Below are 247,925 nucleotides of genomic sequence, written 5' to 3'. Positions count from 1 at the left end.
CGGAGGGGAAGGACCTCCTCTGCCCGCCTGCATCACGGGGAGGGATCGTTTCCCTTCCTCCCCTTTCCCTAATTGTTCAGCTAAGACTTTGCTCAATTCTGTGTAATTAAAAAGCTTGAAAACAGCTTGTTTCATGTATGGAAAAGGAGCGCAGCATATGGTAGGGACAGAGTTGTTCATAAATACGAATGTTTTTATATTTACCCCCCAAAAAAGCGGGAGCACGTTGCTGCGACACGCGTGCTGTGCTGCGGGTGCCGGCGGGGCGGCCGCGCGGAGGGTCCCCGCAGGTGTGGTCGCACCAGGCCCGCTCCGCGCGTGTGCAATGGCAATTAGCTGCTTTATTTAAAACTTCAGTGCCCTCGGGGAAAAATAAAAAGTCAATTTATTCCCCTAACTGCTGTGATCTGCGCCCGGCGATCTCGGGGCCGCGGCAACGGGGAAATGGAGGCAGGACGAGCCGGGCGGCCGCGGGCCAGCTGGGCCCGGGAGGGGTTTTAACCTCGCTTATTTTACTGCTTGCTCTCGCAGACGGCAGCAGCAGCAGGATGCCGCGTGCTACGTTATGGCAACGAGTGCAAAGCTGCAACGATGGAAATAGTTTTACAGACGCTGTTAATGAGGAGCGTAACCAGGGAAAGGGCCCAGCTCGGGTGCCTGGTGCCTGCCCGGGCTTTGCTTGATGGCACGTTAAGCTATTGATTGTAGTCGCTCATTTTCTAAAATGCCTTCGCTGTCGTCAGACTGCCCGGGAGTTTTGTGCCACCTGAAAGAATCAAAGCGAATTCCTGCCTAAAAGTTTCTGTCCAAAGAGGGAAAACCCGCTGGCAGCGGCCGGCCCCGGCCTTGCCGGAGAGCTGCAGGCGCGAGAAACACGAACGCGGAGCAGCCCACGGGGCCGGGACACGGTGAAACACAGTAGTGCTTCTGTGCGAGGAAGGCGATTTTGGCCCTAAAACGTCGTTTTCCTCCCCAGAACGGTTCTGGAGCTCTGCGGAAACATCTCACCTGGGTTGACGCCTCGCACAGGGCGCTGCTGCCTTCCCGCGCTGTCGCGGGGGGCAAATCCCCGAAACAGGGAATTTCGGCAAAGCTCTGCTGTTACCTCCCAGCTTTGGCTCCCGAAAACCCCTTTGGAAACGGTCGGTCCTGCCTCGCCTGGTCCCTGCTGCCAGGGCGGCCGGCGATTCGGGTGAGGAGAGAAAACGCAGGGAAAAGACAGGGCTGAGCCTCGGATCGTAGCCGAGACTCGTGCATTGGCTTCCCTCGCTCATTTACTGGTTGCATTTGTTCAGAATTCACTTGCTTTCGGGGGAGCGACGGGAGGAAGCAGCCGCGCTCCATCCTCCGCCGTTACAGCGGCCGCGGAGCCTCGGGGGACCCGGCCGTGCCGGTGCTGCGGGGACAGAGCCCGCCGGTGCCTCGCACGGGCGCACGGCCAGGCTGGGTGGCCCCGCGGCAGGGCTGCGCTTCTCCCCGCAGCGTTTGCGGCGGAGGGTTTCCCTCGCCTCCCCAGCTCGCAGCATCCCCCGAGGGAGCTGGGGCGAGGCTGCCGCTCCCGACGCCGCGCTTGGCTCTCTCCTGCTTGAAGGATGTAAAACTTTGGGGCAGCGAAGGAGCCGGGCTCGAACGCCACCGCGGTAGACGCACGTCCTGGCAGAGAAGGCGTCGGCTGAGCCGTGAAAACACGCGTCGGGGGGGGAAATCAAAATACCACCAGAGGCAGCTTTTAATGATCGATGTACACTTTTTCCGACTGTTGCATGCGCAGACCGCCTTCCTTTGGTGCTGCCTAGGTGTTGCGTGAGCACGGTGATGAGGCGCTGCAGCCCGTGCAAAAGCGCTGATTATTTGACCCATTTTGCATGCAAAGGCACAGAGGTGCCGGGGGAGCCGCTGGCGGCAGGACCGGGGCGGCGATGGCTCTGCCTCCCTGCAAAACCAGCCCTGCCGTCGCGGTTAACACGCTCGCGGGGTGTTCGGCACCGAAGACCCAGCAGCAATTCCTGCGGGAATGCTGCCGCAGCGGCCCCGGCACGACCGGGCTTGGGCTGCACCGGGTGCTCAGGGGACAAATCCCCGCCTGCCCGCACGTGCCGGGCACTATAAATTGTCCGATTTACAGCATTGAAAGGGGGCATCTGTCCCAGGCAGCGTCGCGAGCAGATGCTCCAGCGTGTATTTAAAAAGTCACGAATTGAAAACGTGCTAATTAGGAGGAGCGAGGCGATGCACCAGCCGTCCTGAGCGATCGGCCGCAGGAGCCTCGTGCAAGACAGCAACGTGCAGCATCGCCGCGGCCTCGCGGCCGGCGCGGCGGGGGGGGGGGGAACGAGGGGGCTGTGCCCGGGGAGAGAGGATCTCAGCGAAGGCTTTGCAAAGCCGCAAATAATGCACTCCGCGGCCGAACAGCCGGGATGAAAAATAATTGCTCTCCTGTTTTTCTCCAGCTTTTCTTATCAATGACTTTATCACCTCTGGTTTTATTTTACACCTTATTTAGACTTTACTGTAATCCCAGCTATTTCACCATTGACACCTCCTTAATGCCTTGTCTAACACCTCCGACACCTCCGGCTAATGCCCAGGCCCTTATATAACACCGAGCCGCGCCAGCAAAAAACAGAAAAAGACTAAAATGGGAGAGAAGAAAATCGTTTCCCACTCAGCCCCGGCGAGCAGCAGCCCTCCAGCCGGCTGGGGCGACCCTCCCCTGCGCGGCCGAGCTTTGCTGCCTCCCCCCATTACGCCACGTCTGGCCCTTTCTTATTTAAAGGTTATTTAAATTAAATTATTACGTTATTTACAGGTCGTGCAGTGCCGTGCTGGCACCGCGGGCTGCTCCGAGCCGCGGCAGCTCCGTGCTTGGCGGGGAGGCAGTGGCTGCACGCGAGGCTGCGGTTCCTCGGCGGCCTGAATCACGTTGCGGCTCAAGGAGTGGAGAAAACACAGCAATGCACTTTATTATTATTATTATTATTATTTTTGCTCTGATCTCTGAGCCTAAAGACTATTGCTACATTACCTAGCTTCAACTCCCCATTACACAAACTGTATCGCTAAAGCGAGGGATATGGCAGCTTTATTATAAGTTTATTACATGCTAATTCAAGCAAATAAATTTGCTCCAGCTGTGGAGCAAAGGAGATTAATAACCTCGAAGATCACTTCGCTGCTTTGATGAGTTTCTTGAACAGAGTGGAGTATATTTAGGAAGAGCAACTAGATTAGTCAAAAAACCCCTTTAATTATTAGTGACACTGTGCAAACTGCCTCATACGAGTGGAATACCAACTACTTAACTCCCTGACCTTATTATTCAAATAAACACTTCTTATTATAGCAACACGACTTGCTCGTCAACACATCAAATCAGCGGCCGCGGTGGCGGGTTTGAATGTCCCCGCGGTGTCAGCAGGGAGCACGCGGCCGTCATGAAGAGCAGAAGAGCGTTAAAGGTGCCGGCGTCGCTGTGCGGGGCGCTGCGGGAGCAGAGCCGGGTGCTGTGTCCCCGGTCCCGCGCCGGGCGCTGCCTGTGGGGTTTTAAGCCCCTCTCCGCGGCGAGGCTGCAGGCTGGGGATATTCCCCGCCCTTGCGCTCCCGGCTCCCTCAGCCAAGATTTGAGCGGCTCCGCTGTATGCAGAGCAAGCGAAGAAAAAGAGATGTTAAACACAGCCAGGCCGAGGCTCCGAATCAAATCCATTCTTTTCCGATTCCTCCAGCTTTTGCATTTTCAGCCCTGCCGAAGAATTGCTAGCGGAAGAATAGGGCTGAAGGAGCAATCCCTCCCGCTCACCACCGACTCCGTTATTTTGCCGCTTGGTTTTCCGTGGGGCGGGCGGCAGCGCGGTGCCGCTCTGCTGATTGCTGATGGCAGCGCGTTGTGCTGCGCCCGGGCGCGGAGCCCCGGCTCTGCGCTGCGCTGGGACCTCGCCTAGGGCCATGGAGGCTGCAACGCGCGGGAGCTCCCAGGCTGAGCAGAGCCCATCGGCAGGGAAATTCCCCCGGATTTTGCCCCATTTGCAGGCTGTGCTCCGGGGGGGGGGGGGGGGGGGGGTCCCACCGGGGGGAATTGCCACGTGCTAAAATGGAGCCTTTTTTGGGGGCTTGTGGGTGGGTTTGGGACCACTGCCGCGCAGGGGCTGGCAGTGCCCGGCGAGCGCCCGGCTCCGCGTCTGGGTGCCCGGGAAGCGTCTCCCTCCCGCCCATCTGTCGCGGGGGGGTGGCGGGGGGGCGGCCTGCCCGAGAGGGGCCTCGGCCGGCGCGTTCAGCCTTCTGCAGCCGAAACGCTCCAAAACACCCTCTGCACAACGCTGTCAGTGCAGGGAAGAAAAAAAAAAAAGAACCAACCCCAAATCAATATGAAATGATGATTTAAATTGGGGCCATTTTCAAAGCTGTCAGGAGCTGCAAGTGCAGTAACCGGAACGGAGAAACGCTGCTATCCAGGGCCTTTTTTATTTTTTGGAAAAACGGGGCCCTTCCAGGTGCTGCACTCCTTCCCCGTGCCCTGCTCCAGCCCGGGTTATTTAACCTGTGCGTGTTGCACACTTGTGATACGAGAGCGCTTTAGGTTGCACTCACTGCTATGTTTCAAATTAGTGGAAAATAAAAGTTTTTTTGTTTTTTTTTTTGCTTTTTTTTTTAAGCAGAGCAGCTTTCCGCAACGAGGGCCCACGCGGGCTCGGCCTGACGGGGCGATGCCTGGAGGGGGCTTCCCCATCCCTCCCGGTGCCCCGCCGCTGCCTCTCGATGGGGTCACGCAGTTAATGCACGTTTCAGTCTTCCTCGCCTTTTTAACTCGTTTTTAGTCCGTGAGGATTACGGTGCCGGCGTGGCGCGCGTGGGGCCCCAGCCGCTCGGTGTGTCCCGGCGATCAGCGGGCAGGAAACGCCGGGAGCTGTCGCTAAGCTGCTGACAACCAGAAATGCTGCTGTGCCGATACGGGGTTTAGGGCCAAGGCTACCCCAGGTGCAGGCTTCATCCGCACCATCGAGGGCCTTGCGGTAGCTCGTGATGCCATGATTTATCCCAAGGTTTGCCTTTTGCCCCTCAAGTATTTCTAGCTAATTCTTATTCGATAAGCAGATAACAAGACCGTAAAATCCTTGATAGTAACATATATTAAAAAAAGAAAGAGAGGGGGAGAGACTCCTTATGGTGCTCTTAGCACAATACACAAGGGAAAAAAAGAAAAAAAAAAGTGAAAATCCCATGCAAACAGCTCCGGCGCGGGGCAGGCTGTGTTTACAGCCCTGTCTGGCAGCACCGGGCGAAGGCTCCCGGCTGCCCGTCGCAGACGCTCGCCCGGGTTTGCACGAGCAGCCGCAACGCGCTGCGTCCCGCGCTGCTGCGGGGATCGGGCTGCCCTTGCCGGCAGCGCGGGAACCGGCACCGGCAGCGCAGGAATCGGGCACCGGCAGTGCAGGAATCGGGCACCGGCAGCGTGGGAACCGGCACCGGCAGTGCAGGAATCGGGCACCGGCAGCGCAGGAATCGGGCACCGGCAGTGCAGGAATCGGGCACCGGCAGCGCGGGAACCGGCACCGGCAGTGCAGGAATCGGGCACCGGCAGTGCAGGAATCGGGCACCGGCAGCGCGGGAACCGGCACCGGCAGCGCGGGAACCGGCACCGGCAGTGCAGGAATCGGGCACCGGCAAAGCGAGGCTCGGGCACCGCCAGCCTGGAGAGGGGAGAGGGGCTTTCCACACGCTGGAAAGAAACTTTAATTTTCTTCTTGTTCCCCCTGCAGACAATAAACTACCGGGAAGCGGATCCAAGTGCCAGACACCAGCCCTGACCTGTGGGAGTCTGCGCTGCAGCTAATTACAGCCGGCTGCAATGGAGGTAAATAGCGGGGAAATCAGGCTTTGACTGATTCGAAAATGAAGTCAAGTAGCGGTGCCCTTTGCAAAGAGCTGATGAATTGCCGCCGCGCTCGCTGCCCAGGCGCTGACATCACCCCGCGACCATCGAGAAAACGCAGCCCAGGGACCTGCGCAGGCTAAAGCCTCCTACGATGCCTCATCTCTTGTGAGACTTCAAGTAACTGAACGTAGCACAATATATGGGTTCGGGGGGGGGGTGCCATTTGCATTGTAAGTACAGGTTCATATTTAGGAAAAAGCCGGCTGCGGCGGGTGCTGCGTGGTGCTGCGGGGGCGGTGGGCAGCAACACGCTGCTGAACAAACGCACTTTGAAGCACACTCTGCTTTATTATTCTTTATTAATACCAGGGAGGCCCTCGTGAACAGCCATGAAGGGAAGCACTTAAGCGGGTAATTAATAAATGCTGGCTCGGTTTGTGCAGCCAGATCGCAGCCGCGAGACGGCTGGCCGGGGGCTGCAGCGCGGCGGGCGGCAGCGGGTGCCTGTGCCTGGGGCGGGTTAACGACCTGGCGATACCGCACGTGCCGGGGCATCCCGGCCATGCAGGGCATCCCAGTGCGCAGGGCATCCCAACCACCCAGGGCATCCCGCATCCCGGCACGCAGGGCATCCCGGCTGTGCAGGGTATCCCAGCACGCAGGGCATCCCAACCGCACAGGGCATCCCGCATCCCGGCACGCAGGGCATCCCGGCTGTGCAGGGTATCCCAGTGCGCAGGGCATCCCAACCGCGCAGGGCATCCCGCATCCCAGCACGCAGGGCATCCCAACCGCACAGGGCATCCCGCATCCCGGCACGCAGGGCATCCCGGCTGTGCAGGGTATCCCAGCACACAGGGCATCCCAACTGCACAGGGCATCCCGCATCCCAGCACACAGGGCATCCCGGCCGTGCAGGGCATCCCAGTGTACAGGGCATCCCAACCGCACAGGGCATCCCGCATCCCGGCACGCAGGGCATCCCAACCGCACAGGGCATCCTGCATCCCGGCACGCAGGGCATCCCAACCGCACAGGGCATCCCGCATCCCGGCACACAGGGCATCCTGGCAGCCCGCAGCGCTGCTGTCTCCTGCCTCCCGCAATCCCGGCCATGGTCCGCGGTGCCGCTGCCCGGCTCGGCCGCGTTCGATGCCCGGCTCAGCCCCGGGCAGGGGCTGGTTACGCTGCCAAAGCCAGCGGCGAGCGTGGGCCGCTGCGGCACCCGCCGTTCCGGCTCAGCCGTAAACGTTTATGACAGGAGGAAAGGGAAGTAAATCACATTTATATCCCTTGTTTTCTTTATCGGGGCACTAATTTGACAGGGAAGGGAAATTTTTGCTTATTTTACAGCTCTGCTTTTGGCTGCCGTTTGATTTCAGTAGCTGGGAGGCGAACGCGAAAATCTTGTTTTTATTTCGGCGTTGGCATAAAAATCTGCGTTTTGCCGGAGCCCCCGCTACCAGCCCGGCGCGGCTCGAGCAGGCCTCCGGGCAGGCGCAGCACACATAACCCCACACATAATACACTCATAAGTCACTAATGTTTGCTGAATGACAGGGTTAAGTGGCTGCTATTCCCGGCCTCCCACCACACTAATGTACTCCAGACCCGAGCTCCTTTTCTTCTGGATTGAAGTCAAATTGTTTCCTGCAGCCCTCGCGATGGCAGCGCCTTCCACCAAGAGTAAACAGCACTTCCTAAATTATTTTCATTTGTTTTCCTAATCTAATTTTTCCCTCGGTGCTTCACTAATCAGCAATCCCATTAAGGGGCTGATGTGCTGACTGCTTTCCAGCGCCCAGCCGGCAGCCAGCGCCGCCCCGACCTGCCGCTGCGCCGCGCCGGGCCCTGCCCCGCCTGGGCTGTGGGGCGAAACCCAGCAAGAAGGGGCAAAAGAAAAAAAAGAAAGAAAAGAAAAGAAAAGAAAAGAAAAGAAAAGAAAAGAAAAGAAAAGAAAAGAAAAGAAAAGAAAAGAAAAGAAAAGAAAAGAAAAGAAAAATCACTGGCTGGGACTGAAACTGGGCATTTGCAGCAGCATCTGCCAACCCCCCCCCCCCGGCGTGGGTGCCCCGATGCGGCTGCGCACGGCGAGAGAGCACCCGGGAAAGGGCTGGCGTCATGGTGTGCCCTGTCTGTGTGTATGTATATATACATATATGTGTGTATATATGTGTGTGTGTGTGTATATATATATATATATGTGTGTGTGTGTGTGTGTGTATATATATATATATGTGTGTGTGTATATATATATACACACATATATACACACACATATATACACACACACATATATATATACACATGCGTGTATATATACACATACACACACACACACACGTATGTATAGGTGTATATGTATATGTGTGTTTATATATGCACATGTACATATGTAAGTATATATGCATGTTATGTGCTTTTGCGCATATTCTCTCTCTACAAAATATATAATAATAATATATAGTAAGAATAGATTATATATAATTGTATATACCGATATCTGTATCTATCTATCTGCACATGCATGAGGAGGCCTGCTCTCTCTCTCGCTCTCTCGCCCTCTCGTGCACTCTCTCAAAATAAAAGCAGGGCACCTACTCGGCGTGGCAGCCGCTGCCGGCGTTTCCTGCTGTTTGAGCCCCGGCGCTCGAGGCAGGCGGGGGCTCGGGGGGCTCCAGCGCGGGTGCCGCTGCCATCAGCTGCCCCCCCGGTGCTGGGTCCCGCAGCCGCCCAGCTCCCCTGCTGCTCTGCTGGGGCTGGGGGGGGGGCAGAACCGAGCACCACCCAGGGCACAAGTCCATGAGCCTTTAAGATTAAAAAGGAAAAAAAAAAAAAAAAAAACAAAGGAAAAAAAAGGGGAAAAAAAAGGGAAAAAAAAAGGAAAAAAAAAAAAAAAGGAAACAGGTCGGCCGGTCCCGGCCGCGGCAGTGAGCCCATCCTCTGGCGGGAGGCAGCCGCTGCCGGGAGGGTGAGAAGCTGGACAGGGCAGGATGCTCCCAGGGAGGAAGGCGAGCAGCTGTGCGTGCCCAGGCTGCCCGATGCCACACCGGCACCATGAGGCTTGCCGCCGGTGCCTGGCACAGCCAGGGATTTGGGGCGATTTCCCCCCACCCCTTTTTCCCCCCCTGCCCACTTTTTTTTTTTTCCTCCCCTTTTTCTTTTCCCTCCAATCCCCCCCCTCCCCGCCCCCCGGGCCGCCCGCCCCAACGACAGGACTCCACGGCTCTGTTCAAAACAGTTTATTGTATTTTTTTGTCAGACAAACACATTGATTTCTGGACCACAGTAGAGGATGGAAACCTTTCACAAACTTATTTATTTGAAAATACAAATATAAAATTATACTTTCCACATCTGTGATGTGAGAGACCCCCATCCACATAGTATTTTACAACAGGGCTTCAGAAAGCCATACACAGAGACCTGAAAGATGCTTGATATATATAGATACATATATATATGTATATATATAAAAAAAAAAGTCACTACCAAAGTTCTCATCAGTTCATACTAAAGTATAAAAGGAAGGGCTAGGCCTGCCACTGTGCCATAGTTTATTTAGGTACATTTACGACCACCCGAAACGCTAGACTCGCACTCTAGTACTGACGGAGCTGGGACCTGGTACGACAGAGGAGGACGCGGGCTCGCTGCCCGCCGGGGCCGCGGGAGCCGGCGCGGGAGCCGCACCGATGCGCAGCGACGCTCCCGCCCGGCTGCACGCCCCGGCGGGCTGGGAACCGGGGCCCGGCCTGCTTCCGCGAACGACTTGTTTCAGCTTTTTGGTAAATTTTTATTACAGTATTAAAGTATTGCTTAGCTCACAGAATCGCCTCGTGTAGTGTTCGCACACAGAAATGGGTTTGAACTCGATTCTGCACGTATGAAACTCTACAGTGTATGTACGCAGATCACAGAGTCTGCCCGCGTGTCTTCGATGCAATCTGTCTCTTCCGCTTAGCTAACCTCTGCTTTCTGTTTGAGCTATTTTGCTTAAAAAAAAAAAAAACACTAAAAAAAAAAAAGAAACCCAGAAAATTCCACCCAAGAGACATTTCCATAGCATAAAAGACAGCTATGAGTTAGTGTTTGTGTAAACAGTTTCATATGCAATATCGTACATAACCACGGCTGGCCTTCGGTAAAAACGTAGTAAACTATATTGCTTCATTATTGATCACGCTGCACCGAGCGAACGGCGGAAAGGGAAGAGGAAGGTGCCTGTGGCCGGAGTCGCCAGCCCTCGTGCACGCCGCAGATGGAAGCGGCGGCGGGGGCGGCGGGAGGGACCGGCATCGCCCGGCCGGTGGTCATCGCCAGCCGTCACCGGCGAGCCGAGGGCTCGGGAGAGGGGCCGCGTGCCCCGGGCGCAGCCGCCGCGAGCCATGCTACCTTAAAGCCCAAGCTGCAGAGCCCACGCGAGGCGGGCAGCCGTGGAGCGGGGGAGACGGGCAGGGGCGGCGCGGCCCCGTTTCGGTCAAGCCGAGCGCAGGGGACGGTCGCTGCCGCGTTTGGGGGCGCGGGGGGGGGGGCGGGGGGGGACGGCTCCCTGCGCACCCGAATTCGGTCGGATTTCCAGGGCTCCCGGCAGAGCTGCCGGTGCCGATCCGCACAACCAGCCGCAACCCCGGCGCGCGCTCGCTCGCGCTCTGGCCGCTGCGCAAGGAGACGGGCGACGTCCGCCCCATCCGCGCTCCCCCTGCGCCACTGAAACTAGGATGCAGCCGAACCTTTGCGCCGAAAATTTGTAAAAAAAACCCCCAAACGAACAAACGAACGAAAACCCCCGTTCGAAATGGACTCGTAGCTGAGCGGGGGACTAACGTGAACCTCAGTCTAGGCAGCCACGTCAAAACATACCGCATCCGCGACATTGTGCTATGGGCCACTGGGACTTCTCGAAAGGTATAGAAACATCTAAAACATATTCACACAGATTAGCAATTTCTTCTGAGCATTCTTAAAAAAATATTTTTTTTCTCTTAGTAAAATCGTTTTAATATACCGTGCCTCCCTCTTTTAAAAAATAAATTAAAAAAATCCAGTTTTGCATATCTAGCATTAGCATTTAAGGTAGTATGGCACATCCCCTTTTCAAAGTCAAGGGTGGGGATCTACAAAATGCCTTAAGAGTTTGCCAGCATTTTTAACAATGTGAGACCTTTGGTTAGTTGAAACCGCATCAGATCAGCAAAAAAAGAAAGAGAGAGAAAGAAAACAAACGAAAAAGAAAACAGGAAAAGAAAGAAAAGGAAAACCTTCCCAAAATTATTAGCATTTTTTTTCCTTAAATAAGAGAAAGTTCTATCCTTACTGGTCCTAAATCTGAATAACTACATCTAAATTTTTAACCTTAATTACGATACACCTACCAATATGTACTAGAAGAGGAGGAGAGAAAGAGGGGGATTCACTACACTAGCATCAGGACAGCACTCGTACAAGATAGCCATTTTATACACTATTAACAGACAACAATGATCAACGCAGAATCGCCTATGAGGTGACAGGGGATGGAGGGGAAAAGCAACCGGTAGTACAGTACATCATCAACATTGACAAAAGAGCGATAAAAAATCCCCCGACCCACACACCGACGGCCAGGGAATTTGGTTTGTTGTTTTTTTCAGTTTTTATTTTTTAAAGAATTGTTTCATTTATCTCTTTTATTACTTGATCAAGTCTCAATATTTAAAAAGCGTCCAGCATTTTGCTTAAACCTGGTTGTTCTGAAATAAGAAAAAAACCTAAAATATTACACAAAAAAGCATGATTCTTTTTTAAAAACAAGAAAAACAAGGTTTTCTCCTTTCGGTTAGCAGTATGGTGCCTTGTTTTTGTTAAAGATGCCTTGCTCTACCTTGTCTATTGAACGTCTACATTAGTCTACTTGTTAGTAAAATTTACAAAAATAGGAGTGCAGCAGCTCTTTTTAACAAATGTCGCATTCAGTGTCTTATACTGGCTGTACCTAAAGTACCAAATTTATAAACGTAACAATTTAAAAAAATATTAATAAAACTTGTCAATATTACGTTAAAAAAAGAAGAAATATATCCACACTACAGTATGTTCTTAATGCCACCTACCGTGTTGTACTTCTATTTTGCTGTTGCAGGCCTATTTACCAATATTAAAAAAATTAAATTAAAAAATATCCTTCATAAGTTTCCTCCCCCAACAGAGGACCATATATATAACAGCCAAATATTAAACATGTGCAAATAGGAAACTGTCAGTTTTTCCCCTACCAGTCACAGTGCAATGATGTTTTATACTTTATTTTTTTAAAATTCTGTTTACAACTACAATAAATTAAAATCTTCCGTTGCTTCTAGGGTGATACTTGTAGCACTGAGGTATTCCCAAAAAACAAAGTTGCTTTCCTAATTTGTTAATACAGAAAATAATGGATAAAAAAGGTAATAATGCAAGCTTTAAAACCGCTCTTCCTACAGCACGTTCAACCCCGGAGAGGGACCGCTTCCCCGTCAGAGCTTTGTAGGATGCCCAGAGCAGCTGAAATGACTGGACAGCAAGTTGATCTAATTTAAAACAACAACTAAAAAAAAAAAAAAAAAAAAAAAGGTGTGCTTTGAACTTTAAATGCGTTAAATAGTAAAACCGTAGCTCCTTTTTCAGTCTTGGGAAAAGCAGTTTTTAAATTAAAAATATAACTAGACCGTACTTTGTAAGCTGTGCACGTATGACTAGATAATATGCTGGTATGACGCTAGGACAGTTCGAAGGTCTAACACACCTACGGAGCAAGCTAAACAGTGTTAATCTAACACCTATGGGCCAGCTCTGGCAGTTCATCTAAAAGTTTAAAACTTTAATTTTTTTCTTCCATTTTAACAGCGAAACTGCCTTACACTGACTCCATCACAAAAATAGTTTGTATTTCTCTTTCTTAATAGTTTATATGTAGTTAATGGAATTGTATTTACAGTATTCTTTTTTTTTCAGAATTCACAATTTCAAAAAACCTTATATCACCTCTTTCAACAGAAAAAAAGCACTTATAGAAAAAGGACGCGCAACATTTTGCCGTCCTCACCTTATTGCCGAAAATAGATATAATCAGGTTAACAAAGACGCCACGAACGCAAAGACCGGCTAGCGAACCCGCTGCGCGCGCGCGCTCGGCTCCCGAAACGCCCGCCGCCGCGGCGCCCCGATCGGTACCGAAGGGCTGAGAAGCGCGGGAGCATCTCAGCGTCCTCTAAGCAACAACGACTACATAAAACGAGAGGAAAAGGGAGGGGAGGGGAGAAGAAAGAAAAGAAAGAAAACTCTTAATATAAACAGTTACACTATGGTTAGGCTCTTGCTAGGTACACAAAGAATCAGAGCTACGTGACTACGAGACTATGTCAAAACGCTACGAAAAAATGTGATTTGAACAGGCTTAAAAAGGCAGGGTGGGGGGAAACCCATCGAGAAAATAAAACGAACAAGAAATGGATTTTATATACATACTTTAAAAGCTGTTGTTTTTATAGTACAGCAGATTCATGAGATGATGAGAGAGATTTTAAACAACCTAAGTCCGCGGAGTGCCACCTCCAGTTCGCGTGGTCGGGGATGATGTAGTGCTGCAGGTCCGACGGCGTCGCCCGACCGCGGGGCCGCTCAGAAGCTGCGCCCAGCCTTGCCCGGACATCCAGAGAGACCCTGCGGAGAGGCAGCGTGAGGGTCGCGGCAGGGATGCTCGCCCGCCCGCCCGCCTCCCCGCTCCGCCGTGCAGAAGGGGACGACGCGGAGAAAGGCGCCGTGCCGAGCCCGCGGCCGGGGCTCGGCGGGGTCCCCGCGGCACCGTGCAGCCGCCGGCTTTACCTTTCAAATACCGGGGCAGGGAAAGCCGCGCCGGCACCCCGGAGGCCCCTTTGAGCAGCCTCGCGGGCCGCGTTTGGGGCTGTTTGCTTGTTTTTCGAGTTGCGCATTAGCATCGTTTAGGAACAACGAAACGTGACTTGATACGCCAAAAGCATGAGCAGAGCTCCTGCGGCGTCTGCGTCGGCAAGGCTTCTGCAAAGCCAGCGTCATTTTTTTTTGCCAAAAATGCTGCAAAAGTAGTTGAAAGGTAAGAGCCGGCGCCTGGGAACGTGGGAATGTCCTGGGATGCACAGGAGCATCCCAGGACGCGTGGGAATGTCCTGGGATGTGCGGGAACGTCCCAGGATGTGCGGGAGCATCCCAGGACGCGTGGGAATGTCCCGGGATGCACGGGAGCATCCCAGGATGCCCAGGAGCATCCCAGGACATGTGGGAACGTCCCGCGACGCGCGGGAGCATCCCAGGACACGCGGGAACGTCCCAGGACACACGGGAGCATCCCTGGACGCGCAGCCCCTTGCAGGCGGCGGTGGCCGCAGGGCTGCTCCGCCGCTGACAAACCCTCGCGCTCCGCGGCCCCGGGGGAATTAATAATGAGGCTCATTTCCTCCCCTCCAAATCTATTTCAATTAGTATTGAGCAACATTAAAAGCACTTTCTGTTTTTAAGTCATTAATGGTTGGAGTTCTAACGCTGGCCAGTAAATGATGGTTACAATTTGATGTGTTGTGGTAAGTGTAAAATGATTATAACGTATTAATCTGATGAACGCGGCCGTCATTGCAGCGTTATTAGTTTGAATTACGATGCTCGGCATAAATCTGCAGCATGCTCTGTACACCGCCGTGTCGTTACCAAGGCTGACGGCCCAGAAAGCCTGCCGGCTCCGAACAAATCGACCCGTGAACGTACACGGATACATGCAAATCGGAGCGGGGATGAGAGCAAGGGCGCTTAGGCATTTTTCTTCTTTCCCGTAAAAAAAATTACTTGGTGGACCGAATCAATCCATGCAACAATTTCAGGTAATCGTGTGTGTATAGCGGTAGATGAAGAGTAAATACAAAACTTTTATCCACCGGTATTTACATATAAATCTATTTTTATACTCTTTAAAGCCTCCAAATGTTTTCCATAAATACTGGCCAGCTCCCAGCCCCACGACTAACTGCAATTCTAATTTCGTACACTGATTTTGAATGTAAAACATGTGACGTGTAATGCTGAGCTAAAGACGGGGAAACACTATTCGTCCCGTACGTTACGTGTGCCTGGACCGGTAAGGTGAACCCGTGTGACGGAGCGGGCAGAACTTCTGGTTTTCATTGTTTGACTTTTCCAATCTAAGCTACTCTCAGTGTAAGAATATTTGTTTGCAAAGATGAATATGCCAAAGGCCAAAAAAATAAAAAAATTTAAACATTTAATTAACTCGAGCTTAGTTCAAAGGGTAGGAAACTGGCAGCGATCCAGAGATGCATTACTCAGGTAATGTCTTTAATTTAATTTGCTTAGGTTTAATTTTTTTTTAATCTTGATAATTGCTCTATGGTTACTAGTTACAATGTTATCTTTTAGCTTTAATATTTGGTACAGCGCTTAATTAAGAATGATGGTTTTCTCTGCAATAAAGCAGTGGGGCTCGTCTATTTTTAGACCGCTGCAGTCGCAGCGAAGCTGTGATGCTCGCGGCGGTGCTGCCAAGCGAGACGCGTTTGTGGCCCCCAAGGTTTCGGGGATCACCAATGATTCTGGGGGCCTTTAAGCCTCCAGGTGACCGCGCCACGCATCACAAATACAGAAAACCGGCTCTTGAGGTGCTGGCTCCTGATCTGCTTTCCAGTTTCCCACCCTGAGATTGATTTAAGTAAAATAAATCACAAAAAGGAATGATTAAAGGCCAAGGAAAGACGAAATGAAGAATAAAAATTGTTCACTTAAAGTAACTATAAGGGAAATGGTAGTTCAGCACAAAGTACAAATGGTATATACGGTAATACCTCCAAGTGAGATGGCAACCAACCATGTGTAACGTTTCAATGGTATCCATTTGTAAAAGCCGTTGCAATCAAAGGTCCCTAAAATTGCACAATTGTTAAGTTCATCAGTGCTCTATACATGGGAACAGATGATTATTAATTTTGGCAAGAAATTATCAAAGGACTTGAAAGACTGTGTTGCCAGCATGAATATGTATTTCAGAAAGCTTTCGGGTCACCAACGACTTGAGGGCTCAACTCGAAGGTACCTTTCCGAGACCGTCACCTTCTCATTCCCAGGGCCAAGCACACACTTTGGGTCTTCCTTTGTTTATTTTTAAACCAGGGTTAGTAAATGGAGGGTGTTAAATGTGTGTGTGTGTGTGTGTGTGTGTGTGTGTGTGTGTGTGTGTGTGTGTGTGTGTGTGTGTGATTAAAAAAGGCTACTGGATTCTTCAGAGTTATTGGGGGATAGGAGAAATTAGGAGGCTGCCAATCTGCAGGTCAAATGCAAAGTAATTCTTTGAAGAAACAGTGCAGACAGATGGGGACACCATGAATTGTATCTTGTGTCTTATTACTTGAAAAAACAGGATGCTACTGTGGTCAAAGCGCACAAGTCTTCAAGAACATATAGGTCTTTTTCTTTAGGTAAACATGGGAATAAGGGGTGTTAAGTGGTGACAGATGGCAGTTTAAATTGATGCTGCTCTTAGCAGAATAATAATATTCCACCTCTCACACGGGGATTGATCCAAAGGGGCTCTCCAGGCCTGCAGGTGACCTTCGGAGGGGGACGGACAGACCAAGGACATGAGGGCACAAATGAAAGTCAAAAGATCGCTTAGTTGGGTTTTTTTGGGGGTGTGTGTACTCTTTGTTGGTGCCATAAAAATCGCATCGCCCAATTCCAGGAACCTTGTCTGCACTGCCGGCTCCCCGCCGGCTCGGAGCACGGCACCCTCTGCTCCGCGAGAGGAACCGCAGGCGAGGGCCCTGCGCTCCGACGTGTTCGATTTACAAGAGGAGAGAGCAAACAGCAATTCCTCATCGTGGTATCGGCGGAAGGACAAGAGCCCTTTTCGCTGCTGGTTTTGTGTTTCGGAGAGTGACAGCCGCTACGGAGGTCCAACACATTCATGCTAACGCACACAGGTAAAACGAGGCAGCCCGGACACCGGCATGCAGTGCTGTTAGGCAGATCTCCACCGCCCCTCATTAGTGAGATTACAGAACCAGGCAGCGCTAACGAAACGCTTTCCCAGGGGCTCGGCGACGAAACGGGAGCGACTTACTTGCATCCTGCAGATCGCCAGGACCGTTAGCAACGCGGGGACCGGCGAGGGGTTAGGCGTGAGCGGCAAGCGGGGCGCCTCCTGCTAACCCCCCCGCCGGGCCAGCCCGACCCCTCGTTAAATTCAACATAGAGGCTTCTACAGCCGGGGCAGCAGGATGCTGGCGGCAGCACCCGCGGCGCGCGACCCGCCCCGGCCCGCCGCGCGCCGGTACTCACCGCGATGCCGTGGCCGAAGCCGGAGCCGGGCTGGGGGCTGGCCGCGCTTATGTAGTTGCCCACGCCGGAGTCCTGGCTGGCCGTGCCGTAGAGGTCCGCCACGGGCCCCGGGCTGTTGGCGCCGGGGAAGCCTCCTGGCCGCGCTGGCGTGGAGCCTGCCGGGGAAGCGGGCGCGCCAAAATTCGGTTGAGCACTGTAGCTATTCAAGACTGGTGTGCAGAGAATAAAGCTGGGTATGAGGCCGGACGCCGGGCATGCACCGTTATCACAAAGCCAAACACTAGAATGAACAGCCTAGGCCCAACTTCTAACACTTAACCAAGGCCATGCGATAGGAGAGCAAGTACTCAATAATAGTCAGCCCGGACTACTACGAAGCTTAGAGCTCCAAAAATATATATATGAATATATATAAAAGAAAAAAACAATCATTCAACACACTACTGCAACCAGAGACTGTAGGTGCTCATTTTCACCAAATTATCACAAAATATAATAGATATTTTTCAACATCTGACTTGATGCTCATGCAGTAGTAACAAGTTCTCTAGGTCTGGGCACGCCGAGACAGCATTCACATCCCATGCAAACTACAAAGGAACTAGGTTGAGACTACACATTGTGGTAATATTGATATTAAAATGTTGACAGCAAATAAATAACTTCGGTCACATCTAGCAAAAATTGTTTTTGGATCCATTCGATACTTTTGGAAAAAAAACCCGCCCTTTTAAATCAGTGAGCTGTAGAAATATTTCAATAGTTAATTTTTTTTTTCTTTAAATGGTATGGAATGGAACAGTTTGGAGTGTTTTTTGTTTAATATGACCAAGGAGAGTGTTGTTTTATTTAATTTTTTTCCTTTTGATTTGGAGAGCGAAGACCTACCTTCGTCTCCAAAACCATGCTTGGGACATCAACCAAAATTAAACAAATAAATAAAGATCAAAAGCAAAAAAAGAATTCCAGAGGGTGTATGAAAACTCACCTCCTAACGTGGAAGTAAAAGAAAACTTAAGATTTTTCCTCCCTTTTTATGTGGGTTTTTTTTTGAGACAGAGAAACAATGTAGGTAAGGATGAGGCTAGAGGAAACTGCAGGTATTGGAGCATGTTAGATGGTCAGGCTGCGGCACTCCTCAGTCACACCTGGATGGGACGTTCATGAGAAGGTTCGATGCGCGAGGCGTTAGCGGGCTAGGATGGAAATGGCTGTGCTGGAGCTGCAGCTAAACCGCCGCCGCGGGAGCCGGGGATGCGCCGGCGCCCGGGAGCCCCGACCTGCTCCTGGGCATCACCGCGGGCCCGGGGCCCATCCTAGACCCTCCCCAGGCCTCTCCTCTCGGCTCAGCTTCCCACGTAGCTCGGGGCGCGCGGAAAGGGGCTGGCGAGCTCGGCCGGCGCCGGGGCAGCACCGCGGAGCTGCCATCAGCCCGGCTCTGCTGCGCCGCCCCGTCCCCGTCCCCGTCCCCGTCCCCGTCCCCGTCCCCGTCCCCGTCCCCACCCAACGCACGCGCTGCTTCCAGGTGAACGAACAAACTAGCCGAGAAAAGCCCAAATGGCACCTGCTGCCCCTGCGCCGACGGGAAAGCGCGTTCCATAAAATAACCGATTTTACGCGGCGCTCAACTGGTGGCGGGGGGAGTAAGTAGGTCATCCAAGCAAGCGAGTTAAAAGGAATAAGGCATGAGCGAGTAAACAGATTATTTTGGAATTCGCTGGCAAACAAAGCACCATTTTTTTGTTATTAAAGATTAAATGTCAAGATAACATTTGGCCTTCTCACTCATGAAGAAAAATATCCTGCTGAGATGTTCGAAAGCCCTTCATTACCGTAAGCTAGCACTCCCCCCCCTTCTCTTTTCCCGTCTGGTTCAATAAAACAGACAGGGGTTTTGCTGGCAAGTGGCACAGAAAAGCCAGCGCAGCCGCTCGGGCAAAGCCAGCGGCCGCCACGAGGGCAGGACAGCAGAGGAGGCTCCCGGCTGCCGGGTCTTGCCGGGAATTGCCCAGGACCAAAGAGGACGCCGGGACACGCGGTTTAGACGCCAAAACGCAGAGGGCAAGAAAAACCCCAGACTGGAACAACCAAGCGTGGCAGCGATCCCCGAAACACGCAGCTCCCGCCTAGAAACGCGGGGAAGACGTAACGGAAAATCAAAGCTCGGGTCGAGGCCAAGGTCCAAGCCCACCGCGGGCAGCGGCGTGGTGTGGCCAGGGTGAACGCGGCCACGTGCGATGCCTGGAGATTTAATTTCAAGATATGGCGACCAACTACTGCAGCATTGCAGAGCGGCACGAAGGATCTGTCCGGTCTGGCCGGAGCAGAGGGACGGGAGCCGCTTGCACCCCAGGGAGGCCGGAGACGCCGGCCTTCGCGGCCAAAACGCGCTGGCGACTGCTCACCCAAACACCCTTCTGCCCGGGGCACGTGTTGGAAGAAGAAGGTAATTTCCATCTGCCGATGGATTTTTTAACGCTCCCGCCGGCCGGCTCGCAGCGCGCAGGAGCTTCGAACCCTCCTGCAAGGCCTCGCCGAGCTGGCGCTTGGCTCCGGACCCCGTAACCGAAAGAGAAAAGCTCTCAATCACAGGGAGATTGAACGCGTCTCAGACGATTCGCGCTAATTCGGTTTAACGATTCATTCAGCCACGATGCTCTGCCGAATGTCTGTCCTCTCACAGCACCGGCACTTCCACTACCCGGAGCTGGACGCGGCTTTCAGACGACTTTGGAACAACACCGAAGGGACCTTGAATGGCTTTCCTGACATGCAAAAGTGTGATGTGTTTTGAAATACCTGGAAACAAATTTATTTAACAAACGTGAATAATCTGAGATGAAACCAAAGCACAAAAACCAAAAATCCTCCAGGCTCTGGATATTGTTTCAATCCACAAAGAAAAATCAAGCCTTTCTGGCGAGAGCCCTCTCCATCGCAACGTTCCTGTTGTCGGCTCAGTCCCGCGAGCCGGCAGCAGCCCTCCGAGACCTGCCCTTGCCACGAGCATCAGCAACGTTCAGATCAACGCCTCCGGTTTGAGGCGACTCCAACGCTTTCCCCAGCGCCTCACGTCCCGGGGTCAGAATGGAAATAATCAGGGGAAGGAGAGGTTTGGAAGCACGTTGCTGACAAACCAGCTGGGGATTACGTTGTCCCAGGAGAGGGGAATGAACCATCCCTAACTGATGCCGGCCGAAGGTGCTCGGGAGCAACGGCCTAGCCAGGCTGCCCCTGGTCCCGGCAGAGGGACCAGCCCAGCGGAGACCAGCTCCTGCGACCTTGCTCTGCCACAAGGACAAGGTCGAATGATCCAGCGCTGCCGGCGGGTCGGCAGAGCCACCTCCTCCCCTTTGGAGGACCGCCGGCTCTCAGGGGGTCTCGCCAGTCGAAGCACCCGTTTTCGGTGCGCGCTGAAAGGTTCAGGTCCAGTTCACCAACCAGCTGCATGGGAAACACCCCGCACCGGGCATTTCTGCGGCTCTGCGCTGCAGCCTGGTACCTCCCACGTAAGGCTTTCTTCCAGGCAAAGTTTGCCATCCCGAGCACCACCACGAAGCCCTGCACCAGGCAAAAGTCGGGAGAGATGCGGAAAGGGTTAGATGCATCTGCAAGCCGCCGCTAACCAACCTCTATCTGCTGCAGGCCCACGCACCCCGGTCCCGGGCAGGCGCCTGCGGAAAGAAATGCCTGCGGAAAGAAACGCCAGCAGCATCTCCTGCAACGCCGCGGCCCCTGCCATATCTCCTGCAACGCTGCTGGGCCCTGCCGCGGGCTGCAGCACCTCCTGCACACGGGGTTTCTCTCCGGGAGGCACGCGGTGCGACCGAAACGCAAGCTCGCTAGACCAGCTCCTTAAGCACCTCTGGGACGTCCTCTGCCCAAGCTGCGTTTCCTAACAGGAGCGTCGCGGGAAAGTCTTTCTGCTGCAACAGACTTGGAGAGAACTTGAAAAGGCATCAGTAACCTCCAGACAGCAAGGCCATTTCGCCGCTAGCTCATTTGGGCTCCTTTAGCAGAGCCTTCTCGCTCCACGCTCAACGCACACGTAAGACACGTCCCAACGCAACACCCGACGACAGCCGGTGTGTGCGCGGGTGCTGCAGAAATGCCCCTCGCAGCCTGGACTGCTCCATGCACTGCACACGGGGCGCCCGCGCCGGCTCCGGGCACCGCAGAAGCCGCCCGCCGCGACGCCAAACAGCCGGCGAGCACCACCGAAGCGCACGGCGCTGCACGGGGAGACGCGGGGCTTGCATGCAGCGTACAGCCCACGTTTAATGCGCAGTAATGCCAAGTTTCGGTGACATCGCCGCTCCCGGGCCCAGACGAGGGACCCCAGCACCAAACCTAGAGTTAAAAACACACATAAAGCTGGAGAAGTCACTTTACCTGTGCAGCTGCACCCGGGTACCCGCGCCGGGCTGGCGGCAACGCCCGAGCCAGGGCGGACGGAGTGGGGACCCGGTGCCAGAAAATGAAGCCAAGGGACCTGCCCGGAGAGCGACTGCCAGCCCTCCCCGCTCCCTCCCGCGCGCCCCGGCGGGGGCCGTCTGCTCGCACGGGCTCTTGGGCGACTTGTTGCTCCCGCGCTCTCATTTCGGGATGACTCTCCTCTGCCATAAGCAGCCACGCGCAATTTGGCAGGCATTTCTGCCGTCGATGTTTATGATAATAACTACACGTGCTCGAAAGCAGCAGGAAATTTTCAATATAACTATCATTAAGACAAAATGCTTTAAATCAAAGCCATTACCCACTACCAAGACTCAAAGCTCACAAGATTAGGCTGTTTTTTTATCTTTATGAAAAATTCATGTAACGTGCTGCAAACATCATCTGCCAGCCCGCGGGAGCCGATGCCGCAGCGATGCTCGGGGCTGGGGCACGCGGGGTGCTGGGGACGCGGGGGCTGTGGCGTGCGACGTGCCGCGGTTCTCCGAGCCCTCCTTCCAGCTACGGATGGGGGGAAGACGCAGCAACGGCACATTTCTGCTGTCTCTGCAGGGGATGGAAGATGTTGGCCACCTCCATTTTTCAGGGCCGCCCTGAAGGACTTTTCCCGGGCCTTGGCCAGTGCTGAACCGCCTTCCGCGCGGGGCTGCAAGGCCGGCAGCCGCAGGATGCTGCGGAGATATTGAATAAGCAGGCGCAGTATGGACTACTGTAAATCTTCACAAAGCTCAAGTCATCAGTGCACAGAGCCTCGTAAACACGACTAGCCAGCGCTGCACCCATTTTACAGATGCCTTGACTACAGCTAACTCTGAGCACTCAGCGCCGAAGCTAGCGGGGGCTTGTACCCGGCTTTTCAGAGATGCTGACAGCCAAGACGCGATTTACCCAGGGCTGTATGCACAAATTAATGCCCGTCTGACATAAGATGTCAGCGCTGCTGGTTCGTGGTTGCCTGTTCAGGGGACAAGAGTGCGCAGGCACAGCAGTGAGAATTAATGCTAACTTCCAGGCTCGTGTGATACACCACCGGCTGCACACGGCTATGGTCAGAGGCACGAGCGGGCTCGCTTCTACCCGGGCTGAGCCTCGGCAGCACTGCTCCCCTGTACCTGGCTTTACGCACGGTAGTGCTTGTGTCTGCACGCTCCAAATTCAGATCAATGCTCGTGCTGAAAAATGTCTCAAAAATGATGAGCTGGAAACATGCGGCTATTCTGGAAACTAATGATGTACAAACAGCTCCCGAGTACCTGAAACAGAAAGCGCGAGACATCCCAGAAAAACGAGTAACCCCGAAGTGTCACAACTAGAGGCTCCATTCAGCGAGTCTCTCGCGGAGCCCCGCACAGTGCAGCACTCAACTCTTGGTCTTCCCAAGCGGACTTAGAAAGCAAACGCCCCGCCGTAAGGAGCTGACAGCAGACACAGTTCCCCTGCGAGTAATAAAAGCTAGAGACGTTTTTCCTATGTCAACGAGTTCAATCTTGACTGGGGAAAATCCCCCCGCAGCCGCCCTGCCTTCGCCTGGCCCCAACGCGGCCCCGTAACGGGGAGCAGCCGGACTCAGCGGGAAGCGCCGTCCCTCCCTGCGGGGGGAATCAAACTAAAACAACTGTCAGGATCATCAGTGAAATAAGCGGTGATGAGACCGAGAGGCACCGAGAGCAGCTATCTGCCGCAACAAGGTACTATTGCACGTTATTTTCTATCTGCAGTCACACTTTAAAAGGTTGTTCTGCCTCTGCAGCCCCTTCGGAAATGGCTTCACACATCAAAATATCGCCAGGATAACGACTCAAAGCAGGGGGTGGTGAGCAGGCTCCTCCGCTCGGCAATTGCCGCCGCGGCTCGGCAGCGCCGAGGAAGGTACCGCTCACCTCCGTCGGCGCCGGGCCAGCGCCGGGAGCGGGCTCCGCGCGGGTGACGGTTATTAGCGCTTGTCAGGGCCACTCGAGCAGCGAGCCAAGCTGTGACAAGCCGGGCCGGCCACGGCCGCCCGATAATTACAGCTGCGATCCCGGGGCAACTGCTCCTGCCGCAGTTCCCGCGCCTTCCCTCCTCCGCGCAGCACGGGGACCTCTGCCCGCGCCGTCGGCCACGTCGGGAAGCTGCGGATGTGCGCTGATTTGCAGAAAAAAGGACACAGAATTCAGCGTATTCCAGCCCGGCTTTTCCCAGTTCCGCAGTTACGTACCAGGAAAAATAAATGCATTTTCCAGCTGAGGTGTGATTTCTTGCAAACAATCAATATTTATTTCCTAATCGCATTTTCCATATTGCGAGTTAACGGTGTCACTCTCGCACCAGGGCAGAGCGCGACACGGAGGCCACACAAAGCTTCGCTTGCAGGGGCTGCGATGGGGGAGCCAGCTCTTGTCACAGCCTTACAAAAGGATTTCCTCTCGAGCAGCTCATCTTTAATCATTATAAAAGCACAGAAGTTTAATCCATTTTTGATGTAAGCGCTAATAGCTTTGTGTCCTTGAAGTTCAAAGTGGTCTTCGTGCATGTCGCTAATTAGCCGAGCAAGCAGCCATTCAGCTCCCTCTCATGTTTCTAATTAGATCCTTAACAACAAACAAATGTCGACCTTACGAAGGCTGTGCTACGTTTCCCTCCATTAGTTAAACAGTTTGGGAGGGAGGCAGTTTGCATCTCTCTGCAGTCGTCCCCCCTTGCCCAAGCCTCCTCCATCTCCCACCGGCACCTTCCCTTCTCTCCGCAGTGGACACCGCTGAAGCTGCTCGTGATACAGCCGAGCGCCACGCCGGGAGGCACCAGTGGCTGGGGACGTGTCGTGCCTCAGCCCTTCTGCACGTGGGAGATGGCCCCGCACAGCCGGGAGGCCACGAATGGGACAAGGAGCCGGCCAGCAGAAGCTGCAGACTTAGAGTCCTCCCACCAAATCCAAGGAGCCTTGGAAAGCCCATCCGCCGTGTTGTCACTTTTGGGCGAGGGAAATTCCCTATGGCAGGGGCACACAGATGCCTCTGCTGCCAATTAGCAAAGTTCCACCTTATCGATCTTATTTTCCAGAGGTGCTGAGCACTCACAGTGCCTTCGACAGCCATGGGGAGCGTTGAGTTGGCCAACTCGAAGCACCAAGAGTTGGGCATTGAGTTGGCCAACTCGAAGCACCAAGAGTTGGGCACTGAGTTGGCCAACTCAAAGCACCAAGAGTTGGGCACTGAGTTGGCCAACTCAAAGCACCGAGAGCCCAACCGGCTCCCCTGGCTCAGCACCGAGGTCGCGCTGGTGGCCGTGCTCTGCCTCCGAGCAGTTCCTCCCCCCAAGCTGCCGACGCTCATTAGCGAAGCTGCAACAAGCAAATAGGTAAATAAACTCTGTCCCCTCAGCCATCTTCCTAACAGGTTTCTCTGTCATTTTAACCAGTTTTGAAGCTAATTTAAAATCTAATGTATTTTAATTTTTATATACTTCACAGTAAATGCTTAGGATTATCTTCTTTCACTCTTTTTTCGCTCAGTGTTTGTAATGTACTGAACTGTAGCCATTTCAGCAGAAATACACTTATATTTTAACGTGTTCAGATTTCCCAAGCAAGCTCTTTACCAACTCTCAGCCCTGCCGGTGTGCAGCACCCGACGCCGTGGCATCCCCCAGCCCGTGGCCCGGTGCCCCCACGTGCCCCTCTGCACGCCGCCCCAGTGAGCACGACACGAGGCAGGAAAAATGAGAAGATTTCTCATCTCAGCGTCGGAGTATTACTAATGCAAACATCTGCCTGCGGGAACCGCGCGGCACAGGGGTGCCGAGGGCGCCCAGTGCTCTGCGGCATCCGACCCCCGTGCTGCACCTCGCGAGCGTGCCTGCACGCTGAGCCTCGACAGCTATCACCGTCCATCCGACCGGCCGACGCTCGTGATTCTGTGCTTATACAAAGCTCGAACAATTTTTCTACGTGAAATGAAGACGGAGCTGAGCTCTCCGGCACCGGCACCTCTTGCTGAGCAATAAGAAATCTGTTGCTACCTCTACCATGGGCAGCCACATCTGCATTAATTGTTTACCACAGCCCGGACAGGTCTTTTATTAATATTAATGAGTAACAGGGAACAAAGGGCCCCTTTATTTTTAGCCTACTCTAATTGCGTAGTAATTACTCATCTACAAAACAAATGAGCCGAACTCCATTGCCATGGCAACAGAAACTCCGGCCTCCCACTGTAACGCATTAACTGGCTATCACTCCTGTTAATTTTAAATTGAAGCCTTTTGTACAATAACAGACAAAAGAAGAGGAAAATTAAAACAAAAGCGGCTCTTTGTTTCGCTGCATATTTTAAGTCGCCGGAGCGGCTCGGGCAGTGCCTAGGTGGGCGCCGGGCTCCCGCGCACCGAGCCCCGCAGGGTCTCGCCAGGAGGGCTGCGCGATGCCGAACCACGGGTCCCGGGCGAGCCCCCTCGACGCCCGGCCCGGCGGAGGAAGCAGCCCTGTCCTGCCAGCCCCAGGGGCGAGCAGCCCGCGGACGCGAGCGTCGGGGCCGTCGCGGGAGCTGCTGGTGTCCCCCACTCGCTGCTCCACCGCCGCCAGCTAGCATCTCTTACGGGGGGGTCTCTACACGGACACCCAGAGCAGTCTGCACAGAGTCCTCCAGGGCACAAGGCTCTGGGCTTCGCTCTCTGGCATTAACAATCAGGAAATAGTGTTAAAAAGACCCAGCTGAGTGGATTTATTATTTTTAAATAGCTCAAGCTTATACACCTGACCACCAGTTTTGAGTTCCCTGGCTGTTACTAATTTACCATGCTCCCCCAGCTAACACAGAGCCAGATGTGTGCCAACATCTGCTGTAATGAAAATGCCACTGTCTCTCTTCAATCTCAGAAAGGAGAGAGAAAGAAAAAACAGCTGTAAGTATGTATTTACTTCTACAGCATTTTGGGATAGAATCAGCATGAAAATACTCACAATCGCATGTCTGTAAAACATGCACAGCATCGCGTTCAGAGGCGGTTGCACTGATGGGGAGCAGTCTGCTCCCGCGGCCAGCCGGGGAAGTCGCTCCTGGCGCGGTGTGCGTGCCACGCTTTAGCGACCGAAACGCATGAGACGGGCTCCTGTGCTTAACTATATCATTGCATCGGATACCTCACGCTGACGGCCCCGGTTGCAAACTTTGCAACGACTCACCTGCATCTTGCGTGAAATAAAGTCTAATTACAACCACCCAGAGCTCCGTCCCTCAGCTTCCACAGGGGAAAAAGAAACTCAAACACTGATAATTGGCCATTCGGCGCTTTGCTGGGCTGGAGCACAACGTGCCTGGCCGCGGCTCCCGGGCTCGCGGACCGCGCCGGCCCGGCACGGAGCAAGGCTGCGCCCCGTCACCGCCCGAGAGGCACCCGGGGAGCCGGAGCGTCGCCGTGCGAGGGTGTTTCCCCACTGAAAATAACCCTACGGACTGAAAAGACTATTAAAAGTTAGCTAATAAATTCATTAAAGATTAACTTACTCTGTACTTAAGCCTGTACTTCAGAGGTGGTCACTAATTGCACTGGAGATGATTTATCAAGTGCACAAGATTTTCTATTACAAAATTATTGATTGAAGCTGACGAATTTCAACCGCAATAGGCTGCAGCCAGGAGCCTTGTGAACCGACTGCAGCTGCGGTCGAGGCCTAACAACAGCAGCACCAAATTGTTCTAAATTTAGTGAATTTTTTATGTGACACAGTAGGAAGTTCAGTCCCTCAAGGATTTAAAAACCCCCCAAATGGCATCCTACAGTAAAATAAGAGGAACAGGTAAGGTGTGTAGCCCCAGTTCTGGAAAGCACCTGCACGTGCCCCCTTTGCAAGGGGTATGAAACCAGCTGGGATCAGCGCAGGACTCTGTGACCACACTAGAAGTGGCTGCGCTTTCCTGCTGCAACACGTGCAAACGCAGCCTTCCCCTACCACCAAGCCCAGCACAGGATGAAATCTTGTGCAGCCCCTAATGCCTGGTGGCACCGAGGGGCAGAGCCCGCCGCCAGCTCCGCACCTCCTTCCCGGCTGCTCCAGCCGAGCGGGGAACCGCAGCCGGCCTGCTGCTCCCACGGGGTCCATTTGTCAGGCTCCGGCTTCGGAGACTACAGCGCTCGGCTTAAATTTTATGTACTTCTATATAGTAAAATAAAAGAAGCAGAGCACTTCCATCCGAGCTGCTGGGCCACGAGGGAGCCCTCTCAATGGGCCGTATAAATCCCAAATTGGTTCATCGCTGCATCTCTGAAATGTTTCTCCTTGCAACACTGCTGCGTGTTGATGCAGGCTGCTCTCCTTCCACGCGCGCAGACCGACCGTCGTCCCACTTTTTATGGCTGTAATTTGCTAACACTATGGGTGCTTAATGGCAAGATTAAATTTTTAGAGCACCTTCTTTAAGTGTAAGACAAGGACTCCTAAGCCCCATGCAATTTGTCGCTCCGCTAACTTTTAGATACATCCTTCACTTCATCATATGCCTCGCACATTAAGCAGTGGGTCCCCCATCTCCTTGGCAGATTGAGATCGAAGGGGGAAATTATTCTCCCCCTTAATGCATAAGTGTTTTGGCTCCTCCGCAGCAATAAGGCAAGTAATACGGGCGGCTCGAATTGCCTGGCACGGGCGCGCGCCGTGTCACCTCCACCCAGGCAGTTGTTTGGGTGATTTACTTTATGTTCTGCTAGAGGTAAGGAGCGGATACAAATTCTTAATTACATTTTGAAAGCCCATTCTGGGTATTTTATTTCCCCTGAAAGCAGCCGCTGAAGTAAGGGCGGGGAGGCCGGCCGCGCCGGCGCGCAGCGGAGCGGGACGTGCGCAGCCCGTGCACCGGCAGCCCGCGCGTGGGCACAGCCCGGCCCTGCCGCCAGCATCCCTCCCGCTCCCAGCAGGGCGTTTTCCGACAGCCCACCGAATACAACGAACAAACAGCAGCCTAATTCAGCATCTCGATTGCCATCTGTTAAACTTACTGACTACAGCTTCCTTCGGAGAAGACCCTTAAAAGTTCAGCGCACAAAGCGGGGCACGAGGGGCGAAGGCGCTTGTTGGCTCAGCGGCAAAGATGATGAACTTGTCTTGGACCTCCTAATGCCGATATTTATGAAATGTTAAACCTCAATCCAAAAATGTTCCCTTAAGCTCAGTGACATGGCAATGAATACAAACCACCACTAGCTCAGAGTCTCTGTTGCATAACAAGATTTAAGGTTTATGACCTAAAAACAATTGCTTTATGTCTCAGGCCCATCTGTGGGAAGCTGCTGCACACACATGGCGTTCTTTAGATCCCCAATGGAGTGATCGGCGTATAGCACAACTGCTTTCCAAGTGCTAACGATGAGTCTATGGGCTAATATGGACGAGTAACAGGCTGATGGAGAAACCATGATTGTAAAATGATTTTTAAAAGGTCTTAAATTCTTTTTAAATACAAAATAAAAATAACAGAATATAGTTATATTCGGTGTTTTAATTCCTAGGGGGGTTAATTTGAAAAAAAATATATGGCAAATTTGCTATCAGCGTAACAGCATGTGCGGGTTCTCGTAAAGGAAGGGTGTAGGTTACCTACAGCCAGGTCCCAATTTAGACGTCCAGATAGTGGGATTTAACAAATGCGGTACTATGGATCCAAGCCTTTAGCAGCTCTCTGCTTTGCTGACAGCCCTACGCTTTCGTTCAAGCCAGCGCTCTGCTTTTGACTGCCACGCTACTGCAAGTGGGTGATACCTGTAATATCAACTCACCAATGCATGTTCTACGACTACATCTACTGCTACCAGTACGACTACTACAGTGCATGCATTTAGTTCATCCCACAGATACATACACTCTAAGAACAGGCAAGGGGAGATGTGAAATGTTTTACGGGACGACAGGTGTTTCGTTTTTTTAAGTAAGGGAAATTAATAAAAACATCAAAAGAAAGAAAGTGTACAAAAAAATAGAGACATTTCTCGAGAGTTGATATGAGTCGTTTCTTGAACCGTTTCGTCCGAACAAGCAAAAAACATGCAACCAGCTGCTACTAACAAGAAGCTGGACACGGAGAGAGGATTAATAGGTGTGGACAAACCTTCCCGCTGAGGGCGCTCAGAAGAGTGTTTGAGAGGAGGTGTGCACGTCCGAGTGTAAGAGAGGCCGGAAAGTATGCCTCAGAGACACCCTCTCTCACAGCAGCCCCAACCAAGCAAGAGAGAAAACAACAGAACATAACTGCTCACACTCACCATCAAGGTCAGTAGCTCGCGGTACTGGGTGGGTTAGAGCTGGCAAGTGTAAAGCACAGTAAGGGGTTGTCGGGGGCTCCGGGTGCAAAGGCAGCGGCGGCCGGTGCCGGCGGGGCCGGGAGCGGAGCACGTCCCGCCGCCGCGGTCGCCCCGGCCCTGCCGCCTGGGGCTCCGGCTCTGGCTGGGGTCTTTTTTGTCTCCGGTCATCGGGGAGGAGGAATAGGTGATGGCGATGGGTTGGAAACTGGACAGATCTAAGACTGTCGGTGAACCAAAACAGAAGGGGGAAAAAAAACCCCAACCCTCTTTCCTGCCAGATTTTCGCTTTCCTTCCAAATTAATCCCTCCCATGCAAATGCAAGATAAAAATGTCCCCCCACCCGCATGGTTTTCTTTTAAAAAAAGCGTTTACGAGACAAAAAAATGTTTTACACTTAAAACATGCCAGGTGAATTTAAAAGAAACGTGACATTGATAGTGAAGTTGTCTAGGAGGAGCTTGCAGCACTCAGGCTTTTAAGATTGCTCATTTTCCATGGCTCAGGTCCCAATTCATTAAAAACCCCACAAGAATGGATGAGGCTGTCAGAGCAGCCGAGGGATCCGGCAGCCCCGTTCCAGCCGACGGGAGCGGATGGGGCCGGATCCCCCGTCAGCGCCGAGCAGCCTCCGCTCCTGCCTCGTCCTCGGGATGCGGGTTGGGCGGGTGATTTATACGGAGCAGCACCCCGCGCTCACCCGGCCGGGGCATCGGCGCCGGGCTCGCTGCGAATTTACGCAGGACGCTGAGCGCAAGGCGAGGGAAAAACGAAACAAGAAAAACCCCAGCCATTTTTCTTGCCATGAATCGGGCCCGTGCACGGCGACGGAGGCCCGCTCGTGCTCGCCCGCTCCCGAGCACAACTCACTACCACGGCGGGATGGAAGCGGCAAGCCCCGATGCCCCTCTCGGGAGCTGCCGCGGGATGGAGATGGCCCCGCGTGAAGGGCCGCGGCTCGCGGCGTGGCTCCCTGCGGAGGCCGGCGGCCGGAGCGGGCTTGGGCCGACCCTCCTGCCTCCTTGGGAGCTCGGGGGGGGCATGTGGGGGGCCGTTTTGATTCGGTTTGGGGGTTTTGCCGGTTTTGGGCACGCAGGCAATTTTGGGGCTTGAAAGACATTTCCAAACACCATACTGCTCTTTAAACTTGCCAGAAAGGGTGTTGTTAATTTAGGGTTAGATTTAGTTTCGTATTGCAAGTTCAAATAAAAAAACAAAAAAAAGGGAAAAGAAACAAAACAAAACAGGAAACCCAACGAAAGAAAAAAATCAAAAAACACTCAAATTAAAGACAAATGATTTTCAGGCACAGAATCGATCAATGCTCAGTTCAGTCGTAATGGGCACCAAAAGCACTCCGATTAAAAAAATAACGATAACCAGGGAAGCAACGTTAATCCAGCCAAACCCTCTGTGCCTTGCTAAGGGGCAACTCACCAGGTCTGTTTGCACGTAAAACACAACCTGAGGGGCGAAACGGGAGGAAGAGGCAGAAACAGTGAAGTCTGGTTTCCCCAAATCGTAGGCAAGATAAATCTTTTTCTCCCTTTTTTTTCCCTCCTTGTTTAGTGGTTGGTTTTCCTCGGTTAAGGGGGCGGTGAGGAAGGAGGGGGGACCGGGCATCCCCACAACCAGGCTGGCAAGTCACCCCTTAGGCTCTCGACATGCCACAAGACGGAAGGGGAACAGAGTCCTTTGTAGCCTGCAAGCAGTGCCAGTTTGCATGGAACGGATTCTCCCTCCGCGGGCCGGGCCGCGCCGTGCCGCGCCGCGGGGTCCGGGTCCTCCCCGCGCCCGCCGGGGGGGACGGTCCCCGCGACTGTGCCGAACGCTTGACGCCGCCTCGGCAAAGCGCTAATTCACGTGTTCATCGGAATTTAAAGCCTAAGGTCGTAACGGTGGTTGGCAACAATTTACTGATTTCCCTTAAGGGGAAAAATGAAAGTCTGCGGAAGGGTGGAAGAAAAGCTTTGGCGTTTCTCGGGAAAGGCAGCCGGGGCTGCGGGAGGGCACGGAGGCGGCCCGGGGAGCCGGAGGCATCCCGAGGAGCCGGCACGGCCTGGCCGCGGGCAGCGAGGCCGAAGGACGAGCCCGGCCGCGGGGCTCCCGGCGGGCGGCTCTTTAGGAGGAGCATCCGCAGCCGGAGCGCTCGGGACCGCCCGGGTCGGCATCAGCCCGCGGCTCCGGATGCGGAGCGTGGCCGGGCGCCGCCTCCTTCCCCCCCTGCAAACTTTCCCTGAGAAACGAAAACTTTTTTTCTCTTTCTTTTGGGTGTCCTTTATAACCCTGAATTTAAACCAAAGGAACAAATAAACCAACGGAATAAAGGAATAAATAACGGAACAAATCAGAAAAGCTACCCGGGTCTCGGCAGGCCCTACGCCAGCCTCCTGCGAGGCGCTCCAGGCCTCGTGGCCGCTGCTTGTAGCTCGGGTTGGGTTTGGTTCTGAAATTTCGTCTGCTTTGTTTCAGGTCCCCCGGACAAGCGAGGGAACCAGAGGAACGATGGCGAGCTGCAGCCACACAGAGTACCGACAGCGCGTTTACCTGACCCTGCACTGTGCGGGTTTGCTCTTCCGCGGCCCCCCTACCTGATCCTCTCGCTGCCGCCACGGCCGCCGCTGCTACTGGTCCGTAAGCCGCTGCCGGAAAACCTGGCCGTGGAGAAAAGGAGAAGGGTGAAGACGGAGTCCAGCGGGTGCTCGGGAAAACGCGCCGTGCCCAGCTTACATCTCCGCGCTTTCAAACGCTTCGGGTCGGATCACTTGCGCAAAGCAATGAGCGAATTTTGTTCTTTGCTTATTTGCAAGTGATAATAACGTGCTGATCTACGGGCACGGCAGTAATGGAAAACAGGAGAAGGTCCTCGTGTCAAGATCACAGATTTGCTGGGATCAAGCAGAAAAAACTCACTGGAACGTAATTTAAAGAAAGAAAGAAAGAAAGAAAAGCTTTTGAAAGCAAAACAGCCGCAGATCAAGGCAGTCTAAGACATACACCCTGCTAGAGGGGGACTGAGGTGTTACAGATACGTGAAATGCTGCTAGCAAGATTTCAGATTTCGTTTCTTTACTTAATTAATATTAAAAAGATCTGCCAGAGACTCTGACTTTAAATATATACTTTAAGAGGGCAGTGGCAAGGTCCAGGTAGCAACAGGAACGCAAAATACCCTTGCTGCAAAGTCAACAAAACACTCCGAGGATTCCCGGGCTTTGAGGAGCTCCGACTGTTCCTGGTACCAGAACGGACAAGCTCTGGGGCAGTCACTACCACGGTACCTGCCCCTTGGGCATGCTCCGCGACTTTGATCACAGCTGCTTTGCAATGCTGAAGAACCACAGAAAAACAACCGAGACAACAGGAAAGCAAAAACAGACGAGAGAAACGGAGAGCGAAGGAGATCCAGAGGAATCGGCAGACTACAAGCCCACTAAGCGCTACCATCTCAGCTACAGGTCGTCTACCGGGGGAATGAACAAAGCAGCTAGGCTAGAGTGACTCGAAGCTACTTAAAACATCAATTAAAAAAAGACATACTTGCATTTAAATATGGTAATAGGGCTGTTGGGGGAAAAGAAAAGGCTAGGTAAATGCATGCACAGCTGCCTCGGGCTACCGCCTGCTCCTGCGCCCGTGCAAGGCGCCCGTGCAAGGCACACCAGCCCCGCTGCTGCTAACGCCAGTGTCAAGCTGCTTGTTCCCACCATGCTGCTGAGCGGTTACAGGCGCTGGGAAGTGAGATGCAGGGGGGAGACCATCCAGACTGGTGGAAATTACAACCAAACACCCAAACTCTGAACTCGCTGCATCTGGTGATGGAGACATGAGCGCGGGCCGGCTCCCCCCGACGTGCAGGCAGGAGCTGCAATATTCTGCGGTCTGGGAAGACCTTGGGGCCAGAGAGTCAAACTGACCCTCACATTGCCGGGAAAGTGGCTGTAGGTCTCGGGGTGAGACTCTGGGGCTTCACTTTCTTGCAGAGACACGCCTGGGCCAAACCCTCATCTCGGACCACGTGGGATGGAGCCATCTTCCTTTTTAGCTCGGGAGCAGAGCTGACACTGTCCATAAAGTACCTCCTCCCCCTCCTCCTCCCCCTCCTCCTCCTCCTCCTCCTCCTCTCCCCCCCGTCTCTGCCTACGGTGGTGCACATCCCGCTAGCACATCCTGGGAGCAGCATCCTTAGCGGCCTCCTGCCATGCCCGGGAGCAGCTGGCCACCGGCAAACCTGCCAGCTGGAGGCTTTGGGCTCCCTAAACCATCCTCGAGGGCTCAGAGGAGCTGCTGATCGTCCACAGCATAAAATGCCTCTGCCAAAACCAATCAAATACCCTTCAAATCACCAACCGCCCCCGAAAGCAGTATAAAAAGCAGGGCTGGAAAGTTTGTTTCCCTTGTTCAGCTGCCAGGGACTCTCAGTATCTATTCGAAATGCAGGACAAAAAGTTTTGCCATGCAAAAGAAGAATGAAATAACAAGGGTGGAGAAGGCAATCCATAGAAAGAGCCCGAACAAAAGATGTATTGTTGCATTCCAGAGCACTTTGGGCAGATGTGTGAAAAATTAATCCCTCCGGCCCCAAAGAAAGCTTTTATCCTAATTCTCAGAGAAAAGCATCTGTACGACACGGCACTCCAGACACCTCAAGTACAGCCGGGTCTGCTCGCCCTCAGCCAAGGCAAGGGGCCATGGGCCGGGTACCGCTGGCCGCGGAGGAAGGCTGGTGGCGGCACGTGCGCGGGGCGGTCGCGGCTGCAGAGGTGGGAGACGGAAGCGGCGACCGATTATCAGCCCTGGGAAAACCTGCTTGCCAGTGCAGACTCACAGGCCGGCTCCATCTCCTGAGGATCCCTAAATCAATCCCACGCACAAACTGCATTTGCCAGGTACCGCATTAATCAGCTCGCTCAACTGCAAACGCGTTTGCCGCTCATCACACTGCCGGGCACATCAATGCAATCCAGTAAGAACCGTGCGGTCTTACTCCTGCACTGATGAAGCTCTTGGCACCCGCGCATCTCGGGAGCGGTCTGCCGCCAACACCGTCCCCGTTTCCAAGACGGGATAAAGCGGGGCACGGCCATTTGGGGAAGGCCATGGGAAGCACTGCAGAGCCGCGGATGGAAGCGGGCTCCCGCAGGTCCTGGTGTCCCGCTCCACCACCGAATCTCTGCAGTTCCCTTAGTACTAATCCTACAGTATCATTTAAGTACTTTTGGTCACCCTGTATTAGGAATGACCTTCCATTGTCTATAAACTTCTAAATCAGGTAAAAGCTTGAAGAACGTGATCTACAGGGACAGTGCAATTAATACTGAGCCCATCCTGTGCCTGGCAAGGAACTCCTGCCTCCATCGTCCTCCGGCCCGCGATGTCCCACCACCTCGCTGCCGTCTGCGCGCGGGGGCACGTGGGCCGCTAGCTCAGAGGAAACCCCGGGGCCGCCGGCCCGTCTCCGCCTCTCCTCCGCTCACGCTGCCTGCAGAAAACCAGACGCCGAAGCGGCTCCAAAGGACAACGGCGCCCGCCTCAGGCACTCCAATTGCAAGTTATTTTACGATAAACGTTTTGCAAAGGGCTCATGCGCCGCCCAAGAAAGCCCCGGGGACGCGCATCGATTTCACGCTGTCTTATTACCACGAAGAGCCAAAGCCGGGATTTGGAGTTCAATTTTTCACAGCTACATTTTTCTGCTTCCTGCATCAACAGTCTCCCGTTAAATACGGACGCATCTGTCCTTAAGCGCGGTGTCCGAGAGGGCACGACCGCGGCGCGGGGCTGCCCGCGAGCGACTGCCTCCTCCAGCGCGTGACACCACCCTCGGCAAACGGCAGCCAAAGCACCAAGAAGTCACAAAGGGGATGAAATCGAGTTCTTAAATCAGAAAATATTTCCCCAAGAACGCTCTCCGCTTCCCGAGGTTGTATCTTTGAACATTAGCAATGAGCATAGGGATCTAAAACGAGGATAAAACCAGAAGCTAAGACGATCGCATCAGCATCCGACTGCAGCACCGGGCTTCGGAAAACCACCTAAGTCAGGAGACGCGCCTGGAGAAAGGAAAAGTCACCGCAAAGCCAGGCCTGGCAAAAAACCCACTTTCTCTTAGTTTACCGATTCTGTGGATTATTGCTCCACACCAGCAGCAGAGCTGAGCGAGGGTGGGCGGCCGGGGGACGCGGAGGCCGGACTTAGGTCCCGCCTAACCTGAAAACGCTCGGCCTCTCGCTCCGCTCCCGTTCCCAGCACCGGCTGCCCAGGAGGCTCCCTTGATCTCCCGGGGAGAAAAGTGCGAAGTCTAGAATATAAAACTGTCCGTGGGCTGAACAGGAAGGAGAGCGGGGGAAACCGATCTCCTCTTTTCAGACAGCGCTGCCGGGAGCTTTGATCAGCCGGGAAGGCTTTGCGAGGCTCACGGCTGTCATTTCAAATGGGTTCGCGCTTGCATTATTCTTTCCATCAGGCAGCGTCATCCTCTTTGTAGGATCTTTAGGCTTCATTTCAAAAGTATCAGAGACTCAAAACCATGAAGCAGAAGAGCCCAGTAGCCTTTTTCTCGCTTTTTTTTCTTTTTTTTTTGGAAGGCAGGCAGGCGTGGGTCCAATTCACTGGACAAAAATGCAGTTTTAACGGCGAGCACGCGTAAGGGAAAGCTCCAGTGCAAAATGATCCCTTTATGTTTAATACCTTTATCTTTCAGTCTTCTCTGCCTCAGTCTCCCCCCTCCTTTCTATAAGGGAAACATGAATGCAAAAGAAAAACCCCCCTAACATTTCACATGTTAAATAAACAACTAAAATGCTCAGCATTTAGAAAGGAAAATAATACCCAGAGAAATCGAATTTTGTCTGACGGTGGTGAAAGACCTGCGTCCTGCCCAAGCGCCCGCGATCCGCCCCGACGTTTCAGCGGCAGTTTGCTCGCTCGGGGCTGCTGGGGTTCCCGCACCGCGCGCCCCGGCGAAGCCCCTCGCCGCGCACAGGCGGCCGGGCACCGGCTGTGCAACACCCCGCACGGGACAACCACGCTACGGGGCCGACCCCCGCGGAAAGGGAAAACCCGTTTCCTAAGCTTTTGATCAATTCCATTAACACTTGTACCATCTTCCAGCCCGCTCGGAGCTCTTTATTGTGACAGCCGCATTAAGGGCTTCCCTTTGTCTTTAAATGCTGAGTTACATCAAGCTTATGAAAATCTATTTCACCAGGTCAGAAAATTAGCGAACTTCAGATACGGCACATCATGCATAATGGCAGCCTCATTAAGCAGCCCGCTGTGCGGCTGCCGGCACAGGCACCGGCTGCTTAACACGTGCGACGCGTGGCCAGGCTCCGGAGGAAGCTTCTCCACGTCACGCAGCCGCGCCGCACTTCGCACGGGACGCCGGTTTGCAGACGGGTGTTACTATGGACAAATATTTCTGCTCTGGAATTTCAACAAAACAATAAAACCCAAATATAGTTAATTTAAAATTTGGCACTTCCACTTTATGTACAGTAAACGACCCATTTTTCAGCTGTTTACCACTCTCAGGCCACAGTTTTTAAAATGAGAATGGTGCAGTTTTGTCCAGTAATTACTTCATGCATCAGTGAGACAAAGCTTTGTTTGTCTCCAAATTATCGTTCTGTGTCTTTTCGAGTGTAATAGCCCTTTGCCGTTATTTCGCCACACAGAAAACTGGCAAACTTCTCAAAGGCAAATGGTTCATTCTAAGAAAAATATTTATTAAAAAAAAAAACAACAAGCAAAAGCTGGTAGCAGGGTTTTTTTGTCCTTAACCCTATTTAAAACCTGCTCGTATCCTATAATAGCTTTAATGCATCCACTATAATTCTCAAATGTGTCCTATGCAAACTACACCTTCCGCCTCCAACGCTCCAACTCAGTAGGTAATTTGGATTCTCCCTAATTTAGCAACCGGTGAAACCCAGAGAATTAAGAGCTCCAGATGAACGCAGCTGATGCGGATGGCAGAGAATCGTTGCTAAATCACTTTCCAAAAGCAAGTAATTCTGTTTAGTGCTAAGTTGATCACTCCGATGGAAGCATTTCTCATTTTAAAGCCCAAAGCCAAACAGCTCCCATGGATTTTTAATAAAGGAGGTATGTATTAAAGGAAGGACCATGGCGGGGGGAGGGGGGAGCACCTGCGAAGCCCCGGGCTGCCAGCGGCACGGCAGCTCCGCGTTTCCGTCACCGGCTGCGGAAGGAGCAAGGGCAGGGCGCGTGCGAGAGCGGCAAGGCATATATTTCCAGTTCAGCAAAGTGGCACTGATTTGCTTCAGGCCTCATTTCAGTTGCTCCGGTGCTATAGAAAACGAGCTATTTTGTTTAAGCGGCTTGCTTAAATTTTTATGAATGATCTAAACTAGCTGGGTAAGTATTATTAAAAGACAGATCCTAAACTAGGAGCAAAGGCATGAGAAGAACTCGCATCTGGAAGCTGCAGCTAGAAAAAATCAGCACAGGCAAAAGACAGCCCTGGAAAAGAGAAGATAATTAATCACAGGACAAGGTTATCGAAGGACAGCGAACGCCCCACGAGCTCCGTCGAAGCTCGGCGAATGCCTTCCCCAAAACCACGCTTGGCCGCGACGCGCGGCGGGGACGGGGACCTCGTGTCCCTCCGCGGCAGGAGCCACCGCCGCTGCCATCCCGGCTGCGGGACGGCCGGAGCAGAGGGCTGCAACGCGGCCCCCAAGCCTGCGCAGCCCGAAACCCTACCAGCAAACGTGACCGAAAGCCTTCCCCATTCCAGCGACTTGTGCACTGGGGAGACCCATCTCCAGGAGCTTTTCGTTCCTTTTTGCACCCTCCCTCCCAGCTCTTAGCAGCTTCACGGTTAAAAATCCTGCCGACAGAGGCACTCGCAGGCTGGCCATCGCGGGCTGGCCAATTCGGACCACGCAGGATTCCCTGCAGCAGAACTGGCATTACCAGGTCACGTTACTCTTTGCACAGGGTAATCCGTGGTTTCGTCCACACCGGTGTGTTTGCGTTCTGCCTCTTTACTCCTGTGGGTCATTATCCTCTTTGCGTTCCCTGTCGCCGCAGCTGTGGCCTGTTCCCAGCAAGGACCGGCCGGGAGCTCCCGCCGCAGCGTCGCCCAGAAGCCCAAGGAGCCCTGGGGACACCGCGGGAGACCGGCCGGCCTGGGGTTTTTTCTTTTCCGTCCTCCCTGTCCCTTTCGGATCACTCGTTTTCCGGGCAATAACCCTGAACACTTAAAGCTCGTCTCAAGCTCCGTGCTGCGGATCAGCGAGCAGCGAGGAACAGGACAACCAGCGCTGGAGAAGTTCAGCGTTCGAGGTGTTCTTACTGCTCACGCAGCGGTCACCGGGACGTCGGTACAGGAGGTGGCAATGAGGGACCCGGGGGCTGTGGTCCGTACCAGCCGTGCCGCTTGGGAAGCCTGCACGGAAACCGCGCTCGCGCAGAGGCTGTTGCACTGACGCAGCCAGCGGAGCAGGGACAGCGTTTTTACCGGCCGTCTCTGCTGCCCTGGGAATTGGTGAAGCTGCACTGCTCACTCAGACCGGCAGCTCATCTGTTGAAAAGTCCACCCAAAATTTAACACCCAGGACATTATTTTAAGGCGCAGGAGAAAAATGGGAGATGAAAGAGGAGATTTAAGCAGTTCTTTCCTGCAACATAAAAAATGCAACTCGCCTAAAAGGCGAAGCTGCAGGAGCTCTGCCTGGGCTCCGGGAACAGCTCTAGACACGATTTTTCCTGCATCAAAACAAAAGCTCAATCACCTAAGCAGAACTTGGCAGAGTACCTTCTGGTTGGAAATTTATGGGCTTTGCAATATTAATTCCTCAGTTGGTTGACAACAGTTTCAGCTGCCCCTTGCTGCAGGGATGCAACCGCAACGTGAGCAGCCCCTCTTCTGCCTGCCTGCTGCCAGCGAAAGAAACCCAAACTCTTAATCTTAAAGCAGGTCCAGGCTTTATTGTTTGTTTTCACTGATGGAGACTGAAACTGAGAGGTTTGAAGAGTGATAATTAAGGTCGTTCTAGCAGATTTAATATGCACTTTGTAAACCATGTTATGCCATGCAGATGCAGCTAATGTGTTTTAGGTGAATAAAGGCATGCAGTGCAGGGATGATTAGAACAGATTTTAAGCAGTTAAGAAAGGGTTAGATGAAGGAGCGAGAAACAGTTCCAACTTCGTTCAGCATCTCTTACTGTGATGAGCTTAACTAACTGAATAGACAATTTTAAATATATTTTGTATTTCCCCCTGGTTTTGCAGTTGCCAGCAAATTCTCCTTCCTTTTTAATGTTCAGTTTGATCAATAAGGTACCATGACCAGACAAACTTTGCTCCCATTACCAAGTGTTACATAAGCTTAATCTTCCAGGGACTCGACTGTTACTTATACTAACTTCATTACTCCCTCCTGGCAGAGAAGCCACCAGGAATAGGTAGCGCTTCCATTTTAAAACCTCCTTCCATCACCAGAGCAGCTCGGCTGGGTGCTATGGTACATACGACGCTGGGCCAGGGTCCTCGAAGCTCCTTGCCCATCCCGTTTGGAGCCAGACCTCGGCTGACACAAACTGGCAGAATCACAGCTAAGTCGGCAGGCGTGGGAAGTCCGTCTGCGCCCCTTCCAGGGAGCTGGGTACCCCCAGACCTGCTCTGCCGGACCCAGCACCCTCCCGCCGCGTCTCCCGCGCCTGCCCCCGGCTGTAGCACCACGTCGCACCACACACAGCCTGGTCAGCTCTGCGGCACGCTGAACTCGCAAACGTACTCCTTCCCCCCAACCCCACTGCGCTTCCCCCACGAAGCTGCTCACTAGCTAAAGCAGGGGGAAACCAAGAGTGGGACCTGCGGGAGCGAGGGCAGCCCTGCAGCTCCGTGCTACTTGCTGGGAGTGCTAACGAGCGCCCGGCGAGCTCCCTCCTTACCTCGCCTGCACCTCTCAGACACCAGGGAGGAGAAGCCTCAAGCACTGCGGTATTCACAGTCACCCCTGTCTTTGGCATCCGCTCCTTTTCTTGAGTCAGAAAATAACTCCTGAACTTACTAGGCAAGCATCACAAAGAGCAGCTTTCACGTAAGCGTCCCTCATTGCCCAGAGCGGATGGCCTACAAGCGAGCAGTCTGTGACTGGTATCAGGCAAGAAGCTAAATTAAGCCTTACAGATTAAAAAAACGTTGGTTTAAGTGCTCTCATAGCAATGAAAAACATTAGTTTGGACTTTGAACTAATCTTGCTTTGCATTTTCACAGCACCAAGCACTGCATGACCCAAGACTGGGCTTCTCGGTGTGACTACACAGTATCGTTATTAATAAGCAAGTGTATATCCCTGAGCTCTGGAAAGTTCATGAAAATATTTGTTTTTGCCACCTCTCCCCATATAGAAGGGCTTTAATAAGCTTTAACAAACATACAAGCAAACAAACCCTTAATTAAAAAAAAATTAAATTCCTGAGCTGGAGGCTTCCGAGCAACTTGACAACCCCAGCCATCCAGGCAGCGATGGGAGCACGTACACGGAGATAAGCGGAGCGATGGCAACCTCCACGCGCTCCAGGCACCGCCGGCGGCACCGGTCCGCGGCGGCACCACGGCTGCCAGCCCACGAACGGGTTTTCCCTAAAGCAACAGGGTTCCTGGAGTTTCCCTTCCATTGCAAAAGAGCAGAAACGGATCCTTGCACGTTAGTGCCGGAGAGTTTGCAACAAGGGTTTCTAACACGTCCATGGGTTTGATGCTTAAGCCCGGCTGGGGCCCCGGCACGGATCGCGTGACCCCACAACGCTGCCATTTAACGCGGAGGCACTCCTCTCCCCCATTACAACTGCGTTGTCTTCTTTCTTAATTTTTGCTGTAAACACACCTCACAGGCAACCTTCCACCTGCAGGTTCTTCAAACACCGGGTCACACACTCTGCGCGATGGTTGTTTTATTCTTTTATTAAATTGTCATTGGTACTGGTTATTTGGTGCGTCCAAACCAAAATATTAGAACTGCAAGCTAAGAGAGCAGCAACACAGCATATCCGTTGTAAACAATTTATTATTATTTTCTACCTCAGTTACTTACAGGAAAAAAGTCATAAAAAAGAAAAAAAGAAAAGCACAGATGGACTATTTACAAAAAATGAGAAAATTCACAATAGCCGAAATGTTTGCAAATCATGCACACTAAGACAAGTTCACAAAAGCAAAGCAATTCATAGCAAAAAACCCAAACAAAATAATAAGAAGCCATACAGATTAAAAAAAAGCTATCGCCTGCAGAAAAGTAAAAAGAAAACTAACCAATTATTACATCAAGCATCTTTAATGAAATGAACAGCATAGCCGTGTATTGTAGAGCCTTTGACACTGACATTTTAAACAAGTGGATTAACAAACATTAAAATGCATTACAGTTCTACTGTAAGCATGCAATTTACTTCTCACAAACTTATAAAAGGGGTAGAAGCACTTAAAAACCCCAGATTAAAATACAGCGTGTGCTTTCTACCCAGCAGTCCAGAGCCGGGTCTCGCTAAGAGCAAAGCCGATGGCCGGAGCCGTGCGCGCCGGACAGGCCGGGCGCTCCGGGATCTGGGTGCACACTGAGAGGCGCGGTGCAGCGCAAGCTAGCAGGAAAAGCTTGTCCCTCTTGCCAGAATTTAAATAATTTGCCCATGATTTGCAAGCAAAGTATGGAAGCAAAAGCGACCGCACCAGCCGAGCGTCCGAAGCGTGGCCTGCCCGGCCGGGGGGCTCCGGCGGGAGCGGGCTGCGCGGTGCAGCAGCTCCGGGCTGATTTCCAGCCCCGCTCCGGGCTGTTTTCCAGCCCCGCGGCCTCCCTCGCGCCCCGCCACCGGGCAGGGCTCCGCGAGCGCGGCCGCCCCGCGAGGAGCCGCCGGGACGGGCGAGGGGAGCGACTTGAGCAGTTCAACTCCAAACCCCGCTTTGCCCCGTAACCTCCGCGGCAGGACACCAGTCTCTCTCCACTGTAATTCTGATTTTTACTACTACTGAACGTTAAAAAAGCGCCAGCATATCGCTTTGGGGCTGCTTATGGGACCCAATCGTCATTTTTGCTTCCTTAATAAAATTATTTCTAAGAAGTTTGTGAGAAGTCATGCCTCCAGAACGCCCCGACCCCAGTCCGTGTGAGTTACATTCCAGGTGGGCATTAAAACTCATAACAAAGCAGAGGAGAAAAATTAAAAAGGAAAAAATAAAAAGCAAACTCAAAGCAGTGAGGATATGGAGCCTTTAAAAAAATAAAAATAAAATAAAAAGTCCAGTCAATCAAACCAGCCAGTAAGAGCAGCATTTTTTCAGTGGACATTGATATTAAGCATGGACCACCCAGGCTTTTTCTGTCTCTCTCTCTCATTAGCACTGTAGTAAACCCCGATTAATTTGTTATGCATCTTTAAGAACTAGTTGATAAAAATTATGTCTTGTGAAATCGGCAAATAGTCTGCAAAGTGAAATAAGAACAGAAATTAATAGATTAAACTGAAAAGATAAGTCCCAGAAATTAAAAAAAATGACACAGAAAGGGAGTGATTGTAATTAAAAAAAATAAAATAAAAAAGGCTACGTACTGAGTTATAAAGGCCTGCAGGAAGAAAAACAACGTGATGGGAGAAGACGGGAGAGCCGCCGAAGGGAGCGGCGCGTCGGGCGGCCCCGCGCGAGGCCCTGGCCGCATCCTGCCCACGCACGGCAGCGCAAGCGCCCCGGGGCCGGGCCGGGCGGGCTCCGGCTCCGCCGCGCAGGGGACGATGCTCCGCATCGCATTTGCGCTACTTCTCACCGAACGCCTTTGCCTGCGGCCGCACGGCCACGGCGCCCGGCAGCGCCCGCCCCGTCCGCCTGCTCCCGAGCTGCCGGAGCGCCGGGCGCCCTCGCCGGCACCGGGCTCTGCCGTCCGGCTGCAGCAGGCGCTGCCCCAAAGCCGCCCTCCGCCGAACACCCGGGAGCCCCGGCCCGCGGCACGACATCCCCCGGGAGCAGCCTTCCCAAAGCCCTACAGAAGATCTGACTGCGGTTAAGGGATACACTAGTTAAGTGGGGGTGCAATAAACCCCGTGGGCAGAGTTTCGGGACAGGCAGCCCAGGGGAGGACGTTCATCAGCTCTCCTTCGGAGCCCAATTTTCGAGCCGGCCGCCGGTGCAGCAGGCACAACCGGGGCCTGCAATTAAGTGCACCTGCTTTCCAGAGGTGACAATTCACTTTGATTTTCTTCGGTGTTTTCAATCTCTGCAAGAGACTGAAAATAACTAGCAAATAACTGGGAGGCCTGTTTCGAAAAATCAGGCCCTTAATAAAAATACGCACGATGGAGGCTAGAGCCAAACGGCATCTCTGCACTTGGCTGGTAGACATTTTCTTCTTAGACATGTTTGTAATTAAAGTCATCTAAGCTCTGCCAATTTTCATCATTTAGCTTATCAGAGCTGTCTCTCATTTAGCTGTCTTCACGCGGATCAACTGCTGGAGGGAATCAGGAGAAGCTGGGAGGAGAGCGACGAGAGGACGCGCAAACACCCTCGAAAGCCTCTCCTTGGGGCCGGGCAGGACCGGCTTGCCTGAGTGCCGGCACGCGCACGCGGCCATGCCTGCACGCGGGGGACCGGACGGCTCGCAAGAGCATTTAGAAGAACTACCCACGCGCTCAACAGCTACGGCTTCGAGCCGGTTCTGCGGAGAGGGGTGACGAGACTTGTGAATACGGTTCGCCGGGCGCGGCTGTTTCCTCCAATAAAGCAGAGCTCCTCGCGGCAGCACGAGGACGTCTGGGCAAGGCGAGAGGCACCCATCTCGCCCTCGCGGTCCGGGCCCCCGTGCTCTCCTTCCGCTGGCCGCCCGCCGGGCCACGCGCAGCAGCTGAGATCTCTCTCCGTTAGTTTTACAGAGCTGCACGAGCTTAGACAGGCTGGGCAGAGGCAGCGCGCGGCAGCCGCGGGGTGACGGAGGTGACCGTCCTCCGGCTGGCAGGAGGTGGTGCCGCCAAGGAGGTGGCTGTCCTACCGCGAGCACCGCTACCGCCCTCCGCCACCGCCCCGGCCAAAACCCGAGAGGCACCGCAGGGTCCAGACCTTGGCCTCCACGGGGCATCGGCAGCCGGGGCAGGGGGGAGACGGTGCCGAGCAGCGGGTGCTGCCTGCCGAGCCGCGGCCGTGGCAGCCAAAGCAGCCCCAGCACCCCGGGCAAGACAGCGCTCGTTTTACTTATTTTTATGCTCTTAAAAGGACTCGGCTCGGTCTGAGCGCGTGGTGGCCCAGGTGGGGAAGAGGCAGATGAGTTTAAACAGAGCCTTAGCATCTATGAAGTTTAGCTATTCAGAAGAAAAACCTAGCGCCACGGCTTCCCTCCACGGCATCAGTCCTGCAGAAACCGGGCCTGAAGAAACTGCAGTGCCGGGACATCGCTGCGTCGTACGGCTGTTAATAACGCGCACCCTCCCGCGCTGCAGCCCAGGAATCCGCAGCGGGACACGAGGCTGCGTCTTCGCCCCAGCACGCCGCGGCGAGAGGCAAGCGCTGCTCGGCGCTCGCGGACCCGTCCCACGGGACCTGCCCCGCAAGGGCGCTTGTTCCTCCTCCCCGCTGCGCTGCCGCCCGGCTCCTTCCCGAAGGAGAGGGCTTAACTCCGTCTCTTAATTAACCTGAGCAAAGCTGTGCTTCCGCCAGTCCCGTTCTAGGCAATTAAAGGACGCAGCCAGGACCCAGGAACTGTTCGTGTGTGACCCGAGTGACAAGCACGCTAATGAATTCAATGTATAACACGGAGAAGTTTCCTCGCCACGGGGTCCAGGTGGGCTTTCGCTATTAGCAAGCAATAAACACAGCCGTCGGAGCTCTGCTTGTCAGAGCTCCCTGCGAAATCCTTAGGTGAAATACGAAGCCTCTCTCTCCCCTGCGCGATGTGACTTCGAAGCAGCCTCACCATAAAGCAAGCTGCAGCGAGACCCAGCGCCCGGGAGCCTCCGCAAAGCGCCTGGGACGAGGCCGAAAAGGCTTTTCACGGTCCTCGCTGTGCTACGCAGCCAGGCAGCCGGCCCCCGCGTCCGGAAACGACGGCGGGCAGCAGAAAACCTGCCGTTCACCGAGCGCAGCAAGAGCCCGACAGCCACGCCGAGAAACGGGAGGGAGAGCTGAACCGAACCGAACGAGCGACACGCTGCTAGGAGCTACCTGCTGCAAAGGACACCACAGATATCTGCAGAGAACACACGAATGTTGGACCGTTTATTGCAAAACTGCACTTCTAACGAATATAAACTTACCAGAGAATAAAGTGTGAACGTGTGTGCGAGTCTCTGTGTGCGTGTGCGTGTGTGTGCGTGTATACTTATCTAGAATACATGTAAAAGAAAAAAACCCATCAAAGGGAGGGTAATAGCTCTAAGTTATTTCTCTTGCTTTATGTTTTAATTTAAGAACTTTGTTTTCAAATAACCAGTACCAATTTACATATTATTAAAAATATATTAAAAATATGTATATATATACTTTTTTCTTAAAATAGCCAAAAAATAGTAGTTGTGTGAGATGCTCCCTGCAGACTTTCCTGTCTCAACTTGCAGCTATGTTTTTTTTTAAAAAAAGGAAAAAAATAAAGAAGGAAAGAAGGGGGGAAAAAAGTAAAACTGCAAATGAAATGTACGTACCTGGGAATTGATAGCTGTAACTTGGGGCAAATCCAGGATATCCTCGGCCATACGTTGCAACAAAATTCGGGTAACCTTGATCACAGAAACGTAAAAATAAAATAAAATAGTAAAATAAAATAAAAGAGAGAAAGAGAGAGAGAGAGAAGTTTGAAGATTAGTAAGGGGGTTTTGTTTGTTTTTAAACATAATGCAAAATTACATGGAGGATGGGTGAAACCCGATTTTGCAGAAGGTATTGGAAAACAAGATTTACGCTCCTCATGCAAAACCACCGCAACATTTCATTATCGGCTCGAACAGAAACATCTAGAGGTACCCTGCCTTCCGACCACTCGCCCGCCTGCCGCTGCGCGCGAGACCTGCCACTCTCCTAATTAACATGCACTTTGGTATCTGGAGCCCAAGGACTGTGCATACTTTTTAGCTGGAAGAGTAAATGCCAAATGCTAAGGCTAAACACATAACACAGGTTTGCTCTGACATTTGGAGAGCTTACAATGAATGTACTTTGCTTCAGAGCTATTGACAGTTGGAGATTAAGGTAGTAGTAATTCTTTATCCCAGGAGTGTGAAGGACAACAGTTAACACATCAAAGAGTTTGAGGCAGCAACAGCAATGAGCCAGAGTCAAAGAGCTTTTAATTTTTCAGGAAAGTAAAACTCCGACGTAAGAACCGTTTCCTAAAGCAATTTCTAGGATACCCACAGAAACACATCCAACCTCAGGCAGCTTTTGAAGTTTTATTATGAGAAAAATACCATTCAAGACCATTCTGTTCATAAAAGTGCTGAAGTAATTGCATTAGGTAGCAACTGTGCCCACTTTAACATGGTGCGTGAAAGTAAAAAATGATGGCGCTAAGAGGACAAGGTCGTTCTGACGAGGGTGGACGCTCAAATGAGGCCGGGCCACGGCCATGAGCGCAGGTCGGCTCCAGCCCGCTCCCACCTGCCGCTAGCCCAGCCCAGCGCGCAACCCATGTGGGTGCCAGTGGGCTGCAAGAGGGCCATGAGCAAAGATCTCATGAACATAGGTATCACCACTCGCTTGCCTAACCAGCAGGCGCTTGGCCAAGAGCTGTACTGCGCTGTGTAGTACATGCCTTGCCATGCACTGACCTATTGGTGCCCAAGAAAAAAGAGCTACTGCTGCCTCTCTGGGAGCCACGACGGGTGGGTGGGAGCTCCTGGGCACGAGCAACCGCCTGGCAGCCTCCTGGGACGAGCAGCTGGCCAGCCACGGGACCCTGGAAAGGGTCCACAATCTTCAACACGCAGTGGTATAGCCAGGGGACACAGAGCACGGGCCATCAGAGACTCCGAGATTAAAGAACGGGTTCCCTTCCAGCTGATTCTTCCCGAGTTATTTTGCATTAAATTATGCACCAGTCCTATCTAGGCAACATCAAAAGGTCTCTGAAAACCATTAACGTGCAGAGGCAGAGAGGTAATCTTCTGCTGTTTAGACAGAGAGGACTTCATTATCTCTTTGTGCGCATCTCTCGCCCAATGCCTTGCTCAAATTGATGTTTAACAGTGAAGACTAGGCCAAAGAAGAGAGGTTTTACTGTTATGGAAGAATTAAGGTTTGCTCACTTGCTGGTGGCCAAGTGCTGAAGGGGCTACACACATTCTCCATCTTTCACTTCCAGCCCTTACGCGGAACCGCCACCTCCTCGGGCCCCGCCAGGGCTGGGTTTCCTGGGACCACGTGCCGCTCTTCACGCCGTGGAGAGTCCCTAAAATTGCAGCCCCCCTGAGGCACCCCATCTGCTCGCTGTTTTCTTAACAACAGGAACCGCCCGTTCCAGTCCCAACGTGACCTAACGACCACGTAACGGTGCCTTTGATCATCAGCGCTGAGCGGGCTGCCCCCACGTCTTGGGTCTCTTGGAAAACAACTCTCCTGACCAAAAGACCATCAGAAAAAGTTTCTTCTCACTCCTTCTGAAGTCAACAGAAACCTCTGCAGCGACTGTAATGGCAACTGGGCTGGGACTTGCGCACAATCTAAAACTGGAAGATAAAAACGCTCGGATGGATGTTGATTACAGGCTTCAACGGGGCACCCGGGAAGAGCGGGCTGGGGCTGTGGGCGGCTCGGCACGCGCGCCGGCGAGCCCCTGCGCGTCTACGGCACGGCTCAGCAGCAACTCACCACCTCTGCCGTACAGTCAGATCTTTCGGAGCTAAGCTTTGCAAACCTTTTTTCCTTTTTTTCCCCTAAAACAACAGTATTGATAAATGGATCGCTTGCTAAGTGAGCAGCACCATTAACACCACCGTGAGCCTCGTGGTGAAAAACCGCCGGGCAGCGCGTGGCCAGAGCTGCCCTCTCGCCGGGCCCCACCGGTGCCGAGACGCGGACGGCCGAGCGCAGAGGGGCCCGGGCCCGCCGCCCCGCGCGCCCTGGGTCGGGCAGACGAAATCATAAATTTCTAATACAACATTACTCCAATTTTCCTCTTCATTTGCTGCCGCAGTGCCCAGCTCTGCTCTAACGAGTCCAAGCCTGATCTGCGCAGGGGAAACTGGCTGGCTGAATATCAATCGCACATTAACACCGTGCTCATGCGGATGCTTCATCAAGGCAGATTACGGCCACGCTGACCTACCCACCGCCTCCATTAGGTGCCATTCGCATCCCACGTTGGGCGCCGAGCAGTTCATTTGCTTCAGCACTCCTCGCGAATGATCGATCTCTCTAATTATCTCTTGCTGCTAAACTAAAAATCAAAGTTTTGACGGGATTACCTCCCTCGAAGTGAGACCCTCCTGTCCACGGAAGCGCAAACTGGAGCCAACGGGCAAAACCGCCTTCGCAAACCGCTTTTGCTCAGCTCCCTGCCGAACCGCAGCGAGCAGGACCTGTGCGTGCCGCCTCGCCGGCCGCTCCAGTCGCCGAGTCAGCGAGTGCCACTGCCAGGCTCCTGCCCAAGCGGGACCGCAGCCCCTGCTCCGCCGGGATGAATGCCTCCGTGGAGGGGAGCGGCTTCCCCGCTCCGCGGGAGGAAGAGTCCATGGCCGCAGAACCGGGCCATGGGAACGTCTTCTAAGTTTCTGCCTGCGGGATGGTGGTCCCAGACAGGCGAACCGCACGGTTAGCACGTGAACATGCCGAGCACGCCGGGCCCGCAGATCCCTGCCCTAAAATTTAATTGAAATGTTCCAATCAATACAAGCAAATCGTGGTCTCCCGACGCAGCTCAGAGCAAGGAGCTCCAGGTTCTCCGCAATGAAAGACGCTCTGACCTTTTTCCAAAGCACAGCCCCATGCTACAAAAAAACATGCTCAGGGTATTTCAAGAGCAGCTTGCTGTGACGCTGACGGACGAACCCGTGGCACCGGGAGGGCAAAACAAGGAGCATCTCCCACAGGCGCACGGGGGGATCACACGCGAGGGAGCGGCCACGGAGGAGAAAAACATCCGCTGCAAAAGCTTCTCCGTGGGTCAAAAAAATGGATCTCTCTCCCACATCAAGGGAATTAAAAAGTTAAGCTACAAACGACGGCAGCTGCCTTCACGAGGGTGAAGGCTACCCGGGATGCTGCGGTCGCAGCCCAGGCGGTTCCCGTGCGTCCCTCCCAGGAAGAGCGCGTCTGGTAACGGTTCCCCTTCCCTAATTCTGCCTCAGAGGCAGCTACTACTCTATTAAACGGAGTCTGATGGAAAAAAGGAATGACTTTCTTTGAAGGGCACTAGCTTCTTTTATGCATGAGTTCAGCCTACCTAGATTGAACGTGTGCAGTAATGCAGAGCCCCGGTCTGGCTTGTGCAGTGATATAAGCAGCCTGTGAGAGACTTTCAGAAATTCGGTGTTCCTATCAGGCATTACTTCAGCAGTCCCGGGGTATGAGCTTTATGGGCTGAGCTCGCCTATCTCTGGAGCGGTTTGCAAGTTAAAAAGGGCCCAGCTTTATCGTTAAACACCGGCATGCCTGAGATGCCCATCGCTGAACGAAGTGATGCTGCAGGGCCCCAGCTCAGTCACCTCCCGCAGCCGACGCGACCGCGGGACCGCCACTCCGGCGGCTGCACCATCCCCAACGCACACGGCGGCTTCGGACGGGAGGGCCGGGGAGATAGAGAAGACCTGCTATTAACGCTGGCCCTTGGTCACTTTTTTCCTTTTCTCTCATTTTTCAGGTTTTCAGGATTAGCTAAGAGGGGCGAAGCCTCTGGGTGCACTGCAAGTCTTAGGGCAACTGAACAACCGTTCTTATTCAGCTGGAAACGCCTGCGTTCCCTGCTGGGAGAGACACGGTTCCCATTCGCGGTTCCCATTCCCGGTGCCGGCGAGGATGCCGAGGAGTCTCACCGCTCCTTCCTGTGAAGTGGGTTGCTAGGGAGAAAGAGATGGCTGGAACCGAAATCATTCCAGCTTGTTCTTTATGCAGAGTGGCTAATTAATGTTCCTAATCTCCCCTGAGAACGTGCACTTTCCATCAGCAGACAGCGACGGAGACAGCCCAGGAGCAGTCCTGGCAAAAGGCGCAGTCTGCCTGCGCTCGCGGAGGCACAAAACCCTTTTTAGAAGAACACTTTAATTTTGTTCCAATCAACCAAATCATCACAGAACGCGGCTGTCGATGTACCTTTAGACCCCGGCTGCGGCGGGATCCTCGGGGAGGCTGTGATTAATGAAAAAGACCAACTTCCTTAATAGCTTTGGAGGGAGTCACTCTCCACTCCTTCCTTTGGGTTGTCTTGTGCGTTCTTGCTTCTGATTTCCTCCTCTGCCTGCGACAGCATCTGGAGAAGGTGACCTTGAAAAAGGGCTTCTGGAAACAGGTATAAAAATCTTTCAAGAGCAGCTCCAGTTCACTCTGCTTCAGTCCAGCTAAGTATCTAAACGAGTAATGGAGTAATTCTAACAAAGCCTCTTGGGATCTTAACAAAATATGCAGCTACTTCAGGATCTCCCTCCGGCAATATGTTGCTCCGTGCGCCTCACTGTTTGATGGGTTAATTACGCCCTTCTCCCTCCCGGGGACGGGGCCTCGCCGCTGCGCCGCTGCCAGGGCTGGCGACGGAGCGATGCCGGTTCCACGCTGAGACTTCGCCGATGTGCCCAGTTTCCAGCCTTGAAGTGAACCCCTACAGGCAGCCTTTGAAACGGGGCTTATAATGGCCATTCACACAGCCCTGGACTTGTGCGGTGTAATTTTGTTATTTAGCACTTAATTATTTAACACGGTGCCACTGTAGCAAGCAGGAACTTGGAAGATGAAAAAAACAGCCAGAGCAGATAATTAAGCATCTGGCCTTCAACATGAATCAATCACTAATTCTGAGCAAGTCACTCTGATTTGAAATCTAATAAGATCGCGTTAAGAGCCGCCCTGTGAAAGCTGGTGGAACAGGCCCGGCTTGGACGACCTAATGAAGTCAGGCACCACACGCCTGACGGACACCGTGCAGCAAGGAATCCATGTGCCAACACGCATCAATGCCGCTCGCTTCCGCAGGAACAGACCCGCTCGCCAAGGGGTCCCTCCGCTGCTTCTTAAAGTTTAGAACCAACTTCTTCCGAGCAGGCAGTCCCAGCGAGACTCGATCCAGGACGTCTGCGGGTTGAGCGCTCCTCTGAGGTCACGGGCGGACCCCGGCGCTGCAGGTCGCTCTCCACCTCCTTTGCTCCTCGCTCCGCTGAGAGCAGAACAGGGCAGCCAGCGTTTGCAGCGCTGAGCAGAAAGGGGGTTCTGCCCTTGGTCTTTTTGCCTAAACGAGGGCTCCAGCGTCTCTGTTCTGCAGGAAGCCGTCCTGCACAAGGAGTTAGCAAGACTGCACACAACCAGCTCCCAGAAACCAGAACTTAAGACACCACAAGAGCAAAATAAAATAAAAATAAACATAGAAAAAATATATGCTCAAGCACACTGAGAATATGCAGGTGATAAAATAACAGACTTATTAGAACAAGCTGAATATTTTAACCCTAAAATGTAATTTCCAAACACTACAGGGGGATCGGGGGGGAGAGACTGATGGGACAGAAAAATAGATGATGAGCTGAAATAACTGAATTACAACATCCCAGAAATGGATTGCTCCAGCCACATGAATAGCAGTACTATTAATTCAGCGATAAAGCAAACATGGCAGGAAAGTTCTCCCTGTCAAAGCAGGTCACCTGAAGTCAGACATCTCAGTGTAACAGCCTGATTTTCACAGGAACTAAATACTCTGACCTTATGCTGACTTCAGAAAGCCTCGCGGGTCTTTTGGCCTCTCCGGCAGTCAAGCTACCTATGGATCTGCTCTGCAGAGCTTGGGAGAACTAAGGATCCAGCTCTCAAGGCTTGTTTTTGTGCTTAGCTTCTGGGAGCACCTAAACTTTAGAAAATTTCATCTTCAAAAACTTAAGAGTGTCTTGCTTATGAAGCACTAGGTGAAAAGGCTTCCTGGGGCAGAGGATTTTTTACTCTTCCCATGGATAGATTTGCCCGAGAATATGGCTTTCTCTTGAGAACAAAACCCAACGCCCTGTTCGCGGGCCGGTCTCAGCAGAGCTAAAGACGCCCCGTGACTGCAGGTACCGGCAGGTAGTTCTCCACGCAGAAATGGCCCAGAATAGTTTCTGAGAACCTTCTGCCTCTCCCTCCTTCTGCTAAAGACTGCAAGTGTCAACATTTCTCTTACTCCTTTCTGACTGGGATACACAACGACTAGCATTTCCACAGTGACTTTCCCCAGCGCCGATGTTCGGCAGCCCAACTGCTCACGAATCAGGAGTCAGGCCCTCCAAAAGTCACTGGGCTGCCTTGAATATCTTGACCTCTGTTTTTAACAACAATTCACCGCAAATGGTATCAGTCTTGCTCTGTCTTTGGCTTTGGGGACTTTCGGATGACCAATTTCAAGCTTTCCTAAACAGCAGAGCCTGGGCGGGAGGAGAGGCGATGCAAAGAGCGGAGCGGCTCGCCTTGGGCAGGCCTGGGCGAGGACGCCGGAGGAGCCGGAGGTGCGAACACCCCTTCTGCTGACAGGTGGATCCCAGGGAGCAACTCCGGTGGGAAGACGGGAAGGAGAGAAAAGGCTCCGGACTGCAGGCACGGCACAGCCCAGCTGCTCTCCCAGGGGTCTGACATCCCCGACCCCTCCTCAACCGCCAACCACCCTCCCAGGGACAGAAAATTCAAAGCGCCTAGCGAAGGCCACTTCCTAGCGACTCCAGGCTAGGACAGGCTAATTCCTGCCTGCCAGCACCTCCGGAGACCCCCTCTTCCCTGCACAGCCACAGCAGGTGACAACCAGGGACAGCCCACTAACGCAGCGGGAGCAGGAACTTGAAAATACATGAAGTTTATATAAACATGTTGGCAATGGCTTAGCAGCATTTTGGCTTGGCAAATCTGAGGACAGTGTATCAAGAGGTCGTCAGATCATGCAGAAAGAGGAGCTATCTAGGCAGAAACAAACGAGAACCAATTATAACTAAACAGACCTCATGCACAAATAGAATTTTGCCATTAAATATCATTTATCCCATTTAATTAGTATCTTCTGGACACAATACTCTGGACTAAAACACCGCTCCAGCTCCTTGAAACTCGTAATTATTGTTGCGACCTGTACCGTTACGCATCTCCCTGCTTTCTCCATCCTGCATGCCATTTAAGAACCGGCAAGATTTTCAATTATCTATGCTGAACTGTCAAAGGTACCTTTAAAAGAAGGGGAATAATGTGTGACTCAATTCCTCTAAAAAAGGGGAGAGATCATTTTTAGTCAGAATGAACACACTGCATCTTTCATCATTCTATTTTTGCGAGTAAGAGTAAAAGGGGCTATTTAAAACAACCATTTAAATGCAAATTTTTATATTCCAGGAAGGGGGGGAGTTAATCATTTACCACAGACAGGATTATTTTCCCCTTTCCACCCCTGCTTGAGTTTTAGACTCGCACCCACACAAGCGCAGAGCCTTGCTCACCGCTGTGCCTCAGGCGTTCACACACGGGAGACAGACAACACGGGAGCGGCTCGCTCCGAAGCCGTGGCCATTGCACACTTACCCAACATTCCCATCCCTAGCATAAAAGCGTCCATGGTATAGGGTAATCCACGTGCCCTTCCTCTCGTCCCTGGCGGAAACATCACTTCTTTAGGTTGTGCTTTCTTACATTCTACCTATTGAGCAGAAACATGTACAAATGAGATGCAAATGAATTCCATGTAAATGTCAAATGCAGAACTGAGCTAGTTAAGGGGGGAGCTTTATTTTTAGCATTTTCCTCCCCACACCACCTCCCCCTCAAAGGTGAACTTTAAGAATAGTGTAAACGGCTTTAGAAGAGTAAACGTGTACGCCTCTTTAAACACACATTGCAAAAACCACTGTAAAGATGACAAAAATGCTGGTTTAAGAAGGTGCCGTGTTCCTGGGAGGACGAACCAGGCTGCGCTCACTCTCAGTGATGCTTTGCGGGCGTGGGATGAATGGAGGAAAGTCCTCAGCACAGCTGTATCACGATCGATAACAGAAAATGACTCTTGGTGATCATTACATAAAGCTCCTTTTAAAATAGGAATAAAGAATCAATATTTCCACCCAGCAGAAAATTTCTGTAAACCCTACTAATAAATGATCTGCATTCTTTCACTTCCAGGTCCTCCTGCCGCCTTTCGAAGTTGCTCAATGCCATTTTAATCACACTACAAGGCTCCGGTTAATACCTGGTGAGCCCTCACCCCCGCGAGCCTCACCGGCGGCGCAGGACGGCCCTGCAAACCGCACAGCACCGTCCCGGGCAACGGCCCGGAGAGGCCCAACCGCACCGCGCGCTGCTGCCTCGCAGGCGCCTTCCAGGTGGGAATGGGAAAAACGACGCAATTTTCCATGCTCGGCAGGTCGGGCCCTCCCCGCTCCCCGGGGTCCGGCGCTGCCCTCGGCGCGGGCACGAGCCGTGCTCAGGAGCCCGGCCGCACCGAGCTGCACGTGTCCCAGCCCACCTCTACGTCTCTACACCTCCGTCCTCGTCCTCAGCAGAAGGCAAACGGTGCAGGCACGCTGCAGCCCGGCACGCAGCGGGAACCACCCGTCCGGCGGCAAAGCTCTCGGCTGAACCTGGAGGCTTGAGCTGGGTGCTCCTGACCTGCTTCCCGGGTTCCCCGTCCTCGTTGCACATCCCCTTCCCTCCCCAGCCCTTCTCTGCCCACGCTAGCTCGAGCACAGAAGTGCGTCGAGGCCGGGGCCACGACCGCTGTGCTACACGGTGGCAGGGCCCCACGCAGCCCCGCTGCCCTGCCCGTGCCCGCGAGAAAGGCGCTGCAGACCTGCCGCTCGCGCGGCGGGCGACGACGGGGTGCTCCCGGCGTGCAAAGGGGCCACTGCACCAGCCCAAAGCAGGCGGGGAGGGTAACACGGCTAAACGTCTCCGTTCCTAATAGCCCGATCAGTGACTGTGTATTCATTGTCTTATGAAAACCAACCGCCTGTTCCTAGGCAACCTCATCAGCGAAAATTTCAGGTTTATACCATTTCCATTTAGGTAACATAAAGGTTAACTGACTGTAATAGGAGTATTTTAAACAAAACCACCTACTCCTCCCCTCACCGTGGCAAACCTCATGGCAGATCGTATTTACTTAGCTCGCTTGCAACACTTCCCAAAGCTACAGTGCTCAGATACAGCCAGCGCTGTCAAAACATGCACTTCTCGCAAACAAGCTGCCAGAATCTAATGAAGTTTGGAGTCAAATTCTTCGAGAGTTCGACTTCTGTTACCGTTTCACCAAGCGTTCAGGTCATTACACGATTAACGGGAGAGGGGCTGGGAGGGAGGAGGAGAGCTGGCAGGATTTGCTTCTGAGGTCTGAGGGTTTACGCTACCCAGAGCGAGGGGACCGGGCGATGCATCCGCAGACCCCGCTGGCGCTCCGGCCGCGCTGCGAGCGACCTTGCCGCCCGGGCCGTGGTTTTCCGCCTGCGGCAGGAGGCCAGGATCCCCCCCGCGCCCGGGGCTGCCATGGGAAGGGGGGCACGCACACACGCTCACACGCACACGTGCTCCCGCTAGCTTGTGACGCTGCACGCTGCGTTACTGAGAGCATCACGGAGAGCGACCCGCTGCCTGACTTCAGTAAAATAAAGAGAGAAGGAAAAGGAAACGGAAACCTTCCCACCAATGATTTCAGTGAGCACCAACTTGTCCTGAGCATGTCGAGGCGCATCCTGAGGGAACGGAGGGCATGGCAAGGTGGGGGCATGAAGGCTGAGCAGGGACACCTGTGTGCAATGCTCAGCTCCATCACGGATGGAGATGGGATGGCTGCGCGGCCCCAGGACACCTGCGTGCAATGCTCAGCTCCATCACGGATGGAGATGGGATGCCTGTGCGGCCCCAGGACACCTGCGTGCAATGCTCAGCTCCATCACGGATGGAGATGGGATGCCTGCGCGGCCCCAGGACACCTGCGTGCAATGCTCAGCTCCATCACGGATGGGGACGAGACGCCTGAGCGGCCCCAGGACACCACTGTGCAATGCTCATACAGAGGAGTTGTGAAACTCGAGTGAAAGCACTGCTATCATGGGCAAAACCTTCCAGAGCATTTGCCAGGAGTTTTAAGCCCGACTGCAGATGGCTGGTGTTCAGGCTAACGGGGTTCTGTGCCCTGCCGTCCCCGTCCTCGCTGAAACCTCCGCGTCCCCGAGGACAACACGCCACGAGCCCGACAGCCCGGCGCTACTTCCCATCGTCTCCTTAAACTGCTCCAAAAAGCACGGGGCTCCCCGAGCTGGAAACGCCACACCGAAACACCAGCCTCCCTGGTGACCGTCTCCCACACGAGACAGAGCCAACAGCAATATCCTCTGCATCTTCCCTTTGCTTATTTTTAATCAGGGGGATATTTATCAGGAGTATGCCAATCTAATTTCTTCAGGCAAATTGGAGTGATCACCAGAAGTGTATCGTTTCATTTCTCCGCCACGGCCTTCGAGTCCGCTGCCGCTCCAAATGTCACGGAGTCATTGGTTACACCTCAGAGCCATTTTCCCTGCAAATGCTCAGAACGATCAAAACAATCTCGCCCGGCTCGATGGACAATTAACAGGAAAATGAAGTTTGGATTAGCGCCGTTAGAAACAATAACCCAGTAATTAGCTTCTGCAACCACAAAACAGACTACCGCTGCTCTCCGAAAGGCTAGCTTAATTTATGATTTTCACAGCACACAGGGATATAAAGAGAACGGTAGTGAGCTGCAAAGAAGTTTTAACTTGGATTTAAAGGGGAAGAAAAAGTCATCAGTAGGAAAGAAAAATAATTCCTAAGCCTTTGTAAACAAATATACCCCATATCGAGAGCTAAAATAGTGCCCGCGATGCGGGAGAGAGGCTTCCCCTGCGCGAGGGACCGACACGCCGGAGCCCTCGGGTCGCCCCGGCCTGATCCTGCCGCGGGTCCGTGCCCGGCTCGTCGTGCACGCGACCGGGTGCCCCAGGGAGACCCGCAAAGGCCCAGCGACGGCCGGCAGCGGGAGGTGTCGGGGACGGCTCGCGGCACCGCGTCCTGGGGCCTCCGGCCGCGCGGGACGGGCGAGAGCCTTGGCGGAGGGGGATGGCACCTGCGTGCCGGGGTTTCTGCTGGGGCTGCCCCAAGCCGCCCCGGAGCCGGCCGGTGCGGTACGGCGTGCCTAAACCTGGCGCTCGCACACGCTTTCCCTTCGACTTCTCTGCACGCCTTAGTAATTTTCCTTTTTTTTTCCATGATGGATGTTCTGCAGTTTCAGCTGCCTAACAAAGAAAGTTTTAAGTGTAAGGCTGAAAAAAAAGACAGGGAAACTAAAATTCACTATTTTTGTTTAGTCTAGTTCTGAGAATTAACACTACGCTGGGGTATTCTTGGGTCAGGACGAGCAGTCGGACCCGGGAGAACGGCGACGGTCGAGGCGGGGAGTGAAAAGCCCCTTATACCCAGCGCGACAGAACAGGCTGTCAGCCCTCAGCACCAGGACGCCTCAAAAAACCATGGCTGACGGCTTTCCAGGGAAACCAGAGCTATTCTGCGGGAAGCAGAGTGCTCACGTATTCACAATGCACAAAAAATTGTTTTACCACCCAAAGACAAGGCAACTTTGTCTTGCCGCAAAGTGCAATTCACAGCTAGTCGAGATTAGATTACCTTGGAGACTCCACGTCACTCGTGCAGTCGCAAGCCAAAACTACTGCTCCTGCAACAGGGGAATCCATAGTCACCTAGCAGCGCTGCAAAGCCAAGACCACGCCAGGAATCAGAGGAAGGTTAAAGCTTATAAGAAAGAGGCATCAGATCTTGGACACAGCTGGGGCATGGAGAACGGGCTAAGAGGTTGCTTACACATGCTCAACGAGCACGAGAGATTTGGGGGAAGGCGGCACCGAGGGAGGGCAGAGCAGCCTGCCAGATGTCCCCTGGATTCATCGGCTCGGTTGGTCCCCAAAACATTTAACAGCTCCTCCTGCGCGTCCTGCACAGGGGGACAACCCCAGCCCCTCTGGAGGCGGGGGGGACCCGGCTGGGGGGGTCATCCTTGCACATCTCCCAGTGCATAGCACTTAGAGCACAGTCAAGATCAACGTCATAGGACTGCATTCAAACTGCACGCGCTCTGCAGTACCCTTCAGCTGACAGATGAGGCTTCCAGAGCTGTCTCACCTTGTAGCCTTCATACTTCCACCTAACACCACAAATTCTGGAGAAAACCTGACTGCCAGCACTGTCCTTCACAGGGCCGTCACAGCCGCAGCAAGCCCTCTGCAGAGCTGTCACCACGAGCAGCAGTCCACGGCAGCGGCCACGTACCCTGCTCCAGAACCACCAGCGATGCAGCAGCCTCCAGCTCTACGAGCCGGTAAAGTAAACCTAAAAGAGGAAACAGTAAGCAGCAATTTCCTAGGGCTTGTTGGCAGCCACGTCCCCACAGTCAGAAACGTTACAAGCCTGAGTGCCTGCAGGCCCCATCCACAACGACAGGTCGATTTTGGTAGGTCCTACAGACATGCAAAATGAAAGCACAATCCCTGCTCCAAGGAGCTTGCCTGGGACTCCAGTAAGGTGCTGGAGTTGGAGCTGCTGCATTTAATCCCTGGCTCCTGGAGGCTGCTTCTCAGCTCTCTGGCTCCTTGCTTTGAGCGTGGAACGGGGGTTAATGCCTGTAAGGAGGCCTGGAGACGGCAGGGAATTAACTGCAAGGTGTTGTGAGCATCTGGGCTTTGCAGATTTTGGACAAAACACACCAAAGCATGCTCACGGCACGAAGACGAGCTGCTCGCAAGGGAGAAGGGCGATTTCGGGACTCAGATTAAGCACGTGCCCAGAAGCAAATCTCTCCTGTCCTCTAACTTTCCCCCCTGTCGGAAGATGCTGCCCAGAGAGGCAGCGGGCCGGGCCCGGTTCCCTCACCGCGGTCCGGCACTCGTCACGCTGTACCTACAACAGGCGCAACACTACCGCAGCACAGCCTAAGAGAAAATAAATTACTCCATCATCACGTTTATTTCCCAGCTACTTTTGCCCCCCCGTCCTCCCCGGGCTGCATTTCGCTTTGCCACGCGCCTGCCTGTGCGAGCAGAACAATATTCCCGGGACAGTTTGTTTCGGTTTTATGTATTTATCCCCCAGAGTGTTTGGCGAGAATCTTTGCCTCCCACACAAATTCCGAGCTTCATTTATTAAATACCTCGCTGGCATTTTCCTTTCGCTTTCCCAGCGCTCCTGTAATATCACATTTGACATTCTGAGCTTTACGGATGGCAACGGAGGCAGAACGGGTGGGCTAAAAATAACCCGCAGGGGAGCAGCGAGGCTGGAAATAGGCTGGTGAACAACGGTGGCCCGTGCCCTTTCCTGCCCTGCGCTTTGGGAAACGGCAGCGTGCAGCAGCCGAGAGGGGAAGCGCGGAGAAGGGGTCGGCCTCGCGGAAGGCCGCCCGGGGCAGGCGCTCGCCTAACCCCGCCGCGGTGCACGCCGGGCCGCCCGGCATCGCCGGCCATCCGCACCAGCGTGCGGGCGTGCACCGGCCTCCTGCTCCCGCCCGGCCCGGGAATCGGTCTGCAGACACATCGGCAACACGATGAGTCAGTCCCAAGACAGGATCACGTCTCGTCTCCTCCCTCGTGGGCTGCTTTTAAAATTAGTGCTGTAAAAGAAGTGACAAGAAGAGACTACTCAAAGCATCGTGCCGCTTGGATCATGCACCGGGTAGGCACGGAGTGCCGGGAAGAATATATTTTAATTATCCACGACAACCAAACTGTAACAGCCTACACTGTTTCCTTCACTCTTTGTGATGCTCCTTGCGTGTTTTTGCTCCATCCCATCCTCCGCGCTCCCTGCACTACTATTACCTTGCCACGTCGCCTTTCATCGGAGAAGAAATCCTTCACACGGTCCTCCCAGCCAGTCCTCGCCTAGCTGTGCGAATAGCAGGGTAGGGTTTGCACAACACAACCAAAGACAACCTGAGGTTTGGGCCGCGGATGGGGAGATGCAGCTTGGGCTCTGCACCAGCTCGTGCCTCCAGGCGAGCATCCCGCAGACACTGGCTTCAGCTGCAAATTACCCCAAAACACTGCCCCTCGGGCCGCGCTGCCCTGCTCTCCGAGCCGGGCTTTAAGCGAGGAACCCTCAGGGTGAGGCTTAGGGAAAGGAACCGTCGCTGCGACAGGTGCAGGGGTGGTTTTGGGCCCAAACAGGGAGCCCAGTCTTTCTGGGAAAGGTTGCACCATATCTGATAAGGGACAGCACCGTCGGCAGCGCTCGGTCCTGCTGCGCCCGCCGCAGCCCCCGGCAGCCCCGGGGCCGGGTGTTTCTGCAGCGGAGGCTGTACTTGCCCGGACGCACCCCGCGCCTGCGCCCGGCCGGCACGCTCCCCGCTCCCGCCGCGGCACGCCGAGTGACGCTGCCCGCCCTGCGGCTCGCTGCACGGTCCCCGGACACACCGCCTCGACCCCGCGCCACAGCTAGCACCTCGCCAGGGCCGTCCCGGGCAGCACCCGCTTGCTCCGGGCGGAGAACGGACCGCGCTGCAGAGGCAACCTGGGGTGGGAAATGACACCCGGAGAGCACTGCATTACACGCACCCCTCCTCGCCTGCAAGGTAGCAAAATTCTGGAGTGTAGCACTGTAGCTTTCCCTCCTCAGCTGACAAGTCTTCCCTAAATTTATATTTAAAGTGCTTGTAATTTATCACTAGATGTTTGGGGTTTTCCTTTTTTTTCCGGGTGGGGGTGTTTGGGTTTATTTTGCTTTGTTTTGTTTTAAGTTAAATGATGAATCAGATTATTCAGCATTTAGTAACTATATGAGGGAACGAAGTCTCCCCCACAGTCCACATTTACTTCACGCTATGTATCACTGGTAGCAAGACGGAAACTCTGGAAACGGAACAGGCTGAAAGAGGGGACCGAGGAAGCGACCAGCTTCCCCGGGATGGCTCGAGGCCAAGCCCACTTCACTCATCGGAGCCAGGGCGAACCGCTTCCCGCCGGGAAAGGTGGAACTGCCCCGGCCCAGCCTTGACTTCGCAATGAAGAGCTTGCCAAAGGGATTGTTACTTTTATTTCGGATGCATATTGCAGTGAGGAACAATATGAAGAATATTATTTCAGTGCCCTGGGAAAAATTAGCAAGTCAAATATTGAATCAGGCCTCCAGCATACGCCAAGGAGATTGCTTTGATCTTATCCACACTAAAAGCTCTATTATTGAATTTAAAGTCTGTGAACACATATCAGACCAATATACAATGCATATCTGAATACACATTTGAGAAGCAAAGGATGTTTTGACAAAAGGAAAAAGAATATTTTAGCTGAAAATATCAAAGTTATTGCATCAATTGAAATACAAATGCCCTTTTTCATCTGGCTCAGTGGCTTTACTGACAGGGCAACCCATAACCTGGGGCGAGACTGTAACTTAGGAGAAACTTCAAGGTGGGTTTGGCTCCTGGATCAGGTACAGGGTGGGCGAGCGGAGAGGCAAGGATTGCAGCTCGGTGCAGAGACCGCGACTTCCAGAGGACACCGTCAGCAGCAATGCAGGAGCGGCATTTGGGCTCAGTTACACAGACAGTTTGACCAGAATAGCTATTTTGGGAGCATTTAGTCTGTAATAGCTATTCCAGCCCATTGCCCTTCTGACAACCCTTAAAGCAGCCATTTAGTGCAGAGCCACGGCTCTTCCCCAGAGCAGGGTGGGAGCCGGAGGGTTTCTCCAAGGCTGGCCAAGAAGCTGGGTAGCTTGACTGAGGCCATCTTCAGCCCTCTGCTTCCCACCCCAAACTCCTGCTCCCGGGGGCTGCCTGACCCTGCAGAGACAGCTCCTATGGATGCAGGGGAGGAGAGATGCCCTACCTGCTGTCGGGGGGGGCCAACCCGGGCCGTGCCCGAAGCTCAGCACGCTCACCCATAAGCTGAGCCGTCAGACACACCGTGTCTAGCACCACAATTAATTTTACGGAGAACTTTCCCCCAAAGACCACCCAGGCACCGCATGTTTCCGCAGCAAATGGAGAGATCTCGCTTTCATTGACATGCATTTCAGGAAGAAAACTTACCATTTTATTATTGATTTCGTGGAAATGAATTTCACAGACTTTTTCCACCACGTCTTCATTTTCAAAAGTTACGAAGCCAAATCCTAGGTAATAAAGAAAAGAAAGGAGGGGAGAGAGGAAAATATTAAACATGTTAAACAGATTTCATTTGAATAAAGCATTATTTAGGCGCTTTGGATTTTTGAGAACTTTCACAACAATATGCATGTGTAAATACAGTCGCTTTCCACAGGGCCGTCGCAGAACCTATTATAGACTAATGGAGGGAAGAAACATTGTCTCAGAGAAAATTAATAAAGTTCTGTTACAGTCCTGCCATAGGATTTAATGGAGAATTAAAACCTCCTTATAGATTTTTTGATCCATCCTAAAGAATTTAATGGATAGTTACATCCCTGTTACATGATGGCTCAGAAACTACAGCAAGGCTATATTTTCTTTTATGTATTATAGGTTTCTAAGAGTCATCTCCACAAAACCCAATTATATTTCTATGGAACGGTATCGATTTCATCTCTTGTTTAATCCCGTGGCACTTCTCCATTAGGGCTGGCTCATTACACGCCCCAAAAAGTTTCGGGGCGAGAGGCAGCGGTCCCCGTCGCCCCTCGGCAGCGCGGGCGGAGCGGCACGAGCGCCCCGCGGCCCCGGCACCCCTCCGGCACGCGGCCGACGGCCCTTTCTTCCTGAATCGCTTCCTCTACCACCTCATCAGGACATCCCGAGGCCTTCGGGGACTAATAACCTTGCGTCCTGTCGTTGCTGCGCTGCTGCCTCAGAGCAGGGGGATCCGGGCCGGGTTGAGGCCCGCGACCGCGACCGCGCGCCTCTGGATGCGCCCCGCTGGGGACCCCGCAGCCGCACGCGTTACCCCCCGCTTGGTCCTTTAAAAGAAAATAAAATCGTGCTAAAAACAACCTAAGGCGCGACGCTTCCGGCAAAGGCTCGATGAATAACATCGGCGCTAAGCTAACGAGATCTCAGAGGCGTAGCGAGGGAAGGAACGTCAGCCGCAGCCCCGGGCGGAGGCCTGGGCCAGCCTCGGGCGCTGTGAGGCCCCGCCGGCCCCGCCATGGCTCCCCGGCGCCCGGCAGCGCCCGCTTCCTCCCTCTCCCGGGGCGAACAGCACCAGAAACGCTCCCCGGTCACGCTAAAACCCAGGGCCGGCAACGCGGTCCCGCCTCGCGCTTCAGGCACGCAGCAGCCCCGTTATTTTGCTTCACCGCGGCCTTTTCTCCGCCCGCTGCAGGAGCCCAGGCGACGCCACCGCAGCAGGGTGACAGCCTGTGCCGCGGCTTTGGCGGCTCCGGGCTGCGGAAGGCGGCCGGGCCCGTCCCGCCAGCCACCACCGCCTCGGGGCCAGGCCTCGCCGCCGGGACGGAGAGGGGAAGGGGGGTTTAGGGAGCTCGGCGCTGACCGGCGTGACGCCGCGGAGAGCCCACCACGGCCATCGCCCGTCCTGGCCGGGAGACGACCTTCCCCTCCTCCTCCCTCCCGGATGGCTTAAACGCAGGTTGATCACAGAATTATTTGTCTGATTAAATAAGATAGCCACCTGGCTCCCCGGGTTTACAGATCTTATAACGAGAATAAAACAACAATCCATAGGTGTCAACACTCATTTGCAGGTTTTTAAAAGATCTATGCCACCTCACGCAGGCCAGGCCGGGCGGCTCGGCAAGAGAAAACAGAGCTGATTAGGTCTGCAAGGACAGCGCGGCTGCTCGCCCTCCCGGGAGCCGCGCGACGGCGGCGCAAGGCTTCGAGCCCGGCCGCGCTGCAGCCTTCTGCGGAGAGCAGGGCCAGGTCCCGAGACACCGGCCACCCCCGCATCCCCCTCAGCTTGCAACCCAAACCTTAACACAACCGAGCAAAAGGAAAAGCTGCAGAAAAACTCATCGCTAACGGGTCCTTTTGTTTGTTTGTTTCACTTTTTAAATATCAGATTCCCACTTTTAATAACTGCATATGCAAAAAAAATATTACCGTATGCATGCCTTATTAGTCAGCATAATGAATACTTGCTCATTATTAGATTACCAAAACTCGAGAAACCTTCCTGGGCTAAAGAGACGATTATTTCTTAGGAGAGGTACTAAGAGTCAACAAAAAAAAATGGTCCTCGGAAAGTGTATGAGAAAGATTAACACAAAACAAAGAAGTCTGTTTAAAATGGTGACATAAATAGGATTCCGGTTGTCAAGGAGCACACATTTTAAAATGAAATTATACTGCATCCTTCTGAATGAAGCTATTATTGGAAGCTAACAAGCTCTATTTAAGAGATAAGCATTTAACAGAGTCAAACGGTTGGGTTTTTATTCAAATGAATAAAACTGAATATTCATTTGAATAATCTTTTCTGTAAAAGAAAAGACAAAGAAGAGGGAAAAAAATAAAATAAGAGGCAAACAGATGCCCCCAAACGAGAGGCTCTGGGCCAAGTGCGATCACCAAAGGAAGCTGAGACATCTCCACGACCTTCAGGTGAAAAATCCCTCCTGCAGCATCTGCTCAAAAGGAGGAGTCACTGCAGCCTGTTTGCAGGGGGGTAATGGAGAGGGGCACGCGTGCGCATGCACCGGGCTCCTGCCGATCACTGCAGATGAATCCGGGGAAGGAAGGAGAGGACAGGGGGTCCTGGGCTTCGCCCCAGGTCAGCAATTTCAGAGCAGTGGCCAAAGACAGCTTGCCCCATCGCAGCACCACCAAAGCCGCGGAGCTGCCCGCCGCTGTGCTGAGCGGACCCTCCATGATACCCAGCAAAGCCGCCCGCCTCCGTTCCTGCGGCCCACTGATGCTCCTCGCCCATCTGCAGCTCCCGGTCAGCCTGCGCCCCGCGAAAACGTTGTTTCGAGGGCTGGTTCCCAGGGGAGCGAGGCGGCTCCTGAGCCTCAGCCTTTTCCAGCCCTGTTGCCTGTGCAGCCCACTGCCTATTCCCACCTGCGGTGACACGTGCTGGGCACCGAACACGAGCCAACACCTTCAGAGGACTTATTTTGGATCCTGGGGAGTCTCTGCATCTGCCGATTAGAATTAAAAATAATGCAAAATATTCTAATGTTCTGCTAAAATATTTGGGAGTCAAATACTGGAGGACCCAGCTACCTCCAGCTTTTAAAACAAGTTGAAGGTCCTTTGCACAACTGCAAATTGGATTACTCCAGTTACTCACAAAAGGAGACTTCTTCACTAGGGAACAGATACAGGTGCATTATTCACAGCAGAGGGCAAAAATCTGGCGAAATATATACCTTAGTGAAAAGCAAGACACTCTCAAGCATCCAAATAACCCTGAGCTCCCCTGGAAACGTTTCCAATACGCCTGCAAATGCCAGCCCAGGATGCCTGACCGCACTCGACGCATCCTCCGACATATATCCATTGCGCTGAAAAGTCTCCTCTGACCCAGAACCTCGTTCAGCCAAGAAAGCTGCACAGACCAGGGGTCGAAGGCCCCGCGCAGCAAGACAAGAGCCCTTCTGTAGCACCCTCTACCACCGTAATCCAGAAATAAGAGAAATGCTGTTCAGAGAAAGTGACCAAAACCATAAAAAGATCTAAAACAATTAAAAAAAATCATTAGAAACCATAAATAATAAGAAGCCATACTAAAGACACCAAATGTCAAAGCTCCTGCGTTCTGCGTTTTGTTTTTTCCCACTTGAATCAGCTGCATTTCGCACCTTTGTCGTCAGTTGAGAGGTTTTATGTCAACTTTGGTAAAATACAGCTGCGATGACAACACCATTGCTATGAAACGTATCTACTTTCTCTTGTTCGTTGGCAGCAACTTTGCTCAGCCGGGATTTCACCTGTGCGTAGAGCTACGTGCGTGGCAGCTCTGCGTGCACACGCCGAGGACGTCACTCAGCAGCGGTTATGCAGAAGCGGCTTAGCACGCTGAAGGTCTCAAGTCTGTACACGCGGCAAAGCGAGCGCAGCGAGGTGATTACGTCCTGTGCCAGAAAGGCTAAAGCCAGGCTAACGCTGGGGTTCGGCTCCCGCGGGGCTCCGAAGGACAGACGGACGCAGGGGGAGCCCTGCCCCGCCGGGGGCTGCCGTCCCTCCGGTGGTCGGGGACACCACGCGTACCTGCACCGCCGGCATCTGAAGAGCATCCCGCTTCTGCCGGGCTCGGAGCCGAGACCACGCACTGGAGGAGAGGCAGCAAGGCCCGGCCCAGGTCCCGGTTGGCAGACGGCTGGGGACTGTCTCTTACAATATTTACAGCATGCCAAAGTACGAGAGAGCTCCTTAAAGGGTTCTGGGAAAGAAGTCATCACCGAGGCTCCTTGGTGCCTACACAATAACCCAAAAGACCAAGGGAAGCAGACAAGCGCATGGAGAGGAGAAGGGAAGGGATTTACGCTGTCCCCATCACACCAGTAAGTGCTGCAGGCTCTGCCTAAACCTCGCTCCTGCTGCGAGGCAGGAGGAACCCGGCAGCTGCCTGCTGCTGCTCTCGTTACTGCAGGATCAGGCTCCCCGTGGGCACGGACCACCGCAGCGTGCGGACACCACGAGCCCGGGATGCCCCCGGCCGCCCAGCACCCCCCGGCGCGGCTGACGGGTGTCGATAACCCCCGGAGCCCGCTGCAGCGGCGCAGCACCCAGGCTGCCCTCCCCTCCTCTGCCGTGTCTTGGTACCTGATCTTCTCATTTGCGCTTGCCTTATGCCTCTTCTTTTTTCTGCCATATTTAAGTTACTTAAGTTTTGAAACACAAAAACCTCCAGTCCTGCTGTGGCATTATTTATGCACCTGCTTTCTTGTTTACACCCATAGTTATGGCAGCTGGTTGCTGTAAACTGTAATAAAATGCCTTTCAAAAAATAAAAAAAAAAAAAAAAGAAGAAATGTGACCAGACAAGCCAGGCATAATAATATTAAAGCCCGTGCCAATTAATTTTTCCTCTTCTTGATAAATGAGCCCCATTCCATCCATTAATAATGAGGGAAGAAACAAGAAAAGTTGACACTAGTTTAATTTATTTTCTCAACTTGCCTGGTCATATTTCTCCCTGTTGCAAAGCTTTCTGGTGCTGCTGGGAATTGCAAGTGGCTCCCACACAGTCGATGCATAGATTGGTGTGAATCAATACAGTTCTGCTTTATTCACACATCCCTTGTAATCAGAAGGGAGAAAGTTACTTAGTAAGCTATCTAGCAGCCGAGCCTGTCGAGTCGCCTTATAATAATAATAAACCGGCACGGGAGGGGCAGGGGGGCAGCGGCAAAGCAGGGCTCGCAATTGCTGCCACCAAAGCCCGTGTTTGCAGACAAACGGGCTGAAGCGAAGGCAGGGCCAGGGCGTTTTCATTGCCAGGACAGTGAATCAGGGAGGTTTCCCACTTCCTAATTCCCGTTAAGGAAATTCAAACCATTATGCTGAGAGCTGGGAATAGGCACTTTGGGGTTTAATCCTGCCTCTGGGAATAGAGCTGTTTGTTTTGTTAGAGCACGAACCCAACGGCCAGGACTCCTAAAACTTAGCCCCAACTTTGCCACTTTCTTACTCTGTGTCTTCGGACAAGTTGCTGAAGTCTTTCTTGTGCTCCAGTTCCTGCTTTTCTTCTCCACCAAATTTCTATTACTTTCCAGTAAATCTGCTCTGGTGACGCTTCCACCCGAGGTACTGGACCTTTCCCTGCCAAAGCTGGCACAATTGCTCAGCTGAACGCTGTCTGTCCGCTCTGATGTGTGAGCTCCCGTTATTCCTATTTCCCGTGCTGCAAACACCCCAAAAGAGAGGCTTTTATTTCCGAAGAAGCCACTCTCCTAGATCCACAGCCACCTGCGGGGACCAGGGACCAGCCCAGCGCCGGCTGGTCACTCCCCCGTGTTTCCAGGATTTCTGAAGCTCCAAGCTCATCCCCGCGGCCCGGTGCAAGCGGTGGCCTCACCCCCGGAGTCGCCCACACCGCCGCCACGCACGCCGAGCGACTCGGCCGGGGCTGCGCCCGGTCCTCCATCACGCACAACCTCACGCAACCACCCGCTCCTCTCCCTGCAGAAAGCCGCACCGCAGCATCAGCTGAGGCTAGCGCGCACGGCTGGGACGCAGAGCAGGGGGATGAGGAGGAGGCAATCGGGAAGAGAAACACGGTGACTTTGGTGGAAAAGATGAATCCGCTGTTATCTGTATCCTCGCGGCAGCTAGAGCCTCCAACCAAGATCAAACCAACACCATGACAAAATGGCAGCTCTACGACGGGAACCCTTCATGTCCTGACAAGCAGCAGTGTCCCTGCACCTCGCCTATCCATCCATCAGCAGAGATAAATACGTAGCGAGAGGATGCACACGCTCCTCAAATTTTATCTCTAACACACACACACATCCGCTTTCACCCCTTCTCCTCCGTTCCGAACGTAATCCCGGCACGGGGACGTATGCCTGGAATACTGATGGCCACACTCCGCGGTGCCACGGCTTTGCCGAGAGCAGAGCCTCATCCCACCCCGGGGAGGGCCAGCCTGGGAGCGGGGTGATCGGAAGAGCTGGGAGGGGAAAGGGAAGGTGAGCACCTCTGATGTAGGGTAGGAAATACCTCACTCAAGCGCAAAGCGTGCTCTCCGGCAGCGCTTCTGTGAACGACGCTCATCGAGACAGGCGATTAGCTTGCAGATCCGTTTGGTGTTTACGTGCATCGTGGGCTGGGTAAGGAAAACAGTCAGGTTCTCGTGACAGACACAGGCAGCAGGTATTACTGCTGTTTAAAGTGTCAACATGTGCTCCATGACACGAGAGTAAATTCTCAAAATTAAATCAGCAGACAACTGCCTTAGATCCGAACCTCCGCACAAGGTGCTGGCGTTTCAATAGCAGCGCGGCAGGAGCGCGGAGGTCGGCCGCGCAGCTGGGTGAAGGGCACCAGCACGGCACGGCTGCGCTTTTGCTCAGGGAACGGCAAGGCGCGGGTTCCTCGCTCCGTCCTCCCCCGGCTGCGTGGCATTCGCAGAGGGAGCATCACTCAAAACTGGCACCCGAGAAGGTGGAACCGCAGCACCAGGTAGCAGTCTGCCCATTCAAACCGGTTTCGGGGAGCAATTTTCCCCAAAGGGTACAGGGATCCCAAAGGACACGTTCTGGGCAAGCAGTCCGAGCCGGGGGTGTCGGGGGCACCAGCTCGCCGAGACGCGACGCGACGCCCCGCTGACGGCCTCACGAGGAGGCACGGTGCGAGGGCGGACGAGCCTCCGCTCACGGTCCGAGCGACTCGGCGCATCCATCCCTCCTCACGGCAAGGGAAGACCAAAACCAGGTGAAGTGACCACGAGTCCTCACCAGCTTCTGTTTCGACCACTAGACAAACTCCTCTGCTTTCCAAAGAGCTTGGAGAAACAAAAGCATCCTGGCAAACCTGCGCTGGCTTTGTGCTGTTTCCTCCCTATTCAACCAGCCCGAAAGAGTGGGAAGAACACGACATGCAGGCGGAGGCACCACGAAGCAAGCAAGGATGCTATTCCAGCCAAATTCCTCTCTGTCCCATGAGTTCTTTGGGATCTGCTCCTTCAGCTAAGCAGTTTCCACTAAAATCTATCCATGGTGCGTGGTGTGAAAGCGGAAACTTCATTTCATGTTACAGCCATGCTAATGTAAGTGGTACCTGAACTTTTCATAATAAATTTTTCATAGCAACAAATCTTCATTAAAATTTTATTCTATTAACATTCTGAAATCAAACCAAAGTGCTGAGTACATAATAACTAAAACGCACACTACACAGCAACTTAATAAATGCCAGTTTTATCATACTGCTAATTAACAGAAACCATTAATACATTCACAGATCGTTCAGAAGCATTAACGGTGACCTAAGAAAAACTGCGCGTACATGTGATACACCTATGTCTGCATTTTTTGCTTCTGAATTTTATGCATAGGAGGCCTCAAAGTTTTCTCCTGATTCAGCTCCTATGTTGGAGACATCATGTCTGAATGGCCACATTTTTTCAGAGGCTTGAGAATTAATGCGTCGGTCTAAAGCATGAAAGAGGAATATACTTCAGTCAGCATTTGCTTTTTTACCGGTATTTAACTGCGGCTCCTCAGAACATTTGGGAGCAGACCCTTTCTTGTTCACCACAGCTTTGCATTGCTGCTTTTATTTCAGGTGAGGATTTTCTAGCTCTCTAACAAGTCACTGCTATACAAGTAAGCTTGGAGTTGGCTGGGGAGGGGGAAGCATGATATAAACTAATGGATTTCTTTTTGCTATGAAGAAAGAAAACCCCAAATGCTTGCAAAATCCAACCACTCTGTCTATGACCAGTGTGAACTTTGCATTTCAAGTGAGGGCTTGCTTCTGTTCATTAGCAGGACCTGCAACATGCAAAGTCAGGGACAACTTTGAAGGCTATTTTCCACCACAGAAATGACCCCCCTTCCCACCAAAGCACAGACATCATCACGGGTGGCGACATTTCAGAGCAAGTCAACAGCAATGATGTTTTCAGGTTTCCAGTCTTTTTAACATCTAACCAACCTCCTCGCCCAGGCTCTGGCAGGACCTGCTCCCGCCGGCGCTGCCGTCCGTACCTCTGCGGCAGCTCTCACACGGAAAACTTTCATTACAGCTCTTACAAGTCTCGTCACCTTTGCTGCAGCCAGCGAGCCCCGGACGCGCCGGGGCGGCAGCAAGCCCGCGGCAGAGCGGCACGGGGAGAAGCGGAGCTCCCGGCGAGCCCCGGGACGAAAGGCCATCGTCCCCGGGTCTCGGTTCACCAGGGCAGACTCTTATTAGAAATCGGGGCTGCTCCCTAACGCGACGGCAGTAGCCACTGCGCGCTGCGCTGCAAAGTCCTGCCATTTTTATCTGTTTGCCTACAGGCATCAAATACTCTCTGCCTGTCAATTCTTCTACAGTTTATTACCAAATTTATAAAATATTACATTTTTTATTATATCCAAATTCACTTTATTGCATTTGACAATACAGATAATCACATACCATATGCTCTAATGTTTTGAAACCAATGCATGTTGACAGCAGTTTTTATTCATGATGCATAATTCCATTCCTGGCTAACAAAAGGCGATGCAGCACCAAGCCTGGTGTTAAGGTTTTGTTGTTGGGGGGATTTTTTTTCTTTTTCCTTTTCTTCACTTTAACAACAGATTTATAATAGTGGAAGGAAAGATGTTTTGCTTTCAGTTAAACAGGAAGCGGGCTGAAAAGATGGGCTTATCAAAGAGATGTCCTCAAAACATTAATAACTGCTGGGGGTTGGTTCCTGTAATTACTTGCATTTGCCTCTTGCTGCTAATAGGCGTAAGGAAGCGCGTCAGCTCATCCCCGCGCGAGGACAGGGCTGGGCTGTGCTGGGCTGTGCTGGTGGGTGGCACTGCGGCCGGTTCTCCACGCTCTGCGCAGCTTCTGGGGGGGCTTTGGCCATGGCTGCTCATCTATAAAACTGAACTAACTCCTCTTCCTCCTCCTTGAGGGGACGTTGTGAAGATAAACGTGCCCACGTCTTCAATGTCCTGCAAGCACGGTGAGCACAAGCCCCTAACTCAAATGGTGACGGTGAGCAGCCCCGTGGAAGGGCAAGAAGTTGGCACGTGAAGGACAAACCCTGCGCCCAAGCTCAGCAGCAGCCCGGGCCGAGCTCCAGGAGGCCAGCGGACAAGCGAACGGGACCTGTGCTACCGCACCGGCTGCTGGCACGACTCCTTGGTGGCCTGTCGGGGTTTACCCGTTCCAGTGAATTCGAGTAAAGCCCTGAACCAAGCCTTTGGCCTTCATAAAGAGAGCGCTCCGCTGAGAAACAAGCCAGGCTTTATCACCTGTTTACTGATGGGGACCGTGCTCCACTCCCTGATGACTTAGTCTCGTGATGCCCATCCGAACGTGCCACCTCCAAGCAGCAACGGCCAGGTGACTCGTGGTGGCAGCGATGACTGACCCCCAGAGCAAGGCACCGCTCCAGCGAGCCGGGCCGGCCGCGCGCACGCGGTGCTCTGCCACCAAACACGATTTACAGAGCACCCAAAACACGATTTACAGAGCACCCAAAAGCTTGGGAGTCTCCCTTAGACGCTGCTCCTAACTCTGCTTTTCCCCGGCCACCAAGCCAATTACGTGGGTGCTCACAGCTCTGTCCAGAGCTAGGGACTAAGAGACTCCTTTTTCACATTTTAACCAGCAAAAATCCAAAATAAATTACATTCCTCGCATATCCTCAAGCAGTTTCTCACCCTGCAGAACGAAAGGAAGAATGATATTTAAAGGAACAGCAGTAAATGACACGGTACCTCTCACTCCGAGAAGCACTTGGGGGAAGTATTTCAGCAAATGTGCAATATTCCTCCACTGCTAGGAGCTGAGTAAAAAGACCTTTAAAGACTGTCTTTCATACGCGATACAAACCACCCCCAACGCCCACATGAAGCCAACGGTGAGCCTGGATTCTCCAGCCCTGGCTCGCGATGTAGCTGCAGCGCAACGCTAACGTCTCCAGACCACTCACACCGGCTTCTGGGGAAAGGGCACCGGTCACCCGGGTGTGACGGCACCTCCCCGAGCCCTGGGGCAGCCCTGGGGCTGGGGCCGTCTCTGGCACCCTCCATCCTCTGCTCCCTCCGGCCTTCCTCCCTTCACCAGGGAGCTGCAGCAGCACTTCACGCTGGTGAGCCGCGGTGGGACGCCGGCCTCTCCGAGTGCCGCGGGTCACCGTCCCGCCAGCCCTCCTCTCCGGCTCTCCTCCGAGCCCCCATCGCTCCGCAAGCGCTCTCTGCACGGCTCTGTTTTCCCAACGCTGTCTGGGATTAGGGACAGTGCCAGTACTGGCAGAAAGCAGCTCTGCGACTCTCCTCCCGGCCCTGCCAAGTACTGATGCTCTTTGAAAATGGCTGCGCCCCTTAATCCTTCCCTTCGTTCCCTCGGCCCCGGCCAGGGAGCCGGGACACAAATTACACAAAACCAGTCTAGCCGAGACTCTGCTTAAACGGCGGGGATTGGTTTTGAAACGGCAACTCAGAGACGTTCACACGGAGCGGGACGAGGAAGCTGGCTGCGGCCAACGTGGAAGCGGCACCGGGAGCAGCAGCTGCCACCGCCCTCCCGGCCTTGCGGGGGGTTTGCGTCCCGCTCAGACGCTTCGAAACGCTGCTTCCTTACAAACCGCTATAAAACGTTATAAAACGGACGCGAGCGGAGGCTCCCCCGGCACGGAGGTTCCCTGGATCCGCCGAGACCGCGGCGAGCTCACCACGCACCTCGGCGAGCGGCGGCAGGTTTCCGAAGTGTTCGAGCACCGAGCGACCCGGCCATGGATCCATTCGCAAACGCCGTTACAGCCACATCCATACGCGGGATGCAACTGCTGCCCTCAAACAGGAGGCAACTTTTGCCCCCTCATCCTCCTCCCCGCCGTGACTGTCCTGTCCGGTCGCCACGGGCTCACGGCACGCCGAGCCGGAGGAACCGCGCGGCTCCTGCTAAACGGCTCCGCAGCCGGGAGAGAGGCGGATCAAGCAAACCCCAACTCCCAACCCGCAGCGCTCGGGCAACAGATCCAACACGTGAAAGATGGCAACGTGGCGCAAACCAAACAGGACGCTACGTCTAAATTAAGCTGTAATGACCTGCTCGGAGGTCTTTATTAGTCAGGTAATGGTCATTTAAGAGGAGGTTACTATCTCGAGCCAAGGGCACCTAATGCCATTACTGCACTTGCTAAAACCTGCCAAGCAAGTCAGTATTTCTAACGTTATTTCCTTTCCTCTGAACGCAGCTCTCTGCCTCTCTCCGCGTGGGGCTTGGCTGTACATCGCAGAGCATCACCACCAAGAGACTCTCCAAACCCGCAGATGCATTTTGGTGGCGATGCCCCTGCCTTCGCGGCGGAGCTCCACGCGAACGCGGCCCGACGGGGCCCGGGCAGGCGACGGGCTCCAAAGCGGAGCTGCTTTTGTCGTGGCCCGCTCCCACGGTCGCTCAGCTCCGCTGCTCCTCAGCAGGGAGTCAATCGTTCACCTAAAGCAGCAGCTCCGCGTCCCACCTTGAAAAGGGAAACGTTGGCCACCACCAAAGCATGTCCCTACTTGCCCCAGTTATGTCCTCCGTAGTGAGTCTCCTACGTCCCCCTTATCCATCCTTCAGGCCTGCAGAAGCTCACAAAAGGGGAAAAAAAACAAGAAAAAAGAAGCCATGCAACCACTCTACGACGTTAGCAAAAACCGATGTGAGCAGAAACCGTCACCGTGCAAACAGGCACCTCTGCAACCCTCCCGGCGCAGAGCAACGTCCCCAGGGCATCCCGGACACCCAGCTCTGCGGCGGACGGCAGCTCCCGGCGGTGGGATAAAACCGACGGCGGCTTTCGGCTGAGCGCAAGCAGCACCCACCTTCCCCAGCTCCGCGACTCGCCGCGGGCACGACGGGGGGAGAGGCCCCGGCCCTCCTGGCCGGCGAGGAGCTAAGGCAGCTGCATCTCGCCGTAACCCGGCGTGGACAATATTATGAATGACACGAGCAAGCTGCCAGCCCAGGAGCTCATTACTGTCAAGGTACAACATGGCTGCGTGCCAGGCCCCCAGCTTTCACACTCGCTATGCCAGAACATCCACACACAATTTAATTGCATTATAATTTCAAAAGTGCTTTTCAAACTGGAAAAAGGCATTCACTGATTAACCAGCGAAGAGCAAAATTGTTTATGAAATTGAATACAAAAAGCTACAGAAATGTAATTGGGTCGTTCTAGCACCTAATTTTCAAGCCATTTTCCCACTTATTTAATCACGAGATACAAAAGGAACTAGTGAATTGACTTCATACTAATTAGATTACTCCCCGCGATACTCTAGGCCTATATTCCAACTGGTTGATAGCGCTGCTTCAAAATGAAACAAAAAATGTAGCAACAGCTTGTCTGGGGCCATAACGCATTTGTTTCCCATCAACCTTGTCTTACAGGAGGGCCATAAAATCCCGGCCAAATTCCCCCTAACCAGCCGTAGCCAGTCACCCAGAAACTGCAGACCTTCCCGTGAAGGAATGAGGAGCCTTTGCCAAGCGGTTATGGTCGCTCCCTCATGCACAGCTACATCGAGGCTGAAAACCTCGAGCCTCTGCGAGCCGCCGTGCTGCAAAAGGCCTCACGCGGGTGAACGCGGCAGTCCTGGGACTGCCCCGCGAGCCGGGATCCCCGGGGTGACCTGCTTTCCGCCGAGGTCAATAGAAGGTCTGAAGATGGAGGAGAAGATCCAGACGATGGAGGAGGAGAAGCTGCCCGAGACGCACTGCGCTCAACCATCATGGGCGCTGAGGTCCTCGAAGGAAGAAAGAGCAAGTTAATGGTGGAGTGAAAAAGTTAAAGCCGCCACCGGCAAAAGCGGGTCTCGGCAGAGGTACCCCTCCATGCTCTCAGGTTGCCCCATGATAGATGTAGAAAAACCCCCAAACACCCCCAAAACACGAGCGCGCTGAGCTCCGGCTCCTCAGGGACAGGGTCTAGCGAAGGGCAAGAAGGTCCCTCTTAAAGCTGCCACAACACAGGCTGCCAAACAGCACGAGGCAGATGTAAAAATGCAGTGCAAGGTGTAATTTCTTGATTAGAAGCAGTCAGAAAACGTTAGCAAGTCTGATGGCAACAGCCCAAAGGAGCAATGGGGAGCTGTGCACAAGGGACGTTTTGCACCTCTCCTTTGCACCCAGGCACGCCGTGGGTGCCGCGTGCCGGCAGGACCACGTCCGGACGCACAGACTCCAGCCAGGTCCAGGCCCGCTTCCCCGCGCCGGGCTCTGCACTGCCCTGCTCCCTGCACGTGTCAGCACCCAACATGTCCCTCCAGTTGCACTCAGGGATTACCAGGAGCTCCCAAAATGATGCCAGAGAGCCACGGGATGGGCAGTGGAAAGCTGCGGCTAAACCTGGACTAGGAAGCACAGGCAGGAGATCTGGAGCAACCCCTTCTGTACACGGGTGGCACCCGGGTGACCTGGAGACCAGCCTGTGATGGGCTGGGAAGAAAATGGTCCTGATAGAAGGAATTAGAGGAGAGAGATGGGGCCTGATGGACCCAAAGAGGTTTTAAATGAACTGTTAATCCTTGTGGATAAACTCTATGAGCTACACACTGACTTTTCAACCACTTTTTCAGGACAGCTACCCACCTGTGAACTTCAATGAACCTTGTAGGAGCTGTAGACATTTTAATTTATTATATTTTAGATTAAGTCATTAAATTAAACAGAAATGCCTTGCTGAACCACTTCCTTCAGTTTACTTAAGACTGGTACTTTTGAAACTACATATATACACATATGTACTCCTTCACAGCTTAAGACAGCAGAAGTTTCTTTAAACATATCCAAGAACCATTCTGTACCTGATACAATCTGTTCAGAGCTTTTCACTAATTTTAAATTTTATTAGGTGCAACATAACTGATTATATAATCAAATGTAGAATGTACATTATCAAGATATTGTAGCACTTCACAGGCCATTTAATCAGCATATCTGGGACTGCGCCAAAATGAATTAGCTTGCATTAAATTTCAAGTACATATTATTGGTTGTATTTGTCTCTACGTTTAAGCAGGCTCTTGCTCTTACAAAAGAAATCTGACATTCTTCAAGGACAGAAACAGATTATAAAATACACGGAAACACGGAATAGGTGGTGCACGTTGCTGTGCAGCCAGGCAGTAAAGGAGAAACCAGCGGTGGGACGCTGCTCCCCTGCGCCGGCCCGCGCTCCACGGCCATCGGCCACCTCCCTCCATGGGCTCGAACGTCACCTTTCTATTTAAGAGCCCGGCCAGCACGTGGGTCGCTACCGAAACTACCAAAATGCACCGACACCCCAGGACGGGTAAGAGCCCCTACGCCGTGATGCCGCTGCCTTGGAAAACGAGCACGACCCGGCCGTCGCCGCTGGCCGTGCCCCGGCGCGGAGCCGAGCGGCTTCCTTCCCCGCAGCGAACGTGTCACCTGGGCCACCAGCTCCCCGGGCAGGAAGGAGGGAGTGGGACGAGAGGGGATTTCTGCTGCCCGACTCAACGAGCTGCGGAGACGCAAGAGGCGGCCCCTCGGCCAGGACCAGCGTCCCGCTAAGCACCCACCACCGACGCCTACGTCCATCCACAGCACAAGCCAAACAGAGGAGCTTCTCACTGCTCCTGCCTCCAAAATTTAATTCCAGCCCCCGGAGAGGCCCGGCGGCCGTGGGAGCACCCCGGACCTGCAGGACGGAGCGAGCGTGGGAATCTTGCAAGCAGCCGAGCCGCTGCCGCCAAGGTGCCTCCGGCGCGCTCGGGCAGGGCGCGCGGCACCGAGCCGGGCTGCAGGGAAGAGACTCCCGCGTCCCGCTGCGCGAGGGCAGAACGGGGGCCCCCGCACGGGGAAATCGGAAATCGGCTCCCAGAAAGTGTCATTTCACCAGTCACCGCTGCGGCGAGCCTGGGGGGGGGGGGTCGGTGGGGCGGCCCCAGCCCTGGAGGAGGTCGCGGTCCCTCCTCCCGGCGAGCGGCAGCAGTCACGCCAAGGGACGGACGCTTCCCCAGGAACACGTAGGCAGCAGCTTTTCGCTCGTTAATACATAAACGTCAGCTGAGATAAATGAGGAGGCAAAAGGCCGTGCTTTACCACGGGGCAAGCTCCAAAAATGGAGGGTGGCAATACAGCCAGCAGCTGTCACTGCAATCCCGAAGCAGAGCAGCTATTGAGGAGGGGATTTCTGTGGAAGACGTCCCCCCTCCACCCCGATCCCGCATTACCGACCAAAACAAGGGGACAGGCAGCAATACCGACAAGAGACCGGTTCAGCCCGGACATTACGGCTTTTAAGAGCCCCATATTCAGCTGAACCACTGCTAACACAAAGCTCGTGGGAGGACGCGCAGGAGAGCACGGTCCGCAGACCGCTCCTCCGCGAGGACCCTCACTGCAAAGCCCCCTGTCTCCATCCATCCATCCTGCGCAGCTGTGGTTTACGTGCTGCATTTGCATCTCACTTCTGGGTTACCTGGTCCAAATGTCGCTGCATGCAAAAACTGAGGAAATGATCGGCAGCACATTTTCTTACAGGTTTGCATCCTAGCTGGACACCGCACCCCTCCCGGGTCGCATCCCGCACTTCTGCAAGCTTTGTAGGCAAGGTGAGCGCGGACTCCCAGCTGTCCTGCTGTCTATATACCATAATGTGAAGGAATAAAGAATTAGGCACCAAAACCCAAAAAACTATTCAAGGAATTGAATAAATACCAACTAGGGTCAAGGGAAATAACAGCAAAAATGAGAAGCTTGGCCTCAGGTTAAGATAATACCTTTGAATTGTGCAATATGGCCCCTTCAGGCTATAGCTTCAGCAACGCACAGCAGTCCTGGCCATCACTAACATCCTTGGCCAAGACGTTGTCCCTACTGCTCATGCCCCAAATCAGTATTTGCCTAAGCAAACAACATACACTGCTGTGAGAGGGTGTCTGCCTATGACAGATGCTTTGAATATATGCACCACTTGTTCCTCTGGATGCACACGTAAAAAGCCAACTATTCGCTGAGCTATTCCTGGAAACTGGATCCCAGCACCGAGGGGCAGCCAGCATTCGGCAAGCCGGCGGAGGGGCAGGCCACGGCATCGCCGGGCCTCGCTGGAAAACCACGGGGCACAGCGCAGGCCCACGGGCAGCCCGGCACGTGCTGCGATACTCTGCTTGTTGCACCCGTATGTGCCTGGTTAAAAAACAAACAAAACCCCAAACACCTCTGGTGCACAGCCTCTAGGAAAGCTCATACCAGAAGAAATATGCGGAGGGGAAATTCACCCTTTTTTAATATAAGCTTGAAGACTGTGCTTTATTGTTCAGGACCACAGGCAAAGGGAGAGATAACATCAATTCCTTCAGCACCTAAATGCTTATCAGAGCAAACAGGTCCAGCTTTAGCTGGCACTTCAAGCAAGTGATGAATCACATTAGGATAATCACTTTCTTACGTATATATTTAGAATTAGTATACGGTGGGGGAGAGACCCACATCAATTACATTAATGCCATTTAAACATTCATGTCGGCTTTTACTTTGACAACTCGAGAATTGCCTGTAGATTCAACCGATAGGGACTTGTCCCAAAGGCACCTTTAATGTATATAAAAGCGCAAACCGGCTGCGCAGAGGCGGTGGGCTTCCTCCGCGGCCGTCAGCGAGCACGAGGAGCGACCTTTCGTTACTCGGCTGCGCGGGAAGCACAGGCATCTCAGCGGGGCGACGGTCTGCCGAGAGCCGAGACGTCCGCGAATGCAACCGAACGGGAGGCACGAGCGGTGTCCGCGGAGCGGGCAGCCCCGCCGGGCAGGTCGCACGCTAGCCACGCTCCCCCGGTTACTCCGGCGAACACAGGCAACCCTGCTCTCCCCTGCTCTTTTCCCGCAGCAATGCCTGCATCAAAAGCAGATACGCTTTCTGCAAGAGCCTGCGGTCACTTCCCGGGGCCCTTTATCGCAGAAAGCCGGCGTTTGATTTCAATGGTACTACGCTTTTTTTTAAGGCACTATATAAAGAAGACATTTTCAGTCGCTGTACACAGGCTCCTTCCTTTCCCAGTAAGCCAGCGCAACCCGCTGTGGAAACGCACGGGTCTGGCGGCCCGGAGGCCGGAGGGAAACACGGGCCACGCGCCGAGGCCTCCGACAGAGCTGCAAACAAATATAATGCTATATAATATTTAGCACACGCACTCACCAAATTAAGACCCTGTATGTTCCCCGAGCCGGGGGAACACACTCCGCTGCCAGGTCAACGCTGCGTAAGCACTACTTCACGCAGGGTTTTTTAAAGGATGCTACCGAAGGAGGGATGCGCCCCGGCGAGCCCGGCCCGGCCGCTCGGCCCGCAGCAGACCCCACGCAGGGCTTTGCCTCCCCGGGGCCCTGCTCCCGCCGGGGCCGCTCCCTGTGCTGGGAGCCTTGGGTGCTGCTTTCAGCAAGCGTTGCCGATGTCTCCATCCTCCACGCAAGGACACGAGGACTTTTTCTAAACAAGCTGCAGCTCCGGGGTCCACGCGGTTCCTGCCCTTCCTCCGCAGAGGTCCGTCCCGCCCGCGCTGAGCCGGACCGGCGCGGGAAGGAAGCCGTTACCTTCGGGAACAACCACACGTCAGCATTTCCATTGCTTCCCGCAGGTACCCAAACACACACGTAAACATCAACAAATGCACCGCGGCGGGAGCGGGGCGGCCGCGACCCGCAGTGCTGCTGCGCAGAGCATGGGACACGGCTGCCACCAGGCCCCCGCTATCCCGTTATCCCGTTATCCCGCATCATGGCCCGCGGGAGCTCGTTTGCAGCTGGAGGCCGGCGTTAGCGGCGCAGTCCCTCGGCTCATCAGCAGGCAATTAGCCGGCTGCAGCCGCAGACGGAGCAAACCTTCAGCCCCTCAACCCCATCCTCAAATAACGAGGCTTCATCTTAATTTCGCGGTGACGCTGTTGCGCAGCACCCCCTCCCCTTATTTACCTCCAGGAACTAACATTAGCATTAAAAAAAAAATTCCTGCAACCTGCTTTCACCTGCTCCTACGTATCATCCATCATTTAATTTGAGAATTAAGCTCTGTTAACAGCCGCGAATGATCGCTTTGAGCACACGAGCAGCGTTAATGTTTGAATAAGCTGACAACAACAACAAAACACGGAGGGCTAATACATGCGCGGTCAGTCCTCCTAATAGCAAGGATTTGGTTTTAATTTTCACAGAACATTAAAACAAAATTTTAATTAACACTTATACCAGTGCCTCCCTAACAAGCGACTGCAAGAGGACTCCGTGGGGCAGGAATACGCTCCGCGATGGGAAGGGAAAGAGAAACTTTCCCCGTTAAGTAGCCGAGTGCTTGGAGGAGGTCTCTCTTTTCTCCATCGTACCCTTCTCTCGCTCTGCAAAGAGGCTGTCAGAGACGTTTAGTCATATCATTTCTCTGGAAAATGAAAAGTGAGCTTGACAAACACGAGCGAGATCAGAAAAGGGAAAAAAAGGGAAGAAAAAAAAAACCTGTCAATATGTGAAAGACACCCTGCTCCTTGCCGGTGACCCCGGCGCCAAGCTCTGCTGCTCTGAACGGAGACGGGAGCAGTGTGCGGGAAGAGCTCGCACGCAGCCGCGGCCAGCGCCAGCCCCGCCGCGCTCCTCCTCCGCAGCCAGGCAAGCCTCTCGCGCGCTGCTGCTGCGAGGGGGAATTTCAAGGCAAAACAAAACAAAACGGGCAAAGAAGGTTAAATACACAGGTACAGCATCGCCCCGAGGCCGCTCCGGCAGCGGCCACGACCCTCCGCGCGCGGCCAAGGGCTCCGCTCTGAGCACCGCTGCTCCACGCACTGCCGTCTCCCGGCTCATCCAGGGCCCGGTGCTGAGAAGAGCGTTAATTCAGCATATCCGAGGGGAAAGCAGGAGCACCGAGGTCCCAGGAGCCTCTCCTCCACATCACACAGGATAACGGGGAAAAAGGGTTAAAAACAATCGCCAAGTGTTCGAAGTCTAATTAACAAAATCTCACCAGGACCGAGACGGGGAAAAGCAATTACACAAAACCCTGCGTTGACCCAGTCCTGTGATTACAGGGTTGGTTACCAAACGCAGGCATCGACCAGAAATCCCTCCTCTCCTTGGCAGCCCTTTTCCAGAGCAAGACCTCAGAGCCACATGGAGCTAAACGGGGAGTTACAGGAAGGCACAAAAATTATTCTGCCAACTAGACCCAACTTCCCTTCTAGTGTTGCTTGTCCTCCCTTCTTTCATGTATTTTTCTTCCCTTCTTTTTTTTTCTCCACTTTTTACTCAATAGGCCCCAGTGTTTACAGCTCACTACACCACAAATCCTTATTTCATGTCACCCACTGGCCCAAGCTGTCCCCACTCACTGTTTCTCCGAGACAAGTTAATAAGATGGAAGGCTCCCGAGAGGCCTCGAGCCAGCGAACATTATCACTTGGAAGCAAGGCAGAAATACTGACACATCGGAAATGACTTCAAGCCTATTAATTACCCTTTCTTCCCTGGCAGATCTTCGAGAGAGAGCTTGACAAATTGAGAGGCAGGATAGATCATCCCTCCCTGCCCCAGAAAAGGCCCCCATCACACTAACAAAAGCAACTCCCACCCCCCAAAATCCCTCTTTGTTTTATTATCAATTAATTCATCAAAAATTAGCTGCAACAGAGGCTGGCTGTTAGCGACAGATCTGCCCTTTTCCTTTGTTTCCCACTTCCCCAGGGACAAAGGCAGCGGGATGCTGTTTGCTACCGCGCAGCGGTGCAGCACGCGGCAGCTGTGCCGGGGACGGCGTCCGCGGGAGCCCCGCGGTGGCCCCCGGCCGCACCGCAGCATCCCACCGCCTCCGGCCGCACCGCAGCATCCCGGCCACCTCGGAGCATCCCACTGCACCGCAGCATCCCACCGCCTCCAGCCGCACCGCAGCATCCCGGCCACCTCGGAGCATCCCACTGCACCGCAGCATCCCGGCCACCTCGGAGCATCCCACTGCACCGCAGCATCCCGGCCACCTCGGAGCATCCCACTGCACTGCAGCATCCCACTGCCTCCAGCCGCACCGCAGCATCCCGGCCACCTCGGAGCATCCCACTGCACCGCAGCATCCCGGCCACCTCGGAGCATCCCGCTGCACTGCGATAGCCCACTGCCTCGGAGCATCCCGCTACACTGCAGCATCCCGCTGCCTCCGGCCACACCGCAGCATCCCGCCGTCCCGCCATCGATTACGGGCGCTGCACAGCAGCTGCGGCTGCACCCAGACAGCGGGACTCAGACCGGAGCTTCCCATCACTCGGTGTCGATAACCTCCATTAGCGCAATCAAACCCGGTACCCGGGCTGCACTCCAGTACCTCAGTGAATACCCCTTAGCCCAGTTTTGCCCTCCCTCCAAACACACTTTAATATCCTTGCTGGTATAATTGATCCTAATTATTCTAAGCATTAGACATTAAATGCATTCCTACATGCAACATGGCTTCAACTATGGGCTTTCAGCAAAGTCTATTGTATAAATAAATGATTGGATTTCTTATTCAAGAGCTTCAGATTTGACAGTATTAATTTTGATGCAAAGTAGCCACGCAAGTCTAGATAAAGTCACTACCTCCCACTATGGCTTTATTTTTAAGGTGATTTTCATAATATCTGTTTTAAAAAAAAACTATAAACTAACCTGAACAAAATCTTTAAGCCATTACCTAGAAAACTATCATTAAATCATTTGTTCACTCTTATTAGAATCATTGTAATTAAAGAGAATCATATTTCAAAAATATATCTTCAGCGGCACTTATCAAAACCCATCCCTGCAGCCTATCAATTAGTATTACAATAACCTCGCTCCCTTGTTGCCTTTGCTATTAGCATTTTGATTGAATGTCTGTTGAAAAGTGACTGGTAACAGAAGATTGTGTTCAGAAAGTAATGTTTCTTTATTCACTTTCATTGAAGCTTGTCTAGTTGTCTCCAGTTCCTACTCAAAAGAGACAAGACAGTTCCAAAAGCAGTAATTTTGATGCAGGATTATTTTTTTCTTCTCCATGCCGTGAGATAGATTGGGTTAGGCTGGACACAAATGCTATTAAACCGCTTGACGGCAGGTTTGGGGTCTTCTCTTGGCTGTGACCTAAACATACCCCAACGCACACGAACCACCGGCAAGCGTCCTTGCAGCGACGGCCTGTAGAGGTGCCCCAATAAGCCAGTAAAACCAGTGCTACAGGTCTCTGCAAATGACCTTTCAAGAGGCTCAGTAATAATAATAATTAATAATGCATGAACTACTCATGGAAGTTTTTGGCCACATTTATTCCTGATAGTAGTGAATGTAAAAGGCAACAATTTGTTCTCTCACCCTTTGCACTTTGGAAACGTATCACCGCAACGCGGGGAGAGCGAAGTTCGGCTGCGTAATGAAGCCCTCTAACAAAGGAGAGCTCTGTAACTAACGTCATTAGGAGGGGAAATGGATGCATTCGGCGAGTACCATGAATTATAAAGACAAGAGTTCATTAAATCCACTATATTAAAATAAAAATGACCTGCCATGTCAGACAGTTCTATTTACTGATATTCCCACTGCTGATGCCTTTGCGCTGATAAATTGCGGTCGGCACCACGAACGCTTACCCAAAAACATTGCAATTACTCCAACACGCTGGAAACGTGCAAGCGACGCCGCGCTGCCGTACAACCCACCGCCATCGCAGCGGTCGCTTCTGCGGCTTCGAGGGGAAAGCGAGCGAAGCCCCCGGACGCCCCCGCCACCACCAAAGGCCCTCGCTGGCGCTGGGCACGGCCGGCATCGCCCGGCTCCTCCTGCCGCCCCTCTGCCCGGCTCCCCTCCGGGCACCGCGTCCTCCCTCGGCGGCCGGCCAGGAGCCTGCCACGGTGTCAGGTAGCAATTTCATCTCTAAACCGCTCTTATCAAAGATTTAAGGTGAAAGATAAGGAGAGCATACTCAATGACCCTAAAGGAAACACTGTACAAGACACAGCATTTTACAAATCAAAACAGTTATCGAAATGCAAAGGTGTGAACATAAAAACAAATGCAGCCAGCGCCCAGGAAAGGCGGGCGGGATGTACCCCGGACCGAGGGAAAACCGACCAGAGCTCAGGTCTTCTTCGGCAATAGTCTCCGCAGGACCGCAAGGAACCGCAGCAGCAGCGTTTGCACCGGCATTTTAAACCAGAAATAAAATGCCAGGTACATTCATAAGTAAACATGTATATGTATGTGTGTATATGCGCACACATATCTATATGCAAACACGCATTTATTCATATGCCTTTTCATATAGATAGATCTATAAATATAGATATGTATTTTTCATACCATTACCCACAGTTGTTGGGTGCTTTTATCAAAGTCATCTGACCTGGAAAGCATCTGTTGTTAATACCACTGTTTTATTATTTATCAAATCCATTTCTTCATCGAATGACTAATTTCGTACCGGCAGCTGCTCCCATCTCCCTGCGCAGCTGCTGCTCCCCGCGCAGCCGGCCAGGGTTATCGCTGCCGCCCGCCCGGGGCCGCGGCGAGGAGGAAGCGCGGGAGCAGCGACCACCTCCGAAGGGTCACGCTGAGACCCCGGCACCTCCGGAAAGGCGATGGGGGAGTGGGCCACAGGCCTGCAAGACAACGAACCCACGTCTCTGTCACCCGGCATTTTTATTTCACCGCAATCACACAGCGCGTCCAGCCTGGAGCAGAGCAGGCGCCTTCCCTTCCCTACCAGGCTGCTCCACGGGCGGCAGGAACGGCCCGGCGCAGCGGTGCGCGTGGCTGGGAGCCGGAAAACTTGGCAAAACCGAGCCCACCTCCAACTCTTCCATCATGCACTTTGAGCTGGCGGGGGACGCTCGTTGCTACGATCACACCTGAAACGCGTTCTCCTGCCGCTCCTTTCTCCGCACCCTGCCCCAGGCCTGAGCGAGGCACGGTGCACGCGGCGGGGTGACGGCGAGGAGGAAGGTCTCGTTAGCGGAGCCGTGTTGCAGCTGAGGTCAATGACAGGCGCACGGGGCAGGCAGCCGTCCCGCGAGGAGCAAACGCGGGAAGACGGGCCCGCGGTCAGAGCAGGAGCCGCGGGGTCGGACCCAGGCTCTGCCAGGAGCCTCCGGCAAGTCACCGAACCGCTGCCTGCCCCATCTCCCACGACTTGCCGACTTCACGGGGGTGGCACGAGGCTCAATTCACTGCGTGCTCGCAAAGTGCTTTGCAACCACTCAACGGGAGGCTCTACGGGCGAAGGAGTACTGTATCTGCTCGCTCCCGGTCTTCTTCCGCAGCAGAAGAACGAGGAAATAAACTGCTGGCATCGACAGGTGTTTTAAAATGGAGAACAATCTGCGAAGTACTACACCAGTTGAAGATATTCTTTCCGGTACAGAAAACATCCAATAAATTAAAAACAAAACAAAACCCAAACCAGCCAACCTGCAGTTTTTTGGAAGAAACTGTTTAACTTATTTTATCAGATCCAGCAAAAAAAGTGCCAGATGTTCTTACTTCAGCTTATATATAAAAAACCATACAGTATAAGCAAAATCACTCCTTGCCAGCACATATTAATCATCCTAATTAGAGAAACCTTGAGTCAAAACTCAGCACTTTGAGAAAAAGAATTATATGTCCAGAGTCCAGGTAACAGGACGCTGATGGGAAACTGCACAAACCGTAAAAGCTACCTCTAACTCAGCCTGTGGAGCAAATCATCCGGCGTGGCTCCTCGTACCCGGCCGCCGCAGGAGGCTGTGTCCAACCTGGACCAGGGAGAGCGGGGAAAGGGAGCTCAAAGGCTCTCACCCGCAGCGAGGAAAGACGGGGAAGACAAAATCGGGCAGAATCACTGCTTTGGAGAGACTCTCCGCTCTTCCCCCATTGCTAGCTGCTGATGGGGGAGGTGGACACGGAAAATGGAAGTGGATATGGAAAATATCACCGCTACTTTCCCTCAGGCCCAGAAGGAGAAGGGAACCAGCGGAAGAGCGGGGCGAAGCCGAGCTCACGCAGAGCCCAGCGCTGAGCGCTTTCCCCTGCGACGAAGCAGGAGTGGGAAGGGGAGCTGCCAGCTCATCCCGCACCGGGAGCCGCAGCTCTCCTGATGCAATTCGGGATCTAATCCCAGGAAGTTGGCTCCAGCTGCAGTTCAGGGCTTTCAATTTTTGCTTTCTTTGGGGCAAAAATCCCTGAAATGCGGGATACGGGGATGCAGCCAGGTCTCCAGGCGGGAGAGGGCCTGGCTCCTGCAGAGCTCTGCGCAGGGAGCAGCCAGGACCGACCCTTCGGCCCAACGTGCCTCCAATCCCGCCCGCCAGCAGCCCGGCGGAGCGCGCTGATCCTCGGGGGCCCGGGGAGGTCCCGGGGTGGGAGCCACCGCCTCGGCGCGCTCCGAAGCCGGGCAGCGGGGCGGGAGGCGCGGAACGGGCCCAGCATCGCCTGGCCCTCGTTGGCCGCGAGCAGGAGCTGGGAGGGGAGGACGCGTGGGGATGCTCTGCGGGACCCCGCAGGGTGCCCGGCCCGGGCACTGCAGCACACGCTCCACACACCTAAGCTCGCAACTGTAACCGCTCCTAATTTGCTAATACAAGAGGGTTGATCAGGCGGCACGTACGGGCGTGGGAGCCGTTAATCGCAGGGCAGCGGTGTTTCCGTTCGCACACCCCCTTCCCAAGCCCCTTCCAGCAGCACGGGCACGGGAAGCTCCTGCCTCGCGGGAAACAACCCTGGGAGCAGTTTCTGCTCCCCCAGCACAGGCCGGGACCCGGGTCAGCAACGCACCCGAACGCACGCCGAAGCCTGCAGGACACGAGCACGTGTCTACGGAGCTTCACAGCCGTGACCTAGAGCTCAGACCCCACCAGAAGCACCGGAAAATCAGCACACGGGACATTGGCGGTGGAAGGACGATGCAGGGGCCGGGCGCAGCGGGGGGGGGGGGCTCCGGCGTGCCCGTCCTCGCACCACCCACGTTACCGGCGAGGCCCCCGGCTCTGCTGAATCTCATTTCTGGGACGGGGACGTGTCATCTGTTTGCTTAAACAGATCACCAGGTGGCTTCACGTGCGGCGATGACCTTGTAAAATTAAAGGCTGCAGCAGCTCCCGGGTGCCAGGCGGGAGCGGGGGGCGGTGGCGGAGGGGTTATTCCCTGCCCTGCCCGGGCACGGCAAGGCAAACCACCCTGCTCCCGCGACACGGCGGCTGCGGCTCGGCCTCTTCTCCCTGCTCCGAGTTTCCTCCTCGGCTCAGTAAAAGCAGAAGTGCTCTAACAGCTGCGTTAGAAAAAACAGCAGAGATAAAATGCAGATATAAAATAAACAAACCTCACCACTCCCTACGCGTATTTGAGAGGACTCATCCGACAGGCTTTGGCTTTAAGTAACCCCCCGGGAAAAGAAAACAACACCCGAGGGAGTGAGAACAGCGCAGCGTGTTTCAATATTTTCACGTCTCTGGGCACGGGCACGCTGTGAATAGCTGCCTGTTTTCTCAAGGTCACTATGCTGATTTTAATTCTGCTCATTGCATTAAGACTGCCCATCTATGTAAATGTTGCATTTTGTTCTCCTCCTGGTTCTGGCCTTTCCTCAATTAACATTTTCAAATAGTCCCACAAGACTCGCAGAACTACCTGCTAATCACTCCGCTCTTGCATTCTGGGAAGCAAAGGTTTTGGTTTCATCAGCTGACTGGGTTTATTCATAAGCAAGAACTTGTTCACGGCATTTAGGGTTTCTTTCTGTTCACAGATCATCAGGATTTTTGCTAATTTACCTGTCACTCAAAGTGGCTGCTCAGCAGCAGCAATAGAGACGGCAAGCTCAAGCCGTGCCACAGCGACCTGCCTTCTCAACGCAGCTTCAGCCGTGGAGATTGCGTGGTCCCTCTCTAAGACCAGCATTCGCTCTAGCAGAGCTCGAGCACACTGACTATCTGCAAATGCAACAGAAACTTCATCGTAATTAAAAAAAAGTCTTAAATATTTGCACGACTTGCTTTAAGTTTCCTGAAGAACCTTTCAGAGTGACGGGAAAGGCTACGCTGATTTGCTGTGGGCTCTCCAGGACGACGGCAGTCGAATTACAATTATATCGACGCTGCTCAGCACTAAGTGAAGAGGAAGATTTCTGTGCAAGACAGTGACTATCGCCGCAGCAGTGAGGGAGGGCAGTGCCCAGCTCTCCGCTCGCAGCCTCGCCTGCTCCCAGCCCTGCCGACACCCGCCAGACCGGCACTGCCGTTCCCACCTCTCGCGCTCTCTGCTCTCCCACCCAGGACGCTGCCCCATATGTCTGGGAGCGTCCGACGCCGCTCCGCACCCGCGCCGGTGGCCCGTCCGGCACGCCTGGGCCCGCGGCCAGGGCTGAGCGCTTCGGCCAGCGTCTCCTCTTGTCACTACCCGTATTAAGGCTAACCAAAGGGAGGCTGGATGAACTGGGAAGGCCCAAAAGTCCCGGCGGCGCAGGGCTCCCCTCTGGGGAGAGGGCTAGATAACTCGTTTATACACGTTAGCTATAAAGACAAGATACAAATGAGTTTTACAAATCTTCTGTCCTTTACTATATACTTTTAATTCGATATTTACCTTAAAGTCTGATTGCGTAGCCAGAGACTTCCAAGCTAATTGCTGGGCTACGTTTGCAACCTTTACTTGGGGTTGGAGGGATTTTTTTTTTCTTATTATTATTGTATTTGTTTGTTTAACAAGAAAATAAAAATGTCAAACCATCTCCCGAGTGCTGCTGCAAGCTGATTCCCTCCCATCTTTGGAGGAGGCGTTCGCACACGTCCGTTCCTTAGGTGCGGGCTGGCCGGTGCAGCTGCTCTTCCCTTCCCCTCCTCTGGATGTAATTTTCATTACGGGTATAAAATTAAGCAATAAGGTATGACAGACAGGACATAGCTGGGCAATTATTCCAAGCCTCAGGTGGCGACACACAGCACGAGGCTGGGGGCAGAGCGACTGTAGCCACCCGAGACGCTCAATAATCGCCTCGAAAAGCGTGGCCGGGAGCCTTATTTGCTATTCTGAAGCGGGGTCTGCTGGGATGCAGGGCTCACGCTGGCCCGAACGCATTTATTTTTACACTTCACGTAGGGTGCCCTGATGCAGCAGCAAGGGGCTCTGCCAGGAAACGGAAAGACGAGGGAGATGGATCCCGGGACCGGCAACTCGCTCTCCCTTTCTCCCTTGCGTTTATCGACCCGGAGCTGGGGAGCAGCGGCAAGCGTGCCGGGCGGGGGGCAGCGGCAAGGGGTCCCCCCAAGGGCAGCGCGGTGCCGAAGGGACCCGGTGGGACCCGGACGCTGCCGCGGGAGCCGGGCGGCTGCCAGGACCCGCTGCTCCCACGCTGCCTCCCTGGCCACGGCTGCTCCCGGCCTTTGGCTCCGTTCCGCCCGGGATGGACTTGAACCCGCGGCCTAAGGCGGGGATGTGGATATCCTCCTTCAGCGCTGCCGCCGTTAATGTGCGTTATGGCATGAATATTTATAAGCGGGGAGGTAATATTGAAAACATACACATATAAAATATTAATATGGCACACGTCATAACAGCAATCTAAATAGGTATGAATGATAGCATTATAGCTCAGCCATCACGGCTTTCCCTGATAGGTCTGTAAATGGTAAACAATATTAAGTAATGAATCTTCAGAGCCCTCATCTGAAGTTTTTAAGCAAATATTTGCATAAAACTTGCTAAAAAAAAAAAATCTGTCTGCCGTTCTCTTCCCCCGGATCTTCCGCAGAAGATAAACACACCGCGTCTCTATGGGTTAAAGCCTCTCCCGGTGTTGCAAAACACACCCTGAGGATGCCTGTCACTAGCCGGGAACGTGCGTCAGGGAGAGCCCGAGCGGGGCGAGCGCGTCCCTCCGAACGACTGCGCTCTCCCGGGTCCCATCTACGAAGTGATAAACCTGACAGGGGAATAAAAGCTAGGCTCAGCTAGGAAAGCAATAACAATAATAGCACCTCCATTTATATCTTATGCCATACTTTCCATCCAAAGCCCTTGAAGCACTTTATGCAATAAAAAAATATCACCACCGTATTTGTGGATACTCTTCCAAAATCCTACGGGTCGAACCTGGCCAGGCAGCAGCTCTCCTTTTAGCCCCATCCGCTCCGCAAGCAAAGCTACGCACGCGACTGCAGGGCCCTTCCCAAGGCCGCCGCAAAGTGCACAGCACTGCCGGTAGACTGCTGCCAAGAAAAGCTACACTGAAAATGACCAAATTAGGCAATTATTGCTATATATTCTAAATACTTTTTTTTCAAAACTGCCTGGGGATGTATTTTTAAATACACATGACCTTGCCTTACTTGAGACAGACAGCAATAAACAAACAATTGCAGCGATTCTTAATTATATTTATAGCTCATCTATAAAAATGTCAATTAAAACTTCAGAGGTCAACTACAAAACAGGGTTTCTGGCAGTGGCACAGAAAACAAAAGGCTATTTTTCTCCTGAGAAAAGCATCATCCTTAGCTGAGGCATAGATGGTATCTTACTAACAACATCACTCCCGTCCCTTCCAATAAATAGAACAATTAATGCCAGCGGCTTCTACCTGGACAATTGCTTTTAGGTACTGAAATCTGCTGGATGGGGAGAGGGCAAATGTCAAGCACAGCCCTCGTGTTCTCCCTTACGGAGGAGGAGGTGGGAAGCGAGTCGCCGACGTTGCACTCCCCTGCGCGTCTGCTGGGCTCTCGGTGACATCCGTAAGCAGCAGACAGGCAAGTCACACCTAAGTCACAGCTGAGCCCCTGTCCCAGTAAACGCCTGCCTTCTGGAGACGTGTTAACCCCTAACACGCAGGATGCATCCCGTGTGCATCACGCAGGCAGCCTGGCTCCCTCAATTTTGTTGAGCTTTCACATTAAGGAAGCCCAAGTCACATACTGTCACCCCCCTCCTCTCTCCGCTCGCCATGCCTGGCCATGTCTGAAAACAGGTCTGGGGGCTGCATGGCTTTAAAGAACATATAGCCTTACGTTTAACACCAGCCATCGCAACTAGGGAGGATCAGTCACTCCAAATCCTTATTTTTCTCTGCGCACCGTCGACCTGTGGGACTGACGCAGCGTGTGCAGCAGATGGGCACAGGGCAAGCACAGCCCAAAGCAGGTAGATGGTGGTGGAGAGCATTTAAGGCAGTGATCAAGAGCATCCCATTACATCAACTAACCCATACATCACCTTCTCCTGACTCGTCTCTACCTCCACGCTTAACAGTTGCAGAGAAAGGGGAGTTGCCCAACACATTCATCAGCAGACGCTCCACTCCACCGCGCTCTCCATCCCACCGAGCTCAAACAGCTTGGGAAGAGCGGAGCCCCTCCTGCGCTCTGCTTCAGACACCTCCATCCAACACCTCCTCCCTCCCTCCTCCGACGCAGCCGGCCGCGGGCAGCGGTCCCCCGCGGCTGTGATGGCTGCGGCAAACCAGTCCTGCCGCGGGGACGCGAAGAGGCCGCGCCGTCCGGCTGCCCCGCCGGGCTGAGGACTGGCGTGCCCGCTGGGGCTCCCCGGCGTAACGCGGCTGGAGGGACATCGTCATCTTGCAAGCTCCCTCCAGCCCCGAAGATCAATAACTAATGCTGAACTCCAGATTTTATCTGGAGTCTGCAAGGGTAACAAAATAACAGCACTCTCATTTTTTTTCATCTGCTAAATTCTTTCAAGACTGAGCCGGTAATTTTCAGCTCTATGAAATTTAAGGCAGTCAAGAAAGTGATGCAAGTGATCTTCCAGAACGCTCAGAGGACTCCTGTAGTTCTCCCTTTACAGAAGTACAGAACAGTGCACGGAAATAGAAGACTACCACTATTTTCCTCCCAAGAAGAAACGACTCCGTAACTAAACTGGCCCAGGGATTTCTGCCTTCTCAGCATTAGTTCACTGGGTGCCCACTACCACAAACGACCGAGCCGAAAGGAGAATCCCCGCGAGATGACACTGCATCCCAGCAGAGCTGGGGACGGTGTTACCTACAGTACTGCAAAAACTAACCACATCCTCAATTACGCACTCACGGATTTTGTGGCCTCCCATTAATATGACTAGACAGGGATGAAATGGAATAGCTCTGAATCTTATTTTCATTAGAAAACATCTAGGAATGGTTGGTCATTTAAAAAGAAAGGAAAAAAAAAGGCACCAGCACAGGCAACAAAGTCGTTAGCTTAATGACCTGTTTAATGTTGCAAATAAATACATGTCCAATTGGCAAGGCATTAAGTTTTATTTTGGGTGGGGTTTTAAAGCCTTCCCAGGGTATTAATAACACTCTTCAACAGCGAGCAGTTCTGCAAATGCCTCTTACTGTGGCTGGTTAAATCTGCGTATTTCAATCCACAAATCAACGCTGCTCAAGGGCTGCACATCCCGACAAGCTACGCCGCATCACAACATACCCAGGAATAACACGCGCGTGCCAGCATTATGTCAACAAATATTTTCAATTTGCAACAATGAAATTTATCTCCCCTCCTAGCAGTAGGGAGTGAATTTTAATATTTTTCCTTTCCCTTGCCTACGTTGATTATTCTAGGCATCTACTAACTAGAGTAACCACAACGGATATTTTATCTGCTATTTCTCTTTCCCTCGGCTAATTTGAAGATACAGATTGTAACCCGCAAGTGGTTTTAAGAATTGCCATTAATGCTGTTGCTGCACAATACTGCATTTTAAACATGTTTCCAAAACCAATCAAAATGTCACAATTGGTAAAATCTGGGGTAATTTTATAAATGATCAATGCAGCAGAACTCTTGGTCACAACCACCTCCTCCACAGTTTATTAGCCTGATTAGCCATAGTTACCTGTGCAAAAAAAAGGAAAAAATGTTTGAAAAGACTTGATAAAAAAAAATCAAACATGAAGATGAAGATGCTTCTCTGCCCTTCATTTTATGCTACATTTGTTTTTCCTTCCACCTTTACTCGGCAGGTCTAAAGATCCAGAGCTTTGAACTTCTCACCCTTTTGGAGCTGCTCCCGAAGCAGCACCCTGCGCCAGCCCGGCGCTTCACCCGGGCAGAGGCATTTTGGCTCATCCCGGATGAATAAGCGGCAGTCATCATCACTCAAGCAGCAAAAGGGTAAGCCTGTTTGCTGGGAAACAGCCTCCCTCACAAACATACCGATCTTCCAAGGCGCTGGGCACCTCCTGAAAATGGCTGCAGCCCCCCCCACCCGACCCCCCAAGCAAGAGGCGTACATCCAACACCCACACCCGACAGCGCCGGGACCAGAGCCTAATCCAAGCAGAGCACCGGAGGTGCAAGCAACATCATTCCTATCGAGCAGCACTCGGAGTCTGTCCTTTTAGCCTCTCCGACTCTTCGCTGTAGTTCCTCGGCCCTTAGATCTCTTCCATGGCTTACACAAGGATGCCAACAGGAAGAGAAACACTATGGAGCACGTGGAGCACAATTAGACTATAAAGAAGTTAGCCAGTAAAATAATTCACAGAATTGCTGGAGAACAAGGAACACTAGTTGCCTCTTATCTTCAACATAAATTGGTGGGAAAAGACCCGTTGTGGAAGGAACAAAGGGTTTCACAGAAGCTCAGGTGCCCACTGCACCTGCAGCCCTCAGCTTCAGGCGTTACGGAGCTTATCTTCGGAAAGATGTTTCGCGAGAAGAATCTACCCTCTCCAGGCTTGTATCTCGGGGTCGCAGCGGGCAGCACGGGCTGCCCGGCACGCTTCCACCTTCCCCGCAGCGCGCAGGAAGAGCTGAGGCAGAGCCGTGAAAGCACAGCTCAGCGCTAGCACGGAGCACAACGTAAGCGTTTCCCAGTGCCCTCGTGTCCCGGAACGCGCTCACAGCAGCACGGTGCCACGCGGGGGACAAGGCAGGGATCACCTTGAGGGCTGCTCAGAAGAGCCAGTGTCTTGCTTGCGGGAAACAAAGAAAGGGCTAAAATCCCATTGCTCTATTTTTGATGTTCCTACCCAGACATCTCTTCCCCCATCTGCGCGGAGGCACCTTTGGCTCCAGCCTCCTGCGCTCCTGGACCGAGCGGCACAGACGGTGCTTTCCAGGCCAACCGAGCAGGTTCCTCTCTGCAACCTCAGGGCAGAGGCGAGAACCTCCAGAAGGAGGTCGCAAAGGCCTCAACAGGAGAGGGAACAGAGTCCCTCCGAGCACCAGGACACGTTTCCAGCCTATCTGCTGCACGCTGCATACACTCACCAGGTTAGGAGGAGGCAGCTTCAGAGAAGAAAACAAAGAACAAAATCAGACGCATGCAGAGGACTCACTGAAGCATGTTCCTGGGGGCCAAGTCTTAAGTCCGAGCCTTGTCGGACACTCGGTCCCGTGGCGCTCCTGAAGCCAGGCTGGAGGGGAAACACAGGCCCCTTGTGCCCAGCGCACACGGACCATGTAACACAGCGCTTAAACACAACAAACAACATGCCAAGAGCTTGGCTGCAGAAGGGTATTTATGGCCTCTTTATGGGTGGCTGCAAAGAGAAGGGTTGGAAATTGGCCAGCGATAAGAGGAAACTGTCAGAGGTTGAACTTTCCAAACTCAAAGTTTTGAACGCTTGGTTCCCATTAGAAAACCGACGGGCACTGGCTGTTCAAATGCTTCCTTGGCTCGGAAAAATCTCATCCTTCCAAGCAAGTCTCTCGCTCGCTGCTGCTGAATTTTTCTGGGTCTTATGATCCTCAGTGCAGAGAGGAATCAGTGGCTGGGAGGGAATGTTGTCATGGAGGTTTGCCCAGTTCATCCAGTCCTTGTCCCTAAGTTGCTTGTTGAGGCAAATGGCAGACCAGCGCGTACTTCAGAGAGAGACATTCACGAGTTCAAGTCTTCCGATTGTGCCAGGGAGACAGAAAACGGGGCATCAGGGCAGGGGCTGGCACTCCGAGCTGGGCAGCTCTCCCCTCTCCCGGGCACGTGCCACCTCCTGACTTCACTTAGGACCCCCTACGCCTTTGGGCGGCCTCCCTAAGCAAACGGGCTATATACATTGCTCCAGGAAGCTGTCACGTTGTGGCCAAGATAATAACCGCATCAATCAAGCCCCCCTCAAAGAGTGCAAGCGCGGACACGTAAGTGCCTGAGCGTGAAGGGCGAACGGCAGAAGCCTCCAAGCTCCATCTCCAGGTTGCCGCAGGGGGACAGAAGCCGCAGGCTGCAGCTGACTTTCCACACTGCCTCCTAATACATGCCGTATCGAAGTGGGGAGATGGCACCATAAACTCAGTCTCGTACAGAGAGGACAGAAGAGGGTCACAGAGACCGTCCACGCTGCAGTTCCTTGTGCCACCTGGAGACTCCAGGTACTCTTAGCCCCATCGAGCTAAATGCCGGCTCCCACCAGCATCGGCCCGGGAGCTCAGCATCTCTGCTGCAGCTGCAGCGTGAACGGGTTCACCGAGGAACAGGAGCGCATCATTTATTTCCACTGAAATGAATGACCATAACATTGAAAATAATCCCCAGCTCGTTTTCACAAAACTGTACAAGCAATAATGAAACCTCGTCTCTGCTGTGAAATGCACGGAGGGAAACTCTGCTTGTGGAGATCCTGCTTATTCTGAGATATCACCAGAGGAATAGAAGTCCTGAGCTTCTAGACACCAGCACACTTGAAATCCCAATGCTAGGAGAGCACTCTTGAAGGACAACACCAGCACAAGTTAGCCCCATTTTACTGTTGAGAAAACTAGCTATCTAATTGCTGCGTTTTCCCCCAAATCTGGAATTCAGTGGGTGGTTAGAAATCTGGAGTTTCTGGCTCCAGATTCATTCACCTTGCCGGATCTCACTCACAGCCTACAGGAAAATTAATAAAGTGAGAAAACTGCCTTTTAATCCTCAAGTCCTGAGGCTTTAGAGGATTACATTTAGCATACATGCAAGCCAGTCTGCGCAGCACACAGGTCTGCAAGGAAGCAAGTGCAGAGCGCCCCAGATAAGTGGCTGTTAGACAAGACACTCATGGTCAGACAGCAAAGCGCTGGCCTAACTGCCCACCGTTTTTTGCAGCTGTACAGAGACAAGGAAACAAACAGGTCTTATAAACCACTCACCCTAGCCATGATTTGTGATGGCATGCAGATTAACACTAAACCAGGAGCAAGTAGCACCAAAATTCCTGCCAACCTCTACAATTTCCAACCTCCAAATCTAGCTTTGGTCTCGAGACACCTCTCCACCGTCACTAAGCAGCTGTTTGCACCCAGACAGCGCCCATACCATCCACTGTAACAAGATTTAAAGACCTTACGTTCCTAGTGTCTCAACTTAACTGGCCTTATGGCCAGCTTCATCCAGTGCTACCCAACTTGGCACAAACTCTGCGCGTGTCCTGTAAGATGCGCACGGATCGACAGAAGTTCAACCTTTGGTGCTCGCACCCTCTCCCGGGCAGACGGGGCAGCTTGGCTGGTCTGCACGTTTCCTGCTGCCCTGGCTGCCCTCCCTGGCCCGCAGGCTCTGAACTCGCTGCCGGCCCCTGCCCCGGGGAACGGCGAGCGGAGACCTGCAGCCAGCGGCCGAAGGGCAGCTCCGCGCTTACCCGCAGACCGAGACGGCGAGAATGCAGGGACCGGTCGCGGCTTGTTGCAGGGCACAGCACGTTGTCTGTCCGCAAGCCAAACGCGTGCACAGCTTCTCTTGGCTGCAGTGGGGTTAAGCTGTACCCACCTTTCCTCCGGGCTCCCTCTCCTGCTTGGATTGTGAACTCTTTGGAGACAGGGATTTTCTGTGGCCACTTACCGCAACGCAACTTTGGTCTCACCTGGGAGCTACAAATGACCATGCTACTAATAAAGTATGCCAGTGCTTTCGGCACAGAGGGGAACAGGATGGAGACCACAGCGTGGCCGAGGTTCCTGTCTCACAAACTTCCCTGCCCATCCACTCAGGTAATTCACGCTTGGTCTTATTTGCTTCAGCCTTTGGTAAATATTATTCCGGCTGAACCAGCAGCCACATGTTGACTGGAGGGGTCAGGCCCCACTGGCTCTCCAGGAAAGCCACTGGGCAAGGAAACATCTCAATTAAAATGTTAGCCACTGTCTCAAAAGCATGACAACCTTTCAAAAACCCTGAAAAGCAAAGCCCCGAGACTGGCACCCACAAAGTGCTGCCAGTATTGCCGTATCTCAGCCAGCCACAGCGGTGCCTCGTATTTGCACAGCGCCCACCACGACAGGACCCTCATCTGCGATGGGGCTCTCTGGAGTTACAGCACTACACAGGACCATCTTCATCTGCCACCACGAGCTGTGCACACCCAGGGGCTCCCGCGGCGAGCACAAAGCTTGCCCATCCCGCAGGGCTGGGGCTGGCCCACCTGCACGCGCGTCCAATGGCACCAGCCTTTCTTCCAGTTTAACTCGGGTCCCTTCCCTGCCGCCTCGCCACGCACCAGCTCCCCATGCTTTACTATCTCCAGGGACACCACAGAGCCTAACGGGGACCCTCCCAACGCTAAGTCATCAGACGAGTCCTCTCCAGTGAGACGCTCCACGTGATGCACGGCACTTGGTCCCAAGCGGCCCTTCCTCGGCAGCACCCGCAGGACGCAGGGACCTGTCTCAAATCCACGTGTTCTCCTAATTTACCATCGCTAATTTACCATCGGTCACCGCGTTGACACTGGTTTGAGGCTGTGCTCACCACGCAGAAGCTTTTATGAAATGTGGTGTCTGAGCTCCGGTTGTCGCTTACCTCGATGCCTGTTGGTGGTCTTGTCAAACATGAGCATGGCGTCCTCTACCTGCAAGACAGAAGAGGGGAAACGGGGGCTTTAACACACCGGCTGCGCAGTTCAGAGACACAAACACGGCTGGGGAGGGGGACAGAGGCCTCAGCTCAGGCACAAATGATCCATCACATCTTTTGCTCGGAGTCGGTTTCTGCTTCTGGAAAACTGCTGCTTTCAACACACATCCTAGCTGGCATTTGATCGCAAAGCAGAAAAGCGAACATAAGACTTGGCTAAAAAGCCAAACATCTAAGCCGCTTTCCCAGCTCTCCCGTGTCCCCCGCCAGCCCCCGCTCAGCCTCTGCCCTTCTGCGGCAAGATAAGGCAGGGCCGAGCGAGGAGCCGCGGATGCACATCGAGCCCAGGCCTTCTCCAAACGAGAGTCACTGCCTTGGCTGAGAATTGGGAGGTGTCAAGAAGTACGAGCAGGGTAAAACCTGGTCAGCCAAGAAAGGTATTCAGAGGCTTTCAAAAGACCTTTTGAAAAGCTAGAGGGAGGAGGGAGAAAGTTTAATTCGCATCAGGCTTGGTATTTCCACTTCAGAAGAGAGAGATGACTGATGAAACGTATTGAAGTGCAACCAAATTGCTTTCAACTTTCATTACCATTTGCATGATTTATTCCACCTCCATTTAATCTGTGCCACCACACCTAAAATTTTACACTTATTTCAGAAGGGTGCTGTGCTGGCTTTATTTGCCAGTATTATCACATTTTGAACTGCTGCTCAGAGCCTGCAGGAGCTGAGGCAGGTCGGTCCCGCGCCGCGGGCAACGGCCTGCACAATCTTCCAGAAAAAGTTACCGACTTTCTATTGCTTGTTTTAAACTAGGGCTTGCTGAAAACCTGTATCACCGCCGAATTGCAGCAGACACTGGGGGAAGCGGGAAGACCTTTAAAGAAAAGCTTTTATTCTGTAAAGGATTCCACTGGCTGTTTGGGAGTGGGGTTTTTTTTGGGGGGGGGGTTGTTTGTTTAGAATTTTTTTCAATAATTTCTACAAGATTTTAATTTTCTTATTTTCTGGATTCTGAGACAAGTGCCACATGGAAAGGTGGGAGCACTTTTGGCAGCAGTGCCAGCTTCTGCCGGCTCAATGTGATCCTGGAATTACAGCAGTATTTGAAAGCCCCAAACTGGCTAAAATTCATGGTTGAGGGAGAATATTTGCCGGCAGTGCTCTTAGGCAGGGGCACACATCCAGCACACTTCTGTGCTAAATTACAATCCAGTCTTGGCTGCGCAGAGACCTGTATTAGGCAGGTGGTAAAAAAAACACAACTTGAACCTCTCTTAACTGCTGTATTGAAGTACGTTCCAGGATGTAGTAAAAAAATACAGTGCAGCAAAACCTTATGCGATACCTAGACTCCTTTAAAAAACCTATCTGGTTAACTTGTTCCTAACTTTCTTTAGTCAAAGCGGTTTGCAAAATGTTTTAGCAATGACCTGAGATGGAGGAGAATAATGTGCCTCTCTAATTCTGTTTAATCCTTAACACCCATCTCAAGTGAGACCTAAAGATGCTGATGCAATGAAAAATACAAACTAAATTAAGCACAGAGTCATTTGTCCTGCTGTCTTTCTTCGCTTCAAGGAAGAAAACTCACAGGCCTAAGCAGCATCAGAAGGCAGATGAGGACAAAGTTCCCCGTCACCCTCCCACCACCACTTTTCTGTGCTCTGGGGTTACATCTGCACAGCAATCTCTGTTTTTCACCCTCGCCAGAACCAAAACCCCCCCGATGCACCTAACACCGTCTCCCAGAGCACCGCGACTCCCTCCCAACCTGGGTCCACGCAACGCGCTGACCACCCTTGCACCCTCGAGCTCATCAGTCTGCTCCAGAGCTTTTCCAGTGCAACTCTCCCACCACAAACTCCTTGCCTCCAATCCCACGCTAGAGCCAGAGGAGGCCAGGGAGGTCCCGGACGCATCGCAGCGCAAACACGGCCGCGCCGGGGAAGTCCTGTCCCAACTCAAAGGCTGCGGCTGAGCGCAGGCTCGCCCAGCTACATCCACGCTGGAAAGCGCCGTCATTTCAAACTGACACCTCCCCCTGGAAGGGTACGTATTACTGGGGACTTTGAGAAGTCTGGTTTTATTACTTCTAGGGGGAGGGGAGAAATAAGACGATGCGTGACAAGACCTCATTTTGCTTTAGCATGGCTGTGCCTCATCCAGAAACCTTCCAGCAGGCTGAAACCTGAGCTGCCGTGTTAAAAGCCTGTCTCGGGCTCAGCTATGGCTCGCAGCAGCAACAGCACAGGCTCTAACCTCCTGTGCAGCCTCATCCTGCTCCTCCAGGCAGAGCAGGGACAGGTCCTGGCCCTGGATGGGGACTCGGCGGGGCCGGTACAGCGCCGAGTTACACGGGGACCTGCTGCTCTGCTCACCTCTCCCACCTCCACAACGTGACGTGCCCGCTCACCCATCAGATGCGAGTCCTCCGGGCAAAAAGAGCTTTGTGCCTTGTGCTAAGGCCCCGCTCCACTGGAATGATGATCTTGGCAGAGATCTTTTTTATGCAAATAAATTCTTATTAGCAGTTACAAACCCAGGCTGCACGGGCTAATCCAGATTTCCACCACGCTGGCTGCGACCCAGTACGCCGCCGATACCCCCCGGAGACAGGCGCTTTGTCCCTCCCGGGAGGGATCCCTCCTTCCGGGACGCAGACCAGGCGCGCGGCTCTGCAGGAGAGGGCCAGGCCCTCGGGTTCAAATCTGAAAACCTGGAAGGGGGGAGGAAGCAGGTCTCTGCAGCTGAGTTGCAGATTTGGACCAAACATTCCTTTAAAGAAAAAAAATAATCAGTGGGGTGTTCTTTAAGCCAGCTGGTGCCCTTTCAACAGCGTCTAATTGGTTATCTTTTCTGTTTCCTAAGGTCAGAACATTTTATCTCCGTCTCTGCCCTTTCTGAGTTTACCCCACCCTGAGTTATTTTTTAGGGCAGCCATTGTAACAGAAGAATAGCCTCTTTCCTCCATAGTCCAGTGACACAATGAGACTTCTTGAAACCTCCTGAATAGATAAAGTGCAACGGCTAAAGAAAAATTCTATTAACGCCTTGCAAAATAAAACATCTGAGAGCTGGTTAGACAAGCAAGAGAGGAAAATCAATATGGAGAGGGCAGTGTGCTTAGCAAAACTTTTCACTAGTTGCAAAAAGGTGGCAAGGGTATGGGAGGGAGGGGGGGAAAGAAACTTATTAATTCAGAAAGCCCATCAATGGTATGGAAATCTGGCAGAACAGCAAGAACTGAAACTAGAAGAATTTGAATATACAAAGGGCTGAATAGAATGAAAAAAACCACACTGCCTCACACACACAGCTCGTTTCTCACGGTTCTCTGTGAATCAAACACAAGCGGCTTGTTCAAGTTTTCATCAAGGAGAAATAAGGGACACAGTCAAGGTAACCGGCAGTAAACTCCATAGTAAGCAAATTGATCCCTTAAAAAAAAAGACGAAACTCAAGTAGATTTAGGAGCTGTGACCGTCCACGAGTTAACCCCTTCCTTCGTGAGGAGGCTCCTTTGCTTGCCCAGGCTATTAAAGACGGCTGGTTGGACAGCAAGTTTTCCAGGTCTCACCTCCAAATGTGCAGCTAATACCATGCTTACGAAAAAGGAGCAAGTTTTCTCCAGGGGGAAGAAATAGGAGGGGAAGATGCAAAACCTCCTGGTTTTGGCTGTGAAACTGCTTCCCCACTGCACCGGGACCAGTCACCTCTCGCACAGCATCGGGCAGACAACAGACCTCAACGCACTTTTTAGCAACAGAGAAAGACACGACCCCACATTACTGGCAGGGAAGCAAGAGCAGGGAGCTTGACCCAACGGTAAGATCATCCTCCCACGCTAACGGCAGGGACTTCACAAGGATCGGGCAGCGCCTCAGCTGCACCAGGACGTTAGGGAGTGCTGCTGAGGACCCGCGCAACCACACTGCTGGTGACACGTCCTTGAGCAGCGGCCTCGCCTTCCCGTTGGCACTGCCCCGCTCTGCCCATGCCCACGCGCCAACGCCGGAGCAGTCCGCTACGCGAGCAAGCGCCTCCGGAGCTGCAGCTCCAAGCGGGTCCCCGGGCAGCCCCGCCGCGCGTGGGGAAGACGCACCAGCAAAGAACGGATTTCTGCCATAGCAGAGGCGGGAAGCTGAGCCACCACCAGAGAGCAACATCTCAGGGGGCCTGTGCAGGACCCGCGCTAGAAGCTTTGAACCGAGCCTGGAAACGGCCCAGTCCAACCATCTGCCCAGCTCTCCCGTGGGCTTCCACCGGGAACGATGTTACTCCGTAATTCATCTTCGAACGCTTTGGGAGAGCAAACGGAAACGCCGTTGCTTGAAAAACGAACAGAAGGAAAACCAAAACCAGTACAAAACTGGTTCAAGTTATTACAAGACCAAAAGCAGAGCCGTCCGGTGCCCGTGCAACGACGGCGGAGGAGCGAAGGCTCCGGCTCGCAGCGGAGCGGAGCGGAGCAGCGCGCGTGGGGCGGCGGGAGCGAGGGGAGAGGCGGCGAGGAGCCCCCGTGCCCCACGGCGTCCCGCGAGCCAGAAGACGTAGAGGCATCGTCGGACCTATCGTGGCTCAACACAGAGGCTTCAAGAAGCCTATTAATCCAAAGTAATTAAGAGCATCAAATGAGAGAACATTACAAAATGAACAAAGTCTTAGCACTTGAGGAGAAGAAAGGGGAAAAAAAAAAAAGACCTGCCAGATAACGCCAGTAACAAAATGGACACAGCTCAAGTCCATACAGCTTCTCCCCGGTTCTAGCACACTCAATTCAGACCCTGAACAAACTAAAATTAGGTTCTTACACAAAGCCTAAGTAATGGGTTTTAGTTTATTTAATTCTTTTTCAATTGACTAGGGGCTGTAAGAAAAGGAAGGCATAGACCATTTTTTTAATCACTGCCCAGAAGGAGGAATAGGGGAGAAGAGGAGGAAAGAAAAAAAAAATTGGAGGAGCCAAAGGCTTTAATAATGCTAACAGTTCCCAGGGTTATTTAAAATATGCCCAACCTGTTCACAAAAGCAGCCACAGAGATAAACGTATTTGAGTTTTTTCAACTTTAATGGAGGCATGTATTTAAAGCAACAAAACTAGGATGACCTAAATAAAATGACTATTAATTGTACCTGGAAAGGCCCTGAATTTAATGCAACTGATCTAACTCCGCGCAAGAATACACCACATTCTCCATTCATTCCTCCCACTCTCCTCTTAAGGGTTTTCAACTCCTCTCTTTTTCCGTGGGGCAGGCCTGAGCAGTCGGAGAAGATCAAACTTAGTGCTGGCCTACCACTGCTCGAACCTTAACGAAAAGACCGAATCTCCTACAAAGATGAGAAGCAATTCAGTAACACGCAGGCAGGAGTTTCAAAGCCATCCAGCACAGGTGCTCCCGCTGACGGCAGGGAAAACCTAGCTGGAAAGCTGAGCTGACCAGAACAGGGTGTTTTCTGGAGAACTTCATGCCCAATCTTTTAGTTATACAATCTGGATTTGCGTCCTGAGTAAAGTCCGATGAAAACAAGCAAAAAGCACGACCAGTTTCACGGGAGCCGGGGGAAATCCCGCAGTGCCTCCTCGGCGTGGGACCGCCGGCACAGAGCCACCAGGAAAGCCCTGGAAGGGAGAACCGGACCGAGGATACAGAATAATCCCCCTCGAAGGGAACAGTCTGGGGAATAAGGGAGGAAAAAGCACAAATACGGGCTGAAGAGCCCCACCTTCACCTCCCGGGCAGGCAGGCGGAGGTGGCTGGACACCCGTTCTCCTGCGTGCGTTGCTTCCCGCCTCCTTCCCATAGGAAAGCAGGAGACCAGTGACCACGCTTGCCCCCGCGCCTAGCCGTGCCCCAAATTATTTATCTCCGAGACTTCCTCCACTTTCCAGGGAAGGCTGCAACTGCTGCAGCACCTGGCAACGTGCGTGCTCGAAGGCCCCACGACAGCAGCCAAGGCCGGCTCACCGCCCGCAGACCCGCGAAGCCCGGGAATCGCAGCCGACGTCCCCGTCTCCCGCTCTGCTGCCGAGGGCCCGGCCGGGCGCCCACGGCGCGTCCGCAGCTGGAACCCCACGGCAAACGGTGCGAACGCAGCTTACAAAGCGGACATTCATTTCCAGGGAGCCTGCATGCACGCACAGCAATACTGCCACTATTTCATATTTCCAAGGCCTTTTTTTCTTTTTTTTCACTTAAATCAAGTTCACTCATTCAGCGAAACCTTCCCGAGGAAGCTGCCCGCTTGCATAACCCTCCCCCACGAACACACAGCACTCTTTCTTCCTCGCATTCCTTCTCATCGAGTCCAGGAAAGTTTGTCCTGACTCAAACCCCGAGTTTCCGACGCAGCCAGCCCAGGTCGGGCACCCGCGAGCCCGCTCCTCCTCCACTGCCTTCGGCCCGCGCCGGCTGCCGACGCTGCTGACCCCAGGCAGGGCTGCGTTCTTCATCTGTTCGAGGTAAGGAAGAGACAGGCCAGGCAAATGAACGACGCACCAGAAAGCAATGCCTTGGCAATTCGGATTAGGTCCTATGAGAGCAGAAATTAAACAAGGGTGACATTCAACGACACACATCTGGGTTGGGTTTCTGCCCTCCCTGCTCCTCCATTTGTAAACTCTACAGATCTACCACATCGTTAGCTCTTCCCAGAAAAGTGCGCTGGATATGCCGGCCTAAATCCTCAAATTATTTATACCCTCTGCATAACTCCTACAATATTTTGCTTTCTGAAGCAGAAAAACCTCTTAGTTGCTAGTAAACTGTCAGGTGCTATTATTTTAAATACTCCTGTGAAATCTAAGAGCCGGCAATGCGCTCCCCAGATTTACAGCCTCCCCCCACATAAACTAAGACGAATGCACAGAGCATGCCAGGCAGCTGGAAAAAAACCTGCTCCCCCATACCAGGCCCCTGGGTTTGATTACCATGGAATTAAACAAGGAAACAAATGCTTTAGCCTTCTCCCCTCTTTCCGTGGAAGCGCGCTGGAGGCACGGCGCTGCTCGCTCCCCCCGTCTCGGCCCACCGCGGCTGAAGAAGCACGGCGCGGCCAGGCACGGATAACCTCACCCAGCTCCAGGCTCCCGCCCCAGAAAGCGGCCGAACCCCAGCTGCCGCCCCCTCCCCAGTGCTAGCAATTTTTCCCCCCAGCAGTCAGGTCTTTAAAAAGTCTTCTTTAGCAATTATAGCTAATAAAACCACAATTTTACTCAACGCACACATGTCATTGTAACTAATTTTGCTCCATCAGGGCTGAAATTACAACAGCCCTTCAATCACGTTCATCTCGGGGCTTGCTCACCGGCCGGGACATGGCAGAGAGCACCCCAAACGCTTGCCAAACGCACACTGGCTACTCCCGGACTTCAAAATGCTCCTGCGAAAAGCCAACGTGTTACTCGACGCTTAGTCTACCGAGGGAGATGTAAGAATGACTAACGCTCCCCAGAAATAACAGAGCTTTCCACAGCAGGACAAATTAAAGATGACTCCATAGAGACAATTTCTCACACGTTCTTTCTTTGGCATTAATAACATGAAGTATTGACGAAAATGAGGCAGTCTGTCACACTCGCATCAAGTCATAGACTACACAAGGGCTCTCGGAGTTTCCCTCTGACCTGCTCTCATCGGGGAGCTTGCCTCGTCTTCACCAGGTCCCCCCCACGTCGGCTAACCCCAAGGAGGAGGACAAGGTCCTTGCAACAAAAACGGGAAACCAGGCAGTTCTCTCCTTGGTATGGCGGACTGCTGTGCCGCGACCCAGCCAGCAGCAGGGAAGCCACGGGAAGAGGTAAGGAGCACAGACGGGGCCGGTGCCGGCGAGAGGGAGGAAAGGCAGCCTGGCTCTGCGCTCGGCAGACCGGCGGCGTGACACCCCGGCAGCCGCTGGCAGCAGGTGCGGTGCAGCCACCCGTGACGCCGCGCCGGGCGGGGAGGCGGGACGAGGCCCCGCGAGCAGGGGGACGCAGAGCAGCCCGCCCTCGGACACCGCCACTACCCGCTCGTTAATTCCCGCCGGCACCGGCGGCTGCTCTCGCCAGGCACAGCGCTCCTCCTCTCCCCCCGCCACGCGTAGCTTCGGCTACTTCTGCAACGGGAACTGAGCTGGGGACCACAGCCACCAAGGAAGCACAGCGCAACCGTCGCGGCGACGTCCCCCCTTGGCTGCAGGGCGTGCGCGCGTTTGCTGTGCTTTCACGGAGAGCAGAGCCTGCCTCCGTCCCGGCAGAGCAGGCCCGGGGCCCGGCCGGATCGCCGCAGTCGCCTTCTGCAGCCGGGTCTGACTGCCCGGAACAATCCGTGCCCGCCAGCGCACGGGCCGCTCCCCCCGGGCCTCCTTAGCCGGATGGAAAAATACCTCCATGCTGCGTTTCTGCGACAAAATAACAGAGTTTGAGGAGCTGACACTGAGACCATACCTGGGGGAGCTCTCAGGAGCCAGCGAGATGCACCAGACCCTCTCACCGCCTCCCAGGCCAGCAGAAACGCAGCTCGGAAGGGCCCGGCAGCGCTTTGCCACCCCACGGCAGGTCCGGGCTCCGAGACGCGGCTGGGAAAGGGCCAGGAGGGCCGACAGCACCCCCGCCCCCCCCCTTGCAGCAGGAACCAGGGCCTCCAGCTCGCGGGGGCACCAGCCACGGACAAACCCCAGGAGAGAGCGGGAAGAACAGCCTGCTTCACGCTGTGCTGCTACAGCCCTGCACGGGCGGGGAGTCGCACCACCGAGCTGGGGCTCGGCTGCGGAGGAGAGCGGCGTCTTCCCCCGAGGACGGGCAGAGCGGCGAGACGCGCGGCACCGGGGCACGGCCGCTGCGCTGGGGATTCGGTTATCTCTACGGACGGCCTCCAGTCCGGGGCCAGCACCGCTCGCGACTCGCCGCACGCTCCAAACACGCTCTGCGCAGCAGCAGACGCCAAACGCCCCGCAAACGTCGGGGCGACACACGGAGCTGCCGCCGAAGGCAGCGTCCCAGCGCCGCGGCGCTTCCCGTTAATTGCTCTGCCAAGGCCCCGACGAGGCAGGGACGCCCCGTGACCTCCAGCGTCAGTCAGGGACAAATACACCCGTGCTGCTGCATTAAACCGGGTGCAGCTGGACGGCTCCCGAGGCCGCCAACGCCACGGGAACAGCCGCCCCGCGCCGACGCAGCCCTGGCCCACCGGCTGCTCCTCGCTGCCGGGCTCCTGCATCGGGGCACGGGCGACACAAGCTGCAACTCCAGCGCAGCAAAGGTACGTCCGTGCCGCAAGCAGAAGAGGACGGAGGTGTCTGGGGAGCAGGGGGCCGACCTCGCTCTCCCACGGACAAGTCCCTTCCCGCGGAGCTACTCCCCCTCCTCCCCGCTGCCCCGTCTCGGACGCCTGCCCCCCGCTCGGGGGGACGCGTGCAGCAGCAGCAATCCCCCCCCCCCCAGCCCCGGCCAGTCGGCTTGCTTCAAACACGGACGAGCTGATGGAAGACACGAAGGACACAAAGCAGACATCCACGCCCGCTTCTTGAGGCAGACTGACGTCGCCATGCAGGCGTTCACGGGCAGCGGCAGCACTTGGTCAGCAGACGTGCTCGAGCGGGAGCAGCGCTGCCTCCGCGCCGTAGCAGAGCTCCAGCCCGCGCCGCGCCGCGCCGTGCCGCGGGGACTTCTGCCGCGACCGAAGCTGGGCCGTGCTGCTGCAGGAGACAGCGAGCAACTGGTAACTTCAAAATACACGTCAACAGCCAAAAACACTTCAGCTTGTGTTAAAAAGCGTGAGAAAGGGCATATTCTGCTCTCCGCCAACCTGAGGCCACCACGGAGCTGTGGAGCAGACCGCGTCCCAGGCACCAGCTGGAGGGCCCCCAAAGCCCCCCAGATGTGTAATTCCCTCCGCCCCAAACAGCTTTGCGTTTTGCCCATCCAGCAGACAAGGAAGAGGGTGGGACTAGAAGGGAAAGGAAGCCACAGACGTTTTAAGCGACCCGTATGCGGTCCCAGAGCAGCCCTGCTCCTTGAAGTCTCACCCGTGCCGCTCGGCTGCGGCGGGCAGACCTGCCCCGCACGTGCTTGCTTTTCTGTCTACTCGAGACACCCCGTCTCCCTGCGCACGCCTGTGTACACGCACACACACGCACAACCTCATGCACTATTTTCTACTAATTTCCCCAGTAACTGAGTAACTTTTCACAAGTATTTCCCCATTTTCTTGTGAGTTCCACAAAGGGATGAAGAGCCCCAGCTCCACCCGTTCTGCTCCCAGCCCTTCCCCTCAGCACCTGCCTACGGGAGCGATTACCAATCACAAACACGGGGCAAACCACACTTTTTTAGCTTGATACATGTATGAATGTACACACACAGAGTTTCACGAGGTTCTTCTTTGGCATCCACGCGTGGCCCGGCAGGGTTTGCATCCTTAAGCTTCTCCAGCCGAAACACAGGAGCACCTACTCTTCCGCAAGCAAATGCTGGGAGTTAAACATAATCACATCGCTCTGCAAACTGAAGCTTACATATATCAAATATCACAAGGGTCACAGCAGAACCGCGAGAGCTGCCAGCGCCGAAGCTCAGCTCAGCTCTGTCAGTCGGCGAGACGCGCCCGGACTGAGCCAGCCGCCCCGTCCCCGGCAGCCTTCGGGAGCCTTCCCGCACCGCGGAGCACCCGCAGGGCGCCGTGGCAGGGAAGGGAGCTCCCCCCTCCTGCAGCCGCGGCCATGCCACCACGGCGGCTCGGGGGAACATTGCTCCCTCAGCACTTTCGGCAGCCAGGTGCGCGGCCGTCTGTGATTTTGCTTTCACGGAACATTAGCTGCCGTCAGCAGGAATAATTCTTCCTCCCTTCACGGCCCTCCTCTGCATATTAACGCTGCAAAGTTGCAATCTGTTTTCTTTTCCAAACAATACTTATACTTAAGACGTACTGCCTGTTAGGCCTGGCCTACACGGCTTTTGCAGACTGCCGTATCGTCACCCCCAGCCCGGTGGGGCGGTCACTGCTAACGGGACGCGCTGGCGAGCGTGTACATACGGACATAGACACGTACGCCCTCTCCTTGCCGAAACAGCTACCTGTAGGAGCGCGTGCTGCTGTACACTGACGCAGCCGCATTCACTTGAGGGATCCTGGCCCGCTTCGGTTACGCAGCATCTTCCAAGCAGCATCACTTGTTTGGGAATATAGGGTGCTTTTTAGTCAATAATCACTCCAGATGGGCTCCGGCTATGCCGAACAATCCCACCACCTGAAAAGCCAGAAGCTGAACGTCTGTCCTCCTTTCTGGGCTGCAGGAGCAAGGACACCATCATTCAATGTAATCGCAGTTTCTGCCCATCGCTGTTCGCTCCTCCTGCAGCACGAGGAAGCTGGGACCGGCACGAGGGTCCGGGCACCTCCCGCCACGCGGCTCGCACGGTGCCCTGGCCGGCAGCGGAGGCTGCCGCGGGTTTTAACCCCCCAGGGTTTAACCCCCAGGTTTCTCAGCAATTTCTGGAGGCCAGACTTCAGGGACCCACCGGCCAACGCACGGTCACCTCCGTGCAGGGAAGCAAACCGACCCCGTGCACCAACACCCGCCCTTAGGGCTCCCACCTCTCCCATCCCCTGCGTGAGCCGCGCAATTAACCCACGCAACAATAACGAGCACAGAACCCTGCTTGTTATAAAGTACCTTAAGCAACACCATATTCATAGGAAACCAAGGTTTTTTCCTTCCTTTTTTTCTTTTCTTTTAGACGCCTTTGCAGTACAACCCTAACACAGGACAGACGCAGGCAAATAGATCTGATTAAGGAACATCCTGAGCAGAGTAACAGCATAGAGTTTAAAGAGCTTCCTACTGCCCTTTTGTAAATACCTGCTGAATAAGTGTGAAGATAAGACAAGTATCACATTACTATGTTTCCTGATGCATGAAGGGCTTTTTTTTATTGCCCGGAGTTTAAAAAAAAAAAAAAAAAAGGCATGAACAATTGCCACAGCCAGCTCCAGCGAAAGGCTCAGCTGCAAAACGAAACAGTGCAGTTTATTAGCAAGGAAAAACTCATCTAAGTTTCCCTCCACTGTAATGAAAAAAAGTTTCATTTTATTTCCTGCTAGATCCCTTCACCTTTTATTGTTCTTTTCATATACTGGCTTGCATATTAAACGATATTTGTCCAGGGCTATTTCTTCTAAGCAGAACTCTCTCCTCCCTCCCCCCCCAAATCAAACATCACTTATATCTTTACTTTTTTTTTTGATTTTTTTTAATTTATGGAAAAAACACCCGGAATCCAGGTGCTTACTGCACGTAACAAGTCCTGCACGCTGCTGCACTGGACGAAGTGCTGGGCTGGCTGCTCGGGAGTCTAAGCCCCGTCTTAATCCTTAACCGGGTGAGAACTGTGCTCAGACCAAACTCCTTGCACGCGTGACTCGGGGCTCCTCCGGGGCTGCCGGGGGCACCCGCGGGGCCGGGAGCGCTGCTGCGGGAAGCCCCCGGGATTCGCCCCCGGTCACAGGTCAGCGACGGGAGGGGAGCAGACGGGTGCCCGGGGCTGCCCGCGGGGAAGGGCTCTGCGACGGCGCTCCACCCGGGGCCGCCTATTAATGCAATATTAAGAAAGCAATTAGGGGCACGGCTGAGCTACGCCACGGATGCCCCAGCCCCAACCCCACGGCCCCCCTTTCCACGCACCCCCACGGCAAACGCGCCCCGGCGTCACGCGAGACGCAGCGCCCGCAGCCGGCACTCGCTGCTGGGCAAACGGAGCCCTGGGCCCCTCAGCCAAGCAAGCTGCCGCCGCTTCGACAGCCTCACCCGGCCCTTCGACAGGACGCTTCGCTCTATTTTTCATTACCCTGGGACAGCACAGGGACTGCAGGCACAATCACGACATCCAGATTCCTTAAACTGCACTATGACTACTTTAAACCCTGCTGCAGAAAGCACAACGCTTCCTGGTGTGGGACGCCTGCTCGTTTGATGGCAAGCCGAAGGCGCTCAACCTCCTGCGGGTACCAGCATCAAAATGACTTCTGCGAGAAAGGAAGCGCTTTCTTTCAGTTTGTAAGTAAAAATTAAGAGAGGACCCTCCTCCCCCCTTCTTATCCACAGATAACCGCTTTCTGGACCGGTGCTTCGATGCAAACCTACAGTTTCACGCTTTGGTGCAATCTTTAGGCTGATTTTGCTGTTGACCAAAGCACCCCGGCGTCGCTCCCCGGGCCGGCGGGTCGGCACGGAGCAGCACCAGCCCCGCGCCAAGGCGGGCGGCCGCACCGAGCTGCAGCGGCTCCCGGCTTGTCAGAACAATTAAGCCGTTTAATAGGTTATAAGCATAGATGCGAAATAAAATCCGGGCAGTAATGAGATTACGCTGACACTGACTGGTTTAAATCAGTCGCCCTCGGCCAGCGCCACATTAAGGCAGGGGGTGGGAAAGGCGAGCGGTGCTTCATACCTAATTGCGGAGACGTGCATGTAATTGCAGGCTGCTAGGAAAACACTGCTTAAAAGAAGTTCCCACCTTTTCATCCCCTTTTCTCTCCTAAGCCCTGGGGAATAACGACCCCCTCGCCGCAGCGCCCAGCAGCTGCCTTGCAAAACTCGGTTTTAAACCTCCTGGCTTCAAACGCTTTTTTCCTGTCCAAAAGCTATTTGAATGGATTATGTCCCGGTGATGAATCTCCCCCAGAAACGCTACGAGAGACTCTTGAATCATGGCGAACAGGCTCTGTAAATCAAACAAACTGCAAACACGGGCAGAGAGAGGATTTTGGTGCTAAGAACAAGGTGACGGGTCCACACATCAATTCCAGGTGACTGACAAGATGTCCTGCTGACACACGCACGCATTTTTTAACTTTGCTTCGCCGACTACACTTTATTATGCCGAAATAACACAAGATACAATAATTAAGCTCCGATCTCGGCGGATTGTTCTCCATGATAATTCCACCTTTGTAATTCAGCTTCAAATAAACCCCCTTTGTTCTGTCTTATTACACCGATTCTGGTATCATTCAAGTATATTAACTGTAGCCTATTACTGTCACACAAAAATGCTCCCTGAGCCATAGCAAAAGGCTCCCCAGACAAAACTTTATGTCATGTTAATCCAAGCTTTAATAACTATGAGGATATATAACTGTATTCTAATTGTGCTTTGTGTTTCTGCATACAAAAAACAGAAGATATCAGAAGTGACAGAGGCAGCTTTGCTCGAACAAAGCCCCGGCTCCTCATCCCGCGCGTCTCAGCGTCTCGGCAGAGAGACGCGTTTCCATCCGCAGCAGCGGCGACGCGCAGCCCGCTCCGCTCACGGCTCACGCCAACGTCGAGCCGCGGGCAGGGCGAAAGCCGGGCTGGCGGGGCCAAGCGCCGCCGCTGCTCCTGCAGCAGAAATTAATACCCTCTAAAACAGCGCTTAAACGGGGATAATCACTACTGTGGAAATTGTACATATTTAATTCTTGAGCGTCTGCTGAAAACATTACATGATAAAGGACTGTGGTAGAGCAGAGCATTCATTTTGTAACCAATGCTTTAAAACAGGAGAAAAAAAGGAGGAAAGAAAAATAACCTGGAAAGAGCCGCCAGGAAGGTTCGCAGATTTTTCAGCAGCGCATTTCCAAACGCCAGCCGCAAGCCGGGAAAGGTTTTACGGAAAAGTGACAGGATCTGTCCCGTCCCGGGAGGCTGAGGCAGGGCTGCTCCGCACCGCGTTTCGCTTGCGCTCTTGCTAGCCCAGTTTTAGGTGATGCCCTCCCCTAAGCGAGGCTGCAGCGCTGATCGGGCCGCTAAAGCCACGGGGCATCGAAGGAGCGGCCGGATCCCAACCCTGCTCTTCCAACCGCAGGGCACCGGCCCCTCTCACCGGCCCTTCTGCCTCTCGACGCAGTAAGCGCAAAGCTGGCCCGAGAGGAGAAAATGGACAGGACCAAAAAAGAGCAGAGCAGGAGGAAATGGAGACCAAATAGTGACAAGCGAGGGCAGCACTAACGGCCGGGTCTCTGCGGTCCCCCGGCGCGTCCCTGCCGGCCACCCGCACCGTCCGGGCGCGGAGCGGCTGCAGACGGCCTCTCCCTCCCCTCCCCGCCCTGCGCGCTTCCCCGCTCTTTAACGCCGGGAGAAAACAGCTAATAGGATAAAATAAGCAGTGTCATTTCATGCAGCCAAAAGTCTCCGAGAAAAACACTAAATGCCGCGCTGTGTTTGCCGAGGCCGGCGCACGGGAGCACGGCACGGCGCGGGGGCACGGCACGGGAGCACGGCACCCCACAGCTCCTTAGCTGCCTTCATCAGGGAGCTATAGCAAAAACATCAAATCGGTGAAGCTCCAAGACTACGGAGGAGTAAGTCAGATGGATCTACCATGTTCTTCCAAAGAAATCATCAAAAAACCCAAAAAACTAACACCCTTGAAAAGTTACCTTGCTCTCTCCCGTTTCTCCTGGGCTTTCCACGCACCCCGACATTGCCCAGTCTGCTGCTGCCAGATCAGAAGATGCATTTAAAAAGCCACGAAATTTTTAAAATAATATAGCTGAGGATTTAATTAGCTCTCTGACACTGGAGCCTTTTAGTTTCACATTTTGAGGCTTTTTTCTGCAACATGTGACGAATGAAAATGAACAGTCTTGTGCAAGTCACAAGACCCCAGAAACTGGAGAACTGGGGGGGGAACGACACCAAACACTCGACAGCCTGAAATTCTTGATAAATTGTGAAATTTAGCAGCACCCATCTGACAATGTTTATTTTTTCCCCCCAAAGTTGTGCTATGCAGAACAGTAGATCAAAACAGTTTTCTTTGGCAGACACCGGCTCTGCTCTGCGTCCCCTTCTCCCTGACACGCCATATGGACCTCTCCTAAGGAAACGCAGCCAGGGACGGATGCTGAACCAGCTCGGCGCTGGCCTAAACGCCGCCTCGCTGGAAGCCCATGCCTAAAAGCATCGTGCATTTTGGAACTATCCCTTCTGATTTATAAGCCCTTAAAAGCGCAGACAGCACAGATTAAAACAGCCAGTAAAGGTTTACTGACATAAAACATACATATTATTTAAAAATTAAAATTACCACTATCCTTCCAACATGCATTAAATAGCATGCTATAAAAACAGCCTGGTGAAATCAGGAAAACTGGCTTGGACAGGTTCAATACAGAAGAGATCACAAGAGAACTAGAAATTTATTGAAAAGTGAAAGGGTTTTGGCTGGCAGCAAGGACACGAAGGGTATTTCCAAGGCCTCCAACCTCGGCGGAGCTCCAGCGCGGTGCAAACACGCAGGCTGCGAGAGCCGCGCGGTTACGGGAGGTTGTTCGGGGAGGTAGCGGGTGCGTCAGGACCGGGGCGTGGGGCATCACGACTTGGCTCCAAGGAAAAAAATGCCAGCCAAGACTTTGCACTTATTCTCTGACTTCAGGGACGATCCCCAGCGGGTGCGAACCAGCATCGCCCGCAGCCGGCGGAGCCCGCGGGAGCGCCGGCCCCCAAGGCACGCGGCAGGCCTGGCATCGGGGCCGGCCCGGGCCCTCTCCCCTCCCCTCCCGGGAAGGCACCCCGCACCCGCCCGCGAAAGGCTAACGGAGAGTCTTTATTTAGAATGACCAAATTATCCGCCCATGAGCCTACGGGCTCCCTTGGGATTTCTATCGACTTAAAGGAAATCTGCCGGTAATCCAATCAGCAGCAACAAGGCAGGAGCCTCTGCTGCAGAACAAATCTTTTAAGGAGCAAAGTGCTTTTATTTTGGGGAAAAGATCTGTGTCAAGTTGCTTTTGGCTTTGCATTTCTCCTCTCCCTCGTCCTTCCTCCCCCTCCAGCAAGCGGCAGGATGGACAGGCATTATCTAAAAAAAAATCTTGCAGCGTAATGTCGAGATCGATATGTTGACCTAACAAGTAATGCCAGCTTTAGTAGTGTCTTAATGATGTGATCATTATCTTCTTACCTGAAGTGGAGCAGCAGTTAGCACGTGTGCCAGCAGGAAGACTTAAGGCTATTCAGTGCAAACGACCACAAATACTTGCCCATATGTACAAAGTGCTCTTTGCATTCGGTGTCTCAGGGAAAAACCCTGGCTACCCATGCTCTCCACCGTTCACAGTGGGCTCAATTAACCAAGCACAGCGGAAAATACACCGCTGTCCTGGAACAGCAGCTGCTTCCCTCTGGGTAACGCAGCTTCAGAGACTCCTGCTCGTTTGTACTAAAGGTCTCCCACCCGCCGCAGCGCGCTGCGAGACGGCTCGAAGCTCGAGAGACGTGCAGAAGGAGCAGAGAAAGACGCTGCTGGTTTGGAGTCCTCTCCCTTAGACTGGGCACGCACCGCCTCGCCTGACTGATATAACTGGATTTCCTGAGCCTGCTGGATTTGCTCTGTCCTATGCTCTGTATACGTAGGAAACGCTCACTATTTCTGCTAAAACACAGATACACCCTGTAAAACTTGCCTTGCCTGGCTGCTGCGCCTAAGATAACCGGAAAGACTCACACTTTCCAGAAGCAGTGTTTTTGCAAAGAAAAAGACTCGCTTGGGCTTTTAAAGCTCTTCACCTCGCCCTCACAAACGTTACAGACCGGTTTGGTACGGGCCCTGCTCACTGGCCCGTTCCGGCTGCCAGCGGTACCTACCGTGCGGACACGCTGCCCCGGCGTCGCGCTGTTGTCCACCGGACAGAGACGCGAGCAGTCTGAGCACTGGCAGTGAAGAGGTCCAGAGAGGACAAGAACCAAACGAGACCCTTGAGAAAGGAGCTCTGCAAGAAGCAAACCAGCAAGAACCCAACCAAGGGCACTTGCTACAGAAATGCCGACAATTCCAACCACCCCCGACCCCGGGAGCATCCTCCCGCAGCAGACGCCTGCATTCCTTGAACAACAGCTGAAGGAAAAAACAAAAGACACAGTGAACCTCAGCAGCGATTCCTGCCCTTCGCCACCCTCCAAAACCGCACGGTCACGCTGCTTTGCCCACACTTCACGTGCCTGGAGGACCGAAGCGCCGAGCTGACACCGGAACGTGCGCTGGGCCCGCGGAGCGAGTCAGGCGCTGCCGCCGCCTCCCGGGGCACCACGCGCCTCATGGACAACACGCGCAAACAACCCGCCGATCAGCAGGAACCCAGCAATTTTTCTGTAAATTAATAAATTCTACCAAAACACTCCTCAAAACAAGCAGAAAACCACGTGCCCTTCTTGGAAACAGTAAGGTAGAGGAAAACCCATTTGCTGCCAGTAGCTGTGCCTGGCCGTCGGAAACGGCGGCGCGAGCAGTAACACGCGAACAGCAAAGCGGACCCAAAGGTAGCCTTCAGGCTGCCGTGACTTGTCTCCCTCCCGAGACAGGCACACAAGAGATGCCGCGGAGACAATGCACACTCACACAGATCTCAGGACTGAAATGTGTGATTTTTTGGTCCGATTCCAAAAAGTGTGAGCTGGTGTGAAACATCTCTTTCAGCTGTCTGCGCTGCATCTCCCCGGGCAGCGCTGGACAAAGGGGCCATTCATCATCCAGCTGGAGGCTGTGTGCGAGGCGTCAGCCGCCCCGCGCGAGCCCCGCGCCGCCCCGCAACCTCCAGCCTCCATTTTGCGGAGCCGCAGCAACGTGGAACCAACACAGAGAACTGCTGAGTGAGTCATTCACCGACTTCATAAGGACCTGTCCTGCAATTTATACTTCTATTATCTTCTATATCCGTGCCTTAACTCCTTTAGTGAAACGGCTGCAATCAAGCTAAATAACGTTTGAAAACCCAACAAGCCTCCGCAGGCTCCGCGGTCGAGGCCGACACGCGGGCGACTCGCGCCCTGCCCAGCCGCCCTGCAGCATGGCACCGGCAGGGCACGGCCACGGCCTCGCGGCCCGTCCCCTCCCTTCGACAGAAATGTTTTTCCTTCCTCGCTATTCAGGCCCAATCAAGGGGGAACCGAGGCGCATTCAGGAGCGTTATGTGGCAGAAGTATCTCCATCTTCAATCTCCCGATTGTCATTTTAAATCTGCAGCAAGTGAAGGGGAATGCAGGCAGCTCAGATAAATACAGTTGCAATGACAACTGGAGTATAAAATGTATTTGAAAAGGCTTCTCAAACACCATCAGAGATGCTCTTCTAGTGACTCTACCGCATCTTGTCACTCAGACTCAATTTAAAAGATATTTATAAAGACAATACAATGAGAGACTTATTTTCAGACTTATTTATTTGGGTGGAATAGGTTAGATTATTTTTGTTATATGCTCTTCAGCAGAACGGATATCTCCATTCGATATACATTACAAGCCCCAGATGAGTCTCAGAGATGCTGCAGGCTGCAACTTTCCAGACTTGCACACCAAGAAGAGTCAACAGTTTAAAGAACGAGATACAGCAGCCCCATGAGACCCCCCTAACCAAACATGCCCAGAGAGCTAGGACAGCTTTCCTTTGATTGCTTTGTTTTTCAGTTTCTATTCCTCCCGGAGAACTACTCTTGGGGTTTAAAAATTAAGAACAGCACAGCTATTAAAAACAGCGCTTCTGAAGCAAGCGGAGATGTTCAACGGGAGATTCAAATGACAACTCTTGGTGGGGATGAAGTCCAAACCTGCTTTGGGAAAAACAAAGCAGCCCGTCCTAGAAGCTTGCATCATCCGCAGCCCCTTAAACCTTGCTGCAAGTGGTCATCAGCGGCAGCACGGCGTGGTCAAAGCCTGCCCCTGCCCCACGGCACCGGCAGAGCCTGGTGACCAGCGCGCTGCACCGAGACCGCGCTGCCAGCACCGCCTCCCACGCGTCCAGCTCACCCAAGAGGGACGGGATGGCACGATACTAACGTTTTTGGCATTTATGATTTGAAACAAAAACAGTGCAATAATTCCCGTGTATCCCACGCGGCCCTGGAGGACTTTGCAAGGGGAGATGGGACAAGTGGGGCGGGCTGCCGCGATGGTGCACAACCCGAGGCCGCTCCCAGCGCTCCATGAAACAGCCTACCCATCACGCGGAGAAGGCTTTAAGGGCAGCAGATTCACCTCAGTACGACAACATGGAAAAGACCAGAAAGCAGCTTGTATAACAGAACCAAACAAGCGATTCTGCCCCGACAGGTTCCTTCATTTTCTAACGAACAGCACAACGTCACCCTGCCTGCGGGAAAAGAAAGGGCCAGAGGAGGGGCCGGGGCAACAACCCGCAAAAATAGGAAACGCAGTTATAAAAACCAGGTAACAATTTTTCAGTATGCTGACCCCGGACAGGAAAGCCTCGCTTGCAGACGTCATTACGAATCACACCAAACCAATACGCAAACGTTTCACGGCCGGGTCCGACAGCGGGTGCAAGGAGGGGCACGGGGAGCGGGGAAGGCTCCGGCATTTGCTGCATCGCTCGGAGATGAGATTTGCAAAGCCACCTCGGACAGCGAGGTGCTCGGCGCTCACGGAGCTGCGGTGGAACAAAACCAGCGTTAAATCATCATGAACACATTTAGGCGAGGCGTTAGGAGAGCTCAGAGCAGAGAGGCGTCAAACGGGCCCTCGGCTGAGCCCTGAAAAGGCCACAGGACGGGGTAGCCTACGGTGGCAAGAAGCTCGGCTCAGGAAGCCCCTTGCAGGACGGCATTCCCAAAAGCCCAGGCTCAAATACTTGTCGGCAAGGGACCGTCGGGGGTTATGAAGTAAATACACTGACATATGGAGTGATCATTATTAAAAAAATAATTCAGCACCTTCAGAACATACACACACACACACACATATATATATATAAATATATATATAAAGCAACAGCCAAAGCCACAACCGCTTTGAGCCGCACCGAGTGTACCTTGCTTTGTTATTTTTATTACCGGGGCTGGGAGCGAGGAGCGAGACTCGTCGGATTCCAGGGACGCAGGAGAGGAAGGAAAGGGATGGCTCTGCTTAACATCTCCACTTCTCGCCCTGCTCATTGTCCCCGTCTCTGTTGCTGCCTCAAACACAGCTGGACGAGAGCAAACAAAACCTGCTAAACCCTGCTCTCGGCGCTCAATTCCCCCAACGCCCGTCACCTCCGAGAGAGCAGAGGTAAAAGCGAGGAGCTGGAGCTGACGCTGCCACGCCACCGCCTCGCTGGGTCCCCGCCGGCCGCGCGGGAAGCGGGCGCATCGAGAGGAATCTCGGGAACGACGACAGGAAACCCAAGCCCCAGGAGCTGCCGCACCCGGTGCCACGGGACCAGCGCACCCACCGCCAGCCGGTCCGCCCCACCTCGGGGACGCGGGCAGGGCCACGGCGGTCCGCGCCGCGCTGCAGACGAAGACGCCCAATGCTTGCAAAAGGCCAGGCTGCCGCAGGGGCTCCCGCGAGCCGTCGCCCACCCCAGACCCGCGTGGGCGGGGGTCCAGCCACAGGCAGGCACCCAAAACACAGACCTCACTGCTAGGGACGACCTCCCTCTCTGTCCCCTCCCAGGCGGCAGCGGCGATGCCGGGCCCGGCGGAGCAGCAGCAGCGCTCCCCGCTCTGCCCAGTCCCACCGGCCCCCCCGGGCAGCAGAAGGCATTAGCACAGGGGGGCAAATCGACGGCTTGGCCGAGGCGACCGCCTTCGTTTCCGAACGCTTCGGGCTGAGCCCGGCTTGGGCGACAGCCCACAGCACCCGGGCTGGTGCTCGTGCCGCCATCCCCGACGGCGCTGCTCGGCCTGCCGCGCTTCCCGAGCAAGGCTCTCCTCGTCGGGCGGAGGACGGGACGGGACGGGACGGGACGGGACGGGACGGGACAGGACAACCACATTTAACTGCCGCCTCCGCCTCTCCAAGAGCCTCCTCCGATCCTCAACGAGAAGCCTACTGCCGCAGCACCCGGCCTTTCATCAGTGCTCCTTTAACAGAAGTGATGCTGGGGTAACCGCTCGCACATCTGATCGCGGCCAGGCTCAAAGCAGAGGCACAAAGCAACCGCACGGCAAAAGACGACCCGTTTCTGACCAGCAATGTCAAGTACCGGTGAGCGGAAACCGCCTCGTTTGCAGTCAGCATCCTACAGCCCTGCCAGGTTTCACACCCATTAACCACCAGTTGCAGCGGGAGGAAGTCACACCCCACCGGGAAGAAGCCCCGGGCCGACTGCCTGTGTCACCCGCAGGCTCCACGCTTGTCCCTCCGGAGCCCAAGCACACGGTCCCCGGAGCACGGGGACCAGCGCTCGGAGGTGGTGCTCCAGGCGAGCACCCGTCCCGCCCGCCTCCCTCCACCCCATCCCACCCGCTGCCTGCGGCCCGGAGAGGTGCGGCTGGATTCCCTGCGGGAACAGCACCAGCGACGGAGGGGGCTCCTCATTAGCTGCTTTTTTTGTGCCAACAAAGTAACTTGCCGCACTATGCAACCGTTGCGAAGAAGATGCAAATCACAGCATATAGCCCTATACGCTCCTGAGCAGCACACAACTGCAGCTTGTTTGACAATCGCTCCTCAAGATGAAGCTAAACTGCCCTTTTGTGCCAATTAAAGACTCACCAGAACAGAGTCTGAACAGACACTATTGTTTAATAAAAAAATAAATAAGGAAAGAAACAAATTTGCTTCCCTTTTTTAAAAGTACAACCTCCTTCCTAAGGATTCTTGTGACAGGTTGTTTTCTAGTTCATTAATATTCCTAAACAATAACCGTGATAAAGGACAGTTGCTTCTCTAGGCGTTTCAGAAAACGATCCTCCTTGCAGAGGCCCAAAATACACCCTGCAAACACCTCCCAGCAAACAAGGTTTTCTAAATAAAGCACCGCTACTAGGTTAGGTGCTGATACTCGGGAAACCAAAACCAGGCAAAGCAACCCACACAGCCCCGCTCTCCCGGCCCCGCAGGGAAAAACAACGTCTCCTAAAAGTGAGGTGGGAGTGCTGGGGGGGGACTGGGCTTTTTAATTATTCTTCCTTTTCACACAGCTCACTTGAAGGTGCTATAGGAAAAGCCCCGCAGATTTAAAACAACCCCAAAAACATAACCAGAACAACCCTGGAAGGAAAAACAAAGCGAAACGAAGCCCGGGACCCGGAGCAGCACGCGGATGCGCTGCCTCCACCCAGGGGGTCTCCGACGAGGCAAATTTAAGCGTCTTTGACGCTGAAACGCCGCGCGCCTCGTCACGAGCACAGCCGATGGGGCTGAGAGTGTTTTTCTGCTTCCACTTTGCATGAGGTTATTTCCATTGCTTTTACTTTTTTTTAAATTGTTTCATTATATTTGTATAAAACATGCTATGGGCTGTGGAAAAACAAAAGCAAGAACAAAAACGATTTAAAATGCGCAAAATCTTGTTCGGGAATAAAGCGGAGAGAGAGGAAGTAAAGAGAGTGCAGCGCTTTTGCCCCTCTGGCATCACCGACGGGAATCCTCCTCCTGCGCCTCGCCGGGAAGCCGCGGCCGGGGGCTGCACACGCCGGGGGCCAGGTGCGGGAGAAACCCAGAGCGACTTCTTCCCTGCCCAAAAAGGCAAAAGCGAAGAGCCCAGGAGGGAGGTCTGCATGCGAAGGCCACATCCACCCACCCACCCACCCACCCACCTCGCGGCTCCCAGGGCAAAGCCGGCTAGCACAGCGGAGCGGCTCCCTCCCTTCCCGTAAGGATGATCCAGAGTTAGGGAAAGCATCTCCCTGCTGCCCAGCGAAGGTCCTTGCCCCAGTCCCCGCGCCAGCCAGGTTTCGCGCGACCCCGAAGCCGGGCGCGCTGCCCGCAGCCTCCCCAGCCTCGCTCCAGCACAAGCCCATGGGGTGCTTGTATTTATACATATATTTTGTGCATGTATAGTTTTTCCCCTTTAAAGAAAATAATTCCCGCTGGCCCACAGACAGAAGTGCCCCGCTCAGCGCATGTTCGGTTTTACTTCTGTTGCCGTCAGTGAATTTTACCCATGGCAAAGGTTTAAAGCTGGACGCACTCCATGCAGAAGCTAACCAGAAGCAGTTGTTCCTCAAGTAAATGCCTCAATGGGGAGCAGGCCATACATAAAATACTTTTAAAAGAAAAACAAATCCCTTCTCGGTCACGCAAGTCCAACACCACAGAGTGGGAACGCAATGGTTTAAGGGCGGAAGTCGCGGGAGCCGCCGCGGGGAGGGAGGCCCCGTGCCCCTCTGCGCCCCGAAGCAGCGGTGCGCCTCATCCCTCCTCTCACCGATGGCTTGAGGCTTAATTTCGACCTCCAGGCTGAACCTACTAATCACCATCATACTCCGTTTTGTTCTTTTTTGATGTTGGTCTTTGGTTAAATAATTCCCACGGCGCTGGTGCTGGACCCGGCTACGCCGACAGGGAGGCCTCACCCCACCTCGCGTCGCCACGCTAAAACGCTTTCTCGTTTTCTCTCCCCCCCAGTCGTTAGCGGCCCTTGCTGCCCTCTCCCGTTAGCGGTCACCTCTCCGGGCCGGGTGAGCAGAGCGGGGCTCAGCGGCAGCGGCACGGGCACAGCCCCGGCGCAGCACCGGAGGAGCCGGCAGCCGCTGCAGGGCCCCGCGCGCTTCCTAAAAATAGTGCTTTCCTAAAAATATTTATTTGAGAATAAGGAAATGGGTCTCCGAATTCGGCACTCCCCGGAGGAAGCCTCAAGCTGACCGCCGCTCCCCGGGAGCGGGCCCCGCGGGCTGGAAAGCAAAACCCAACGGCGCAATGCGAGCGAAACGCAAAATGCAAACAAAGAGGCTCAATAACATAAAATACAGTTATCAAGTTTTTGGATTTAATCCAAACTTAATAGCACAGAAGGAAGTGAGCGCTGAACTCGTGGGTTTTTAACCTCAAGTGCCTGCTTAATTTTAAAAACAGCTGCTGGCTACGTATTTACGCGCTGCGCTTTCACACGACACGCCGCCCGCAGAAGGTCCGCGCCGCGGAGCGAGACCAGGCGCCAGCAGCTCCCGCAGCGACGACGGCGGCCTCCCCGCGCCCATCGCGGCCCCCAGCTGGGCATCGCCGCGGGGGTCCCCGGCCCGGCACCCCGGCCTGCTCCCCGCATGGGCACCGGGCCCCGCGAGAGCCTCCCAGGTGCAGGGCAGCCTCCTCGCCCTCCCTGCCCCTCCTCGGGGCCGGGGCACCCCGAGCACCCCCCGAGAGAACCGAGCCCCACGGCGGGGCGTCTGCTCTGCACCCTCCTTGTTTGCAGAGAAGTATAATGGAAAAAACTGACTGCTTGCTCGGTGCAATAGGGCATGACTCTGTTTACACAGAAATAATAGCTAAACAGTGATGGATTCTAAATCTCCATTACAGGGAAAGATTTGAAGGAGTAAAGCGGTTTGAAAAATAATTGGTTTTCTTGTTTAGTTTTTAAAAGCCTTTAGGCATTGCCAGATTGAGAAGACTCCTCGACGTCCTCCGCTTCTCTTCTTGGAGGGTGGGGGCAAAAGGAGCAAACCGCCCCGCCGCGCAGGGAGCGAGCGAGGCCTTCGACCCTTCCCGCTGATCCGGAGGGTCGAGGGCGGAAAACGCCGGGAGACGCAGGGCGATGGCTCACCAACACCTCTGCACCGCCCCGGCGCACGGCGGGGACGGGAACCTTCCCGCGTGAAGGAACTCTGCTGGGGAGGGAAAACGCGCGGCCAAACCTGCTGCAGCAGGCGAGGCCGGAGCGGAGACGCAAGCCAAAACGCGTGCACACACCCGAGCCACCGGCAACCCCGCGGAGCGGCAAGGCGCGAGGCAACGAACACGGCTTTTGTGTTTTTATTCTGCTTTTTGGGGCTTGGGTGTTTTGGGGTGAAATAAGCAGTTCTTAGAGCAAACAGGAAGCTCTTTCCGCCGCCCAAGCTGTCACGGAGAAGAGCAGAGATGCGACTTGCAGGTACCTGGATTTGCTGGTGGGCCGTGATCGATGCTCTCCGTCCCCTGCTCCTGGCAGCAGGAGAAACTGAGGCAGGGAGCGGAAGAGCCCCTCGAGGTGCCCATACCCACCCACAACCGCCGCCACGGCAGCACGAGCCAACCTCCACGCCGGCTACCAGACCACGGCCTCCCGAAAACCTCAGTCTCCGAAAATCGGAGCTTCCACAAGCTGCTGAAAGGCATCTCTGTTGCTGGCTCTGACTAAGCACCGACCTCACCCGAAGCGCGTTAGGAAACACCCGCACTGTTGCCCCGGGGCAGCAGGAAGCTCTTCATCGCTCGGGCGCAGGAGAAGCAGGTTCCAGCGTCCCGAGGACCCCAAAGCTCCTCTCTGGCAGCAAAACGAGAGCCTGCGCTGGAAACAGCCTTAGCACTTAGCTACCTCTCCCCTGCGCCACGTCCGCACCAGACCCCGCAGCTGGTGGGGACAGCTCAGCCCCTCCTCCTCCTCCTCCTCCTCCTCCTCCTCGCAGGGGTCGGAGGGACCCCACGCTCCCCGCTCCGGGAGGAGGCACCGAAGCCCGTTTGTCCTGACGGAAGAGGTGCCCCAACCTGGCCAGAAACTTCAGGAGACCGAGGACGATGACACACATAGTGGGGTCCCACCCAAAATCGAGCATTTCCAACAGCTTCCATTTCCAAGCCAGGCTGAAAAACAAGCACTGACTAACCGTAAATAACGTAATAATAAGAGAAATAAACAGGCGAGATGTCTGCCTTCTTCCCGTTGCAGAGACACTTAGGAGTTCAGAGCCCCCTAGGATGCTGCTGAATATTTTAAAAACCAAAAGGAGGGGGGAGAAATCTCAGCGCTTTCCAAAGGCAGAGACCTTTCCCCCACCCCTGAATTCCTTTGAGGCAGCTCTTTAAATTATTTAGCAGCGCGGTGATTATGTTTGGTGCTGGAGGAGAACGTGACACCCACAGAGCGGGATGGGGGAGAAACCTGCCGGTGACATTTGCAGGATCTACGCGGAATATCTTAGCGCCCGCTCCAAAGCTCGCCTGTCTGCAACCGCCCCGGCGCCGGCGACAACGGGCCCAGGAGCTCCCGCTCGCCCCGGGTCGGGCTCGCGCACAAAAGAGCAGCTGCTGTGCAGCTATTATGCGGCAAACTTTTCAGCGGTGACCCGTGGCGGGTTTGGAGAGGGGAGGTTAGCAGCAAGGGTAAAGAACCTATTGAGACCCCATCAATTTTTCAGGAATTCGCAGGCCTTGGCCTTTACAAAGCCTGGCAGGAGGAGGGAGGGGGGAGAGGAGTCCCAGCGCCACGGAGACTCGCCCCCGCAACGGTCCTCTCCCCTGCAGACAGCTCTGTCAAAACACAGAAAGGAACAGAGGCCGATCCGAACTCCTCTTGCTCCTTAATTAGAAGGAAAAAATCCCGGACTGCTGATTGAAACGACAAGCGGCCCTTTTCCAGGGGAAGCGGCTCGAGCACACCAGCCCGCTGCACCCACACGCACACAAAAAGAAGTTTCCCTCCGCGGCCCAATTTCCGGGAATTTACTCCAGTTGTAAACCATTAGCTGCCAATTTTTCAAATCAACCTTACGATTCAATAGCACCGGCTGCCTAATAGACTCCGAAAATCTTTTACCGGCTCGCAGCTGAGCAAACGTTATCTAAAAACATCTTAATGAGGCTCTTGCTATTCTTCCACCTCCCTGCTTATAACAGGGGAGACACTTTAAGGGAGCACAGCCCAGGTGGCCGGGGAGAGAGCAGAAGAAACCCTGGGCAGGAGGTGACCTTCCACGTGAGCCGCCCGGCGCGACCGCGACCGGCCAGAGCCACCAGCCGCTGCCAGCCGGCCTCTCGATGCCGTTCGGTCACAGGCACTGATGCCGCGGTGCCCAGCAATGGTTCAGGGACACTCGCGCCGTAAAAATGGTAACTTAAAACAAGGGATGTTAACCACAAGTCAGCAATCCTGAACCTTCAAGCAACGAAGCAGTATTTTCTTATCAGAGGGTTGGGAGGAATCGCAAACAAAACTTGAAATCATCTTTGTATTTATCGGCTGCTCATTTTCAGGAATGTGGTAATTTTCTTAATTGGAGGCAAAACTGTTTATCTATATGAGCGCAGGCCTGCCCTGTCGATCAGCTCCTCCTGGTCTACATCCCTCCATCAATCCCTACAGCATACGGAAGGAGAGCTGATCCTTTCTGTACGCGCTAAGAGGGGGAAGGATCGGGAGAGAAATTGCAACCACTTTGATGAGCCCAGGAGGGAAAACGAGCTGCAAAACAGGAACCTGGTGTTTTATAAGCCAGAAGAGCAGAAAACTCACTTGGTAGAAGAGAGCGCGTAGCTCGGGCCGCTGCCACGCGGCCACTCAAGCAGAAAGCTGGCGGCACACCTACGCACGCCAGGACAAACTGCTGCTCCCGCGCAGCTCCCTGCCCTGGGAAAGGGCATTTTGGGGAGCCCGGCACTGCGAGTACCTGGCCTCCGCCCGGGAGAGCACCTAACGTGACCGACGCGAGGAGAGCCGGCACTAACTATACCCGAACGCAGGCGCAAGTCCTTCCCGTGCACCGTCTCCTCCCGGGAGGTCCTGCTCCCTGGCCCTGACCAAAGGGCTGCGAAAAACAAACAGTTTCCTTGGGGCGCAGAAAGAGGTCTGGAGACGGATCCTTCCGTCCCTCCCCGTTACCAGCCTCTGTCCCCCAAAAGCAGAAACGTTTTTCTCTGCTTGTTCCTCTGCATTACGAGGCATCAGCCCTAGGGCTGTCGGGCTCATCTGTCAGCCAGCTGACGGTGGAACATGGCACGTGCCCCTGTGATGATGCCGTGCGATGGGGCACATTTTGCAAATGAGGAGCTTTGGCACGGAGCAACTTGGGCTCCAGCTCCCAGCAAGAGCGGCTCACCTTGGGACGGCCGCAGCGAAGCCTCTCCATGGCCTCGGGCCTCGGCGTCCGGCCGCCAGCACGGCCACAGGGCAGCCGCTCAACTCCTGCAAGTTACTGCTCAACTCCCAGAAATTACAGCCCAGTGAATTAAAGAAAACCAAAATCAGCATTGTTTTTATCATAATATTCCTGCCTGTAAATACCAGCAGCCCAAGGTCACGCTGGGAGCGAGCGCTCGATCGGGACTCTGAACCTTGGCTCCTCACCGCTGGACCACGTCTCCTCTCCCCAGTCCTCTCCTCTGAGGGGCAGGTTAGCTGCAAGGTTTCAGTGGGCTGCTGTCTAGGAAAGTTGGAGAAGCATTATATACGTAAAAGTCACATTATCCAGGCTGGAAAGCTGCTAAGCAATGACCCTTGGTTAACTCAAAGGCCTGTGCTCAGGATGGAGGAAAAAGATCTAATATCCTATCTTCAGGTATCTGAAAATGAAGATTATGTATCTAATACATCTCATGATTTTTATAGCTATCCCTGGGGCAATCTGATAGCGTGCATCTTCCCAATATTTCATGTTTAAATAAAAGAAAATATTCTTACTGGATCCCTTTAAGAATTCCTGCACACAACTTAAGGAAATAAACATCTCATTCCAAAACCAACCCCTAGGCTCACCCTATCCTCCCATGCTTTGCATGTAATTTATATTTAATTGCCTCTGAAAACAATGCCATGTGGGTCAGAGAAGGCTTTTGCCTTCTTTTGTAAGAAGCTCTCGTGGTTTTGCAGAATGGCGCACACACACAACCAGGAAAACGCAGCAGCCAGAAGTTCTCAAATTTGCTCTTACATAAATGAAACGGTTGAATGCTTTTTGAAGAACGCTCCGAGAGAAGCGAGCGTGCTCACCAAGCTTTAAGCTCTGAACCAAGTTTTATAACCGCGATCTAAAGCCCCAAAGGGAAAAAAAATTAGGCTTATAATGTTAATGCTGACAGATTTACCTTCCATTTTAATAGAACATCTCTGTACTTGGGCACAGCAGAGCCGCGCTCTATAATCAACACTTGCACAATATCCACTTGACTGTGTGAATATCCCGACTCTGCCGTACGAGCAGCTTATAGGAATTACAAAGGCTGAGCCAGCGAGGAGAGAAAGGATTAGTGAAGGGCCACAGTTCATTCTACTTCTGTATAAACAAAATATGACCTTGATTAAATTAATAATCAAAACTTAACATTCCCATTAAAGTGCTGCCGGAGAGCAGCACAGGCCAGGAAGATAAGCACCCACATGCCTCCAGCCCCAGTGGACAAATGGACACGCTCGGGCTTTCCATCTCCAAAACGCCTAAATAACTGCTTAGCAGGATTAATTTTTAATAACTCAGCACTTTGTTTTTATGTACTTATTAAAATTTAAGACACCAAGTCATTGACCCCTGTAATTTTTCAATTGTTCGAACCATGAAGTCTGGGTTGGCTAATTACGCCTGAACAGCTGTTGGAGACGACCTTGCGATCAGCGGGGAAAAGGGATGCAACACTCTCAGTTTCCTACGATCCACCATGGCTCCTCTCCCCTCCACCCCCTGTTATCATTTTAAATAAGTTCATGAGTTAATTACACAGAATAATTCAGAGGGTTATTTCGGCAGACAAACCCTCTTGATAGTCTAATAAATGACAGCCACAGTTGCATGCATATGGGATACTTGCAAACTTCACCTTCACTGACACCATGAAAAATTCAGTATTCGTGTGCTAGCTCTCCTCTAAAAAGCAAAATATGGGGAGAAAAAAAAAAAGGAAAAAAAAGGGGGGGAAAAAGGAAAAAAGAAACAGACTGGAGGAGTCAACAGCAGCCAGATGCAAACCTTCACAACGGAAACGCAGCGTCACCGTGGGTATTAGCACCTACTCTGGTCCCTGAGGAAGAATCTCTCAGAATTTGGGAAGGGTAAAAATAAAAGCCGAGCCTGTGCCCATGACCCAGCAGAAACTGAAGAACTGTCTGTAACAACAGCTGTAGTGATCGAAGTGTCTGGTAAACAGTCAAAAACTCTCTAGAGATATCGGTCTTCAGCAGTTTCTGCACTGACTCTCAGGAAGGAGGAGAAAACAATTCCTAGAAAAACAACTAGCAAAAATTCTCCTCTTCAGGCAAAGGCAACACATCTTCACAAGGAGGTGAAAACTACAAGAAGGACGGGCAAAGAAGAAAGGTAATTATTACACGTATAAATAAAATGCTTTGCATCTATTTACCATGGTTGCCTGGGGACAAATGAGGAGCAATATGAGAACACTGGCTGCAGACTGGCTCCCACCGCCGCCGTGCCAGGAAGGTCGGGATCCCTTCTCCCATCCGCCGGCACAATCCCAGCTACCTCTGCTGATGCCCGTCTGTGCTCAAGGGGAGATTTACACACCTATTTTCCTTCTGTATCACAAAATCCTGCTGCTGGACACAGTGGGGCTCAGACACCTCACGGAGCCACCGGCAGACCGTGGGACTTTCGGCTGCCACGTTGGACGGGTCCCTCCGCTGCTCCCAGGGCCACCTCGTCCCCCTGAGCCAGCCCTGCGGAGGATCCCCCAAGGCTCCCCTCTGCTTCCAGCCAAGACCAGTAAACATTGCTGCATTTTAAAAAGTCAGGTTTTGGTCAACACACTTCTTACACTGGCTGATGGCGTATCGCCCCTGTCCTCCTCCAGCAGCTGCACCCGAAAACGTTCACACCAGCACACACCAGACCTCAACAGCTCCCAGTTTAAACAACTGGGAAACGAGTTAGACACCAGACCCCCAGCATCAGCCATCAGGAGCCTTCCTGCTCCTGGGAGAGCTAAAAATGTCTTTGAATCTGCAAAGTCCTCCGTGAAAGCAACTAGAACTGCACGAGGCGACCGACTCCGGCTGCTGCAGCTACCCGCAAGCAAGCAGGAGCACCGCGGGTGCCCGGCCCCAGCCCCAGAGCACTCCTGAATACACGGAGGTGTCCCGCTGTCCACGGACAGGGCACACGGAAAAACAAAAATCCCCCACCAAGAGCTCGAGAGTGGTGATTTCTAGAGCAATTAACAGCAAAGCATGAAGGAAGCTAGCACCAGGGACCCCCAATTTGGGAGTGCAGGGACAAGGAGGACGACTGACTCGCACGCAGGACACGAGAAGACAGCGTGCTGCATCTCTTGCGGACGCTTGCTGCCGCTGGTCTTTCCAAAAGTGGCAGCAAGTGACAAGAAAATAAAGCGCATGCTGTTAGAAATAGGCACAGAACAATTAAAGGTAAATTGGACTCCTTCCTGAAAGACCGAATAAAACATCACACTTGCACCACAAAGCACACTCTCACATACACTCCAAGACTATTGTTTCACAGCAAAACTTCTGCTGGAGAAAACATGCAAAAAACAGGGGTTTTCTCTGTTTAAATTACTCTTGCATACTGTTATCTGTGCACTTCGTAGCTGAATGTATTCAAATGACGAGAACACCAAATGGGGAACTTAATAGACAATTGCTGCAATCAGTAGCCCAGTCGACTTTGAAGTTTTCCACCGAACCAGACAAGAAAAATTACTTACTGAAAGGCGATTTTGAAAAATACATTTCCTCTTTTGCAGACAGCCGTGTTTATAAACTTAGAGAAGCACTGAAAAGGCTGTAGGGTTTGTTTCCACCAAAAATAGCAATTGTCAACAGAGACACCATATTTCAGCATCATGAGCTTTCAGATTTCTTTTAAAAATATGAATTTTCTATTACTACATACAATTTATAACTACATATTATATAAACACACACATGCCACACATACACACATCACAGCGAAAGCGGTGTTCTCAAAAGCCCAGCGGTGAGCAGCTTAGATGCCCTTTTGTGAACTTTTAACCAAGTTCAGCTGCAATGAAGAGGGTGGGCTTTCCTTCCCAGCTTTTTTCCTTTCTTTCTTTCTTTCTTTTTTTAAGCAACGCACTAGCAGATGTTCTTGGGGGGGGGGGGGGGGGTGACGACGGCATTAAACAGCACCGAGTGCTTCAAACGTGCACAAGCAGCAGCAGCTTTTCGCAGCTCATTACGCTGCTGTGCCGCACACGTGCATGTGTGCGCTGCTCCAGATCCAGGCTCCACATCTGTCCCTGTGAGCCTGGGTGTTTATACTGGAACAAATGTACACAATTTTTATTGTACTTTTTCAAATGCGCCTTGTTTAAAAGATGATATCCTTCCAGGCGGGTGGATTCCTCTCTTCCTCACCGTCCTGCATACAAATGCACGTGGGGGCGGGGGGAACCGCATCCGTCATCCTCGCCGGGGCTGCTCGGGGAGCAGCCGTGCAGGAAGCAGCGTGTGCACGTGTCTGCGCAGCGCCCTGCCACCGGGGCCGGGGCGTCGGGGCCGCCTGCGGGCAGGGGCTGCTGGTGGGCAGGGGCTGCTGGTGGGCAGGGGCAGGCACTCACTTCTGCCCCGATTCAGTGCACTGGTCCCCGCACCACCATACTGCACCGAGGTTCCCAACCGCCTCCTCACTGGGAGGACATTTGCATCACAGTCCATATAAAGCTGAGCACACAGCACGGATGCTACTTACGGCCAGGGGATCCTTAAGGAATTCAAGGATACATAAGAGAGATTTAAATTCTAGAATGATGAACCTAAGAGAAAGGCTGTGTGAGGTTGGGGCAGGGGGGACTCAGGTGACGCTACAGTCAGAAAAAACTAATTTTGCTGAACCTGAATTTGTCAGTTCTTTCCAAGCACCTCCAATAAAATATGAGCTGCTTTCTTAACCTCTCAGAGCTACGAGAAACCTCAGGCCTCCTGCAGAAATCCTTGTCATCATTCTTGGCCACTTTCTCCTCCACTAGAACATCTCCCTTCTGTCCAGGCCTGGCAAAGGGGGCCTCAGCCGTCCCTCTCCTCTTAGCCGGCAAGTCTGTGTCTGTTGAGAAAAGCCTCCAACTCTCGCCCCTCCCCTAAAACACACCACAGGCTGTCATCCAGCTCACTGACATGCCGACTTTCTCCAGAGATCTCTCCCCTCCTCTGGCATGGACTAGCCGGCATACAGGAGCTGCCGGGAATGCTCTCCCCCTCCTGCAGCCTCCACCGCCGCAGGACGCCCGCTGCTCTGGAAGGCCAAGCGCTTTCCAGAGATCAGCCGCCTGGCTCAGCACCAGCTCCTCTTCACAGGGCTTTGGACTGCAGCTGCAAAAGAGAGGGACTTTTTCGGAGACACTGGGGTCACATGTGTAAAACGCACCAGGCGAGGAGAGAAACTGGCTGCACAAATACAGGCTCAGATTTGCCCCGAACACAAGGCTGGTCAGCCCAGCAAACCTAACCCAAAGTTTCTGGTGCAGGCGGGACCCTGAACTCAAATCTTCAGAGACCACCAAGTGCCACCCCAGGGGCGACGGTGAAGCTCTGCCTGCTGGTGAATGAGACAAAACCCAAGCCCTGGGTTTCCAGCTGGCCTGAAGACCAGGCTGCCTTAGAGGGCAATCTCACATCCCTGCCTGGGCCATTCCCCCAGGCCGCAGCTCCTCCACGATTTGAGGACCGCCACGTGTAAGGGTGCTACCAGGACACCGGAGGCTGCTGCAGTCCCCAGCGGTACCCAGCGAACGCGTGCTCAGCCGCGCGCGGAGGTCAAACGAGGGGGAAGCCCCATTTAGCGGGCTGTTAAGGAAGAGATGAGAGAGAGAAGTTACTAGTCTCTTCTTGAAAATGAAAGAGTCGAAAACCAAAGCAGCTCGGTTGAAGTCTACGCTCAAAGCAAATGAGGCTGAGCAAACAGCAGCAAGGGGAGCGCCGCGGTCGCACACAGAGGACAGCACTGATCCAAGGGCTCAGAGTCCGGTTCTCACCCCCGCGACAGCCAGCAGAGAGGTCAGACAGGGTCAGAGCTCCTTTCCCAAACCGGGGAAAGTTAAAGCAGTGATACTGGGTGGAGCGTGTCTGGCCCCCGGTCACCTCTGCTGTCTCTCAGTCGCGTCAGGGCTGTCACGGAAAGGGCTCGGGTGATGGCGAAGCTCTGCCTGCTGATGAATGAGACAAAATCCAAGCTACAAGATAAGCAAAAGGCACCTAAAGGCACTTATATGCAGCTTCCCAATGACCGGCTGAGTGACAGCAGACTAACCTGGAACCGGGCTGCTAGCTGTAAGGGCAAAATCCAATGTTCACTGAAGTATATGAGACAACTCTGATTTCAAACACAGCCACAAAGGCAAGGGTCAGTATGGAAAAGATCTCCCTGCGCCCCAGCCTGCATCACGGTACTCCCATGGAAAAACGGAGTCCAGTTAGGATGCTGTTCTGAACGCTTCTTCCTCTCCCGAGGATCCTACCCGACACGCGATGAGGTGAAGCTCCTGGCAGAGATGCGCACGCGAGTCCGGACGAAGCAGGAAGCAGCCGGGAAGGCGGCTCGGGCGGCTCTGCAGCACCAGAGGCAGGGAAGCTCCTTCATTTGCTTTAGGAAAACTAGACAGATGCGACTCGGAGGAAACAGTTGCCGAATTTTGGCTGATGGCTAGCCCCACGCACGCCAGCAACCCTGCAGCCGACAGCCGGGGCAGTAAGGAGCAGGAGCAGCCACCCAGCCCCAGCTGCCCTCCAGTGACATCCATGGAGACACGGCTCTGCAGAGCCCCGGAGACCGGGACACGCGGATGCCCCGACGCCAGCCCCGGAACAGGATGCACACCCTGCACGTACCTGCACGACCTGGGCAAGGAAGAGCATTTCTGTTATTACAAAGGACAATTTGCTGGTCTACTCCAGGCTGAGCTGAGCTGCTCACCTTGCGGCAGCATGATACCGCCCCTGCAGCGGTGTGCTGAGCTACCCCAGCCTCTCCACCTCGCTTCTCTGCGCACCAGCCACCTCTGCAGAGTCAAAGGGGAAGGGGAAAAGAGGAGAGCCAGAAAGCCTCGTTCTCCCCCTCTGCCTGATGCAAAGCACTGCAGCATGAGACGAAAGCCCTCTTCTCAGCAATCTAAAGAGCAAGTAACAGAGGATGCTCCGGTACCAGAAAGAAACACACTATCCGGAAAAAGGACCAGGATGTCATCGTGCAGAAATCTCAAATACCGGTTCCAGGCTTGCAAATCCCAAACCTTTGAGATCTATTTCAAAGCAATATTTTTATCAAAAACAGTGACACTTTTACCAGGTGCCTCTAGGCTGAACCTAAGTTTTATTGCTCAGTACCTGCTGCAACAAGGGTGCGTCCAGCCATCCGGAAGGGAAAACTCTCACGTAACTACGTGCTCTTGGGAATCCGGGTGTCACAAAACACACTTACTACAACTAAGTTTCAAAACACATTGCAAAACCCAGCAAAGCACTGCTCCATCTACTCACAGCTAATACGCAGCCATGCCAGTACCTAAATGCTTCCTAACCTGTAATACAGGTACCCCTGATGCCCTGCTGCGGCAAGGGCAGCAACACTGCAACCACGTTTTATGGAAGGGAAACTGGAGCAGAAGAGAAATAAGTGACATGTTCAAAGTCGCAAAGAAAATCTGTAACTGGGCTGGGACTTGAATCCAAATATTTTTTTTCAAACTTGCAGGCACTTCTGAGCTCTCGCCCAGCCCCTGGGACCATTCCTCTTATCATCTGCGCAAGTGAGGACAAACAAGCAAATACCTTCCTTTCTGTGAGGCCATCTAACGATGATGCATTGCTCCCCAAAGAGCGCTTCCCAACCTTGAAATGACCAAAAAGCTCCTTACGAGCTGCCTTCGCATACTTGTTCTTGCCTCCATTTATTCTGCTGAAAAGCTGTATTTAAAAGATTTTTTTTAAATGCACTTGAAGACGACAGCTTAACTGTCGAAAGGATCGAGAGCAGAAGCTCCTGCACCTCCATTAAACTCTAACTGCTCGACGATTCTGGCAGTCTGCTCGGAGGGCTCCTGACAAGGGGGCACACATAAAACACCCAATCCCATATGCTTTTAAAACACCCAGAAGAAGTATGTTTCTGTGACACTCCTCCTCATCCTCTACTAACTAGATTTAAGTGGTAATTCCATAGCAAGGGTGATTATCACTGAAGTTTTAATGAGTTGCCATCTGTACCCGGCACTTCATAAACGGAGAGCGCTCCACCACCATGCTGTCCAGCAGCATATAATGTGGCAACAAAGCACTACAAGGTGATCTAAAATAATCCTTTCCTTCCTCAAAATTAATGGCTTCAACTTGGCAAAGAGATACAGAGCAAAGGAGCAAATGAGGACCATGTTTTGAGTCCTGGAAAATAGATAAGAATGCTTTAATTAGCACCATCAAGACCCATGGCTCTTCTTTGGCTGGATTTAAACTTCGAAATAAAATTATGTAACAGTAGGAAACATGATGAATCTAGTATTGCATCGGCGTTACCAGAATACGTGCAGCAAACTGGCTCTGGAAAACGTAATAGTTGCACGGATAAAAGGCTCTCGATTCCACAGACGGCAGAGGCCTCCCCGCCGTCTCCGCACAGCCGCAGTCGAACGTCCCCAGGCCGGCGGGTTCCTCCTCCAGCCTCCGAGCTGCCGCCCGCTCCCAAAGGATCCAGCAAACCGGAGCGGCCGGCGCCGGTCGGGCACAGGCACCAGTGGGAGACGTCTCTTCGGGCGACTCTCATCACCGTTACTTACCGACGGCCAACACGAACGCGGGCGTCCCACCGTCGGTCTGCAGACGGCAGAATCCGCTTCGTTACCTGCTCAAATTAACCCCCCCGGGCGGGCGCAGGCAGCGGCAGCCCTCCCAGCACCACGCGCTGCTGCCCGCTCCGCTCTGCCGGCGCGGGGACGCGAAGCCAGTGCCGTTTAATGCCCCAAGAGGGGCAGGAGCCCGTGGGACGGAGCAGGGCAGAGCTCCCCACTCCCCTCACTGCATCAATGCAAAAACCCAAATATCGCATCCTTCCAAAACAGCAGGGTAGTGTTTTACACCCCCTTTGCACGCGTATCAATAACAGCAGAAGAGGGAAGGCCACAGAGGTGCAACCTCCTCGTGACCTACAAACGAAGGCTACGATCCAGCCTACACGCAATAAATGCAAAAAACCGCTCCTGCCAGCGTCAGAGGCTGTACCACCTGCGAGACGTGTCCTCCACGTCTCCACGGGGTCCTGGGAGGAGCAAACCTCGTCGCAGGCTTTTACAGCCCAACCAATGCACATCGCCAGTTACCACCTGCCATGGAAGGGGCTGCTGCTTTCGAGGAAAAGTGAGTGATACTGACTTCATTTCGGGGAACGCGAGTGGCAATGGCGGAGGTGAGGACAAACGGGAAGAAAGCAGCGGACCGAATTGGCAGAGGAAATACTGGGGGGCCGAATTCCCACCGAAGTGGCGTTAGTCAGTCCTCTGTCGGGATTACGTAAAACTTGTGGAGTGTTAATACATGCTGCCTCCCTTCTCCAAACAGCTTATGAACACTATAATTTTCCTCGCTAAAACACTGTTCTAATAGCACCAATCCCCCTTTCTAATTATAGACATCTCTTATGCATGATAATCTTTATACAATTAAGCCCACTTAAAAGAATAACTGATTAAATAAAAAAAGTGTTCAATAACGTGTAAGGTTGTGATGCAAAATGACAAAAGCTCAAAAAATCAAAAACTACGGCAGAAATTCTGCCCTGAAGCGTGCACCAGTGAGCGGAAGAGCAGACCGAACTCGCCAACCGCCATGCGCAGCCCAAGGTTGAAGCTCTCCCGCCGGCCCCCGCTCCGGCACCTCTCCCGCCGCGCGCTCCCCCAGCCTCCCACCTCGCTGCCCGCTTCAGCTCAGGTACCAGATTCATCCTCCTTATTCAAATCCCTCCTTAAAACCCTCTTTTATTCTCGCTGGTGGTAGCTTTCATCAGTACGAATGTCATCCATCAAAAATTCGTACGACTTTGCTGATTATTTCCATTGCAGAAGCAGCAGATACGGATCAGAACCGAGCGTGCAGGTGACTGTGCACCACAAGGACCAGCCCTGCCTGGTGGGCCCCGGAATTAAACTGGTTATAAACGTCTAGATTATAAACAGAATATTCCTCAGCGCTGGCTGGACAGAATCTCAAAGGAAAGAGCCCCCAGACACAGCCCTTTTTTGAAAATACAAATAAAAAACACAGCCTTGTCCTGGGGCCCTATATAATTAAGACTCAATTAGATTACGTTTCAGCCAGAAGCAGATATTTAGTTTGGAGCCCTCGTTTGCTACAAGCAGGGGTTTGCAACGAAAGCAGCGGCGCAGATTTCGTTTCGGGAATGCAAAAGCTCATGAGAACAAACTCTCTGAAATCCTCTCTAATTTAGAGCGGGAAGCTGAAAATAAACCGGGGAGGGGAAAACCCCCCAATTAAGACCGGCCTGGGCATGCAGCGAATTGCCTCGCCGGCCCGGCCTGCATCTGCCCGTGCCTCCCGCCTCGCTCGGCCGGGCCGGGACGCGGGGAGCCGGCCCCGAGGCGGCCGGACGGGGGGACGCGGCCGTGCCCGGCCCCCCACGACCGCCGGCCCCGAGGCGGCAGCGGGGCCCGCGCTCGCCCACCGCGGCGGCAGGACTGGGGGGCCGACGCCAGATGGAGACAGCTGCACGCCGAGCCGCCGCCGCGCCGCTCCTCCCGGGCCTGTCTCGGGCCTCCTCTCCCACCAGGCCAAACGGCGGTGCTGCCCCTCGGGGGGCCGCGGGGACACGAGTCACGGCCCGCGTCCCCCTCCGCCCGGCGCGTCGCTCCTGCTTCCCTTCCCTTCCCTTCTGACGTCGCTCAGCTGCGAGCGAAACCACCCCGGTCTCCGCCGTTTCCTTCTGCTGCAAACCGGCGGCCTCGGCTGCCGGCGGCAATTACCCACCCGCCTGTTTACATCGCGCCTCCTCCAGCCGCCAGCCACCGAGCGCCGCGCCGGGCCGCCCACGCGCGAGCCGGGCACCGCGCACGCCCAAAGCTGCAGCACAGCGCGGCCCCTGCCCCAGCACATGTGCGAGGTGCAGCCGCGGCCAGGCTGCCGCGCACCGGGCACAGCGAGAGCACGAGCGCTCTGCCAGCGCTATAAATAGACAGGGCTATTTTTAAGCTGACCATCGCTTAGCACAGTCGAGCTTCCTACCCTCCTGCTCGCGCTGCCACAGTTCAAGCCCGCGCTCAGCTTTCCGCTTTCACGGCGGTGCACAGGGTGCCGGAGCCGGCTGCCCGCGCGGGTGAGCACCCCTGCAAGGGCCATCTCTCCTGCCCTTGGTAACTGCCCTGCTGTGCCCTTGCACCGGCCCCTCTGCCACGAGCTTCTCGCGAAACATCAGCTCGCAAAACCCCCGGTACCGGGCAGTGCTGGGTCCATTGCACAAGGCAAAACCCGTCTCGCGCAGCGGAGGCTGCAGCACAACCCACGACGGGGGTCACTCCTCCGCGCCGGCTCCCTTGCTCGCTGCCCCCCTGCTCGATGAGAGGAAGGCTCCGATTTATCCTTCGCTAGAACCGCACACAGGAGGGATTCCCCCCTCTCATTGCATATCGTAACAAATGTTATATAAAACTTGACAGAAGCTCAACTACAGCTTTTATTTACCATTGTACATATGGGCTGGTGGCTATGGCAGGCTACCAAGTCTGCTGCTAAGCTGGCCAAGTCTGCTCTCGTTACTTCACTACTAATGTGCCTTGCCTAAAAATTAGGCCCCGCTTTACCGCCAGTCGCCGGGGCAACTGCAGCAAGCAGGACGGGAGGGCTGCACCGCCTTGCCCGGTCCCGCGTGGGAGGGCCGGGGAAGCCCGAGGAAGGGCCCAGCACCGCCGCTGAGCTACTCCTCTCCACCCGGGAGCCGTCTCCGCTCAGAAGTTTGATGTTGTGGTTAAACTGCCGCCGCGGCCGGGGCACCAGGCGCAGCAGAGGCCCCAGCCCAGGCGCGGGGCCGGCGGAAACGCCAGCGCGGCATCCCAAGGAGCTACAGCGGCCTTGGCAGGGCACGCGAGCAGCGCGGCCAGCAACGTCACACGAAACGTGAAGCTTTGCTTCTGTCACGGCAAGAGACACCAGGAGAAACAGAGCCTTATTCTGGCAGAAGGCTCACGCACTGCTCCATTGCCAAAGCCTGTTGCTCTCGGAGCAAGACCGAACCACGGCAGGGAAGCGGAGTCTCCCAGGAGACTTGGGACCACCGGAGGTCCGGTAGCACCAGCGCTGCCCTCCTTTTCTGGGCTGCCCTGGGGTACACATGCACGACGCTGGGAAGCTCAGGCACGACGGGCCTCGTGAGACGTTCAAGGGCCCACGGTAACTCCAGCAGCTCGCTCAGCAGAGCGGGGCAACGCCGGCCTCGGCTCCGCCTGGGAAGGGCACCGGCAGCTCCGCAGCAGCCCGGCGCTTCCAAGCTCACGCTAACAAGTGACATTTCCCCACTTCGCAGGGTGCGATGCTTCCCGCTTCCTAAGGCTGCCGTATTTATGGGCCTGTACAGGTGAAAAACAAACAAAAAAAACCTCCCCCAAAAGACTGAAGTAATAGTCACGTTTTTAAGCCAAGTTGTTTCTTGCTGAATTGCTATGACCTTCCCTCCTTCCCTCGCTCCCCTCCCAGTCACGAGCAGTAGGAATTAAATTGATTCAGTCTATCAGTGTTCTGCATCTAAGTGATTAAATTCAGCCACTAGAAAAATCTGTTTTGTGCCGCATCCGAGACAGAGAAGCCCTGTCGTCGGAGCCGATGCTCCCGGCCTTGGAGGCGGCGGCACGCGGAGGAAAGGGGCAGAAGGCAGAAGGCAGGCCTGGCACCGCAGCGTTACCGTAGCTGCAATCTTTGGGTTTTTCCTCTTTTTAAGCTGGGTCAGGCACTAGATGCACCCTTAAAAGTGGCTCCGCGGCCAGACTCCTGGCGCAGAGCGAAGAGGAGGAAGCAATCCCGGAGCGGCGACGGGGTGCCGGCCCCTCCGGCCAGGATCCGTCAATTCCCGATTCCCGGAGAGCCGCTCCGAGGAGCGGAGCAGGACAGCCTCACCGCGCGCAGGGCAGCTCCCGCCCTCGGGATGGGCCGTCTCACGCAAACGCAAACACAGACCAGTGCTAGTCCTGATTTATCCGGCCTGATGGCTGGCCAGCATTCCTGGGAAGCAGATGCCGTGCTCTCCGGGCAAATTCCAGCCTCCGACAACCAGCTGACCATCTATTTTAAGCTGTTCGGCTGGAATTTTGCTTGGGGACATCCAAGCCGAGAGGAGCGCTCTTCTTCCTCCCCTTCCTCCTACGTGGCACCTACGGGAAGCTGCACGAGCCACCTCCGCACAGGCACCTTCTCCAGCGACAAGCCCAAGGGAGGAGATGGACCCAAGGGGTCTGCGGAGGAGGAGACGGACCCAAGGGGTCTGCGGGGGAGGAACGGGGGGGCAGGATTTCCATGTGTGTGTGTGTGTGCGTGCGCGTGCATCCGCGCAAGCGCCGGGGGATCCACTGAATGGGGCCGGGGAGCACGGGAGGGCCCAGCTCTGCCCGGCGTGTGCTCTCCACCCCGCCGCCACCCCCGGGGAACCCCCCCCCCCCCCCCGCAAAGCGGGAAGGCACCGAGGCTGCTCCCTGCCCCGCGCAGCACCTGACCCCTCCGCTTTCAGGGATCCAGCAAGAGAACGAACGCACTGAAACAGCCGCCCGAGCGATCGGCAGCCTTCCCGAGTCCTCCGCTTCCTGCATCTGTGGGATTTCTGGCACGGCCCGCGCTCTGACCTCCCCTGCCCTCGCCGGCTGCATCAAAGGGCCTCCGCTAAATGGGTCACGGCTCGCGCAGGGACTAAAGTTCAGAGGCAGCCGAGGCGCTTGCGGGCCGCCTTCCTCACCGCACCCCCCCACCCCTGCCAGGGGAGAGGGAAAGAGATACCCGCCGCGGCAGAGACGAAACGCTACGTGGGAGCTGAATTTCAACCAGCACGAAGCCTAAGAATACATCTGGAATCACGCATGCAAATTCTCCACTTCTAAAAATAAATATCTCTGCTGTATATTATTCTCCAGAGTAAAACAGAAGTGCTAATATTAATTGAAGTTTGTTTCTTTCCTTTTATTTTATTTCTATTCAAGATCAGAGCTAGTAAATTACTTTTTAAAAAAATCACAGATAAATTATTTGGATAATTTAAAGCATTATATACTTAAATTAATATTGCTTATAGCAGACTACGGATTTGCCCCAGGCAAACCACATTACCCACAGTTTTACTCTATTTCTGAAGCCAGCATTCGTGCTTTGGAACCGAACGTCCTTCCCGTCACCTCTGCAGAAGGCCACAGCCTCTTTTTCCATGTTTCTGCAGGGTTCAGGACTCGCAAACCTGCAACGGGCCGGACCCAGACCCACGAGCCGACGTCCTCCAGCGAGGGACTCGGGGCTCATCTACACATAAACAGAACGGCTGCTGTGTTTTCCCCACTGGGTCCTTAGAGGAAAGCTCGCAGACTTAATTCCCTCTTTACATCTGCTTGTTCGAGCTCAGCCGCATCTCCCCTAACGTCTCTCAGGGTTGTTTTCTTAATTACTCTTGCACGTCACCCGCGCCTTCCTTGCGAGGCCCTCTCTCCAAGATCTTAGGTATCTCCCGCAATCCCTTCCATTAAGGGCATTTTCTCTCTCCCCTTCCCCTTCCCAAAAGCCCCTAACATCCGCGTGCCACCCCTTCTCGCCGCGCGTCTGCAGGCGGCCCGGCCCGGCCCGGCCGCTGTGCCGAGGGCATCCCGCGGCGGGGGAGCGCGGGGCCCGGCGGGCCGGAGGCGAGCGGGAAGCACGGCGGGGTGGGAGCGCTCCAGCCACGAGCATTGCGCACTCGGCCTAACGACGACTTCGCATTACGCATACCGTCCTTGAGGCTGTCATAAAAGATTAAGGAACATAAAAACAAACTGCTTAATTGCAGGCAGGTGTGCAAACCTGTTCCCTCCCCCTGCACCTAATGCTCTTTGGAAACACCTTTTAAGAAAAAGTCCTCGGAGAGGTTATACAAAGGAGAGCCGCGAGGCGGAGCGCCCGCGGCCGCACGCACGACGCAGAGACGCGGCACCACGGAGGCCCGGGCTCCGCGGGAGGACGAGCCCGGCGAGCGGCGCGAGGGCAATCGCACCCCAACGAGGAGGCGGCAGCTAACGGCGCAACCAGAGCACACCGAGCACGCGCCGAAAGCCACCCGGGTTGCTCCTCCGAAGAAAAGCCAGTTCATCTTGAGGAGGTCCAAGTTCACCCGGGTGTTACATAGCCTGACAACAGGAGCACGCTTTTTCTGTAAAGCCATGCTCATCTTTTTTTATAGTGCAATAGGTGGAAAGACATCTCTCTCCCATTCTGCTCAAAGATCATCTTTTCTACTACTGAGATGAAAGACCGCAATCGCTGTCAAGGTACGCAGGAGCAATCAGCGTCCTCCCATAGCACTGAGCTGCGGAGAAGGAATTCACCCACAGACATCGCCGATACGCTGCTATGAATTAATTCAGACTAATACCCTTCTAGTTTAAATACACATCTCTGAAGACAACAAGACAGATCAGTTACTATTTGGACAGCACTTTGAAAATGTAAAGTGCTATATAAGTATTATTATTACTAGCAGGCTGTTGAGGATGTCTCCTACATTTACCGTCTGGGAAAAATAACTACTTTAAACAGTCTGTTTGAAAAAGTCCCAAGAGCAGTTAACATTTTCCAAATACCCTCCCCATCAGGCACAGATGACGCAAGAGTCAAGTTCCTTTTTCCCAATTCATCACAGCTCCTAGGAACCCGGGGAAGGGTTAAAGAGCAAAACTTTAGCCACTTGGACCCCCCGGCTACCAGAGACCCTCGTGTCCAGCCAACACGCAGCACCGTGCCGAGAGGATTCAATCACACGGGCGGCAAACGCTTCCCTTTACAAACCACTGACACCACCGCACGCCACTTCTCTCTCCAGCCTGATGTTCGGTTTAAACTGGATGATTTGTTCTGCATTAATATTTCAGTAGCACCATAAGCAAATTTTTTCCTGGGCCGTAAGCAAACAAGCAGGCTCGCTGCGGATCCCGCCGAGCCCGAGCGCGCTAACGGGCTGCCTTGCCGCTCGGCTCCCGCGCGCAGGGCCACGACGGCGCGGAGGAGGAGGGGACGCGGGCGCGCACAGACCTCCCGTTCAGCGGGAGCGGTTTTTTCCAGCCGTATAACACTCAAAGCGTCCAATTCGCAGCTCGTGTAGATCAGCACAGCCCTTTGGACTGCTGACGTCTGGATTACACTCATCCACACGCCGTGGGTGTAAATCAGCACAGTGCCTCTCATTTCAGGGAGTTTTGCCAGTTAACATCCACAAACAATCTGTCTGAAATCATCAATTACCTCTAATTCTTTTATTTTTAGAGCACTTCCCTTATCACTAAAGGCCATGGCAAAATTGTACTACCCATTAGCATTTTACGCAGCATTATTCCTGCGATAAGGCTGCACCATCCCTTATGCAAGAAGTTGGCCTGTTCTGTTTTCACAGTCCTACTCCGGTTTAATTTACACCAGGCAAGGGGAGCTTAAAAGCAAGCCTCTGGTCCCAAAAGAAGCATTACCTCAGACTCTTTCACCTTCTGCAAGTTTTATGGCACAAATTTTTAAGTCAAGGAATAATATATTAAACCTATCCACTTCAACAGAAAAGCAGGAATGGAAAATATGACCTACGAATCAGCAAAACAAAGCAGCTTACATTGCACCAGGAACTCATTTCCTATTTACTGATGAATAAGAAGCAGTTCTGGATTACAAAGGTTTTCATTTATCTTCCTCAGCTGTTTTGGGGATAGGGAATAGTCAACCTTTGCTAGCTACTTACTTCAGAAACACCACCCCGAATGGCACGGGTTTTTACAGACTGGTCTGCCGATGACACTACGGCGTTTAAGGCAGCGGCGCTCGAGCTCAGCTTGCCAGCCCAAACCAAGCCCTTAGCGCATCGAGCCTCACGCTTTGCACCTGGCAGCTACCAGCAGCCGTGGTGTCAGAGCAAGGACAAGAGCCTGAAGCCGCCCAAACCCACTCCAGCTATTCGTGCCCTCCCATGTCTGACCCAGCTGGTCAGGGGTGTTGCTGTCGCTCATTAACCTATTCCTGATTTCCATTTTGCATCTGAAACGATGGAAAAGTTGAGGTTATAATTAATGTCCTGACCAGCCTGGTCACTCGCACCATTAAGCCTTGCTGGGCAATGACAGTCTCCCTAATTTATCAAAAGGAGGTAAAACATGCTATGTGATGTGCTTTAAAACATCACACACAGTGGCACAGGAGAGGACACTTTCCTGCAGATATGATTCTAATTGCTGATTTTTGCTTTAATAAGAAAAGCCCGGCGCACACATCCTGCGCCAGTGTCCAAGAAAAGCAAGCTGAACTCTTCACTGCAAGAAACGCTTGCTCCCTGTCCCCTCTCCCCGAAAGCCCCCTTCCCGGACAGACCCGCTGCCCCGGGACGGGCAGCCTCGGCGCCGGGGGCACAGGGCGGCAGCGGCAAGGCTCTTCCCGCGAGGCGGCAATCCCCACGGCGCGGCTGCCGTGACCCATGCCCGGCAACTCGCAGCTTCAAAAGACAAGGTCACATTCCTGGCAGTCAGAAACCAAAGACAGAGCGATGTTTATGTTGACTCGCTTGCTTTCGCGATCGCCGAGTGTTTAATCTTTGCAGCTCTCTCCTTTTGACGTGACGGGCTCCTCTGGAGCCATCGCAGCCCTTAGAGTCCATCAAGTAAATGAGTCCAGATTTCACAAGCAGCCGCAGCCGCTCGCTTCCACATCGCTGGCTATTGATAGCTCGCTCCCATCCCGACAGGTGGGCTCCGAAGCTCCAAATGGGAGTAAAACATTTCCAGTGACCACTAAGTATATAAATACAACGAAAGCCTGATGCACCTACATCGCACCCAGAACCGCAGCGTTTGGAGCCGGCAGGGACGCGGGCCACCACGGCCCCTTGCACCGGAGGCAGGCTTTTCCTTTCTTTTGCCCAATTCGAGAATCTGCTGCTGGCCTCAGAAGCGAAACAACCTAGTCTTTATATGATATTCTGACTTTCTCAAAGTCAAAATACAGCCAGAAGGTCAAACGAAATACAGTTTTCCAAAGCACCTGACTGACTTTGTGCACTTCAGAGCATAAATCTAATTGAAGACGACGAAAGGGGAGGGGGGAAAAAAATCAATAGTTGCTACTTCCAGAGTTCTACTGCAGTTCTCCTTTTAGTTTGATTGTTTCCAAAAAATACAGGAGGGGAAGGAGGAGGATTTCAAAATGTCCAAAAATGCAAGAATTTGTCTTACACTTAAACAAACCTCTGGCTCAAGCTGCCATGAACTCAAGATCAGTATCTACTCTGTGTTATCAGACAAGGCCTGACTCTTGTTCCTTCCCTTTTATTTTCCTTTTTAACGGTTTATTTTTGAAGGAGGACTATGTAAGAGGGCCTCTTCCATTTCAGGAAAAGTAAACACAACCGTTGCAGGGAGGCTCAGGGATGCAGGAACACAGGCAGCTAGACTAAACTGTACGAAGGTGAATTTATCTGCCGTTATTTGCTATCGCAGTAGCACTATGACTTTGAGCAAGGTCAGGGCACGGTGCTGGACTCAGACATGCTCCGTCCCTCTCCAGAAGGCCTGTGGCTATGGCAGCAGTGAGAAAGCCTCAGTCCCCGGTTTCAGGCGGGGAGCTGAATGAGACCAGAAGTTACACAGCAAGTCTGCGCCACATCCGCTAAGTGACTCCCAAACCTCGGTCCCAGGCATCAATCGCAAGTCCACCCTCCTCCTCGACTCATCTGACGGACCCCATCAGCTCAGACCATCATCTCGCCTTGGCACGAACCCGCCTGAAGCCTCCCGCTGCGGGCAGGGCAAAGTGCCGAAAGGCTTCGTCCCAGGGCACAAGGCAACCGAGCCGCCGAGGAGGCTCTGCAGGACCTCGGCAGCGTAACACAAACACCCAAGCGCAAAGAAACCAAAGGTCCGAGGGATTTGGAGGGGATCGCCAGGACTTCAGCAAGGATCTTGCCATCCTGGGATGGTTTCAGCCAGGCCCAACTATATAACGTTGAACCTTCTTGCTTGGGATAACAGCGGCACTTAGCCCTTAGCGAAGACTGAGGTCCCTGTGAGAGTCTGTGCACATTTATGAGCCTCATGGTAGCTGTGTGGCAAATTCTCTGTGTGCAGAAAAGCCTTTAAACACAAGAAATACCAGGTGGGGAACTCTTAAACCCAGAGCAGGAGAGCCCTAGGAAAGCCCTCAGCTACTGCAGAGCTGGACCTTGTCCAGGGCATTCAGGAATAGGAAATTAAACAGCGAGGAGAGAGGGGCCAACAATTTCTGTAGCCTGGCGGGGACAGCAGCAAGCATGATAAATATTTAAGTTCCTGCTTATTAGGAAATGCTTAGCAAGTGACACGAAGCCTGAAGGGGGTGTTAAAGAGAAGTATATTCAGTATTATGGGAAAGTTAATGAGAAGCTGTAACCATTACGTATGTATCATATATGGAAAAGTAGGTAAGACCCCTATGGACTATTACATACTGCATGAAACTTTACTGACAGTGTAATGCATTATTTTTAATGATTCCCTTGCCTACCTCAGGCCCTAGAAACCAAGAGGAGCTTGCCTGGTTTCCTGGTGGTGTTTTAGCAATGATACCTTGCCTGTTGTTAGGATCCTGGCTTATTTTAATGAGGAATAATTGGTTTACTTTCCACGATTCCACGACGCCGATCCGAAACGAAGAGAAACTCCGAGAAAGTTGCTGCTGCGCTGCAGTGCTCTTCGCATCCTCCACCTTCTGCAGGGTTACTTCCCCCAGCAAACAATTTATCTATAAATATACCAGTAGAAGCATTGGCACTTCTGCTAGTTCAAGTTTGCATTGTCATCAACCATCTCCAGGGAGAGCCTGGCCACAGAAATAACCAGCTGCAACATCACAACGATTGCCCCTGCAGGAGATGTATATAATGAAAATTGAAAGCTGCAGGATGAACTTCTTACATACTTGTCCTTTTGGTTTATTCATCAGAAATAATTATCTGTGCTTGCATTCACAGGAGCACATACTTTATGATGTACATTAAAATTTAATGGATTTTTAATAATACTGTAACTACAGCAGGAGCGGGAAAAAAAAGAACAACATTAAACCATATGTGTTGAGTAAATGGTGCTGAGCAAACACCAACAACACGTAACTGGTTTAGGAACAGTGGGCATGGGGAGAAGGAACCGGGATTTTCAGAAAGATATCTGAAAATCCTAATGTTCTTTAATTCCAAAAGTTTAGCTTAAAATCGCTCTCAGTCATAACAGAAATGGGTCTTTGCAAGAAACGAGTAAATGAGAATTTCAGGAACCTGCAGTTGATATCCAAACTCCCTAACTCAGTTACTCCACCGTAAAATAGATGGAAGAAATACAAATACACCTCACAACAGCAGCGTGAGAATGCGCCTGCAATTCTGATTGCCACTATGGCAATTAAAGCACTTTCAGTATTTTAAGAAGCTGTTAACGTCTATTCCTTAAGCACGAGCAGAAATTATTCCCCCAGCAGAAGAGACTGGCACTTTGAACACTTTCCTCAGAAGCTACTACACAGACAGCGAGGGCAAAGCATCACCGTGTCACCACTACTCGGACTGACATCTATTTATAGACAAAGAAATTATATATGTGGTGTCCCCACCAACAGTGACACATCTTCATTCAGGCATGAGTCACCTATTCATAAGCGTGCTTCCAAAAATAAACTCTATTTACCCGAATTAAATCCCACACACTCAGGAGAAAACGTCTCCCCCGCTAAAAAGTCAGACACCGAACAACAGCGAACGCGCCGGAGCCTCCAGCCAGCAGGTTTCCGTGTTTCGCAAAGGCGTGCTGAGACTGGAAACGCTTAAGATGTACAAGTGAAGATGGTCGTATGTTCTCATTATGAGCTGCTGCCAAGGTCGCCAGAGTGCTACCGTCCAAAAGGAAATATCCAGAACATTTTTGGCAACTCGCGCTTCGTAGAAATAGCAAGTATAGCACAGTTATTAGAGAGAACAGAGCGAGCGCCAAGTAATCCCAGCAAACGCGGTGTTGAGAGAGGGTTCAAACCACAAAGCTGTTGATGGGGAACACTAAAAATGTCAGCGTGGCTGAACGACGTTCACCAGTGGCGACTGTCAAGTAGCAAGCTACTGTGCAGCAGATGCAGAGAAAGGAGGAAAAAGTAGGGGTTCTTGGGTAATGGGACCAACATTGCAGTTGTTGATACAATTATATCCAGAAAGCAAGGAAATAAATGGATAAATAAATAAATAATGCAAAAATGGAACGAGTTCAAACTTCTTTTATAGTAATAGTCTCCAGTTGAGCATAATCACCAAAGCTATAGTGATAAGATTGCCAAAACTAGACAAACATCTGTGAGATGAATTCATCTCAGAGGGGAAGCCAACAGCTTGTTATCATTAAAGAGGCAATGCTCTCTCTGCGTTTGAACTGCAGGCCGCCTTGTTACTGCGTTTGCGGAGGCAATTGCACCAGATGTTGGCAGCTATCTTCAGATGGATGACAAGCACCTGCTGTTGGGGAAATTAAATGCTCGTCGGCCTCCTCTCCTTCAGGGGAGGGTGGGCCGGAGGGCAGGGGGGAGTGGTGATGGCTGACCCTCTGAAATAAACCTATTTATGCAAAGTGACAGTAAGTGCTGGTGTGCCAAGCAGGGAAACAGAGTGGAAATTCACTGGATATCTTCCATGGCCCCCGGTGAAACCCGCTCCCCACCCTCCCCGGCCTGACAATTAACACGGCACCGATCTGAGCTTGCTAAACCGCTCATCAGGGCGGCGGAGCCGACGCAGGGACCTTCTGCGGAGAGCCACCAGCCGCGGGGCAGCGCCGACCCCATCCCACCCGCCCGCGGCCGCGTGATGCCCGTGGGAAGATGAGGAGCTGCTCGAGGCATAATCTTGCGCACAGCAGTCGCTGCCCAGACGGGGACCGCAGTCCCGGGACAGGGGCCACGCGATCACTGCCAGCCACCCGGCTGCTTGGCACCGGGAGCGACCGAGAAGGTCGGGACGGGCACGAACTCATTCTGAAAAACAGAAATACCTAACAACAACTTTTCCTGACAGACTTGCTAGTTTTCCATCTTCCGTGAAAAGAAAAACTGCAAACTGAACTCATTTTACATCAGCCGTCTTTCCATCACGAAACGCCCAATATTACTTCTTTGAACTTCCAAGGAAGCGATGCGACAGCCGAGACAGCCCAGGACGTGTTCTGCCCTCAACTCCAGCCAGAGCCCGAATCACTGTTCCAAAAACGTTTTGCCCTGGACAGTAAGTGGAAAACGCCGTTGTTAACTGCTGTTTGTACAAGACCTCTAGCGAACGTCCCCGACGGAGACAAGCACTTGTTTGATCTAAGTGACCACATGCATTTTGGGCATCCTTCAGATTAAGAGGCAGTTAATCCTCATTCTGCTCAGATTATCGTAATTGGCTCTTCATTTGAGCTCCTTTGCCCTTGTCCCCATTTCCGAAGATGCATTTATAAACACATACGCTGCATCACACGCGCGTTGCGAGCGCGCACGTCCCCCTCTCGCAGCACCGGCGCCCATCGCAGCTCCGTACGGCCGTTGATAGGCCCAAAACCAAACAACCTGCCCTGCCTGGCCACTGCTCCGCTTCTACCAAAGCATTCCCAGACGTGTTTTTTCCTAGACAAATAAATATTAAATTTCCATAACAGAGGTCTACATATGCAGGATGGTTTTCAAATAAATTCCACCTCTGCACAATTAGTGAGTTTAATTAAACCGGTCATACCCCAATACTGCACGTGGGGGCAAAGCTCAGTTGTTTCACCTCTAGGACAGGAAATGGAAAAATCACAGAAATAAAAAAAGGTAATAAGAAAAGCAAGAATACAAACAAAATAAGCACCAGCAGGCTTTGCACAGAGCTCTCCACCTTCTTTGGAGAGCTGAAAAGAATTTTCCATCAGAAAAATGCAACAGGTTTCTAAGATCAAGCTGCAGCCTGGACCAGGCGCCTTGCTAACATTTCTCAGGAGGAGGAGGAGGAGGAGGAGGAGAAGGAGGAGGAGCAGCCCGCGCACGGAGAGCTGCCGTGTGCCCGTGCGGGGCTGGCCCGGCCGAGCACCCCGGCACCGAGTGACCGCCGGGCCATCTCCTGCCCTCGCCACGGCCGCTTGCGCGCTGCGGGCAGCCCTTCAGCACGCTGCCACCGAGAGACTACGGCCGTTCATCTCCACGTAGAAAAAATGCTAGTGCACCTCCTTCCAGTAAAGCGTGCCCTTTTTCCACATTTGGAACAATTTATATGAAGTTCCTCACAGGTATTTTTAAAAGCCCTTTTCTTAGGGGCTCAGACTCAAAGCTGCATTTCAAAAATCCTCAAGTTTCACACCGTATCACTGGATACTGGTGTATTTATTATACCATATGATGACACTGATCAAACGCTCACTCTCAAGTGTTTTAACTAACTCATGTTATCTAATGAACTTCTCAAATTTGCCAGTAGTATATTGCAAGCTTCAGTTAAACCCTATGAAGTTTAAAATAACTGCTATTTTTTCTTTCATGAACTGGTGTTAAAACACGATTTTTCACAAGGCAAAGCTTTAGCCCCCTCAGTTGTAGCTGCTCAAAGAACAAAAACAACGTTCTGGACCCAGGTTATCACTCACATGGATGCTGGGGGCAGTGTCTCCAGATCAAAGCATCTTCCTAGAGAGTCCTAGAAAACTGCACTTCAAGACAACTACTGAAATGGAATCAGATGCAATTTCACAGCATACACTAGAAATAACTGTCAAGGAAAGTTTTCGGTCACTCCTGTTGCTGCAGTTTAATACCGCTGTATCTCTGGCTTCAGCTGAAGCTTGCTGGGGCGAAGATCATCTCGCTGCGGTCTTTTTGCGCGGCGGCCAGCCCCACGTCCTGCTCCGAAGCAGGACTCTCAGGCACCACCACAGCACAAAACAACCATCACTTGCTTCCAGCACTCCAGAGCAGTTTGTAAGAGCCTCAACTCCACAACAAGCAAGACCATCTACAAGCCCATCCATCCCTGCTGAGGCAGGATCCAAAACCATTCTAGGGATACTTTAAAGGTACTACCCAAAATGATTATCGCAGGTTTGATGTATGGTTCATTGGTTTTGTATATGAAGGAGCGGGTGAGGGAAGGAGAAAGCAAAATCCACTCTTACATGGTCTCAGAAGAGATACAGGTCATTCTTTAAGCAGCATTACACATTCTTATGGGTTTGACTCAGCTGCAAAACTGACATACAGACACTGCAAACAAGAATTCACATGCATATTCTTTAATTACAGTGTAGATAGTGTTGGAGGGAGAAGCTTGAACATGTTCTTGCATTTCTTTCCCCCCTAAAACAGCCCCTCATTAGTCATCGATTCCATTTGGCCTCCTGGTATACTTCTGGGTCCCAAGGGTGTATCATGTGCTTTGCAAGTTCAGGATCAAAACTGCTCCCCTGTTGTTGCTAACATACACAAGACAATATAGGACACTAGCCATGACATTATGAAAAAGACAGATGATATAACATAATGTCTTAAAAGAATACATTTTAAACAACAGATGTAGACCCTGCCCCTATGGCTTTTAGGAGCGGAGGATGCTGCGGCCGTAAGGCCACGTGCTTGACCGGAGCTGCCGAGCCCGGACACCCGACCCCGCTCTGGAGCTCCTAGCACAGAGCACACACAGCCTCAGCTCATTTCTCTTGCTACCAGGGTGTTTTTTTTCAGTCTCCATCGAGTCTGCAATGAGGAAGGCTAGACACGAGTGCTGGCATATTTACATTTCCCATGCCCTTCAGAGCTTACTAAGAAAGGCAAGGAGATGCAAGGCAAGATACGACAGCCTGCCCAGAGTCAGAGTGCAAGTGGGTGGCACAGCGGGGAGCCCAAGGCAGATGTTCTGGGCCCCGGCGCTCCCCCACGGCTACCTCATCTCGCACTGGTTACGGCTCTCCAGCACAAAAGCTTCCTTGCCACTTCATTTAACCACAGCAAAATAAGGAAATAAAATAGTCCTTTAAACTTCTGCAGAGTTCTGATACAGCCTTCTTGCCCGCAAATCCTGCCTTAATATTTCCTCTTTTCATAAAACCCAGGTAGAAACCAACATCTAATTTATAACAAAACCACTTCCACAAAGCATGTGTCTTATTACAGACCACCTAAAAACTGACTTCCTGTGTACAAGTTTTCATTCAGAGAATGAAAACACTGACTTCTTCTTAAGCAATGATTGAGTTTCTTGGTTTATTAAAAAAGAAAAGAGCATGCGTGGGAGGGAGAAGAAATAATAAAAATGCTTTAGGCCATGAGGGATCACTGTATCCCAGATCCCTCTGTCACAACCCCAAGTAAAAATTTAAAGGAATACTCATTAGATTATCGTGGACTTAATATTCAGGTCAGGAAATCCAGAAATACAGGAACTTTAAAGCACATGCAAAGGACAGGGGTAGCAATATGGAAAAGACTGAATGCTGCCCTGTAATATCGTAACAGAATAGCCCGTACAAATAGTTTTTCATCATCCCAAACTTATCAGAAGCTGCAAACACTGACATTTGTCTACTCATCCCGAGGAGTTGCAATGATTCACATTAAGCAGTTTCTCCCAAGGTACACCCAGGTAACTTAAATAGAAAGAAGAATATAATGAGCTGAAGGCTATTTAATATCAGGCCTATATCTCATGACTGCTTTTGAAGGGAGTAGCGAGGCTAGCAGTAGTTAAAAAAAAAATGCCAACACATTCTCTGTTTTCCTGCATATTAAAACATTCCTGGAACTCGGGTATTACAGACCAGAACATAAATAAAGTCCAGACCTGTCCCTTTATTTCACAAAACCTAACCAACTCACAAATACTGAAGGCGGAAATACAGTACTGAAAAATGTAGCAGGCTAACAACTTGTCACATCAAAACCCCACTTTTCTGCAGAGCAAATACTTCAAGAATAGACCATCTATGTATCCTATTGACCGTTAAATCTACATATCAATGTCCAATAGATGTAACAATACAATTCAAACTGTATGCCAAGTCCAAATTAACTAAGCTTTCACTTTCATACAAGCAGAATTCCTTGCACCTACTGACTCTGGCCTTAGCCACAGCTCCACGCAGACTCCAAATCCCCCCGAAATGAACCCATGGAGAGAAAACCACCCTTTCTCATGCTAACGACTCTATTGTAATAACATCTTCAGAGGCCATACCCAAGGTCTCAGGGAAAAGTAAACCACTGGAGTGCTTAATACTCCAACGGCGCATTAACTCGTTCACACCCAGACGGCCCTGCCAAACGAGGAGGAGATTTCTCTCGTGCTTTCTTGATTTATATTTTCACAGCTGTCAGGGAGAGAAGCATGCAGGAAGCAAGTTATGTAAGGCACCCGATTAGGCGAAAATCCTTAGTGCAGATCACTCCTCCTTCCCTCTTCCCCCTCCCGTTACAGTTAAATACGAAAAGCAGGGGGACTTTCTTGTCTATTACTCACAAAAGGTTTTTTTCCATGGGTTAAACTGGTCATTATTTGCATTGCTGCCCTTGATCTAATGCATGATGCTGTACAGCCAGAGATGGAAACTCTGATTCTGTTTGCTATTTGCAGCCTCGCTGCTCTCGGCTTTACTTTTCTTGCAACCCAGTATTAAGGCTCCGCTAAGATACGCCTGAAGCAAGGACAGGGCTTGAGAAGTTACTCTCCTCTCACTTGGTTAACTGTAAGGAGACAATAAACAGTCATTACAGAAGGAAGACATGAGAAAATTGCACTCTTTCAAAAGCGCAACAGTTTTGCAGGAAAAACATCAGAAGCAAAAAATTATTTATTATTCCACTGGTCTGTTTTGCTTCTCACAGGAAATAACAAGCAACTGTATAAAACATTTCAGATCCAGAGAGGTAATTCAGAAACCCTGTATTGCCTCAACTTTTTGAAATCTTAAAAGCTATTCTCGAGGAAACGGCACATTCCAATCAAAGTTGAAACAAGTCTACAATTTTTCTGAGACACCTTGTGCAAGCCAGAACAGAAAATAAAATTAATGCCTACTGTTCTGTTCCCGTTTCATCTGAAACATTAAAATAAAAAGAAATTACACAGCTCCCTCCCGCAAAAGTCATGTTAGGATTGCCGTGAAAAAAAGAACGAGAGCAAATGCTCCCACGTCGAGATTTTTAGAACAGTTAAAACAGGTGGGGCTACCAAGATTAGCACTGCTTTTCCAGCAGTTTAAAATAACAATATGTAAAATATTTCACACAAATATTTCACACATTTCCTTTTATGAGTATTATCCTTTTTCAGAAGAAAGTTAAAAGTATTCTCTCCCACACAAGAAAATATGAATTTTCTAAAAGAACAGTCCTATCTTGACTGATCTAATGGTTCAAGATGACTAAAACATACCTTTAATATAACTGTTCCCTTTCTCCTGGCAACACAGCCTGAAAATACACAGTAGCCTTTTCATGCAAAAGACTGTTCCCAGAAAGACTAATTACAGCATTTCAGTAAGAAGGGTTTTTTTGTTTTTTTTTTTTAAACGCAATTCTCTTTCAATAACTGGGTCAAAAAGTGTATCTGGAGCCCAGTCACATTAACATATCAATTAACGACCATTTGCAAGCTCAGGCGGTCTCTGCCCCGCGTCTCGAGAGCGGCTTGCACCTCGCCGAAGCAGCTCGCATCCAGACCAGCGCTCCCAGAGGTAACTAGCAGTCCGGGCACCGATGGGGTTAAAATACCATGTCACACAACAAGTCCTGGCTCTAAACCAGAAGGGACATGGGAACCAGGGCAGCTGAGTTATAAAGGCCTTATTGTAGCAGCCCACTGGATTGGAAATGACTTGTAGGCCTAATGAAACAAAACTTTGGCAGTAAAACAGAATGAAAGGAATGAGACAATAAAAGACAGGAACAAAGGGAGCAGAGTTGTTTCAGCTTAGGAAAATAAGCTCACTTTGTTGTTGGGAAAAGCCAAAGCCGATTAGGATAAACCAATGACTAGGCATAAGTCTTCCAAACTAATTACACAGTGCACCATGTGAAGTATAATTGCAAGTCGCAAAATAAGGACTACACTACTTTCACAGGAGCTCTATAAAGGCAGCATTACCTAGTAAAAACCCAGCCCTAAGAAGTCCCTTATCATCAGCTGCTTGCAGCTTAAGAGGTGCAGAACATGCATGTCCTGAGAGAAGTGCAATTCATTAACTTTTAGGGGCTTTCTTCTGCTAATCACAATCCTCTAAGTGAGGTTTAAGAGGCTGTTGCCTTTTTTTTTTTTCTTTTTTCCTTTTTTTTAACGATACCAGAAGCCTACCATTCCAGCACACCTTCATCCCAGAGGACAACGAGCGAAGTCAGCCTGCGGTCTTCCAGGGGAAGGCACCAAGGCAAAGCGCTCAGAAAAGCAGGGAGCAGGTAGCAAACAGCCACAGGACTGTCCTCGTCTGGGCCAATTCCCGCCCGGAGGCAAGTGCATCCGAAGGGGAAGGAGGGGGGGAAGGAAGCGCCGCCAAAGCGGCGGCTCCGCGCTGCCAGGAGAAGGGGCCGCTCCGGGCCGCGGCTCCTCGGCCACGCGGGACAGCGGCAGCCATCCCGCAGCCATCCCGCTATCGCACCGCCGTCAGCGGCGTCTCGGTGACGTCCCCGCGAAGCGTGGTCTTCCCAGACGGCTTTTCACACATCAGCGCCAGGGCAGCGCTGCAGACCCCGGATTATCAAACGCTGCGGGTGAACGTGTTTTTGTTTGCAAAAATATTTGAAGTGGCTTTTACTGAAATAACAGAAGATCACAGAAACAACTTCATCAGAATATTATGATGAGGGATTAAACAATAGCTTTTTTTTCCTCACCTGATTTTAAAGGGTTATGGCCTGGGTTGGGTTTGTTTTTGTGTCTTGGGTTTTGGGGTCTTTTCTGCTAACTTACCGCTACTCTTGTGATTCGGACAGCTGGTTTCAGGAAGCATCGCTCGACCCAGCTCCTCGCGGGAGCTCAGCCGCCGGCCCGCGGAGCGCCGGCCCTGCCGGAGGGCAGCCCGAGCCCTCGGCCGCGGGGGCTCCAAGGGGACAGGAGCGTCCCAAGGCGGCTGGCGGCGAGCCTCGGCCCTGAGCGCCGCCGGACCGGCCTTGGGCCCGCGCCGCCCTTATCCGCGCGCCCGGCCGCGCTGGCGCTGCACGCGGGGTGGGCACCGCACGCGGGGTGGGAATGCACGCGGGGTGGGCACATGCAGCACCCGCCGGGGCCCCGGCCCCAGCCCCTTCCCGCGTGCCCACCGCGCCGGCTCATCTCCCCGCAGCCCGACTTCACGGGGGGAGGCTTCAATAGGCAATTTCTGTCCACGCATCCAGCATTACCGACTGCAAGGATTCAAAAATCACGAGGCTTTTAGTTACACCATGTTTGGCTCGTTCTGCTGAGCCTTTTCCCTTTACTCAGGTAATTTTTTCCAGCTTTCCTCTGCAGCTTATGGCAATGAGGGACTTCCCTTCTCTGCTAAAAGAAAGCTGGAGTCTTACAGATCCTGGGCTTTACAGAAAGAAAAATAATCGTTATCAGAAATCTCAGATAGAAGTCTCAGGAGTTACCATTACCCCGTCTCCTGGTGCTGTAACTGGCGGGCACGGGGACTGGTCAAGTCAGGGAACAGTATATTAATGCAGCTTTTCTTCTTATTGGAGAAAAGTTTTCTGACATTTACTTTTCAAAAAGAAGCGGTCTCAAATTCAGCACTTCAGGCCCTTTCCTGCCAACTCCATTTGAATTAGTGAGTCACTTGGCCCAAAACCTGGTAGCTGCTCTAACCACCTAGTGTCTTTTGAGCACCACCAAAGTCACCAAAACCACCTGCCCTGGCTGCAAAGCTCTTCTCTGCAGCAAGTACAAACAGGATTTCAAGAATCACATCACCAGTTGAGCAATTTTTTCCACTCAAATAAATAAGCTCAACATTTCAAGGAGCAAGTCACCTGAGATGTTCTTATCAAATACGGGCGGCTCCTCTGGATGTTAATTATATAATGCTGTTTTATTTATTTTAAGGAAGTGCTAAGCAAACCCAGACCTTGCCAGTCAGCCGTGATGCAGTATCCGCACTGCAACGGCTCCACGTGAGAGGGAGGCTCCCGCGCCCAGCGTCACGCAGCCGCCTCGCCCGGGTCCTGCGCACGGAGCCTGCGAGCCGACCACGAGGGCGAGGAAAGGCCAGGACGGGGAGCAAATCCTGCAAGGTCCCACACAAATCAGGGCCAGCCCGGGGTGGCTACACCTGGATGCAGCATCCCACCCGCTGCAGCGTATTATCGAGCCTTCTAATTCAGGTTGGCCACAAGCCCACAATTCCTAGGGACATTAACCAGCTCTGCGTCTTCTCGCAGCCAGAGCCTTGGGCAGCATCACCTCCAAACACCCCCAAAGCGCACGGCCTCAGCTGATACACAGCGAAGTGCAGCGGGGGAACTCAGCTGCCTGCACGCAAGGCCGAGCAGCGAGTCACAGCGACAGAACCAAGACGCCTCTTCTCCAGAACGCCACCGACTTCATCAGACTCTCATCTCCTTTTCACGAGCTGGAATCGGGAAGCATGAAGCAGGGATGCAATTGGAAGAGGCCACTGTTAGCAGAGGGGCAAAGCCCTGCGAATCCTGTGTCCTGCAGTAGCTGAGCTCTACCCACCGGACCACACAGCCTCAGCAGGACGGACCTCAACGCCAGCGCCAGAGGAATGAGTTCAAGCCTCGATCCTGACTTGTGCAATTATTTTCAGGGCTTTAATTTTTTAGCTCTCAATTGAAGATATTTGATAAAGCATTTGATTTCCCAGAAGTGTTGCTTTTTGAAAGTCAGACATCTTCTAAGATGTCTCAAGAAAGGCAACAGCACAAAAGCAGGAGCTGAAGCATCCCCAATCACTAGTCACTACTCAAAAATGCAGCCCAGTTGTCTGCTTTCTCAGAGACTGTAAAATTGCAAGCATGAAACTACCAGATGGTAAAATTAAAAAGACTATATTAAGAGAGCATCCAGACAATATGCAAAGCGCATATACTGAAACTATTATTAACTTCAAAAATACAGGTTAGAGAAGTTCTGCAATTAGAAGCAGCTACAGAAGAAACATCCAAAAGCTCATGTAATCCTTTAATAAAAGGCTCAGCAGGCTGTAAACATCCTGCCAGAATCGAAGATTATTATTGAAAATAAAATGAATGGTTTGCAAAACAACTATCAGTCCAGCACAGGAACAATTTATAAACTCCCCTCCTCAGCTCTCAACAAAATAGTGCCTGGCCAAGATTTTTCAGGGCCAGATAAAAGAAACGCAAACTAACTACAAGGACTGGGAGCTGCTTTGCTTTGGGATATCCTGCTGTGTCCTCGTGCAACCATGCATCTAAATCATCAATTAACGCACTACAAAAGACAGGAATTCAGCGCATGGAGCACCGAAGAGCGAAGGCTCAGCGCCGTCAGGAGCGCTGGGCCCCAGGCTCTGCGTGCCCAGAGGGCAAGCGGTCCTCCCTTCCCCGTCTCCAGCCGACCAGCCCACCCTCGCAGCTCAGGCCCCAGGGAGCCAACCCGCAGCTCATGAGCAACACAGGCCTCAGTTCTGGGTCTGCCGCCTCCCGCCGACAGCGGCACGCAAGCGAAGTCGGGTCCTCCCGTCTCTTGTGCCAAAGGCACGCACGCTCTGGGGCACCCAGCAACTCTTTGGAAGCCAGAGAGCACGAAGCTGGCGTGACCCGACGGTGTCTCCGAGATCTCGTTTGAGATGGCTGCCGCTCCATGCGACAGCAGATCTGAAAGACGGCGCATTTGAGTGGGATCGGCCAAACCTGCCAAAGAGCGCTGGCAAACCGCTGCTGACTTCAGGAAGAGCAAAGCACTCGGGGAAGTGCTGTAATTCCGCAACTCACCAAGCTAGAAACAAGTAACAGTTCTTCTGGTGGTAAGAGGTTATACGCTTGTCCCTGAATCCCAATGCCACCCTCCGTAGTTTTAGCATGACAATGTTCTCTCCCTTACTGCTCTGCAAACAGCTCCTGCCAACGAAGCCAAGCCGAAAGGAGAGCAGACTGTCTTGAGCCAAAGCAAACAGTCCAGCACAAAAGTACAATAAACAAGACTGGGGGAGAAGGGGAAGAGATGCTTCCTCTTGCAGTCCGAGGGATCGCCGTAAGAGATGCGGTGGAAAGCAGCCCGAGAGCAGCAGGAGATCCTTCAGCCGAGTCTCCAGCCCCACTGCTACCACGGAAAGGGCCACCACGAACTGCTCTTAAAGCACAGGGCTCTGCAAGCTCCTCACCTCGTCGGGCTTCTGACGAAGCACCCAGCAGCCCGGGGGACCCAGAGTGCCCCAGAGCAGCTTCCGCCCGAGGGACCCCAGTCCTCCAGCAGGGCCCGGAGCACAGGGCACTCCAGAGGCCGGTGGCACGGAGCTCCGGCCAGACATTCAGCTGCGTGGTTTGAGCAGTTCCTCTCATCGCTGAAAAGAATATTCTGGCAAGGTTCAGATTTCCCTCAGACAGTCCTAAATCTTTCCATAAACTTGTCTGTAATTTCAGGATTCTACATCTATTTCTAAAGGATCTTGCTTAAGGATTTTTTAATGAGAAGTTAAATGGATATTCTAGTGACTTCCATATTACTCTTGCTATTCACACGGTTCCTTTAGGCCTTTTTCACAACTTAATGAGCTCTCTCAAATATGTATATATGCTCCTTTCACCACTGGAATCGGGGGAAAACAGAAGGCTGATTTTATGGAGTAGACAACTGTGTAATCATTCAGCTAAGGGTGAAATTCTTCCTAAAGATACACAAATCCAGCTCCCAGTGATTGTTTGGGGGTTTTTTGGATTACAGTAAACAGTGGCAGTGCTGTACCCACGTATATGCAACAAAAAGAAACAGAATTCCAGAAGCGATTTAAGTAGTTTTTGAGAAGTTGCACTGAAAGGCAAAACTTTGGTCTCTTTGAGCATAGGCCGCATTGCACTTTTGTTTTTCAAAATGCACAAGAAAGAAAAAAGAAGGAAAGAAAGAAAGAAAGAATTCAAAACATGTACTGTTCGCTTGGGCAGGAACTTACCTTGCCAAATTGTTCAAAGTATTGCTTTACGTCTTCCACTACTGTATTAGCCGATAATCCACCTACAAATATTTTCTTTGTTCTTGTGACCATCTGTAAGAAATTACAAGACAAGTATATGATTTAACCAGATTATTTCAAACAATATATGAAAAAAGAAATATTCTTCAGATGCCATCCCGAACCCAGTTAATGAGAATATTTCTTTACAAAAGCAATTCAGATTCTATTTGATTAGATACTTTTCTCTGTGTCTTGTTTTGTTTTTATTTGAGAAATGGCTGAGTTAAGACACTCAATAACAACTCTAGCCCCTGGATATTTTTTTTTAATAAATGATTTTTATTGTGCTTCTCAATGCAAATATAAGGGGAAAAAAAGAGTCCAAGTGTAGTACCAGCATAGCTGCTGTCTCAAAAAGACAGGCCGTTCCCCCCATCCCGCTTTGGTTTTTAATACTAAATACAGAAGTGCGTGTTCTCCAGTAGACAAAAGATAATTACATCAAACCTAAGCGATGTGTTATTAAGTTTCCATGGGTCAGTTTAAGAAGAACTTGCAGAGTTACTTTAAAAATAATCAAACAGCAGCAACAGCTACTGATGCAGCCCCGCGGCTGCTGCAACCCCGCTGCTGCAGCGGTGCCCGGGGCACAGCCAGCCCGGCCCGGCCCGGGCGAAGCCGTCGCAGCACCGCGACGCCGAACAAAGAGCCTGGAGTGACCCCAAATTCTCTCAGTGCAGAGCAAATCAAACATCACTCCAGTCTCCGCTGCCATTCAAACCAACTAGGGTAGATATTTCCCTCAATCAGCCCCCTAACCATGCTTTACAGGGCTCCGCTTTATTTTTTTTAAGTTAGGAAGAAAGGAAAAGAAAAAAAAGTGTAAAAATTCAATTATTTTTTCCTGGCTGCAATCTAGGACTCTGAAATTGAAGCCCAAGCATATATTTTTCTGTAGAAAATTGTCATTTACAAATAAAGAATTGGCTAAAGCCAACTTGTAACTAAAGGATTTTGCAGGGCTGTCAAGAGCCCTCTGCCTGCCAGCATCTGATTTAAGATCGGGCCAAGCTTCTGTTGTCATACAAAAGAGGAAAGAAAGCAATTATTCTAAAGCAATATTTGAAATTATCATCATTTTTATATTTGACCAAGGAGAAAAAAAAAGAAAGAAAGGGAGCTACTTCTTTTAGAAGCAAGATTGAAGGTTAAAGAAAAGGACTACTTCGTTTCAATAGCTTAAGTCAAAGAAAATATTGGTAATGACAAGCAAATTCACAACGTTTTAATGCCTAGAGACGTGTAGCAGGCTGGGAAATGGTTTCAGAAATCAGCTCTGGTACAAAAGCAAAGCACAAAATTAAGTCTGCTGCTGCAATCTCTGTTTCCCGAAGAGACGGTTCAAGCGCTTTGTTATACGCTTTCCCCTCGGCAAAAGCATACGAGGGATTTGTAGCCGTAGCGGTTCTTCCCATCCCGACACAAGGAGGGAGCCTCCTCGTCCTGCTCCGGCACGGGGGTCCAACGCACCCCGAACCCTCTGCGCGCTCGGCCGTGGGTCTGCTCTTCCCTTTCCGCCCCGCCGTGCCGACCCAGCCCGCGAACGCGAGCGGCGGGGAGACGCGGCCGCAGCAGAGGTGGGAACGGAGCCTCCCTGGAGAGGGGCCCCGCGCTGCCGAGGAGCGAGGGAGATCCTGCCACGGGGACAAAGACACCGGCGCGAAACCAAGCCCGGAAGAGCCGGCGCTGGGGTCCAACGGAGCCCAGCAGAGGAGGAAAGCTGCTGGTGGTGCTGGAAGCACCTCCTTCTCCCTCTAACCCCTAACACCAGGGAAGCTGCTGCACGCAGCCAACCTGCCCATGCCGGTACGGCCTCGCCAGCCTCCAGTTACTACTGGAGCAGGACTGGGACCAACTGGAAACGAAGCCCGAAACCCCTGCTCTAACCTGCAAACCCTCCCCCGTTAGCCAAGCGGATGAGTGCCGAGGCCAAACTCCACCGGGGCAGAGGACCCCTCGCTCGCCCAGCCTGAAGGAGGTTCCTCCTGTCCCCTGTCACCACCTTCACCACCCCCTCCCCAAACCCGTGCTTGTTTCGGGGCCAAAACACGAAGGGTTAAAAAGTATGTAGTCAAGTACATTTAACGACATCATTAGTGAACATTAAAGATCACAAGTGATCAGAGGCATGCAGAACAGAGCCCACTGAAAAATTCAAAACTGAAGGGTTTTTTTAATTGAAGTTCCAGATTTGCTTGGGAAGACAACTTAGCACATCTTTAACCAAAAAGCTAAATTAAATATATATAAATATTTATGTAAATATCTAAGAAAAACATGCATCAATGTGCACTCACTATCAAAATAAAAAGTCCCCAAAATATATAAAAACAGCCCCCAACCTGAAGTCCCTCAGATGAAAGTCACTGAGGATCTTTATCACCTCCTGCATGTGAATTCAGAATCTACTTTCTGGAGGTTGCTTGTAAGGGGGGCACTGCACTGTCAAACAGCAGAAGAGATGCCTTAAGTGACTAAGAGCTTGGTCACTTAGACAGTAGCTCCACCTGCGACTTGCCTGGGGTGGCAGTGACCATGTCTGGGTAATAAGAGGTTATTTGTGCATATCAATCACAAACCCATGTTTTATGAATGACTCCGAGAGGTCGAGGTCATTCAGAGACCACAATACTTCCAAATTCATGTCTTTGGTTTTAATTTGCAGATCATTCACTATTGCAAGGACTGCATAAAACCTAAATACTAAATGTTTTAAAAGCCTTTGTATACTGAAGGTGTCTCTCTCCAGCTGTAGTAGGAATCGACGGGAGAGTTGGATCTAACACTGGTTGTAAAGTCCGTTAATTGCAAGTACCTGCAGAATCGCTTTGTTTGTGTACTGTGTTAGTGTTGCAGTTAATTAAAACACGTGACTACCAGCGCGAAGAGTCATTCAAGGTTACGATCTCTTCATTGGCTTGGCTTTCGAAAAAATACATTTGCCTTTGCGTTCTGAAACTGAGCACGCTGCAGCTGGTGCAGAAGCTGAAAAAATACAGTGCTTCAGCACGGCATTTTCTGGGTTTATGCTTTTTTTTTGCAAGGTTAAGGTTGTAATTAGATTGGTTTGGGGCACGTCAGGTAAATCTTCTCTAAACAATAGGCTGAAGATTGTCTCCTGAAACAACAACAACAAAAAACTTACCTTGTTCAACCACGTCAATACCCTACATGAGCTAAAACCAATTGACTAACATGTAAAATGAGGGAATTGCAGTTTTGCAAAGTTACAGCCTCTAGTTCAATGTCCTTTAACTTTGCATATTTACATCAATTCTATTCTTAGGCTTCCTGTTTTCTTTTTCTCCTCAATGAAACTGTCTTATTATGATTATTAAAAAATAAAGGGGATTTTAAGGTGACGAACGACTGCAGAATTCTAAGAATTTCAGAAGCACAAGCAACAGGCCTCTAGCGATATTTTCAGATAAGACAAGGCTCAGTTTAACATAGGAGTTCCTTATTTGACTTCACAGTAATGCCTTTAAATGTCATTTTCCTGCCATTCTTTACATATCCCACAACCTCAGTGAAGAGCTGCTGGTGCAAGAGGCAGGGATCGCTGGGAAGATGTGCGCGTACGTCCGGCCAGCACGGAGAAGAGACCGTGTCACTGAATTTAAACACCTCCTGTTAAATACATACGCTTCGAAACTGGGTTCCCTACAAACGCAGGCCTCCTAAGAGTTAAAAACGACCTGTCCAGAGGCAGATGGGAGCCGAGCCAGAAGCGATGGAATATTGTGCAGTCCGTGTGCTGCGACGTCTTCCCCCGAAACAGGATTACTTCCTCCGCCCACAGGGATTCCTGCGTTTTCTGCCCGGGCACCAAAGCACTTCCAGACGCAGCGTCACAGCGCTCGGGAGGCGGGCGGTGAAGCCCAGGGCTTCCCGAGCCGCGGCGGGGACGGTGGGCCAGCCAGGTCAGGCTGAGCCCCGAGGGAAGGGCTCCATCGGGCCAGCGCCCGCGGGTGGACGTGGCCTTCTTCCGGAAAGCGAGAGGCGAAGACAGACGCTGAAGCAAACCAAGAGACCCGAAGCTCAAAAACCTGGTGTACGAACCCGGCTGGGTGTGAGCCCATGTGGAGTCTGAGGTTTTTCATCCTAAACGTGTCTACGTGGTGGAAGTGCACTAGAGCACTAGCAGTGAATCCGCATCACACATTGCTGAAGTTAGCATTAATTTAAGATGAAACTTATTACACGTTTACAGCTGTTTTCCAGAGCACCTTCCTCTGTGTTGTATTAGAAAGCCCATGTGTGGGCACACGCGTATTACAGCTTGTGCACCTAACCTGCAGTCCAACATCTCCTCACTTCTAACATAGCCACCTTCCAAATAGGTTTACGATCGGAAAAATCATCTTTGGTATACACACTGAACTGCACTTTATATCCCATTGTGTTGTATGTTCAAACTACATCATTACTGCTAATTAAGAACAACAATAACTATGGAAAGTGATCTTGTTAACTAAATTGCTAGGCTGCTTTGGCAGAACACAAACCACAAGCAAGAATTCTCCTTTTTTTTTTTTTTTTTTGGCCTCGAGGATCCTCATAGCGAGTTCCAAAAGGCTATTAAAAAAAAAATAAAGCAATGAAAAGCCCACTATGAAAAAGGCAACATTCACCGAAAGCTGCTAACTTTTCTCCATTCTCAAAGTAAGAGAACGGCGGAGCAACCATCCCCTTCCTCAGTACTCTCTATGGTCACAAGTGATGGCTTTTTTGGCTGAGCACTGTGCACCACTGCCCAGCACATGTTGCAGAATCTCAGGCTCCCACACAGCACGAGAAACTCAGTCCTGTGCAGAGAGGCCGCACATGGCTTTACGTGCCACATACAGCATGCTTACGTATTTAAAACGGGATTTAAGTTAAGACTTAAATGGTGCAAATACCTTGTGCCTGACCTCTGCATCAGCTAATGTCATCCTGGGAGAACCGACTCGAGGTACGCAGGGAGGAAAGAGCTCTTTAATCCATGCAAAGGCCACAGATTGGGAGCCGGGAAAATCAGCTCCATTGATTTCTGCAGACAATACGACTGGATTGCATTCTCCCACTTCATTCATAAACGAAATTTAACTTGGTCCCTGCTGCATTCCTAGTTTTTGGCTGCCTCTAGTTTCGCTGTTAACTTTGGGAGCGTTTCTTTTTTCTGATGACGATGGTATCAGCAGGAGGCAGAACAAGCAGAGTTCAATTCTTATACGATAGATTGAATTGGCAGCACTAGCCAGAGGCATCCCTGGAGTCTCACAAGCAAATCTGGCCCGGGGTCCAGCAGCGCGCTGCCCGGTCATCTCCCCGACTGCCACCCAGCCTCGGCTCCCTCACATGCCGCCCCGAGAAGACAAGCCCTCTGCTCACCCACAGGTAGGCTGGAGCGGTAACAGCCCGTCAGGGGCCCCGGCTGTCCCTTACGAAGGGCCGTTCCCAGGAGAAGGGCTTGCTCTCCGTGCCGGAGCACCCGCAGCCACCCCGTTAAGCACACTTCAGAAGGTCCGCTGTACCTCAGCCACAGCAACATGTTTCGGTGCACGACGATGAAGAGCTCCCTTCATGGGAGACCTGGTCTCCTGAAAACTAGCTCCGGCTGTGAGAGCTCAGCATTTTTTGAGCAAAACCTGGTTTCAAGCTTCAAATGAAAAGATACAGTAAAATTCAGAGTCAGACTTGACACCCTCTAGAGAACAGGAATAGATCACAGCCCCACAGCCTTGCTATAGCCCCATGATATTACATCCCCTAGGGCTGCTCCCCACTACTGCGCTCTAGTTAACTCTTTTATGAGCTAACAGAAGCAACGTATAAAGGCAGGAAGAGGGGAACAGAGAGAAAAACCTATTTAAATTCCCTTGGTAAGTTCGGCCCCTCAAGCGCTGCACGGTAAGGAAGGTAACTCTACATATTCCGCCGAGTGCAGACAACTTATGTAACGTGCCAGCCTGGCGACTGCTCAACAATGCTTAAAACTGCATTAATACATTAAAGGGACACTATTTTTAGAGCAATATATCTCAGGACCACAAATGGATATCACTGTCTAATACGGCTATGTACGAGGGATAGGATTTTTGCAGTGCCCATGTAATTTAGGGACAGAGGTCCCAGAGGGAAGCAACTGTGCTCCTAAACCCACAGACTACTTGCAAAACTTTACCTTGTACAGGAAAAACAGAGAGAGATGGCTCTGCCACAGGGACCTCACATTCAAAGATATGGCAAGAGCATTTGGTGGGAACACAGCATTAACTGACCATTACCAAGGTCCATCGGTTCCACTATTTATATTATACTATCTTCTGGAAAGAAACATCATCTGCCATATCCAAAAAAACAACCAAACAACCTGTGTCCTCCACAAGACATACAACCGTAAAAGAGCAAGTGTACAAGCGTGCGCTCACAGGGGATTTGGAAATAAGGCTCTACAAGTGTAGGAAGCAGCTTTTCAGCTAGGGCGACTAAAGTAGGTCACATTGGGAAACGGAGCTAAGAAGCTTCCCAGAACATACCCAAGTCCTCAGTCTGAATTTGGAACAACGCAAGTACGAGGTGACACAGCTACCAGCGGTCTCAGCTTTACCAGTTACAGGAGGGGCACGCGGGAAGACGGACCCTGCATGGGAGCTGGACACAGCAGCAAATAGCCCTTTCTTCTGACACAGTGGGCTGTGCCCTCAACGTGGACTGAACTGTCGTAGATCTGTCGAAAGCAGCAATTTGCATAGGACTTCGACAATCAAGAGCAGCTGAGGACCTGCCCCAGAGGACAGCTGCCTACTCGGTGATGACCACAAAGGCCAACAGCTTCGAAGCCGCGTGCCTCAAGTTAGAGTCCAAAATCCATACTGAGGCACTTAAGTGGCCTAATTTTCCCAGGTCCTGCAGCTCCCATTGACTCAAAACCCTCAGCCAAGAGTCCTCCCAATACTTTTGTGATTTGAGTCATACCAACCCAATTAAGATCCATAAATCTCTTAGAGCAAAAGCACTAGGCAGAACTGAATAAGTATCTTCAATCGTTGCCATATTTGCATACAGCTGCAGCTCACGGCCCCAAGCCCCGCCAGCTCCGGGCTCCGTCGGCACACGGGAAACGTTCCCGCCGGCCAGCCTCAAGCCCTTCCCGAGGACGAGGGCCAAACGGCTTGCGGAAGCGCAGGCAGACTGAGACCTGTTCAACCAAGAGCTGCTGCCTACTCACAGGTGGGTCGTTCAAGCCCATAGAAGTCACGCTGCCACATCACGGCTGGCAGACGGCAGCCAAAAGCTGGGTCCTGCGCAGGACTCTTCCACCACGGATGCTGCTGCCGGGCAAGCTGTCACAGAGCAAGGTGCTGCAACCCATCAGCTGACTCGCAGGGGACACAGTCTCATCCTGCCGGCAACAACTGTCACTTTCCTCTCTCTCACCGCCCCACGCTTACCACCAAGGTTAAGAACATTCCAACAGCATAGCTGCCCGTGTAAGCCGTGCCTTTTAGCACGCAAGCAGCTTGCTCAGTGCGCCCAAAGCACCTGGTTCTGCAGCTAGAACGGCTTTTATGGTGCTGTCAGTGAACCACTCTAAGCATGCACTTACGAAAAAAGAGACGGAAGAAACATATTTGGAGGTTTAGCAGTGTTTAACAAAATCCAGTAGCATAGTACAATTCGGAGACAGAGAAGAGCTCACATTCTTTAGGAGTTCATAAATTCTTCCAGCTCCAAATACTGAGGTCACTCAAAAAGTTTGTTGCCTCTACGGTGCAGAAAGCAGACATGATTTAAATACTTCTAAGTTAGTATCAACCAATTTTTCATGATAACCCTGAGAAATCAGTGATGAGAGCTCTCTTTTAAGATTATAGACAATGTTCTGCTAAAACAAGAAAGATTCACAGGAAGGAAAAAGGAATGTGTAAAGCAATTTACCTCTCTCCCACTGTACTCCAGATGATTTCTCAGAAAAGAGCAAATGGAAAACTTTAACCCTTCGCCTTGATTAATTTCATCTACATAATACAGATGCACACGGCAATCAGGTACTGATGAGCAAGTTGTGCTTCATTTGCTGAGTCAAGCTAATGGCTATGCAACACACCGCTCTGCTTTTTCACAGGGAGGATCTTTTCCTCTGATGCAAGACCACTGAAATCTTGCAAAATGTCCAGATTTGCTTATTACTCCTGTGGAAACACTTCCACAGTTTTATGAAATGCTGCATTTCTTTTATCCTCTTTTCCCTCCCTCCCATAAATGGGTTGCTGAATTGCAAGAGTTACACTACTGCCTCCTTCTCCCCCTAGAAGAGAGATGCTTCCCTCGCCAGGAAGGGAACCCACCAGCCATCATAAAATCAACATGGTTGCTGCTCTGAAGCGGATCAAATAACCCTTGACTAGAAGTAAAAGGGCCCCGAGGAGCAGCACCGAGAATGAAGAGCGGAAGCAAGACAAGAGAAAACACGCAGAGTTCTTCCAAAGGAAGGCAGCACCTCACAGCTGCAAGAGCTTCGTCTCCCCTGTGCGATGTTTACTCACTCGCTGACCACGGGGCAAGTCATTTTAGTCTCCATAGGGCTGATAAATCAGAGAGCCTTGGGAGCAACTCAGCTAGAGTCTGCAGAGCTCAGCACTTAAGCGCACATTTTAACTCGCAGCATTTGTGGAAGCCTCATTAGGTTGAGTACGTTGCACAATTGAGTGCTATGTGCCTTGATTTCCACGAAAAGAAGAACAAAAATATATCCCTGCTGCTCACTAGAGCCTGCAAGGTTTCACTCATTAAATCTCATTAAAGATGCTGGAGAAGTGCAAGAGATTGTTACTGACATAATTGTTGTTATTAAAGGAGGAATAAAAAAATATTATTCCTAGCTAGGAAGGTCATACCAAACCACCAAGCAAGAGATAAATCAGCCAAGGTCTCCAAAAAAGACATTATTTCTTCTCTACTCCAACATCTTAATGTGCATGACTTTTTTTGTGCTGCAAATATATTTCTATAAATCCTCCTCTATAGAAAGCTTTGCTTTCAGAGGGGGAAAAGTAGCAGATAAAATACGACCCATCAAAATGAACTCAAGTCTCTAGTAACATAACTAAATGTGTAATGTTACAGATGTTTTATAGCCAGGATGTCGGTTCCATTTAGATCATTTTTACAAACCCAGCAAGAAATATCTCCCCAGTGCTGGAAACCACGCTAACAGGTCTCGGGCCAATTGTTTATCGAGACAAAGACGCGGTCAGGGAACAACGATCGTCGCTGACCAAAGCGTGGCGGGCTCATCTCTCAGCCTTGTGCCATCAAGTCCAAGGCCAGGGGAAGGTGCCAGTCGGAGATGAGCTTGCCTTAAGACGTAGGGTGGGAAAGGGGGCAAGTGTGAGAAAAGAGTGACAAAGGAGTATGGATGGATTACCAGTAAAAACAAAACTAAAGCAGAAAGGACTGGGGGCAATTGCTGAGCCATTAAGAGTACAGGAGAAGAGAGTATAGCGACAGCCAAATACCTATCCCCTGCATGTACTTAGGCTGCACAGCCGCTGTTTCCCAGGCTCTGGTGCCCCGGGAGGACCTCTGAGCAAAACGGCTGCGGCTGACGGGAGTCAGCTCCGAACGCAGCTCTGAGTAAATGGAGCCGCCTTGTTTTCGCGGGGTGCTCCTCTTCCTCGGCAAGTCGCTACCGCTGCCCCACGCGGCACGGCTGGAAGCCAGGGGTACAGCAGGGCTCCAGATCTTCCAGTACCAGGCAGACACTTCTCTGTGAGTCTCCCTGCAACGTCCCCAGCGCTTGCCAGCGCCAGCCACCCCGTCTGGCACCAAACACCGAGTCCCCCACGCGCTCGAACTGCTTCCACCGGCACCACGTCAGCTCTGCCCTCGAAGGGCTTCCAGTCCCTTCGCTCCTGGGGTTCCAGCTGCTCCCCGCCGCAGGACCCGAACCACCGTCGCCCAACCGGCTCCCACAGCCAGGACGCCCCAAGCCTCAGCAGCACTCGATGCGAAAAGCAGCCCTCTTCCAAGAGCAGATCCAGCTCCAGCTCCGCCAAGGAAAAACAAAAAAATCATGGCAGCTTGATCTGTTTCAAACTTAAGTTTAGCCAGTTGAATGACAGGAGCAGAATTTAAGTGGCTCATTTGTGCACAGTGTGTTCAGCCCAGAAGCTAAGATACCTCTTCCCTTCGTTAGACTACCGAAACCGATGCCCTTCTGCCACTATCACCGCTGTAAGAAAGAGAGCGTTGGCTTCTGCGCTTCTGCTGAGACAAAGGAGCAACGGGCAGAAACACCACCCACACTTCTGACGTCCAGCAGCTCCCGCGCGCCCCACCAGCGCGCTTGCGTACACCAGCGCCCGGAGCGAAGAGCACGACGGAGGCACAGCTGGAAGAAGTTTTACTGCACAGCTGCCTCTTCCCGAGCACAAGCCACCAGCTACCCCCAGCACACGCCTGGGTACACGAATGGAAGTCATTACTGCGCCGCATTAATAGCTATTACATTACACGCACACGCGTCGTCTGCGCACACACTGCCTACCCAGGCCGAAGCCACACAGACCGACACAGCTTCACTTTCAAAGCCTGTTAGCAAGTGGTACCCAACACTGCAGGATTTATTTTCCAGAATGGTAACTGCTACATGCCACTTTGTTTAATTGCAACTAGCTCTGCCTTCAGAAGGGTAGGAGTCTAATAAATCAGTTATCTCCAGGAAGAATTTATTTAAAGTTGTTAACGTTGTAAACCCAAGTACTTGGCAAGAGATTCCAGAAAAAAAAAGAAGGATGTGTTTATACATTGGCATTTGGATGGCGGAACATACAGCATGACTCAGCGCCCAGACTTTCAAGAGACCATCTTTATGCAAGATCTTGATGGGTTCAACGAGGCTTTTGTCCGTTGGAACAGGCCGAGCCTTTCAGCTATTGCTCACCTCCCGCGGCGGGTGAGCGGGGAGAGCCGGGGCACCGCGCCCCGGGCTGCGAACCCGCGGCCTGAGGACTCTGCCCGGGCGCCCAGGGCACGGTGCCTCCCCTCCGACTTCTCTGCCCAGAGAGCTGCTGAGCCAGTCGCTCATGCTCCTTGCACCCCGCAAGGACGGACACGGCCAGAGGATGGTGTCACCTGGAGACAGACACCCAAGAGAGGTAAGGACGGCTCACCCTTTCCCTGCCCCTGTCTCACTCCACGGATCACAGAAGGAGCCCAGACACGCAGCTGAGGGTTGACAAGGCACACGCAGAGGGCTGAAGCTGCAGGAAACGGTCCCTCCCTCTATTCCCCCCCCCGGTCACCCTGCCTGCACGGGGGCCCCCCGCGCTCGCCCTGCTCGAAGCACGGTTGCAGCGGACGCCGTGCAGAGCGGCCGACCCGCTGTCAGCTCACAAGCTGCTTTACCACACGTTGAGCTCCAGGTGCAGGGGGACCAAAGCTAGCAGCGTTGGGCAAAAGCAAGAGGGACCTAACCCCCCCCAGAGAGAGGCGTTCACTCACCACCCTGTCAGGGGAGCGGCAACGCACTCCCTGCAAATCACGGTATCAAAACCGCAGACTTCTGCCCTGTGCCCCCTTGTTCAACACCCACAAAACTTGGCACCGGGAGTGATTCAAAGTAAACTGCTGTCCTCTTGACAGTCTTGTCACTTCTCTTCCTCCCCAGAGCTACAAGACCTGCAGTGCTCCAAGAAATCCCTGAATTACAGCATTTCAGGCACTAGCTTGGACCTCGACCCACTGCAGGATAGGAGCAGGGGCTGCCGCGCTCTGCAGCACAGTGTTGGGCTGTGCAGATGGTTTAATGGCTCCCAGAGCAACGGCTGCTACCATGAAGGAACTCATTATTACCCAATTTATATCATCAACAGGTCACTAATAATCATGTTACTGAAAATAAGCAATTGCCTGGAAACACACTCCTCCCCTGTTTCCACCAGCATGAGAACTCACCACCGTTAAAGACCATCACAGCTCGATACACTCACGGCCTTGAAAATACCTAGTTCATTACAACCCTGTGCCAGAAACCTCGCATCAAACGGCCAAGTCACTGAGATGACTGGACCTCCAGGTCCGGCAGAATAGGAGAAGCTGGGCCAACTTCCCATGAACAGCCACTGGTGTAGTTTGACTTGGGCCAAATACGAACACCGTAACATCTGCCCACCAGCTGATACGCGGGACTGAACGGAATGCTTCCAAAGCCGGCGCCTGCAACTCGAGTCTAAATGCTGCTGCAGAAGACAAGACACAGGCGACACGGTGCGGAGGGGGTCACCAAGCCCTCGCCAGCAGCTCTGGGGCGACAGGCAGGTGTGCGGCCGGCAGTGGCGAAACTCACCTCAGCTTTCAGCCCCAAACCGCATGCGAATTGAACACCGCTGTTCAACACTCTGCGAGGGGGTGGTGGGTCTCGTTTCCAAGCAGAGGAGAAATCCCAAGGTGCGGAGCCACGCTGGCTGTTTTAAAGTGAGGCTAGAAGCTCCATGCCTAGCTCTGCGTCTGACTAGGACAGCCAAAAGACCGCTCCCATATTAGTAAGAAAAACTGTGAATCATGGGGGCATCTGCACAGCACCCGCATCACCCCTGTGCAGCAATACACTTCATGCAAGCCAACAACAAAATCTGTCATAGGGGTTTAAAACGCACCTCCCTGGTCTCTTTTCTTTAAAAGGATATAAAATACACAGATGAGCTCTCTAGACTGAATTAATGCTGGGAAAATGTTTTCCTTTTAAATGAAGGATAACACCAGCAAAGTAAGAAGGTCCTCAAAGGTCAGCACAAGCTGCAGCCAGAGGCGGGTCGTGAGCCGGGCTCGGTCCCCTCCCGCCCTCCGAGAAGACCGAAAGCCCAAAGGCAACGCCGGAGAATTCTGGGGTAGCAGATACCTGCCCTGCCTTTTTAGATGGTGATTTGCTACCCATTTTTATGAACCCTGGCGTGCCAGTCTTTCTAGTTCCCAAGTTCTGCCCTGAAGGCAAATACACTGCCAGCTGCAGCTCGGTTTTGATGGATCTTCTCTTGGAGAAGGGAAGAGGAGGAAGGGAAGGGCTTGCAGGTTTGCAGATTTCAGGTTATACATTCAGTTCAAGTTCAGCAATCCTTCATCCATTGTTAAATCGCAGACCACATGCTGAGAGTTAAAGACTTATATAGGACTCCAGGGACTAATCGAGGAATGATTTCAGCTTCTAACTGTGCTCTAACCAGGCACTTAGGATGCAAAGCACAAGTTTGTGATACTATTGTACACTGCATCAAAATGACTTTTTGATACATTTTTGCAAATAGCTAATAAGGAAAAAAACATGACCCTGGCGTTTAACGTAATTCTTCCCCTCCGTCCCCCATCCTTATATTCACATTTGTGACAAACAGCTTCTGTCTTCAATTAGGTCTACTTTATGCATGCATCAGGCCCCCAAAATATGAAAGCTTTTACACAACAGCAGATTATCTAATGGCACATATTTTGCAAAAGAGCATTTTTAAAATACCTAGCCACAGAGGAAAAAAAGCATTCCATTCAGTGAGAAGGGGGGGGGGGGGGGAGCCACACACATAAAAGCAGGAAAAAAGAGACTGAATGCATTTTTATATTAAGCAATCAAGTGCTGTCACACATTGAAAACACAAAGCGCTGGAAGTTTAAGTGGGCATACGCGCAGGGCCTTACCATGGGACACACTCTTCCAGCACTACAGAAAGCGCTCCCTTATCAACGCACCACAGTAAGGAGCAGGATCTCTGGCTATTTAAAAAAAATCCAGAGAAATAACTTCTCTTGACAGCCTGACAGCTGACATTCTTAACTGAAAAAGCTATGTGCCAAGAATTATCAGGCCTGGCTTTTCTCTCCCTGATAGATGACAGAGCAAAAAACAACAACGGCCACACACATCTCATAAATCACAACTTTTATTGAATGCCTCGCCACATAATAGCAACAGTCAGACTGAATAAAGACGCTTTTCAGTGCTCATCTGTAAAATACTGGGGGAGAATAGAGATCATTTCTAGCACTAACAGCATATCCCAGATAGAGCAGGTATTAATATCAGTGTTGTGGTATTTCTTATGCGGCTACCTAAAAAGTTGGATTTTTAAATCTTTTGTTGTTGTTGTTGTTGTTTAAGTAAAAAAGAAAAATGCAGAAAAGAAACAGAAATAAAGTAGAAGAGAGACAGAAGTAGAAAGAAAGACTAAAAACTTTGAATAGGCAAGCAGAGGAGGTCCTATTACTGATAGCAATGCCTGTACTGAGAAATGAGGTCTAGGCTTAAGCACCGAGTCAGTCCACAGAGAGACAACCACTTGTTGCAGAAACTGCTGCCACGTGCCCAGGTTCTTCTGCCTGGACACACTGGAGCTTTCTAGGGACGAGGAAAGGACAGGGGAAGAGAGAATATGGGCATGCCAGATTAGGAGGAAGCGAAGGCTGCAGCCCTACTCAACAAAAATTAACATCATCTCCCAAGTCAATGGGGGTTAGACTGAAACAAGTTAGAAGCGTGGGAATGAAGATGAACCCTAGATGGACCAGGAAAGGGATGGGGGAAGTAAAGCATGATCTCCTAAAACAGAAACTTGAATCGGACAAGCTGTGATTTAAGGGGAGCAGCCCCCTGACTACCGCACCAGCCCGCAAAAGCAGAGTCCTCCTGACCATGTCGGGGGCTCCAGGCAGGACACGCGCTGCATCTGCTACCGCCTGGAAGACAGCAGAGCTCCGGGGCCAGAAGGCAGCTTCTGGGCGCTCTGGAAGGCAAGCAGCTCGTTTAATGGCTCCTTATGGACAGAAATGGGCTAGAGCCAGTCAAATTTCCCTCTGGCAAAACACTGTGGATTCAGCATTTTGTTGCTGTTTTTAAGAAAAAAAAAAATTTCAACTAGAAATTTTGCAGGAAAGTAACAAAAAAAAAATCTTCACAATGCTTTGGAGGAGGAGGAAGGGAAGAGGATGTCTAACTTCTGCAAGCAGCTGCAGGTTAGCTACACTTCAGCCGCCCCCTCGACGTGGGGATTTTCCTTGCGGACGACAGCTGACCGGCAACATGGGAAGGGGCGCGAATCACCAAGCAAGATGAGAGGAGACAGTTGAAGCTAACTCCATTTCACAACCTGGTACACTGCTTAGAGAAGCCCTTTACGACACACACAAAGGAGTTCCAGGTTTAAAGAGATGAGATACTGTGCGGTGGGGTTTTTTGTTTGTTTGGTTTTTAAGATATCAGCCATGAAATGACAGTTTCTGGAGCAGTTTAATCTTGCTTTCCAGGAACAGTTTGATCCTTAAAGTTTCCACATTTGCTGCTCGAGGCACCTTATCAGCAAGCAGCAAAGACTAACTTTCTTGCACCGTGTACCAGCCCTCGGGGGACATCGAGAGCCCAGCCTGGTGAATACCTCAACTACCAGCAAAACATCCCGCAACACAAGAACACAACGACATTAGCACAATCTGATCATTCTGGATCCACCACAGATGATTAACAGCACGAACATCGACTTCTTTCACTTTCCAAGTCACTCCCAACTGCCCCAGGAGAGCTGGGCTCCTGCTTCTGCTCTCCGGGGGCGAGAAACAACCGTGACGGTAGCCCCGGGCGACACTTCATAAACAGGACGCTATTTCCATGAATTCTGGTGTTCCTATATCATCTCATGCAAAAGAAAAAAATTTCCCTGTTTAATAAAGTGCTGGAATTCTCCAGCCGGGGGTTGCACTTGGACTGGCTGAAGCAAAGGGCGCTTGGATGTGCTGAGCCACCTCTGACTGCGTAAATGCCACCATCAGCGGCTGCTTCCATTCAGCTGCTAATGATATTTTGTACTTTTATCTGAAATAGGGAAATATCAGTGCTACCTTTCATCTGAATACTCTAGAGCACTTAACTTTTTGATTTCAAGAAAATCCTAAAAACACATTTTCATTTCCCCTATAATAGGAAAATTTCTAATAAATTTTTTTCCAGTACATAAACCAAAGCAAGCAGAGGGGCATCTGTGTATTAAATCAATTACGAAAACTTCCCTTCACCCAAGCTAATTAAAATTTCATGTGAACCATACCAGTAGTAGTCTGGAAAAGCACATATTTTCAAAGTTGAATGACGAAATAAACTACAACGGGATCCTGGTCCGCCACTCTAGTGCTACCCGACAACTACAAAAATAGACACCTAGCTCTTACTGAAATTCAAGTCAGTGCAAGTTTGACACTTAATGCCTTTGAAACTTTAAACTTGAGCATGATTTCAGAGTGCCTGAACCCCCTGGACTGAAGTCCACAATTCCCACCACCGTGAGAAGTCTCCAAAGAGCCCGGCCAGATTTATCCAAGCCCTGTATCGGACCCACGGGTAAACAGGGCTCCAGGACTCTCAAGCCCTGTTTATTTCTTGTACCAGCATTTCAGTGGCACACACACACACGAAAATAGCACAAATATTCTCACATAGGTAAAAGCCTGACAAGAAGAGCCTGTCGAAGGCTCTGAAGCAGCAGCTCAGACAGGGGATCACCGAGGTCTACCTGTCCCCCCCCGACCGTACGGGAACACCGCTCTGACATGCGCGAGGGTCTGGCCCGCTTGTTGAAACCCGACTTGCGTGACAATGCCACGAGACCCATAAGGCTGGTAAGGAAGCCGCAAGGTTACTCCGAGGAGAGGCGGCAGCGCAAGGTCAGAGGCGGCCGAGACGAAGGAACGGAGCTCTCGGGCCCGGCCACCGCCGGGCAGCCTGCGCACCGCTGCCGGGCAGCTGCTTCGCTTACGCGGTGGCACTGCCGCGTAACGCGGGAAAGGGCACAGCAAGCGCCCAGCGATGCTGGCAACGCGGCCCCCGCTAACCAGGCCCCTGCTAACCAGGCCTCACCAGCAATGAGAACGCATTAAGCTTGACAAACTCAGCAGTCTTCCAGCATGAACGTGTTTATACAGAAGGCAACCATCGACCATTTGCCATGTCCACAGGGTTTGAGGGTATGAAAGAACATTAGCTGAATCCGCAGGACAGCAGGTTTAACTTAGACACAAGGGGAAACTTGTTAAATTGCAAGATGAGTCAAAGAGACTGGGAAACCACTCTGATTTCAAGTCTCTAAGAACAGGTTAGACAACTACCTGTTGGTTTGACAGCGTTATAACTGATCCTACCATTTCTGTGACTCCTGAAACAAGTGTTCAGCACAAAATGACTCAGAGCATCCCCCGCTGGCAAGGCAGCGGCGAGAGCCGGGAAGGAGCTGTGCCTCTGCTCTTCCCGTGCACAGGTACTCTGCGGCTCCGGCTGTGGTTTCCCACCACCCGCAGCTTCCCAGCACTCCGGAGTCTTTCGGCTTGGGAAAGCTGCTTAGTCCAACGTGGTCTCAGAGCCACGCTGCTCTCCATGGAGTCCCAACCAGGTCAAGTTTAAGGCACCACAGACCAGGCTAACTGAGGAAAGTCTGAATGAAGACTATTTGCACAACACTAGCCCCATGCACAGGCGGAGGCATCCAGTCCCAAGAAATGCCATGCCTCCTGCACAAAACACAGACCGCTCCTTACGGTTTTCAGCACGGGATGTCCTAGCACACCGTAACAACCCCTCACCTCTGACTCCTATAACCGGTGCTAAGCAGACGGTGGACATCTGGCTTTGTTCCTGGTGTTTCGGTCAGGCTTCGACAGCACAGAGACTGCACGGTCTGTTGTCCCTCCTGCGTGCCGGCTTTATTTGGTGCACCACTGCCCCACGGGGAAATCTGCCAACTGCCTGGAGAGCCTTCAGCTGGGACGCGGAATAAGTTCTGTGTTCTTCAAACCAGAGCCCCTAACCTCAAATTTTATTAAGTGCAAAACCCGTTCTGGGTCTGTTTCCAATATTATCTTTTTTCAGAAAACAGAACGAGCATATGTTCTTGAGGCTTTTGCCCACACAGTGGGTGGGTGCTAAAACAAACATCTATGCAAGATGGGTACCAAATGTGCCTAAACATCTGAGGTGATTTTTTTTTTTTTTTTTTTTTTTTTTTTTTTAAAAAAGACTTCAGGATTAGTGGAATTAGGCCAGTACCAGAGCTAATGAGACAACTTCCAGGCTAAATCTGAGCCCAAATTCCCAAGCGAGCTCATTTTCCCTGCATCGGTCTCCTGAAGATACGGATTCGGCTTCTGCCTGGCTGGAAACTCCAACGCTGCTAACGCGGCGCTGCTGTGAGCGTAACGACCGCGCTGCACCCAGCAGCGGCTGCATTTCAACTGCAGGTAGAAACAATTCGTGCAAGTTACGAAGCATGCGGGAAGATCTGCAGAGATGCCGTGAGAAGTGCTTTTATTCCTTCCCAAAGAAGTGCAAGGCGGCAAAGGAAGGGGGTGGGGGTTTTGCTTCCAATACCCATCTGCTCCTGCTGCTGTTCTGCATGTAAAAATCACACTTCTGAATTTGTGACATCCTGCCTGGTTGCTGTGGAAATAGCTATGCCGTCACAAGCAAAGGCCAGGTCCTTCAGTTTGCGAATAAGCAGTAATAAAGATAACGTGTTTACTTAAGTGTTGCTCTTAAATAAACAAACATCCCAAAAGCCTAGATAAGAGGGGAAAAAAATAGAGAGAATACAACGACTAGAGCAGATTTGCCTCTAAACCAAATGTTTTCAAAGTTTCCCAGTAAGGCATTAGCATCTTTTTAATTTGCGGGGGTTTTTTATTTTGTTCCATTAAAAATTGCAAAATCCACAGTTTAAGAAAATCCAAACATGTTTCTGTTCACTAAGCACGCAGTCATAAACATCAGCATGTATTTTATTATTTCTAATCTGCTTCATGGGAAGGAGACACGTATTTGACTGAAGTGCTGCATCATTCCTTCTGTACGAGGGCCCCATTACCCGACTGTACTTATTTGCAAGTCAAATTTTGATGCCACTATTTGAATACATTTTCAATCTCAAAAAAAAAGAAAAAAGCAATAGCTCGGGCTATCCACAGCTAACTGACTCTGACAGCCACAGCACCGATGCCTGCCAGTGCTGATTGACTGGTTAGATATATTTAGGCACAGGAGGGAGAGAAAGGGGGAAGGGCATAGCTGCGTTACTGAACTCGAGTATATCGCTGGTAACCAAAAATAACAAATACTGATTCAGCTACATCACTCAGAACTGATTCAGCTACATCATTTAGAATCCAGCTAATGGAGAATTTACTACCACAAGGGCTATGCCAAAAAAAGACATATAACACATTCAGAAGAGCAATTAAGGAGACTGGGTGCCGGACTTAAAAACATAAACAATGAAGTGATCATTTCCCCTTTGCATACATCCTCTGAAACTGCCTAAATAAAGAAGAAAGTGCAAAATCTGAAAGTCAAAAAAAGTTTTTTGGGGCAAAGGACAAGTAAGTATTATATATGCAGGTATATATAAACAGTATATTTTTATATACACATATTTATATATAAAAATATTTTGCATATATATTTATGTACATACACATACTTACACATATATGTATGGTCAGACACCCTTTCTCTCTCTTAATTCCCACCCTTGTTCAAAACACTTACTTTGAGAAGGAAAGTGCCACCAGCTTAGGGAAAAGACTCTCCGGCACTAAAGGACAACTGGCACAGCGTATTTGAAGAGCTGGATTCAATCTTTTCTGCCCCTTCTCTGAAATGCTAAACTGAACCTTGGGAAGTGAACTGTATTTACACATGTAAAACAGACACTCAGAGAAAATATTCCCGATATATCTTCGGTTAGAAAAGAAGGGGAAGCAGGGTTTGTTTGTTCACCTCAGCAAGCTCCACGAATTTCGCAGGGGTGACAACCCGGGAGGGCTCCGGCTCCCCGCGCCCCAGCACCCTGGTCCTGTTACGGGCTTTATCGGTAAAACACCGCACCTTTTCCAGAAAGGCAGACAGACCAGGAGAACAGAAAATAAACACCTTCCCTGCTTAATACAAAAAGTGTGCATCTCCCAATAAATAAGCCCAGCCAAAAAAACGCAAGCCAGCTTATCACAAACATTTTCACAACTCTGATACAACCTTTAAAGATTTTGCTCAAGAACCACCACCTTTAAATGCAAGCAGAATCAGGCCCCAGAATCTTAATTTATCAATTAGCTGCCATCTGTGGATCGTGTTCCTTGAAATAACTGTTGGGTTCGACACTGCACTGCTGCTTTGCAAAGTTTCTGCCAGCCTTGCTACCATTCAATTAAATCTCTGCACTTAACTTTGATTGCACTGAAAGCGCTGCTGCTTTCTGCCGACTGAGCCCCTTAGCCGCCTGCTGTGCTAGAACTAACCCCGCTTCCACGGCTATGTCAAAAAAATTTTTAGTCTTGTCTTTTTCTCAGTCTTCACAAAAAGGAAAAAAACAAAAATCAATGATTCTAGATGCTAAAGCCGTAAATACCCAGTATGTAAAGCAGCAACAACTTTTATACCTCCCAGCAAAAGCTAATGTTCTTCCCTTTCTGTTTTACATTACAGAACAAGTGTCTGGACATGATGGATTAACATGTTGCATTTTGCTTAAATAAACCACGCTTCCTGTGCCTCCTCATTATACTTTTATACATCTCTTCTATTTGCATCTGCAGGTAGAGGCAAACATACGAGTCATTTACATACAGATTACACACACAAAAATCACTTATTCTGTCTTTAACTCACAGCCCAGTTTGGGAAATAACACTTCAATGATGTTGTCAATTTAGCAGCACAGAGACCCCTAAAAGCCCACAAATGTCCCCGAGGACGGGAGCTGCTCCGCCGGCCCGCAGCCCTCCCGCGTGCCGAGGGGCCCGAGCCCACGGCCGCCCCGGCAGCCGGCCGGGACAGGAGCACGAGGCGGGCGGCTGGGAACCGGCCAGACATAAAGGTGATTTAAATGCGTTTAACTGGTCTGCATCCACCCTGGAAGAGAAAAAACTGCAGGAAATGGGACACTTGCTCATTTTCCTCAGCGAGGACCGTGGCTGGGTCGGTCTCTCGCCCCTTCCTACCTTCATATTTGTTACAGCAACAGGAGGGATAAAACTGGCAATGTTGCAGAAGTGCAAAAATGAATTTCACTTACTAGTGCTATTTAAAAAAAATCAGCTTTAATAACAGAAAAAATTCAGAGCCAATAAGAACAAGGCCGTGTTCACGTAAGGTCTACAGCTAAGGGCTTTTCCTGGCGAGCCAAGAAGGGCCAAGGACGTTAACCGAGCCAGTTTCCCAGGCTTTGCTTACACCAAAGAGCCAGTCGTTTAGATATTCAATTTATTATTATAATCTTTCATAGATGGTTATGAAATATTTATTAGCAACCTGTGGGGATGACTAGCACTGCTCCAAGAAAAACACAGATTTAGGCAATTTCCTAAAATATGTATTTTACAACTCGAGAGGCTGGAATAACTCCTTCGAGCCAATATAAGGCATGAATAGGTTTTATGATGCATTTTACACAAAGTTACAATTGCACAATTAAGCCTCCGTAGCAACCCTGCCGTTGCTACCTCTGGTTAAGTCCACACAGTTAATTTGGCGCTGACGACGGCACCGGACCGCCTTCTCCATAGCCGCCGTCTCCCGCGCCGGGAGCGCTCGGAGGGGCGGAGGATGCCCGCGCGCATTGGGCCCAGCGCTTGCAGGAGGACGGCGGAGAGAGACCCCAGCTAACGCTCCCGGGGCAAGAAGGGAGCTGGGAGGATGACGGCAAAGCAGCGCGTTCCCTTCCGCAAGGCTGAGGCCATCGGGGCTCCCTCCTGCCCGGGTATCTGCACGGCCCCGCTCTTCTCCCCAGCTTCACGGCATCAAAGGCCTCTATCAGTCTCAGCAGCGAAGGGAGGGTGTGTCCTAGGGAAAACGTTGTTTCCATAACCCCACCTGAATTCATTTATCATTTTGCATAGTCTGCCGTGCCCAAAGCCAGCGCGAGGCCAGAGCTTTCCTGGAAGAGACGGAGCAGACGGACCGGGAGCTCGCCTTGGCGCGGACTGAGCTGCGCCTTTCCACTCCCGCCCGAGCCCGCACGGCCGGCTGGCACCAGCACGGCTGGGACACCGCGGCTTTCGCTGCTCCGAGTAACCACAGAGGTTCACATCTGGGCCTCGAGGCCAGGTATCCCTGTGCACAGACGAGCCGGGGACAGGCTCTGAGCGGGGCTCTGGGCTCAGCCAAACTCGCTCCTCCAGACCTGCAGAGCGCGGCCTCAGCGTCCCCTCTGCTGTGCCCTCCAAAGGAACCCAAAGGCCTCACTAGCGTCGTTTTAGACGAGAACGTGCTTCCATAGACCTGCTTCAAATCCCTTGAATATAGGGAGCTTTATCCAGGCTCGGCAAATCCCCTCGGCCGCGTTAGCACAGCGCCCGGTGCAGCTCGCGCCGCTGCCCGACGCCAGGGCTGGCAGAAGCATCGAGGTCAGGCACGTTACAAGGAGGCAGAGGAAAGAGGAGACACTCCTGCTCTTCCCTTCTGCCCTGAATTAACTTTTAATACGGAACAGAATGTCACATTTGCTTCTCCATAATCTAAAAATTTCTCCTTATGCAGCAGCAATAAGTAGGGTTTTTAAAAATTAACTAGAGCTAAAAAGTACGCAAGGGTATATCTCATGGCCATAAAAAAAAGCATTTAAAATGTAGGGTTAAAAAGGTGTTTCAAGTGTTTCCATCAAAGCAGGAGAAAATGGAAGAAAAGTAGGATAAGAAGAAAGTCTTTAAAATCAGCTTCATGAGTCAAAGCAGGCAGAGACATTTTCACTAACGTGAGAGTCCTGGATTTAAATCCAACCAGCATTGCATCCAGTTTGTTGAGACTAACGCGGCAATTATCAGTCATACTCTGCTCCTATGACAGTTTTTTCTGCTGTATTTGCCTGCTCCTGCACTCAGAGGCAGTGATTCCCTTCTAAAAACAAGCGTGCAGGTCAAAGCCTTCAGATAATGACATCAAACAAGACAACAATGCAAAAAAACGAAAAAAGAAAGAAAAAAAAGGCTTGGAAAGCTCAATCCGGTTGTTAGCAAGCTCACGCTCACCTCCTCCTAAAACCCCTCCTAAGCCAAACCGCTGGGTTTCAGAACACGTCACGACAGTATTGTCCACTGCGTAATGGACGTGCAGAACCCAGGATCACAGTTGCCGCTTTCAAGAGCAACAAGGCCTGTAGGCAGGAAACTTGCTCCTTGTTTTGTGAACAGAAATGTGTCAGCCTCAGGGAAGTGTCAGTCTGCAACTTTTCACTCACCAGCACATTATTATTTAATAAATAATAATAATAATACTTCGGACTAAGCGTTTTGGTAATGGCAGCGCTCAAGCCGCTCGGGAGCTTTCAGGGAGGCGAGCTGTGACCGTGACCCCACATGCTGCTTTGCATGGTCACCATCTGCAGCCCTCACTGCACAGTCAAAATTTAATCTGACATCTCTTTGCAGTCCAGTTTTATTTTTAAGCCCATTTCCTAACAGTACAAATTAAGAGCGCTTCTGAAAACAGAGTATTTGCTGTTACCAAAGTTAGAGCACAGCCACGCAGAAGCCACAGCGCGCGCTCGGAAAGGACGCCGTGGGCAGCCCCGGGGTCACGTCAGGATTGCTTGGAGGCCGCCTCTGTTGCAGCGGGACGGTCTCCTCTGTCATTTGGCCACACTATAGCTGCAAAATACACGGAGAACAGCGACCAGGACATCCTGCCAGCTCTGCAAGGGAACGCTTAAACTCAGCCCCTGCAGACAAGTCAGGGAACTCTTTTGTAGTGGAGGCGGCAGAAACATTTGCGTCTGACTCAACTACACGTTAGGAGAAGAGACCTCTTGCCTGGCCCAGTTCTTCTGGGCAGGTCTCGGTTACAGAAATGCCAAAATCAGCATCCTAGCAGCAGCAGTGCGATTGCACAGAAAAAATGCTTTGCAAGGGGCGACGGACAAGCGCAAGGCAGACGGCACCAGCACGGGGCTCTGCCTGGACCCTGCCTCGGTGGATTCGCCAGTGCAGACGCGTTTCCTACGCACACCGGCCCGGCACGTGATGCACTTGCATCAACGCAGCCCTACTGCAAAAACAACAGCGAAAAATCCTCTAAGTTTAGACGGGACTTGACTGTCTGCCAACCAGTAGCCGGGCAACAGCAGGTTGGGATGAGGCCGCGCTCACCCCTCGGAGCAGGAACAGGCCCAGGATCCCAAGTGTCATCTGCTGCGTGCCAGGGGGACACGGCCCATGCGCGGGGACATTTCGCACACACACCTACACGAGCTCAGATTTTAAGCAACGGCACAGCACATCTCATTTAACATTAAGTGGCTCACGTTCGAGTATTAAGTGCTTCCAGATTTAAATAACCAGAAAACTCCTACACACTTGTAAAATCCCACTGTAGACAGCAATTGCTGGCAGTGGGACAGTCTTCGTTTACATGGAGAGAGTCCACGGAAAATGTTTTCTACCTGCTTCAAACAGATTAAGACCAATCAAAATTAGCAATTGTTTAAAGCAAAGCAACTTCATTACACTTCTCAGATATCCTTTTTAGTAAAATATTTGGAATTATTTCCCCCCCAAAAATATCTGTCCACCTCTAATCTTGATTTTGTTAAAAAAACACAGAAGACTAATCAGCATGATCTGATACCTGGAAATTTTCAGCAAAAGAAACCTCTGCGTTCTGATCACAAGCCTCTGCAGCCGGCTTGGCTGCTGTTAGGTGGAAGCCCAGAGATGTAACAGCGTTTGCTAAAGGCTAAAACATCAAATGACACATCATGCTGCTACTCAACAGTGCCCTGTAGTGCTTCTTCCCTTCCTTTATTATTTTCACTTAGGGAACCACAAAGTTTATTTTCCTAAGTTTTTGCAACACTCTTACATTAAAAAATTATATATATGCCCTTCAGCTCACCATTTTTTGATCAAATCCTTGAGTGTCTCAGATCTTTACCACCAAACCTCAGACCAAGCTTCCCATAGTAAGTCAAGCAGAGCAAGCACCAGCTTAGCTCTCACCTTAAATCAACAGGATGCAACAACAGAAATATCCTGGTTTGGCTGCCTGCAGCAAGCAGAACGTCCACATCACAGCTAGACAGTACTAGCAACATATGTAAATCAACGTATATTACCCACGTGGACTTCCCGTTCCCTAGGTAGAGCAAAGTGCAGCTGAGCAGTGCTGAAATACAAATCACTCAGGGCAGAGGTTTGGGACACGAAGGAGACGCAAGAACTTGGCACCCGCACGCATTCCAGTTTGACTAGTTGCAAACTAAGACACCACTGAAGAACACGTATGAGGAAGCCTTTATTAAAAAGGAAATAAATCAATCTGTTCTCTTTAATGATGAGAATGATGCAGTTATGAGAAGGAGCCGGGATAGTCCCAGGCCCAAATACTGTTCCAACGACAGAGAAGCTAGAGAGGAGAAGGCAGAACCGCTCTGATCTCTCCTGGAGAACAGCGTGGACCAAGCCCAGCAGCCGTGTGGCCCTTCCAAGAAGAAGGGCAACACAGACACTAACACACACCGAAGACGCACTGCAAAGAGAAGAGCTCAGCTGTGAGAGCTGATCACAAAGAAACTCCACGAGGCAACAGCGATCATACCCCACAAATCCCCGCAGCATAACCCAAGGCCGCAAGGATGCTCGGAGCTCAGACACAGTGATATAACACCAAATGTCTCCACTACCACTTAACAGATTAAATGGAGAGTTATCTATGGCTTCGACATGCTCTATAGCCTAGATTTCTTCATTAGAAGGTGGCTACCAAACTACCAAGCAGGGATGGAATAAGAACCTGAGCAGACCGCGATGAACTCTCTGCTGTTTTGAAAGAAATCAAATAGAATTTGCAGCTGCAGGGCTGTCCAAGGAAACTGCGTATCAGGAAGACTTCATATATTAACTATAATGGTAACCATAGTTTTTGACCTACACCAAAATGAATCTGCAGATGACTAGTAACATCCCAAATGGAAAGACAGGGCCTCAATCGACTGCTGATCTTCTCTAAATAATTACATTTACATATAAATGTAAACATTCATACAAAGTTACATTGATAAAAAGATTTTGACAATGTAGCTGTAAAGCCATGTCATTCCTTTTTTAGAATTCAGTCAAGTTCCTTGTTAAAGACGGAATATTGTAGCATATCTAATACAAACAGTGGAAAAAATCACTTGGCATAGATCATCATTCACTGGAAATTAACACATACTCTTTTCTTCCTCTATAAATCATCTGTGTATTGAGACGTGCAGCTAAATCAACTAAAGCACAGATCTAATTAAAGAACCCAGAAACCGATGACTGAACTATGCAACATATCAAGGGGTTTTTGTTTGTTTTTTGTTGTTGTTGTTTTAAGACAGATCTGGCCTGAAATCTTATCAGTCCCACACACGCTAGAATTATCCCTTCCTTTCTGTCAGATGGAAACTACGTCTGCAAGTTGTCAAGCAGAACCCATGCTCGAGACGAACAAAACGCAGCTGCCTTAATCTCTTAGATTATATTCTGTGCTTTCCATTATCAGGAGACAAACTGCAGGTGTAGCGCTCTTCAGGGCCAGACACTAAGACCTAAAATAGAAATACTAGTGGTTAAACTGAAAAAAAGTTGCATCTCTTTCTTTAAGCCAGGTGTGAGTCTGGGAGTTTCTCCGACAGCCTGGCAGGAGCACACAGGACGACCACGGCTCCGAAGCATCGCTGCTAGCTCGTCCTGCCCTCTGTTCTTCTGTCGTTCTAGGTTTCACAGAACCGTAGCTGGACGGAGGTCCTCCACCCGTGTGCCACCACGGGCTTCAGCCTGCACCTCACCAGTGCTCACATCAGTAGATGTGCTAAATAAAATTCCATGCACACTGGCCTCATCTTTAATTAAGAAATTAAAAAAAATTGGGGGGACCAAACTGCCAACCTAAAGGGCCACCTGCTCCCCCATCAATAAACACCTGGGGAGTAGTTTCAGCTATGACTTGGACTGACGGTAGCAAGAATGAAGATACGACCAACTCACATCTGGTCTTAGGGAAAGGGGCCAACCCTAGAAGAGCAGATACTGTGGGGCAGATCAGAGGTAGGACCCAAAACACAGGACGTTCACACGCTCTGCGGCAAACGTTAACCACTTATTAGGAATGTAATCAGGAGAACGATCCAGTGGCACCAGCTGTTGGGCAGGCATCTCCCCTGCAAGGCTAGCTCAGGTTTCTCCAAGCACGAAGCTCTTCCCCTCCAGCTCTGCCAAGCTTTCGAACTAGGCCAGGCAGCCTCACTTGCGGGGAGGCAGAGGGAAGTGCCGAGATTGGCACCCACATTCTGCCTTCACCCACTTTGCAGGGTGAATCACCGAGTGCTGCTAACTTTTCAGCACCTTCACACCATTCCCGTCCTGTACCAAGACAGACGATCTTCCGACTCCTTTTAGGGAGCCAAAGAGCATCTCAGCCTCTTGCACAGCACAAGAGTGGGGGGATATGCTGCAAGGAGTCTTTGCAACACCCCCAGAAGCTCAGCAGCAGTGCAAGCTTTGCAGTCTAAGTCAATGCAGTGTCAGCTCATCCCACAAAGACTTGGTTTAACCCAGGTGCCAATCACCTGATCTAACTCTCCAGCAAAAACGCATTCCTCAAGGGGAAACTCACAGACCTGCTGTAGACATTCAAGTCATCACCAACAAGGACTGCCGCGAAAGGCAAGGCATTAGGTCATTTTCACTGTAAAACATTAACTACTAAATAATAAATACATTTGTTATAGCATCAGTTTGTTACCAAGGACTGGAAATAAATATTTAAGAAACCCTTCTTTGATAGCTACAAGCAATCTATTTCCACCTTCCTCCCCCTGCTTCTGTGCCAGAAGCGCCCCAGGGCAGAAGAGCTGGCGAAGGGCCGCGCGGAGCCAAGCCGCAGCGACCAGCAGCCCCCGCTCGTCCCGCTGCCGCTCGGGAACCATTCTGGGAACCACGGCTCCGGCTAAAGCATCCAGCCGCTTGGAAAAACACATCTGGTTTATGGCCTCTCTTTTTCTCATTTAGATACTTTTGATCCCTCTATTTAGACCGGGCTTAACACAAAGGCTTACAACGACAGCCGTTAAGGTCAGACACACTTTAACACCACATACTGCAATTTTAAAACATGTTGATGCTGCTCTGAAATAACATTTTACACTTACACCCTAATCATCGTTATGGCTTCTGACAAGTTTTAAATACAATAGTATTAACTGCAATTAATTCATTTGAAATTGATGTGGATATTGCAAGCACTTCAGCAAGATCTCCACTGCAATTCACCACTCATTACTGTACCATTATTTTTTAAGTGTTATCCATAAAGCAGGCTGCCAGTGCATTTGCATTCAGGTGACGGAAGTGCAGATACAGAGGAGCAATAAACCAGCACAAAAATTAAGCAGAGGAGGGGGGGCGAGCTACCAGAGCCCATTGCCTGAAGTTTTAACACCCCTAATCTCCTCCCGCCTGCCAGGACCGGGCCGCCCGCGGGCCTCCTCGCACGCCGAGCCCAGAGCCGCCGCGCGCCCGCCCTGCACAGCCCTCGCTCCAGCTGGCTCCCGCATCACTCATTAGCAGACAGAAAATAAACAGTTTCTTCCAATGCAGCCATTAAAGAAAGCCAGCATATCCGGAAGGTAAGGCAGAAATAAAATGTATTAGACCATTAAATATGGTGCACAGCAGCATTGCTCCTTGGGCAAAAAAAATGCGTCTTTGGTGCAGTTAACAGCCATTTTTAGAGCATTAATGACCTCAGGTGAAAACAAACTGGTCATTAACAACACATTTTAAGGAGATTAACTATCATCAGAACATACAACTTACTTAAACTAAAGTAGTTCCATATGGTTAATTTATAATTTCCGAGGTATTAATCAGGCAACAAGTTCTGATGGCTCCTAGATAAAGCGCTAAAGAGTCCCATGGCTTCCTCGGAGCAGGCGTCACTGGAAGCAGTGCTGGCACGACGATCCCACTTCTCAACTGGCTGGCTAAACTGAAAACAAAACTAAACCAAGAAACAGGAAGATAAATTTGCCTATGATAAAGCAAATATGTTTTCAGTTTTTGGCAAAACTTAAAGAAAAAAATAAAAATGTTATTTTGGGTCAATTCACAACATATTGCTTTAACTCTAAACAGAAATACACTGATTTTATTTTCAGATCATTTAACCTCTTTTAAACTGTTTTTTAGGCCTGCTTTTAAATAAGGAAGATCCTTTTCAGAAAAGGAAAAGCAAGTCGGAAGTTTGTTTTATGACATATCAACATTGCGACCTCTAATTCAACTCAAATTTGTGTCTGGTTTCCTGACGTTCTCTTCCACCCTTCTCCCCCAGGCTCCATCTTCTGCAGATGCCATTTGTGAAGAACATTCACCCCGGTGTACCTGCAAGTTTTCCCAGCTACCCCAGCCTCCAGGAGCAGGATTTCAGGGCCATTTTGGATATCCAAGCTTCAGCCAAGGACTGGCAAGCCCGCACGACAGAAGCCGCATTGAACCACCGACGTACTATGTAAACCAGAATACAACGGTGCTTATGTGCAACGCAGCTAAATGAGATACCCCACCTCGAAGTCAGCACTGAACGCGGGCTATCGGGGACACGCGTACAACTCGAGCAAACGCAAATCAGAACGGTCTTCTCCATGCAAGGGAATATTTAGGTACTGGTGAAAGCGTTCAAAGAAAAATCATGACCTCAGAGAAGGTCTTCTGGTAAAAGACCAATCCAGTCAGAGGCAAGCATAAAGTCCGGATTTCCGCTGCCTCCCTACACCAAACGCAGAAAGCGCACTGCAGGCGTGAGCGGCTCTGCCTAGCAATGCCTCCAGGCACAGCAGTCTTCGACTGCAATCTGAAGAGTCCCTGGCTGGTAGTCCAGAAGGGAATGATTCACTAAACAGGCAATAAGGGAAACATGGAGCTGGGAAGGATCTTACGCCGACAGTGCTTCAGCCCAAACGAGCCTCGGTGTCTGCTGCTGCCCAGCTGGCAGATGCCTAACATACTGATGTGCGCAGATGGAGGAGGAGAGCGGCTGGTGCTGCAGAAGCGGTTTGCAGCCAGCGTTCATGTGTCTGCGTTAGGAAGTTTATACTAATAGATAGCTCCATCCAGGCTGAGCCCTGAGCAGCGGCGAGCTCTGCGGACAGGCGGGTCTGCTGGGCAGCAGTGGTCCCAGGGACACCAGGAAAGAAAATACACCGAGTGATGCCTTGCACCAGACCTAGCTGGGACAGAGACGCAGTGAGGCCTCAAAGGTCAGTCCCAGCTCAGGACTTTAAGGTATGCAATACAGATTAGTGCGACCTGCTGATATCTAAGATATTAAAGGGCATTAAAGTTGTACTAGACGAATGCACAAACCTTACACCAAAATCACAACTTCAAGATTGATTTGTCGTGTTTGTAAACAGCCTGATGAAAACACTGGACATGGGCAGAGGTGCCAACCCACGGGAAGATGGGCAGACATACTTGCAAAGTAAAGAAAAGCAAACTTCTCTTCATTGCAAGACAAAAGCCATTTAAATAACAAATACATTCTTAAATACAAATCCCCTAGAACCTAAAGTCATTAAAACGAAAGCGTTCTTTTTATCGCTAAAAACTTGCAGGGAAATCTTAAAGTTCACTTCATCCTCATAAAACAGCTGCATCACACTAACACTTTAAGATGATCCTGTACAACTCTGCAAAGGACCAACAGGTTTCAGTCTTAAATGTGTACCATAAGACAATCATAGTACCAAACAAAATACACTTAGTTTCTGAATAGCTGAATCTTTGCTGTTTGTGAAGATCATCTGTAGGAGGAAGAAATGCATCTTTCTTCACTGAATTTCCTAACACCTCTCCTCCCACAGCCCCATAGCACCCACAGGGGATACAAATCAAAAGGCTGTCCAGTGGGCTTACCCCAAGCAAAGACTTCCTCAGCAACTAAAAAGGGATCCAAATAAAGTTTCTGAAGTTTCAGAACTTTCAGACTAAAGCAACCTTGTTCCAGAACCCAGGGGCAGGATTTCCCAAGGCGATCAGCATCTCCCTAATTTCTTCACCCCACCGAGCAGACATCGTGCCTGACCTCAATGCCCCTGGAGAAGCCACCTGAGATGGCCCTGAATGAGGTGAGGATGGTGTGAAGTTTTCCCCAACACAAACACTGATCACGGAAAGCTTCCTGGATGTTTCTAGACCTAGTTTTTATTCCAGTCTGCTCAAGCATTAAATCTGTTAACATTTTTGTCACAACAAAAAAAAGTACAAGACTGAAGACAGACAGAAATACAAACTCAGTTTAGCTTAAATCTGTTTTAAGGTCTGGAGTAAGTATTCTGGGGGAAGAAAAAGAGGAGCTAGTCTCTTCCCAAGGTCATTTCAAGGTTTCCATACCAGCGAGAGAAGAACAAGCTGAATGCACCAGTGTATTCTGTGCTCAATTGGGCAGGTAAACAACAACAACACACACATACAAAAAACCCCACACAACTAAAAGACAAATCCCTGCCTCAAAGTGCCTATTTCTCCTGTTAAATGGGAGTACAGGATGTCCATGTCCCAAGAAGGTGTTGTGCCAACATCCCTTAGAGCTACATCAAATATAATTTTCAAACCAATTAGCTCAAAAAGCATCAACACCAAAGCAATGCCTTCCACATTCTAATTACCAGGCCATCCTATTCAATCCTTAATGAGAGTGGAGACAAAGGCAGTATATGTATTAGGGTCTACTTCAAGAATTCTTTTTCTTTTAGCAAACAGATCCTCTTTTGTTCTGGTTAAACACCAATTACTCCGTTCTCTCTAACATGCAAATCAGCTGAAAATAGGGCATGATGTATCTCGATCCTGCACCACTACAACTTTGAATGAAGGGGGAAAATAAAGCAACCCTCGAGGGGTTTTCAATTCCAAGTACTTTGTACTCTGATAAAGCTCTTTTCAAAGAGCTTTTTGTATTATCTACGGCAGTTCCCATAAGCAGCGATTTTGCCATTATGCCAAAAGAAATAGCACATTTAAGGTGTACAATATAAGCATGGAAAGTAAAAGTAGCCAACAAAGCTGTTTACATGTAGCTTTTAGTTGTTACGTCCCCGCTGCAAACAGCACAACTCCAGCGCATTATGAGCATTACTACACCTAGGGAAACAGTTACAGCAGCGAGGAAAAGGAGAGAGTGGGAACGGAGCTTCGCCAGGCGTCGTTTCGCACAGACGGGAGCATCGCGAAGAGACGCTGCGCTGGCAGCCCTGAAAAGGGGAGCCCTTTCGGGACAGGCAAAGCACAGGCTGCGGGATCAGCCACATTCTTTGCTCTTCTGTCTACCCGCCACGCTCGACTGTGCTGGTATTAACCATTCCGCTTACCTTTATCATAAAAGTTTTAAGATAAGTCTCCGTTATTTTGGAGCCTGTTAATTTACAAGGCTTGTTGGCTTCAGCAGAGCTCAGAGTGGGCTGCCGATGCCGCCGAGCCCCCCCGGCAGCACAAGGAAGGCTGCAGCCGCCCCGGGCTGGGGACTCGCCGTGGGGCTCCGCTCAAGTCTCCCGTCATTGCTGCGGTTATTCCCTAATTGATAGCTACACTCAGTTAGAAAAGATTCACTATTTCTTTGTAAACACTTTAAGCAGCATCAATAACAATTTAGGCACTGTTATATACAGACACACACACACTTCTGTATGGAAAGATATATTTTTTAAAATGGAAAAATTACAGATCTGGGTAAGAGGACTTGAGCTCCGACTCTGCAATTGAGATCAGGACAAGCTGTGCCGCACAAAGCACCACTGAAGCGAGCAGGGTGCGAAGGTGCACATTTCTTCCCCTGCAGAACTGCTTAGCCTCCAGTTAGGGAATGGGAAGGGGGGGGGGGGAGCAGCTCCATTTTGTTAACACATACCACAAACTGTATCACGGGGCAATGACCGCAGCACATCCCCAGTCTAGAAAGAAAGGGTATAACGTCTCTTGACTCTAAACAGTCTCCCTAGATTTTAAAGGATGACTCTCTTCGCTTAAGATGTCAGAAACATCCCAGACGCCGTGGATGCAGGAGGCCCACGGCACGCGAGGAGGAAGCAGCGGCTTTCGCCGATTATCCCACACTACGTCCTTTGTGGTGCGACTTGGTTACACAGAACACAACCACTAACTAAATTTAAAAACGCACTAGAAGGGGGAGAAACATGTCATAAAAGAGCTTGCTGAAGAGCAAACAAATAGAAAGCCAGCTCATTCTCAACTGCTTGGCCTGAGTACTTCGATCCCAGCTGCTACGAGACGAGAGGCAAGCATCAAAACCTCCGGCGTGCTTCGCGAGGCCCTGGGGCACCCTGTCCAAATACTAGATAGTTTATACTAGTTTATCCAAAAGGATGAGCACCTGCACACAGTAATACACCTGTATAAAAACGTATGCACAGCTCTGTGTGTACATGTATCACATACAAATGAACACAAACAAAAATATTTTACTGTCAGCCCTGTGGTCAGTAAGAGGATACGGAGCTTTCTGGCTAAGGCTAAGGGTGTTCACACTACAAAAATAATTTTGTAATCAGATATTCCATATAACATTGTAATTGAATTTATATAATGCAGTATACACACATTAACGTAAGTTATATGCACACGTTAAAGCATATAGCATTATATACACACACACACAGCCCTACTGTTTATACATCACTCATTTCAAGGAGAGGGACCCTAGAGTATTTCTCAGTTATAAATTCAGCCAAAAAACACAGCGTATGAGCCTTTTCTGCCAAACATTATAGACAATCTTCCAAAAAAGTTTTAGTCTGCTTTGTTGGCCTTTAATATATTTTTTGATTTATGTCATTTTGAACAATTTTTCCCTTCTGGAGCTCAAGAGAAGAAAGCATTCTTCTGATTCCAGATTCAGAACTTCTTTAAAGAGACACCAAAGGTAATAAATCTGAAGTGTCATGCTGCTACTGTATCACACATGAGTGAGAAGTATTACAGCATGCATTGACTATAGCTTCCAAGCAAAAAATGTATTAAGTAACAGTGTTTTCTTACATTACATGTTCTTTTTATTGCCTGAAGAGTGTATTTCCTCAAGCTTTCACACAGATGTTCTCCATACACCAGTATTTTACATGTGCAGCAAGTTGCTAAGGCTCAGGCTCTCCCCTGCTTCCTTCGTTCCACGCAAATTGGGGGCAAGACTTGACAGCCTTGATTTAGGCAGCCCCAACAGCTATGCTCTTCTCCTTACTTGCTCCACGGTTGTGCCTACCGCCACAGCCACCGCCAGCTCTCCAGCGTGCTAGTCCTTGTACAGTTTCTACCCCAAACGTACTGCAACTTAACGAGTCCAAGACAGAACTTGCGAGAGGAAAGTGCTACTGTTAGTATCTTTTCAACAGGGCTGAAACTAACCTGTCATTTATGCTTCTCCTTATTACCAGTGCAAAAAAGTCAGTTTCTTGCTGATAATTATCATGCCAGTCCAAGCCTGAACACAGATGTAATAGTGTCATTATAAAGTGCCTTATTTCTCCTGAACAGAGCACAGTGTGCTGGCGTGAACAAATCTGTATGCTATATCCACACTGTAGATCGAGTGGGATAACCTTCTAGTTGAGAAAGCTTGGACACCGTGAGATGAGGCCCTGGCCAAGTGCACGAGCAGCTCCAGCAAAGCTAGCAAGACCGTCCTGGGCTTAAAGCAAGATACGTATTTAAACACTTCTATGCCAGTAAATTCTCTGCAAAACACACCTTTTCTCCAAGGGAATAGGATCTCTTAGCTATCCCCAGCCCCGGCAGCAGGGTAACGTGGTCAAATGATGAGTAGCACATATCATGTGCAAGTTTCAGAACTAGACTGTGTCAAAAAAACTGCATGCAACTATAATACCCTTCATTTAGGTCGATACGAACAGGGAAGGAGAGCAGCCTGAGAGAAGCCTGAAAATGGAAGAGAAAATGAGCAATAAACAATGTAATGTAATAAAAATGGCAGTTAGTCTACTAAGTACATAGATATCAGACTTATTTCAGTTTACTACTGAAAACTAAGGATAACTGCAGGGCACTGTAAAATGTTCATTCCTTTGCATTAATTGCTGTTAGAGTCATGGTTTAGTATTTTCTACTAGCCTCAGCTTGCTCTAATTTACTTTGACCAGGATACTTAAGGAAAAAAAAAAGAGAGAGAGAAAGAAAGAAAATGCTTTCAATGACTGTTTGAGAGGGTATGTCAAAAGGTATTAACGCTCTGCAAGACAAGGCCACTCCTGCAAGCATCCTACTTTCCGTAGGACATGCAACTAACACCACAACTTTGATATGGACACGACGAAGCCTGAGAAGAGCCACCTTCCACACCAACAGCTAGAGACATTCCCACTACCAGGTAGTAGATGCACAAATCACCTTTCTTGGAAATACAAGCAAACGAACGTTCAAGAGCAACGTCAGAAGCGAGTCTGCAGAATGTGGTACCTATGCCCCACGTTACACAGTTCTGTACCTACAGCTTCCCATTATTCTTGAAAATTTGTGCATACCCACAAGCAAGCAAAAATGGCCAAGCTCTGGATACAACTGACAGACACCGCTGCTCGTGCTCTCCCTGGGGCTGGGCACCGCTGAAGTGGATGCAACTTTTGCGACTGTGCCAGAAGCAAGGTTGGAGCCCTCCAGAAACGCAGTAAGCAGCAGCACTTGCTGCCTCACTGGAGGCGCATGAGAAAAGCATTCCTGCTTTTAGGAATAGCTTTGGAGAACCAGCAGAGTCTTTGACACAGGTCCAGAATACATAAAGAAACAATAGCAGTCAGGCCTCCAACACAAGTATTTTAATAAAAATAAAATACAAACAACAGCAACTCACATGCACCAGAAAACCAGATTCCTGAAAATCGTATTTAGACAGAGATAATCATATCATGCCTGCCTTCAAAAGTGACTGACATTCACCAAGTCTTTCCATGTTCCAGGAGAGGAAGTATGGGACCTCCACGCCCCAGAAGAAACCTAGACATACAAATGCTAAATGACCTGCTTGGGGAAAAAAAATACACAGGAGAGAGCCAACTAAATGTTAATCAATCATGAGCTATGAATACTGAATGCAATGGGTAAGAGTTGACACTGCTGTTTCAAATCTGTGTTGCCAGACTCTAGCAATAGTCTCACTACAAAATAACTGCAAGAACAGTTTTGTTGTCATCTCCCCTTCCTCCGAGGTTAATCCTTCTGGCACGCGTACCTGCCTCCCAGGAGGATAAAGGTTTGGTGCATGGGTTTATTTGCATTAGTTTGCGTTTGCTCCTGCACACGAGCAGTGCCACGCATGCAGGGTTGTGCCAGCATGCGGCAACCCAGTTCAGCGTGTTGCCTGCTACAGAACTCAGGGAAAGAAAAACACTTCACTTTTTTACATACAACTTCATACCTACATTCATGTACCTAGTTATACAGGTTACTACTTAATACCTGCATTATAAATATATTTACCTACACACAAATCATTAAGAACCAGGCAAGCACCAAAATAGCCTAATAAAAAGGGCAAGTAAAAGCTTTTACAAAGCCATGAAAGTCACAACTCCACATGGAAGTAGAAGTTTGCTACCTCGAGACTAGAATTACAATGCACATTCATTCTGTATCCTTTTATATGAATGATATCTCTAAATGCTTTATTATGATAAATAACACACAGCTGCACAATTTAATGAGCAATAGCAACAGGGAAAAGCTGTATAAGGAAGCAAAAAGAAAAGACAGGGCAACGTGATTTTTCAAGTGAAAGTTAGTGAAATGAAACGGCAATGCAGCAAGCTTTATACAGGGAAATCACTCAAGATGGTAGGGTCTTCTACAGTAAAAGCTCGGGGAGAACAAGACAACAAGGGAAGCAGACTCACCCATTGGGTGGCTAAAACTGAGAGGTTTTTTGAACTTTCAGTAAAGGACAAGCCCTTGGTTAAAGGTCCGGATCCTGGAAAGCCAGAGTTTCAGACCCTCTGCTTGGTCACAGACCTCTTCAGTGACCTTGGGCAAATTTCTGCACCTTTCCTCAATTTCAGCTCTTCCTCCTGGAGTCAGAGGTAATGTCGATTCCCTTCTCCCAAACATTTACTGCCAATTCCATTTTATTTCAAAAATCGCTTCATCTCTGTACATGAACGTATAGCAGTGTCCCGTGCCTGGAAGCTGATGCATAGCAGGCAAAAAGGGAAAGAAAAGGCAACATCTCAGAGCAAAAATAGGCCTCAAGTTTCATTTTAGGGAGCTTATGACAAACACAGACTTTAAACAAAATATTCTACCAATAATTCATCCAAAAATTCATGTCAGTGCTCAGCACTATTACAGGGCTGAAGACTCATTAATGCTCTCAGTTACAGTACATAGTTCCTGCACTGCTTGCTCCCTGCAAGGAGCTGGAAACTCCAGCATCCACCCTCTAAAGTTATTATTCAACAACAAACAAGTACTATATTTAGAACTTTTTCCATGAAGTAGCAGTATCCAAGGGCCATTGAGACAAGAGGCATTCAAAGGTTAAAGGAGTCTATCAGACACTCCCCCCACCCCCAAGTTTCTGTATGCAGGTTATATTTCAGTGTCATTTCTTATACATGCATTTTAGTTTTATAAAGTCTCTCTGATCCAAGGAATGAGATACTGCACCAAAAATTATCCTCTCTGGTGCCTATACTTGGGTAGCCACCTTACAATTACAGGAGCACATACACATAATTACCTTGACTTAATTTTAAAAGGCTTTGCAGCAAAGATGAATTCAGAGCATTAAACAGCCGAGAAAGCCCCCACAAAGAACCCGACTTCCATTTCTCTCAGCTACTTAGGTCAATACTTCAGGTTCTCAAGCTGCTCTGAGCAGCACATTCTTCATTCTTTGATTTTGTTCATATTTTAGGAAACAACTGCTAGATCATGTAGAGATTTAGATTTTATTCTCTGCAAGGAAGCGCGGCCTAGCTACAGAAATAAGCAGAGAGCAACGCTTAGCTCCACTGGAGTTGCATGCAGTCTTCGGGAAATTAAAACTGCCTCCACCACCAGTCATCAGCAGGGTTTGAAAACTGGGACTTTCAGCTCTTTAACACAATACCCTATCACTTGAGCTAAAAGAGCAGCATGACTAAATGGCAGTAGGAGTATGCTGCTGCCCATGCACAGAAGCCACGTGGGAGGAAGGCTATAACGCAACACTGCTGAAATGCGTGTTACAAGGACAGTTTCTCTGCGCTTCGTTCCTCTGCCTCCCCCTGACTCCAAAAAGACAAGACTTTGGTACTTTTCTTGCAGAGGTGACACAAGATTTGAAGTGTGTGCTATTTTGCATGCTACAATAACCAACGTAAAGGCTTACAAAAACTCAAGACAAATGCATAAATGCGCAACAATAGTTGTGGTCTGTTAAATTAAAACAACAGACAGAGCCAGTCTGATCACATTAATAAAAGAAATGTCTACCTTGTTAAGCAGACCAAGCTAGACAGGGAGTCCTGACCAGTCAGTAATTTCAGAGTCTTAAATTTTTGACGGTTTCCTCCCAAGCTCTTACGAAACATGACCAGCAGGGCTGGAAGAGTCAGCATCCGAGGACAAAGCATCAGCAGGCATGTAAGCACCAATATTTATATAACACATGTCATGTTCACAGCCACAGTGAAATCATTGTCCTCCAAGGGGTCTGGCATGTTTGGAGCATTTGTTTGTTATTTCTGAAGATGCAGGGCGCAAAGTAGTTAAAAATAAAGAGGTCACCACATGCAGAATTAATCTTTAACTGCCTACACTGCTTTAAATGACTTGTAGGGATGACAGTGCACTCCCCAAGCAGAGGGCACCTCTGGTGGTGGGGAGCAGACCACTAAGCAAAGCCAGCCGGCCGGTTTTACCAGCTTTCCCCACTGCCGTGACTACTGGTGCGGGGATTTCGCGTGGCGGGCACGCTGTCCCCACGCACTGGCACAGCGAGCACGAGGACGGGCGCGCTCTAGACTTCCTAAACTCCGGCATGCGCGGTGTTGCCTCAGCAGCGGACAAGAAAAGTCTTACCCCGCTCCACAGCCTTGCCAAAACCCATGTTTAAAATGGAAGCAGCGGAGTCTTGAATGAATCTCATTGCTTGTATAAACTGTGCAAACTGTGCCAAGTAAATAAGTGTTCAACAACATGTGATGTGCAACATGGCTTTAAAACTTATGTTACATACATAACCCAGCCCTGAAGAAGAGCAGAGATGCACACTGTGGATACACAGGTGGTTCTTCCTACAGCAATGGACTGTTGCTTATTTCCTAGCTTTGCAAAGAAGAAACTTCAAGACTGGTAACTAAGGTGCATCACAAAAGTTTAATCCAAAAGAAATCCAAAGACTAAACCTATACTTGGCATCTCAAAGGAAGGAGAAACTGCTAAGAGTCCGGCTCAGGTTCATGACTTGTCCTATAAATTCACAGTGGACAGTCTAAAGAACCCTCTTAAAGGCAGGCACTATAAACGGGGGTTAACATAAACACGGAAGGCTGCTGTTACTCCAGGCGTCGCTTCCGGCAGTTCTGCACAAGTCGCAGCGCCACGTCTCAGTTCACCTATCCGAGAAACAGGAACAGCACCTTCCCATCCCCGGGGGCATGCTGACGGTTCACGTTTCTAGGGGCACTTGTAAATCAGGACAATCCTCTCTGTGTCACCATCCTGTGCACAATGAGACAGAGCAGACGACCACTGCAAAATTAAGTATGTCAAAGCAGCCTCATCACAGATCCAACAGCCCAAAACTCTGGTTTTTCTGTGGTACAAGGACTAAGGACACAGCTACCCGCTTTGTTCACTAAAAAGTGTCTAAACCATGTCAGCTGCATGTGAAGTGGCGGTCTGCACTCCAGACAACTGCCAGGGTAACAAACTGTCACCTAGGTGACAAAATAATGACCCTTCTGTGAAGCTCTTGCAGCGTCTCCCGGCCATAATTGGACACTGCTGTTCAAAATGCTAAGTGTGGGAGGGAATGAGACGGTAGGATCGTGGATTTGGAGAGGCTGCAAGCTAACCTTTGGCTCAGCGGGCTAGAAGGGACTGCTGTACAACGCTGTACTCAAGCGATCGCGAGCGGGGCTGGGGAGAGGCCAGCGGCACCACCGGCCTGCGAAGTGCTGGGCAGGGCTGGACCACGCAAACAGGCCAAGTTGCCTCTGTAAAGTTCTCCATCACTGCCTCGGCTTCCTTCTACATGAGACGGTAACGCTACTAATTGACACACCTGTCACGGCCGTCATTAAAACACACGGAAAGCATTAAAAGCAAGATGCTGCTAGGTACTTCTCCTGCTCTGTAAAACGCTGCTCACATATTTAGCACCTTGTAAGCATTACATCCACCTGGGACTGGCCTACCTGAGCACCAACACAAGAGGAATGCTGCTCTGCAAGATCGCAGAAGCTACACAAGGCTATGTCTAAACGGAACAGCAAGTTACCTTGCGTAAAGGTAACTACGCTGATTTCCATCCAAACGACGGATGGCTGTGCCAGTCCGGCACCAGCCCGAAGCTGCCACTAAAAGGGACAAAACAGGCATTCCTTAAAGGCTGCATCATCTCCCTGCCTATGGCAAGTGGAGGGGGGATCAGACACCAACAGGTCGAACAAAACTGACGCCATGGAGCTTTTGGAGAATGGGGGGAAGTATTCAAGAAAGGAGAGGCAAATAGGGCTCTCAAATCCACAAAGATGAAAGTAGCTGAATCCTAAGTTACAGCCCAGTCCTTGGCTGCACAGGATCTCACGTCCCTGGCCCCAAAAGCAAGAGATCCACGAGACGGAAGGAAGCTGGCTTACATTAATGGATTCTAGTTCACAGTATAACAAACAGCAATAAGACCTCACGGTTTTTGTTACCAAATGAGCCTTACAAACATACTCAGTTTTCCTCAGGAATAAGTACTTTCGATTAAGAAACCCAAATGCAGAGCTTTCCGCTGAAGGAGAGGCCACAGACTGCCAGAAGTGAGGAACAAGGCCACCAGGTCTTGCACAGGTAACAACTTGCAGCTGAAGAGCCATTCCGGACACCTCCGGCTCGGAAAGAGTTACAACCAACCTCCCTGCTGTTTGTGAAGCTCGACAGAATCAGCTTATCAGCTACGTAAGACTTCCCCGATGCAATGAGAGGAGGAAAATGCAGTGTACGATTCGTCTATTTGAAAGAATCAGGTTTATTTCCAGGTTGGCCGCTCCAGCAGACTCACTATACCTTCGTGTCAAGTACGTCTACATGTCAAGCTCATTAGATTGGTTGTAACTATTTAAAGTGTTCAAATACGTTTGTTAAAACAATGTAATGCACACACTTGAACCCCGACTTTCCACAGAGCCAGCTCCCTGCTAGCAGCCGGTGCCTGCACTCCTGTCACACTTCATTAGAGTTCACTTAAGAAGATAAGCAACCTCACCGCCATGCCGACAGCTTGGTCAAGTGGGCTAGGAATGCTGTCCTCATCCGAGCGAGAGCAAGCCTTGGATGAGACACAAAATGAAAGCCCCTGAATCTAAGTTTAGGCTCATTAACCCGGAATGCAGCAGAGCAGCTACGGCGCTGGACGCGGCCTGCCTCGGACAGCGGGGACGGCCAAGAGCTTCCACCCGGCCCCGTGCCAGCCACGGCAAATAGTCACATCAGGTAAGGAGGAAGTGGGAGAGAGGGGAGGAAGAAAGTGGAAAGTAATAAAATAATACCAGAAAATAAAATACTACAGGGGGAAAAAAAACACCACACATGCACACTTTCCATGGCTTCACTGAACAGGACACGAGGAGTGCCCTTCCTTTCCGCAGCCCTGTGCTGCTTATCACAATTCCACTGCAGATGCTAGACGCAGGCCAAGCAAGATCATCTGCTCGGTGGAAACACTGAGAACACTCGTTTCTGCTCCTCTTGGCTTACTCCCGTACATCAACTCCTAAACAGCCAGGAATATTTTCCATTGTGTTTCCCCATAAATTCTGCTTTGATCATTCGGATAAACGTTTGTTGCCTTTCTCCTGAAACAAGCATAAACTTTTCTGTGCATGCTCATACCAAACTCAAATGTCTGACAAATGAAGGCACTGAACAGAAAATATATATATAGCCAGTAGTAGATATGGTTCCTTGTATCCATCGGGGTAATACAATAACAGGAGTTACATCAGAAGTTTAAGGAGAAGGCAAGTTATAGCTCGAAATATGCCACGGAAGCCCGATGCAACTCAAGATGAAATGGAAATCACCCTCTGATTAAGGGGTTTAGCCAAGATTAAAATGGCAAAGGAAAAAAAAAAAGAAAGAAAGAAAAGAGGCACTGCTCAGCTCATCTTGCAACTCTCTTCAAGTCCCATCACATCTGCCCTGGCACATCTGTGCATACCACTAGGCAGGCTCAAGCCAGGTGAGCCAAGGCAAGATGAAAGCAGACTCAAGGGAAAAAAGTGTATAGAAGTTTCCTGTGTTCAGGTCAAGTGAATACTAGACACAATGCTGGGAGGACTGCGCTTCTTTCTGTAAGAAGGAGATATTTCCATTAATGATATTTGAGAAGAATGGTTTGTTTGTTAGAAGAAGAGAAAGAGGTTGGATCCTTTTGATGTTTCCCTTTACCCTTCTTGACAGAAAATTTAAGTCATTTTCTTTGGTGAACTTGTGGCATTTCTAGTTGTGAGCAGATAAACTCCTATCCTCATTAGGACTACATAAGATCCCAGATGGGACAGAGGAAGACAACACTACGATACACAGCGTTTCTAAGCAAGGTGGTAGATAATCATCACCTACACCTCGGTGCCTTGCTTTTCCCGTTTCCTTCAGACATCTCCTATGGCTACTGGCAGGTTTCTTTGTTTTGTTCTTCTGTGATTACCCAGAAGGTCCTCCTTCCAAAAGGCAGAGTGGAGCCTGTAATCACCAACATCTAATCCAAGGGCCAATCTAATAAAAGATAATGGAAAAAAATGAACTAAAGAGGTGGGAGGGAGGGAGGGAAGCACAGGAATTTGACAGCGCTCCTATTGGTATTACCAGCAGGCTAAAAACAGCTTCTGAAGGACGTAGTTTCTGTTCTCCCGTTATCGTCACGGACATTCAGGCAGCCAAATCTCACCTTAGCCAATAAGAAAACCCAAGCACAAGAGCAGAACAGCTCTAATTAACTGTCTTTGCACACCGCTGTCCCCGTCACCAGGGGGTCTCGGCGCATGACGTGGCAGCGCAAGAACTGCTGCTAGCAAGCAGAGCGTTGGAGAGGGGAAGCCTCCAAACCGTTTGCTCAGAAAAGCTCCAGAGTAAACTATGCATAACATGAACAAATGGGTTATCACTTGGTACCTATAATGCATGACATGCTACTCAATGAAGGATGAGCGACACGCTTACACGCATTTCCTGCCTGCCTCCTGTGACAGCTCAGTAAACGTTAGGAGATTTACATTTAACAAATCAGCATCCTACCTTTAACCAGAACAGGTGCTATGGCCTGTAAGCACCCTCCTAAAGCCCCACTGAAGTCTTAATTCTTCACGCCATGCTCACTGGAAGCGATGACATAGAAGTTTGGGGATTTGCTATTTAGAAGGTGTGGCTGCGTAAAAGGTTAAACCACCTTTTTAAGAGCAGCTGTGGTGAAGTGCATGCACACATGTGGTCACCACAGACCAGGTGATGTTCTGCAGGTTCACAGCACCTCCTTGCTGCCAGGAATTCACTCATACATCAATGCTCTTCATTTCTAAAGAGGCATCTTCCAAAAAAAAAAAAAAAAAAAAAAAAAAAAAAAAAAAGTAATGCCTCAGTTGATTTTGAGACTCCAAGGAGGAGATTTAGTGAAGTAGATAAACCTATTTATTAAAAAAAAAAAAACCACTATTTTCTTAACCTTGGACTTGAACGGCTTTCATAGACTTCCCAGCAGTCAAACCTTCCACACACACACAGCGTTACAAACGACTTGGGAGAGCAGTAGTTACGATCAGGCCACCCTCAGATGGAAAGCTGCAGTTCTGAATCACTTGTGCGTGCAAACCTCTGCAGGTAACTACCGAAACACAGACATCATCATCTCTGGATTCCTCGTGGTACCAAAGCCTTAGCCTTGGCGGAGCCCAGCCAGCAGAGACAGCCAAGTCCTCAAGGCCCCAGAAAGCCAGTTAGATGGAATAAAAGTCACAAAAGCCTCAAAATACTCCAGCAAAGGAATTTTAGAAAAACGGCAGTAAAAGAAATGCTGCATAACCTTTTGGACTCAAATCGCACTTTTTTTTTTTAAATGACTATTAGCAGAAAAGCCAATATACAGCAGCAGGAAAGAGCAGCACATTTTCAGAAAGTTGCCAGAGGAAAAAAAGGTTACACAACTAATAGACAATAGTCAAATTACGAGGATGCTAACGTATGTCAGGAGACTGCCTTTCTGTTTAAAACAAACAAAAACAAACAAAAACAAAAAACCACTTTGCTGCAACACTCGCACTGAGTTGCAGATTTGGTCAAAGTTTTCCTAGCCTTTTTTTTTTTGGATGAGAACTCAGGTTTTAGAATCACAGGGACAATTCTGCCTTGAGTCGTCATCACGGGGGCTGGTGGTTTGAGCAGCATTTCCCACGAACAGCTCCACCAGCCACCCTCCCCGCCAAGGTCCTCCCTGCCACCGAGCCTCCCCCCAGGTCCCCCGGGCGTCCAGGGGAGGGGAGCACGTGGGATGAGAGCCCCAACGCCTGGGGCCACGAGCGGGGTCCAACGCCTGCTCCTGCTGCCGGCACTTTTGCTTCTCTGCAGCTATTAAAGAGCTGAACCTTGTCCCGAGGCCAGGCCCAGTCCGCTCACAAACGATTAAATAGGAGCCAGAGCAGGGCTAACTGGTAATCAAAACAAGATGGTGGCAGTGCCTGAAGATACTAGTTAAAATGGTTTAATTATCTTTCAAATTAAGTTTACAGAGGAAACCTGACTTCCAGTTCCTCTAGAGACCACACGCTTTAGAAACCAGAAAGTGATTTTCTGCACCTACTGACCGATCCTGCATTCATTTAAGCAGACACGGAGCGTACTCCGCCTGCATTTCCCAGAGGAATGAAGCCAGCAGGGCCTTCCCTGCTCCCCTCCAGGGCCGGCCCCCCCGAGCCGTGCGGCAGGGCTGCTCGCGGGGCGCCCGGGCTCTCGCCCCGGAGAGCGGTTATTATCTCGGATCCGCAGCTAACGGAGGCTTTCCTGCTGGTGAAGGACTGGCTCAGATGTTCGCTGCTTTATGGCCAATTAATGAACTAGGATTTACAGGGACATAAAATTCACAAGGAAACTTAACAGAAATCTCAACTACTGTGTAGATTTGCATCCAGTATGTTTGGAACATGTCAATAAAATATTTATCACTACATTGTGCCTCTCCCAACTGTTGTGTTTTCCTCTTGGCAGAGGTTAAAGTGACTCCCCCTCACCATCCTGTGCATATACGATAGATATGCTTTCAAAACTGACTGCCAGCACAAAACAGCAAATTTGGGTTAGGAGCATACTCTTTAAAAAACAGCTTTCAGAGAAAATTCAGATTAGGAGAGCAAATCTAAGTGTTTAATCTTCCCCTGCAATTCTCAAGAGTGTTCCTTTAGGGCAAGAGAAATGCACTGTAAATCACTATTTGTAATAAGTGTCAACTGAAAATAATTCAGGACATGAAAACCTGGCAAGTGAAATCTGAATCCAACTTAACAGTAATAAAAAATACGTAACATACCACCCATACCCCTGTATGGCGTTCTGGGTTTGGACAGCAACATTCACAATAGCTTGCACCTGAATGATAGCACATGCCCAAGGAGAAGGAAGAGCAGAAGGGAGAGGACATACACACAGCATCACACTCCCAACACCAACCTTACTCTGTAAAACATCCTTTAAAATAGCTTGGGACCATCATATATGTATTTGTATGCAAATTACTAAAATAGACACGGGCGCACACAGAGTACATACATGCATGTGCAAAAATACCTATCGTTTATGCAGAGCCTTTTGCCCCAAAGGATTCCATCTGCTCCCCAAAGCAAGCAGTTACCGCTGCGGTCTGATCAGATCTGCCCTATCACTTCCAGAGCACAACACAACTGCGGCTTTAATGGTAAACCAAATAACCAGAAACAGCGAAGGAAAAGAGGAGGAGGGATTTCAGGTAGGCAGGTTATTTTATTGATAAAGTGAAATACGGACTTTCTTTCACTGCAAGGACCGGGGAAGCTCCCAAGGCTGGTAGTCCACACCTTACCCCAGCACTTCAGCAGCACCTGAACACACATCCCTCCGTTGTCTCCTCTAGCTAACGTCATCAGAAAACGGACAAAAGAAAACAGAGGGCAAATATCAACCTCCTTCACCCTCAGTGTTTCGCACACTCTCTTCGGCTGTGGGAAGACACAGATCCCTTCTTCTGCTCTACTTCTCTTAAGTAACGCTCGTGCCTCTCCTCCTCCCTCACCAGCGCCCCGTTCAGAAGGAATTCCCCTCGTGGGCTAGAAAATCTGCCTGATACAACTTGAACCAAATTTTCTTTGGGTAATTTTCCTGAAAGAAAATAGTAATTATAATATGGGATGGTTCTGCTGAGGTTAACCACTAATGCGGTAAAATAAGACAGAAGGCAAACGGCGCAAACCCGCTCTGAATTCCGATGCGAAGCTGGGGAGCTATTAACTGTCAAACAGCCTGGGGCAGCGACGCCTCTCCCTCCCTGTTTAAGCTGCTACCGTAAGAAAGCTACGAGCTTTACTATTCTACACGTGGCCTCAAATACATATGTAACAAATCCTGAAAAATGAGAGGCAGGTGAGCTGTCTTAGTCCAGCAGTAAAGGGTTAAAATATCTTCAAATCATGAAATCCAGCAGAATATTTAATCTTTGAGACCAGAAACGTTAAAAAGTCACTACGGACTTCTGGACTCCTTATGCCAGCATCCCTCCCATCACAACGGCGGTGACCTACTCCAGAGCAAAACCCATGATCAAAGACGGATCCATGGAAGGGGAGGAGAGGACTGCTCATGGAGACTTAATTTATAAAAGTCAACAAAAGAGCAGCATCATCCCAGCTCTCATGAGAGGAAAAAAAAATATCCATTTTATACGGTGGGTAGGAAGATCAGCTTCAATCCCTTCCATTTCCTACTGGCTGGGCTCGGATCTCCACTGACAGGAGTAAGGCATTCCCTGGCAGCGCAATCTCCAACGCAGACCACTGCTGCGCCAGCAAAGCCGGAGCAAGAAGAGTGCAGTACACGCTGCTTCGGCCACCGAAGAAAGGACAGAATGAGACAGAGGAGACTTTGCAGTAAGGCCTAAAAATAAGCTCTCGGCAGCCCTGCCACCGAGCTCTGATGTTTTCATTAGCTAGCTTTTCCAGAGAAGGTGCTAAAGTTGCTCCCCGCGTTTCACTAAAAGAAGCTCGAGAGATTCCCTTTAGCGTTGGCCTTTTTACTGCAACATATTTTCTTCTTCTTCACCCAGGAAGCAAACTTTTCCTCTTTCGGACTACGCAGCTTGTGCGTCAAGGAACATCCTTAAACAGGCAGGCAGGACCCGAAAGCTTGTGCTACAAAGAGTTCAGACACCACTTGCCTACTGCACGCTTCACTATGTATAGGCACAGCCAACACCTCAGCAGAGACCTTGTCTTTCCCAGCTCCTTGAATGAGGGCTCCAAATCCCAAGGTCACTGTTGTTTATGTTTTGGCAAATATCCATATCTCCCAGCAAACCAGTTCAGAAAACACTCAGTTCAAGCTCAACCATGCTGCAAAGAGCATCCATTCTTTAACAAGGCAAAAGCCATAAAAACAGCATGCACAAGAGATGTTATTTGCTTAACATCATACATAAACAAATGGCAAATCTCAGCATCAATGCAGGCCTCCCTCCTCCCAAGAGCTACCCTTAAGCGCTGTTGCACTAAGCTTGCAGTTTTGGGAATCACAAAAAAAAAAAAAAAAGGTATGTTCCAAAACAGAGAATTTCTTGCAGGGTCCCGGTTGTTAAGAGGCAAAGCCTCTGAACTTCCTAAACAGCAGGTCACATTTGAAACTTCAGAGGTTCAACTTCCAATACTACTGCACTTGAAAAATTTGCCCATGGTTGTCAGCAGCCCTGAAGCGTCCTGCGGCACTTAGAAACTACCCTCAGCCCAGGGAGCAGCCAGGCGACCTCCCCTTACATCACCTTACCAGCACTGCAGCACAACTTCAGGGGACTGCCTCCACGAAGCAAAAGTACATCTCCCCCTCAGTGAAGGGCTCTGTATTTGCTCTTTTTTCCCCAAGACTCAGCAGGAGTGATTGCTCCTAATAATGGGCACTTGCCTCTGCTCTTCCCAAGACCTAACTCTTCAGTGAAATACTTAGCTGTATCAAGAGCACTACACAAACGCAAGCAGAATGGGCCTGTATCTATGGTCACCACCCCGCAGGGCACCAATGTGTCCTTGGATCTCACTCAGAGGGATCAGAAAGGGAAAGAAACAACGAAAAGGAACGTTCACCACCTAGAAAAGGGAATGCAATGTATTTCCAATAGCAATCCTGCCGGCTCAGGAAGCAAGTTCCCATCCGTAGGATGGCAGCTGCAAAGCAACATTTCAAGATGCAAAGGATTGACAGTGATGACATTAAAATTACCTTGTCCCACAAACTTTAAACTATGTTGGGGAGGAGACTGGAAGGACAGAAAACAACATTAACATACACTTCAGATTCATTTTTCAGTGAAAGAAAGCTTCGTCTCCCCTCAACATCACCCAAATATATCAAAGTGATGGAAACTGTATTATGATAGATAGATCAGTCACTATGATATATATGTTTATCATGCAAGTAGCTAATTGCAAACATTCCTCTCTCTACCCTTCTTTAGTTTCCACCCCTGGATCAACAAGACCCCTCTAAACCTGAAACGACATTCAGCAGGTGACCTCAGAAAACCCATGTGAACCAAACTATACATGACTTCCTTCAATTCCAGCATTTCCATACATCTGGAAACAGCAGGTCTTTACTGCAACATTTTTAAAACTCCCAGCCATTCCCCTGCATTATGGATTAAATTGCCTACATCATTTTCCTTTGGCACAGATGGAATTTGAGCTGCATGTGTGTCAAAAGGCATTTAAAGACACTTTCATCATCACTGTTGTTCTCCTCACGTTACGGCAGCACCTCTGGAGGTCCTGAGGAGATCAGGGCCCTGCCATATTAAAGCACCGCGACACTTCCTGGTCCAGAAAGCTTGCAACCAGAGCAGACAGGATAAACAGAGACGGGGAAGAACCGGAGGCACTGGGAGGACACATGGCAAGCCCAAACTCATGCAACATAAGGAAGTGAGCACAGGTTTCCGTAGAGTGTCCGACCACTGAGCCCTGCTTCCTTTATCATTTCAGCTCATCTTTGACAGTCAAGTCTTCATTGCAGAGCAGTCTGAAATCCCCTGGAACCTGAGGTGCTGTACACAAGAAAGTAAAGACTCGAAAGTGAAAAGTGAGACGTGGCTTTTAATACACACGCACACGCGACCCCACGCTACAGCAGCTACTGCAGCCGAGAGGGCAGAGCAAGCCACACGTTTGTTTCGCTGTCAAAAAGTTTCAGCAGAAAGCATGTCAATAAACCGTATGACCTCACACGGCTATCACAGCCAAGTTTTCCCAGGGATCTGCAATCCCTACCACACATACAGAATTACACAAGCATGCTCCAGTACTTTTTTCTCTTATACAGTAACTTGCATTCAGAGTACCTAAAATCTTGAATCTGGACAGTTCAAGGTAATAAGCAGCAGAACACATTTTTTGTTGTCTAAAATCCAGCTTTGGTCAATAAAAGCTTAAAATAACTGCTGCCTTCTACCCTGCCCAGTATCCTTGCAAATGGAGTTTGAGTGACCTAATGCTTTCTCCCCAGGGACGGGTAAGGCCCAGCCAGAAACACCAGCTGGAACCTTCAAAGACACCAATGGCAAAATAGTTTCCAAAAGAGAATTTCTGCATTGACTTCAAGACTTGGCCATTCCCGCAGTAATCCTATGGGCCAGAAAAGGAAGGTCATACTGGGCATGCCCAGCCTCTCCCCTGCCTGTCAATGAAACAAAAGGTCTTTGGAAGAAGGGACCACGTTTCATTTCTGCACTTGTTCTTCTCCCAGTCCCACATCCCTAACAGCAGCTCTCCACCACCACTCAGTTCAATTGGGATAAGACCTGCAGATCCCAGCCCCACTAACCTGTGCACATGATTAAAACCAAGTAAACTCAGCATTCATTTTCATTACTAATTTTATACTGCTTCCTATGCACAAAGGATCTCAATGTCTTCTGACCCACTGAAAGCATGAAAAGGAGCATGGAATAAGGGAAGAAAACTGAAACATCTGGAGTTGTGGAAGCATGCCAACTGTTCCTGCAATTCTCTGAGAGGAGAATAGAGAATGGGAAGAGGGCAATAGGATGTTTAATTTGCCATATTAACAGAACCAAATCATCTACTCCCCCCCTTTTTGCCCTCAAAATTCAATGCTTTAAAAAATTTCTTGTTATGCACCTACACACATGTGCATTGATTCATTTCTGCAAGAAACAGTTCCTGGTTTCTGCCATGGATTAGCATATTTCAGCTTTGACTGTCCGTGTTGGATTTTTAGCAAATGTTGTTATGGATCATAAATTTAAACTTGAGGGGGAGGGAGAGAAGGTGGTTTGTTTGAACTCAGTCAGTCACAACACTGGTCTCAAACTGCTGCAGCAGTAACTTCTAGCCTGTCCCTCTTTAAGCAGGGAACATGTCTTTGGTTTCAGTTTGACTATTCTTGAACTTCAAAGTATCTTCTTCCTGTAATATTCAGTAATAGATCTTAAAAGATAACGAGAGATCCCCGAACAGTTTTCAGTATGCCTACCACAGTTTTCACTAGCTCAAGTCAGTAAGAAACAAAGTCTAGTTAACAGAACTTGGATTTCAACATCGGACATTCATATTTAAATATAGCTCTGTCACTGACTTACCGGTCCAGCAGCTCCTGCGCCTTAGCTTTCTATATCTGTGAAATGGGGTAATAATATTTCCCAGTGGAGGATTAGCAGATTGCACGTTGCTTCCAGAATTAAGGCTGTTGGTGTACACTCACCTCTTAATTCCCCCCCTCCGATTCTTCCTTCACAGCATCACTGCACAGAGCCCACCCTAGCAACAACTGTAACTCTGGCTTTTTCCAGCAAGGTTGTATCTCTGAGGCAAGGCAAGGAGAATCACTGCCTCCTAAGAGAAAGCTTCTGACTCCAAACGCTTTCTTGTGCTTTGGTAATGACCACAGTAGAGCGAGGCAGAGACCAGTGCACCCAAGTCCCCACGTTCTAGGGCACTTATTCTTCAATAGTTCAATAAACACCGGCATAGGTAAGTGGCTGCAATTCTGGCCTAGGAACTTCTGGTCAAACCTGCATTTCTTCAGCCTTCAATCAGCAAACAGGTTATCTAGAAATAAAGTTGTAGCAGACTCCCTGCTAGATGGAACACAACCTCTGAAGTTTTTAACAACTAAATCTGAAGTTAAAAACAAAAATGCCCACACATCACCAATTACTTCCCCTGACTGAGGAGACTTCACACAAGCTGCATAAAGGCAGGTTGCCTTGGCCAAGCCCTCAGCTGGGACAAAGAACTTGATCCTATTTGCCTAGCAGGACTTCTCCCTACAGATTAATTTACCAAATTCCCCCGGGGATTCTTGAGCCAGCTCTGAAACCACCTCCAGGTGAGCACATCACCAAGGGGGCAGGGAAGACTAAACACAGCATCTTTATTTACCTTACTGGTGTTTGTTCATCCCCTCCCCTTGAAAGCTAGGGGTCCAAAACCAAGAAAGTAAGACTGCAGCATTCCTCACACATGGAAAGCAAGACAAAGCGAGAGGGGAAAGAGCGCAAGACAGCGTGAGCTCAGAACAAGCAAAACTCTCACTGAAGTCACTGCAGCATCTGGGCTAATCTCCCCCCACCCTCAAGATCATTGGCCCATGAAACCAACGCTTTTCAATCTTGAAGATTCCCTTAAAAGAAGCTGTTTTGCAGATAAGCCATTACTCAGACCTACAACAAATAAATTCCTTTTTAAAGGGAGAGACAAGAAGAACAAGTATTTGTATTATCTGCATGGCTTTATTCTTTTTAAACTGTAGTCTTCCTCTCTCTTCTCCCCCATCCTTCCAAACCAGCCGAAAAATTAAAGTCATGGCTTTGCATAAGGTTTCTCCTTCACTAAGCAGGACTAGCAAGCCTTCCCTCCAGAGCTTGCAATGAAAATTCAGGTTGCGAAGAACAGAGCACTATTAATTATGTCTCTACCACACACCCTCCACAAAAACAAAACCTCGAAGGCTGCACACAGGAAAGCCACCCCCTTCACCAGCCCAGCAGCTCTCAGCCACCAGCCTCGACAGCGGCAGGGCCCCGCGACCGAGCCAGCGCCCACTGAGCCCGGCGATCTTCGAGCTGGGAGCAGGCAGGCCCCGCGGCAGGGCCGTCTCGGCTCTCGAGCTCCCTCTCCCCACAGACCCCGCTCCAGGGCCGCGCGTCAGGCCAGGACCAGCATCCCTGTCCCACGGGGACGCGGGCGCTGCAGGTGCTGCTCCAAATCCACGCAGGACACCAAGGGCTGCCTGGCCCCCGGAGCAAAGGCTCCCGGGAGGTCACCGGCAAGGAGCCAGCTCCCGCCAGCTCCATGCAGCCCTCGAGCACAATGCCTAGGCTTTCTCTGCTGTTTTTGTTTTAATTTTTATTTTAAGAGGAAACATTTATGGTAAGTATATTGCTCTCAATCACAATGGGAAAAGACTCCAACTGGCAGGAAACCAAGAGCTGCAATGTTAAAAAACACCACCACCACCAGTGTTGGCAGCTAAGTACATCCACATCGCAGGCTAGAGAATACGAAATCCATCTGGGACTCGGGAGCCCTGGATCCTTCTCTCACCTGAGGAGCTACAGCCAGCCTTGGGTGAGCCACCGCGTTTCCCCGTCTTCACCTGCGCAGAGGCAAAGCTTCCTCCGTTGCACAACTCGGGACAGGCGCTCGGCAGCCTCGGCGAGCCCGCCCCAGGGACGAGCCCCGGCAGAGCTGGGGGCTTCCTCCTCGGCAAGCGCTGCACGCCGGCGTCGCCCACGGCTGGGAGGGCAGGCGGCCCGCCAGCGCGCCCGGCAAACGGCACCGCTCGGTTCGCGTACCCGTACTGGCTGCAGCCGAAACGTCGCCCTTCCTGTGGGCAACGGTCTGATGCCAGCTGCGAGATTAACTGAACTGCTATCCAAGAAAGCCTGCTTTAAAGAATCCAGATGAAAGCTGGAGCAGGCGATACATTAAGAATAATAATCCATCCTTCTGTAACACGCACAGAAAACGTCCACGCACCTTTCCTTCACACCCCTCTGCATGTGCATGCACACACAAACAGCTTCATTTCTAATTTTTCCAGGAACAGAACCGTACTTGACAGGGGACACACCAGAATCTGAGTCTTGATAAAACAAGGGCTCAATAGGTAGCCTTGAAAGAAAGCCATGCTATTCAGGTGGATCTGCCCCAAATGGCCACTTTTAAGCTGTGGAAATGGAAAGACATCTAAAAGAGCTGGTAATTGTCCTCCAGAACTCAAAACACCACTATAGTTGAAAGAAATTCAACCACTGCAACAGAATAATCACCAGCCCCAAGTTAAATTGTTATTCTCCTCCCCCACAACACGCAGGCTAATTGCCCCCACAAGAACATTTACCAGACACATGTATTTGGCAAGTCAGCAAGCAGCCGTGCTACAGTTCGTTAGCTTTCCTCTTTAGACATGTTTGGAAAGGTTCTCTTACTCATTTCCGTGCACATCCTGCCCAAGCCCAGATCTCTGGCAGAAAGAAATTCTCTTCTCATGGCACGCTCCACTACCTGAACTTCATCATCACATCATCTCAAAAAGGAATCTGGAGACACGTTTTACAGTTGCTCCCACTTGGGGAAAAAGCAACAGTTGGAGCAGGCAGAAAGAGTGGCATCTTGTGCCTCTCTCCCTCTTCAGGGGACAGAGCAAATCCTCATGCAAAACGGCTTAATTCATTTTAAACCACTGCCGTGGCTTCCCTCAGGCCATACCGAGCAAGCCTGTATTGCAGCTGAAGCGTCATTCATTCAAAAGGGAACGTGCATGCCCAGCACCATGCAGGATAAGGCGCCCATCTCGCAGCGTGAAAGCCCTCTGCACCTTCAGGTTGCAAGCAGCACAGCCGAGTACAGCTAATCCTGGCAGGAGTTGTACCTACTCCTGTCACGGATGGCTTTGGACAAAAGGCAGAAAAACACAGCAGAGAGTTTCTGTGACAAAGGTCCCAATGCATCAAAGCAACAGAAGCTTAAGCACATGGTTGGACTGACTTCACCGGAACAGCTCAAGCGCTCGACTTGCGCACACACAAACCCTGGCAAAACCGGGAACTGTTGTGCTTTGGTGGGGGAGCGTTAGCAGTAGATCTGCTTCTAACAAGTTTTGTTATTTCTATCAATGTCATCAGTCCAATATCCAAAAAGTGTATTTGAATGAAATGAATGGACTGAGAGAGAAGAATAATTCAAATGCTATTTTAAATAAGCTTAAGCACCACCAACGTAAAGATTTCAAGACTCCATCACGACACCATCCAACAGAGACAAGGGAACAAATGTTAATCGAACACAAGATGTATGCACAGTATAAATATCCCCATTCACTGTGCAAAGACAATAACATCTTCCCACAGCTTATACCTGTATTTAAAATTCATTTATGTAAATTACAATAGCACACACATGATGAAATTGTTAGAGCAGAATATGCCCTTTACTCAAAACAAAACGATGGAAGAAAAAAGGCATTTTTAATAATAATATCTGTATCTAGTTGTACTTAAAGTATATATTCTCAGTCACGCGCTATTAATTTTCCCAATTTATCATGAAGCCAAAGGCAACAAATTGCTACTACGGAAGCAATGACAAAATCACTATGCCCAAAAAAAGAAAAGGGGAGGATTACACAGGCAGTCAAGTTTGATGAACAATGAGAATGAGGGAGAAGCCCACGATAACGCTATCTTGGTATGAAGAGTTACAGCACAGAGACACAGTAGAAAGAGTTTAGTCTTCTCATAAGAACAAACACTAAGAGAGACTCTCTTCTTACGAAAAAATATTTTAGAACTAAGGTATTGCCCACCTTGTGGTTAGAACACAGGAAAAAAGAACCTTTGCATGAATTAGAGGGAAAAATGTAGTTTATTGTGGGAGATTTCATTCAACTGCGTGTGAAAATGAAAACGCACAAAGCTCTCTAGATAATACCAGGTTGCTCTCTAGATAATACCAGGTTGTATCTGGTTCCAATGAATCTCTAACTCTGAACTCTAAAGCAAGATATTAACTTACAACACACTCATCCACAAAATCAAAAATAGAAGCATTACGCAATTATAGCATAGTCTCATTGGCTAACGATGTCCAAATACAGGCAGGACACTGATTCCTGCCACTTTTGCAATTAATTCTTCCTTTAAAGCCACGAAAGCTGGCCTGTAAGGAAACAGAAGCCACTCACTGATACGTGCATTTACCAGCCTGCAGTGGCCTTGCAGAAGCTAACAGGCTCATATGGAAACTAAGCAGCTTTCAGGAAAACCCAGCAGGATCCAGTAAACCTCACCGCAATTTCGGAAGAGACAGCGTGCATGTGCAACTGCTCACACCACAATTTTTCCATTGCAGACCAAATCAGCAAGAGTTGCTATTTACACTAAAAGCAACTCTTACAATATTTTATCCACATGACAGTGCTTCCCTTCAAATTGCTATTTCGATTCTGCATATAGTCATGCCCCAAACAACCGAAAATCATCAAATCAATGTCCATGAAGCACTAGCATTTTATTTCTAGTGGTACCGGGAACACAGGTGGGAAGTGAAACAACACTAGCCAGGCTAAGACTTCTCTCTAGCCTTTTCCCTAAAGTCAAATCTCTCTGCAGAACAAGCGACACGGATGTACACCCAGTCATGCAATACCTTCTCTTCCTCCCACCGTTACTCTGAAGACAGATTGGCATGGGGCAGATTAATAACGACAATTACGCTCGCCAGATGCTAAGGAGACGTGTCTCTGAGTCACTAGACAGGCTCAAAGATGAAAACGTTTCCTGAAGTACCAGCCGAGGGAACAGAGGCAGAACTACAAGTACGGGAAGAACTAGTACTGCATGGAAGGGCATACACTGCGCTTAGAACACAATGTTAATTTTTCCATGCAAAATTAAAACAAAGTTGTATTTTCTATTCCTAGAGACATTTTCAGAAAGATTTTTTTTTTCTTCTCCTCAAACCATAAAAGCAGCTGTACAGGTTTCAAAGTCAAAAACTGCTCCAGTTTTGGCTCCATGTTCTCAGCTCCCTCGCCCATTTTAATACATAAAATGAGCACAGAGAAGAGTGAAAGGCAATGGGGGAACAATACATATTGCAATATTTTATCATGAAAAATAACTTGGATTAGAAATAGTTTTCATGGAAGCTCTCAAGCAGCCTTATCAAATGTGACATTTCAGCCCAGATTTCTCAAAAGCACTTCACAACAGAATCCTTGAGAAGTGTGATTAATTGTTACTCTATCCATTTAACAGATAAGAAACTGAGGCATCTAGTTCTTCATCCAGAAAGCACACAGAAAGACAGAACTACACAGAAAATATTCAGGGAGATTCTTTCCCATGGAAACACCATATCACCAACCAGGCAGTTGCTTTCACATGGTTAAGCTGTTGTACTCAGTGTTGCCATTAGCTGATTCCGAAGTTTTGACAACCATATGAAAATACACATTTCTAGCCTTTTAAAATAAAAATCCATTTGCATTTACACATCTCTCCCATGCAAGAACTGCAAGAACAGCACAAGTGGTGCAAGACCAGGGGAATTCTGTGGCACTTACAGTCTGGAAAAATGCACGGAAGCAATTTTTGCTTCATACTGCTTAGGAATTCTATTCATTTTGGGAAAGTATTTTAAATATCCGCTTTGCAAATTGGCAAAACGTGCTCTCTCTGGGACTTTTCCTCCTCCTACACTTTAATTCACACTACCCGAGTCACTTCCACTACCTGACTCAAAGCAGGGCAGCGTGTGAAGTGCCCTCTGCCAGCCCCGAGCACCGGGACTGCTCGCCCTGCTACCGGGCGGCCGCAGACGCTCAGGGTTACGCCGAACTACGTCCAGATCCTCTCCCAGCCTCAACACACGCGCTGGTAATCCTGCATCTCTCCCCGCTTCCCCCGCCAGTTTCTGACAACAAATATCTGTTTAAACCTAAAACCGGAAGCCCTAACTGTGACTAACCGAAGGGCTGTACCAAAGCAAACACACTGGAAAGATTTATGACCAAGAGCTGCTGGACTTCTTCCCAGTACGAGGAATAAAAAGGTCAAGTAGATATTTGATTTCTGCTAGGAGATACCAAGCTTTGCACCGTCTCTCCCCCCACGCACATCGACACCCCCCCATGCTCCCCAAGTAGCTTGAACAGCAAATGATTCAGAACAGAGAAACTATAGTATTAAAAAAAATCTCAACTTGTCTATCTCCTGCAAGTGCTGGAAGAGATTTGTTTAGCACAGCATGCATCAGGATACATGTGCCCACATGAATGCCTGAATTAGAAAAATTAAGCATTCATATGCATACCCATCTATTCCTAATACATTTTCCTTCACTGATTACATATTTCAAATGAAGGCAACAGAGGGAAGAAAAACTTAGAGAAAAATTAATCAATCAGCTACTTGAGCCTTTTACACTTTCACAAATAATCAAGTAATGGTGGCAAAGTATCGCAAAGCATCTTCTCCATTATATAGAGGCAAAAGTATTCAACTCCGCATCATGATGAGCTGAGAAGGGCTGCGTTGCAGGGCAAGCCCACAGCTCCCCAGAGGTGGTTCACGTGAAAGTCACAGCAGCGGGGAGCAGAGGGAATAGCTCAAAGCAGGGTCAAAGTTGCGTTTTCATATACACACACACACAGACACACTTTTTTAAAAGCTTTTTTAGCACTCAACATCCACCTGTGGCAGTAGGTTACCCTGGCTCAGAGAGCACACAAGCTAGCCCAGAAAGCTGCCTGCGTACACCTGTGTACAGGCTCCAATACAGTTTCTTTCAACACAATCCCCTTTCTCAGTCGCAGATGCTGGGATGAAGGATGAATAGAAGACAACCCACTAGCAAGTGGAGAAGCTCCAGGGAACGATGACTTCTTGTTTGTTATTTGTTCGCATCCCCGGGGTGAGATCCCACACCATCGGAGCTCCAGCCCTCCTCCCCTGCAAGTCAGGCCAGTCCCTGCACAGCACTGCTAAGTCAGCCAAGAAAATAACAAGCTACACATGCTGTTTAATGCAAGCTGCTGTTACATGATGCAGCAGAGATGGGATAACTTGCATCAGTATATTAAATTGGACTTTGTTACGGCATAAGTTGACTTAAAGTGGCATTAATGGTTATGGAAAATACTCCCTCCCCTAAAGACATGAGAGGCTGATCAGACCAAATAGAGCTTTGTTTGTAATGCTGCTTATTTCACTTAAAGCCTTATTACAGTATCATAGTGCTGTTTTGCTTTTAGAGAGGGATGTCTTTACAGCATTAAAAAGGTCTTGTGTTTAATTAAATTAGCTGCACCTGTATATATTATGTGCAATAAATCAACTATAATTTGCTACCATAGGCAGCTATTAATCTTCCCTGTGTTATTTATTGCTTGGCCTCATTAGTATGAAGGCTCTTCCAGGATACAGTAAGAAATAGCAGTTTAGGGACCAAAAGCCATAACTCATTTCCCTTTCCCTCTCCCTTTTTCACTGATGTCAGTCACACTTCTTGTACACTTGAATAGGAATATGTAAGTGATTCTGGCATCCATTGCTTGTGTGTATGTGTGTATACATGTATTTTTATATAAAACTAATGTACACAGTGTTCCCCACTCATCTGGGCCATTATTTCTACTTGCAGACAGAATACTAGGAAAGAGACACAACCTAAAATGTTAAGTCCATGAATTAAAAAAAAAAAGTCCTGAAGTTTTGCTCTTTCAGGTTATGCAGAGAAATAACACACTAGTACTACAGCTATGCCACATACCTTCTCTGAATACGGTTTAGAGACTTACTCACCTAGGGATCAAGACTGCAATCCACCACTTTAGCAAATAGCAATAGCTGGCTCTATTACCATCACTTTATGGTTTTTTTTTTTTTTTTTGGACATAGAGACACTACTGGATTTTGCACAGTATGGCTCACAGTCAAGATCATGACAGCAGTATCAGTTTTGCTTCGTAATTTACTCGTAATCCCAGTGTTCAGGAAGGAATTGTTAAATACTGTCTCTGGTGTACAAGGTAGCAAGGACAATACTTATATTTGCAAAGGAAATTAGACATACCAGTCTCCCCTGCTTCTTTCCCCCCCACCTAGCTACTGTCCCTCCTTCCTAGTTAAACCATCATTTAAAGTAGCAAAAAGAGATCAAGAACGAGATTAACGCCCAGAACACAGAATCCTCTACCTGTAAGTTCAGCCTACTACCAATGTGTTTTCAAAAGGAGTCTCGGCATACTGCTCTCTGCTCTTCCCATTTTTGTTTTTAAACAGCTGCTACATCATACTGATGTTCACAATATATTAAACACTTTCCTCACAATATTTTTCAATAGCTTTAACTGGCATGAGAATGTTATGCAACAGCTAATGTTAGAGAAGCTGTCTCAATGAAGGCAAGAGTATTTTGAGTGCTCGAGGTTGCTGGTAAATCACAAGTCCGCTCTAAACATATACATCTTGTGGTTTCTGTCTGACTCCTACACTTGGTCTGAAAGAATCACATTTCAGTTCCCCCTCCCCTCTGCAAATGTGTGTATGTATATACATTCATGTACATTTATATACTTGTATATTTACGTGCTTTTTTTTAAATAAAAAATGATAGCTGGCATTGACATAACCAGAGCTAGGGCTTTCAGAAAAATGTCAGACATCAGGAAACATACAGGAAATTCGAGACAATCCCAGCAGGAGTGGAGAGCAACTGCAAAACCACCTACTTACGGAGCTCGGAATGAGGAAAAAGCACTGGCATCCTGAATCACAGCCCTTCAGCTTTCAAAAATACTGCTGCTCTGCCTCCACAGAACTGCCTGTCTTTGCGACACGCAAGAGATCAGAAAGGAACCATGAAGAATAACATCCTGGACTTCATTTTAAATAATTAAAAACTCAATACCATACAAAACGATCTTTTTAGAAATAAGCAAACTAAATTTGAAAAAAAGCTTAGTCCAGCTAACAAAACTGTGCTTGTGAAGAGCAGGACTCCAACCAGGAGGAGCCAGAGACGGCCAGCTGTGGCATTCAGAAACTCGTATCTCACATCTCTTCTATCTCACCTTTGACATCAGCTTCATCACTATCGCCACAGAGCGGATCTTCTCCGGTTGGGCCTCTGTTCTCCCCCATAGCCTCACGAGCTTCATTTATGCATAAATCAGCCAACTCATCTCGCAAGCTCCGTCTCTGCCCTCCTGCCTCCCTCCCCCACCATTTTTCCAAAAACGTTTCTGAAGCTAGCAAAGAAAACACATGTGAAAAGCTCCAGGCTGGTGGTGGAGTCGGAAGTACAAGCGGCAGAGAGTTCAGAGAAGAGGAATGAACTCCAAGGCACGCAGACCACAGAGCCGCGGAGAGAGAGCACACTACAGTAAGAGAACTATTAATAAAGAGAAAAATTAAAAGGACATTCAGGAGCATTATGAGCCAGATTGGAAACTTTGGCACCGGATGGGGCTCGGAGTCCTGACATTAAACCCGAAAGAGATTATGTAACATAAGCTGTCCAGTGATCATCTGTTCCTCTGGTTTTGTTTTAAAGCGGCAGCACGGCTCACAACTGGCTCCAGCATGAACCTGGGGCTGGGGACTATTAACTTGGTGTCCACATGCATTCCCGAGACTCGCACAACTGTCGCTCCTCCTTGGGCACTTTTAAACACAAGCTGTATTATTCCCCTTTTTCCACTGCAAGATCTGCTAACGCACATTTTATACAGCGAGTGACCAAAAAACACACATGCAGGGCTGAAGTTTATTCTGCTCCTGCCATTTAAACCCTGCTTGCAAATCCCTGCAGTTAGCGCCAGGAAGAGCAAACCCATTTCTCCATCTTGGAGGCATGCGCTTTCCTGTACAGTGTCACTTCCAATCTGGATGAGCAAAATGAAAAAAACTCATTTCTGCAGAATGTTTCAGCCAAGGCAATATGCTCAGCTCCTCCACCTGTAAAGCAAAGCAAGGGGAGTTTAAGTGGATTTGCCCTGCTCTTCTCAACCCAGAAGACCTACGCTACAAGAGAAAGGCATGGCCACTAGATAATGGGGTGTTTGTCAAAAAAGCTCCTACTCCTTCCCATTTCTTCATGGTCTGGGATCAACTGCTGTTCGGCACCTAGTCATCAGGAAAACCTGTCAGCCATCATCACCTCTTGCCCCTCTTTACATCTCGGTTTGGTAAGACTCGGTCTAGTTAGGAAATGAAGACAGGCTGATGGATGCTAGGAGGTTTGCTGAAGTGGAGATACAAGGTCACTAGGAGACAACGGTAAGAAAGCAGTGAGGCAGGAAGGGGAGAACAGTAAGAGAGAAAGTTTGACCCTAGTTATCCCAGAGAAGGCACAAGGCAGAGCAGTCACGTACGACATGCTGCTGGAAAGCGCAACGCTTGGGAGAAGCCACCACAAAGAAGCAACCTCATCTCCTCGCCTCTCCGGACTGAGCTCTAACGGCAGCGCGCACACATTTTGAGCAGTCTCTGCTTCATTTTAAACACAAGCTGCAAAATTCAACACACACAAAAAACACCTCCCCTAGCTGAACACAGAAGTGGGCAAGAAAAACATTTTGAAGTACATCTTTTAAAAATATATATACAAACAAAAAGCAATTATTGCGTGTGTGCAGAACAAGTTCTGCAGGCTGACAGAGGCAGACCACTGCCAAAGGCGGCACTAAGTTGCGGCGAGCGCTGAGGATGCTGCCCTGCCGCAGCTCCGCGCCCTCCCGACGTGCCTCCCTCCGCCCCGGCCTCGGGTTTTGGCAGGAAAGGTCAGCGGTGCAATAGCTTCTGTTTATCAAGCCTGAATACCAATAACGTCGTCACCTCAGAGAATTAACAATACGGGAGCTCAAAACCTGCTTTATTGGTTACATCAAACGCTGGAAGACTCTGCCCGAATCCTTGCGGAGCGGCAGAAAACAAAAGTGGTCTCAGCATGAGCAGGGCGCAGAGACTTGATTATCTGCAATTAGCAAATCGATGATTCGCTAAGACACTGATTTAGGCCAGCACTTCTTATTAGCGACAGTCAAGGAAAGCACAAGGGCAAACTGCATCAGAGCTGAGCCCAGCTCCCAAACATTTCCTCCTTTAAAAATTCATATATAATTTCGCAAGTACTCAAATATATATATGCACAGCAGCATCTCTTAGATTAGTCTGCCAGGTACAAACTGAACCCAAACATCAGTTAGGCAGCCTTAGTCCCTACCACCATGGAAACAAATAATTTTATTATTTTGCTCCTGATATATTGGTATCTCCGGCAGTTTAGGGTTAACAGCTTGTTCTTGCAGACGCATGCACATTTGAGTAGCTTTGCTCGTGTTACACATCTGCACCCTCGCTATAGTGAGGAAAAGGCCTAATGCAAAGCTCAGTGAAGTCCCTGGGAAGATACCCCCTGGTTTTGGAATAGGTCCTTCTGCTTTTAAATAAGTGATCTAATTTTGTCTTGTAACATTACACAAGAACACAGCTGTATATTTAATCTAAGAGTTAAACCATTAATTTGCAAATTACAATTTGGTAATACTGCCTATTAATCACGCCATTACATGGGTTATGCTCATTTTACCAAGAAGTTTAAACACAACAGGTCTCGCTCAAAAAGCTTACAAATTAAACCATTAAGCCCATTTGAGATCAGGCATAGAGACAGGTATGGGGTAAAATATACAACAGCAGACAGCTTGAATATACATTTTACTTTCATTTGTCTGAGATGTTTGTGCCAAGAATCCACTTGTGTCTGCTCTTCACCCTGTTTTAATACAATTAGGGAGAAAAAATTGTTTTTAAAATGATTAAAAGCATAACACTGCCCAGTGTCATGTACCCTCCAATAATCTTCCATTTGTGTAACTGTCTCTGAAACTGTATCAGAGTAGTTTTATCACTCACAGCGTGTATTTTTGGTTTACTAATCCCTATGCTTCCAGAGGGGTTTCTGGAAGAAAAAAGAAAAAAATAACCCACTTATTTTAAAATAAAAACAAACAAGAAGATCCCCATTTAGGTATTTTAAGTAAGAATCAGATAGGCTTGAACCCTGCTGGAGAACGGCAAGAAAAGCTCCGATTTACACACTAACGTGATAAAATTAAAAAGGCCGAGATGAATTTCAGCACTGTTACTTAACAGGCTTTATACATAAACACCTCAAGAACAAAGCAGCAATTTAAAAGCCACTTCGAACAACTCTGCTGCAGACCCGACAGGCCATGCTGCGCGGAAAGTTGCTTAGTTATGCTTTTGCAGAGACAAAAGGACGGGCGTCTTCACTCCTCCCTGCACAAGCCTAGAAAAATTCCAGCCCTGAAGTACAGGAAATTAAAACAGAATAATAAACTAAGAAGAAACGCTTCCATCGCAGGAGGAAATCCCGTTTCAGCAGCTCACGCCCTGCAAAGAGTTAAAAGCGAGTCTGTGCCTGCACCAATAAGAAAGTGCCTCCCCGAATCCTCCCCCAGCCTGAAGGGCCCTGCTGATTTTAGCACAGCTGCTACCTGCAGCCACATCCCCTTGGTAGCAACGCACAAGGGGAAAGTGCAATTTTGAGCTTCTCTTTTCATCTCTATGGTGACAAAAAGCTCCACAGAGGGAAATCAGGGTGCCTTCCACTCAAAAGGTTTCTCATTTCCAATGACTGCCTTTCACAATATTTTAATTAAATCTCTGGTGGGGGAGCTTTTTAAAAAAAAATTTTTTTTTTTTTTGCAGCTTGTGGGGCTGGATGACAGTAACAGTTATATAGCGTAAAAAAAAAAAAAGGGGGGGGTATAGTTTTAGCATTTTTAAAATAGAAAAATTCCGTGTCTGAAGACAAAAATAAATATAGCAGCTGCAAAGTTGTACAAACCAGCATGCAGAGGGGCTGAAAAGTCTTCCGATAACAGAAACGTTGCACAGGGCAACACGCGGCGCTCGTACCCGAGCGGGAGTTAAAGGACCGCGCAGGAAGGCACCGCCTGAGCGGGCGGCTGAGCGCAGACCCGCGCGAGAAGGGCATCGAGGGGAGGGCGCGTTTAGAGGGGCCCCTTTGTTCACCGCGAGGCGGTAACACCATCACGCTGTACTCGGCGAGTCAGGAGAATACAGTAACACTCTGACTGATGGCGTTTGAAGCCTGCGGTAGAACAGCAAGGTCAGGGGATTTATCTTCGTTTTTGAAGACCTCAGTTCACTGCTACCACCAAATACGGAGACGCCCATAACCTTAAAGGAAGGGGCAATTCCCTGCCACAAACCTGCGCACGACAGTGCTCAAGGAGCACATAAGCAAAACATTTCCAGTTTTTCCTCCCAAATAACTAACCGGGATTTGCTCAGAGCAGGAAACCCTGGAGAAACAGGTATGCCTGCCATCCCCGTGCCTCAGAGCCATCCTGTCTCCAACAGCCCTGCCTCCAGCTCTCCCGGCGTGACCTTAGCCGCGCAAGCTGGGGACACAGGTAGCGGCACGGCCAGCACCTGGCTGTCACGGGGCCCCGGCAGCGGCTGCGGCCCTTGGGGACAGCAGGGCCAGCGCAGGCCCTGCAGCGGGCCGGCCGCCCGTCCTCACTCCCAGCACCGAGCCGCGAAGCGGATCTTGTCGTCGTCTTCAGCAGACGGGCAGCCCCCGCCGCCAGGGCTTACGGCCGAAGCGGGAGCACGGGCTCCCACGTCGAGGCTTCCTAACGCGGCCTACAGAAAAGCCCATTTAACGCAAAAGTGATGGAACCGCTGAACAGACACCTGAAAGTTTGTATAAGAAAACACACACACCCTCAGGGAAAATGAGAAAGTGGAAGAACTTTAGAAAACCAGCCTGGGAGACTGTGGTTCTGGAGGACAGTTTAAAAAAGATCCCAAAGAACTGTCATTAAAAACTTCACATACCAAAATATTTCTCTAGGACACTTGTTTCAATGGCGAAGGAGAAGCAGTTTAATGAGCTAAAGATGCATAGCACAGAAAAAGGGATGATTCTGCAATTAAAGCCATGTACAGCGCCAAGACATCCAAGGGTGTTAACCAGTGTAAAACTCTGGACAAAGCACTTCACCTCCCATCCAAGCTCTCCTGTATAATGTGGAGATAACAACCCCTCTTTACCTGATGTAGCTGCCGAAATAAAAATTGGTGGTTTGTCCTGCTTTGTCTCTTGCAGTGCGTTTTTTTTTTTTTTTAAAGTTCGAATCTAGTGAAATGAAAAGCAAAGTCTAACTAGACATGACACAAGAAATATTTTCAAGCTCTTTAAAATAAGAACTTAGGCACGGGGAGGTGCGATGCCACAGTGGTCAGTTTCAATTCGAGCCCAGACCCCCCGAACCCCAGACGAGCGCCTTTACCGTCACACTCAACAGGAATCACAGGTCGTTCAGCCAGGCTGGCTACTTATCCAGCATTCCCGCTCGTTCGCTGGAAATTGCAATTCTAGGAGCTATCCAATCTTGAACAACTTCTGGACTAGTCTGCATTTGATTTCGGAGCAAAGGCCGAGCCAACAGGGAGACCCCGCAAGGAACTCCTCCCTCAAATTCTCAGTTCAGTTTTTAAGCCTGTCTCAAAGATGAAAACAAAATGTTTTAGTGCTCACAGGGGCTAAATATCTGGAGTTCCAAAATGAAATACAACCTCCTTCCAAAGCCACGGAGAGCCAAAAGTACGTTCTTCAAAATAAAAATGTTGGGGGGAGCGGGGAGGCAGTCATTCAGGACCAAAAGTTTCTTTTAAGCTGACAGAAACAGAACTGCCTATTTTTCCTGTAAATTATTATTATTTTTTTTAAATCATAATCACTGCTTCAAGTCCAGCTACCCCTGTATGTAAAACCTTTCCACATACATATTTTCCTGGGGGAAAAAAGGCTTATCCCCACAAAGGAGTATGAAATAAATTGCTTTACTGAAGGTTAATAATATCCTGTCGCCGTGGTAAAAGACTCAATTACAAAACCTTCAGAAGAGCTCCCAAGGAACTCATCTGCCTGCAGTGACAGAGGCTTAAATAGCCAAAATACACAGAAAGGCTAAGCACTCCCCAAAAGAGAGGGAAAGGGAAAAAGATGGGGGGGGGGGGTAAGTAAGAAAAACCTGGAAATTGGACACTCAAGGTTATTAAAAAAAAAAAAAAAAAAAAAAACCCAACCCCAAACACACACACACAGAACTGTGATTCTTCTCTGCACACACAATTCTCCATAATCTCAGCAAGAATTATGGCCTAGGGAGACCAGCACTAATTTTAGTATCAGATTTATTATGCAGCAGGGAGCAGAAATCAGTCAGGCCCGTCTCTCACTCCTAATGGGCAGAACTAGATCACGCTCCGGGAAGGCTCTGCTGAAGAATAGCTTAGGCCTGGTGAAAAACAAAGCCCCCGGGGCTCTCCCGAAGCACAAACACGCTGCGTTCTTAGAAGCCACAATAAAACACAATGATACTCCTCATTTCTACGGCCCTGCCTGCCAGAGGATCCCGAAGCACATGAATTAAAGCTTCCAGCACGCCCGGAGGAGCCTGCAGCGGTGAGCGACAACTGGACGGTCTTTCAGAGGTTCAGGGTGGGTCCCAGAAACACAGGCTATGATTTTTCCTTCTCTACAGACTTGCCATATCAACCCGCTCGCTGTGCATAGCAGGAAAGCACTTGCCCCACCTCGCCGGGGCCGACGTCTGCTCAAAGCGTGCGAGGTGCTCAGGACTACAGCAGCCGGGGCCACCAAGAGCAGCGTTTCGCGGCTCTGGAAACGGACGCGGAGGTTAAGAGCACCTCGGAATCAAGCACGGAGCTGCAACTCTCGCGAGCTCCCGCTGCCGACCGCACGGCCTCCCGTTCCCACGCCAACGCCGAACTCCTCAGCGCCCCAATTCACCCGCAGCACACCCCAGCAGGATGAGCCCGGGGTCCTGGCACTGCTCTGTGCTGCTACATCTACCCCCCAGCACGCCTCCCCCAGAACCTAAACCACGGTGAGGAGCTGTACCCTCTGTTTCCCTTTCTTGCCCCATCACATTACAGCAGTTGACTGCAGTTTCGAAGCGTCAGGCAAGCGTAGCGATGGGTGAGCTGCACTCGGGCGGCTCTTTGGGGCACTTGCCCCTTCACCTTCAACATTTCAGCCTGCTCCTCGCATCCGTCTGTGCGCCCCTCAGCCAGCCTTCAAACACCACTCGCATCATTCTTAGGATGCTTCGAATGCCCAGTGAAACCAGGCCTATTTGGAACAACTGTTTCTAATAAGCCGCTATGAGCCGCAAGAGCCTTCCACAGAGGGTTTTCATCACCAAATCACGCCCGTCTCAGCTCCGAACGATCCCCGTGATGCAACAGCAAGGCAATCTTTGCACAAAGCTTCGTCACCTTGTGGGGACCAAGGAAAATGCAGAGTTACTCGCACAACAGAGAGGATGTGCACTGACCACGGCACAACCCGACATCAGCGTCTCCGGCCCCGTATCACCTCACACCGCAAACAGGAAAGCCTGAAAACGCTCAGTGCCACAGCTGCAGCCTCCAATTGCTGGAGAAGGGAACACTCAAAGCAGCAGCAGTGGGTTTGGGATCACCCTCTTCCGAGACACAAGCTATTTTCACTACCCTGAATATTTCAGAGCACACGAGCAGCATTTCTGTTTTCCACATCCATAAAACAAAGCTGATGACAATCACTTACCTCATCTCCATACGGTGAGATTAAGGAGCAGATTTAAACCAGTTCAGTACGTTGATGTCTCCAGAAACCTATGTCCCACAGATTTTCAATTACATTTCGAGTAGAGCTTTTCCAATAACCATTTTTTTTTACTGGCATCTTGCTAACTAAAGATGAAGACCGGAAACTTTCAAAACATCACTATCACATTTTGATTTCAAATGGAAGACAGGCAGGTAGATGTCTCTGAAAACCTCATTACCTATTTCTTTGTGCATCTAGAGTAATTTAGAAAACTCCACCAATAATGTACACAGTCAGTTATGGTTTTTATCTGGTCCTAAACTCAGTGCCAGAGGAAATCAAAGTAGATATAGAAGTTTCAGATTCTCCTGCATCTATTTTCCTCCTTCAAAATGGCTATCTTATGCCCTCCAAATTTCTAAATACATAGATAAATAAAAACCTATGACCAGTTTCACATTCAACAAGTGACTCCCCTACCCAAAAACCTGCTCGTCCACAAATCAGGTATCTTCTTCACCTTAAGGCCCAAACTCAGCCCCAGACTATGCACGTATTGTTTAAGAGACTCCTGGCTTCTAGATCTCATTTCTTCCACTGACTCCCTGAGTAACCCTGAGCAACTGATTACAATGAAAATTGTTCGAGTCAGAAATTGACTTCAGGCATTTAACACACCTGCCATGAAAAACAAAAGAGCAAGAGGCAGAAGACACAGCAAGCAGACCCTAGCAAAGCTGGCCTTGATCAAGTAAGCTCAACCACCTAAGCCTGTGCCAATCTTGGCATTGCTAACCTCAATGCAAGATACCCAAGCTCTGCATATACTGCTACTTCTATCACTCCAGCCGCCAAACAGCAGAAAGTCTCTCACAGAACATTTCTTAGGGCAGAGAAGACCTTGAAGCCTCCTTAAAAAACAGGCACCAGTTTACAGTTCAGGAATGCCACATTAGATTTACTCGCTCAATTATACTTGCAGTGCTAGTTCTCCTTCCTCAGAGCAACACCGTATCGCATACACAACCCTCTAAAGTACTCAGCAAGGACACCAAAAACTACTAGTTGGTTAATACCGTGACCAGCCAAGCACCAGGAAGAGTCTTGCATACAACCACCAAATTACCTCTTTCTCCCTCTGCCTCTCCACACACCAGAGCACATTTTCACCTGCATAACCGGCACCAATAATCAGGCCAAGCAATTCAGGACTTGCTCTCTGGTCTCTGTTCCACCTCAAGAAGCACTTGGCAGCACCCATTTGTCTGCCTTGATCCAACGATCTCCGGTTCTAGGGAACACAAGACAAACAGGTGCTGCTGTTTCCTTGAAATGTTTTAAATTTCCTCCACCTGAGAGGAGAACAAAGGGAGGCACCTCCACAGATGAAGGGCTGCACCTGCCAAGACACCTAGAAACATTAAGAAAGAGCAAAATTTCCTTTGGTCATCTACATGCAAGATGCTTACTTAGCCACGTTCTTTCAGTTGGGGGCTAGATGAAATAAGAGTTATGTTTCTGCAAGGACACTCATCTCTTCCACACCCCCCCGCCCCTTTTTTCTTTTGCCATCATTTTCAAGTGAATTGACACTTTACTTAACTTTCCACATGTTGCAAGAGATCAGGATTATGTAGCATCAGCTGAATAAAGCCCTGCACACACTCTCATCAGCTTCATGTGTTCAGATGACAGTGATGGGGGCTATAAAAGCATGAAGACAGATTATCACAGCTTATATCTGCAATTATAGTTCAATAAGGTTTCTTCATGGTTCTTTAGCATTAAAGTCTTTGGACTGGTAACTAAATTACTTTTTCTTTCTATATTTTGTATTTTTTCTATTTGCATGCACACACACTTGATTGAGAGGGAAAAGAAAAAGCCCTACTAAAATATCTGCTAGAGATACCTACAAAACGGAGGCCCAGATATCTAAACTGGCTTATAATTAACCACAACTCCAACAAAATCAAAGCCATGCTCACGGAATTTGGGGGGAAATCTTCACTACAGAGGACTTTCAACTATCGTTTTATTTCATCTGGAAAGTTAATGACATAGAGGATGTGACCAGATTAAAATATATACATCTCACACAGGATGATCGCAACTCCCTCTCCACACAAATTGCTGGGCACATCACATGCATAACCCGCTGCTTTGATCACAGTTCATAGGATTAGGTGACTCAGGAATTCAAAGCATAGAGATACCGTAGCAGCAGACTCTCTCCAGCTCCTTCTCACCACCATCCGCCCACCCCCGGGATCCTGGCCTGACTATGCCAGGAAATCCCCGCTCCGCAGGCAGTGGGGAACAGACGCATACAATTATGATGCAACCCATCTCCGGCGCTGCGCTTCGCCATGGAAGCACGTCAGGACACACTCCTCATTTGCGTAAAGCGGAACCACCGCAGCCATCCCTCCGAACTCCAACCGGGAGGAACGACAGGCCACACAGGGAGAAGTGGGCATGGTCTCGCAGCACAAAGACGACAGCCAGGTTCCAGGAGCTGGATCACAGGGCTGGCGTAGCGTCTGGCATGGCTGAGCGCCCAGCTCTGCAAGGAAAAGCAGAGCCAACGCTATCTGGAGGCAGAGAGCCTCCAGGACACCTGCAGTTCAGCATGCTTCCTCCTCTCCTCTCGTTACTGAGGGCACCAGGATTGTTCCTGCGTTGCAACGCGCTGCTGAGCTCATTTAAGTCTGCTGCCAGTCTCCCCCAAGCCTCTCAGTGCTTTCACACCAGCCCTTCACCCCACCCCCAAGCCAGTTTGTAACTACCATGTGACAGCATTAGCCATAATTCATACCACAAACTACCTTTCACAGGCTGCGGCCTAGCATCCTTATCTCATTTCCCCCCCTCCCCGCAGCCTCCCCCCCGCGCGGCTATTAGGAAACCCTAGCATGCAGCACGAACCTCAGGACGCGGCAGTGACAGCCTCCACCGCACACTGAAGCGCTGCCACTCTTGAGCCTGGGCCTCCTATGAGAACTTTCAATCAAAAGTCAGTTAAAACAGAAAACCTCAATTTAATCCCCCAAACAGGAATCACATAAAAGCCACCAGCGTACAACACTGCTTCATTTCACACGCTTCCTTTCCAACGTCCAGGGACGCCATCAACATCATCTTCAAAACAGAGGAGACCGTTTACCTTGCGGTATCAGATATCCTGGAATCAGGAAACGGCCATGTTTTCTGCCCTGCTGAGGTACTTTGGATAGCCCCTTGGCACCCTTTTCCCTGCAATACTTTGCCTCTTCAGGCTACGGGGCAGCCTCCCCCTCAGTATCAGGCCCAGCATAAAGCATCTCTCATTTGGGCTCCCATGTGCTACTCCAGTAAAGACAAATCTTCTCCACTGAGTGCTAGGCTGTGCTTACCTTAGCAGCCAAACCCAGCTGAGCACTGGTCCTGAGACACTGTCATCACTACACCCACAGCACAGAAGGTTGTGCAAGGGGCTGTTTCACCAAGGACAATTTGAACTGGGTGGAGTTCAAAATGTAGACGTGCTGTACTTTCAGCAGGCCATCATCCAGGGCCAGGGCTACAAAGCTGACCTACAGAAAGTGACTCGGGAAGAAGGTGAGCTGCCTAGTACAAAAACACCAGTCAAATGAGGGGGGCAGGTGGGGACTAGTGAGAGAGAAGCTTATACGAGAGCCTTTGGGGAGGGGAGGGAGCAGGGTGGTAAGGAAGCCACAGCCATGAGGAGATCGACCTCTTTCACTGCAGTTGGCTCCACTGGGCTGGTTCGGGACAGCACGAGGGATCTGGAGGGATCTTCAGGACACTGCAGAGACGATACAGTATCATTCAATAACATGACAATGAGTAGCAACCCCCTGCCAGAGGGTGGGGCGTTAACCCCAGTATCGTCAGCAAATTCCTATTGTATTTTACATCTCAATAGCAACTTCAGATTCCTTTTCAATGTTTTCTGTTCCTTTCCACAATTCACTGAGCACAAAGTGTTGCTACAGGCTTTGTAGGTCTGCCAAACACAACACCAGAAGTAGCCGCATTTCACCAGCAAATGAACATCTTTTATACGCATCTACAACACTTTGCAATCCTTTGGCAAAGGGATAAGTGTTCTGCATGTGTATTACGCCTATTGTTACAGCTCAGACTTGGAACAGCAACTACACGTCTCTGAGCATAAATGATTGATAACGTCACCAAATGGAAAGATATACAGAAATTTCATTCTTTTAGCAGGCACTCCAGAAAAATCACTAGCAACGTCCCCTTCGGCAGCAGCTTTTCCTACCAGTGCAGCCAACAGAGCATCGTCCACTATTGCTGGAGATCTGCACCTGACAAGCTGCTGCCACAAATCAGGCCTCCGACTTAGTCCAGCAGCATTTACAGATGCTTGGGCCGAACACTAAACTCCTTGCAGCCTCTTTATGCACTACATCAAATCACCCTTCAAAAAAAATTCCTGGACAATGTTTATACAGCAATTGTTATAAAGACCTCTATTAACTCTGTCTAGTGGGCATTCTGTTTCCGTCAGCATTCAAGGAACCGACAGTCTTGCCGGCACTTTGCAGTCCCCATTTTAAGTACAACATCAAATTTTCAGAGCACTTTTTCACCCTATGCTCCTCACCTGCTCTTTGACACAAAACTGACCCACAGAGCAATGTAAAGACGAGCTTAGAGCCAGGAATACTAAAACACAAAGAAAAATAACAGAACACAGGTCTGAGGGTATTTTAGAAGGAAGCAGCAAATCTTACTAACAAGCAGCAGAGGAGGAAATAGAAGGTTGTCACCTGAGATTTTAGGTTTCAACATTTCACAACCTCTGGGCAAAACCAGTATCCCCGGTGACCCGGGCTTGAACCACAAAGACCGTAGCTGCACCAGAACTCAGCCCAAGGTCTCAGCCACCTGGATCCGACGGCAGAAGCACAAAGGCCTTGCTCTGGCTGCATCTGACGGTTATATGACACATACGGAGGAAAACAAAACCAACAAGACTTAACAACTTCAAACCCTGGGAACTACTTAATTCACTAGATATTAGTTTCTTTCCCCCACCCCACCATTTTCCCTCCCACCTGCCAGGCCACCTCATTACTGTCACTCTGCATCAGCTCTTGCTACAGTAGTTTTCTTGGACCTTTGCCCCTTTAGTCAGCTTGAAACCTCTTCCCTATTGTACATCAGAGTCAATGGGAAATTAATGCAAGTCCTTGCTGGGGGAGGGAAGGGCAGAGGCAATGACGCTTTCTGGTGCTGTCGATACTTCTTTTCCTTCACCCTTCTCGCCCTACGCACTTCAATATATTATGAAGCCTTGTTCACATTTAACTTTACTTGATGAGGTCTCCGAAACTATTCACCATATGTAAAACTGCATAAATCTTGGCAGGGCAGGGTCCTTGCTTTATAGTAAATTCCCAAAGTACAGTCTTAATACTCAACTGCAGATATCCCAGAAGGAAGAATAACTGAGTGGGAAAGAAACAATTTTCAGCATCCTTAAAACTTTTTCTGTACTCAGAAAGTAATGGAGACATTTTCAACAGGAGAGCAGCAGAACGCCAAAGTTTAGAGGTAACTTACGAACACTGCATGTTGATCTGACTACAGAAATTCACATGAACTTCACAATTACTCAAACCACAATTTCTACAGCAATAGTATCTTGGAAACCTAAGCCACACCGAACACTACTCATGTAGTTTACAAATTATTTCAGTGACTAAGGCAAACAGAATGTGTGACTGCAGAGCTAAAGACTAAATTAAGCTTAGTCAATGACTTTTTTAAAAAAAAAAAAAAAAGTCGGATGCTATACTGACCCAGCTTCATGGCCGCAATCACTTTTTTTTTTGAGGAAAGAGCAGACTAATATTTTCTTGTGAGACAGATCCTCTGGTAGAGGGGAAAAAATGAGAGATGAAACTGGCTATCTCTGAAAAAGGAGTGATGGAAACAACCATATACAAAGTACTGTCAAATACACAAAGTAATCTTTTAATCTTTTTCTGCTACAGGCTCCGCAGTTCAACAAAGCATTTAATAATGTGCTTTTAGTCCATCCTGATTCAGCAAAGCACTTACCCACATGCTTATGCCAACTTAAGTATATGCTTAAGTGCTTCTGCACAATAGGGACAGAGAAGACTCAGGCCCTGCAGATGAACCATTTTCAGAAACAAGCCAATTTTTTCCCTAAGATGACTGGCTCTATTTACAGCTTCCCCTCCCTTTACAGCACGACCCAAAATGTGTTTAAAGAGAACACTCAAATACAATTGAAAAGTCAAATAACTATTAAGAACAGCAAAGACATCGATGTATGACTTAATGAAAGAGAAGAGTTGTTCTTTTTCCTTCCCAACATATACTTTGATCTATACACACATCATGTTATCCTGTTTCAATAGCGTTCTCCTCTAAAAATAAGTTACAAGTTCCCTTAATGCTTTGGATTTCACAACATTTATGAGACTATCACCAGAGTCAACAGGCTAAAAAAAGAATCCATTAGCATTAACTGGCCTGTCACTGGCAGTGACAAATAAATGAATTTGATGGTTTTAGATCAGTCATTAGTAGACCTACCCCCGGGCTGATAAAGGCTCAGCACTTTGCAGACGAGATGTACTCAATCTGGAGGCAGAGAGGAGCGTACAAGGGTGTTAGCATGCTGCTCTTCTTCCATTCCCCTGATCCCCCCATTTCAGACCCCTCCCTGCCACATCCAAGCAGCAAGATCTTGGTGCAGAAATGTTACTTTGTAGACACCATAAAAAAAAAAAAAATCTTTAAAAACAAAACAACACCACGACAAAGTCACACAAGCAAAGTGATGTTTAATTTTAATTTTTAGTTAGCACCAAGTCAAACGGAAGGAAACTACATTAGACACAGGACTATTCTTAACATGAAAGATGTCCTTAGGCAATGATAATGGAAAGACGTACATTTTACACAACTGCAAGATGGTCTCTGGGGATTAAGGACAACATGAACGATCTACCTCTGCGGTTGGGGAGAAGAAATAATGTTTACATCTCAAAAAAAACTCCACCAACAACACCACAACTAAAATCCAGCTCAGCTCCTGCTTCTGACAAAACTCACTGCACTCCACAGAACACCTTGCACAGCCACGTTTTCCTCTGGCTGCCAGAATCTAAGAGCAGAGATCATGCCCTGCCTCAAATGGATCACAGAGAGCAAGATGCTGAAACCAAGAATAATGGGTTTTACAAACCCTGATCCTCCACGGCCTGAGAGGACCTGAGCTGACTAGCCAGAACTGCATGAAACTCATCAACTTTTGCATTTGACCATCTGCTGCCACAGGGAGGCAAATTCTAAGAGTGGGTTGCCCAGGACAAAGAATCCAAACGCCGGCCATCGACTGCAAAAAGAAGTCCTGAATGCCGTTGGGGAGGGACTTCATATTACTCCTCATGCAGAAGATACAGTGAGATTATTAAGGGACACATACACACATAAAAAATAAACACTCCCACTACCTAGGGCAAGAAATACTTCCTCTCTTACCACTTTCCAGACCTGTAAATGCAGAGGAATAAGAAAAAAAAAAAACACAGGGAAGAAGTCTGACCTTGCTGTTCTTTACAGCCTGGTGGGGAAGGAAGGGTGGCAGGAAAGGAAGAATCCTGAGTTCTGCCAGCATGTTCAGTTCACATTCTTTGGAAAAGACTTCAAAGTCCACCCTGTACTTAAAATAAGATAGGAAGCAGTGGGACTAACCTGGAGGAGTTTAGAGGTAGAAGCAGGGGAGCAAACCAACAACAGAACTCTTGATTTTCTAGGTCCTCATTTGCTTTGGGATAAAATAGCTCTCTGTTACTCTGGCCCAGGCTTATCAGATATCCAAGGGACTTGGACACCCCACCCACAGTTAACTTAATTGGAATCAGACATCCAAATTCACTGGTTAGCTTTAAAAAAATATCCCAGGTTAGCCTGTGTATTATTCCAAGAGGGCATGCCCTCCTTTTACTGCTCTGGAATAGCCACCTTCACTTGGGTTTAACAACAAGCAACTCAAATGAAAGGAGAGCTGTCAATGCCCCATTTTTCCCAAGGAAGAAGAAACAGATGTGTGCATCTGCACCTCTTCAGCCCACATTCCCGGCCAGACAAGGAGGCAGCTAGTTCCACAGACAAGGTAGGGGTGGTTTGCAGATACACTAACTGACAGGAACACAGAGATGCTATCAGTTAGTTATCAGTTCCACACTGTCCTTTAAATAAAATATACGTAATAAAAACATTGGTATTCAGCATCACCATTTGACTATCAGACAACAGGCTTCCCTCACCAAACAAAACCCATTTGCTATTTTTAAGTAGACGAGCACCAGAATACTGTAGCCAACTCCCGTAGATCAGATCCCAAACTAAAACATGCAGTCTTGGAAACAACAGTTTCTGCTCTGGGTTGTCAGCAGGCGCAACGCTGGACGTGCAGCGCCCGGTGCCCAGCCCGCTCCCACGCGAGCGAGGGGAGCAGCTCCATCAGCCAGCAGCGGTAGCTGGCCTGCCCTTTTTGTTGAACAGCCGCTGAAGAGGAAGTAGACGGATTACAGTCACAGGTCATACACACAATGCTGCTGAATGCCACCCGAACGCCACGGCAAGTAGTTCTGGACTGCCGACTCGCCAGCGCAATTCCCACCCACGTGCGTTGTGCCCCTGCAGCACGGGCCGGGAAGAACAGGTTCTCCGGTCCCACCCTGCAGGAACTTGAGCAGAAAACACAGCTCAATGGGTAGCCTCGTTCACTGTAAGCTCAGACTGAAGTTTCACCTGCCTCAGTTTCATACATTGCTTTGCACAAAAAAAGTATCTAAATTTCTCTGTCAGGAAGTCACACAAATATATTTTTGTGGCTAAAGAGCTTCTTCGTGGACTGAAGCTGTTATGTTTCTGCTCTTAAGGTTTTTATTTTAAATAACAGTTCCCAAGAGGAAAAAAATGTTTATATTTGAAAATATCTAATGAACATGCTAAATTTGATAAAGCTTTTCCAACTTAATATAGGGGATAATGTCAGAACTGATAGGCTGAATATTAAAAATTTAAATTATTGTAATCTTCAATATTCGAAAGGGAAGACAAAACTACTTCCCCCCACTATCATGTCACTGCTGCTTTTTAAGCATTTTTATGCCAGCAGAGCTATAAATGATCAGCTATTACAGAGCTCCTTCCAGCATTTGGAAGTGAGACAGATTCTTATCAAGCAACGGCAGCTGCGAGAGTGCTTATGTATATTCTTTTCATCTCACTGTTAGCCATATACTAGAGCCTCAACAAGTTAAACCCCTGCAGCAAATTTCCTAAAACAATGGTTTCAAGTTATCCTAGACTTCACAAGAAGAGCAGGATTACACATCATAGTGTAATCTACTGGAGGCAATCACACAGAATTTTCTGCTAGGGTCATTCAGGGAAAGAAAAAAAGAGAGAGAATTGCCTTCTGTTACAACCTGCCACTTCTTGCTCAGTAACCAATTTGCATCACCAGAGAGGTGTCAGATCCTGAAGACGCAGGTTTAAAAAGCCCCACAGAAAGCATTTTACTGGGATTCAGCTCGAAAGGGGAAGACTAGCCAATTAAAAAAAGTGTAATGAGAAAGGGAGAAGGGATAGACACAAGTTACTGTGCATGCACAAAGCGGCGAGCGTGACCCCGCAGATCACGGGAGGCATGTGATCTGGCAAGGAGGCGAGCGCAGCCCAAGAACTAGCAGAGCCGAGCTCTGGCCGACGGAGCCGCGGCCCACGAAAGAGTTAAGCGCGCCGAGGCAGGTCAAAAGGCCTCCCGAAGGAAGGGGCTCGAGGAAAGCGCTGCCAGAAGGTCCGGCAAGGGGGAACCTTCCCGCAGACCAGCTTCCACCTCGGCACTCAGCTACAGCCAGCAGGGTAGAAAGCCAGGAAGACCACAGAAAAAAGAAGTTGAATCCACATTTTGCTGAACGCACCAGGAAGAAAGACTACCTAGGGGAGGGGAGAGGAAAAAAAAAAAAACCTCCTCACACCTAGAGACAGACAGAGACATTTCATTAAATGCCATTAATCTCCACAGACCCAAGCATTAGCTAGTTAATTGGACTAAAGTACAGTCACATTTTAACGCTGAACGTTCACTATTCAACTGGGACAAATGAATAACTAAAATCCAAAACCTTAATTCATTATATAATAAAAAGACAGAAAACAAAAAAAATCCAGATTATAAAATGCAGTAAAGAATAATATGGCATAACTGATACAAAATCTGTTCTTTATTGCATCTGATTTCCTCCAATTTTGTGTTAAGCTCCTTTCAATCTTAAGACTTTTCTTTTCCAACGGCAAAAAGAAAAACCCTCCATAGAAATCCCAACACCTCAGAAAGCACAAGGGGGTGACGAGCAGAAACAGTCAGTGCTGACCTCTCCGGAAAGAGCGAGCTCCTGCTCCTCGGAGCGCAATCCAACCTACGTCCCAGGATTCGCCCCACACTTGAAAGACGGCTGTTACCAAACACTCTCCCCCCTCCCTTACCCCCCCCCCCCAAGTACTACTTGGAGAAAAACAAAATCCCCTTTGTAAAAATGACCTGATTTTGCATTCCTTAACATGAAAATTAACACTTTAATACCTACAGTATAAGACATGCTCCTTTTTTATAGTTTTAAAAGAAATCCTATGGGACAGTTTAACAGCTCCACTGTAAGCATTATAAACTTTTACAAATAACAGATACAGGTAACTCTGGTAGGTGAAGACAATTTAAAACGCAAATAAGCCTTTAAAAAGTGAGTTGGAAAAGGGGAAAGAAACATCAATCACAGTGCAAGATCATCTCCATATTTTAATTATGAAACCATTCAAAATTTTGGTAACTTTAAAAACATATCTTAAAAGACAGCATTAATCCAACCACATAATCCAGAAGCCCAAAGCCCTACAAACTACAAACCCTTTGCTTAGCACAGAAGCAAGCCAGCCACCTCATTATTCACTAATTGGTTATTAGGTATGTCCTATGAAAACAAGAACCCCTAAATACTTCACTGTATCAGTTTGGTTTAAAATTCCGCAGGTAGGCTCCTGGGTTTTTTGGGAGGAGCAGTTTTTTGTTTTGTTTTGTTTTGTTTTAAAAAGAAATCCCTAGCACCTCTCCTGCTATATGCCTAGGCTTCCTAAATTACACACAGTTTTTCCTGGATGCATGTTTCATACAGTAAAATTATAGTTCCATGAGCTATTAAATTGCTTGCTCCCATAAGGAACTACATACAATAAGATTAAGTTAAATTTCTTCAGGTAGTCTCATGCCATCAAATTTCAACCACTGTTCCCTATTTGCTTGCGTCCACAACTTTACACTTCTCTTTCCACTTTTTAAAAGAATGCAGAAGCAACCCAAGATTATTATAACATATACAACAAACAGTATAGACCAGCCAAATTAAGTTCTTCCAACAGACTCTCAAAAACAAGGAGAGATGAAAGTCAGTAACAAAAGTTTTCTTTCAGCCTTTGGCTTTCAAAAATCAAATACAACTAACTGCTCATTTGGATTTGAAAGCTGATCTGTTGTTTTTGTTACGCACAGTTCTACAGAGCAACAACCCTTTCTATTCCATAAACAGGTCCTCCAGAAGGAAGGGCACCTAGAGGCATTTCGGAGTGAGCACGCAGACAGAAGTTTCTCTGCGCACGGCTTAAGCGTCTCTGCCCCAGTGCGGAAACTGGCCACGCTATAACAAGAGCACCATGGAAGAAGGTCACTTATCCAGGCAGCCTGATGGGATAAGAGACTTAAAGCTCATTGTTTCACTGTTCTTGCAGAAGAATACCCTATGGCCTGAAGAGTTTAGAGCTTCATCAGAAACTTGCTATCCAATGCTTATTAGTCTCCAAACACATCTCAGAAGTCATACAAAAGAAAACTTGCAAACAATGAAGGCAGAGATACATTCCCATCCATCACAACCACAGAACTGAAAGCTCAGCTCAAAACAAGCCTGAAGTCTGCACTTAATCCAAATGCTCTTCATAAACACCATGCAAAACATATTGCGTAAAATAGTATAACAAATGCAAGTAACACAGCAACAATCTCCCACTAGAACTAGAGAAGTCTCTGCTTTTCAGGCAGTCACAACTGACCGGGACTCTGCAAGGAGATGGTTAAACTGGAGACACGTAATATCACACAAAGCAGCTCTCCTGTAGTTTCACAGCCATACGCTGATACCCTTAAGACGCCATGCACTCTGGCTTTAAAAGCTTTCATTGCCAATTCCCTGTTTGAAACCTGAACTGCCTGGCAACAATGATTCTCTGTGTGCCTAAAATCCTATTATCGATCCTCCTACTTACCTTAGGCTGTGCTCGTCGGGGAAATGCAACTTTAGGGTCAATCTGAGGAAAAAGAAAGGGGAAATCAACAAGATAGCTTTTGTTCTTGGGTTTTTTTTTCTTTTTTTTTTAATCACTGAAATATTAATCCCTCATTTCTCAGGCTTATAATTCAGCACACCGGGTCATCTAGAACTACTCTGGAAGTTATGGACCACAGACTGGAGTCGGTGTGGGGGCTGTCTGATGGTGGCAGGGGGGCTCTTCTGTACACCACCTGCACGATCATCAGGGCTGCCCTCTCCCCTGGTGCACAGGAAGCTCTCTACGAGGCTCTGGGTGCTGCCTCGCCAACCAAAACTGCGCGTTAAACGTTATCTGCACGCTCTGGAGGTTGCACAGAAAGACAGCCAGCATTCCTGATCAAGATCTTAACCTGCTGTTTTTGACACCTGCGCTTTCAGTTGGGTTTTGGGTTACTATGTTTTTGTTTTAGTTTTCTATTTCGTTTTTATTTTTCCACTTTGTTTTGTCAACTCTGACTAGCAACACTAAACAAAAAAAAAAAACAGAGCACTGAAAGCCAAATTATTTACATTTCAATTAGTTATTAAAACTACATGGTTAGAAGGACTACAAGATTATCCTTCATAACAACATCCCTAATTGATCTTGGATACAAGTTCCTCTGAAAGAACTTAGGTGAGCAATGAAAGATTATGAAAAGGTTTTGGTGGGGAAGGAGGGAGAGAGCAAAATGAAGAAAACATACAGGTATTTTAAACCAGAAGAAAACCAGTTCTTAGAAAAATATCTTCCGTGAAGGAGTCCCCTAAAGTATACTTGAAGTATGCTACCACAGAGACAAAAAGGAAGAAAAAACATCTTTGTTTTATCCCGTGTCCCCTTATTTTAAGATGCAGCACTGACTCCCATTTCAATGCGCAAATCGAAAAGCATGTCCACTCTGCAATTCAAAACGCTAATTTTGCAATTTTAGAAACAACTTTCACATGGGTCATCTTTAAAAAGCAACTGTTTTCTGCCATTCAAAAAAAAAAAAATCACTTAAAAGCAAAAAGACACCACCAGAGGTGAATGGCTAGATATAAGCAAGAATCATAGCTTATAAACAAATACCCATCTTAAGTTGTCATCATTAAAGTGACTGTAATAAAGTGCCCCCGTGCTGCTGATTTCACCTTTATTTTTCAACAGCACTTGCACAGATAGGTTCCAAGTAAAAAGAGTCTGGGAAAGGATGTTTCAAAGGACTAAATTCTACCTTAACTGTGAAACTTTCAACTGTTTTCAGCATCATCTTTAAACAGTTAAGAAACTTTAACCCTGATTATGTTAAGGCATATCTAGAAGTAGAGGCCTTCTTTAATAGTTTGGGTTTCTTTTTTGTTGTTCCCCCCCCCCCCCCAAGATAACCCCGATTAGAAAAAGGAGATGTTTCCATTTGGTACTGTTATTCCTGTGGTGATGTCACTGATAGACAACCACGAGACAACCTTCAACTAGCAGTTTTACTCAATTAATGCGTCAAAATTGCAAACAGCACAATCATTTGATGTGCAACTGAAATTAATTTGTCTACAGCAGATACAAATATAGTATTTTTAAGACATTCCTGAGAAATGAGTGATTACGTGCCACTTAATTGTTCAAAAAGCATAAAAAGTCAAATTCTTTATCTAGAAAGCTAACCTTTTCATAGAGATTAACATTATCTACAAATATATTCAGCACCGACTAGACATTTGTCTACCAGGGAAATACAACAGGTATGGATTTTCCATCGAGATACCCAAAGGTTGAAGCAAATATGCACATTTCTACATTTGCTTTCAAAGTGGAAGTTTTCTCAATAAAGCAGAATAAACTCCAGTCCCACCAGAATGACATCACTGCAAAAACCCACTAACAAGAATTTGGAAGAGCTATTAAATTCTAAAGCAAGAGACTCATAGTTGAAGGTCACTTCAAAGACTATGGGGCCCTTCGCATCACAGCGACAGCACTTCTTAAATAACTGAATTTCCCTCACAAAAACTTTTGGGTAAACATCATCAGCATTTTTAAGGTGAACACAAGCAATCAGCATGGCAGATCCATACCTTTTGCATATCCCTGTCAACTATTTAAATAACAACAAAAAAAAAATTCTACAAAAAAAAAATGAGTTAGTTAGGTACAATTCTACTTACTGTATCTACAAGTCCTCTAGGAAATGACTATAATACTATTTCTGATATGAATGGCCATTACCTAAACAAAGCTTTTAACGTAACTGTAAACAAGAGCGACGTTTCCATGCCAATACCCAACCGATCTGCCTCCTGTGCTGAACGTTGAAACAGAGTCAAATGCTATGTTATACTAAAGAACAGTTACTTTAATATGTCTACAAATAAATGGCTGAAAGGGAACCTGGCTAGTTTTATATTTTAAGCTGTATTACTAATTCTAAGGTTGATTTCTTATTCATTGATTCAGTCATTATCACATAATCAAAATTGAAGCAAATTTGTCCTGGTCCAGCTTTTCACCCTTCCCCCAATAAAGACCAAATTAATACATTGCAGGGACTAAATTGCAATACAGGGAAAAGCTGGGAGAGGACCTAATTACTGTCAGAAATACGACTGGGTGTCCTCCCATGATTTTTTTTTTTTTTTTTTTTTAACTCTCATTCAAAATACTCTTTCCCTTTGTTCCTCTTATCTAAATTTATCTTTAAAAACACATAGAGAATACAGCTGTACACGAGAAGTCTGGTGAGTTTAATCTCAGGAGCACAGCTGAATCAGTTATCTTACCATATCTGATTAAACCTAAAATCAAATTATTAAGGAATGTGAAAGCATGGGCTACGTGTTCAGACAAGCCCAGCAGAATTTGTAGGTCGAATTAAAACACTAGATTCCACCTGCTTCTTCAAAGGCTTTGTGTATTTTGTTTTCATATAAATTACATTAAAAAAATGATACACTCATGTTTGCTTCCTGCCTCTTCTATTCTTCATTTAACTATATCCATCTCACACACAGGCACACACAAGATGTACCAGCGTTAAGAAAGGATGCCTCCAAACACTGTGCTCACGTTAAAATAAAGCATTTAGGCTCCAGAATACATACTATAAAAGACAGTTACAGCAACGAACACATTCGATACGGTCAGCAGAAGCTCTCTGCCAGACAGTGAAACCGGCACGATCCTTCCCTTCCCAAAACGCGACCCCCTTCATGCAGACCGATCAGCACCAAAGCAATAATGACCTCTACCAGTGTCCTTCCCCCCCCAGGTTTGCTGAGGCTTAAAATTGAAACAAAGTGAGACACACGCACAAACTTCATCCTTTGCCACGGCCTTGACCGCAGAGAGAAAAACAGGCCCTGGTGCTACACACACACGCTCCATACCTATTGTTTGACCCAATACCGAAAATGCAGTACTGGGTCAAGGGGTTAATTTGCATGGCAAATAAATAAATAAATAAATAAAGCAAGCAAACGTAACATCCATTAAAAATGGATCTGCTGAATCTCTTCAACGCTTTCCTCGCATTATCGACTAGAGACCGTATGTAGCAAAAAGCTTTGCAGAAACAACAAACCAGCAATTCAGGAGTTGTGCTTCTGTAGCACCTCCACTCCGGGGCTCTCACATACCTCCCCCCCCCAGCATCACAGGTTGAGGGGATTCTCTGCAAAAAGAATGACTTCGGGAGGTGACACTAGAGGAAGCTTTTCAGATTTGACATTAAGTCACTCCTACCTCGAAACATACGCACACAAAAAAAGAAAAAAAAATCAAAACAAAAAGTTGCCTGCAGAAAGCATTCTGCAGTGTAACATCAAAAAAGTTAGGTTTTACTCTACTATTTTTTCAATGTCACTGCTCAATAAAACAGAAGGGGAGAGGAGGAGCCATTGCTGAATATGGGTAAATCGGGATAAAAAAGTTACAGCTTTCTATAAATTAAAGTGAACTCGGGGGAGGGGGGGGATTAAGAAAGCACGCGTGGCGGTGACAGCTCGACACGGCCGGACACAGCAGCCCCCGGAGACGCCGCGGGCCGGGGGGAGCGGAGGGCCGGGGACGTGGGGACACGGGGCCCCCCCGCGACCTACCGTCTTGGAGTCGAGCTCGTGGTGGGGCTGCGCCAGGACCTTGTCCACGCTCGCCGGGTCCGCGAAGGTGACGAACCCGAAGCCTCTGCGAGGGGAGACAAAGAGCGAGGAGATGGGGGGGGGGGGGGGGGGGAAGAAATGATAAGAACTAGACAGAAGAAGTCATAAAATAACGACAGTTTCCTCCTTTTTGTTTCCTCCCCCCCCCCCCAGCCCCCCCCCCCGGGCCGGCATGGGGGCGGCCCGCGCCGGGCGCCTTCGCCTGCCGCTTTGTCTGCGGCGGGGGGGGGGGGGGGGGGGTCACCTCCCGCGGGGCGGGGGGGGCCGCGGCGGTACCTCCCAAACTTCGGGCGCGGGGCGGGTTTACCTGGAGCGCTTGGTGGTGGGGTCCCGCATGACCATACATTCTCTGATTTCTCCGAATTTGCTGAAATAGTCCCTAAGGCTGTCTGCGGAGAGAGAGAGCGGCGGGGAGGCGGGCGGCGGGGCGCCGCGGCGGGACGGGCCCGCGCGGGGCGGGCCGCGCGTGGGGAGGCCGCGGCGGGGCCCTTACCTGGTGAGGTCTGCCAGCTGAGGCCGCCGATGAACATCTTGCTGGGGGGAGAGAAGCGAGCGGAGTTGAGCGCCGGGGTGGGATCGGCCATTTTGACGGGGCACCTCACGGCGGCGCGGAGCGGCGCGCAGCGAGCGAGCGGAGCGGAGCGGAGCGGAGCGGCCGCCGGGCTCCGCGCCCCCCCCCCCCCCGCCGCCGACTTACCCGGGGTCGTGCTGCGCGTCGCCGGCGCTGCCCGAGGTAGCCTGGCTCCCGTCCGCCTCCATGGCCGCGCGGAGCCCACAGCGATCCCGCGCCGCGCCGAGCAGGAGCCCCTGGAGAGACCCCCCGCGCGCCCCCCCGCGCGCCGCGCCGGCCGCGCTCGCCTCCTTTCGCCTTTATTTCCGTGCCCCGTCCCTTCCCCCCTCCTCCCGCCGCCACCGGAGGATCTCACTGGAGCGAGGCGCTGGGGAAGCAGCCAGATCCGTCACACGTGGGATCGGCTTAGCTCAGCGCCGCTCCGCGCCGCGCCGCTCCTGCCCTCCCTCCCCCCGCCACCATCCTCTCCTCCCTCCATCCCGCTCCCTCCGCGCCGCCCCCGCCCCCACGCACGGGGGCGGCGCCTCGGCCCGCCGACGTCAGCGCTGCGCGCGCGAGCCCCCGCCCCCGCCCCGCCCCGCCCCGCCCCGCCCCGCCCCGCGCGCCCCCGACGCCCGCCGCGGCCGCGCGCGCGGGGAAAGTGGTGGCGGGGGGAGCCGCGGCGCCGGGCAGCGCGCGGGCAGCGCCGAGCACCGGCAGCCCCGGCCCGGACGGGGGGAAGCGCGCAGCGCCGTGCAGCGCCTGGCACGGCCCGGCTGGGCGCCCGGCAGGAAATGCGCAGCGCCGAGCGCGCAGCGTGGCACCGCCGGCCTGCAGCGCCGGGCGCGGCCGTGCCACATGTGCAGCGCCGGGCACCGCCTGGCACGGCTGCGCACGCTGCAGGAATGCGCAGCACCGAGCGCGCAGCGTGGCACGGCCGGCGTGCAGGGCCGGCCTGCAGCGCTGTGCGCAGCCAGGCGTGCTGTGCCACATGTGCAGCGCCGGGCGTGCAGCGCTGTGCACAGCTGGGCGTGCCGCGCCACATAGGCAGCGCCACATGTGCAGCGCCGGGCGTGCAGCGCCGTGCACCGCCAGCTGTGCAGCACCATGTGTGCAGCGCCGGGCACAGCTGCCTGCCACCCGCAGGGGCTGCTGCCCAGGTGGTGGTGGTGGTCATGGTGGTGATGGTGGTGAT

The 247,925-nt window shown here is 50.8% G+C and overlaps 1 protein-coding gene across 6 annotated transcripts; it reads right to left on the bottom strand.

The window, feature by feature from the left end:
- Nucleotides 1-9,096: 9,096 nt before the first annotated feature.
- Nucleotides 9,097-247,267, bottom strand: MSI2 (musashi RNA binding protein 2). Of its 6 annotated transcripts, none has more exons than XM_064523071.1 (14): nt 246,878-247,267; nt 246,674-246,714; nt 246,488-246,569; nt 246,121-246,205; nt 242,000-242,041; nt 161,313-161,405; nt 99,360-99,408; nt 63,133-63,215; nt 54,603-54,717; nt 46,580-46,654; nt 32,516-32,578; nt 17,204-17,412; nt 15,712-15,789; nt 9,097-13,549 (listed from the first exon to the last, which is right to left on the bottom strand). In XM_064523071.1, exons 1-13 carry the CDS (start codon nt 246,937-246,939, stop codon nt 15,748-15,750), a joined length of 1,041 nt encoding a protein of 346 aa, XP_064379141.1. In that variant the 5' UTR covers nt 246,940-247,267; the 3' UTR covers nt 9,097-13,549; nt 15,712-15,747. The 6 variants fall into 6 exon arrangements, with proteins under 6 accessions (XP_064379141.1, XP_064379143.1, XP_064379144.1 ...); XM_064523073.1 differs by having other exon boundaries at nt 17,204-17,358; XM_064523074.1 differs by lacking the exon at nt 32,516-32,578.
- Between the last annotated feature and the right edge of the window lie 658 nt (nt 247,268-247,925).

Source organism: Dromaius novaehollandiae, chromosome 19 (assembly GCF_036370855.1).
Source record: "Dromaius novaehollandiae isolate bDroNov1 chromosome 19, bDroNov1.hap1, whole genome shotgun sequence".
Lineage (NCBI taxonomy): Eukaryota > Metazoa > Chordata > Aves > Casuariiformes > Dromaiidae > Dromaius > Dromaius novaehollandiae.
Note: the sequence above shows the minus strand (reverse complement) of the source record. Positions and strands in the feature narration are given on the sequence as shown.

Bases quoted from the DNA above. Each gene is read 5' to 3' on its own strand.
- MSI2 (XM_064523071.1), bottom strand. From the start codon at position 246,939: ATGGAGGCGGACGGGAGCCAGGCTACCTCGGGCAGCGCCGGCGACGCG. The intron at 32,579-46,579 runs GTACGTACATTT...CTCCACGGCCAG, and splicing joins TTACAGCTATCAATTCCCAG to GTTTTCCGGCAGCGGCTTAC. The intron at 17,413-32,515 runs GTAGGGGGGCCG...TCTGCACACCAG, and splicing joins GGCGGCAGCGAGAGGATCAG to TCTTGAATAGCTACAGTGCT.